At 43.1% G+C, this 288,358-nt stretch overlaps 9 protein-coding genes across 16 annotated transcripts; 2 read left to right on the top strand and 7 right to left on the bottom strand.

Moving 5' to 3' along the window:
• Positions 1-85,812: 85,812 nt before the first annotated feature.
• Positions 85,813-94,159, bottom strand: MRM1 (mitochondrial rRNA methyltransferase 1). The gene is made up of 5 exons (XM_032201172.1): positions 93,378-94,159; positions 92,804-92,897; positions 90,818-90,938; positions 86,709-86,828; positions 85,813-86,566 (listed from the first exon to the last, which is right to left on the bottom strand). Exons 1-5 carry the CDS (start codon positions 94,157-94,159, stop codon positions 86,523-86,525), a joined length of 1,161 nt encoding a protein of 386 aa, XP_032057063.1. The 3' UTR covers positions 85,813-86,522.
• Positions 94,160-95,386: 1,227 nt separating this feature from the next.
• Positions 95,387-119,327, bottom strand: DHRS11 (dehydrogenase/reductase 11). The gene is made up of 7 exons (XM_032201186.1): positions 119,196-119,327; positions 107,917-108,126; positions 101,796-101,890; positions 101,149-101,278; positions 100,370-100,462; positions 99,472-99,537; positions 95,387-98,446 (listed from the first exon to the last, which is right to left on the bottom strand). The coding sequence occupies exons 1-7, from the start codon at positions 119,325-119,327 to the stop codon at positions 98,405-98,407; spliced, it is 768 nt and encodes a 255-aa protein (XP_032057077.1). The 3' UTR covers positions 95,387-98,404.
• Positions 119,328-121,851: 2,524 nt separating this feature from the next.
• GGNBP2 (gametogenetin binding protein 2) lies at positions 121,852-140,100 on the bottom strand. Of its 2 annotated transcripts, none has more exons than XM_032201007.1 (14): positions 140,011-140,100; positions 139,379-139,502; positions 135,719-135,799; positions 133,468-133,721; positions 132,407-132,505; positions 129,143-129,256; positions 126,821-127,030; positions 125,677-125,851; positions 124,850-125,044; positions 124,076-124,226; positions 123,783-123,908; positions 123,549-123,700; positions 122,921-123,166; positions 121,852-122,197 (listed from the first exon to the last, which is right to left on the bottom strand). In XM_032201007.1, the coding sequence occupies exons 2-14, from the start codon at positions 139,469-139,471 to the stop codon at positions 121,994-121,996; spliced, it is 2,100 nt and encodes a 699-aa protein (XP_032056898.1). In that variant the 5' UTR covers positions 139,472-139,502; positions 140,011-140,100; the 3' UTR covers positions 121,852-121,993. The 2 variants fall into 2 exon arrangements, with proteins under 2 accessions (XP_032056898.1, XP_032056899.1); XM_032201008.1 differs by having other exon boundaries at positions 126,827-127,030.
• A 3,622-nt stretch (positions 140,101-143,722) lies between these two features.
• PIGW (phosphatidylinositol glycan anchor biosynthesis class W) lies at positions 143,723-145,909 on the bottom strand. 3 transcript variants are annotated; one of them, XM_032200814.1, is made up of 2 exons: positions 145,853-145,909; positions 143,723-145,313 (listed from the first exon to the last, which is right to left on the bottom strand). In XM_032200814.1, exon 2 carries the CDS (start codon positions 145,297-145,299, stop codon positions 143,779-143,781), a length of 1,521 nt encoding a protein of 506 aa, XP_032056705.1. In that variant the 5' UTR covers positions 145,300-145,313; positions 145,853-145,909; the 3' UTR covers positions 143,723-143,778. The 3 variants fall into 3 exon arrangements, with proteins under 3 accessions (XP_032056705.1, XP_032056703.1, XP_032056706.1); XM_032200812.1 differs by lacking the exon at positions 145,853-145,909 and adding an exon at positions 145,571-145,608; XM_032200815.1 differs by lacking the exon at positions 145,853-145,909 and having other exon boundaries at positions 143,723-144,128; positions 144,768-145,380.
• Positions 145,910-145,968: 59 nt separating this feature from the next.
• MYO19 (myosin XIX) lies at positions 145,969-163,682 on the top strand. 4 transcript variants are annotated; one of them, XM_032200808.1, is made up of 24 exons: positions 145,969-146,023; positions 147,868-148,012; positions 148,782-148,930; positions 149,166-149,279; positions 150,045-150,177; positions 150,429-150,498; positions 150,861-150,963; positions 151,168-151,264; positions 151,767-151,843; positions 152,233-152,323; positions 152,528-152,699; positions 152,987-153,060; positions 153,156-153,277; positions 154,698-154,811; positions 155,205-155,381; positions 156,246-156,392; positions 156,872-156,979; positions 157,799-157,869; positions 158,267-158,376; positions 160,269-160,432; positions 160,922-161,051; positions 161,238-161,323; positions 161,668-161,973; positions 162,884-163,682. In XM_032200808.1, the coding sequence occupies exons 1-24, from the start codon at positions 146,012-146,014 to the stop codon at positions 163,010-163,012; spliced, it is 2,901 nt and encodes a 966-aa protein (XP_032056699.1). In that variant the 5' UTR covers positions 145,969-146,011; the 3' UTR covers positions 163,013-163,682. The 4 variants fall into 4 exon arrangements, with proteins under 4 accessions (XP_032056699.1, XP_032056702.1, XP_032056700.1 ...); XM_032200811.1 differs by lacking the exons at positions 160,922-161,051; positions 161,238-161,323; positions 161,668-161,973; positions 162,884-163,682 and adding an exon at positions 158,783-158,887 and having other exon boundaries at positions 160,269-160,320; XM_032200809.1 differs by lacking the exons at positions 160,922-161,051; positions 161,238-161,323; positions 161,668-161,973; positions 162,884-163,682 and having other exon boundaries at positions 159,387-160,333.
• Positions 163,683-163,733: 51 nt separating this feature from the next.
• On the bottom strand, positions 163,734-164,982 carry ZNHIT3 (zinc finger HIT-type containing 3). Its single transcript, XM_032200816.1, has 4 exons — positions 164,900-164,982; positions 164,640-164,785; positions 164,469-164,549; positions 163,734-164,248 (listed from the first exon to the last, which is right to left on the bottom strand). Exons 1-4 carry the CDS (start codon positions 164,977-164,979, stop codon positions 164,058-164,060), a joined length of 498 nt encoding a protein of 165 aa, XP_032056707.1. The 5' UTR covers positions 164,980-164,982; the 3' UTR covers positions 163,734-164,057.
• A 1,092-nt stretch (positions 164,983-166,074) lies between these two features.
• Positions 166,075-167,043, bottom strand: LOC116497433 (lysophosphatidic acid receptor 1-B-like). Its single transcript, XM_032201171.1, has one exon. It carries the CDS (start codon positions 167,041-167,043, stop codon positions 166,075-166,077), a length of 969 nt encoding a protein of 322 aa, XP_032057062.1.
• Positions 167,044-175,810: 8,767 nt separating this feature from the next.
• On the top strand, positions 175,811-193,630 carry CA4 (carbonic anhydrase 4). Its single transcript, XM_032201028.1, has 8 exons — positions 175,811-175,993; positions 186,344-186,397; positions 187,006-187,176; positions 188,882-189,039; positions 189,559-189,651; positions 189,903-189,966; positions 190,465-190,628; positions 191,967-193,630. Exons 1-8 carry the CDS (start codon positions 175,936-175,938, stop codon positions 192,153-192,155), a joined length of 951 nt encoding a protein of 316 aa, XP_032056919.1. The 5' UTR covers positions 175,811-175,935; the 3' UTR covers positions 192,156-193,630.
• A 20,790-nt stretch (positions 193,631-214,420) lies between these two features.
• On the bottom strand, positions 214,421-287,970 carry USP32 (ubiquitin specific peptidase 32). Of its 2 annotated transcripts, none has more exons than XM_032200633.1 (34): positions 287,889-287,970; positions 266,806-266,933; positions 261,119-261,224; positions 260,437-260,555; positions 256,656-256,815; positions 246,859-246,990; positions 245,866-245,973; positions 245,074-245,189; positions 244,597-244,659; positions 242,742-242,825; positions 240,062-240,123; positions 239,841-239,943; positions 237,734-237,926; positions 236,413-236,588; positions 235,510-235,650; positions 232,751-232,868; positions 230,243-230,397; positions 229,448-229,529; positions 228,527-228,601; positions 227,796-227,934; positions 227,432-227,537; positions 226,639-226,812; positions 225,885-226,059; positions 225,053-225,204; positions 224,206-224,317; positions 223,441-223,652; positions 221,828-222,012; positions 220,584-220,670; positions 219,954-220,074; positions 219,083-219,274; positions 218,177-218,471; positions 217,411-217,844; positions 216,698-216,790; positions 214,421-216,158 (listed from the first exon to the last, which is right to left on the bottom strand). In XM_032200633.1, the coding sequence occupies exons 1-34, from the start codon at positions 287,944-287,946 to the stop codon at positions 215,985-215,987; spliced, it is 4,830 nt and encodes a 1,609-aa protein (XP_032056524.1). In that variant the 5' UTR covers positions 287,947-287,970; the 3' UTR covers positions 214,421-215,984. The 2 variants fall into 2 exon arrangements, with proteins under 2 accessions (XP_032056524.1, XP_032056525.1); XM_032200634.1 differs by having other exon boundaries at positions 232,709-232,868; positions 237,881-237,926.
• Positions 287,971-288,358: the final 388 nt, after the last annotated feature.

The following is a 288,358-nucleotide window of genomic DNA, read 5'->3' as shown; positions in this document are numbered from 1 at the left end:
CAGCCTAAGGGCTCAGGGCCTGCACAGATGGCAGCAAAAACCCCGAAACATGCCCGTGGCACCAAGGAGCATGGAACCAACGCGGACAGACGGACACCTCCTATCCGCAGTGCTCTGAGAGAAGGGAACGCTTCACTGAAGGGAAGCGAGTAACACAGCAGAAGCCTCTCCCCGGTCACCAGCTCGTGCAAAATGGGGCAGCTGGTTCCTTGTTCCCGCTAAAAGGAGCCTAAATGTGTGCTCAGGTGCAGCGCTGCGAGGGCGCGGAGGCTGGCGGCACCACCGCTCCCCACGGCGAGGGCTGGCTGCCGCGGGCACCGCACGGCCAGGCACTGCCGAGGTGCCAGCGGGGCCGTCACGAGGCAGGAGATGGCCCTGTGGGGAGGGCAGGGGCTGGAGCAGGCTGGGACAATAGCACGTGGACCTAAAAACCCCTCCCTGTGCAGCCAGGCTTTCAGGGAGGCTCTCCTGTAAAAGGAAAGCTGCCGTTCAGGAGGCGCAGCGCGCGGTCCAAACCCAACGTTTTCCGCACATTATCTCTTCCTGTCGTTCCCCTTCTGGACCCGGCTCGAGCCTCGCAAATGCCAAGGGTCCTCGCAGTGTGCACAGGCAATCTGTCCTTTAATGAACTCTGCCAGCTCGTGCTAAAGATGCGGAGCGTCCCTCAGAGCAAGGCCGGGGAAAAAGAGGCAGCCGCCTCCTCTTGCCCTGTGGATGATAACCTCACATGCGTATTATTTCCCACCATAATCCTACTGTTTTTAATTAGTGCACTGTACAAGGAAGAAGCACCACATCTCCGAGGGGAAAAGGAGGAGGAAAAAAAAAAAAATCAGCACAGAGGATTCTGTCCAACTTTTCCAAAAGCTTAATAGATTTTTAAATGGGGTTATTAACACCACCTATGAATTATTTTAGGGACCTAATTATAAAAAACAAAACCCAGTTAATTAGGTTTCCTGAACTCGCCTTGACACAGGTGAAACAAGATCTCTAAGTGCGAGAGGACTGGAGAGCAAATCCCTGCACACCCTGAATCAGTGAGCATCGCTGACGAGCCAAGCCAACAATTACGCCTTTAATTGGCGGCACCCCACAGCACCCAGCAGCGCTCCCCACTCCCATCACAGCAGCAAAGTGGCCCTGGGGGATCCCAAGAGGGGGTCCCACACACCCCCAGCCAGCCCCACAGCCAGGAGGGCGCTGAGGAGAGAGTCATTTAAACCTGCAAACGCAGGCGGTGTCCTCTGTTGGCAGCTGCTGCTGGAAATTTGGGGAGAGCAAGCACAGCCTGAGAGCAACGGTAACAGAAGAAAGGAATTTTTTTGTTTAAAAAAATCCCATTTTGGTGTGTAGGAGCTAACGTTTCTCTGCTCAAAGCTGACAGAACAGGCAGCAAGTAACTTGGGCAATGCCACCACAAAATCTGAGCCCAGAGGGGGTGACCAAGCCCAGGGCCTGCAGAGGTGAGCACTCGAGATGACGGCTGCCCGTGGACCATGTTTCAGGCAGGTAACGTTTTACTCCCACTTTTCACCCAAAATAACGTTTGGAAGCACATGTCACAGGCAGAAGTGCCATCTCTCCAGCATTAACACACTGCACCTCATACAGCGAGAGATGACAAATGAAGCAACCCCATGACAGCGGGGGAATACCCAGGTGGTACGCATTGCGTAACAGTAAATTGAAGGGAAGAGTTTGTTTTTCTACCCACATATATAGGCTAAATCAAAAAAATCCTCAAGGCCAAAAATACCCAGTAACACACAGCCATTCAGCTCTCACCAATGCATCGCTTTAAACATTCCTCTTGAAGCCAAAGGCACAAGCAGGAAGGCAGGAGGCTCGGCCTGGCAGCAGGGAAGCGACGCCTGCCTGAGCCCAAACCGGAGAGAGTGGGCTCCAGAACTGAGACCTCTCCTGCCACGTGCTGCTTTCCTTCTGGAAAAAAATCCTACTTTTGGCCACCTCATTTAAAAGCATATTTCAAGAAAGCTGTCTTTAGCAGACCATATGATTTTACAAGCATAAGAGCATGGTTGCTAATAGTTCCTATCCCTTCATAGTTCTGTTAGGAGTCGATTCCTACCTCACTGGGACATTAACCCAGACCCACAATTTGATGCGACAACAAAGAGCACCTGCAACCAAAGCGACTGCTTGTGGATGCTTAGATTTACAAACTCACTCTTTGTAATTTTCATTAAACCCCAGTCTTCTCATCCTTATAACCATTCCCTGAAGCCCCCCCAGAAGCACTCGTGCCCCCCTTTGGCACAGGGCAGCAGCTCCGCTCCCAGGCGCCGCACACTTTGTGCTGCTCTCAGCCTGATGAAGAGTGGCAGCGGGAAGAGGAGCAGAGGTTGGCTCGTGTATGAGCTTATTTCCACCGGTGCTGGGCAAAAACAAAAACACCCTTCACCAGTGATGTTATTAAGCTCTTGTCAAGCTACCAGCGCTTCCCGGCGAGCGCTGCTGCACCTCCGTGTGCTTTAAGGAGAAGGGGGGATCGCTCCGAAGCAGCAGCCCAGCACCACGGGTGCTGCACGGCCCCCACCTCCCCGTTCTGTGCCGTGCCAATTAATCTGAACCCGCCTGTCACCTTGACACCCATCGGAGCCTCTCGGATCCAGAAATAAACTGATCAAATATGCAATAAGCGGTCAAGCAGTGTCCCCCACAGGCAAAGCGAGAGTGGGCTGTTTGTAAGCGATGCTCAGCCGCCGCGAGGCTCTCTCTGTTCTCAGCTCTGAAAGGGAATTCTCCTCACCTTCACAACGTCACAACAACTGAATTTAGCTTCAGAAAACACGCCGCATTAAGTGAGAGACCTAATGGTAGTATACTTGTCTGTTTTTTAAATTAAATGATGTTCATTAAAGGAACATCACCTCCCCATAATTAATTTTGCTTTGAGAAGGAAAGGCAAAAAGCTACAGACAATTAATGTACCATGCAAGCTCTGGTGGATGCTCCATATATTCTCTCGCTACGACCACCCCTCCTCCATAACAGCAGCACTGCTCCTCTCCCTTCCCCTCCCAAAGGCGAGGGCTGAGTTTTTGGCAGGGAGGCTGCACAACAACACAGCAGACCCCAGCTGCTTCCCCCAGCTTCCTCAGGCTGGGAGCGTTTCAGTAGGGTTACACATTCCTGTCCTGATATCTGCATATTCGCCACTCCCCAAACTCCAAGCCAAGACGACGTGGCGCTGCTGAAGACGTTCCAAAAATGAAATCAATGGATCAGCCTTCACAAAGTCACATCCTTCCCGCCCCGGGATGAATAAAAATATCTGGGTTGCAATGCGGTTGTGTCCAGGCAGGCTGGCAGGGAACAGGGTGCATTCGGTCCTGTTCTGTTATCGTGTGCATTTTTCAGAAGATTTAGGTCTGACAGAAGGGACGAGAGCACGTGGCTGATGAGCCAAAAATAATAAGGTAATCACAAATAAAATGAGATTATTCCTCAGCTGTGAATCAGTAGCTAGCACTTCCTACAGGCCGGCACGCACAAGACAGTGACACATGTAAGGTCATCGAGTGATAAAATCAATAATTCCCCAAGCAGGGAAGAAGAGCCTAGTGGTTTCAGCAAATGACACAAATTAGCCCTCTCTCCACAGCTGTATGCAGCTCTTTTGGAAGTCCTCAGGAACGAAACCCTGCTCACCCCAGGGAGGTAACAGGATCCACCGCCGTGCCTCTGCCCCTCCCTGTATAAGAGCAGGGAGAGGGACGCTGCTCAGAGGTGTTTACTTATTTTTATCAAATGGCAAAGTGATTGCAGCTGCTGGATAAAAACAGTCATTTTGGGAACTGCACAGAAGAATTTTGCCAACAACTTCAAATCAGCCCGATTTGATTAAACTAACAAATTCGTCTGGAGACACCTACAGATCTGTCATTGCTTTACCAACCCAAACTTTTACCCGCATGCCCTCTAAGCACATAGGTGTTAGCTAACAAACAGAGCTAGACTTGAGCATTTAAATGAAATTACATTTAAAAACCACTCTTTTAGCTAAGTTGGTGTCATGCTATACGGAAATCAGGCCCAAGGCTACAAAGCCTCGAGCCCTTGTCACATACAAACACTTCCAGGGCCCTGCCCAGCACCAAACCACACGCATGGAGGGTTTCCCCAGGTGAGAAGCAGGAAGGCATCCTGCCTGCAGGGCTGAGGCTCTCACGTGCGTGTCACCCACACTCGGAGGTTGGAGCAAGCTGACATCTCTCAGATTTTTCCATATCACACCGTCCTGCCAGCACAACCACCCCACAGCTTAACCTGGGGCCGGTGGGCAGGGTGACAGCTCCGTTCTGCCTCTTCTGCATGAGGTTTTCCCTTCTCTCTGCATAGGAAATAGGAGTTCACAGTGCTTAAATAGCTGGCCCGGTGTGTGAATCCTTCCTATCACTGCCAACACAAATCCTCCTGCACTAACAGCTGGACCACCACTAAAACTCACTCTCAGCTAACTCCTCCTTCAGGTTTCTGCTCTTGGAAGGCTCACGGGGGGGCTCCAGGTTTTTGGTGTTATTGAAAACATTACCTTCAATTAGGTGTAAGGAATTGCACATCAGGTCTAACTCACATGCAAAGAGTAAGGCCCAGGGAACTCAGCCAACTGCAAGAACACCCACATGTCCTGAACCAACCCAAACCTCCCTGGAAAAGCCAGGAGCACGAGGTCTCTGGACATTTGCAGAGCTGCCACAGTGGAAGTTTGCAGCAGACAAACCTGTGGCTGGATCCCTCACCACTCACCTTCAGATGACAAATGCTAGAGAGGCAGTTTCACTTCTCTTAATGCTCCTGCACAACTCAGGCCACTTTCGAAGTCTAAGCAAGACCTCGGTAGAGCCTAGAGAGCTTTTCCTCCTCCTGGCAGTGACAGGCCAGGCTCTTCCCTCCACGGAAGGATGCTGAGGAGCTAATCCCTCTCCTTTACGCACATCAAAACAGGCCTTTCGGATAGCTGCCTTTCTGAAAGACTGTTTGCGTAATGTATGAAGACTAACTTGGACTCATGAATATTTGATTTAATATACATTTATTTCCCCTAAAGGAAGATACATTTTATTTAATACTGATTGCAGTTCTTATTACCTTCCTAAACCCAGCACACCACTCAGCATTCCAATTATGCTAGCATGCCATAGTTATGGCTGAGAAAGCACTTCCATTACAAGCTTCTGTTTTCAGACACTTGTAAAACTCCCACCATCGCACACTTCCCCTCTACCTCTCCTACAAGACAGCCCTTCTGGCTGAAGATGCTCGAGCTGCTTCTGAGCCCAGAGTAAGACGTCAACCTGGGCATACGGGAACCTCCTTTTGTACAAATTTAAATGCACAACTGAGCGCACAGGTATCCGACAACAGCAGAAGTATCCTATTAAAAATTAGGAAATCAAAGGAAAAGTAAAACCTAAGTTCACATTGTGGTAACTGCTTGAAGTACTTTTAAATTTATCTCAGCTTTAAGCCAACTGTGCCACACGGTGTGGTACAAGTAACCCTAAATACAGGGATACAAAATCCCTAAACCCCCTATGGTTGCTGACACTTGTTGGAAACACTGGACATTAATCTGAAGGATGAACTTTAAAGACTTGTTTTTACTGAGTACGGAGAGGTGGATTTTTATTGCCTTGGTTTTCTAAGTGTTTAAGCAACTCTGCATTAGTACAAACATTACTGCAGCAGAAAGCTGACAATTGGGTCTCCCACTCAATTCCTCAGTTTCTAGTCTCTTCCGTCTGCAAATTCACTAGTTCCTTACACAAAGCAAGGCCTACATTTAATAAAAACACTAAAGCATACCTTTAAGAGAGCAGTCCTTCTGCTTCAGAGTGTGGTCATGGAGAGCAGAAGCTCACAGCCCTCCTTAGGGCATACTGAACATTGGCTTTTCTTGGAGCAGATGGAAGGTGGATGAATGCTGTGCTGCTTACTCAGTCTACGCACAGGATCTGGGGATGTATTTATTTTGGGTTTTCTTCCAGCATTATCCAATACCACTTTATGACTGCATGGCTCTGGCAGGAGGTCTTCCCAGCACCTGAAGGGAAGCTGCACTTAAGCCATCAGTGCCAAGCGATCCCAGCTGGTCTGAGGCCACCCACACACCTTATCCCGAGCCAGGGATCCGGCCTGTAACCTCAGTGCAAAGTCACACAGAAGAAACCAAAATCCAGCAGCTCGTATATTTTCCCCCACAAAGCTTTGTGCGGAAGAAATCCCTCCTCTCTCAGGAGATCAATTGTGTTTATGGAGCAGAGTTACTGCTAAAGAAGAGGCAACACTTCTCGAGTGACATTTTGCTTGGTCTTTATGTCCCTGGGTGGGGTGCTGAGCACTCAGACCCGCACAGCGGCCTCCCAGCATCACCTGGCTGATTTAGGGCAGCCAGGGACTTGAGAAAAATGCTTCCCACCTGTTATCTTCATGACTGCAGTCAATCTCGGCAGCCAACATTTGGAAGAGTTGGTTGGCTGGTTTTACAGCTTAAATGGTGCTAAAAAGAAATAGCAGAGGTCATTCTACTTCCTTTCACCCAAAGTGTTACAAAGCGCTTTATAACATATCCTCCAGTTTAGGCTTTTCCCTTCATCAGCTGCTGAAATGCAGCTACGTCTGCCGTGAAAAAAGCCACTCGAACACCTTAAAATACTCAGCGCTACTCATCCAGGTGAAATGCCCACGTGCATTTAGACAGGAAAAAAGCAATTAATGCTATTAAACGCTGACCAGGACAGTGAATAAACCACAACCAACCATCCCAAAGTGTGCTGGGGAATTTCCTGAGGTCCATGGGTGGTGAGGGACCACATCCAGGGCTGCTCTGCAGGCAGGGATGAATTGGAAGTCTGATTACCTGCACCAAAGCCCAGGAAAGCCAGGCAGACCCGAAGCAGCAGGAGAGCAGATATTTACCTAACCAAAACCCGCAGCATTGCGCCTGTCCCAGCATGGAGTCTGGCTATGAGCTGCAGGCAGATAAACCTCTCTCAGCCCTAAGCCGGTGTGTTGGACACCTCCTCTCAAAGGAATTGAGGCGTGCAGGCCAAGGTTTTGCTCAATAGACAAGCACAAGCCCTTTGTGCCTGCACAGCGCCTTTTATCCTGGTACTTCACAGAGCTTCAACAAACATGGATCAAACCTCCTTCGCCCCTCTCCTGGAGAGCCACAAATCTCTCCATTTTACAGGCCGGAGAACCAAAGCCCAGAGGGATTTAAGGCTAAATCCCATGAGTTTCGAGCAACCGAGCTCTTTTCCCCACCTAGAGGGTGCAAAGACCCCCTGCCTTGAGGAAAAGGATCAGCCCCCTGGCCCGAGGCCAGCCCTAAGCCCAGGGTGAGGGCTCCCTCTCCTGTCCCAAGAGACTGAGACCTCATTCTTGCACCAAAGCTTGCTGCGGGTTGCACCCCACGAGGTGTGCACGCACCTCCACGGGGTGATGCAGACTGGTGAGCACCAAAAGCCACACAAAAAGTGAAGGGTAACCGCAGAGGGGCACAGATGATCGGGTGCTGGATTAGGAAACTCTCTGCAGCCACTCAGTTCCCAGCCTGGGGGCTCCCTGAGATTCATTAGAAAACATGTAAGGAAGGAGACCCTCAAAATAACCATTTGCAAAGGTCAGGAAGGCCAAGGTGAAGCATCAGCAGGTGCCAGATCATTTGGACTCCAGAATAACCTGTGACACTGCTTTGGCTTGTCAAGCCATCCAGAGGGTAAGACTAGCATAAGGCTAGCTGCTCCTTTGCAACATGCACAAAAAGTCTTTGATTCCTCAAGATTTGTCTTACACATTTGTCTGACGGGGGGAGGGCAGCACGGGGCAAGACAAGCTTGCTTCCACATTAACAGCAGGGCTTGTTCGAGAAGTCCCAGTCCCCGCTCCAGCCCCAGCCAAGGTGCTCCCTGCCTCTGGGCTCTGCCCATCACATCGTTATTAATCTTTCCGGCCCGTGTATATTCATTAGATAAACACTGAAACTGATGTTGTTTATTGTCTGCTCTGTACACATCATAACCCCGGGAAGACAAGATGAATTTGACAGCTAATGTAAAAATTACAGCAGGCAATATATCTTAGATTTGGGTGGAACACCAAGATGAGAGTTAATCAATAAAATCCTAACTTAGGTATTGTATGAAATGGCACTTCATTCATTATTAGGAGTTGGTGTAAAGCGTGATTTACTGGTTTGATATATTGGCCCTTCACCTCGGGGACCTATTTTCAAATCCAGTCCAATCCAAAGTGACTAAAGATCCCTCTAGCCTGTGGGCTTTGAAAGGATACTGTTGCCAGAAATTTATGTGAGCTTGCTTATAAGACAGAGCTGGAAGGCCAAGGAATGGCACATGGATGCTGGAAGGGTTAACCCTAAAATCAGTATGTTCACTGGATGTCAGCCACTTCCCTGAAAAGCCATTAATTCATAATAAAAAAATGCATTTTTTTTTCCTCATGGATTTTCCCCAATCCCTTGGCAGCACATGCTGTATCGCAACTCAGACTTTCCTTCTCCATTTCTTTTTTCTTCTTGCCTTCTGGAAGTTCCAGGAGGAGTTACGTGGGGTTTTGTAGACCTCAACATGAAAAGCAGCTTCTAGCCCCTAAAGGAAGATGCAAGCATTACAAAAAACAACGGGATACGTCTCAAGCACTGCCCAAAGCAGCTGCCCCAGAGGGTCACCACTTCCCAAGGGAGTCAGATTTACACCAAAAGGTGCCTGCCCAGCATTAAATTCCAGTGCCAGGGATGAGCTCTAACACGGCACTATGTTCTCCCAAACACCACATCTCACAGAAACCATAAAAGTCATGAGAATCAGTTCTAGATTTATAAAGTTTGCATCAGCTACGTTTTAAGTTAAAATACTTCAAACAGAGGTTGTGTTTTGTTTTTTTTTTTTCCCCTTATTAAATAGAAATAAAGCTCAATATTTGCAGAGTTTCATTTTGGGGGGAAGCGTGGAAAGGGAGAACAAACCACAGAGCTAGAACAACTGGCTCTCCTCAAGGTATTAGGTATTAAGCTCCATTGGATTCTCCCAGTATTTTCAAAGCCATACAGACAAGTACCAACTGCTACAGCAGCTCCTGTGTCATTTGTATCTGAAGTCTGCTCCATGTAAATAAGATCTTGCTCCTACAACACACAAATTTAATGTTATGCCCCAAAGCAGCCCTCCCAGAGCAGCTCTGCTGGGGAGCTTCTCTGCTCCCTGCCACTGCGAGACAGTGAGATCCCAAGCATCCTTAAAGTATTCATGTTTGGTTTTCTCCTGCAAAATCCCTACAGTTTTTGCATCAAGGTGCTGCACCACTATGTGCAGCACAAGCTCTGAATAATATTTCAAGAAAAAAACTTTAATAATTCATAGAGAAAACACACGGCAGCGCAGCCTGTCCTTCCTGCTCAAAAGGCACAGAAACCAGTGGTTTGCTCTCCTGCTGTCTTTTTACAATCAATTGCTCCATGAGACCTTGTACAAAAGACCTGGCTCAGGTGTCCTATGAATCTGGTAGCCATCACAGCCCAGTAAACCTGAATGAGAAGTGGAATGATTTAGATGCTAATGACTGACAGAGTGATATCTGCCTGGGCAATTGGCAGCCATGCAGGAATAGCAGAGAGCATACTCAGGTCTTGGCTGTGCAGGAAGGAGAGAAAGATCCCTTATCACATTTTATAAGTTTGCATTTATAGGGCAAATAAAATGGAGCATTTTTAAAACCAGGAAGCATTTCAGAGAACAGATTCCCTCCCCCATATAAAAATCACAGCTAGAATTCAACTTTAAATACTTTTCTAGCTAGGAAAAAAAAAAAAATCAATTGAACTGATTACCTTGTTGAGTACCAGTGAAGATTTTAGTTGTCTATGTAATTGCACTTTTTCCTTGCTGGCTTTTAAACATAAAAGGAAAGTGACTTTACTGCTGTAGTAAAACCATGGGCTCTAGTCAAAATCAACAAAGCAGAGTATTAACCCCCTCCGTGCCGTTTGAATTCCACGAGAACCTTTCCAAGTTTTCCCGTTCAAAAGCTCAGGGGCAAATTCATGTGACATGCTTTAAAGACAACACTTTTATTCTTTTCCAAAATCCAACAGCTAATTCTGCCAAGCTCCTACAATGACACAGATAAGGGCCCAGTTACTGATCCTGCTGTTGTCACAAATGGTCATTCTTTCTTGTGATCCAGCATTCCTTCATGTACCCATGAGCTTTTTCTTGCTGCTTTTCAATTCCAGCAGCATGGTGTCAAGGGCTACTGGGAGCTGCATTTGGAATACCTCTGCACATTGAGTTTGAAAGCTGGATGTTGCCTACAGCATGGACTGGAAGCTCTCAGACCCTACCGGCCTGCCACAGGGCATCCTACAGGCTGGCAGAGAAAGCAGCTCTTCCATCAGCTGGAACTCTGCACAGCCCTATCAGATTAGGTCCATACCAAAGACTCAGACTTATTCACCTCTTTCTCCCCCTCTTAACTAGCTAAAATTCAGGTTGGGACAGACCATGCCAGCAGCAAAACCTGCCCTTGGCAGGCTCCAAAGGCTGCTGGCACCAGCACCCCCAGCACTGCCCCCTGCTCCACCACCACCATTCAGGCCAAGCTGGCCCACCGTGGTCCCCCTGCGCCCCAGCTCACTGTATCAGCGTGCCTTCAATGCCAAAAGACTCTTCACACTGTCATCTGCTCGTGAATAGGATTCCTCACATCTCTCTCCTGAGATCTATGTACATCACTCACCACTCATAACAGACGTTGCTGCAAGACAATCAGTTAAAGGGAAAAAAAAATAGATTTCTGCAACTGAACAGGATAAATTCAGTGCTTCACCCCCATCCTTGTTTAAAAATCAGCATAAACTGCAAATGTGGAAGTCACATTTGTGAGGTGTCTGCAAGTCCTGTGGGCTCACCAGCTGGAGGCAGGCCAGCAGGAGGCAGGGAGCAGGGCTAGAGACAGCCTCCCAAATAACCATCCAGGAGCTGAACAGGCTTTCCTCCGATAGACAAATAGACTAAAATAGCAAGGGGCTCACCATTCAATAATGCTCCTGGTCAGAATTGACTTGGCTTCTACTGTCCTGGATTCTCTAGACAGCAATTTATGTATTTCCCCCGCCACCTTAAATCACCGCCGCTATTGCAATGCTCTCATTGTATCCCTGTTAGAAGGCACAGATGGGATTTATGTGCAAAGACTTGCTGAGGATGGCACGAGGGGAACAGCCTCAGCCCCCACAGCCCACCTCACATATTAAACATTGCACCTTGAGACTCTTCCACTGCTTTTTGAACACCTGAACCCAGCTCGTGTCCCTCTCCAGGCACTGCAGGAGGCAGTGGGGTAGAAAGGGCTGAAGCTGCCCTTCGTTCTCTCCGGGGCTCTGGATCTGTTTTGCTGCAGCAGCGACAGCTCACACAGCTCTGAGGATTTCAGAGCTTGCTCTGGGACTGACGAGGAAGCATGGCAGACTTGCTAAACTCTGTTTACTCTCACCCCATAGAACAGGGCAGACGTGAAACCCAATCCACAAAGCACTGGCTGGGTAGGAGATCAAAGCTGCATCTACAAAACAACCTAAGCATGTTTGTCTGGGCACTGAGCAGCAGTCATAGGTTGTCCCCATGCCCTTGCTCCTCCACTGGGCTGGTTCAAAACACCTTAAATATTAGGGAGATGCACCCTTCCTTTCCCACAGCTATGGATCATTTCTCCTGCTTGCCTTCCAGAGTGCTCCCCCTGCAGCTAGATCCACCAGCCAGCACTCAGAGGCTTGTAGCACGCTGATGGGATTCACTGCCCAGAGGTTGATGCCCAAGCTCTGGCACCGTGCTTTCACAGGGCAGAGAAACTTATGGAAAGTCTGCCTTTCGTGGAACAGAACACACAAGGAACAGACAGGAGCAAGTTGGGCTTTTTGTGCCTGGTGCTTTGTCTGCTCTTAGATGGGAATTGGTAACAGCACCATTTATGAAATCAGGCTTCAGGCCCATAGCCCAATCGTCCAGTTGGCATTAGAGAGAAACCAAAAAGCACCACCCTACTCCTGCAAACTGGCCTAACGTCAATACACAGTGAACAAAAATCAAGAACAAAGACCAATACTGACAAGCCTTTATCAATTAGTTTATCACTGCACAAAAAACTCCTTTAAACCAATGCTCGTTAAAAAATACACAATGAAAACATTTGGAAAACAACTGCCCTCAAGGATACATAAACACATACACATCAAATAAATAACCCTAAACCAAAGCAACTGAGATCCCAAAAACTATTTTCCAAGAAAATTAACCTTGGAAAAAAACGCTTCTATTTTGCATGGCAAAATTACATCTGATGTGCAGTGCTATACACATGAACACACACAGACACAGTAATTTAATATCACATTCAGGAGGACTGAGAGTTTCTCTGTATTTGGAATAAGCTCTGTCCTGGCTATAGCAAGTCAAATAATGAATTTCTAAGAGGAAGAGCAAGACCGAACGGTGCAGTATGTGCACACATTATCAAGCATCTTCAACATGTGGGTTTAAACAAAAAATAAAACAATTCTCAGCTTAGTAAAAAGAACAAACAAGCCAAATAAATTTAAACTAAAATATTGGATTGAAACCTATTCCAACAACTGCTTACAAAATCACCCAACGTGCATTTAAAATGCGCTATTCACTTTGCATTAGCAGCAATCTGTTCTGACCCAGGCTGTGCAGGTAGGTCCCCTCTCAAAAGCAGAGAAGAGCCAGGCGTGTTTTCTAAGCAACATCTAGCAACTTCCACGTGTTTTATGCCATGCGAGACCCTTTCAATTCCATCCTCGGCAGAATCCTGCATGCAAGCCTTGTGCTGTCCTTACGCTGTATGTTTTTGCCCTCGTTCCGACTGAGGATTTAGCTCCTTGTTGTCAGAGGATGAATGTTTTTATTCTGTTTGCTCCCGGGCCAGTATCAAAAGCTCCCAGTATATGGGTTAACCAGATGATCCCTTAATACACAAAGGACCCCCAAACAGCTTAACCTTAACCCATCCGTAAAGATTCCACCCAGCCTGCTAATGCTGTCCTGAATCGTGTTCTCTATTATTACATCTGAAATCCGTTAAAATTTCACACAATTTCCTGCACAGCAGTGTATATAATAGTGCTGGGAGCCAATATGTTTCTATAATTGGGCCTGTAGTGGGGCAGAGTCCAAAGCAATTAATCCAGCCTCCTTCCTTGTTTGCGCCCATATAAAGCTGACAGGGTAGAGAGTAATTGGAAGTGAGCGGCCTCTATCCCCTACTTTAAATTAATATTTTCCTGTTCTGATTTAATTTCACCCGGTAACAGTGACACAAAGACACGCCATGTCAAGCACTAAGTAATCTGCAGCAGCTGCCTTAGGAGGAAACTTTTATTCATCAGTAATATACTGACCTGTATATCACTCCACATCCAGTACACAATATTCCTGTCAAACAGACAGCTGCATTTAACTCCGTATAATCAGCAGATATGGGAGAAAACAATATATATGGCATATATACATAAGACTATATGCGTGCACGGAAGAAAAACAGACAAATTTAATTATGAAAAATTCAGCCTCACAAAAGGGGAAAAAATTAAATGGCAAATAAAAAACATGCTAATCAGCAGAGCCAAGAATCCATGCAAATGAAAAGCCAGAAGTAATGGCCAAAACACTCAGGCCATTAAATCAAATCACTGAGAAAATAATGGCTAAACTCTCTCTTACTTGTAACACTCAATTTATGTAGTCAATATGGCTCTGAATGAATGAGTGAAGGTACTAAGAGCACAAATCTAAATTCAATATACATATCTTAGAAAAATCCCCAGTGCACGCATTCACACGCTGACAAGCCATATAAAGCGGGCGTTGCTCTTGCATGCAGCACGGAGGCAAAAAAACTGGCTTCATTTAGGATAATTCCTCATTTATATCAGAGAAAATATCCAAATATGCATAGATTATTTTAACAAGCCCACGGCTGCCAAGGAATTTATGGGTGTCTGTGGCGAGTTGGAAACAGAAATTAACGGGGATGGAGTCAGGACCCTTCTCCCCATGGAGATGAGCTCACCTGGGATCACCCTTAGCTGTGATCTGTGGGCACATCTCCCGTGGCAGCAGAAGATGCCAGGGCTGTCTGCACTCCAGCAGACAGCATGCCCACATGTAACAAAGAATATGCGAGGTTTTTATTCCTCGATGGGCAGACTGCTCAGACCTCACACCAGCAGCACCATTACTCCATGGAATTAAGGTTTTCAGTTTCCAAATAAATGAGGGTGCTAAGTGTTACTTTAAATTTCCTTTTAGGCTCACTGAGTGAAGTTTGCAGAGGAATTAGAAGGCTCCCACCTTCCAAACACCCCAAACTGGAGACCACAGCTTACAAAGCAGCGCTCAGCCTGGGGCAGACACATCCCGGTTTCAGCAATGCAGGAGGAGCAGCGTGAGGTTTACTTACACACAAGCACAGTCTCAGGAGAATACCAAGACATGGCAGCTTAGCCCTCTGTGGATCAGCAGCTTATTTCCAGTTGCTTAAATTTTCTCCTTCTCTCTTGTTCTTGATTTTGCTGGATTTTCTTCCTACTCGCTAGTATTACATTTTCATTTACAGGCAATATGCTTAGGCCAGAGATGATCACCAGCACTGGGGGCTAGAAATAGAGCTGGCAGGTGCCTACCTCTGAGAAGTCCCCTGCATTACAGCACGGCTAAGCTGCCAGATGATCCCACAGCAGCAGCCAAACCCCAAAGAGCCCGGCTGTCTCCCCTCTGGGAGCCGAGGCCATTGGCACAGCACCAGCAGCTATCGGGGTGTAATCGCTTGCTTACAAAAATAGATCCTGCTCTTGCATGTGAAGGGACTTTCAGAGAGCCCCAAAGCCCTGTGATCAGCTGCCTCCCTCACAAAAAACAACATCACCCTACTACAGCCCTGGCATAGGATTACCTCCACAGCTGCAACACAGCTCCCAAAAACTCCCCATGCAGGGAATTTACCCCCCTAGGTCCCCAAAACCATTGGGTCTGAGCTTTTTTGCACCAGCATGAAGAAGCCTTTTCCAAATAACGCTTTAAACACAATAGCACACCCTAAAGTTCCGCAAAACGGGAAACCCACACAGAATGGAGACCCTCAAGAGGCAAGCCGGCTACTTATAGGCACGCAAACCAAACAGAAGCGCTGAGCTGACCCAAAATACAGCTCCCTCACCCACCAAAAGCCTTGAAAGACACCCAGAGGGGAGCAGCCGTCAGCACGACCCTCGCACAGGCTGGGGCACCTCTGCATGTAGTGGCAGCAAAGAAATCCCACTGGGATGCTGCAGGAGCATCCTCCAGCAGGGAGCCAGGCTGGGGACACCAGCAGCAAGTGGTGCTGCTGGGTGGCTCCTGAAAGCCTCCTGGCCTAGCACAGCAAGCTGAAACACCAGGATCCTCTTTGTTTCCATAAAAACATGCAGCGTCAGTGCCACCAATGTATCTGACCTCACACACACCTGCTCTTGTTCAGCAGCTTGCCTCAAGACTACCCCAAAACAATACCAGTCTCTTTAGGCTCAGTGGTGGCTTTTTATCCTCTCCTTAATTTTATTAAATTGTGATCTATTTACTGGTTTTAACAGCACACCAATTCCACTCCTTATTTCCATTGATTTTAAGGCTGGATCGCGTTCAACTGTTTATTTCCAGAAACTTTTTTTTTTACAAAATGCAAGTTATCTGCTCTTGCCCCAAGCTGCTGGGCAGCTTTATAACCAGCTGTTATCCCTCGCTCCCGAGGTGGCTGCAGTTACTGACAGAACAAATGATCCCTTTGTGCAGTTTTGCATAAATGTTTGTCAAGTGTCCCGGGCTTCCCTCACAATGCCGCCTATTAGGGAACAGAAGTAAAATTCCCCAGAGCAGAAGCGCGTGTGGGGAGTTATCCACTTAGGCTAAAATCCTCATCAATATATTTTTCTCTCCTGAGAGCCCCCATGCAAACAGGAGAATAAAGTCAGCAACAGCCAGGCGAGGGGTGGTTGCAGGGGAACAGGCAGAGAGCATTTCAGCACGGCTGCAGTGGCACCAACCTTCTCCGCCTGGCAAAAATGCTGGAGCCAGCATTAAAAAAAAAAATTCAAAAGCTTTTTGAGCATCAGCCTTGCAGCCAAGCACACCCAGCACACTTCGATTTTGATGTACAGTTTGAAACAAATCAATAGCAGTATAATAATACTCAGCACGCTGTGTAATTTTTATATCATTAGTTTTCATTTTCCGCTCCCCATGCATCAAAAAACTTACAACGGGCTCGTAAAGTTTATTTAGTATTCCATGAATTCCTAATCAGTTTCATTTCATAATGATTCAGAGCGGCCGTTGCCAGGGCCCCGGTGTCAAAAAATCGATAAAACCAACACACTTTTCCTGATGGCGGCTGCAAAAGGATCTATTGTAGGGGAATTATGATTTATGTCTGGGCTGCACCACGAGCAGCGGCAAGCGACAGCCTGGCTCAAGAGCTGAGATGTTCGCCAATAATGATTTATATGCATGCCTCTCCCTCCCCCAGCTCCCCTCGCCCCCTCCTGCACACCACCACAGGCCCCATATGCTGCGTGGCAGCAGCTCGGGCTCTCTCTCGGGTGCCTGGTGCAGCTGGGTGCTGCAGGCATGGATCCGAGCTCTGGGCAATCCTCAGGAGCTGCTGCTGGCCCCACGGCCTCATCCACAGGAGGAGGGAGTGTGGTGATACCCCATAACCCCCCCCTCCATTCCCCTTGTCCCCAGGCTCTCGTGGCAATCTATTCCATGCCGGCTCCAGATGAGCACGGGGCCGGTTCGATTTTCAGGCGGGCGCAGGAGGTGCCTGTTTGTCTTGGGGCACCCGTCCTGGCACCACTGCCTGCGGTGGGGAGAGCAGCACGAGCGGTCCAGGAGAGCCCCACACACAGCTGAGCACATGCAGATGTGTGCAAGAGGGGAAATCAGAGTCTGCATGGGGACATGAGCACAGACCACATCCAGGGACCCCTAAAGTTAGGGACCTTTAAGGGAAAACCTGTCTGAAATGAAGCAACACAATCTGAGGGATGCCATTATCCGCTCCTATCGCTCAATGTCCTTAAGACACAGGTATTTTGGGGTCAGAACAGTTATAGGCAGTACTCTGGAAGTTGTGCCTAAGCCAGAAGGAAGCAGGAACAGCACAGGGTTCTGCTTCATTTAATATGTTAATGAGCTTGCTGCCTCTCCACCAGGGACAGGGAAGGCCGGAGCAGAGGGTTTGAGAACAGAGCGAACAGGCACAGCTTGTTGAAGTCCTGCTCACTTGCTTCACCCAAACACCACCAAAAACTATTTCTACAGGCTCCACAACTGGCATATTTTCCCTTTCAACTCAGCAAAAGGACCAGGACGTCACAGCACTGTACAATTGGTGGCACCAGTTTGTAGCAGTGCCTGTATCAGTGGTTAAAATGGTATTTTGGACACAGTTACAGCCTGACAGGCCAAATTCTGCCTGGTGCACCCACACAACAGCCAAGGCTCAACTGGAGCTATGGCATTAATTTCAGACTGGGGAAAGTAAGTTTTACAAGCCACACACTCAGTGCTGTGCTTCCTCTGAAGTATAATAGCAGAATGAGGAGTTTTAAAGTGGGTGCATGAATATCAGAAATTGTGCACTCTGGTTCTACAAGCATACATTTAAATACAGGATGACAAAAGATTTGTGTGAAAACAATACCTGAAAAATTCTCTTAAAATAACTAAGATTCACACTTAACTTGTTCATCACCTACCTCTAGACCTTTGAGTCTAACAACACTTGGTCTCTCTATAAGTACAGGCAGTGGGAAGGTTGGAAATTAAGCATTCAGCACGGGCTCTTCAGCAAGTCTCCAGTAAACAAAGGGGAAGTTTAAGTTGGAATTATGCCACTTGGTTAATAACAAGCAGTTATGATGAGATGATTCAATAGCTTGGGTGAAATGAAGGTCCCAGCGATAGTATTTCATCCATTTATTTACCTACATCGTGTTCACACACACACGCTCACGCTGTTTGCTGATTATTTCAGAGAAGCAAAGGTTGAGATCTCAGCTTCTCTCAGTCTCCCCCTTCCAGTACAAACAGGGGCTTTGTAAATTAAGAGCACATTGCTAGGAAAGCACTCAGACACCCAAGGGTGCAGGTGTGTTTACCTGGGGAGGAACACTACAAAAGCACCAAGGGAGCACAGCATCCTCTAAAAGGAACGTGCTGGGAACCATTCTCCAGTTTTAGTCCTCTCTGTACTCCTTGGCAGATCAGTTGACAGACATTTGCTACCAGCATGAAGCTGAATCTAACACCAGTAATTAGCCAACAGCTTTTTAATTTTTTTTTTTTTATTTTTTTTTTGAAGCAAGACAAATTCATGTGTTTTTAAATTAAGTGGATGATTTGTGATGCTTTAGGGAAACCTCAGTGACAAGGAAGGCTTTGTACAGCCATTCAAGCCAAGAGCAAGTTCCACTCCTTTCCCTCCCACTAAACTCAGATTACACCAGCAAAGTCCACAGGGAGGAGGAGAACTAGTGCAGAGTTTAGAGGTGAGGAGTGGCGAGATGTGGCCTGCACTCAGAAGGTAAGAAAAGGTAATTAAGAGGAGAAAGATGCATGAAGGGGTGAAAGCAGTGAGGACGAGGCTCCTGCATTTCACCAGAAGAGCTGCTTTACAGCTTCAAACTCCTATTTCATTCATGCCAAAATTCAGGATGCTGAGCAGCAGCATGCCCACAAAAGGCACAAGTTCTCAACAAGAAACTTTCCCTGAGCAAAGGTGGAGCTGGACCAGCCGACAGCACGTACCTGCATGTAAATGGCTCCTGCAGAAGGTACAGGCCTACTCTTATCACCTCTGAATTTAGCCCAGGAATTACCAGACGGAGTCATTAAGACCTGTGATCTTATTTGCAAGACATTTTTTAGAAAGACAAAAAGACCTGCACGGACAACGCAATTACATTTTGGTTAGCATAAGTTAGCAATTCCAGTACATTCACATTAAAAAGAAAATGGGGTTTTCTTCCCTTCAAAAAAAGTAGATGCTGCTTAGAAACGTACTTTTATTACATGGAGGGGGGGAACCAGCTAAAATATTGAGATTTAAGGGAAAAAAATAATCATGGGTTTATGTTCCCGGGCTCCTGTGAATATTTTCAGCTTATTTCACCATATCATCGCGCAGGGGGCTCTGTTCATGCTGCCAGAATGGATGTTCCATCATTTCTATAGTGGGCCTGTGTGACATTCATTAAGTGCAGCTACAAAGGGAGAGGGTTAAACAGCGCGGCCTCTTTTCTCTGATTTGGTCATACATCAGCAGGCGCTCCAGGTTAAATGCCCAGAATACCGCAGCAGATGGATAGGGAGAAGGAGAGCGGCAGATACTTCACCCCACACTACTTAACCCAGGGAAATGAGTCTCAGAGTCGGTGTCACGGTAAAATATGGAAGCTCACTCAGATAATGTGCAGTTGAGATTTTTTTTCCCGAGCCTTTACAACTGGCTGCACGTTAAGACTCCACACACCCCTTCCTGCAAACTGCCAGCTCACTCTGGCAGGAGTAACTATTTGTGTGGAATTTATCTTCGTCGACTATCAACTAAGAATTTTAACCCATAGTACGGCCACATGAGCATCGCTTTGCCTCTAACTTCACCCCAAGAGAAACCGTGCCCTGGGAAGTTCATTTTTCCTTACCCAAAAGTCCTCGTTCACACACACAGAGGAGCAGGGTAAGGGTGAAGACGCACTGCTAAAACAGTGAAGTGCTTGGTACCATCAGCTTTAGTTTATTGTCCTCCATAAGTAAAAGCAGTAATCCAGTTAATCAACACACGTGGAGACGCTTGGGTTTGGTTCGTGATCATAAGGCTATGCCAATAATTTACATTCTGACATGGAGAAATAACTATCGAATTGCAACCAGCACCTTCCTTTTTCCCCCCTCAATCATAAAGGAAAATCCAGAGCCCTGCAGTATCTATTGTGTTTTTTAATATCTCAGAAATAATTGCTAATCAAAGCCTCATGCGGTGGGGCCAGTAGGAAGTGGATACATGTCCTCAACACAAAATTTTCATGTGAGCTGAAGGAGTGGGAAGAGGCAGGGACACCTAATTTCCACCTCGCAATCCAACTCCATCTGATGAAAAAGATTGCCCAGCAGTCAAAAATCAAAGTCACACTGTCCTGGTGAGAGCCGGAACGGTGACAGGTCCGAGCATGCCGGGAGAGCAGGCATGCAAGCAAGTGAAAATTTGGTCTCCACTAGGTGTGGAAAGTCAATGTTATTTGTTTTTAAAGTTATTTTAGCAAACATGGAGTTTTTTGTTCTCTTATCAAAACTGATTCGGTACACAGGGGTTCTACTATCTTATTAACCTTACCAAGTCGTCTCCATTATATTTTTAAAAAAAATGATTGCTGTTCATTAGTGCCAGCTCTGTCACGAGAAATTCAGTCCCTTTTTCCTCAATCTGCAGCGGTTACAACCCTTTGTGATTTTTTTCTGTTCTGGCAGATGAAAGAAATCTACACGGAACAAAAACAGTTTTGTGGCAATTCCTTATCGCTAAAATCTTTAGCATCTAAAAGAATTCTTAAAGCTGAGTAACGCAAAACACAATTAACAGCTTGCCTTGCTAATTAGGTAACTCCTTGCTAATGAGATAGCAATGAGCTGAGCAGCAGCCACATAATAGGAAAACAAGGTCTTCCCAGGCAGTTTGCCACTTCTGCCAACACAACCGGTAAGGCTTCTCCTTTCCAACCAGCTCTTTTTCCCCCCCTCTCGAAGACACAGCTCAGGAGTGCTGAATACAACATAAACAGGAGGGCCGCTGTGTTCCCTGCCCTCCGTCTTGCTTCGTGGTACCCCAGGACCCCCAAGCAGTGCAAATCCTTCACGCCTGGGCAGCCCCCAACTCAACATAAAGCACCTAGGTCAACCCAGACCTCACACCCCTAACCTCACGGGCACAGGGCTGCCAGAATTTCAACACTCCCCACATCCAGTTTCCCTATCAATACTTTTAGCCCTCATACAGCCCAGCCTGCTGTAGCATTTGAGCAAGCCATTCCTGTATCAAGCACCAACTACAGCTGCTCTGCTACAGGAGCAGTTGGAGAACAAGAACAATTCTCACCAGTGCTTGAAGAAAGCATCTTACCCTGAGAAGACATGATTTTAGGTCAATATTCAACCTCAAAAACATGCAAATAAATGTGTTGAATAAACATCTGATGGTGAGAGTTGGTCATTTCTTAATGAAACAGACTCAGGAAATTCAGATTAACTTTACTTAAGCCTGCTCTTAAAAAGAGAAGAAAAGACACATGCAGGTTTAAGCAGTAAATGTGCAAGGGAAAAGCAGCCAAAGAAAACCATACAAAACACAGGGATGGGCACGGTTCCTTGCTGCCACTGACAACTGCAATTCCTAGTAAGCATGGGAGCATTTAATTCCCATATATGTTTTTCTGCCAGGGCTGAAAACCTTATATTGCTATTTAAGCTGGAGATAATTTCATAACAGAAATGATCTTGAAAAAGCATGCTTTAATATAGAAACATCAGTACAAGTTTGTGCAAGTTGCCACTAACAGTAAAATTAAAGCGAGGGCTGGAGCCAGACCACTTGTGCCTTCTAGTGCCAATACCACACTTGTGTCAAGGCGACTTATTTCCACGGAGGACCCAATACAGAATCAATAAAATCAGCCTTCAGTGGTGTTGAACTTTGCATTGTGTAACGACAATAGTTCAAATTGAATTTTAATTCTTTTAATTATAATGATGCTCAGAGGCCACATCACAAGAGGATTTGGTTCATCAAGGAAGAGGAAGCCACAACAGCAGCTGGCAAAAGATGTCAACATTAGATATTTGCACAAGTGTATAGAGATATTCCAGGCTTTATCCTTGACAGAGTAGCCAAAATCCAACTGTCTCTCAGAAAGAGAAGGTTGCGCTTTCTTTTTCAAGGGTTCTTTACAAATAATAGCTGTTCTCTATAAAGAAAAAAAAAAAAAAAAAGATAAACCCTTAAATTCCATTTATACCAGCCTTAAAAGAAAAGGGAGGGAAGGAAAGGTTAGAGGATTAAACTTTGCAGATGCTTTGCACAGTCTAGCTAAAGATCTGGAAAGACCATCTCAACCTTTGATCCCTTTGGGGAAGGAAGCAGTTATTTGAGCAGGCTTTTTTCGGGACCCATGCTGTGGACATCTGTGCCAGCAGACCCTAATCAAGGCAGACCCATAGCGCTGGACCAATTTGTGTTCCAGGATTCAGACAAAAATACAAAATTCCTGATGGGATAACTAGCTACCTGTAGGGGCATGGATGAGTTTCCTGGACAGATTGTGAATATGAGTGACAGTTTAATCCAGGTTTTTTTCCATGCCTGTTTCTTAGTTGTTTTCTTTTCCTGTAAATCGAGGAGTCTCTTAAAGAGAGACAATTTCAAAAGCATTACCCAGAATTTTGTTAGCTTCAGGAGGAAAACTAATTGGTTCTTCCAAACCTGGTCTCCACCTCCCCACACTCCCGATTTAAAGTAATGAAAGTCAAAAGAAAGTCTATGGAAGTTGCACAGGATTTGACACCCAAGGAAGACTCGTGCATTGAAGCCTATGGTTTAGTCTGCACTTAATTCAAACAAAAAGCCTCTACATACTCCTTTCCTTCCATTTCCTGAAGCCTTTGAGGCCTTCTAAGATCAGGCAACTGAAGCGAAGCTGGGATGTGTCATTAACTGGCTCTGTGCTACAGACCTCTACAATGATTCCAAGTCCTCAAAACCCTGGATTACAAGATAGAGCGAGACACTGAAACTTTTACAGTGGCACAAATTATGAGCACAAAGTAAATGGGCAAAGCAACTAATCCATACACCAGCCAGCTGTTTCAATAGCACAAACTAACACGGGGCTCTGGCACAAGGATAAATTTTGCCCTGAATTAACAAGAGCAATAGTAACTGGAGTCTTTGAGAGGCACTGTCAATATTTGCTCCACTTGTCATTGACAGAACACACAAATCCTGCAGCCCGAGTTTGGTGCATTTCAAACACTCACCGAGAGGCACTGAAGCAGGCTCTGCTCGGGGTGCTAATGCGATTAGCGCTGCAGGACACCTGCCCAGGCAGTAACCCCCAGGGGTGGGACAATCTGCACCAGTAGGAGGGAAAAAAGGGATGGGGAAGAAAACCCCACTGCCCTCACAAAGCATCCTGACTGCAGTGACACCAGGCAGTAGGAGCAGCTATCTGATATTAGAAGTAAATGCTTCATAAGCACAGGAATTTTCCTGAGAGCAACATTTCCTTGGCACAGCACTGAATTTCTGCCCAATCCCTCTTCAGGAGGAAATAACTGTTGATTTTTTTTTTTGTTAAGCAGAATATAATACCTGAAGTGTGACTTGAGGTGGCCAAGTTCACGAGCAGGTGGCAGCCTACTCCTCTTGCAGAGAAATTACTTCTGATTTACTAAATTCCATTTGCTATCCTCAATCACTGAGCCACACACCTGTCATTTACTTAGGGTGGGGGGAAAAAGAAGCAGGCAACTTGCTACCCATCACCAAGACAAGATTTTAAAGGAGAATCAGCACAAGATTTGACAAGAAGCAGCTTAATCATCTCTTATTCTCCAGCCTGGTGGTGGCCTTTCTGCACACATCAGGGAGACACCATGAAAGAAATCTGGAATAGGCACACACTTTCTTGCTCCACTGCCACTTATTTTCTCTGCCACCTACAAATTCACCTCCACATAGTTTCATTACTTTCAAGCAACCTGCCAAGCTCCCAAGCCAGCAGGTTCCTTTGGTCTCCGAAGCCAGAATTTAATATAGCCTGGGGCTTTTCTGCAAAACACACACAGCCTCAGGACAGCAGTTAGCAGAGCCCCGGTGGGGACCAAGCTCCAGCTGTGCTGTGCACTCAGATACAGCAGGAGTTTGTTCCAGACAGCTGGAGATGCAGGAGCAGGTCTGTGATCCAAACAACAGAGGCTCACACAGACATCCTGAGCTGGCCTGGGTACCAGCGATGGCACAGAGGTGGTTTCCAGCCACAAATATTTCTACCCCCTGCTGCCCTGTGCTGTTCCTTCATGTGTCCCCCTTGCTGACACCTGGAACAGAGCTGAACAACCGCATTCTCCCGCGCTGGATTTAACACAGTGCTGCTGCAGAAAGCCGTCCCAGTCCACAGAAACACCACTTGAACCCCAGATGAGGAGTTCTATTTCATTAGAGCAGCCCAGGCCCACCTAATTCAGACAGCAATGAGCTTGCTGCCTGCTTTCCTACATTACTTTTTTTCCTGAATCCTTCTGCTCCACTCTACATCAAGAAGGAAAAAAAAAAAAAAAATTCTTTCCTCCAGAGTTAATTCCCATACACTGCAATGAGAGGAATGCAATGTTCTGAACAATAAAAGCTGGAAAGGGGAATTATTTTCTGCACCATTCAGATGGAAATGAAGCCTAGCCTCAATTCTGCCACCCACCTGGAGCCATGGTATGATCCTATAGATCTTTGGATCAATACTGCATCATAGCTACAAAACTCGGAGGTGGAAAAGACTAGGCACAAAAATTAAGGAGTGTAAATTTTAACTAAATTAGTTCTGTAAAGGCTCCCCCCTCAATGCCACTTCTTAGGAGGGGGTACAGCAGTCAGCTGGGGGACAGGGGAGTGTAGAGGTTCGCTTCCTTTAAAAACAGCCGGTGTTTATTCTGACAGCCATTACGCCTCCCCTCAAACACATGAGATTATGTCGCATGTTTTCTGTTTGATTACGTGCGGAGGGAACAAGAGGGAGCGATACACCCGGTATTATTTCTTAACGACTCAGTAAATCGCAGCATCTCCCCAGGAGGAGCTGTTTGCGCAGCCTCCCCGCTCGCTACTCGCCCAGGCATTTTGTTGCAGGCTACCAGATGAGCTTCTGCCCACGCAGCAGAGAGATGAAGAAGGCTGGGTTTTGTGTTGGTTTGCTATAATTTAGGGCTGCCTTACATCACAGCACGCAGCTGAACATGACACAGGCAGAGAAGCGCAGCTCAGAAACCACCTGAGCGACAAGCAGGAACACAAGCGTGTCCCACACATTTGTTCTGAGCTCTAAGGGGCTTCCCACCTGGAAAGCTCACCTTACTGCTGTTCTCCAGAGAATTTCCCCAGAGAAGACCCCAGCCCCTAGCCTAGAGGGGGCTCAAGGCCAGAGGCCGCTTCCAAACCTCAGACCCTTACAAACCACCCAGCGACTGCTTTCCACCACACAGAACGACAATGCACCAAACACAGCATACCACAAGCCTGCTACATGTACCAAGGACATTACAAAGCTACAACAACACCCTCACCCACCACCCAGAGAAGTGAGCAGTAACACCTTACCTTCACCAGCCGAGCCACACGCGCAGGCTTCACAGCAGGGCCTCACGGCCAAAGCAGCAGCTCCGCGTGCTTCCCAAGGCAGGCACAAAGCAGGCAATACCCCACAAGCCTGGTGCAGACTGCCCCTCACACTGCTGGAGGGGAAACCTTGTCCCCAGCTCCTCATTTATCCCCCAGCCCCTCGCCAACCACCTGCAGATGTGGGCCCTGGTGATGGCAAAGTGCAGGCAGGTGGGCCTGGCCTCCCTGCTCTGCCCCTGGTGCTCGATTAAGGATCGTCCTCGGGATTTGGGCTGATGCCTTCATGGGAAACTTGTCTGGTCACCCTGACATTGCCCCCTAGCTCTAACGTGAGACCAGCATGGTTTACAGTGCTGGAGTCCAGCCTGCATTTATTACCTTTTGAGTCACTGATGTTCTTTGAGCAGGAGAGCGGTTCTTCAGTGTAGGGTTATCTCTTTTCTCCCTGTTTCATCAGAAGTTTTACAAGATCTTATCCTCTCATTATGCCCTCCGCTCCCTAAGTCTAGTGAATTCCGCTTCCTTACGTCTCAAAAAAAAGAAAAGAAAAGAAAAAAGAAAAGAAAATGAAAGAAAAAAGAAAAGGAAAGAAAAGAAAAGAAAAAAAGCCCTTAAACCCCCTCCTACCTGACAGGAAAAGCTGACAGATGAAGATCCCTAATGTCCAAACTGCAGTTCAGGAGAGCCCACAAGACTTTTTTAGCTCTCTGAGTTATTTCATGACTGTGAAAGCCCACAGTTAATACAGTGCAACACCAAGCCCAAACCCTGAGCTGTTGTACCCAGGGCAGCTGCACCATGTTCCAGCTCTAATCAGCCCTGATCCCACAGTGAGAGCCACGCAGGCAGACTGCTGGCTTAAATAGGGCACAGAAGTTCATTCTCCTGGATTTCATTGCAGGTTCCTAATCAAGGGCAATATTTATAACCCTAGGTTTATTTCTGTGGTCTCCCCAAACACTTTAGCTAATAGAGATGAACCGTCCACTACCAGTTTATCTTTTCTCTTTATGCCAATATTTAATGCCTTCTTTCATCCACTTCAGTAATGAATCATCTGTTTTTGTATGATTAGGGTTATGAACAGCTCAGTACTTGTACAGTGGAACATTAGGGCAGGGATATAGATGCCCATAGGACAGAGATAAGGATTCATGAAAGAGGAGACTGGGCTGATTCAAGGGAACGTGTTTAAAAATGCATTAGTGAAGAGTAACAGAATGAAAATACTAGATGAATATTTTAAGTGGCCAAATATTAAAAGTATGTATATATAGACATTCATGAAATGAAAGATTCTGGTCTTAATGTCCAACCAATCTTCAATTTGCATCTTTGATGGGATTTATCTGAATTTGGGGCATGATGCTGCAAGGTGCTGAGCCTGCTGGCTCAGGTCTGGAACACATTTTAAGCACTAATTTCACAACGGGTTTATTTATGAGGGACGTACAGGATAAAGTACAGGATACACTTTCAGAGGCTCCGGGGAGGCTTATCGTTGCCAGTGCCCAACAGCCAGGACTTGGCAGTATGAATCCAAGGTCTTCAGTGACTCTGGCTTAGACAAAGCCTCCTAAGTTCCCATGCCTGTAAGATACATACAATGTTATTTGCAAAACAATGAAAAACTGCACAGAAAAAAAATATAAATAAATAAAAAGTAAAAAAAAAAAAGACTCCTTAAAAGAATAAGTCACATTCTACTGAAATAACCCTGAAACAATCAAATTAATTTTGATTGATATTATTTTTTATATTCCTGCACTTGCAAACATTCACATACATAGGGGTTGATAAAGCTTTCTCAAAGATGACAACAAAGGAAAGTTCAAAAAGTCTATAAAACAGTTATTACATCTCATTAAGTCTTGCACATTTTTCATAAGTGTTTGTGAAGCCTTTGAGAGGATTCAGTGTCAGTACCAAAAAGGATGTGGTACTCTCCCATTATTAAAATGACCCAAAAGTAGTAGGAGGTTAAGTACTGCAAGAACTCAGCCCTGAGTGTACATCAGTCAAAATTAAAAAAATAATAATTAAAAAAAAAAAAAAGGAACAGTTATACGTGTCTGGATTTCTGTGTCTGAGGTCTTCATTTCTTTGCAGGATAGCATTTGAGCATGTGCTAAGATCCCTGAAGTCCTAACAGAAGGGGCACATGACAGAGCGATGCGCTGGATCAGCTGCATTTCTGCATGGTTTTTCAATGACTGACTTCCCGTCAGAATGAGATTCTTAATGATGGGAAGAATTTATAACATTATCAAAATAACGGATGTGTCAGATAACTTGCAGTCTTGGACCTTTTTAAAAATCTTAGATGTAAAATAATACAGGTTGATTCATGGATGGCACTCGTGTCACTGCTGACAGTAGGAAACAAAATACATGGGGGCTCCCACCCAAGCTGCACACTGACTCAGCGCTACAATCAATCACGGTTTTGCTAAATATCCTCACCAAAAAACCTCAACCATCTCCCGTCAGCAGATCTATTGCTGGCTGTAGTGCCTCCTCCAACATGAGACAAGAGCAGCATGCTCATTACCAAAAGCATATACGGCTTCTGCAGGCTCAAAACATCTCACAAACACTTTTAATTAATTTTTCCAGCATGCAGGATGAGTAAACACACTATTGTTGATGCTGTCAGCTGTTTGATACATGTCCCAGACCTCTTTCAATTTCACTCAGAAATACTTTGACCTCTGTCAAAAATTCATTGACAATAAGGTCTCTCCAAGTAAATGTTTGCAGCAGCAACAAAAGAGGAGGTAATAGTATGCCTGCTATGCATACAAGAGGGATAATACTGGTTTAGATTTCTATGGTAATTTCTTCAGATACAGTATCAAGCTTTGGGGACTTTTTAACTGCTGCATTACTGTAATATTTCACATAAATCCTGAAATCTAGGTTCCAGACATAAAAACTCATTAGATGTATTTTGTACCTAGCAAAAAAGCTAACTCTTTATTTATTTATTTATCAGTAATGCGCTGGAAGGAAAGGATGGCCAGCAGTCTGTGAAATTATTGTTTGCTTCTAGATGTAGTTACCATAGCTGAGGACTTTATACTTGGCTAATGTCTGTGATCCTTATTAACATAAATATTGTAACAGGCGGGATGGAAGTCATACACGAGATAAGATCTTGTCTGTTCCTGGCGATATGATCTCAACACTAGTCAATTAAAACTGCTGGAGTATTTCGTAATCATTGTCATATCAAATTACCGCACTGATGCATACTTTAGGTAGGAAAAGTTATTACATTACCGCACGGGGCGAAAGAAGGGCTAAAAGAATACCACAGCAGTAGGAGTTTATGGAGACATAAAAATGGCTGTGGACAGTGTTACAGTTATTCTGAGGACCACTATAATTGTATAATAATTCTGTCTACACTTGTCCATCCTATTTTTCCTCCATGAAGTTATATATGAAATGATTCTACAGGACTGTTCAAGGGCCTACGATATAAACCTGGGAGACTGGCTTTCCTTCCCCTTACCAGTGGCACTTTACAACGCACTCTTCTTTGCACAGGCTGACTTTGGGTAGTCAATATAACATATTCCTATAAGACTGTCAGTAGGATTGGTAGGGTAATTTGCAGAGGTTTTGTGGATCTGCAAATTGAGAATCAGCCCTTGGAGAATTAAGGTTTCAAATTTAATTTTACGCTAATTCTAGGCATTTTTTGAAAAACGACAAGTGTGGTTTTACTACCTCGTATACAACGTTATTTACTTCTCCTTGGGCTCTTTTTATTGTTTTGGGAGGATACCAAGCTAATGTAGCACTGCCCTAACTGCTTAGCTGCATCGAGCGAGGCCATTTGCATGCGGCGTGCCTGACAACCAAGTGCTGCACTGCGGGGTTCACGTGCAAGGAAACCAGAATTTGGTGCCGAAAACTGGCGAGGCCCGATCCTGCTCCTCCGTGCTGGCGGACATCAGCAGCAGTTCGCAGAACATGCTATGAGAAAAGGGCATGAAGGCACACAGCAAATGAGTCTCCAAAAAGATCAGTGATTCCTGTCAATCAGTTCCCTTTATAACTCCTGGATTGTTCTCTGCTGTCACTAATATTAATAGTTCATATTTTGATGGGCAGTATCTCCTAGAAAACCTAACTAATACCAAGGCCCACACTGAGCCAACACTAAGCTAGAGAAAGTTCTTGCCCCCAACATCTCCAGCCTGAAATCTCAATAATGTCAAACGCAGAGACCATAAACAATATTCTTATTTGCTGAAATAAATGGCAGATTGTTTTCTGAAGAGGCAAACAAAAATAAATAAATAAATAAAAGGAGAGCACTTGTAGAAATGAGTAAGGTTTCACCTAGTGATAAAGGTAGTTATGCTCCAGTAATGAGGAGAAAGGGAACTTGCTATCAAGAATTAATGAGATCACAAAGAACAGGCAGGGGAAGTGAACGTTTTTAAAATGTCCCTGCTGAACACCAGGAATAATAGAGTGAGAAAAAATGGAGTAGATCCCTGTGGTAAAAACTATTAGAGGCGGCGAATTATAAAACTATTAACCAGAATGTAACTCCCAATTAAAAGATGATTTAACACTGGAATCTGATGGATGAATTTTGATTAAATGGAGAACTATTAGGAGCCCTGGGAAATGGACTTCTCCTGCCAGTTCTAAAAGTTAAAAGGCAGTTTGATATAAAAATTTATAAATTAAGGTTAATTACTTTAAATAACATGGCTGGAAGCAATAAAAAGAAATTTATAATATTCTCTGGAGTTTTAGGAAAATAATATAGATATCCGCACCTCTCAATGGAAAATCGAATTAGCGTCCCCAAGTACAGGTCGACAAAGACAAAGGCAAAATAAACTGGCTGACAAAGGGGCTGCGTGGGAAGCTGAACGACTCAGCCTTTGATCTGCCAGCAAAATCCTTGTCCAGTGCCACAGCCACTCTGCTCAGGGGGTTGTGCAAAGGCTGCTTCCCTTCAGCCCTCGAAACCCACGCTGCAAACCTACCGATGGATACCGAAGATGTCCAAAGAGGCAGGCTGATCTCCTGCCCTTGAAGAAAGGTTTGGCTCTCCAAGCAGGTAGGCAAAAATTGATGTAAGGCGACCAAATCTACGTTATGATAGCAATGGGAGGGGAGACAGTAGCCCAAAGCAAGGTCAAAGAGTCCTTCTCTCAAGGGCTCGTGGTTATTACTTACAAACCTTTAAATACCGCAAGGAAGCATTCACCTAAGCAGGGAATGGGCTTGTCCAGAGAGATGTTGTGGGTTATTCAGAAACGTGGAGGGGGAGAGGGAGCACTGCAGCTCCCAGAGACCACAGGTGCCTGGTCCAGCCCAAGAGCGCTCAGACACACAACGGGGGAGCTCGGGGAGATGGGTTACATTAAATTACACCAGCTCTCGTGTAATGCACTTTAATGGGAAGAAAGAAGAGTGTTTGGGGAGCACGGCACTCGTTCAGCCTGACTTTCCTTTATCCTTTCAAGTGGATCCCATGGAGGAGGCGGGGAGAACGGGAAAAAAGTGTGTGCCTGTGTCACTCCTCACCAGCTGGCGGGGCTGGATCCATCCCCAAGGACAGGCAGCAGACGAGCGGGCTCCTCTTGTGACACCTTCCTGGGGCTCCAACCATTGCCCAGAGTGGCACGGAGAAGGCAGAAAGCCAGGCAGGTGTCTGCAGATCCCAAAGGACTCCCAGAAAGCCAGAGTCACCTGAGGAGGTGTCCTCCACTAATAGAAACATCTCCTTGCCCCACTGCGACCCAGCTGGCCAGGGATCTTCCTCTGGGCATTGGCCACCCACCCACCCACCCCAGGCCAAGTCACACCAGCTCCCCCTGCTCAGCCCCACGAGGATGCCAAGGAAGGCTCCCAAACCTTTCCTTCACACGCTCCCCAGGTCACAAAAGCTCCCACAGGAGCAACCCTGCCTCCCACATCTGCTGCTCATCCAGCGGGAGGTGTGCCTGTGGCCTCTGTGCCCTCTGAACGTCTGTGCAGTTGTGTGCCCACAAATCCTGCCCCAGCTTCTCCCCGTGTACCCATGCACATCTTTACCTGCCCACGGACACATGCACAGATTCAGCATACCCCTGCCACCTTCCTCCCTCAGTGTCCCCAGGGGTTCACCACTTCCACCTAAGCCCTGGGTACCTCCACCAGCACCCAGCAGACCCCTCCTGCCCCCTGAGATGCCGCTGTTCCACACCGTGATCAGAAAACCTCTCTGATAAGCGATCTCTTTTCTCATCTATGGACCCTTTGAGTGTTGACCCCTGAAATTCCCAGCTCCTCCCTACCCTTCCCCACGCACCCTGCTCTGGAGCCACCCCAGGTCCCTCTGTCCTTTGTCTTCCAGGCTTCCCTGCCCTGGCAGGGGACGAGCCGTGCTGCTCCTTTAAGGCTCGGTGCCTCTAAGTGATTACTCTTGGCTATCACTTTTTCTATATCAGACATGTCATGGTGAAGAATCTTCAACCTTGACTCTTACAGCTGCCCTAATTATAGGACATATTTTTGGTGCTGTGTCTTTATTCCTTTCCGTGCTGGCACTCTGACCCCGGTGCTTCCTCCGTCGCGCTTGTGTTAACAAGGTTGTCCATTCCACAGTTTCCTCACTCTGATTTGTAACTCGAAATTACCATATCTGGCTTTCACTCACTGACAACCGTCACTTTAAATAGGCCTTTTAAAGTTAATACGATGTCCATTCTAAAGTGGAGTATTACTTTTCAGTGATGTTAAATGAGCAATTTAAGGAGCTATAGGCTTTTCTTATAAGAAAAATTAAATTTTTTCTGCTGCTTAATTTATGAATAGGGCCAACCCTAAACAAATCTGTCATAGGCTGCTCCCATCCTTAAAATAAAATAATAATACAAAAATAACTCTGGTTAATGGTGGTAAAAGACAGAAGAAATACACAAATTATTCATAAAAAGAAGTCTAACACTTCTTAGAGCCTCAGGTACACGCTGCAGTGGGAACATACTCCTTCTCGGGTCTCATCCAGTGGACCTATGGGATCGGTGACCAGGAAACATCCGCATTTTGCACCAGGAGCTTTGTTGTCACATCGCTGCCAAGTGATGAAACAGCCTTTGAATACATTCATTCAGTCGCCCAGGAGAGGCAGGAATGCTGGACACTGCACACAACCTGCCCCTGTGTGGGCAGCGTGGTGAAGGAGGGGCTGGACGGAGATTGCTCAGCTGAAGACGCCAGCAGCCCCCAAATTGGCTGCCCTGAAGCTCCGTCCTCTCCATCTCTTGCTCACTCATTCATTCAGAAAGAAATTTGGACCTCACCTGCCAAGGACGTGAGAAGAGAGGATACCTCACGGAGTACAGTTTAGCTGATAAATGCTATCATTGGTGCCTCACTAAGTGAAACGGTTTTGTACTTGTTAGTTCACACAAATTCAGGAAAAGATATTTAGACAAACGTTTTTGCTGAGATGGATGGAGTTCAGCTGCTGCTGGAAAAGGGCTGTGTCCCACTCCGTCAGCCCCACAGATGATCGGTGAGGAGCCTGCCCAGCTCTCCTCCAAAGCCAGCAGCTTCACAGCCTGCTGAGAAGGAACAGGGCAATGATTCTCCGATGAAATCAGGGGAGCAGGAGCTCAGAGACCTGGCACGTGTCCACGGTTCAGCACTCACTCCCTGCTGTGCTATGCTTTCTGACCAGGGTTTTTGGAGCAATGCATGGGTGCCTGATCTCTGAAAGCTTCAGCTTCCACCCGTCTGCCTTCCACCATTCCCTAAGCAAGGTCATTTATCTCCCCACTTCTTACTGGGTCATGAGAATACATTACCTCCTGTTCAGCAAAGGATTTGAGATCAAACCTCCCTTGCTGCACAAAGTCCACACACCTCCAGCCAGTTCAAGAAGCTCCAACCTGCCTGAGATTTCGGTGTTCATGTGGGATCAACATGCTGGGCCTAATGCTTTTCCCCTGGCTTCCGAAAGGTCAGAACAGCAGTGTATTGAATCTCTAAACATACTGATCACACAGCTCTGCTAGCTCACTAGAATCCATTAATATCCAAGATACTGGAAGGGAAAGGGAAAAAAACCTTCCTCCATGAACTTAAATCAATTAGCTGGGACTAAAAAATGTAGATTCTTGTGGAGGAATAAAAAATGGAAAACACCAGGCCTCATTATCCCGTCCCTGAAGTGCCAGAGGGTAAAATTATCTTTCATGATGATGTTCTTCATTGATTAGTCAAACATGTAGGAAATCATATTAAAGATTTGACACCTGATGTGGGATCAGAAGAGCTTTGTGCTACAACAGCACATGCAAATGTTGTGGCAAAGCTGTATGTGCTTTGGCCAAAGGAAAAGGATACATGAGAGGATGACAATGGTTTGGAAATATGGTGGGAAAATGAAAACTTGCAAAATTCCCCATGGAGGAATCTTGTAGGTTTTAATATAAGGTTCAAGGGAAAAAAAAATCAGTTTCCACAGAAGGTACTTGAAGAAGCTGTTTAATAATTTCTGGATGATTTCTTCTTTGCCTTTTTTTGTTAATTATCCTGTAGAGTCCTGTAACCAGAAGCTGATTAGATGCATTCAGGTTCAATAGGCAGAGTAAGTTCTAAACAGCCATATGCAGAAATCGAGCACTCTCAAAGAGACAATCTGTTGAGATTTATAGTTCTGTAGTAACAAAATATTAATATATATATATATATTTATACAGGGCTGAAATGGGAGAATCAGATCTACAAATGGATTGAACAGACATAACTTCAGAGAAGCCACGGTGACTTAACATCACCTGAGACCAGGCTCTTGTCACCCAAACAGCTGAGCAGAAAAGGCCGATCACCCTGGTCTGGACCAAGCGTGAAATCCTGGCCTTGCTGAAATCCAGAGAGACGTCTTCATGGTCCCTACATCTGCAAACATTTCCACACTAAGCATCTGCCTCCTCCAGAGCTGCAGAAGGATTGAGGATGACTGCAGCTCGTCTCTACCTTCAGCACCATGGTCAAAGAGAGCTTTGTCTTCAGCACCAGCCTGGCACCAGGTTAGAGGCACACCAGCCTCCGTACTGACAGAAACCATTTCACTGAACTCCACAGCTATTAGAGGCCCAAATCAGGAAGGGCAATGAAACTTTTAGCTATTTAAGTAGTGCCACTGCTGTGGTGAGTGATCCTGACTGAATCAGGGCCAGAAACACAGTATTGCTACAGGATCTGATGTTTAGTATTGTAGCCTTGCATACAAAACAGCCCGCAAGGATGGCTTTTCTCTTGACTCTGTACTGGTGGTGAGGGTCATAATGGGTGTCTATGTGATCAAAATGCTGACTGCCTTCAAAAACAGATCAACTATTAGATGAAAACAATGTATAAAATCGTTGTAGGCCTATGCTCTTATCAGGCAACCATAATCAGCAGCCCTGGGATCTTCCAGCGCTTTAGGGCTAATTTCTACGTCAGTGTTAAGTAAATTCCATGGCATGAATAACCTAAATTATGTGGTAGATTAGACTGCAGGATGCATAGCAAACATTACTTAAAGCATTTTTAGAACTGCTGTACAAAGTGCACTATAGCGATAAAATAGAGCAATTCCTAATTAATATGCACAAAAAAGCCCTATAGATAAATAATTTTAACTCCATCCTTACCACTGATTCTTAAGTGTGAACACACTGGAATGAGCTAAGCAAAAAAATATCTTGGTTTTAAAATGAGGCCAAAAGTGAAGCCTCCAACTGAAGAAACCCACCCATAAACAGAGTGATAAACTAAGGCTTCCCCATTCAAAACCGTTTTTCTTTTCATTACTCCAATGTTGTCCTCACTGCCCCTATTCATCCAGCTCTCGTAGCATCAAACTCCTCACTCCAAGTTCCTTCTCCCAATTTATTTCCATTGCATTATGCATATGAACATTTTTCTATCTTCTGGACTACAGGAACAAAGAATTTTTACTCTTGGGCAAGACACAGCACATGACATGTCCCATTGCTCCATCCAATACTGTTGCCTACTTCTCCCCACCACCTCTCCCCTGCTGCTCCTCAACAGCATGGAGTGTGCTGTCCAAAGACGTGTGCTGCCTTCAGCAAGGTTCTCACCCAAGCACTCTCAGTTCATCCTGCTGCCTTTCAGAAAGGATTCTCCCTTTCTCCTGTGGCCTTACATCCACCTCACTGTTGCTACTCAGACCCAATGCCCATCACAGGCCCTGGGCAGTTTTCTGTGCAGACACGGGGCAAGCAGCAGAGCAGTTTTCAAGATGCTTTCCAGCCCCGTGCTGCTGTAGTATTCAGACTGGAACATTTGAACTCCAAACTGAGCAACTGAACTCACATCAGAATTGCTGCTGACAGAGTAACTAAATAAAAGACCTACTTTTCTAATCCCCGAGGCCAATACAAGAACAGTGGTGAAGAAATGGATATTCTTCATCCATCTGGCTGCAGTGATCACCATTAAATTTGAACATAAAGCTCAAAGGACCCGTGGAGTGCCACCAAAATTCCTGGAGTGAGCTGTCAGATGGTAATAAATCACTTGCAAATGACTTTATGGGTGGAATCAAAGTGATTTCGAAGCAGAAGTTTTATGGAAAGTCACTGAATTTGGAGGCGAATAAAAGTTTTGATTTCTTCCCTTCCTCTCTTTCCCCCCTCTCAGTCCAGGCCACCCCACCCCATCACACCAACAAATTAATCAAGTTTGAGTGCCCAACTTAAAACTTCTGGGGAAATGTCTATCTGTTTTGTCTGGATTTGCAGATGAACAGCATGTTCTGCTGAAGATCATGAATTCCTGATGATGCTTGTATCACCCTCAAGCCAGGGGTGATCTAATAGCAGGAGAAAAGCAGGCTAAAGCTGCAGAAGGTGATTTTATGGGCACAAAGTTACAGAGAACCTCTGACAAGAAGCCAATACAGCTCATGCACTTCCCCAGACTATTTAGACAAATGGCCCACACAATATAGTCCCCCTGGCAGCTCCATGAGTAGTGGGGTAGCAGGAGGCAAGTACAGTATCCATATATTCACAGGTACCTCTAATGTACACAAAAATATATAATGAGTATCAGCAGTCTTCATTAGAGTGCAACCAAGAATTATGGAGATCCTAACCTTGCAAGCCGAATAAATTATTGCCAGAGGAGTATTATGTATTCTAACAATATCTAATGTACCTCTTTGTCTCTCATAAATTACAAGACATCGTGTGACTCCTAGAATATACTCCATCTCATGCATAGCCACTACGTAGTCTTTTTTTTTTTTTTTTCCAAAAACACACAATAGAGACTCTAATCAGCATGATCTTGCATAGAGATTTTAATAGCCGAGAAAAGTGTACTTGTAGTCACACGTTCTTGGGCCTGGTGTAACTATTTCAATTACCAAAGCAAATGACCACAATTTAAATGTGCTGATAAAGGGGAAGCTCATTTGCACTGTGTATATAAGAATATCATTATTAGCTACATACACCTCCATTCAGAGTTGCATAGGAATTTTACCAGTGCACAAAGTATCTCCACCTAGTGCGTGCTATGGTAGTGTACCTATGATTATTTGAGTTTCTGCCTTTCGTGAAAAAGATGGGCACCTGCTTCTTCATTGACTTGTCCATTGTAGACTTAACAATGACTCCCAACAGAGAGTCATCAAACTCAGATCACTCCAGCAACCAAAAATAAAAATTTCTTTGTACTTTCCACTTACAAATGAGTAGAGATGGAACCTAAAAAAAATTTCAGCCCTGGTACTCTGTGTGCGTTAGCACCAGCAAAGCTAGTTGATTTACATCAAGAAACAGCTGGCCTTCAGATGATCTTGAAATTAACAGAACATGGCATATTTGTCCTTCTTCGCAGAGTGCTTTTGTCCAGGCAACACAGGAATTGTCTGATTAATACTTTCCAACAGACTTACCCATGTATTGGATACCTGCTTCAAGGTTTTTAAATGGCTGGATACACCAACAAGCACCACACAGTTAGAAAGTTCTGTACCCCAGCACCAACTCTTTTCTGTTGGGAAAGACATGAAAAATACATTTACTACTGTGCTGTATTAAACTGCTAAGAAAGCTATAATTACTTTTTAAAATCCCATTCCATTTACAAGGCCACAAGGACGATTGTTTTGCGTTATTCTCTCAAATGTTTTCTGTTTCAGGTTCCTTTTACCATTTAGACTGGCACATATACACACACTAACACCCTCTTTTAATATGGAGAGTCCAAGGATATTGTGTGTGAGACTTTACGGACTGTATTTTAAATATGTATTAACAAGATGACGGATACCTGGAGTAGACCAGTCAGGGAAAGCAAACGAAGACAAGAAATATTCTCAGGGTGTTATTGATTAACTGTTTTTCAGAACAGAGGGAATCATTTTTAACTGGTTTAAACTATGATGGACTCAAGTGGAAAATGCAAGCAGAGTTAGCAAGGAGCATAATTGACTGGGCATGGAACTAAGTAACCTCTCAGCACGCTGGAAGTGGTGGAGCAAGGGGGGTGACAGCTGGGGCTGCTCCGGACCCAGAGCCCTTTCTTCCCAAAGTGAACTCTGCCAGCAGCCAACGACGACAACAAGTAAAGGGAGGGGGGAAGAAAAAGGAAAAAAAAAAAAAAAAAAAAAGGGTCCAGCCACTCAGTTACATGATCTAAATTCTAATCAAACATCATTTAAAGCATGTTTTATTTCAGCCTCTGGAGAGATAGTCCCTCCTGACTCCTCACCATGGCAACCGGTGTCTCATTTCAGAAGTGTCATGCCACATTATCATCTTGCCGGCTCACACACTCCTGCCTGACAAGTTCTCTCTGCCCCTTGTGACAACCGTTCCAGGCTTATGCTGTTTATTTTTGGTGTCAGGCTGGCCCTGGCAGATTGAAAGGCAACCTCAACCCCTTGAACAACAAGCACCACACCCCACTTGGTGATAAGAGATGATTTGAGAAGATATTTGCTTACATGTGTATAAGCAATTTGCTGTATGATGAAGCCCCAGTGTGTCTGTGTGAATGCACGCATATGTATATGTGTGCAAAGGGGAAGGAATTGCAGAAGCGTAACGTTTCATGAGAAAGCAAACAATTCATTTCAGATCCCAGGTAGTAGGTTTCAATCATCCGATCCTGTTATGCACACAAACAATATGAAATATAGGCCAAAAAGGCATCATAGGTGCTCTCTCCTAAGAGAAATGAAAGCAAAGCTAGACATTGTCTCTGCAAAATACCCTCATGGCGTCCCTGCAGAGTGCTGCAAGATACAGCAGCAAAAGCACTCCGTGGAAGGAATGGAAACAAAACATAATAATTTGATAAGGAAACACGCTAGAGAGATGCTTTGGGTCAGATTCATCTCTGCTATTGTAGTATCAATTTGGAGCAACAACAACATTGACAATGAATTACCTGGGATTGTCTGCAATCAGAATTACAGAAGCTCCACTCATATTCAAGTAACAGATTGGGTTCATCACAGAGACAACTTCCTTTTGACTATTCTTTTTTTTTTTATAGCCTCTACGTAAGTATGACTAAGTCTACAGCTAAGGTCCCTTAATATAAGTGCAACAGTAATTATTAAAAAGTATGTATTACATTTGCTTTTAATAGTAAACATAAAAATATGCTTTTTTTTTTTTTTTTGTATTTATTTGGCTGGCAGTGGCAATAGAGCAGCACTTCATTCCATTCAGAATTAGGAACATTTTCTTACCTCCCCATCCAAGCAGGTAGAGAACAAGTTGTTCCTGGATGAATTGTTCTGTTGTTACCTATCATTAGGCCAGGAGGTAAGCTGCAAGGAGTCAGATACAATGTCTAGGTAGCAAGAGCACAAAGAAGAAATGAAGGAATAGGTGTCAGCAGTGCAGAGATCAACACAGATTTCATATTTACTATCCAGACTAGTATCTGTAGCCTGTGACAGAAGATGGTTAAGGACCAACCTTGAAAAAAGTGCATTAAACAGAGAGAACATTCCTTAGTTAAAACGTCAGGAGTCACCAAAAGTGATTTTCTTCAAAGAAGTTGCAGCTATGCTGAGACGTATGGAATCCAAGTCTCATGCTAATCAATAACTGATTTTCCAATTATCATTTTCATGGACAATAATCAATTTGAATGTTGCTAACCAAATTAATAGAATCTAATTTTCACAATAGCAAACCCAGCAGAATGTGATGTGTCACTCAACGCTGTCACAGCACCACAAACACCAGTATCATAAAACATGTAGGTTATTTTCACCAGAGAGCCAAAAGAGTACTAACATTGAAATATCAGCCAGTAGCTTGGGAACATTTTACTTAAAGCAAGAAAAGCAGTGTTAAATGCAATATATGATAAAGGGCTTATATATTTCAGGTCATCTGCAGATATTGGAGTTCCCAACCAAACATTTAATGGGGAAAACAGAGCACCATCCTCTGATAAGCAACCGAAAAGGACTGATTTCTACTAACTTCATTGTGATATTGTCACACAAGTGATCAGGAAGCTGGTTACTGACAGCATGCCACAAATACAATTGCTGCAGTGAGCTCTCTTTTCTGCTTAACACAGGTCATCAAACCTCTGTACCAATTTCTCTGTGGCTATGTCTATCCCAACACAGGTGGGCGCCTCCAGCAACGATCACCAGGCGGTGAGTAATATCTACGAAGTTATTGATGGAAAAACTGATTCTGAAGTCATACAATGGAACAGTATAAAACCCAAAAGGTCAGAGAATACCTGTTTAAGACAGCCATCACACCAACAGACAGTGATAGTCTCTAAGAGATACAGCAGCTGGAGACTGGTCCTGGTAACAAAGCCCATTGGGGATATCACAGGCAGGTCCATGACTACTTTGGCAGTGATGAGGTTTGTGGGCACTGCTGGTATCAGCTACGCCTCACAAAGTGCTCTCACCTTTTCATGAACGTGATTGGAAGAGGGACAGTCTGAAGTCTGGCACAGCACTGCAAAACAAAACAAGGCACAAGAGCATTTGAAAGATGGCTGTGAGATTTGTCAACTGAGACAGTTCAAAGCAGAGCTTCTCCATTACGCACATGGCACTCAGGATAATAACAGGTAACACGGGCAACTTGTGGGCAATCTCTTGCCTCTAGCAAAGGCTATAAAGTTCAACCAGTAGGTGACTGAGAAGACTGAATGTCAATTGGAGCTGGGCATACAAATTCTCCTGAAAAAGTGAGACATGCCAACATCAAATAGCTGCATGCCCACTGTTGTGCAATTAATTTAGTTTACAGGCACATTTTCATGCACTGCTTAGGCTCTGGGAAAGAGGTATGTGTGTGCTTCACCATGGAGTTCACACGGGTCGTAATGTAAACAAAATTTGACCCATTATCTTTTATGTTATCTCACAGAAAGATTCATGAACTGGGCAAAAACATACAATTAACTCAGATGCAATCTTTGATCAAATAGGGAGCTAATTGGAAAAAACAGCTTTCATTAAAAACAAACAAACAAAGCAATATGTTCATTTAATTTTAATCCATTTTCTAGTAACTGTACCATAGAAAGACAGAGGCTTACAATAGCAAGGCATTTGTAAACAAAATATGATAATCCCAAGACACACTAATGGCATTTTACAGAGTTGGTAAGAGGAGAGCATGTGCATTTTTAAAACTATAAAATGGGGAGAATTAACATTGATTATGGAGCGGCAATGAAACTCCAGAGTTGCAAGTCCCATAAAAAGCTATAAACATGGCAAACGCTACTGGAAGACTTTCCAGAAAAAGAAAACAAGGGGAATATTTCACAATGCAGAAACAGCATCCAGGGTAAGAAGGCAAGGAGTGATGCCTATATGGCTGTAAATATATATATATGTGTGTGTGTGTGTGTGTGTGTGTGTGTGTGTATACATGTACACGTTGCTACTACCACATAACCCAGTCTGGGAGACTTCCATTCCCAAATGCTCAAGTATCTACACACCCCTTCCCAGGTGTAAAAAATCCAACTGGCACACAATGACTGCACTGATGAAATGCTGAAAGAGAACTTGCATTTCCCATACAGTCCATCTACTCATCTCTGCCACTACTTTTTTGTACCACTTTTTATACTTCATTAAAGCAAACCACTGATGTTCTTCAGCAAACAAATATAGTCCTAGGAAAGGACTCAGAGACTGGCAGGAATTCAGCTTTGGCATGCAAATCCCATATTTTCATCTTACATTTGCAGTTGCTCGTGCATATCTATATATCCATCTGTATACCTATCTTCATAAAAACCTAACTGCAACAAAATAAACGATAATAATTCTCCTATTTCTCTCTTTCCACTATTCTCCACCAGAAAGCTGGTAATAAAACAACAAGCTCTCTAAAGCAGACATTACCAACCCAGGCCATGCAAACAAACACTTCACCATTTTATAATCTCACATGTCGAATGAACATCATCGTTCCCTTTGGTGCCTTAAAATACCAGGTCCATAAAATTACTAAAAGGCAGAGCAGCAATGCTGCCTACCACTAGCGCTGCTTAGAACAGACAAGAAAACTGACAGTGGCTTTTTTTTTTCCCCTGAAAATCCTCTTCTGTCCACAGGTCCAAGCAATGTTCCCTCCATAGTCTCTTAAATGAATGGCTGCCTTTTGACTTCTTGTATTTGATGTGTCAGGTCTCTTTTTTTCCCCCTCAAAGTCAAAGATGACTGCTCAATGTATCTGTGACTCCAGTCCCCTCCTAGCTACCCACAAAGATACAACCACACCTACCTACGAGAAATGGTGTTTGCAAGTAAAGTCTGAAGCCTCCAAGCTACATCTCTACCATCCTCGCCTGTTTGTGGCGTTGAATTTGCAAACAGTGTTTATTGTGTGAAGTGCTTGCAGAGGTAACAGGCAAGCGAGGCCCACCTTCTATGTGAGCTTCCCTGGGAGAAAATCTGTCTGGAAACTGGGGTCAGCATCTCCCCAGCACGGAAGCAGAGTGCTCAGAGCAGAAATTGGTGGCAAGATGCAACCTCAAGCCCTGAGCCATTTAGTGTGGATGCAGTTGTGTCTCCCTGCCTTTCTGCAAAAACAGGATGCCAGCATTTCCCTAACTCTCAGCAGCACAGAGGCTAAACAAGAGATAGTGTGGGCTGCTGAGTATGGGAATTAAAGTGAGAGTAATCCCTCATAGAGTCTGGTCTGGCCATTGCTGTAGTTGTTTTTAAATAACAGCGTACACAGCAACTGGCTTTTCCAGGAAATATATAAGACTTTCAAGCTTTATTCTTTCACAGCAGTGCTAAAAAAATAATAAATAATAATAATTAAAAAAAAAAAAGGATCATCATTGATTAAAAATAGAAAATGAAAATGTGAGCATAGCCACTATGGGCTCTCCTTGGTGCAGAATGCCAGGTTTATGACAAATGTATAATTTTGCAGACTAATAAGAACAAGTTGGTGGCAAAAGAGGCAGGGGGGAGCGGAAATAAAGTCTGAGCTTTGGGGAGAGAACGAAGAAGCCTGGTGAAAATGCTGATATTTACTTACTGTAAATGTTGAGCCTATAAAACGTTCCCTCACACAGCAGCCTAAAGTGCCAGGCAGACAACAACAATAGCATGCTTGAATGAAGTTATATATTGTTTTGTGAAAGCGGCAGCTCACAGCAGAACTGAGATTAATAACAACCGCAGCTTTTGTGGTGTAAGTTACAAGAGCACACCAACACTTTCTGATAGCATTCAGCCTGGCAAAGTGATAGCTACAGCACTAGGGCTGCTATTTACATGAATGTATCATCTCCGGTTTTGTTTGTGGGTTGTCTTTTTTTTTTTTTTTTCCAAACCAAAGTGAAGAGGGAATGAATTTCAGGGGTGCTGCCTGATCAACAACAAACACTCCAGTTCCTCTGAGACAAAGGAATTCAACTCGCAGATAAAATCTCTTGCAAACCTCTCTGCTGATAGCAGGTATTTGCGAGGAAGCCGGGGTACATGTGTGGATGGATTTTTTGCAAGACTTTGCCTCACAAAGCCACCAGGGATTGCCAGGCTCCCCGAGCAGAACCTCTAAGACATATTTACTTGGGGGTGTGAGTTTTTTATAGACATTTGTGCAGCTTTGTGGAACCTGTGAGGGGTCAACACCTCCCTGCCGGGGTGCCCTGGGCTTGGGGCCGTTTGCCGAGGCCGGACCCTCACCATGGTGCCGGATGCCTCCTTCCCCAAGGCCCCCAGGGCCACGCTGCCCCCGCCGTCGGGCTCCTTCGTTAATTGTTGTTTGTGTGTTTATTTAATGAGGTGTGGAGCAGCCTCTAGTGGCGGACGGCAGGCAGCGGCTCAAGCACAAGCTGAGGCGCTGCCGGGGGTTTCTTGGCGGCGAGCAGGAGCTGAGGGGCCGAGGCCGCCCCGGCAGCCTGCGGCTTGCTTCAGCCTCGGCGCCCCCGCGGGTCTCAGCCCTTGTGCTCCTTCATCACCTCACGGGGCCCCAATTCCCGACAGAAACAGAGCGAAACCCCCCCAAAACGCTCACTCTGCCCGAGGCCTTACCTGAGGAGGCTTTGGCCCAGGTCAGGCTCTCCTGCTGTGGGTGCTGTGCTGGCCGTGAGGGAGGCAGCCCTCCCGCTGGCCTCTAAGGGACATATTTTCTCTTATTTTCCTTGTTTCTTTCCATCCGAGGCACAAATTAATCAGATGGGGGTGAGCAGCACAGCTGGAGGCAGCTGTCTCCTCACCAGCATGCTGGCCTGAGGAGGTCGAGGTGCACCCTCTCATGGGCAGTAGAAGCCTTACTGTGGAGCTGTACTGAGAAGGGGAAAAAAAAAAAATCAAAACCTAAAAAACTTCCTTTTGGTTCCCTTTCCCCTTTATTTATACCCCTAAACTCTGCCCAGAAGCCTGCTGCGCTCAGAGGATGGGCCACACGTTTCCCTAGGCCAGCACCTCTCCAGGAGCCACTCGCCCAGACATCAATTTCCTCCAGCTTTAACCATCGGCAACTCTGATTCACCACGTCTGGCGGTAACCACCTAGGTTGCACTTACCTACTGCAGGGATGCTTGGAGCTTTAATTAATTAGAATGTGTGAATCAAACATCCTTAATTGAATCTTGTTGCAGAAACACAGAATATTGCCCGGCCAGTGCTGGGGCTGGACTCGCACTCACTGGTTCCCCAGTCATGCTAGGGGCCCTCAAATCCTTGCAGCATTTGTTCTGTTCCTCTTGTGTCTGAATTGTGCTTCCTTTGGTTAAAATCACCTCCATAATCACTTTATCTTGTGTCCTGCAGATCCTCCAACATCGCACCATCTCCCACTTCACACCCAGCACCACAGAAACCAATGCATCCTCACAAGTACCCAGGAGCTCAGAGCTCAACCAGGCACTCGCATGTCCCACATTTGCACTTTTACTCCAGATTACACGTCTGAACTGTGTTATATCCAACCTTTCCTGCCACTGCAGAAGTTATATCTTTTGGCTCTTCCTGGCTTATGATTTGCATGAACTCCTCAGAAAGCCTCTGTCGGTTTTCTTCTTTTATTGGCACAGCTTCCAATTTTTGAATCTTTGATGGTTTTTCTTAATTAAAACTCATAACTTCTCCTAAGTATTTCTCTACTGCAACCCCAGATTAAGACACACATTGGCCTCCCAGCCATGCAAGGTACTTTCTTCTGTATGCCTTTAGTTCCTGGAAAGCTTCCTTAGACCTCTGGACTTGCCACTTGCAGGAACCTCTCCATTACTGGTCTTCAAAGAGGTTCTCATTTCCTGCAACAGTTTTCCTGCTTTTCGCTGACTCTGCTGAAAATCTTGAAAGGGGGTTGACGTGGACCACATGCTTTCAGTCTTTCAGTGCTCTAATTTCTCCATCACCTCTGCTCAGTTTCCTTCAATATTTCTTCTTTATGCAAAAGGAAATTTATCTTTCATTCTGGCATCTGCCCTGCCATCTGCCTTTGTGAACATGAAGGCAAAACTGTCAGTGATTTTTTTTTTTACACACAATGTCTATCAATAAATAACCCTCAGCAGCTTTTAGAGTCTTTCCATTGCTGATCTATTATTCTTTTGGCCCATGCAACATTCCTTGTTATTTATTATAACCTTTTTCACAGTCTTCCCTTTATTTCCCACCACTGCTTGTCTTGTCACTTCTTCTGCTCATTGCTTCATTCTGCTCTTGCTGTTTCAAGACCAAATGTTGGCACATCCTTTTACCTCCGCACAGGCAGGGCTGCAGGAGCTCTCAGGAAGGCAACCAGCCTCTTAAGATGGGAGAATTTTAAGGGTAGCAAAACTCAGACAATGTATATTCTACAAGTATATGGCACATAAAGAGGGAAGGCAGCAAAAACCTTGTGCTGATTGTGAATGTCACTGGCCATTTCATAACACATGTATGTTTCACACTATAATATCATATAATATGTTACCTCTTGAATGCCTACCCTTGTATATTTTCCATTTCTTTCCATTTTATTCTGATTTTCTTGGAACTTTTTGCTTGTTTTTTCCCAACCAAGAAAAAATTTCTCTGTTCCCTTTCCTGAAACACAGTTTGTTTTTTGTGACAGTGGTCACAGACCGTGATTACTGATTCTAGTCAGCATAAAGTACTGACCAGAATGAAACTGCAACCATGAGTTTTAGTTTATATACAATGCACACTGTGAGGGCTCTGAAAATTTCTGCACCTTCATAACTAATGTTCTGGTCTATCTCAGCAGAGCTCCACGAGGAAAAGATTTGGCTCTACAAATTCGCAATTAGGTACCTAAGAGAATAAATCCATTCTTTTACCAAGGAACAAAGATTGTCCTGAACTATGTAAACAAGATCCCTCATTTAAGGACAATTTCAGATTTTTTTTTCTAGCCCAAACTTCCAGTGAGATCTTCTTCATTACACATATACATGCCCCTATTTTTTATCTTCCTTTTTAGAGATGACTAGGGGTCATCTCTAGTTTTTAATAGTTGTGACCACCTTAACTCCTACAAAAGCAAGTGCTAAAAACCCACAGCCCTTAGGGTCAAAGTAGAAATGCTCTTTATTTATAGGGAGCACATTTAACTGTCATGCAGTTCCTGCCCATTTTTTGTCACCATTATTAATCGGGTACTCTAGTCACCCCTACCTCTATATATGCTCAGCTTTTGAGGGATTAGCAGCACCACCCTGAACAGTTCATGGGACAAGGGAACCAATAAAAAGGCATTCGTGAAAATGACCATTTCAAGGGAGATAAAATATCATTATGTGAAATGGATTTGCTGGCACTCCTCACCAAATTTAGCACCTATTAAATTATAGAAACCATTATTCCTCTTACACAGAAAAGTCTGAAACTTTCTCTAAGAGATATATTTTATTATTTTAAGTGGGGCTTAAATGTATTTTTTCCTTGTGATAAATTTCCACGTATGATTTTTCTTAGAGATAAAACAGGTTCTTGTTCTGCTAATTTTATTGATCAAAGAGGATAATACTTCCCTTTTCCTACAGTGTAGAAATATTTCCCTCCTGGAGTGAGGTGTTTGTGAATTTTAACAAGCTGCGTTTTCACATCACAAGCCTTCAGCCAGGAAATGTTGTCAATACTTAAGCACTGTAAATGATACAGCTTACTTTATTAATAGGGAAGCGTACCTGTAGAAAACAAAGCACTTTTATATTAAAAAATAATGCTGCACCTCCCAAACATGATGTATCTACAGCCTCTCCCCGTGGTTTTCTACTGCATTTTCTAAACTGCCTTCTCAGTGGCTTTGTCCCCTGTGCCACTAAGGCATTCAGTGCAGGATGGCCTGTCTGGAGCTGTAGGAAAGGGGATTTTGTTCCCTTCATCAGGCAAGTGCTCTGGGAAGACCGGAGGTTGCAGAAGCAGAAGTGTTCCGCCGGTCTCTAATCAAACTTCCCCTGGCCGGGTGCGAGAGGCCAAACTAATTAAACAGAACATCAACCCCAGAGGGAGTCAAGTGTTGGAAGAAAGTTGCCTGGAGAAAGAGGAGCGGGTTGGGAAAGCAGGTGCCTCGCAAGGGATGGAAACGTGACCTTGCAGGACAAAACTGAAATGCACTCGCAGGAACACCTTTTGCAGACACCTAAAGGGAACCCGTGCCAGAAACCTCCGGCAGATGTTGTTATAAACTTACACAGATGGGGAGCAAAAACATGAGAAAGACTGCTCCTGTTTGATCACCAAGCACTGAAAAAGCAAAAGAGTGGACGCACCTCGGCAAACAATTTCTTTCCTCTCTCTTTTTAACATTAAGAAACTTTGAAACACCTGCGGTGGGAAACAAAAGGTTAATTAAAAAGAACCCCCATCTTTGCACTAAACTGATTGCTGGGACTCCTGCCAGCCTGGGAAGGTTAAAGAGCTCAAGCATGCGTGGGCTGCGGGGGGAATGGCTAAAATTTACAGCTAGCTCCCTGGAAAGTCACAGTTCAGCTGTTCTCCCCGAGCAGGTGCTCATGGGAGCGGGCCTGTCCCTTTCAAAGCGTGAAGATTGATGAAGCCTTCGCTCTCACCAACTGTAAATATACAACCAGCCTTGTCAGAGCAGGTTTGTAACATCACTTGCTGACAGCGAGAAATTTTTTTTAACCTCCTAAACACACACACACACACGCCTACCCCACACAGGCTCTCACGCACACGCACATAAAAGTACTAAAAAAATAGGCTTTTTCCCAGGAAACGGAGAAAAGCCAATAAATAAAAGGATGGGAAAGGCATTTATGTTTTCCCTGCCCGGAGAGGCAATAGACAGAGGACGTACATGGGGTGATTTCATCCTGTCCTAGCAAACAAGCAACATCTTCCTTGGGCTGTGCAGTTTACGGCCAAGCCCTGCACGGCAGCTCAGGCGCTTCTGCAAGAGCGGCGGCACAGGAGCCTGGCGAGCTTAAATCAACGGGGCTGTGTGCTGCCAGGCACCCCTCCGTGGAGATGCAGAACAAGCGATTGTAAGAGAAGATACTGCTAAAATAACCATTTTACACTGCCCTAGTGCCTGCTTTCCGAGGACTTCATAATGTGCTATAGATAGAAATCACTCATTCTCTGCAGCCGCACAGTAGGATCTTTATAAACTTGGACGCAAGTGTCTTTAGGTTGGGATTTTCAAAGTCTTGGATCATCCATCACCAAGGGAACACAAGCTGCCCGCAGGGGCAGGCAGATCTCCTGGGGAACATGGACAGGAGGAGAGGGCCAAGTGGCACAGCAAAGCACAGCGACCAGTACCCGGGGGCTCAGCCACGGGACCTCCCTTTCTGCTTTTATTTCCATGCACGGTATAAATCCAAGCACTTCTCTCCCGTAACCGATGGGTTACTTCCTTGAAGACACCAGAGCAGAGATGAGTCCTCTGCTCTGTGCAGATTTTGTGCAGGATTTTGTGCCTGGTTATCTGTGCAAACACCCAACGAGCACCCCAGCCAGGTGCCTCCAAGCACTGCCCTCGGCACTGCCTACAAGGACTGAGAAGAAGGCACGGTGTACGATGGAGCAATCAACAGCAGAGCCAGAGCAGCAGGGGAGAGGTGGCTGCTCCTCTGCTGAAGAAAGTATTTTGACTAATAACACTGAAGAGTCACAGGCAAATCTAGCAGGAAAAAATAGCACTGGCAAGGCTTACCCAAAGCCCGTGGAAATCAGACAGACTATGAATGGGCTCCTGGCTTCAGTGACTGAACTCCTTGGATGATTGGAAGCAGAATTAATATTCTTGTATGAGTTTATTGTGCTGCCCCAGAATTCATTTTTAGCTTTGCAGTCATCTTAACTAAAATAATTCTGCAGCATCCTTTTCTCTTTTCCAGCAAAATTCATTCCACGTTATCATTTCTCTAAGGCAAAATTTCAGGGTAATAGAAAATGTTTAGCCTAATTTCTTAAAATTGTTAAGTTTGATATCGCCTTTGTAGCATGGAGGTTTTAAAATTGGTTATTTTAGGAAATATCAGCCCATTTTGACTACCCAAAAATTTTATCTTGGAAATTTGTCAGCTTTTGATTGGTGACTTCTTTGCTTGTGTGGCAGGGGTTTTGTTTTTGCTCCACTGCTTCTGTCTCACTACTTTCTTCTGCTTGTTATTAATAGAATAGCACAAGACTCCCCTTCCCTTGGACTCAGTGATATACTCCCTGTGCTCTTAGACAAAAACAGGCCTTCGATAATATCCTCCAAATTTCAAAAAGCCTTCTGGTTATTTCTTCCTACAAGGCAAAGGAGTTTCTACATCTAACGTAAAGCTCCAACAGACCTCACCTGCACATAGACTTGTCCAAGATAAATTCCGTTTGCATTTCCTTCAAGATACTTAAAGAATGAACACACCTACAAAAAAAAAAATCATGCAACTCACTCAGTGTTTGCAAACTGTCACAATCCTCCCTTTGCTTGTGTTACATCCCGTCTCTCAAATTCTTTGACTGACGTGGCTGTTTGAATTGCTAACACTCCGTGATGAAGACTGTCACTGCCATTTCCACCATGTTTACCCAGTGCCTCTCACCGAGGGGTTCCCCTCCCTGGCACAGTCCCTCACACTATGCTGTATGCTAATAAATAATAAGAAAAAAAAAAGGTACTTCCTTCTTTTCGGCAGCAGAAATCTAACAGTCCTGATGAATACGCCAGGGACTGGGAATGTTTCCAGAAGCTGTAAGAGAAAAAGAAGTAATTTATTGCAGGTGCTAAGAATACATCATACACCTGTGAATACAGGTGACCACCACTTGCTCAAGTGACTGGTGCTGTCCTTGGAGGGATAAGACCACGAAGGTCCCTCTCTACTGCAGAAAACAGCAAACAGCAAAGCCCTCCCTGAGCTTCAGGAGGGGCAGGCGCTGGCACGTGCTTGAATTTTACTCCACAGCAGAGCTGGAAAGCAGAGGTGGCATGAAATACAGTTACGTGTTCTCAATAAAATTGTTTTTGGGATGGGGCTCTCCCTCAGGGGGGCAGGCAGGGCTTTGAGGGGGCCACACACCCCCTCCATGCACATATAAAATGAACCCAGCTCCCCCAGTGTCAGAGTTCCCCAAGTTTCCAGAGCGCTCAGTCAAGCCACGTTCATGGGTTATTCATAGATCCTTTCTCAGGAACCTAAATGGTTCAAGGGTTTTTTAAGGCTAAGAGGGCAGCTCCACTGTCCATCAGCTGAGGATTAGGCCAAACAACTTGTTTTCATTTGCTTGTTTATTTTTCCCAAGAGGGTGATCAAAACATCTTCTCCCATGCCCTCCTTCTACTCCCGATTCAGACGTTGTATGGCAAAGAGGAGGAACTCGAAACCGTGCCTGCTCAGCCCCCGTTCTCCCAGCCCTCCCATCCCACCCAGTGAAGCACACGGCATTACAAACTCTGGCAGCTGGGAGCATCTGATTATTTTTATGGAAATTTGCTCCAAGTTCAGAAGTGGATCAATGGCAATTTCTCAAGCTGGCTCCATTTTGAGAACCAAAATTGACTTCTGGAGAAGCTGCTTGATTTCCCAGCTCTCCCCCACCAGAAAACAGATTATTTCATAGGATGGGGGTGATATAATTCAACTCCAAATAGGTTCTGGGCCTATTAGACCCAAATATAAAACTCACCGAGGCTCCAAGGAAAACAGAATTGCTCTGTGCTTTACTCTTCCTTGTCAGCCCTTTACTCCCACCTCTGTCTGGTGTAAATCTATTTGCTTATAGTCAATGCGCCACACTGATGTAAATGGCAGCTCACAACATAGCACAGGAGAGACTTATTTTCTGCAATTTAGTTTGCCTGTTCCTTTTCCGTGCTCCCCAGTTTGCCCTATTTCCATTACCCAGCCGTGCCACCTCTTTGCTTTCTATATTGCCTTGCTGGCTGCCCATCTCTCTCCTTCTTCTCTTCCCCCCCTCCTCCCTTTTTTTTATTTTTTTTATTTTTTTTCCCACAAAATACTTTTCTTCTACATTAAAGGTCTTTCACTTGTGAGTGCCTCTCTTTCCCTGCCCTGGCCCTGCACCAGGACCACATCAGCCACCCATCCCCAGCATCTCCTCACCAAGCACCCTCCTGGCCGGGGAGCTCCAGACCCTTTATTCCTGGTGGGGCTGAGCTGAACCAGCCCCCCCGGGAGGCACGCAGCCCAGGATACACACTGCAAAGCTTTTCTCACTCTTTCCCCCCCACCTACAGCCCTATGCTCTTTTGGCACCGGCTTATCCTGGAGGAACCCAACTCACCTTTGGTTAGTCCCACACCCTCTAGGAGGAGTTTTAATTGACCATTCTGCTCATAAAGGTAGCGCATTGTAAAGACTGCATCTTTACAGGCTGTGAAGTGTGTCAGCGGAGGGCATTCTGCACTGGGCAGGCGCAGGAGGATAGAAGAGGCTCAGCTTGAGCCAGCCTGCAGCTCCCCAGCCCTTGCCCACGCCTGCAGCCACTGCTGCGCGCTACCCCCGAGGAATTTGGCAGCTGCGCTGTGCTACCAGAGTGAAAGGCAGGGGATGGATGGGAGGAAGAATGAACCCAGTGACCAAACTGGTCTGATGTGGTAAAACTGACACCGTGTGGGCTGCCTGCAATGGGGCGAGTGGTAGCCCGATGGCATGGGATGGTGGCCAGGCACCAGGCGCGTACAGCAAGGTCACCCTGCCTGGGCTGGGGGAAGCAGCGCAACCTTTCCCATCTGTCTTTGCAGGGGAAATTCTGACTTTCTCTTCTTTTCCCTGCCTTTCCTCTCAGCCTGGGCTCTCTTGGGAGCGGGATCTGCCTGCAGAACACGTTGTGCTGCAGGAGAGCCGGCAGGAGCTTTGTTTGTTCTTGCCACGGCTGTGTTTAACAGACACTTACGTGCACCACGCTTCTTTCATGCTCCATCACACAGCTCCGGGGCTGAGGCCCCTTCCTAGGGCCAGGTGATGGTAATGAGCACTGCCCTTCTAGATTTTCCTTTCCCACGTTAAAGGATCTTGGAGGTACCAAAGATTCACGCTGTTAACGCAAATGCCCAGCTTCAGGTTAGCACAGGGCAGCTCTTTCTGCAGGGCCTCTGTAAAGAGGCTTTTAATTTAGCTCTAATAGGGAAGTTATTGTATGTTAAATAAATACTAATTGATTATTTAATATATATGCATTGAGGGTTAACTGCTATGTAATGAGCTCCTCTCCATTAGTGGGGCTGCTAAACGTCAATTAATATGGGTTTTATAATCAATTGATATTTAACACACCCTAAGTTCCCTGTTTAGACTTAATGGGTCAGCATTTCTGAAGTAGCCAATGCCAATAGTTTCTTTTAAAAATTAAAAAATATTTGTTGGAAGATTTAAAACAGGATGGAAAGTTGTGAATCTATTAAAAGCTCAGGAAATCAGCTCCACTGAACTGGACACAGCAGGGCGAGTGTGTCTGAAGCCCAGCCCTGCACATAGCCAAGACCTCTGGGACAGGGAGAGGGAGCCAGCTGCCCTTAACATCTGGGGAACTTGGACTTTTTTCTATAGCGAGCTTCCCAGAAAGATGCTCTGTACCATTATATTCTCTCCTTACTCAGAACATTAGGCAGGAGATGGCATACAGCTGGGTTTGGCCCCCTTATGCTCCTGCATCAGCTGGTTGTAATGTCCAGTTGCACCGAGGTGCACGCTGTAGATGCAATAGGCAGCGCTCTGTTTGGAACTGACTGCCAGATAAATATGAGGGACATGATTTTCAAGGATGACCAGGGGATTTAGACACACAGCTTCTATTTATTTTAATAAGCATCATGTCTCTAAATCTCCCAACTGCCTTTTTAAATGCCTAATGGCTTAAACTTCATTCCCTTTGCCTCTCCTCCCCAAACACACACAAATAAATCACATGCAAGCTGTTTCTGGTGTACGTCAGGGAGAAAACAAGTAAGTTTCTAATGAAAGGAATGATCACAATGCATTTACAACCATTATCTAACACTATTTCTTGCCTAATTTCCTTACTGGCAGCTTTCAGACAGTTTTCATGATGTGGCAGAGTTTAGCTCAGCTTGCCAAAAACTCAGGCTGGAAGAGATTGTACGTGGAACTGCAGGATCTTTTCCCATCTGAAAGCATCCTCTTTGGGTTTGCCATCTCATCTGCCCATGAGGGGAACACGGCTGATCCTGAAGCTATCCGCTGCCTCTGAGCACTGCCGTATTGCTGTGAGCAGGGCTGGGTGCAGGGTGCTGGGTTCCCACCTCACGGTTCTCCCTCTGGTATGCGACAGCACCCATTAAAGGCAACTCCATCACTCTGCCATAGTGGAAAGCAGCTCATCTTGCCCACATTGAAAACAGGTCAGTTCATACAGATCTAACAGATAGTAACATCACAGCCCAAATCCTAGTCTAGACGAGGTCCCCATCTCCCACAATTACAAAGGATTTGTAAAACCTGTGGATGTTTGAGTAATAAAAGGCACTACCCAGAGCAGGTGAAAGCAGGGAAATACCTTCCCTTACTGCGTTTGTACAGCACTAAGACAATGGAGCTCAAAGCATCATTGCAGCTCACAGGCAGCGTTATGATGCAGATAATAAAGATGAAGGAAGAACAAAGAGGAATACATGGCCAGCTCATGGTTTGAAGTCTACAGGCTGATTTATGTCATCCGAGGATCTGGCCCAGTTAGGTCTAATTTTAACATCCTTGACAAATTCCCTTTAACAGCAAACTGTCAAAAGGGAACCTTTTCTCCTCCCCTCATCCTTCCATCTCCATGAGCTGTTCCCTGTGACAACACTGTTCTCAAGCAGTAATTGGCAGTATCATTCCATTATCACTTATTCTTAAGGCCTGAGGATTTCATTCCTTGCAATTTTCCTGTTGTACAAATTCATGTCTATTAGTTTAACACATGTGCATGTGCATGCATTCATCCCCTCTGTGTGTGTGTGCATGTGTGTGTGTGTCTGGGGAGGAAAACAGTACTTAAACCTGAAAGGGCCATTGTCTTATGAACCATCCTAAGGAAGGAAAAGAGCTAATTACCGGTGACATGTAGTTATGACTTGCAGTAGGAGGTGCCTCTGGCGTCTACAGCAAACAGTCTAAATTCTCCTTATAAGCATTTTAAATGGATGATGATCCTAATGAACTTAATAGCATCGCTATCCAAGGACAGCATCAACTCATTGCTATCCTATATTTTGCAGAAATAGCTTCTCTTTAAACAGTGTGCCCCTGCTTTGAACAGTAATGGTTTTTAAAAGTGTCTTAGCACACAAAGGCAAAATCTTTTTTGAAACAGGGTGGAATTGGTTGGTGATTATCACTGAAAAGCTGGCAGCCACCAGCTAACCTTCTAACAATGAAATATGGGAATTTACCTTCATGCTTCAATGCTTGCTATTCAGCTGTCTACCAGGGTCTAAATCAATGATTCTACACCCTCCACTCAAGGTTTCTCTTTCAAATGCTGCAGATATGACCTTAAGTTCATCATCTAAACAATGCAGTTCACGTTTAATTTCATTAATCTAAGATCTTCCATAAAATTGCAATATGGCACCATACCTTTCAAGTACCTTCATTAAAATCCATGTTATTTCTAAATCCTATGCATATCTATGAGGTCATACGGTGTTTTATTAAAATGGATTTTTGAAAAGCTCAGCTCTTTTATCACCAATTGTCATAAGGTAGTTTACAATTAAAAAAAAAATAAAAATAAAATAAAATAAAAAAACTCTCATTGTGTAGGTGATGAACAGATCACTTATTTCTACAAGTTCCCCCTTTCCCAATTTTTTCCTTCTTTCTGAGGATTTTACAATTGGAGGGAAGAGAAAAAATATGAAATCCTCCTTGTCCGTGTATTTTCTGCTACTTACTATGCCTAGTGCAGTTACCTTTTTGAAATGCACCATGTCATTCAGATCCAAGGGACAATATTTCCAAGATTTGCCCTCGCATGTCTGCGTGGCACCATGTTCTCAATCTGCACAATGGATTTTTTTTGCTATTCTGGGAATAATATATTGGCAAAAGTTTCCTTTTCTACTGCATTCTGTTCCCTATCTCTTGTCTATTTTATAGATTATTTGGTATTGTAACAACACTTTGCAAGGCTGGTTAGGAGCAGGGACCTCACGATAGTAGATGCCAAGAGCACAAAGGAGGGATCCTGCCCCCAAAAGCCCAGCACTCCCTATCCACATAGCTAGAAACGTTTAAAGGAAATAATTTTCTTCTTTACTTTGTGCTTGCAGCCAGCAAACACAATTTCCTGCAGGAAAGTTCTTACATAATTCAGGCTTATGCGCATAATAATAATAGCAGCAATGCAAAACAAATAGATTAATCATCGCCCTAATAACTGCACATCGAGATGGGCTCTGTTGCCCGGACTCTGCAGAGGCCCCCAGCACGGCTGCCCTCTTGCACCCAGGGCGCCCATGGGCTCCAGACCCTGCTCTTGCCAGGCTGATTTCCAGGCTCAGGATTGACTCCATGCTACCGACCCCTCAGCGCAAAACAACAGTGAGCAGAAAGCTCCTGGTGCATCACGGAGTCTCAGGACTCCCTGCCCTCTTCAGGCATATGGGCAAAAATCCCAGCCTCACTTCATCTTCCTGGGCTCTGCTGGACTTGGGCTGGCTGCTGTCAGTGTAGGCTGCTTGTCTGGAGCCTGCCAAAGTCACCGAGAGCTTCCCCATGTATACGCACTCAGGTTTGACCCCATACTTCAATTCACCACAGGCGAGGCTGCATTGGAGCAACCACTGCTGCCTCCATAATTGAACTTGCCACGTAACCATAACTTCAGCACCCACTCTCTTGTTCTCTCCTGGAAAAAATCCCCCTGTGTGTTAGTGCTGAAGAAAAACAGATCCCTGGAAAAACCTCATGCAAACACCCAAGTATTTAAGTTTTTCCCAAAGGCACAGAGAACACAAATGATGTTATTTTTCCTTGGGCACAGATATCATTCCATGGTGTTTCCAGCTCCTAGGCAAAATATTAAGCAGCCTGGAGAGACAAAGCTGTCCTGTGGTCCTGCCCTCGTCCTCAGCACTGTTTTACTGAGGCTCCAGCAGCAGGCACAGACACGCCGCTATTGAGATGTCATTTGTGACAAACCTTCCACAGTTAATATTGGTTGATGACTTCAACCTCGCCTTCCTTCATCCTTCCATAAAAACGGACCCGGGCTGCAGTACGGCGCTCACAGTGCAGCATTACTCTGAAGAAGCAATTACAGCGAGCAGAGCAAGGAACTAAAGACAGGTCACCTAAATGAACTGGGGGAAAAGTACATGAGAAAACAAGAAAATGTCTTCATCACTTTTCAGGCTTCAAATTGGAAAAACAGGGATCAATACAGCAGAACTTCATTTAATGGTGTGAAAAACAATCCGCCCCACGCCAGGCAGGAATCACTTATTGCCAAACAAACAGGCCAATTAGCGCCAGGCCGGCGTGGGGCACAGCCATTCCTCCAGCCTTGGCTGCCCTGGCACGGGTGAGAGGGACAAAGCCCCTGGTGGAGGTTGCTCTGAGGCCACACAGCCTAAAAAAAAAAAAAAATTAAGTGGACCATGAAGCAGGAATCGGCTTTTTTTTTCTCCCTTAATTTTTCTCCCTATTCAGTTTAATGATTGGAGAGGCTGCGCGCAGCTGATGCACAGAGGGAGGTGGGGACACATCTCCCTACAGGCTGGGGTTTGGCCAGGGCCTCTCCGCCTGCCTCCAGCACAGCAGGAACAAGAACGATGCCACCAAGCTGTGGCTTCATGCTGCCCACGATGCTGGGGACGTGGAGGGCCACACTCACCATGGGGAGCAGGATGCAGCCACCGTGGGCGCTGCCTCATCCCCTAAAGCCCCCCAGCTCCCATTTACGGGGCACGCACAGCCCCAAAACCCTGCCCGAGGCAACGCCAACCACTGCTGCTCTTGGCCCAATGTGGCCTTCAGGATTTTGGTAACAGAGCCCAGCACCCTCCTCAGTCAACTCATCCTGCTGAACAAAGTTTTTCTCCCTGAGTACAGAGATGGCAGCTCCTCGCTGCAGCGTGCCGCTCCGGACGCCTACCTGAGCACAAACAGCAGCCACGCGGGGGTTTTATTGCCTCTGCTGCCATCGCCGCCGCCAGCATATTAAACAGATTAATAGAAGCGATGTGGAGGGAGTATAAAACATGCCAGTCTTCACCACGGGCCGAGTGCCACTGAAACGCAGAGAGGCTGGAGCTGACATTTGCAGAAGTAACGCCGTGTTATTAAAACAAATTTGGCATGAGGGGAAAATATGTTTGCTTTGCACTTAATAACTGCTACGAGAGCATATTCAAAATCAAATATTTGCAAGGCTGAACATTAGGGTTTTCTCCTCCCCTTCTCCTCCCCCTTGCCAGTCAAAACCAGTCCTGGTGGCACTGAGCCACGAGGCTGGTACTTTAAACACAAATACAGAGTGAACACAGGGTCTAAACCCCAAATCTAGCTTTGAACTGATATTTGTCTTCAAAAACATAATCAACCCCAAAACACGTGGCCACAGTCTCTGTGTTCACAGAAAACTGCTATGCATTGCAATTTTTCTCTCACTTTTCTTCCCTTCTCCCGAAACATTGGTTGTATTTTCTCCCTTTATTTATTGGAGTGCTAAATGGATTATTTCAGTAATAAATCAGGCCCTTTCATTACATTTTTTAAGGTGTTGTCACTGTTATGAAGTACAGTGTGCCATCAAAATTAAGCTTCAATTGCATTACCCCCTATTTTATGGATGGAGAATGACTTGATGGATTTTTTTTCCAGCACCCCAAGCACGGGGTGTCTTTCCTTCACAGAACAACCAGCTCCCCACGTTCATAGAAGCGTTCCTCTACAAGTTAAAGCTCTGCATTCAGATATCCCTCAGATACCTTTGTATTATGTTTCAAAACGGAGGGATGACATTTCTTTTAGTCCAAGCTAGATATTTGTGTAAGTGCAAGGAGCTGCTAACAGGTGAGGGAGCGCTGGAGCAGCATCACCTGCCTGCCTGGCTCCTCCTCACCTGCCGGCAATAAATCTGGAGCTGTTCCACTGGAGCCAGTGCCGTTACCTTCCCGCAGAATTGCCTAAGTGGGACTGGAGCGAGGCAGCCTTCAGCTTTGCCGTGTTTCTAGCAGAGGCTGCTGAGCAGGATGCTGATTTCCAGGGTCGTTTATGCTTGACTTCAACGGAGCAAGAGCCGATTTTCCTCGCCTGCTGCCAGCCCCCTCGCAGCGAGCACGCGGAGCCTGTTTTGTTGGTCTTCTGTACCCTGCAAGGGACAAATAGCATTACTTGGGCTGAATTTCCAAGCAAGTTTCCATGTGCAAGGCCTTTATATGTACACTTTTCTAACTGGGACTGTGCTGAGGTGCTCAGCCCATGTGGCCGTGACTTCCAGGCACATGGGTTAGGTTCTTGCCACCCTGCTGCTGTGCACAGCTGGGTTTAAGCAATAGGCAGCAATTCAGGAACGACTGTCTCCTGAATTTCCAAAGCACAAAGCTTTTCTGCGCTCCCACTCCGTGCCTTCCCTTTAAATTCGCAGCAGCATATTTGTCAGGACTTTTAGAAACCAGAATGTCCCCGAGGAAATGAATAAGGAATGCCTCACCTGCGCATGACACGGCCCTCTCCAACCTCTGCTCTGCTTGCTCCTTCTTCCAACCCTCCTGGCACAAACTGGGAGCAATCCAAAGAAATTAGTGACATTACCCTCTGCCAGCCGGCTGACACTTATGTTCCAATCTTCAGGAAAGTGACTGCAAATCTGCGGTCACGTCTGCCTAGTGCTACAAAAGTAATTTCAGAAAACTAGCTGCTGCACATTCCGGGCGACACTCTGAAAGCAGTGCGTGTCCGTGACCGCTGCTGCATCCCGTGACAGCACTGCAGAGCATTTCATTCGTCTTCCCCAGCGGCAAGACGACAGACTGAAACCTTAGGTATTATTGAAACCTTCTCCCCCCCAAGCCTGCAGCATCCCTGGCTGCCCCACTTGGGACAGCCGTGCTGTCGGCTCCACGCACCACAGCTCCCCGCCAGCTCTGGCCATGAGCACGGCACTGCCAGGAGGTGCAGGCTGGAGCCGGACCTCTCCACAGCCAAAAGCTGCTGATTTTCCCCCATTTTCAGGTGTCTCTTGCTCATCACATGGTGCATGGTGAGCGTGTCCAGCACCACGCCACCTCTGCTCGCAGCCCCCAACTTCGAGCGTCCACTGCAGACACAGCACAAGGCCGAGCTGCTCAAGGAGTTAAATGTATTAAGCAATTTACAATTAATATAGAACTCATTCCAGAGATATCTACTAGAGAGTACAACAGGGCAATTAACCCACTAATACACTAGGCTATTACATCGCTATGTCTCTTATTTTAGCCTGAGGTGATTTGAAACGCATTGGATTAAAGGATATTACAGGAGATAGCATGAAAAATAGCTTAATGTAATGAGCCATCCCGTGATGTCTGCTATTAAAGATGATTTGCAGTTGAAAACTACAACATACAGTAGTTCAGCCATTTAGAAACACGAGTGTCTTTAACCCTTTTCTAGCCCACGTCCCTTGGAGGGATCAGTGCAAGGGTCCCTCCTCTCCCCCCACCTTCCCTGCCTTTATCCGAGGATTATCAAATGCACCTTATTAAAGCACAATGGTGTCACTGGGAGATTGGTGCCTGAGGTTGATAGAAAACCAGTAATCTGCTAATAACTTTTAAAAATAGATCCCCGAGAGAGTAAATAGGCTCAGGCCGAGGGAGGCTATTTGACTGGCGACACGTTGGTGAAATGGGAACTTGTAACAAATTCCTATCCTAGCCTTAGGCCCGTCATATCAGTTCAGATGGTAGCTCAGACAGAGCTGAGAAACAAAAGTACCTTATCTTAAAATCTCAGTACAGCTTAGCAGGGGAATAGCAGCACCTGGGCAAGGAGGGCCCTGCAGCTCCCAGGGGTCCCTGCCTGCAGAGCACACCGACCTCCTGCTAGGCTCCAGCATGCTCGCTGCACAAGACCCAAACAAAACTGACACTTATTTGCCCAAAAAAAAAAAAAACAAAAAGTCCCACGCGGCCCATTAAAGACATTCTGGGCAGTTGGGACAAAGTTGTAAATGCACTGCCATGTAAATGCCCTGCCTGCCATCGCATCGCGCTGCACCCTGCTCACCTCGCCCACTTCAGGCAGCCTCTCCCCCCCCCAAAAAATAAAAAGTGTTCTCGGGAGAGTCTCCTGGGCCTGAACTGAGACACATCTGCACCAAAGTGGCCACAGAGGACAAAAACACCCTCCCCCAGCCACCCCCACAGGGCCATCAGCAGGGACGCCAGGCAGAGGGCAGCGTGCCACCAGCCCACGGTGGTGGCAGGGAGGACATGGTGGGGCCTCTTTCTAATCAAAGAACTTGTCACTGTCACTTTGGTGCTAGCAGACACCAGGGACAATCACCAGGACCCTGTGCCGTGGAGATGCGTTGCTAACAGGCGGCGCTCATCGCCGCCCGGCCCTGCTCTGACGCTTCCCTTTTCGCTTTACTCCGCATCCCAAGCGGCGCGGGGAGCTGTCATCTCTCGTTTCCATCCCGAGGAGCGAGCGGCTGGGGAGAAGGGGAGAGGATGACCAGGTCTCTCTGACCTTTTCTCCTTCAATTTCGTTCCTCTCCTCGGCGAGGAGAAGATGGCAATCACGCTAGGTGGAACCGACAAACTCATCTCCGCGTCGCTCCCCTGCGCACACAATCGCCGTGTCACTCGGCATCAGGGACGCGCAGGCGGTGACGGGGTTAGGGGCCCGTGATGGCCCTAATCTGGGTGCAGGTTTAAGCCTTCCTGCTGTGCCTTGTGCTCCAGCGGTGCTGGCTGGGGCCAGCTGGTCCCTTGCAAGGCCTGGTTACACGAACAGCAGTGGTTGGAGGCGCAGCACCCGGGTTTTTCCCTTCCAAGTGGGGTCCGTGTCTCCCTGCACCTACAGCAATCCCCCACAAGGCAGGAGGCGTTTGCAGCTCCTGAGCTCGCCGAGTGCTTCACACTGCTTCAGAAAGGAAACCAGAAATATCTCAGGGTTATACCGTGGTGATGGGGAAACTGAGGCACGGACAAGCGCTGGGGCTGTCCATAGCCATGGCCATAAGGGTGCCAAGCACCTAGGGCCCAGCCCCACTCCCCTCTGGGGCAGTTCTGTAGGTGGGTGAGGACAGTGTGGGATGGCAGCAGACACCCAGCAGCTCCCCCTGCTACAGGACACCCACCCCGTGCCACCCCAAAGGCTGCTCCCAGCAGAGCCAGCCAAAAAGCCCCAAGGAGAAGGCAGGAGATGGCAGCGGGGTACTCCCAGGAGTGGGCACAGTGCCAGGGGGACAGGGGTCCTGCAGAAATAGGACCCAGACCAAGGCACTGCCAGCATGCCAATGGACAGAGCAGTTCATTAACATTCCTAATTAGTAGGAATAAACTGACCGGACAGGAGGACTTTGCAGCAGGGCTGGCATCTCTTCACCAGGGCTTTGCAGGCCACCTCCGAGCCCAACTTTTCAGCTCTCCTCCGCCTCTGGGTGCTGCTCAGGGTGCTCAATTTGGCTGTCCCCACACTGACACCTCAGACGGACCAGCAGTGCCATGGGTGCCTTGCAGAGATGTGAGACTTGCAGGCACGCTGATTTGTGGGGGGGTGGTTTATGGTATATTAGAGATAGCACACGAAGGGGGATTTTTCTAAACCGTTCTCAGCCTGCAAAGAGCAGAGCACAACACAAAACCATCGGAGAGAAGAACAAAGAGCAGATAAGACATCGTTTTAGTCAATTGTAACCAGTTCCAGGTGAGATGTGGTTTGCAGGACAATGTATTCCTGGTCAGCACGATGCGCGCCAGCTGAGTGCTCCCGGTACTTGAATGGAAACACGCAGGAAGGCAAAGGGGGAGTGGAAAGAAGCAGGGGAGAGGTTTCATACAGAGAGAGCTTTCTACAAGAAAACTCCCTTTTTTGGAGGGTAGGAGAGATATTAGTTGGTAACAGAGAGAGCATAGATTTTTGCACTCCTATAAATCATTATTACTGGAATGTCCCCGAGGGGATGAGAAGAATGAATCAGTTACACACACACATACACACACACAATGCCAAACTTTCTCCCTATTTTTTTTTTTTCCTCGAAAGAGAAAAAGGAAACAAAGACAGGAGAAAGGTAGAGAGGGAGAGAGAACAAAAGCAAAAGGAGAAGGAGGAAAAGAAAGGGAAGAAGGGAATGAATGAACTTTGGAAGCAATTTATAATTCCTTTCACCTACATCATGAATTGAACATGCAAAAAAAAAAAAAAAAAAAAAAAAAAGGAAGGAAGGAGGGAAAATATTCCGCCCAGCATGCAGATTATCATTTGAAAAGATTCTGTTGCCATGTTTTTGTCCCTGGGTGATGAAAATGAAATTGTCTGATGTGTGCGCCGTGTTAGATTTACCTTTGCAGGGTTCACCCACAATCAGTAGAGAGGGGTCATGCCACAATATGTCATCTCACAGCTCCATCACACCAACTCCAATTTATACGAGGAGGTATTATGCATTTCAAAGGAACCCCCTGCGCGTGGCTCTTGTTACTGATCTATATCACAGCTCAGCTGAGGGAAGATTAGTTCTGCTGCAAGGGCAACGAGACTTATTTGTTTATGATTATATCCTCCTTAAAGACGCACCATTCCTTTTTTTAATGTCTAATTTTAAGTGTGCGTTAAAGGGGCTGGGGAGGGGGGGGTGGGAAGTAAAAGGTGAGAAAATTCTGTACTCTCCCACAAGGAAACCTAATAGTCTTAGTCTCCCATGCATCCTGCTCATTAAAAAAAAAAAAAAAAAAAAAAAGAAGAAGGAAAAAAAAAAACTCCATTTAAATGCAAATTTCAGTTTTAGCTGGGGACTCCCCCAAAAGCTTCCCTTGGAAGCACCAGGGAAATAGGATTCAGAAACCTAAAATGGCTGACAGCGGTTGCACACCGTGGAAAACGCTTTTCCCCCCCAAGCCCCCTCCCCAGCCCCGGCCCCACAGCCCGGGCAGCCCAGGCGCAGCAGCGCTTAGCGCCGCTCTGCGCGCCTCGCTTGTTTTACCTCGGGCAAACACCACCCCAGCGAGCTAAAACTGATAATATTAGCCTTTCAACTCCTGCTCGCTGTTGCTTTAATCAACGTTTTCCCAGAAAGTCGACGGTTTTGTCCCCGATAAAGGCTCTGGAGGATTTAATGAGGCCGCCGAGCGTGGCAGAGCCCAGGAAGTGCCGCGCTGCTGAGCGATGCTCCCCCCGTGCCCCGAGCAAGGCTTGGGTTTTGGGGGGCTCCAGCTCACAACACGTGCCCAGGAGCAGCCAGCACTGATGGGAGATCCTCTTTGGTTTTGGGGAGGCCACATCAAGAAACTCCTGGAAAGTTGTTGGAGCGGAGAGGGAGATTTGTCTGATGGGATGTGATACAGAAGGAAGCGGGGTGGCACCACACAGCCCCACACATGGCTGTGGGGACACCAAAACCAGCTCCTGTGGGACCACATGCCACAAAGTCAAGGCAAAGGCTTCAGTCCAAGGCACGTAGGGCAAAACACAACGTGCATGCTACTGTCACTAGAAAATCATAACCAGTGTCTTCTAAGGAAAAAAGCTGAGCAACTTGGCATGAGGGGCTTGTGACCATTCCTGCTACCACAGGCAGCTGCTGTCCCCACTGTCCCTTTGCTGGGACACCAAGCACAGATAACAAAGTCCTCCTTATTCTCAGAGACCAGCCAAGAGCAGACAACTGATAATTGCTGAGGATTTATTAAGGTGGAAGCGTCCCCTGGCTGTGCGTAATTTCATTCCCCCACCAAAAGGGCGCTTTGCAGAAAGAATAGGATGGGGACAGGGTGCACAGGCACACTGCAGGGCAGGATGGCTGTCACCAGCTGCAGGTAAGCACACACCAGAGCCCAGAGACAGAGATGTGGCTTTAAAGTGGGGGTAAACCTGAATTTATTTTTGACAGTAGCAGCAGAAAGGAATCTGAGGTCCCAGCCCTGTGCCTCCTGTCAGCATTGGACTGGAGAGGTGCTGCACAGGTGGCACTGGCACCTCGAGCTTTTCCTGAGATTTTATTGAAGCTTTTTGCCAAACTTTGGAGTTACCAAATCAACGTGGAGTCGGAAGAAAAGCTGCAATTGCCTTGCCTTCAAATTACTGCTGGCTGCTTCAATTAGATGTGCAAGGCTGAAAGCGATGCCTGTCCCCCTTTGCCATGCCCTCGGCGCACTGGAACAATAGATGAATGGATACACGTATATGGAAGAAAATGAGCATATTAATTACGGGTGGAATTGGCTCATATTTCACTCTAAGTGTGCCGTGCATTCACACAGAGCTGCACCTCATGGGGGTTTTGGATGCTCGGTGTCACGGTGAGCACAGGGCAGTGGCACCCAGCTGGGTTCCCCCCAGGGGGCTCTGCCCTGCCCCAGCCCTGCTGGCTGGGAACATCACCAGCAGCCCCAGGAAACCTCGGTGTTGTCCAGCCCCGAGCACTAATGCTAGGAGCCAGGCTGGGGAAGGAGTGCTCCAGCAGTTCAGACCCAAAGCATTAAATATTTTCTGCTTAAGTGCAAAATCTTTATCGCACGGCTCGTTAAGTTTCTTCATATGCCAGCCCATGGCTGGAGAAGAAAAACCTGGGATGCTGAGGGCCAGTCACAGGTCCCCCAAAATCCACAGCTCTCCACAACCCCATGGGCACCAGGCTCCCATGGCACAAGCTGCATCAGCCTCATCACAGCACCAAGCCCACTGGCACTGGCACTTAGCACCCACCCAGGGCTCACAGGGTGCCCCCCGCAGGAAGGGACCCTCTTTGCCCCCTCTCCCCCCCACCCCCCGCCACTTTCTCCCTTGTCCTTCGTAAAACCACACTCATTTCACTACTTTGAAAGCTCGTAATATGATGGGTGAAAACAATTAAATGAAATAGACTGGTAATACCCATGGGAAAACATTTTTTGATATGATATTACAATCTTGTTTCAAAATTGGATTTTGCCAAGAGGAAATACAGTTTATTATAAAACACATTTTCTTTTAATTTAATTATATAATCTTTGGCTTCAGAGAAGGGATGCTTAAATCAGACCCATTTAATTTTCAAGTGTATTCACCCATCACCTAGGGCAAATTGGTTTAAATTAGTAGGTGACTATATAAGTTCTAGATGTGTGTCAGACAAAAATTTATCTGCAAACTCTGTATAAAAGCCCATCTGCATCAGCAGCACAGCAGCAGAAATTACAGGGGAAGAACAGACAAGTACCTGAAGAGCGGTATTCACTCTGATTTCAATGATAGCCATGACAAAAAAACAGATCTGAGATTTTTCTTTTATTTTTTATTTTTTTTTTATCTTGGTTAATGTTTTGCCAGATCAGTTCATCACACTGCATGTCTGCACTATGCCAATAAAAACTGATGACCTGCAGTTAGTTTCTACCAGGTGCATTAAATTCCCATAACACGAACAGATCTTGCTAAGTCTACCATAGCCTCTTCTTTTGCAGAGATTACATTTCCAACCTAATGACAAGAGCGGTTTGTTCAGACGCCGCAGTCGCTGAACTCTTCCTCCGATCCATCACAGTGACCCAGCGCACGCTGCTGCCTGCGTGCTTGCAAGGCTGCTCAAGATGGACAGTGCTACAAGAGGTACATCGAACGAGTCTCTTCTCATCCCATGTGTGTTTTTTTTCCCCAAAAAAGGGTTTCCAGAAGCTGAGGGTGAGCCCCCAAAACTGCATGGGAAGGGGCTGCCCCTCTGTGAGCTGTGCCACCCGCGCCGTGTGGTCACTGGCAAGGGACAGCCAGACAAAGCCACCTCCTGGTAACAGTGCCCTCCATCACCTGGGAGAACAATCATGCTGCTCATGATCAGCTGGGACTCAACATTAAGAAGTGACCCCCAAAATTGCCTCACTTACACGTTATCAGTGTGCACACACGGCTCTCGCAGCCCAACACCCACGTTTCACCGCAGATCACCATGGGGCGGGAGGAGCACTTACAAAGACAAGGGAGGAAATTCCCCAGCAAAGGGAAAATACTGCAGTGCAGTCAAGGCTGACTCGGCCAGAACACTACAGTAATAGTAAATAATAACAGGTAGGACTCGGAGGGTGTTTTTCACCGCAGATCCTGCTCCCTACCCACCTCACCACCAGCACCGCTCTGCCCCAGTAGGGCCCGGCTGTGCAAGCACCTACTTGAAAACCCATGGCACAGCAGCACTCTGCACAGGCTTCAGAGACCACCTGAGAGCCCAGCAGGTTTGTACGCTCCCAGTTACCCCCAGCCCTGCTCAGAAAGGAGCGAGCACCCCTCCTTCTGCACCCTCTGGGACAGCTGACTATATGATGCGCACCGCCACCAGCACGGGCAGCCCAGTGCTTCACGGCACGCACACAGCAGAGGCTGGGCTGGATACCCGAGCACCACCAGAGGAAAGAAAAGCAATAACAAACACCAGGCGATTTGGTTATTGTAATTCTTGCAAGGCCTCTTGGTTTTCAGCAAGCAACAACCAGACATATATCATGGTTCTTGTGCCAGGCAGCGAGCACAGGTCACTGCAAGAGGAAAAACCTGCAAAGGTTCCCACAGCTGTGGCATCAGGACCATTGCTGCAGGTGTGTAGGCTACGTATATAAACAAACACACATAAATATAAATGTGTATGTGTATATACATGCACATAAATAAATGTATATATCACTGTAGCATCAGTAGAGGAAATTCTGAAAAGATTATTCAGATGAATTGGAAGTGTTGCTTAAAGGCAAAATATTTTTATATAATTATTATAATTTAAAAGTAATCATTACTAAACTCCATCAAAATATTATTGGTAAAAATCTATGTATTTTAAATCTTTGTATAGGTCACAAATTCAGAATCCCCCAGACCAAGCTGTACGTGCCTCCCACATACATGGCAGCACACAACCCCAGCACCTTCTCTCCATCACAGGCTCCCCACCCAGCCTCCCACACACCCCACAGAGGGACAGACACTACTGGGTGCCCCCAAATCACCCCCAGCACCACCCCACAGGTCGCAATGACCTGCAGCTGCTGGAGGGGAAGGCAGCAGCTCTGGGCAGTGCTCATAGCTGGCAACACCACGTGGGTGCTTGGGCGTGCTTGCCCAACACATGGATGCACACCCATCACACCTATATAGGGGTGAATAAACACATATAACAACAAAGTAATATGCTTTATTATTTCAACAGGTGTTGACACCTGCCTCCTTCTGGGTCCTCGATGCCAGAGGAGCACCAAGCCCATCCCAGGGTGCAGCACTCGCAGCACCCGAGCCCAGCGGCTGCGCTCCACGCCAAGTGTTACGAAAACATATGATCTCAGCCACGGCTGGCGAATAAACATTACAGGGGACTGTTTCAGATCTTTGTAGTAGCAAATCTCAGCACTTAACTAGTAATGCAATAAGTCCTATCAAGAGCACGCTGAAAGGTGGAATAAATTTCCCGGAGAACAATGCTGGTGATGTATGCATATGACCAACGCACAATAAAACTGTAGAATGGGAGGAAAAAAATGCATACAGTCAATACAATAAAATCAGCACAAATATAGGCTGTGTAAGCAAATAAATCTAACAATCCAAATATTTTACAGCATGCTCACATGCAGAACATTTTTCCCCCCAGAAATCTTAGGGTAAAAAAAAAAAAAAAAAATAGACTGTTTTGCATCTTAGTGCATTGTAAAGGCATCAGCGGCTGTCTGCACAAATTACCATTCATCTAGGCGTTGTTGTGGAAATTTTCAAGGGATTTGCAGTAATTATATGACAAAATGCTTGCAAATCTCACTCATTGCTGAATAGAAACACACGGGTCAAAGATTGAACACTCTCAGCTTGGTAATTTGTAAATGTCAATCAGGCTGGGGGCCATGGGAGGCACACGGGCGGAAGCAGTGAAAGGCAGAGCTATTCCGTAGCAACCAGAAAAAGCCTTTTCAGTACAGATTATAAAAGGCACAGGATAGTTTTACTTTCCAGCTTTTTTTTTTTTTTTTTTTTTTAAACAAACTGATCACCTTGCACCAAGAGGAGGAGGAAGAAGGGGGAGAGCCGGGAGGAGGGAAGTAAAGAAAGGAAGGAAAAACAGTTTAAATAAAACTGGTGAGATTAAATTAACTGATACATACATTCGCAGAGGTAGATCGTTTGCTCTGTAATAAATATGGACTCCTATCTTCCCTTCTCCAAGACAGCAAGGAAAGCAAAATAAAATTAAAAGATATAACAATAAAAATTATAAATGCATTGCGGTCCCGCAGACCAGCAGCCTGTAATGAAGGCTGGAGTTGGGGAGCGCGTTATCAGCCCGGATCGTAAATAGGGTGAGGGAGCACGGCGAGGGTCGGATGCCACCGGGCCCCCAGCTGGGGACAGGGGCTGCACATCGCACCAGCCTTTTTTGGGAAGCCAACTCCATCATCTCCCGTTTTCCCCAAAGTGGGATTTGGCAATGAATTATCTTAAACTATGCAAAAAAATAATAATAATCCCAGCACTTCCCGCTCCACAGGGAATATGTAAGTGACCCGATTTGCCTCCAGAAGCATCTTCCCCTCCTCGAGGGCTGTTCCAGGCATGATCACAGCCCAGGCACTGGGAATCTGTGGCACTTGCCCTCAAGGGTGTCCCCTATTTCAATGACAACACAAGCAGCATTTTTGTTTAAAAATGTTGATGTCTCATGCTGGTTGCCTTTAAAAAAAAAAAAAAAAAAAATCAGGGAAAAAAAAAATGAAACATGCTGCTATTTTTGTCCTAGAGACTACAATTTTTTGAAAAAAAAAAAAAAAACACACTTGGAAGAACTGCAAACATTCAGCAAATCTTCCAGGCTGCCCTGTGGGAGCATGGGCTACAGCTGAGGAAAACCCGGCATAATTCTGTGGACACCAAATCCTCGCTGCCAAAATGCACCCTTGCTTCAATTACAAGACATCCGCGCCTCTGGGAAGGAACAGCTGCTTTAACCAGCTCAGAGAAAAAAAAGAAATCTCCCTAACCCTGCCATGGACATAAGGGGTTAGGGAGTACCCAAGAGGGTAAGAAATGCCATCTGACTGCCAGCACACCTTGCTGGGCAGGAGACCATGCTCCAGATACACTAAGGGACCAAAACAGCTTTATTGGTGTAACATTAAACCTAAATAGATGTCTTTTCTCTGTTGCTGGCACAGGCCAGCACCAAAGCACGCCAGGACCGAGGCCTTGCCATGTGCCCGGAGCAGGGCTGCCTGCCCCCAACACCGCCGGGAGCTCCGCCCGCAGCCGCTTTAATGAATCCCAGAAAAATTATGAAGTACCATAAAGCCACAAGTATCATAAAAAGTATAATAAAATTGAGAAAAGCTATTAAGTTATAAATACAACCAATACATGCAACATCACTCAGATGGCAGAAACTAGCCATAAAATAAAGTCATTTTAAACCATCATCCTACAAGTTACCAAGTCTCTTAATTCACAAGTCACACTTCCCTTTACGGCATCCAGTCCTATTTTCTGTACCGAGAGCTGGGTAACATCCATCTCCCTGTACCAGTTAAATGTACCCGTGCCCTTCCACGTGGTGTAGGACAGAGGACTTCATTCCCTGCCTTGGCACCTCTCATGGCCTTTCCGCAAGGAGCCATGCAGGTTTCTGTGTAGTCCCTGTGCAACACCCAATTTCACCAGCACCCTCAGCATCTGGCACGTGCAGGAAACTCCTTTGGAGTTATTGCACTACATGAAAATGTAGAAAAAGAAAAAAAAAAAAAAAGAAAAAAAAAAAGGCTGGTGCCTGGGGAAGCAGAGGGGCTCTTGGCACCTCACTGCCCATGCACATCATGGTGCCACAGAACCCAGCTCCAAAGGCTTCAACTATTTAAGACCAAAGTTACCCAGACATACCAGTGTCCACCTACAACTAGAGACTCACCAGCAAATTGCTTACTAAGAGGTGCATTCCTCTCTTAGACATACACAGAGCAACTGCAGAACTAGAGGTTTTCAGAGCAAGCATATTTCCTTTTACTCACTCTGAATTTAAGGCTGTTTTTTTCATATCAAGCTCCCAATCACTGTGAAAAATTCTCCTGTCTTTATTTGCTCCCAAGGTCCTGTATGTTATGAATATTCATTGAAATAATTAAATACGCTGTTCACAGCCCATTGTGTTTACTGTTAGCCCAGTAAAAAACAAACAGGTTAATGGAGATGTTTAATACGGGAATTTAATATTATTCCACCTATATATTGGCTAAAAGTTTAGCTTCTGCTTTAAGCTTCATCAATTTCCTGAAAATAAGCAACCACCATAAAAGCTCGCGCTGGGCTATAAGTCAGAGGTACACGCCTCTATGTATTTGTCTTGTGTGCTATTTTTGCTGAATTCTCATTTCAGTTTTGGCTACAGCATTAGGGAGAGAAAAATATAGAGGGGGGCAAACAACACACCTCCAAATTATGAGTGTGACGGAGCACTCAGAGCAGGGAGGTGGGCCAGGCAGGAGTGCTCCAACAGCAGAAACGACCTGAAGAATTTCATTACGATCCAGCAGTCATTAGAAAAAATGTATTTCCCAAGGATTGTGTTGTGGTAGGAGAGCCCCTTCAAGAAGCCTGCTGCTCACACAGCTCCCCTCGTAATTAACGCTGCCGTGTGAGGACGCGATCACTGACCACTGGCTGCTTGGAGAGGGCTGTCCAAGACAAATCAGGGAAGTCGATGAGGATAACACACGTTTATTACACCCTTTATAGGCAATAAGCCTCTGCTGGGCACTGCTAAGGGTGAAGGTGCCAGCCCCCACCCATGGGGTGCCCAGCTGGGGGCTCCGCAGCCCCTGCAGCCCGGCTGGAGAGAGCACCTCAGGGCTGGGAAGGAATCACACAGCAAGCAGCCAGCCAGAACAGCTGGAGATACACAGCTAAAATAAATAAAAATAAAGGAAAAATAAAAAAGAAGGAGGGGACACATTCGCTGCTACTGCTTATCTACAGCTTCCCGGCGATTAGACAGAATTGACTTGGCTGGAGACTTCCACTGGGTCTTGAGCATTAGAGAAATATTATTCTCTGAATTACCTGAAGTTTTATTTAATGCAATGAAAGCTCATTTTAGATGAGAATTAGTCCTGAAATGGATGACTATTAAGAAACGCTTGATGATGTATTGCTCACCCCTGTGAACTAATGAACTCGCAAATATCTGGCAGTGAAATGCAGGGGGAGGGGGCTGGGGGAGCGTGCGATGCCTTTCTGTCTGAGAGGTGGGTAATAGGACAAACAGTTGAGAAAACGTCTAATTTAACACCGGAATTAGTGGAGCTCTCATAATTTATACCTGCAAAGCAGCTACTCCTTCAAGAGAGCTTAAATATTTTCAACAGCCCGAGCGTAAGCAAAGTTACACCATTTGCTAAACTGCTCAGAGGAGAGGAGAAACTAAAACCAAACCAAGAACTGCCCCTACCCCAGAGAAACAGAGCACGAACCACAGGCATTACCACTCTTACAGGGCTTTACAAGGGCATTTTCTATTAAAAGAACTGCTCCCATCATTTAATAAGACTTTATTCTCAGGGTCCCCTATTGCCTTAACCACAGGGGCTATTGGTGATTTTAAGAAATGACATCAGCTGTTTTTCAGTTTATTTCCTCCCAAACCTTTGCACGTTTTTAGTAAAGCAAAACAATTCAGGGCAAAGAGAGGAGAGCAGCAGAAGCTGGGATCAGAGGTACAGCCAGGTCCCTGGCAAGCACCCCTTTGCCAGAAAAGAAAAAGCAATAAAAGAAAATCAGCCACAAGGGGACCAGACCCAGCTCCTGTCATACAGCAGCAAACACCCAATTCCCTTCAAAAGGGCAGAAAACAAAGCAAATTAAGGAGTGAATCTGCATTTCAGGCATTTACAAACTGCTGCCATCCTTACTTGCAATGGCATCAGGAGGGAGCTAGGGATCCCCAGGTGCAACTCTGCCAAGTTTATAACTGGGAGCACCCGAGCTGCCTCTGAAGCTCTCACTGACAAATTAACGGGCAAATTCACTTATAAATCATTGGTTTCTGGGTGGTTGGATCTAACTCTGCAGTGTTTCTCAGCAAAAGCCCCTCAGCAGCAGGCAGGGCAGCTCTTTAGCAGGTTCCCTTGAACATTTCCCCAAATAGGAGGAACGACTGACCTTGTTTCCAGGGGGGGGCAGCAGCCAAACCCCAACAAGTAGAGCTGTGCTTTTGGAGAGTTGGCCCAGAACTGATGAATTTGGGGCTGGGATGTCCCTTCCCACCCTGTGGGGACAAACAGAGAAGTTCAGGAACCCCAGAGAGGTGATGTGGATGTCTCGCTCTGGGATAACCCACCAACACACAGCACATGGCTGTGAGGTACAGCCCAAGAAAACAATAAATACACCCCACAACAAGGCCAGATCTGTATTTTTGTACTTTTTCAAGTTAGGTTTTTCCACCTGGAGCACCGGGTGCCAGCCAAGGCCATGGGCGAGCAGGGGCTTTGCCAGCCTCGCTGAGGTTCCTTACGGTGTGCCTTGTGAGAATCGCACGTGGGAAAAGCAAAACAATCCCGAAAAGGCTATTACCACTAATACAGTCTTTTGTGTGACAAATAATAACATATTTGTAGACATATGTGGCTGCACAAACAAAAGCACTTCTAAAAAGATCTGAGAGAAAATAAAATGACTCTTTGACTTTTCAACTTCATCTGCAATCATGAGAAACCATCCATTTCAGGCAGTAACCAAAGCTCCTTTCTTTTCCTTTTTTTTGAGTGCCAGCCGAGCACCAACCAAGCAATGAGTATGGGTGAAAAATGAAGTCCCCAAAATTACACACAAAGCGACATTTGTGGTCATTTTTACTAATACCAGCACTGAAGTATCAGCACCAAACGTCCTTTTTCAGCCCAACAGCACAGATTAAGTGCAGTGGAGAATGGGCACCAGGTGCCTTTTCAAAGCAAGAGGCTTTTCTGGGGGCATTTGTTGGCCCCTTGCCCACAGCCTCCCACAGCAGGGGAAGCAAAGTGGGGTTCCCGGCACTCTCCCCATTTAATTTCACTGTTTTTGGCCCCTGGCACGTTGGGTTTTCTCCCTGTTTTGGACATTTTGTGGTTCTGGAGGGCCACAGGGTCCCCGGTTCAGCCCGCGGGTGCCTGTGCCCAGTCTCAGAGCTCCACCTCACGCCACAGGGAGGGGGAAGGAGGAAAAAGAGGAGAAGAAAAAAATTAAAACATATTAAAGGTGTTAATAAGCGACTTATTTAAATGGAGTATCACATATTGAACATTAATCACCTTGCAGTAAAAGTGTAATTAAGGAGTCACTCTGCCTTCTGGGGAAGGCTCGCTTGGAAGCCGAGAGAAAATGGTCTCTTTATTAACGCAAATTATTTTATTTGGCTAAAGGTAATAATTCTAAGTGAGGTCAACGGGACTTGTGCACACGCGAGCGGCACCGGGGCCCAGCCACCGTTTCCATGGCGACTGAGCCAAGTTCGTCCTCGGCACGGTGATGGCTTTGCTCCCAAGCCGTGCCGTGCCAAGCTGAGCCGTGCCAAACCATGCCAAACCATGCTGAGCCACTCGGGGTTGTTCCTCAGGACCCCAGCACCCTGGCCAGGCCTGGCACAAGGAACCCACTTGCTGCATCTTCCCAGGGCCTCTCCTGGCTCTCGGTGCAGCTTTTTGGCTGTCCTGGCCCAGAACTACCCAGGAGGGCTGCAGCACGCCGCAGCGAGCCCACCTGCGAGCACCCAGCACCTGCTATGAGCAGGGAACGGCGAACAGATAGACCCAATTCCATAAAAACTAGCTGTGAGAAGTGCTCCAGCAAACCTCGGAGCCAACCTGGGCTGTGCAGATGTTTCCCCACGCGCCTCCCCGCACTGGGAGAGCCCGTGCGTTACTCTGCCTCCCGCGGATTATCGTCTGAACGTGGCGGTGATTTATCTGTCTCCCACGTCATGTCAGTCCTTTATGTACAGTGTTATATGCAGAGCGCGGCATTAACATTTTACTATTATTCTTACCTTTCAACGCACAAAGATAAGCGTGTAAATCTCAGCAGTGTCAGCAGCACCGGCGCGGTGCCGCAGGTGGGCGGCGCGGCGCTGATACCAACCACACCAGGAGCAGCCCCAAAACGTCCTGGGAACCAGGGAAAGCCCTAAGGCACACCCACACCCACAGAGCAAAACCCTCCCCATAAATCAGGCCTCTAAAATGCCTGCACTGCCGATCAGGTGTCAAAACCACGTGAAAACCCTACGCTGGGCACCACTTGGATGGAAGTAATCGAGGTATCCTCGGCACCAGTGCTGCCCCACACCACCCAAAGCCCCATGAAATGGGGGTGCCCACCCCAAACCACGTCACCCCATAAATCAGAAGCCCTTAACATGATCGTACCCCCCAGCACCAAGCGTCCTCATGCCAGCTCGTGCGTTGCCTGGCCATAAACCACCGTGGTGCCACACCAGACGGAGCCACAAACAGCCTCACCGCAAGTTACGGCCGGTCCCACGTAACTTATTAACACCTAGTCAAGATTAATCAAGCAGGGAAAGCTAAAGCAGGTCCCTAATTAGTTGCTGATGATAACTATATTTGTCATCCTCTCCCAATTAGTCTACTGTACATTTTGGAGTTTAATTGCACCTTGTTCTTCATTTAAATGTCATCATGTGCATATATTCTCCTCATTCTTTAGTAGATTTGAGAAAAATTTGACATTAAATATAGATTATCTTTAGATTTCCATAATTAACACAACTGAACTGTCTTCAGCCTAAGTATTTCTCCTTACACGATAAATCTGGCCGCTCCCTTGGAAGTCTGCACTGCCGGGGCTCCTGCCGCTGGCGGGCGTCCCCCTTGCGCCGGTGACACCGGGGCCACGCATCGGTGGTGGTGACAGCCACCATCGGGACATGGCCTGGGGGTCTCCTCCACACCTGCACCCGCGCTGCCAGCTCCAGGGGGACAGGGGGAGCGGAGGGGGGACACGCACCAGTGCCCTGCCTGCACAGGACACAGGGAAATGCAGCAGAGGCTGCCGGCAGTCCTCGCGTTCCCATTTCCCCACCCCACCTGCGAGGGACGGACCCAGCTGCAGGAGAAGCAGACACACGGATGCCTGCCCTGCTCCAGCACGTGGCCATGGCAAAGCCTGGTGATGGGAAAAAGCCCCCCCAGCCCCCCAGCCTGGCTCACCCCAATGCTGCCCTGCTTATAGGAGCAGCTCTGCCACAGCAGTCCCGGTACACCGAGAAAAGTCGAGTTTAGCGAGAAGAAAGAGGAGGGGAAGGGGAAAAGCCATCAAGAAAGCTGCAAGGTCCTACCTGTCCCTTAAGGTGAGGTGCATCACACAGAGCATCCCTATTCCTAGTCATAGCAAAAAAACCCATGTCTGTCCATATATCTCCTAGCCGCTCCAGGCTCAGCATGTCCAGCAAGGCTGCAGCCTCTCGCTACCACGGGAAGAGGCTGCTGCCAAATGAGAGGAGGGGTAGGAGAGGAGAAGAGAAAAGTGGGGGAAAAAAATAAAAAAAAATAATCAAGGAGTAGTCAAAAAGTGTATTAGAAGCAAATTTGGAGGGAAATCAATGGCATGTAATTAGATTTGATTTTTCTTCACGTTTTGTTTGGCTGGGGGTTATATATAGACTCTGTGTGAGCGGCGAGGAGAGATTAAAGCACGGAGAACAGGTGCTGGATCACGAGCTGGTGGCCACCAAAGCATGACAGCTCCATCACCGCTGTCAGGCAGCACAGCAAATAAACATATAAATAAATAACAGGGAAGCGTGCCGGGAGGAGACGGGCATTTGCTCGTTTGCTGTTTGAGCTGCTGCCCCCCCGTCCTGCCCGCAGCGGGAGGGGACGTGCAGCAAAGCGGGATGCGCCGGGCATGGCTGGGGGCACCCAGCGTGAGCCCTGCCACTCACAGCTCTGGCCATGTCCCCAGACCATGTCCCCATAGCAGGGGATGCTCCTGTGCTGTCCCCACGTGTTTTGGTGCTGCTCTGGCCATCAGGGCAAGCCTGGTGCAGGTGCACATCCCTGGAAAGAGAAATGAACCCACTCATGTCAACTCTTCCCCCATCTCCCGATGGACTCACTGTGTGCCTTTATAAACACGGTTGTGCTTGTTCAAGGTTTTATTTCTCCTCATCTAAACAGGAGAGCTTTGCATCATGTTTGGCAGGCGGTGCTGGAGAGCTGGCCATGCCACGGCCACATGCTCCCAGTCCCAGCGCCTCCGGGCAAAGGAAGAGCCTGAGCAGCTGCCTCCTGCCCTCTGTCCTCACATCCAAAAAGACCCACATCGATTGTAAACTGCAGCGTTCCCACACAGCTGGGTGGCCTGAGAGCGAGCAGCAGCAAAGCTGCTTCTTTCCTTGAAACCTGCTCTCTGAGGAACCTGCCCACAGCCAGGCACTGCGGCCCCACACAGCAGCACGTTTTGGGGGCAAAGCTTAGGGAAATGGGCAGGAGGGGAATGTCTGAAGGGCTGGGTTATGCTGGGAGCACAGATGCAGCCACACACGTGCCCAGGCTCACGTGCATTAAATAGGTGTGTGTGTGTGGATATGTGCAGGGATTGCACCCCGCGAGGGCCAGGTGGGTGCCAGCAGGGGCCCAGCTGGCAGTGGCAGTGCCAGCAGAGCTCCCCATCCTCACAAATGAGGGGCTTTTTGCTTTTTTTGCTTTTTTTTTTTTTTTTTTTGAACATTCCCCTTTAACCTTGAAACTTAACCTAAAAGCTGGGCTGCTGTCCACATGACTTACCCAAATAAATGGCATCCCTAATTAGCAGCACCCTCCGCTCCTCCGCGCTCCAGGCCACGCTGCATCAGCGGACACCCCCGCCTGATGAGCAGTTATTGAACACGCGAACGGCAATCAACACTAATTAAACACTCAGCTGTTGAGAGGAGACAATGTTTATCAAAAAAAAAAAAAAAAAAAGCAAGAGGAGGGGAGTGCATCTTCTGTTTTCTATAATTAGTTAGCAATATTCCCCAGGCGGTCGCAGCAATCGAACTCGGGTGTGCTCACATCTGCTGGGCACACACACAAAGGCCGCCCCGATGCTTGCCGAAACGTGGGGTGGGGAATCACTGATGGATATGGGGCACGTGTGGGACCGGGGAAGCACCCATGGGGCCAGGGGGAGCTCAGCCCAGCCCCACTGCAGCAGGGAGCCCCAAAACCCATGGGCAGAGCAGAGCAGCCCTTTGTCCAAGGGCTGCCGGTGCCCGTCCTATAAATCCACGCTGAAATCACTGCTTCTCTCCACTGCCCGCAGGGCCCACAAGCATCACAGTGCAACCTGGTTTTCAAAAAAAATAAAAATAAATAAACAAAACTTGAGAAAATGGTCTGCTGTTGCTGCATGGGCAACTCCCAGGAGTAGTGCTGTGGGCCCGTGGTGTCTGCTCCTACAAAGTGCCTGCCGCCCTACAACACTCTTGCTGCCATCGTCGCTGCCTGCAGGCATCCCTCAGCACTCCCACATTCCTCTGTGCATGCAGCCAGACGCACGAGCAGCCTTCCTGAAGGCCGTGCCACTTTATTAGCAGCTCCTCTTTGCAAGCCCTGTACATGATTCGATATTAATGACAATTCACTGCGTGGCTCCGTCCCCGTGCCAGGAGGATGCTCGGGGGATGCTCGGCCCCCGGGGTGCCCTCGCTGTGCCCCCAGCACTGGCCCCAGCGATCGATCGGTGCAGCCATGGGGCTGGGAGCAGGGCTGGCACGTGTTGGTGGGGGAGAAGGAACAGAAACCATGTTTAATGCCAAGCCAAACTCAAACGTGTGGGAGCAGGCTGGGGGGTGGTCAGAAAAATCTTTTATTGTCTTGCAGATGCTCGGTAACAGCAGCTAAAGCAGGTGCCAGGCCTGGGGAGGAGCAGCGCCTCAGGATGCAGGCCTGTCCTGCAGCACAGCTGCACCTGCACCTCACCCCATGGCACCTGATGGTCATAAAACACCTGCTTCAGTCATAAAACGTGCTGGGAAGAAGCAGATTAAAGCTGGGTGGGCACTGGGGGCTACCAACCCACACACACGCTGAGGAAGAGCCCAAAGGCAAGGCTGAGGCCTGCAGACAAGGCCCTCGCTGCCCGCCTGGCACCCAACATTACCCAAATTCCCCCCAAATTCTTCCTGCCCCTCCTGGCACCCCTGTAGGTTTGCAGAGAGGACATCACGGCTCTGGCTACACTTTCCAACTTGCTGGGCCCGTGGCAGGGATTTATGTAAGCGGGCTTCAGGAATAAGCACCGTGCCCTCACACTGCGCTGTGATCTATCCTAAATACCTACAATATTTCTGGTAGTAAACAATCTCCAAGACTCATTTCTTAGAGCAGCAGCAGATGGTCAAGAGCATTTCCTGAAATTGAATATTATAATGAATTTAGGATCGAAAAAATTTACATAATAATCTGTTTTAGATTCTGATAGTGAAGAAACCTACACAGAAACTGCTTCTTTTCAGCTATTCGAATTAAAGTATAAATCTTCAAGTACTTTAATTATAAACAAACTCTTTGCCATTCCAGACCCATGAAAGAAATTGAAAAATTAACTACCCAGTGAAGCTCAAGGCCACACGGCAGGCTCTGTCCATCCGCCAGCTTACCTCTCGCGACCCAGTGCCATGGCTCTGTGCACGGCAGCCGCAGCGAGACGGACACAGCCCTGCCTGGTGCACCTGGATTGAGCGGGGACATGATGAATCCTGTCCCCGTTCTGCACCCTGGGGTGGGATGGGGTGCTGGGGGACAGGTCCATGCTGCCTACGGGCCAGCTGTGCCCAGGTTTGGTGAAGGAGCAGCCTCTGGGGCAGGCACAGAGGATGCCTTGCACTCTGCTCATAGTGATGCAGCAGCACCCATGCTGCTGGTGCTGAGCCCCTGCCAGGGCCACCTTCCTCCCCATTGTGGCACCTGGCACAGCCCCAGGACCAGGACAATTCACTGCCAGGCCCAGCATCTTGGTCCAGATGCTGATGGGCACACCTGGGAACAGGGTGGCCTCCAAAGGGCAGCAAATACAGCAGTGGTGCTCAGCCCCCTGAGCATTGCTGCAGGAGCACCCACGGACACAGGTGGCCAGAGGCACTAGATGATGACAGCGATGTCCCCATCCTCCCACAGCTGTTGGACCATGGGAGTATTTCACCCGACAGCCTGGGGCTGAGGCAGCAGAGGGCTTTCCCTTTTAGAAAAGCAAATATTTAGTCTAGATAAAAAACCCCGAGAGCGTTTTCCCCAGGTAATACTAGTAACTAAAATAATCACATTCACTTTGCTGGTTTAATTTTATATTTCCATTTCTACCTTATCTTTTTTCTGCAAGCATCATTAAACCACACCATAACAAAAATACATGAACTGTTATTCTTTCAAGAGAAGCCATAAACCACCTCAAAGCTTTTCAAGTTTATTCTTATCTCGTACATCTTCCTCTGGTTCTCTCTTTTTTTTTTTTTTTTTTTCCCTTCATGCATTTCAGAAAGGTAGTTTTCCCTAATGTTAAGAATAGTTGCATTGAAAATGAGATGCTGCCTCTGAAAAACCCCTCTGGAGGATTAAATAAGTAAAATATAGCCAGAAAATAAACTGGAACCTCATTAAAATAATTTTGCAAGAAGGAATCCTACCTTACAATAGCTTTTCAATATCACTTAGAAAATTCTTAGAGTCATATATATATGTTCTTAATTCAGGACCTTCCATTAAAAAAAGACATTACAGAGGGAACTGAGAGGCCATTTAGTACCCTTGTTTATATAAAAATGCATATTAGGCACAGATGCAATCTCAAGCAGAAGACTTGTGATATGGTTTGAACAAGCTGCACCGCGCCGGAAGGTGCTAATGAGGGCTGGCAAAGCTGCGAAGGCGCCGGCAGACACCGCCACCTCCTCTGGTCCACCGTGCAACCAAAATCAGTCTTGGAGCAGGACCCGGGACAGAGCTCAGCATCGTGGAGACCTGCAGAGTCCGGTCCTCAGATCTCCAGGGAAAAGAGCTGAGCTAACACTTATGGAGTGCAGGAGAAACACTGCTGATTTGGCAGCTTCTAAAACAGGCCAGAAAAAAAATAATAATAATTAAAAAAAAAATTGGCAGGTTTAACTTTGCATCAAGCCAGAGCACATTGTTACATTTTTAAATATATCAAACTATTGATCATAAGCAAGCCAATTACCTCTGTGCATAGCTAAAGCTGTGCAGTGAGCATATTTGAGCCATCGCTGCATCCACCCATCCATTCTGCACCGACTGGGCAAAAACCTCCCAGCCTCCAGCAGCCAGATCGTGAGCTCCCCACGGACACAGCCCACGAGGGATGCTGCCACGGGCTCCAGCAGCATTTCCCATGGCCTGGTCAGCATCATTTTGGCGTGCCTGCTTGCACATACGAAATGCATTCAGCACAAACAACTTCGTAACAGCGTGATGCGCTGGGAGATGTAATTAAACACAAACAGCATCCAGCTGCAAGGAGCACGCAATGCGCATCTTTTATCTCTGAATTTGGGTACCCGTGTTCGGCAGTGACATCCGTCTCAGGGCTGAAGCCAGTCACCACTATTTTAGTGCTAACAAGAACCCTGTGTACTTGCAGAGCATCTCCCAGCTGAAGATCCCAATACCTGGACAAATATTTTATCTCCAGAGGCTTTGAGAAAGACGGTAAGCATAATTGCTACCCCAGCCCACTGAAAACACAAGAAGAATTTCTTCAGCTATCCCCAAAACCTCCATCAGTTTGAATTGGACCGCAAGATAACTTCAGTCACCCTGAGGCTGAAGCCCAAGTGAGGTTAAAGCATCTTCCCTCAAAGCAAAATACCCCCTCCAGCTCCTATTAAAAAAAAAAAAAACAAGCCCAACACCCCCCAGTTACGATAATGCAGGCACACAGCCCCAGACGTGCACGCATCACACACGGCACAGCCCCTGCAAAAACACCGCTGCCGTAAACCAAGCCTCATCTTACACAATATTTGGGTCGCAAGTTTTATAGGGAATAAATATCACACTTCAATTTCATGGTAACTTAGGAGGGTTGACTGGCAAATACCATGGCTTTTACATGGTTCTACCAATTACGGAGCAATTACATGTAACCTAGATCTGGAGGACATACAGTAGAGATATAATGTATTCCTCTCCGTGTTAAAAAGAAAGAGGCAGTTAATAGAAAACACTTTTTTTTTTTTTTTTTTGAATTATAAAACTCTCCTATTAGAACCCACAATATTCCTGGGTGACGTTATTAAAACTCCACATCAATCTCCAACCCAACGCAAAGACTGCCACCCCATTAACACATCAGTTGTGGGACGATCAATAAAAATTTACTTTAAAATGTGCCATATGTCGCCTCCAACAAAGTTTTATTATTCAGATTCATCAGTTTGTACCTCAACCCCCGTGCAATTAAATCCCATTTAGCAGGACTGACCTCCTGATTTGAACTTGTCATTCCTACAGCTGGTTTGGAGTTTAACAGCACTTTTAAGTAATGAAAGCAAAACGTCTGCGAGTTGGTGGTGGAGCACAGTGAGCCCTCCGGCGGGAGCCCTCGTCGCACCTCTGCCGCCGGCACAGCTCTCGCACCAAAACAGGGTGAGGGGAAAAAAAATAATAAAAAAAAAAAAAAAGAGCGCAGGCACATTTTAACATGTTGTAGCATATTTGTAAACATCGTTAATCACGGATTAGCAGATGGTAATGTTAATTGCACCTGTGGAAGTAACAAGACCTCAAGGTTGATTACATTTACAAACTCCGATCATCGCTGCGGCGCGGCTGGAGGATTCCCCGCCGCACCCAGAGGGGCTGCGTGCCCAGGCTGAGCCCTCGCGCCCGATTTTCAGCACGGCCTCGTTATAAAGCTGCTGCAGAAAAATGGGACAATTAATGCTGGCAGAGACCTGCGCCTGTGCTCGTCGGGTGGGCACAGGGCTTAAGTATAACAGGGATGGTGCCAGAGATGCTTTAGAAAAAAAATAGCAAACCCACAACTTTCTTGAATGCAGCTGCAAATGAGAACGAGAAGCCCTGGAGCAGCCAAATCGATCTCATTCCACTGCACACAGCCCAGCTGCCCGAGGCGGCACGAGCACCAGGCATGAGCACGGGGCAGCCCCGGCCGTGGCACAGCGCCGATCGTGGTACAGAGAAAATAGCTGTTCCCTGCCCAAAAACACTGCCAGCCCCTCTCAAGAAACCTCATTAGGAGCCAGTCGAGGATTTTATGGAATGATTTGGTTTTGGTCACATTAATAATCTGTGCACAGAACCTAAATTTGGGGCATTAGCTGAGCTTCTCCAAGCCTGTTCTCCCTTGAGTTGATTTTGGGGGATGAAAAGATTTGCGCTCAGCCTGGTCTGAGATTAAAAAGACAGGCGCAGAGCGCATCTTCTGAGCTAGCAAGGACAAATATTTTGCCACTGTGCTTAGAGACACTTTGATTATTGAGAAATCATTTTGGAAGGGCAATTACTAAATTTTAAAATCAATTTGGTAAATATGCTTCTGAGAGGAATCCATGACAAGCAGCAGGGAGGGAAGAATTGACTTTCAAATTACACACACACACTTTATTCATATCTAAATATCAAAGAGACTCTATGTACAAACAGAAGTAATCAGGAAACATGTTTTGATCTTGCTGATGTACACAAAAAATGACAATTAATGTCCTCCTTTATGATATAAAGCCGGGAGTTTTTTACAGTTACATTACAGGGACGATTATAGTCGAGCTTAAGGCTAAAAATAATGAAAGACTATAAAAACTACATTTTAACGTTTAAAAATATCCAGGAAATTAACTGGAGAAGCAGGCAATGATCCAATTAATGGATCGCATTTATTAGATCGGGGGCAAATCACGCAGCAGAAGGCTCCATCTCAAAAGGTGCCACTCTGCAGAGGTCCCCGTGCTCCTCCCGGCAGCGCGAGGCCTCAGGCGTGCTGGGTCCGCAGCAGGATGCGGCTCGGGCAGGAGGATAGGTGTCGGCTGTGCCAGAAGCCGAGCCCACGTCCATGAGCTGGGCACCAGCGATGCAAAGCAGGGCCAAAAGTTAACGCCGAGGGAGAGGTGCTGAATGCAGCGGCTGTAGCTGTCCAGGGTGGGATTTACTGCACTAGCAATGACACCCGTGGAGCAGCAGTCAGGCACGAGGTCTGTTTGTGCACTCAGATCCCCGTTTCCCTCGCCTTGCACCAGCAGCAGATGCACTCCCTGGATGTGCCAACAGAGCTGGCAGACAAACTGTTAAAAATAACCATAAAGCACCAGAGCTTCTTAAAATGCAAAGCTCATACAGCCCCCGGTAAGCCCGGTCTGACGCTCCAGTGCCACTGCAAGGTGCTGCGCAGACAGCGGCTGCACGGGGCAACTTGTGGGGAGTCGCTGCAGAGATGGATGCTGAGCCACCAGAGGAGCGACTGCAGGGATTCTGATCCATCCTGCCTGCAAGGCCTGGGAAAACCCACTCGTTGGCACATTTAAAATAGGACCAGACTGCTGGAAACTGCTCCCAGAGGAAAACCGATCACAGTGCAGGGGGACGGAGAGACCCGGCCAGGCCCCCACCCCAGGGCTCCTGGCAATGTCCCCACACTCACCCCACTGACGGAGCCACCGTGGGCACCAAGGTTTTGAGGGTTTTTGGGGTTCAAAAAAGTAACTGCTCCATCATTACTCACCTGCCTCCTCATTAGGGAGGTAAACCAGCACAGCTACGCGTGGTCTGAGGGTGCGCGGCTTTCCCAAACCCAAGCAAACTTAATGAAGTGCTGCCTCTTATTAAAGCACTGCACAAAGAAATTATTGCTTTTTTTTAAAATGAGAAGCTGCAGTTTGTATGAAATCAGAAAAAAAAACCTATATACACTTATCTATAGATTAAGAATAGAGCAAAGGCTTTATCCTCATCCCTGCTGCTCAGAAGGACTCAGCTAGCCCCAAGTGCTGACCCTGTCTTGCGAAAAATGAGCAAATCTAAGCCACGGGCACCCTCTGCTGGGGCAGACACGGCTGCATGATCAGCGCCAGCAGGGAAGGCTTGCCAGCAGCCTCGCTGGCCTCTTGCCTTTTCATTTCAGCATTAAATAAATAAATAAATAAATAAAGATACATTCAGCCCACAAAGCGAGTGCTACGCACCTGCCCAGCAGCCATCACCCCAGCAGTCCACCAGACCTTTCGCTGCTGTTTGGTGAACAATTTCAGACGCAGGCACAGAAGCATGTCTGGCACTGCAGCAGGCGTTTTTGGAGGAATTTGGTTTCTGTCCTTTTGTCCTGAAGAGGCCGAAGGGGCAGCCACAGCTCAGGACATGTGCTGCCACACACCAGGCACCCTCTCTAGCTGCAGTGACAGAGGTGAGCGCTCGACACCACTGAACGGCAGCAGGTTTCAGTGCGAGGCTGAGCAGGATCCCACCTGCAGGCCAGCCCCTGGCTGGGCGATGCTCCTCGTTTCTCCTCGGCCAGGGAAGCCCCCAGAGCTGCTGCAGCAGCAGAGCGACGTGTCCTGTCCCAGCCCTCGTCCTGTCCCAGCCCTGCAGCAGCCACCGCAGCCAGCGCCCTCGGCAAGGCCGGCCAGCCTCTCCCAGGGACACATCTGAAAAACCCCCACATCCACAGACCGGTTTACAGACTTCATTTAGCTCAAAGGAAAGTCCTAATTAGTCACTCTGAGTGATTTACTTGTTCATTTGGAAGGGGGGAGGGGGGAGACTAAGCTGAATTGTTTGAAATTATCCCTAAAGGGCACTGTAAATTAAGTGTTAATGAGGAATCCTATGCAAAGGGCCACAGTAGCTAAATAAAATAATTAAGGTGCTAAGCGATAACATTCATTTGGTTCTCAATAATTTAGCCAGCCTGGTTTTCAACCAGGATATTTGCAAATGAAACCACCGTCACCACTCTCCCTGCACCCACGATGCCATCACTGGGGACTGTGGTGCTGGGGCAGCTCAGCATCCAGCTGCTTCTCGCCCACCGTGGAAAGAAAAAAATTCCCTAAACGAGGAGAACAAGCTCCACACCCCCCTTCCCACCTGAAGGGAGAGCCCCGTTCCACTGATCACACTCAGGGTTTATATATGACACAAAAAGGATTGATTTCAGTCTACAAGAGATCTTCACAGAGGCTTTATTTCAATGGGCTGCATTTTTCCCCACTACAGCTCTTTCGAACAGGTCGTGTCCACCCTTTGGCACGGCCGCAGATTCGTGTTACAATCAAATACAACACGCTGCACTTGAGACTTCCAAACAGCAATATGTAACAGGGGAACTGCCTCGGGAATAAATTGCTATCGAGTAGTCCCAAACCGAACCTGTTTGTCGTCAGCACCCTCCTGGCAGCTAGGAGGGTGCCAACCAAGAACTGGCTCTAAGCTGCAGCCCAAAATCCTCTCCACAGCCCGAGCAATGTAAGTCCGCCTTGCAAAAAAAAAAAAAAAAAAAAAGACCTGCAGCCAACACTGACTATTTTATTGCAAAAAAACGAAGGATTTGGCTGTCTGCTTTTAAAACCTAGCTTTATCTCCTCTTCCTTACAACCTTTCCTCTGAGGGTGGGAGGTGTTACCTACTGCTTGAAGGCATCTGACTTCAGCACTGAGCCAGGGCTCTGGTGGCATTGTGCACCAGCCAGAACACAGGTCAGGCCAACGGGGCTCACCCTGCCCATTGTAGAGATGGTGAAAAGCCTGGAAGGAGCAATTCCACATCCACACCGACTGGAAGCAGCCATGAAATGCCAAGCGGCCTCCCTCTGCAAAAGGTCCAGGCTGGGAGACCTCCACCATGTGCCACGATAAAAATCAGTCACTGCCTCAGCTTCTGGCTGCAGATGGAATGCAGGAGAATACCTGTAGCAAAGTTAAAACCAAACAAACAAAAAATACATGTTTTTAAAAAAATAAAAGAAAAACATTCTGAGAGCCTAGATGCTTGAGATTTTTAAGTGCAGAAGTTTGGACTGATGCCCTTGTGCATCAGAAGTATTTTTACCAGTAGCCACCGAGACGTTCAGCGACTCGATCCCTGGGTGAAGCGCTCTGCCAGGGGGAATGGCCAGCATCCGATGGCACAAGAGCTGCGTCTCCAGGGAAAGTCCATCCCCTTCATTACCTGCAGAACACAGACACCGCTCAGGTCAGCTCACAGCTGCTGCCACGTTCCTTCTTCCCTGTCACGAGTACAGGTCTTGCTATGCTCTCTCACCGCTCACCAACCTCATCAACCCCACCAAACAACAGCCAAGAAATACCAGAGGCGAGCTGGGTGCCTTCCCTGCCATCCCTGGCCCCCTCCAACCTCCCTGGACCCACTCTCCAGTACCTGCAGTGTTCCCAACACCCTCCCAACACACCTGCACACCCAGTAAATCACAGAAACTTGGAGCTCGAGTGCAAGCACCCCCCATGCGAGCACCCACGGTGCCAGCGGGCAGCTGCCCACGTACACGGGCTGCTGCCAGAGGCACGAGGCAGACGAGGCCACCGGGCTGCTGTGGCACAGCAAATCCCACAGCCCTATCGGCAGCGACAGGCTCAGCCTTTTCAGCGCAGAGTACCACCAGCTGGGTGCAACTTGTGAATGCAGACAGTTTAACCAGAGGCTTCAATTGATTAGTTGTTAAACCATCCAACAGCCCTGATATGTTTGGGCTGATACACTGGTGAAACAGAGTTGAAATCTATCCCAGGTCATTAGTAGTTGTTTGACTCACACTGTCACAAAGGGAAATGGAAAGGGAGAGGCTTTAAACAATCCTATGTGCAGACAAGTGAAAATGCAGAAGACCACAGACCTCCCAGCCCGCTCAGCTCCCCAAAGACTTCTTCCACATTCATTATTTAGAGCTACACAGACAGCTACACGGCTGCAAGCATACCTGGCTCATTTGAAGGACGTGCCCACCCTCTAACAAACCAGGCTCAGCACGCTGGATGCCAAACATTCCCTTTCAAAAGCGAGACCCGGGGCCCAGCTGAACCCCAGACTCACCCAGGGCAGCACCACTGGGGCACACACTGTGTGTGCAACCAGGCCTTGCTCAGCTCACCTCCACTCATCTGAGGTTGAACAGCATCACGGATGCTTTAGGCACTGTCTCTGCCACTGGAGACTCGCTCCTCCAGAAGGCAAACGAGCTCCTAGCTGGGCTGAGTTGCCACAAAGTTCTTCCCTTGGTGTCTGCTTAGAGCTCTTGCCCAGTCTCTATGTATTTATCTGTGTGAGACCTCCTCCCGCACGACACAGAGTGCTGTTATTACCACTTCACAGACTGGACGCTGAGGCCCAGTCTCACGTTTCGCTGGCTGATCTAACAGGCAAGATGCACTCTGTGTAAGGAAAAGCAGGCATTTGGTCATGCATCTTGCATCACCTTCCCCGAGAAAATAAGCAAAAGCGCCCTTTTGCTGGGATGAATGAACCTTCAGAAAAACAAAATCCCATCCTAACCCTTCTTTTCTTGCTGCTTTAAGCCAGCAGCACAGACAAGGCATGGCCTGAGTGACACAGGGAGCCAAAGACAGGGCTCCCACAGCCCACCCTGCCTTCATCACTAGACTGTGGCTCTCTAGGGATGCTCCAAGGAAATAAAAATATGTACATTAACCTACTTTTGCCTGATTCAACGCAGGAAAGTTTTAGATCTTACAGCACTATTTGTCTCCTGAGCCTCTCAAAACCACATTCTCACGGGGCTCTCCAACTGGGACAGCAGCTATTAGCAGAGGTGCCACAGTTCCTGGAGCAATCCCCTCCTCTCCCTGATACGGGCCTTACGATTCCTAATAAAGGCAGCAATTTTGCTTCCAGCTTTTACAAAGCTTTTTATGGCTCTAGCTGCTTAAAATAATTAGGACCTATAAATTCAGGGCAAAAAGACTTGCACAGACTGTGACACGTGGGAGGGAGTATCGACTAAATCAGAGAGAATCCTAGTTTATACCAGTGAACAAAACGCTTCCCACTTCAGATCTTTGGCTTTGATCTCATGGTTTTGTCTCTCAGTGACAGAGCACCTGATACTGTCCTTAATTATTTGGCAATGCCTGCCCCCCATGCAGTACTGCCCAGGACTTGGTCTGGTGCTCACAGCAGCCTGCAATAACGCACCACCCCTCACCTTCACACTCCGACTTGCCGTATGGGATCAGACTCATGCTCCAAACACTCCTGCTCCTCCAAATCACACATCACACTTTGCACCACAGTGCATGAAAGCCTCTGAGCTTGGCTGAAATGAGAGAACAGGAGTTTCCCTGCCCCTCCTGCAATTAACACCAGTGCAGCAACTGCAGTTTTTGGTGCAGGATGTCCAAAGCCACGGGCTGTGCTGAGGAAGGTGCACAAGGAGCAGCTTGATAAAACCACCACTTCCACCGCCTTAAAACCCAAGCTGAAGACTGGATGTGTAAGAACAAACTACCCAGCAACTCTTCTTCCCTGGCCACCGAAGTGCTCCCAACCTGTTCCTGTTCACACAGGGCACACAAGACACTGCCTGAAGGGCACCTGGCCTGCTGGGCACTTTAGGCAACACCTCTAGCACAGACAACATTCACCTGGGCTGTCCAAATCATTCTCTTCCAAGCCAGCAAGGATGCCAGGGGGGTGAATTCAAGTCTGCAAATGCTTAACTTACAAGACAATCTATGCAATGCTCGCTACCATGCTAATATATCTTTGCTGCTCTCTATTTGTGGCTGCAGGTACGCTACATATTCAGATCTAGGATGTTTCTTCAAACAACCCCAGCATCAGACAACTGTAATGTTCAATTTTCTTTTCAGTGAAGAGTTAGTGCTCAGCAGAGAGTTGAAATCATTACTGCTGCAAGGTCTGGGAGCTCTCCTTATGCATCTACCCATCAGCCTCCAATCTCCCTTGACAAAAGGATATTTGGACTTTTTCCTGGAGAAATCTCTCATAATTCAAGGTAATGACACCACTGCCACTTTCACCTCCTTCCTTTCTCTTGGTGTTGCCGTTGTTTCTGGGATGCATTTCTTTGTGGTCCATCAGCATCGCTGCCAGCCTCCCCATCCCCTTTATAATATAGCTTCACACATCTTGTAGAGATGCCAGATTTGCTGCATTGTCTTGTCAGTATTTCTAGGAGTTCAATAAACATTTTAATTAAAGGAATGTCTTCTGAGCCAAGAAAACCGCAGCACGGGGCAGGATTACAGCCCCTTGATGGCTCGTCGCCAGCATGACACCACTTCCAAGTGTAAAAGCTCAAACCAGCTCCGTGCCAGGTGACAGACACAAAGCAGGGGCTATAGGATGGCCACACAGGGGTGCCTAGAGCAGCACTCCTGGGTGAATCCCTTTCTCTGGCTGCCACAGGGCCATTACTCCCCTTCTCTTCACCTTCTGGCAGGCTGCACAGCTCAAACTCTGCCTAGAAAAGGCAGCATCCTTTGCAAGTTTCACAGCACACAGCTCTGGCAGGGAGGAGGTTAAACCTGCCCTTCCTACCAGCACTGCAGTGGCCAGCAGCTCCTGCCTTCTCACAGGCACACACAAGCAGCCACAGACCGATCTCGGTGGTGGCCTCGGCCACAAAGCCCAGCCTTTTGTTCCAACCATTCCCAACATCATCTCCTCATCTCCAGACCGGAGCACAGACACAGGACAGCTCACCCTCAGCACAGCAGACACGTACCTCCTGGGTCTCTCTCACCCAGGTCTGTGCTTGGCCAACACAGAAAATCCAGGTTCAGGGCCCTACAACAGGATCAACAGCACTGCAGAACGCAACGCAAAGCAACGTGCTGTGGTTGCACTGACCCAGTCCTGCCCTGCTATCGAGAACTGCCACGTAGTCCCTCTGCACTTACTAAACACCCTGTTCATCTGCACAAACTGTTTTGTTCTTTACAGTTCCTACTGGGAAACCTCCAGGCTCCCCCCTTCTTCTTGGCCTCTGTTTTATTTGCCCACAGATCATGCTGGTGCTGCTCACTCAGCTTTTCTTTTCCAGACCAAAGCGTAACAGAACATAACAGACCTGCAACTAGCTTAGGGGATGACATGCTACCCCGATCAGTTCCTCACACACATACTTCCACCAAGCCCAAAGCTCTGTCAATTGACAATACCTATTACTATAATAATGGGTTTATTCCACCGAAATTCCAAGCAACTGATGACAGGAACGTTTTCTACCTCTTCGGGCTTGCTCACCGTTCCCACAACTTCCCAGCCTTCTGCAGCTTTAGCCTGGGAACAGGAAAGGAAATACATGTTAAAAACAACAGCAACTTTTCAAGCTTAAAAAGAAAGTAAGATATGTACATAACCAAATAAATGTTTTAGACTTGCAGTTAAGCTGACTGGCCTTTTGACCCCCCTTGTATTTTTACCACCAAAGTCCTACTAGTACCAGGACACAAACCTTGGAACGAGGAAAATGAACAAAACAAACTAAAAGCGGGTTATTTTCCTCCTGTTGTTTGTTCCAGTTTATCAAGCAAACAAAAAGCAACTGAAAAGCTTTTTCTGCCAGTGTAACAGTTCTAGGAGGGTTTTTGGCAGCAAAGTACACAGAAAGAGTAGCGTTAAACAAATCAGCATAATGCTAATGAACAGAGCAATGTGGCACAAGTTCTCAAGCGCAGCCTCAGCCATCAGAAGCCCCCAGGAACGTTTTCAAACACAACTACACATTTTTCAACCTGGATGCCAAAAATCAGCTCATATAAAAAGCAGGGCACTCAACACTCAGTGCTTCACATAACCAGAGAACCAGCCTTCCCTCCCTCACCCTAGTGAAAAGAACCTTAATTATTTGTCTTAGAAATCCATTTTAACAATAAAAGAGCTGCTGCTTCTTGCCAGCTCCATTTCCTGTGAAACTGGTGCTTTTTACATTAAGTTATATCAAATTTACACCAGCCAGGCAATGCCAAGGGTTAGGCCGGTGAATCTGGGTCCAATTAAATGAACTGCTGCAATGGCTCCCAATGTTAATAATTCAGGCTTTACAGTAACAAAGTGATTCTTCCAGCTGTTTCAATTAAATATCAATGTACTTTATGTGCCTTTCATTTCATCATCCTCTAGAGCTCCAACGGCCACACACCTATGGTACAGCTGAACGCTGGTTTTCTAGCACCAAGCTTCCAGGCTTACCCCTGTGTGGAACGTGATCAGCTCCTCCTCAAAGGGACAGAGGCATGCAGCTACCCCAAGAGTGCCTCTGTCCCTCTACGGATCCAAAGCTTCTGCCCTCCCACACCTTGCTGGACCCTCCAGCTCCACCACTGTACTGGTCTGGGGCATCCCATGCAAACAGAGGAAGGCAGAGGAGAGCCTGTGGCTCCTCACTCCCTGGCCACATCACCCAGCCTCACGCAAGCAGCATTCAGCTGGTTCCCAGCCCAGCCAGGGCACAAAGCACCTCCACAAGAACTCAGGGCAGTTGTGTGGTGCTATTGCAGGGGATGGACTCACGCTAATTCAAAGCAACTCTCCTGTGTTTGTTTCAGCTTAAATCATGTTTTTCCATGTGCATTCCCCTTTTGTGTTCTGTAAAGGCCCTTATCTCACCTCGCAGCATAGGTACAGGGTAAAAAGCTTCTCAGCGGCTCACACCCAGCCCTGCTTTCTCCTCGCTCCCCTGCTCCAAAGGCTGCCCAATGCTGCCATCGTGTGCCAGGCTCTGGGACGCTGCCTCTGTGTGCACTGGGAAAGACCTGCTGCAGGCAGCAGCACCAGCCCTGGTCCCCACGGATAGACAGGGAGACAGACCCCATCTTACCGAGTCACAGCACAGACCCACTGCTACCCTGCCAGCACCATCCTCCAGAAAGGACCCACAGCACAGAGCAGCTGTCCCAACCCAACCCGACACAACCGGACTGCGGGTGCGAGCCCATCAGAGAGGTCCTACAGCACAGAGCACCGGTAGCGAGCAGGAACACAAAGCAGGAGAACAGAACGCTGCAAAAATTTGAGTCCTCTTTCTGCACCTCCTTTCTGTTCAGCACATGCAATATTTGAGGTTTCCCATATATACGTTACACTAAAATACTGGAAGAAAAAAAAAAAAACAAAAAAAAACAAAAAAACGTGGATCATTCTACCTTCAAAAAGCTCCGGAGGTCATCTGTGCTGTAGACATCAAAGACTTCCATAGCTCCAGAGCTAGCTTTGCTCACTGTCGGAGTCAAGGGGCAGCTGCAAGGGGAAAAAAAAAGAAAGGAAAAGTTTCATATGATGGCAAAAGAGAAAGACCAGGAGGATTTTTGCTTCTCTATTTCCTTCTCTTGCCTGTGCAGCAGGCAATTCCATCTAGTCTGCAAAAATCTCGTTCGCTATACGGGTGTATTTTCCTATAGAGAATAGGAGGGCTCAAAAATTAACCCAAGAGATAAGTTGCAGCAGTTCTGTGCACAGTTGGACAATTAAAACACAAAATTAGTTTTTTAAAAAGGGTACCCAGGGAGGTTCCCTACCAGCCTGGAACATGACAACCCGGAGCCTCCCTGCAGAGCGCAACGCGGAGCAGCAACTGCCCAAATCCAGTTCTCAAGCTCAGTCTTAGAAAGCCCTCTAAAGAAGCTGCTGAGCAGTGCAGGCTACAAAGCTCTTTGGGCTCCAAAAGGAAAAGAAAAGAGAAAACTCCAGCGCCGAAGCTGCAGACACCCAAGCCCGTACCTGTCCCTCTGGCTGGTCACCACTCTGTCCACCCCCAAGAAGTAGGCAGAGCGCAGGAGTGCGCCCAGGTTCATGGGATCCTGGATCTGCTCCAGCACCAGCCAAACCAGCTGCCGGTTCAGACCCTCTTCACCCCCCAGATCGGGCTCCTCGGCTTCCTCCAGACTCTTGAAACGCAGAGGGGAGGCCTCCAAACAAACCCCCTGGTGCACCCGGCCTCTGCACAGCGCGTCCAGCTCTCTCCTCCGGACACGGTGCACGGGCACCCCCCGGGCCGTGGCCTGAAGGATGAATTCGCTGCTGACCAGGCGCCGAGCACCAGCACCCTCCTTGAGGAACAGCCTGAACAGATCCCTCCTGGACTGCGACAGGGCCATGGCGCACGGCGCGATGCCGAAGAGGATCTCCGAGCCCCTCGTCCTCTCCACGGGCAGCCCTTCCAGCCTCCTCCTGGCCTTTGGGACCTCACCCCCCGGCCACCTCCACCCCTCCTGCCCTGCTCCTGCAGCCCCCCGGGGTCCCCTCTCGCAACCCTCGGCCCCCCTCCGGCTCCGGGGCTCCGGCCCCACGCGTGTCCGTGGGGAGCCGCGGGCATCGCCCCCCGCCTCAGCCGCCCCCTGCGAGGCCGCAGCTGGAAGCTGAGCGCCTGGGGAAGGCCCCGGCCCAGCACCCAGCGGCCGGCAACCCCACGGGGGGCAAATATCCCGCGTGGGGCCGTGGCCCCCAGCCCCGAGCACCACCCTGGCGGCCCCCCGGCGGAGAGCCCGCAGCGCTTGCTCCATGGGCACCCGCGTGGGGTGGGGGATAAAAAAATAAAATAAGAAAAAAACAAAACACCAGAGCCAGCCCTAGAAGCGGCGTGGGCTCGGGGAGGGGCCCACGCAGCCCACACAGCACCCCGGGAAGGGCCGCGGACACGCGTGGGCCCCGCCGTGCCGCTTCCGTGCTGTGGGGGGGGAGCGGAGCGGGGCCGCACCACAGCGCCGCGGGGCGGCCGGCGGGGCACAGGGCCCGGGCCCGCCCCCCCGACAGGGCCCTAATTAACGAGGGGAGCTGCCCCTCTCTCATTAACGCCTCTCATTAGGGCGGGCCGCGCCTCGGCCTGGTGCAGCCGCAGCCTCGGTGGTCCCGGGGCGTTTCTGTCCGGGCCCGCTAGGCCACTGAAGCACAACACGCGGCTCTTAAAGCTCTTACCGATTAAGAGATTTTAAGTAAAATCATCTTTTTTTTCCTGTTGTCTGCCAAAGCCGGGTGCACTCATCGCTCCCCCACCCAAAATGAGAACTGAGCTCAAGTCACCAGAGCTCACCCTGTGCCAGGGAACGTTTCCGAGATGCAGCAATGTTGCCGTAACCGATGGCATTTATTATATGACAAACAAGGAAAGCACAAGATTGGGAAAAAAAAAAAAAAAAAAACAAACAAACACGCTTTTAATGCTACAAATGCTCTCTACCTGTTTACAAGGTATCCAAAACCTCTGCCTCAAACCCAGCAAGGCAGCCAGTTCAGCTATTCACTACTTATTTGCAAAAATGTTTTATTTTAATGAGAGCAAACCTGAGCTCGGGCATGTCCCTCCTCACTTGGACAAGCTGAAAGGGAGCTGGGAAGCAAAAAATGCCTTCCCTTAACAAGAGCAACAATCCATCCTGCTTCGAAGCAAGCACAGGAGAAGGAAAAAGTTCAATATCCAAGTCTGTGCAGCAACAGCAGCTCATCCCTTGCATAGTTTAGCAGCTTACCTGGGGATTTCAGCAAACCTCTGTGGAGTACGGCTTCATTTGAGCATGGATGGGCGAGTCCAGCCTCCACAGGTTACCCGTGAGACAACTGGATGCTATTCTGCTCTAGAAAGCAATTACAGTTTTTCCCCGTGAAGAACCAAATTTGCATGTTTCTGTTTTGAAATCTTCACAAAAGAAAGGTTTAGCTGTGAACAGTAAAAAGGATGTTGCGTCTTAACACAAAAACTACGATGTACAACAACAGAACCACAGTGTGCCTCTTTTTATTCTTTATTTTACAGTTCACAATTAGAAACCTACTGATAAATTACACAGTTTACCCTCTTGTTTGGGGTTTTTGAATGCCTTAGAGTCACGTTGCCAATCCCATCTCCCCCCAGGAAGATGGCTCAAGGTGCTGCCAGGTTACATGAGGCAGAGCAGCCAAGCAACCCCTGCCAAACCCCTCTGTGCTTTGTGTGGGAAAGCAGCCAAAGGCAGGAAGTTACCTGGCAGCAGGAATTATCCCCCCCCCATAACTCATTAAAAATGGAAATATATACTGGATATCATTTCAAGGATGAGAGGTTGTTTTATAGACTTGCAAACGTTAGAAATATTCATGGGGGAAAAAATAACTTCCAGGGCCGCAGGTCAGCCAGGTTGGTTTTTTGCAGGGAGTGACTGCACAGACCAGCCCTTTTTCAGAGCCTTACATCTTAGGCAATTCTCTCTGAAGCCTCCTATTACAGAGCAGAAAGGTAAGTCAGGTCCCTGCCTCAGCTATGCATTTCAACATCAGTTTCACACACAGTTAGAGCCACCAATTCTGACTCCTCACTACTGCTTCCCACACCCTTGCTCATTTCACAAATTCCTGATTTTCTCGACTTTTTCAGCCCTCAACTCCCAGTTCAGCCACCTTCTCTTTTCAAAAGATGGCACACTCTGCACAGTGCATGTGCTGAATTCAAACAAGCTCCTGAAAAAGAAACCTTATGGAAAACACACAGAGTTTTCATACTATGTCTAGCTGAACATCACAGGGGTGTTATAGAAAGCAGAACTGTGCTTGGACCTTCGTTACCCAAGTGCCTCTGAATTGAGCACCATGGTGGCATGGAGACTGACGAGCTTTTCCAGCTGGCACTGGCTCTCTCCGCTGCAGTGAGCATCGCTGGCTGTGTGCAGACCTGGACTGGCTCTGCTCCTTGCAGGACATGATCTAACTCAGTACCGTGGGTGAAAGCCAGCTCTGTGCAAAGAACCCACTCAAAGTCACCGCCTCGGCAAAGTGGAGGAGGTCAGTGCATTAGAGTAGTGCAAGACTTTGCCACAGGGCATGAATTTCACTCAGAGTAAATTAAAAGGCCAAATCCAGAGACAAGGTTATGTGTACTTGCCAGGAGAAATTGGTGACAGATGATGAAGGGATAGAACACACCACGAGCGTGTATTTATAAACAGAAAAAAAAAGAGGGACAAATTGCCTTTGTTTTTACAATTACCAAGGAATGTTTTACCGGTTCTCTCCTTGTATCCTTCTACAGTTGCTCCCTTTGGCACAAGGAATTCTATTTATCACAAGATTCATTAATAATAATACTTCATATCAACACTCAGCACTTACATAGCGCTTCTCATATTCAAAGTGCTTTACAAAACAGTTTGTGAGTCCTCACAACACCCCTGTGAGGTAGGTAAGTATTATTATCCCCATTTTGCAGATGGGTAAACTGAGGCAGAGAGGTAACATGACTTGCCCAAGGTTACATAGGGAGTTGAAATTCATGATGTAGTGGCCCTATTCTGGTCTCCCTTATGGTGGTATAACACAGGTGAACTTCCACAGAGCTGCACTGGCATAAGTAAAACAGTCCAAACCAAGTTTCTCTGGTTCTCAGTCCTCCGCTCACATCAGCTGACCAGACCTGCTCCACCTAAAATGACAGGTTCGCCTTCCAAAACACTGTGGGAAATTCAGAGCTCAGCAGGCACAAGTCTGCAATCTTAAGGCAACATGTACATCAGCAGCTCCATAGCTCTATATCGAGGTGGACTACATGCAGTTGTGTTTCTGCCACACTGTAAGAGTAAATAAAACAGCTCAAGTGGTCTCCAGCTCTGCACGTATCAGCTATGGGGCTGATTCCCTCCTCCCTCAAGTCGGAGTAAACCCAGAGCAAAAACAACGGGGCTGCACCAGCATAGAACTAGTACAAGATCTGAACCAGACCTTTTACCTTCTGCTTTGTAGGCAAATGCCCCTACTATTATGTTTTCATTTTGGACAGCTTCAGCACGGTTCATTTCACTCCCTCTCTCCGAGTTTGTATCTCTGCATATGAACAAAATTCCAACATTTCCAACTCAACAGTGATCAGCATCAGCGTTTAAACAGCACCATACATCTTTCTAAGACCGATCAACATTTCCAAAAAAGTGTCAATGCATGCTATTATCAAACATACAAAAAAACATCAAGAGTGCTGGGAGATGATACCAAGGATAAAGGTGATCACAAGACAGCACATTTAATTTTTATTAAAAATACCAAACAACTCACTCTTACTGTATCTATGCCACTTAGATGATCATTCTAACCTGCAAAAATACAGGTACTTTTCCCCAAACTATTTACCTACCTACCTATAAAGAAAGAATGAAAGAAATATCAAGCACACACATTTATACCTCCTCAAACTTAGCAGGCACAATTCATATGAATGGAAAAGGAGGGTCTGGGGAGGCAGGGTGAGGTCATATATCGGCTTTAGGGCACTGGGATATGAGAGAAGAAAATATCACATGCATCATTACCAAATAAGCATCAAACTGATAAGAAAACCCCAAATTAAATGAATTCATATATGACATCCACTGAAAATCTCAAACCCTAACCACATGGAAGCTGGCAAACACCTTGAGCCGCTTCCCCTAAGTCCAGACACATCATCATCAAATAAGATCAAACAAACCTTGAAAATAAAGGAAAAAGAAGAAGAAACCAGTCTGGAGACAATCTTCCACAAACCACTTCCCTGCATTATTTTCAAATACATTTTACTCTCAAGCAGCTTCAGAAAGGAGTGGGGGTGAAAGAGACCCACTACTATATATATATATTTAAAACTGGCTCAGCACCAGCACCAGCTCAGAGAGAGGGAGAGAAAAATAATTCTTCAAACACAATCCTTGGTACTTGAATAAAACGTTGCTAGCCAGCTGACGAAACCCTACATTGCCAGAGGGTTCCAAGTGGAGTGGATACACGGTGCTGCTCACAGTCTTCCTCATTTGCTATGATATCTGCTCCGTGGGCCTCATCTGTATATCTCCAATCTGGAAGAGACCAAGGCATGGTTTTATTGCAGCACTGAAGTCCAATTTAAACCTTGCACTACTATTACAGTGGTAAAATGCACAAAGAGGAAGTTCATGTGAATAGAAATAAGCCTGAGATATTAGAAATATAGAAAAGTGAATGTGACTTCTGCTTTTTTTCAGAAGGTATAAACACACAAATAAGCACAGAAGAGAGCATAAGATGACACTGAATCATAAGAGTTTGTAATCAAGCCTTAAGTTTGGTCCTGCTTACGGAGGATCAAGCAGAAGCACTGCTTGTAGGCACCTCTCCACATCAGCAGGAGATTTTATCCTCTTCAGCAGGAGATTTTATCCTCTTAAGGCAAAAAAGCCAGCTTGCATTAGAGCCAGGACACACAAGGTGCTGGGCCACCAGGCTGATCCCATGTCAAGATGATTGCACCTTGCTCTGAAGGAGCAGAGTTCACATCAGGGGTTTGCTAAGTAAGCCTCTTGTGACCAAAGTTTGCTTTTGCGACAGCAACTTACGTGTGGACTCAGGACATCCTACACTTTGACACCATTCCTCCCTCCTCCCGCCTCAAAGCTGCTCATTATCTTGTTTCACTGGTGGGAAGTCCCTCTGGCAGCACGAGCACCTTGCACCACCCTTGAGGAGCAGTTGGCAGGATCCAGCCCAACACATTATTTGGCAGCTGGCAGAATTTGACCCAGCTGCAATACTACCAGCAAATCCCAGATGGCACTGTGTGGAAGGGCAAGACATGCCCATATCCCTCCCATTCCCCCTGCTGCAGTCCTGCTCTGCAGTCACAGCAGCTTTTGATGGATGCAGAGAGGTGTGAGTAGCCTGAGCAGCACAATCCCAAAGCTGCCATAAGGGAACTGTAAACAAACGTGATCACTGCTAATCCCCAGCTCCACTAAGCACACAGCTGATACCGCAGCTGCAACACTGATTAGCAAATGTCAGGGCAGCAGTTACCCTTTCCTCCTTTAGCTACCCACAGCAGTCCTCCAACCCAACCACAGCTTACCTGTACATGAGGTGGGGCACTGAGGACATATATGACAGCATTAGCCATATCTTCAGCTTTGAGACACTGGGAAGACATGAAAGAAATTCTTAGACAAAGGGCACCTTAGGAGAAGTTAATCAAAAGATCACTCCTTTCCTAACCATCAATAACAAGTTTCAAAAGTGTCACTAGGGCATTTCAAAAAGATGCAAGCGAGCAGGAAAAAAGTAATCCATTAAAAATTTAACAAAGTGTCTGATGCTGATACCTCTCCGTTTGCTGTGAATAATCTTTCCACAAAATGCTTTGAGGTGTCTGTTAGAACTACGATCCTGAAGTGCTGGGCAGAAAAACAGAGATGGAGACAATACCTCTCTCCAGAACTGAGAGGACGTTTTTCAGGTGTCTTTGCAGAATTAGGCTAAGGCAAAGTGCAAATGAGCAGCTCCTTGGCAGAAAAGAGGGGGCACCATGAAGGTGAGTACAAGAGCTGCTCTGGCCCACAGCCTGGCTAACAATCTTGCAAAGCTATTGGCACGGTAACTCTGCCAGGTCAAGCATCAGAGAATTACCAGAGAAGCACCAGAAATCCCGTGCTAGCCACTTGCAAGACAGCACACACGTTTGTTTCTTCTTGCCCATCCTTGTGTAGGCACATTTGCTTACTACAACTTCCCTTCAGTAAAGAAGTCCACAAAGAATACAGGGAGTGAGAAACTGAACCTGATGAAAATTTGCATAGTGTGCAATTATCAGTGCAATATCTGAGGTCTGACACTTGACTTTGAGGATGCCAGCTATGCTGGAAAGCACTACACATTCTGCATAACTAACTCCTTGTGTGATTAGCCAGGAGAGAAATTGTTAAGCTATGATTAGAACCACTTCCCTCTGTTTCCATTTCTCCATGTCCTACCCGAATGCTCTCATAGGTTGCAGCAGCTCTCTCAGGGTCATTATCGTGAAGTTTAAAAGCAAATCCTGTTTCTACCAGTCCTGGAGATATACACTGGAAAAGAGCAGAGCACATCCTAATAGGATTTGTAATTCCCCTTCAGTGAAAGAATGAAAAAAAAACAAAGGAGAGAAAAGATTTTAGCACTGAAAAAGCCAAAACACCCAAGCCTCTTCTATTGTGCTCCTTACCCACCCTTTTTCTAGGGGAATAGTTTAAGAGAGCAGACGTTGCCTTAATGATTGCTGTGGCAGGTTCCTCTGGGAAACTGCTGATGGATGCTTTCCTCCTCAAAACCCAAAGGGACGCAGACGCAAAGAAAACAATGGAAAAGCTTGCAATATAAATTAACTTCTGGACACATCACTTCTGAGATGCAAGCTCTGAATGAGAGCAAACAGCTCCAGCTGACTGCCCCCCTCTGCCGTCACGAGTCCCACACACTGCCCTGACAAGCAACTGCCCACTTCACGTACCCCCACAGTTTATTCTCTGACACAGCCCATTGCTGCTGCACCTTCTGCCCCATTGCCTTTCTCTGCCCAGGGAAACTGAGGCATGGAGCCTGCTTGGTGATCAGGGACAGGTGGCATTGGGGCTTGGACATTGACAGTGTGCCGAATGCTATTTCTGCATTTCCTCGCCTGTTTCCCAAAGCAAAAATCTCTGCCCCACAAAACTTACCAGCCCCCTACCACCCACAAAACAAGCAAAGAGGAAGGAAACCCCACAGTACTCACTGTAGCTCGTATATGAGTCTTTGCTTCTCTGAGTTCTTGCCTCAGCCCCTCTGTGAGTGCTGTAACCGCGTACTTGGTGGCGCTGTAAAAATGCACCACCGACTGTGGCACCACGCTGTGACCGTTCATGCTGAGGAGAGAGCAGAAAGGAAAGTGCTGAGATGGGGGAGGCAGGCAGTGTCCTGAGAAGGAACCAACAGGATGGTCAAACAACCAAAATGAACACAGGAGGAGATGTTAATGTGCTGGCTATGTGAGGAGTTCCCCTCTCCCACACCCCTCTGAGGAGATGCACACCACCAGGCGCTCCTCGTGACACAGCTGGTGAAGGAGTTTCAATCTGAAACCTTACAGCAAATAATTGCCATTACCCTGCTTTGGTCTTTGTTGTATTTAGACCAGCAGAGGTTAAAAATGGGTGTTGGAAAACCAACCATCGTATGGTTTAATGGTGGACTTGGCAGTGTTAGGTTAAAGGCTGGACCAGATGATCTTAGAGGTCTTTTCCCATCTAAATGAGTCTATGATTCTGGGATCACAATCCTTGGAAACTCCCCACTTTCAGGCATCCATCGGCCAACCATGAAAGGTGAAAGCTCCTCCACTGAAATCCCCCCTGACTGATCCCGCATTCCCCCCTCGCGTACCTGTTGATGTTAATAATATGCCCGTCATCGATGTTCCTCTCCTTCATGGACTGATAGGCCTCTCGGGTGCAGATGCTCACAGCCATCACGTTGACCTGAGGGAAGAGAGAAGGGAAGGGGACTCAGGCCAGCAGCCTGGCCTGGCACCCTCGGAGCCTCCCTGCACACACAGGGCCGTAGATGAAGTTTTGTGAGACAGGCCTTGGCCTCTGACAAAAATAAATGGACTTAATTGTTTTATGGGCAAGCGTGAGGGCCGAGTCCAAGGGAAGAGACACCAAAACTCACTTCCCCCCAGTCAGCACTCTGTCCAGGGGATAAAACTGTCTTGCACAGCACTGAGCACACAGGGGGTTTGGAGAGCCCACAGGACACTAGCAGCAGGTAATTAGGTCAGCTAGTTAACGAGGAAATCCCCAGATACTGCCTGTCAGAAAGCCAGGCACTCACAGGCACTGCAGACCACACGGCCAGCAAAGAGCCTCCCACAATGAATCCAAATGAATCCAAAGATCACAGCGTGCCATGGCAGGGCTGCAGGGGGCAAAGAGCCCTAGAGAGATGAGAGCCACCAACCTGTCGTGCTGCTCACTGACATCTTCCTCAGCCCTAACTGGATAAGCCAAGGAAGGAAGGACAAGGTAATTAATCGAGTCCTTTGTCACGTAAGCCAGCGCTTTCCAAGCACTTGCTCTTTGGACCAGCACTGCCCAGCACGCTGTGGTTCAGTTAAACTCGGTCGTATCGCCTCTGCAAGGTGCCACCTTTAATGCATTGATGCCTTGAGCATTTGCTGCCATAAAATGTAGATTCAAAGTTTCCAGGAAGACAGAGATGTGGAAATTCCCCCAGTAGGAGTACAACAGCACAAAGGACCCACAGGTGTGTGCGAGACAAACGAGCATGTCATCTAGAGCAGTTAGCACTGCTGCTGAGTTTACAGTGCTTTAGATTTGGAAGAGCAGCTGGAAGGTGGAAAGTATTTGCTGAAGCCCTCTAGAAAGGATGCAACCATTTCAACACCAGACACACTGGCAGGTCCCACCTAAAGGCATGTCACTTTTTAACCAGGTGAGCAGGCCAGACGGGTTTAAAAACACCACTGTGAGCTAAATATCCAGGAAGAACTACGTTTCTGATGAATCAGAAGTCAGGTGCAACTATAAATGGGAGAAGGAGCAGGAGCAAGGTCATGCGGACAGCAAACAACTGGCTATCATCTGTGTAAAACTCAGAAACAACTGGGTAGGCTAGCTAAAACTTGGCAGCACAAACGGACATGCAGCCACAGGAGGAACATCAGTTTGGAGACTGGAAAGTAAAAGGCAGAAAGGGTTTTAGAGACATCATTACTGAGCAGCACACTCCAAGGATGAGTGGGGTCAGCTGAAGGATCTCCCAGTCACTGCTTTTGTCTTGGTCATTATTTCCTATTAATAGAGGCCATGCTTATGGGTTTTGGCATAGAAAATAGCATTCTTATCTGATGTTATCACAAAGTACCCAGGCAACACAATAAGTAAAGTCATCACCCTATTCCAAGTGCACTTTGGTTGAGCACACAGTCACTGCTGGATATCTCAGCCATCGTACCTGGAACTAGAGAGATAAATTCCCTGGCACCAGGTTGAAGATTTACCTTGGCTGTGCAAGGAAGAAACTTAGCAGATATGTCAGCAGAACTGCACAACCACCTCAGCACTGGAGCGAAGCCCAGCCCAGGTAGGGCACTTGAAATCTTTGGGATTTCACAGTAAAAGTCAAGGAAAGCGGGAGTGACCTGCTCCAGTCTCATACACCAACCAAGTGAGGAGCCCGTCCTTTCACATATGGATCTTGGCAAACTTAAGTATTTAAAAAAAAAAAAAACACCTTAATGACAAGGAATATCTTGCTTTCTTCCCTGCCTCAAGAAACACTGACCCACCAGGCACGGTGGTTTTGGTGCAGAGCTGCTGCCCAGCTCCACAGGCCACTAGAGGGTAACATCAGCCTAAAGCCAGGACCGAGCCGGGCTCCAACGCTGTGACTCACGCTGAGCAATACTTCCCTGCGTGGGTAGCGTTACAACATTTTGACAACTACAGGCAAAGCAAGATGCTAATCAACAGCCACATGGGAAAGTCCAGAGCCTGTGTGTGATAAGACACCCTGGTAAAGCAAAACAACTGGCTGGAAGGCAGCTGAACTGGGATTCCTCACTGTCTTTTCCCAGTAGCACACACAGGATTTTGGGATCCCTATTCCATTACAAAACACAGAGCAGGCACTCAGGAACCTAAAAACATGCCTGGAAAGACAGCAGGACGTAGGGCTACATCACTTCTAGAAACAATATAAAGGCCACTGCTACAAATATCCACGCAAGACATTTTTCAGCACTTGTTCCTATTTTAAGAATAAGAGGTTCAAAGGTCTCTTAGCAAAGATGGCCAGTACATCTGTGCTCCACGTTTGCACAGCATGCTGCACAAAGCAGCAGGTCTGCGACTGTGGCATGTGTGTGCTAATGCAACAGAAACAATGAAGGCACATTTTCTAGTAATTAATGAGTTCCAATTGCCAGGTTGGAAGAACATAAAGGATCCTGTTCCGGGAAGTGCTGAGCAGTTCATTTCCCAGAATCAGGCTTTTTTAAGGCATCAAAATGAGTATTCCTGCTCCTAATCACCAAATAAAAATGCCGTTTACTGAAAACATATCCATACACAGATGGTATATAAAAGCAAGAAGAAGAGAGCCTCGCTGGTCAAAGAATAACGCCAAGAAGAATCAAACCCAGTTAGTGTTTACAGGAGCAAAGGGATGTGTGCTGCGGTCCTTTGTGCCTGGAACAGTGCAAGTGGAAAGTTCAGCTTGAATTCCTGGCTGTAAAGGTCAGTAGGTAAAACATGAAGGAGCTGCTCAGATCCCAGAGCCCGCAGGCAGTGTGTACACAGCACCCGGCCCCGGCTACTCCCGCGGGGATCGGGGACGGCCGGAGGACTTTGCTCCAGCCTCACGTAGAGCAAATCTTGCAAACAAATGTAAAGAAAAGAGGGGGAAGCTGTGAACCAAAAGAAGGGCTTACAGCCTGCCCGAGATAAAAGGCTTCCTCACTTGTGCACACCGAATTTGCCAGCTGACAGCACTGGGCTCAGTACCGCTGTAAAGCAGCGGAGATGCAATTCCTAACCAGAGACCTCTGCAGCCCTGGGAGAATAAGCTCCTGTAGATTTCTCCCTTAAGAGCAAATACCAGACAATAAGGAACTGGAACGTTAAAAAAGAGGAGGAATAAGTAAATGAAAACATGACTTGACCTGTTAGAGGTATAGCAAGAAAATTTATGGAATGGGCATACTGAGAGAGGAGCCTGGAAAAAGACGGGCAGCCTCAAAGCTCATAAAAAATGCATGGAAACAAAAATCGATTTACCAAAAAGAAAAAAATGCCTTCAATTTAAAGCCCTAATGCCTCTCCAATCAATACATCGATGGCTGTTTAGAAACTTTTCCTGTCTTGCAGCCCAGCAGAACGCTGAAAACTCTCCAGCCGCACCCCAGACCAAGCTGCTCACCAGCACCTTTCTCCAGGCTGCCTGTGGAAGAAGCCTCCCTGCTCCCGCTCAGCTCTGCAAAGCCCAGTGGCCCGTGAAAGGCGCTGGCAACCTTCCCCCGTCCTGACCCCGAGAGCTTCAGAGCATGTAGAAGAAATGGACGTGGCGAGTGCTTCCCTGGGGCTGGCGTGCGCGGCGGGGAGTGCTGTTGGTGCGGATCCCTCCCCCAGACCCTGCTGCCCCTCAGCCCCGGCATGCTTGGGAGCGAGACTGCCAAGCAGGGAGGCTGCAGCCACAGAACTGGATGCTCACAGTGAAAGGAAAAACCCACAGCTATTTCCAGTGTTTGCAAGGAGGCTGAAAAACAAAGCGCAGGCTTGGCGGGGCTGCTTAGGCTGAGGTGGGTCATCACGCGTTCAGTTCTGGAGTGTCCCAGGGCTTCACTTTTGCATTAAAAAAATAAAATTAAAAAAAAATTATTGCATTATTCAGGCAATTAAACACAAACCAAGTGCAAACCCACCAGCTGCTGGGAAGCTGATGAGGAAAAAAAAACATCTGCCTGTATATGAAGGTGGCTTAGGTGTCTCAGTCTATTCCCAACGCCACAACAGCAAGAGCATTTTTACCAAGCAAATGAGAACAGACACACAGCAGCGCAGATCACCTCTGGGAATAAAACATGCCCCCAGCCTGGTTTCCTAACCCTGCCCTTATGGATCAACGGCCCTGCCACTCCTCCCACCCCATCCGTCATCCCGAAGCAGCTCCAAACCGTGTGTGCAGCAGCGCCTGCAAGGAGGGTGACCCCACAGGCTCCCAAACCCCACTTCTGGCCGCTGCAAACACCAACACAGATGGTCTCATGCAGGACGATCCCCGTTCCAAAATCTTGCTCCCCTAAATCAGCAGAAGATGAGACCAAGGGAGCACCGAGACCTGAGCAGCCAGGGAACAGAGCACGAAGAGGAGAAGGCAGTGGGTAAAAGCCACATCCCCTGAGAGCCTGCTGCCTCAAAGAGGACAAAAGGTCAGAAGAACAAAGGAAAAGGAGCACGAGAGACAGGCAGCAGCACACAGAGACATCCACACAAGCCACGATGACGGAGACCGGGACAAGGAGCTTACAAGGTGCAGGCGACCCACGGGCCCAGGCTTGCAGCAAGACAATGCCCTGCTTTGCACCAGCCCAGGCTCAGCTACACTTCACTTAATTTTCTTTAACGACTCCATGGCAACTGGAAGAGGGAGATGCGGCAGTGCTGTGACCCGGGCTGGGCAACCCACAAAAGCCCAGCCGGGCAGACAAAGCCGAGCAGAGCTTGCTTTGGCTGCACTCACAGCAACAAGCAGAGCAGCCAAAACCCTAACGAGAACTTAATTAGCCAGGATACGGCAGCTCTCACCCTGGCAGCAGGAGTCTGAGGCCTCGACGTGCCTGCCTGGCTCGGTTTGCTCAGCCCCTGGAGCCGCTGGGCACCACAGGGCCTACAGACACGGGCCGACTGCTGCCAGGCACAGCGGGCCCCAGGCCTGTAGCAGCTCTTCAAACATATTTTTCTTCACTAGGACGAGCTCACACAGCTGCAGGAGGTGCCTCAAAGACACCATGGTTTACTGAAAGGTTCAAATCCTGCCCCTGTGAGGGTGCTTTACACAAAAATATAGAGCATAGGAGGGGAAAATCACCTTCGTGAAATGCTGCTGCTTCAGCAGCTCTCCTGCCGGAGCTAAAGCAAGGCCAGCACAAGAGGACCGTGGCAAGGGCAGGCAAACTTCCAAGGTCCCACAGCCACGGGTGCCAGTGCTGTGAGCCAGAAGTTGCCAAGTCCCAAAACGACACACAGCAGCACCTCGGGACAGCAGCACCCCGGGGGCAGTGCTGCTTGTGACCGGCCTGAGCCATCTGCACAACCTCCCTGTTGGGCAGACGAAATTGGCTCCTTCATATCGAGCTCTAACCAGATTATGGGCAGAAAATGAAGCTTCAAAGACAAAAGCATTACAGCTTTTTAAGCCAAAAAGAACCTGCCCATTTTAAAACCCACTGCTAAAACTAACAGGATTAGCTACAAAAGCCAGTGTTTGGTATTCAATTATTTCCTATTTTAAGGAGAAAAAAAGAAGTGAGGCCCATCACCTTTCAGAAAGATGTAGAACTAAAGAAAAAATGCTACTGAAGGTATTGAAAGTTTTTGTGCTCCAGGGTGAAGGCAGGAGGCTCAGCAGTGCACGATGCCTTTCCACTTCCTGACCAGCCGACCCAAAGCCAGGTCGGAGCCAGATGGGAAGTGAGTCCTCAGCTCCACACACAAAATAAATAGATGGGTACACTGGTGCTGGCGGCCAGAATAAATAAAAATCTATGTAATGCAGCTGAGTGTAGTTTAGACAAACGGGAAGCCGGTGGGAAAGCTCTCCCTCATCTCACCATTTCCACAGTTTGGATTGATTTGAATAAATAAATAAATAAAAATGTGGATAGTTTTCTCTGGTCCCTTTGTCATCTTTCTTACAGGTGGCTGTAACTCGAGGACCCAGCCCCCAGAAGGCAGAGGCTGCTGAGCCCAGTGGCACTACTCACGTCTATCATCGTCCGCCAGCCCTCCGTCCTCCCCGAGAGCAGGGGCTCCGGCCGAGCCAGCCCCGCGTTGTTGATGCACACGTCAACTCCCTGATGAAGGGTCTTGATGGCGGAGAACATGGACAGAATCTCCTCTTCGTTGGAGAGATCGCACTTGTAGGGGATGAGGGTCCCAGGATAGCCGGCGCTCTGGCATTCAGCTGCCAATTTCTGAGGGAGAGAGAAAGGAAGACAAAAGCCATCAGCCTCCTCTCCTCATGGACAGCCCCGGGAGACCAGCGCTGCTTTTTCATTGTTCCTGCTTGTAGGTACCACCACCACCACGTATGTCCAGGAGAGCAGCACCAAAGGACTGTGATAACACCAAGGCACGGTGTTCACAGCGTGTCCAAGCACACTCGGGGACGGCCACTATGAGCCCAACAGACAGTGCAAAGGGAGCAACGGGAACAAATTTATCCCTGCCACCTCTGAAGGCTGCCAGACACAAAGCAAGCACCAAAGCCCGACACAAGCCGCCCCTCAGCCTTTGCTGGGCACAGCTCCCCTGCTGCACCATGCCACAGGAGGTGCGGGGTGGCTGAGAGCCCAACACCGGCGGCTGCTTGTGCATGGCATTTCGGGTGACACCACGCCGAGACAGATGCCTTTGGACAGCCTGGCATCCGGGCAGAGCTTCCGCCACATCGCCAGGGAATTCAGGCTGGCATTGGGACTTTGAACTGTCTAGCCCTGACTGTGCAAACACGTGCTTAAGTAGCACCCGTGCCTCAGCAACAGAGCCCCATCTGCTATAAGTGGTTGCTTGTATAACATAATTTTGCATCGACTTCAGTTTTTTAACCTTTTTCTTTTAAAGAGGGAACAGACTCATGCGTGTCTATCACCCTGAGCCACACAGGTCGAGCTGGCACAACACAAACAAATATTGCTGTGGCACCGGGCGGGGAGCAGCCACCGTGCTGCAAGTCTGCCACGGGGATAAAGGACGTGGCAACCGCAGGCCTTACAATTCCTCATTAGCCATTATCAACAATTATTCCAAGCCTCCAGATCTTTTATCAGACTAGACGATATGAAGCAAAAGAAAGGCCAAGAGCTGCTGCTGGCCGTGTGTGTTAATGATGCTGCAGCCACCGCACCGAAGTCTCTGGAGGATGCCCTTTACCCCCCTGATGCTAATAAGAAGCAGCATCTCATCTCTGATGTGTCATATTAGAGACGGTGACAGCTTCCAGCGCGAGGCGGCAGCCACGTGATGTCTGGTTTCTGTGGAGAGAGGGACTCTGGCTACAGACGTCCACCAAATCACTCGAACCGCATCGCCTGCAGCAGCCTCACCAATGTGACATTTCGGCGGGTGCAATAAAGCTCGCGTCCTGTCAGAGGCAGCTCCCCGGCTCCTCCCCGCATACCAAGGTGATTGCAACCCACAGCAAAAAGCAGGAGCGAGGCCCAGCAGAGGAGCAAAAGGAAGCAAAAGGCAGCGGGGCAGCGATCGCACACCCACAGCATCCCAAGCGCCCGGCCTAGGCCGTGCTCGAGCACATCCACACCGCAGCAAAGCCCAACTCAGCCACAACAGAGCCAGGGCACCTGCTGCAGCCCCCCTGAGCACCCAAAATGACACCGTGAAGCCCGTGCTTGCCTCGTTTGCTTGCTGCGAGGCACGGTGTCAGCTCCCTGGCCGGCCCAGCCCCTCCTGGTGCCGCAGGAAGAGGTGTGGAGTGATGCCCACGTTTTGTTGGAGGAGGCACACGACAAAACCTGCCCCTCATCTGCACCAACACACACAGGAGCCCACACACAACTCGCCCACGAAGGCAGGAGGGACAGAGGAGAGCAGCGAAGGCGTCTGCCTCCTGGGGAGAGCTGAGCCCCATCCCTTTCAGCAGCTGCCTCAGGGGCAGAAGCCCCAGCTGGCAACTTGGTCAGATGCCACCAAGTCCAAAAAGGCAGGAAAAAACACACAAAGATGTGAACTGACTCCCAAGTCTAAATCATGAGATGTGCTCCTGGTCCCAGCTCTTACAGGGGATTTTTTTGGTGACCAACTATCTCCTCCCCAAGCCGTACACTGAGCAGGGCTGAGCACCCTCCCAGGGACAAGGAGGCACAACCAGGACCTCCACATCCCCCTCAGCGCATTGACTTTCGTTGCTCTGAGGCAAGTAGCTCTGTTCAGTATGGGATTTTCACCTTAAGACCGCAGCAGAGGCCGTGCACGTCCCTGAACAAGTTTAGCTCCTCGGGTTTGCCTCCCGGGGCTCTCAGCAGCAGACCACAGGTCTCCACGGGTCCTGGCCCAGCAGCTGCTCTCCTTTCTGGGCACCGCAGGCATTGCAGCACCATGCGAGGAGCCGTGCTAGGTGAGCCCCGAGATCAATACATCCCCACAGCACTGCGCTCCCCCGAGGGCTCCGCTGGGGCTGAGAGGCAATATTTTTGCCCGACGGAGACCAAAGGCGCCCCTGGGACCGAATCGCACCTCTCTGCACCCTCCCGGGGGCGGTTTCACTGTGCTGTACGTGCAATCCTGTTGACTACGTGCTGATAATGTCTGAGAGCTATGTATCTCTCATCTTTAAAAAAATTTTAAAAGCTTTTTAAAAGATCAAAGCACGCGTTTGAGAAAACGGCTTGGGAAAAATCCGCAAGGGCGGCATTTAGAAAATGAGAAGCCGTATGAAGGGCTGTGGGAAGATGCTAAAAGTACCCCGGGGATGGATGCTCCTGCAAAGACACGGCAGGAAATCAGGCAGGGATGCCCTCAGCCATGTTCTTCATAAACTGGCACGGATCTGACAGCTTTGGGGCTGCCCAAACTGGAGCACCCCCCGGAGAGCCATCCATGCGGTATGTGCTTGTGGGACACCGCGGCTTGGGTCTGGCACTTATGAAATTCTTCTTGGTGCGCCACAAGGGATTCGGGTGAGTCCCAAAAGAGGACGTGAGCTCTGAACACCACGGGCTGCAGCACTGGGCAAGGGAGCAGCAACATGAGGGGTGCTTTGGCCAGCAGCCCTCCTTAGCTTATGGCCTAGATGCACCAAGAGCAAGCTCTGTCTTGCTCAGAGACGGGCTCCTCTGCCACAGCTGACCAGAGAAATGTGCCCACAAATATCTGCCAAGATCCTGCTTTTCCTGTCTGGTTTCTCACCACCTCAAACGGGAATCCACACGGATCCTTTCATCTCAGGCTCCCCTTGTGCTAACAAATTCTCTTTGAAAGCAAAGCGCCAAACACCGCTGACACCCAGGCTGAGCTGAACGTGCTGCACACATCTCGAGGTAAAGCCACAGCTGTCGCAGGCTCTTCAAAGCATCAGCTGCGGGTAAGTTTGCAAAAGAAGACTTATGTAAAGTAACTCTCTGAATTAGGGAGCTCGCGATATTTTTCCAGAGCATCAGTCAAGTCCCTCAATTAACGTTCGCTCCCCTTACAGGAAAGCAGACGCATGAGGAGAAAAACAAACAAAAAAAAGCTGCTTTTCCAGGTTTCACGAGCGATGAGTGACCACGTATTGCACCAACAGAGACGAGAGCAGGGGCACCTCCAGCCGCTGGAGATGAAGATGTGAAACGAGACCCAAGCAGCTCTGCACCTCTCTGTTATCATGGGATGCTTGCAAATGGCCAGCCAGCTGCCCAGAGCTACTGGCTTACACCAGGAGAACACAACATAAGGAAAAAATAATTACAATGTAGGTGAAAATGTTTAACCTAGAGCCATTTATTGCCATGGACGCAACGAATGAGCAAATGGGAAAAAAAAAACACCAAGCACTGACACGTAAGTGAGACAAAGAAGAATACTTGGTTATGATGTTTACCATGTATTATTTAGTTGTCTGATTTTAAAGGTCTGAAGAGATGCCTGATGTTTATGGGATGTCTTCCAAATGTTAAGAGTAGGTTCATATTCCCAAGGAAGGGTTAATGCTCCTTGTGCACGAGACACTCACAAAGGGCACAGCACCGCGCATTTCGATTCAGCCCTGGTAAAGCGGTTGTACAAAACTAATTGATATCAACATTTCAGGGGACTCTTAGGGGGAGGAAAAAAAGAAAAGAGTCACGCAGGGCTTTATTTGGCCAACCATCCTATTAACTTCAGACACATTTAGTACGGAGAGATTAAAGCCAGCAGAAGCCATTAGGTAATTTTTAATCTGACCTGCCATTCATCGCAGGTACGTGCATCCCACTGCCTCAGCTTATGCTTAAACACATCGCTGCGCCCAGAAACCAGCTGGAAAGGAACTCAAGTCACCCCCGTTACTTTCTTTATCCAAAGGAAACGAAGGAAGAAAAAAAAAAAAGACAAATAGCATCACGGTTGTGAAAGAAAACTGGGGGCTTACCGATCCTTCCACTGTACCAATTGGCAAGTTGGAAGGTTCGTTTAATTAAGCTTTAATACCAGTGCAACTTCACAGAGGAAGAGATATACACTGAGTACAGCACCAGGCTGGGGTTGTTCTAGCAGCTTCCACAGCGTGTTCAGAGACCATGGGCAAGATTCAGAGCTCACTTTCCTTGTCTGTGCAATGGAGATAATCACAGCCAGCCCCTTGTGAGAGCCGCCAGGCACCTGGGGCTTTTTGCTTGCATACGATTATTGCTTCGGATTTCTTCCAGCTCCTTTTGTGTGGCTTCAGGTCCCCAGACAGGGCCTCCACAGGAGTCTGAGAAGAGTTTCCAAATGAATAAAACGGTAAAGTGATTCTCCTGCCCTCTCGTGAGCTTTCAATCAATGCTTTTACTCCTTGTTTGCAAACCGCTGCCCCTCAGCTCAGATCCTTTTCTGCTCCAAAACAAGGCACAACAGTGGGGAGAGGAGAGCATGGAAAATAAGGTTTAAGCGGAGAAGCAAAGTGCAGAACTCAGCTGGGGGCACCCATGTGAGAACCTAGGAGGAAGGAAGAAGCCTTACACCCATTTTCAGAGGGTTTACCTGAGGTGCATCTGAAGCACTGACTGCCTACGGTACCTGACAGCGCTGTCGCACCTCGATGCTGCCCCCACAGCTCCATCTCACACCGGCTGCCACCCAGGCTCTGCAGCTGGGCCCCGAAACCAGCGCCGTGCCTGCCCTTCACCTGCACAACCAGCCGGTAAATCGAACTGCATCGAATCCTGCAGCAGAGGTTTGAGGTGCGCAGCAATACCCTGAACAGCTCAGGCGTGACTGAGGCCTGTGGAAGCCATCACCACACACCCACCCCAAATTGCGCCTGTTGCAACCAAATACCTCACCGTGCTTTGTGTGTAAGACTTGGGAGCACTCAGAAGGACAGCAGGGATCTGTCCCCAGCTCACCCGGGGGCTTTCCCTGTTCCCAGCCCCGTGTCCCTGCCTGTGGCGTGCACAAGTGGCACTGGGAACCCCACCAGTGAGCTCTGAGCTCCTGGCACAGGGAACCAGCCCAGGAAGATTTGAGCATCCCTCACTTCTTCATAAGGGTCCGTGAACATCCCATAGCCCAGCCCGTGCCCACACCTCGCTACAGCAAGGGGCGGCTGGCAGCAGGGCTGGCAAACGGCCGGCACTGCCTGGGAAGCGACGTGCCAGCGGCAGGGCCCCACTGCGGGGTCACACGATGGGCCTCCCCCTCAGCACCCCATGGCACAGAGCTGATTTCTTCCTCAGAGCCCCCAGACGGGCAGAGCTGGAGGTTTTCCCACACTCTCCCCCGTCGTCAGCAAACACCGAGCGACACCGCCGTGAGGGCAGGGAACGAGCCGCGAGCCCACGCCTTGATCTGCCTCATCAGCTGCCGCTCCACGCCCGTGTAATCCTAAACGAATCCTCTTCTGAAAGGAAAGATTAACGCAAAGCAGCCGGCCTTCCCTCGCGGGCTTGCCGGTCTCCCCCGCTGGCAGCAGGTCCCGAATTTTGAAGCGCTCCAGGTTCACGGCCCAGAGGCAAGCAGCGGCTACAGCTCAGCCCTGACCCTGGGCACCGTGACGAGCACCCGTGTGGGTGCCGACGTGACACCGGCCGCACCCACGGCACTGCTAATCCCGAGCTAAGCCGCCAGCCCCAGCAGAGCCACGGCCGATTTGCACGAGCGTGAAGGGAAAGAGTCGGGGTGGAGGAGGCGAAACGCAGGTCCCACGCACTTCAGCAGCCACCCTGACCCCATTTTACGCAACGAGGCATTTCTGAAGCACACCTGGGGGAAGGAGGACGAACAGAGGCAGGTCTAAAGCAACCCTTCCCCCACACACCTCAGCCTCAAGGATGAGGAAAGCCACCGGGACAGCAAAGTGGTCGTTCCCGCAGCAATTATGGCATCTCTTTCGTATCTCTCAGGAAAGGGTCTGGTCAGGGACAAGTGGCAATAAAAGTACCTCGGAGGCCTTGAGTCCCCAGCATCACGGAAACAAGGCCTTCCAGAGGCCAAGGAAATCCTGAAGGTCATTCATTTACGAGTAGGCTGTGCCTTGGGATTATCCCGCCTGGAACTGCTGCTGCTGCCTTAAAAATAATTAATGGGGCTCCCTCACAGCCCAGCAGCCTTGCAAGCAGCGTGCCACGACGGGGACTGAGGCAGGCACGGAGCCCCAGCAAACCTCACAGGCAGGTTCAGCAGGGCCCTGGGGAATACAAGGAGGTCCCCGAGGAGGTTTGGGACACCCGGCTGTGCCTCCCCATCCCACATGGCCCCAGCTCTGCTCCAAGAAGAGCTCTGATCCCTTCGGAGGCCGGACTGCAGGAAGGTGCAATCGATGGCTCAGCTTATCAGGGGGTATTTCTTGAGCAAGATCTAACCTTGACGAGGCAGTCCCTGGTTATAAACGCTACCTTTGATCGATAACTGTCACAAGGGCATTAGAATTAATCAGTTAAAGCTGGTAATTTAAGCAGCATTTATTGCTTCCTGCACAGCTGTATCTCCTCCTCACCCCAACAACAACAAAAAAAATACCCAATGCCCATTAATAAACCTCTCCAAGGCTCTCCGAAACAGGTCATTGCCCGAGGAGCCCTCAGCTCCCCTCTCCTGCCGAGCAGGCTGCTCTGCGAGGGCAGGAGATGGGAGGGAAGGGCCAGGTAGTGCCGGGGAGCAGGGATCCCCCACTGAAACCATCCACTCTTAAAGAGGAAAAAATTAGATTTAAAAATAAAATCTGATAACGGGGCTGGAAGGAGAGCTCCTGCCAGCAATTTTGCCCTTCTCTGCAAGTATATAAATGCATGAAATTAAATTTTACTAAAATCCAGCTGGTGCAACTCATGCAGGCAGGAACACAACGCGACGTCCTGCAACCAGGGGGATCGCCAAAGCCTGGGTTTTCCGCGAGGAGTGCATCACCAGGCGTTGTCTGCAAGCTCTTCAGAAACAGCGCGCTGCTTTGAAACCCCTCTCCTTGCACAAAGCCCTCTCCCACTGCTAACAACAAACCCTCGGAGGCTGGGAGATCCCTCACACAAGGAAGCAAGGCGGCACCCGATGGGATTTCCTTGGAAAACGAGGCCACAGAGCGGCACGCAGCCCGATGGCACACGGGATTTCCTTCCCGTGGCACCGCTCCTTGCTGCCTGCTGCCACAAGCTCTCCTCACAGGGACACCTCAAACCTTCCTGAGCTCCAAAAGTGATGGAGAGTGTCCAAAGCTCCTCGTGAGCTTTGCCCACACAGGTGAAGAAAACAGCAAACTAAAACTTCTAAAACTTAACTGGAAACTGAAGCCCAGTGAGCCTCCTGCACGCTCAAACCCAAGGGATGGGTGAATGGGTGACAGGGACCTGTGACTGGGGGGGGGGGGTAGAGTGGCTGCCACCAGAGCTTGGCCTTGTAGGCTACAAAAAAAACTCTTTGCTAATTCAGTGAAGCTCACTCCTGACTTGAAACACACGCGGACATCCAAAGAGCAGAAAACACTCGGGAAGAGCAGATGCCAAAACGTATTCGACAGCTGCTGGCACCTCCGGGCTTCTCACTTAGAGCAAGCTTTCAACCCAAATTATCTTCTGGCATGCAAGAGTAAAACAAAGCCATTTTAATTATATTTGGTTCCTCTACGCCTGACGACAGCACACGAGGCACCGTCGGGCAGGCCCCGAGCAGCCAGGGGGGCACAAGAAGCCAGGAGCCAGGCTGCAGGACACCTGGCTGCCAGGGCGAGCTCTTGCCATGCCCGCACCTACGATGATGTGCCAGAAGAAAAGTCAAAGCCAGCTCTGAGTGGAAAGGACATGGCGCACCACCGCGGTCAGCTGGAGCTGCAGCTCAGCCATCATCACGCGTGGGAAGGGAAAGGGAGAAAATCCTGCAGCTTTCGTGAGCCGCTACCATTTGTATTTCAGAATTCAAATCAAGAGCCCTGGACTCGTGGCACAGGCTCAACACCAAAACCACAACTCTGCAATTCCCTCGTTATCGTGCCTCCAGCCCTTATCTGATTTTCCAAGAGATTAAGAAATCTTGACATCGTATTTATTGCCCAAGTTAAACTCCTCACAAGACAATGTCCTCTTTCGGTCGTTTACTTTAGGTTATAAAACCACCACGGAGTGCTTCCAGCTACCTTGCCTTAAAATGGATGACTCCAGTGCCTGCCACTAACGAAAATACAGGCTTCGTGCTACAAAGCGAGCACTGTAACGCTGTTTTTAAACTCTGCCGTTTGCCCTATTTCCATTTCCAGATGCCTTGATTTGTTTTTTGGGTTCACTTCTCTGCACTTCACCATTCACAGTGGTATTTAGCGAATTATTTGATTTTAATAGAGTGAAAAGATTTGTCCTGCAGCCACCTCTGCCAAGATGCTCCAACCTCTCCTTTGCCCACATCCCCTCTCTACCAGAAGAAGGACTCAGAAAATCAAACAGCAGAGGTGGCAGTGGCCATTTTGTGGGTAGAGCTGGCTATAGGACAGCTGAGCACCCCGATGACAGGCCAGCAGCCTGAACCTTCCCGTTCCCCTCCGAGCACAGTGCCCCATCAGGACGGCTTCCTACAGCCACGTCCAAAGTCCCAAGTCCCAGTGCGAGCTCAATAGTCTACGGCCTGAATATCTTTGAGGAAAAAAGGAAATAAAAGCTGAAGCTCCTGGAGGAAAGCTTGGTTACCGTGCAGAAGTCTGCCCCAAAGGCCTGGCAGGACGCAGCAGGCAGCCTCTGCCCCGGCACAGGCACCGGTCCGAGGGATGGACCCGTTCCCAGAGCGACCTTGGGCCACTCCGAACTCCACCACCTTCCCTTCCCCGGGCCAGCAGCATCTCTGGGACTTTCTTCCTCTTTAAGGAAACATGCTTGACAATAAATAAAACCAGAATAGCAACAGAGCAAAACACAGTCCAGACACCTACCAAAACAAACGGCTGTGCGCTGCAAACACAGTTGGGTCCTCAGAGAGCCTGGGAGAAAGAACCAAGCAGGGACAAACATTGGCGGCGTTGTTTAACTCAAGTTTCTGAAGGGTGACAGTAACAAGAGCCGCGGAGACAGCGAGCACTCGGCACCGCAGCAGCCCAGGCAGATCGCCCACTGCACGGCCGCGTTGTGTGCGGACCCAAATACAGGGGCAAGGCCCTTAGAAGAGCCCCCTTGTCTCAAATATAAATCATGTTTTTGCCAGGGAAGCGTCAGAAAGGAAGGTTTTCGGAACACGTCTGGAGTACAGCAGGATAAAGCAACTTTCATTGATTTTCATCAAGTTTCTTCGGGATCTCTTGAAATGTTTCCCTTAGATTTGAATGCCCAAACCATGCTGGGAAATGAAGGAAGCAGAGAAGAGGCACACGGCGAAGTTGCCCATTTGAGGCCAGACCCTCAGCCTCCCCTCACATGGAGTAGGGGCTCCTGAGGACCCCCAGCAGGAGGGAGAACGGGGCTGCTCAGCCCCATGGAAGCAATTAACAGGGTATTGGGAACAGGGAGACATTGCAAATGGCTCGTGAGAGGGGAACGGGATGCAGCAGCATCCTTCACCAGCCTCCACACAGCAGGGTATGAACGGGCAGGAGCTCTGTAAGGCACAGCACCAAGGCACTGGGAAAGCCCAAGTAGAAGCAAGCCCCAAAGAGCAGTTAAATGAGTTATACCGGCCAGTTTTCTGCCCTCTGCAAGCGGCATCCTTCTGACTGATGGTGAAGAAGGGGAAAAGTTTTGTTTCTTCCAAGCTTCCCCTTTTTTAACCCCACTCCTCAGCAGCACCAACGCCAACTTTGTTCCCGGGGGTTTTTGCACGATTTGTTGGTGGTGTGGTCAGCAGTGCCCTGAGTCCTTATCGCCCTTGCTAAGGGAATAAAAGCAGGGGATGTTCGGAAAGATCGCCCGCGCTGTCAGCAGGCTGCGAGGCTTTGTGCTGACTCCGGCTTTTCTCCTCCCGCAGAGGCTCAGCTTTCGCTCCCATGGTCTCATCCAGCTCCACATCAGTTAAGATCTGAGTTTCCCACGTAACGCAAACAATCAAAAAGAAAAAGAAAAAAAAAAAAAAACAACAAAACTCGGCACTTTCTTACACCATATGAAGTAGGAAAACGAAACGGGAGCTGGGCTCGCTTGCCTTGCTGCCCATTTTGTCCTGCACCTGCTGGGGAGGGCAAGCCCCCGATGCTGTGCCCAGGGGCGCAGTGACACCGGCTCGCTGCTGTCCCACCCGGATTCGGGAGGTGCTGCTAGAAAAGTCCCCAGAGGCTGTGAACGGGGGGACCTCGGCCTTGTTAAGAGGGAAGTGAGGTTTCGCTGGGCTGCTGCGAGGTGCAGCCAGACACAAGCAGGGGACACCACGGGAGCTGTTGCTTTCACACACCTTTATTCCTAAGCCAGCGCGGGGAGGTTTCAGACTTAGTTGTGGGGATGTTTGGAGAAGGAACAGCAAACACAGCGGGCTCTGAGATCTCATCTTGGCATTGCCCCACAGGCGCTGTGCCTCCAGGACGGCAGCATTGGGGCTGAAGGCTGTGGGGAGCCCCCAGCAGCGACCCCCAGCACCTTGGAGCCCCAGCTGGGGGAACAAAACCCGGGGCAGCCCCACCCCACCCTGTAAGGGCAGGGAAACAGCCCCCGGCCCCACAGCCTGCCTCCAGCGGGAGCCACCCCCGGGGACCCCCCCATCGCCCCCCACCCCCTCCCCAGCGGCGAGGCCTCGCGGGGCAGCCGCCCCCCGTGGGCCCTGCGCTAGGCGGTGCCGGGCAATGCGGGGGCAACAGGGGCACACGGAGCCTCCCGCAGCCGAAACACCCCCGGGGGAAGCTCGCAGGGACCCCCCCCACCCACCCAGTGCCCGGTTCCCCGGTGCCGCCGCCCCCCCCGGGTGCCGGTACCTCGATCTTGTCGACGCTGCGGGCGCAGCCCACCACCTTCATGCCGTGCTGCACCAGCGCCCGCGCCACGGCCGCGCCGATGCCCACCGAGGCGCCGGTGACCAGCGCCACGCGCCCGGCCCAGCGCTCCATGGCCACGGCCCCGCACGGCCCGGCCCGGCCCGGCCCCGCCGCCCCGCACAATGCACCGCCCGCCGCCGCCGGGACCACGCCCACCGCCACGCCCCCTCGCGCGGGACACGCCCCTTTCGCTACGCCCCGCCCCCTCGGTCGTGAGCCACGCCCGCTCGGTCGATAAGCCACGCCCATGTTGCTATAGGCCACGCCCCCCCTTCGTAGACCTGAGGGCTCGTGGCCTTTATTTCTGTATTTTATATATTTTATGTCAACTATATAAACCGTATAATTATATTATTTATATTTATATAAACTATATAAGCTATATATTTATTATATCATTTATTTTATATAAACTATACTAAATATTGTACACATACACCAACTTTTCCTATGCATATTAATATTAATAATTTCAATACATAATATTAATATATAATATTAACATAGTATATTGTATACTGTATAATGATATTATTTAATATTATATATTAATATTAAATATTATATATTATTATACATAATATTACATATAATATTAATACTGTATATTAATTTAATATATTAAATAATATTACATTATAATTTAATATTATATATTAATACTAATATTATATATTAATATCACACATATTTACATGTAATATTAATATATATTAATACCTATATAAGTATTAAATAAGTATTCTTTATTTAAATTTTGCACATTTTTATAGTCTATATAAACTATATAAACTATATAATTTTGTTATATATATATATACTTCATTTATATATTTAGCACATTTCAGGTTCTGTGCATCACAAATGCAGCGTGGCAGGGGAGGAGCTGCATGGGGGAGCTGGGGAGAAGGGGAGGGATGGAGCCCCCTGCTCCGGAGCTGCCGTGCTGTCCTCCGTGGGTCTTCCCGAGGGGGCTGTGGGACCGTGGCATTTAAACCAGATCATTTAAACCAGATCACTTCATCGCTCCAGCTGCGGGAGAAGCACAGAGCAACAAGCAGCCCACATAGAAGCGATAGCTTCAGCTCACCAAGGACACGCAGCCTGGGAACCAAGTCTCTGTGCCAACACAGCACAGGCAGCTGGTTCAGCTCGCTGAGGTTAAAGGCATTTAATGGTAGCTGACAAACCGTGTAGTTGGCTAAAGAGAGCTCTTCCTCACCTTGCAAAGAGTGCATCTTTAAATGCTTGAACCACCACAGCAAACATTTGCACGTAGCTGAGTCCGTTTTCATGCTGAATCTGGACAACAGAGCACGTGCAGCTTCAGAGGAAGCTGAAGATTCCTTTGCCTGGATTTCACATTAAATCAGGACTCAGTAAAAAAGTATGTGCATGTTGTTCATTACTCTCAGTAAATCAGCTCTCAGGGTGCATTGTTAAGAGCTCTGAGCAAATTAGGCACCTACAAGCAGCGTGACGCTTTCCAGCATGAGCATCTGAAGCATGAAGTAAAGCCAAGAAAACAAACCTCTCTCCCTCTATCAGAAACAACAAAAAGCCACTGTAAAAATAAATAAATCTGCTTATAGCCTCCAAAAAGGTTTTTCCTCTTAAATTATTGAACGGCTTGGGTTGGGGGGAGGGGGGGTCACACGGGCTGAATTTGGACGCCTACCATATATAACTATCTGCACCTCCAATTTATTCAGTATCAGGTTTTAAACCTTTATTTTTTATTCTTTTTTAATCTCCCACATTCCAAATCATCCTCTTACAACCAAATCATTCCATTAGATACCATGTTGGTAAGAACAAGATCTGGTTTAAGAGGTATTTATGCAAAAGCACTCATGTTCTGTCCTCCTAACAGAGCTCATTATTTCGTTAAGAAAACATCAAGGTGCTTTGGAAACCTGCTTTTTGTTTGAGTGCCACAGCGACGTGTATTATCTACGACTGTGGAAGTGGAACAGCCACTGACAGAGCGGTGCCAGCCAGGCTGGGCGCAGTGCCACGCTGACACAACCAAGCTATTACAGACCCTGTTGTTTGGGAGTGACCTGAAGACCCCTAGACCACACGATGGTGACTCTCACAGCCTGGTGGGCTGGTTTTCCTGAGTGCCACTGAACTAGCTATACCTTTCCCAGGCAAGTTTCCTTCTCTTACAGTTATCTCCAAGAAGCTACACAGCCTGAAGCAACAGCTTTCCCTCTGCACTGAACAGCAAGGATTCAAACCTCTGGGAAAGGCTGTTTAAAGCAGGAACATGTACACCAACTTTTACTATGCATATTAATAAATATTCTTTATTTAAATTTTGCACATTGCGCTTTAACATATTACATCCAAAACATTTTGCAAATGGATGTCTACTTTGTAAAATCTTATATTCAGCTCATTGTCATTCTGTACAGAATTATAGGTACAACATTACTTTGCCACTAGTTTGCTTTTTGTAAGTCTCACAGTAAGAGAAACATTTAATGAAAAGAGATGGCTTAAATTATAAGAGAGGCTTGCACAGCTACTCAACTAAAGATACAAGCCTGAAGAAAGAACAAAATTAATGAAATCACCTCCACCAGCCTCCCCCAAAAAAAGAAAAGAAAAAAAAAGAATCACATTAATTTAAGATAAAATTTTGCCATAAGTCACTAAATTAAGTTTTTGAAAGAGAAGGCGCAGTAGTCATCTTGAGAATTTCAATGAAAGACAGAGCTATTTTATTGTATTTAGTTCGCTCCAGCCGTTGTCAACCAACCGTTACAAATGGGCCTCTTGTGATCATTTAAGCGGCAGTATTTATTAAATTTCTCCTTCAGATGCTGTCGGTATTGTTCTCTATTGCTGTAAAAAGACTTGTTGTTTGCCATAAATGACTGTATTTCATCTTGTGAGATAAAGATTTCCTCATCAGAAGTGCATTCAGATTCATCCTACAAATGAAAACAGGCATTTCAGAACTCCAGCATTGCCCTTCCTACACAGTACACCTGTCCTGTAATTGCACATGTCGTCTACAGTTGCTCTGAAGAAAGATGTAGCCTTCATGTCAACACAAGAAGTCTTAGCTGGCTAATCCCATCACTTCATTCACAATGTTCTGCTCTTTTCTGGGTAAGAGGCAGCCCATACAGTCATGAAATCTACCAGAGCAATCTTCACAGTCTTAACACATTTCCATTGAAAGCGTATGGCTTTTATTACAGTTTTTTTTTTTTGTTGCTGTTCTTAAAAAAAAAAAAAAAAAAATAACAAAGAAGAGAAAGGAATAGGGAAGGAAAGGGAGACAGACAGAAGAAAGTTGTCCAAGGAGCCTGTAATGGGAAGCAGTATTTAAGGCACGAAGGCAGTAGAAATGTATGCTTCATTTGATAGAATGATACAATCCTTGTAACAAATAATCCAATTTGTCACTTGCATTCCAGTGACAGTGATTTTTCCTCCTCTGCAAAGCAACTGAGTTACACACTTCACAGAGAAAATGGAAAAGTAAACAAACTAAACACCAGTAGAGTAAGTTATGAGTTTTAGTTTCAGTAACGTTATTTGCTGAAACAGTTCTTCATTGGGATTTCAAGTTCTAAACCCCATCCTCAATTCTAATGAGATAAAGCAGTATGTGACAACCTAAAATTCCAGTGGAAGTGGTTACTTACAAGGAGCTCCACTAAACTCTTGGCACCTTTTCCAGTATCAGGAACAAGTGACATTTCTGTAGGTTCTGCAAACTGTGACACATTTTTCATATGCTCAAACCAAGGCAACTGCTGCACACTTTTTTCTGAGCTACAACAGCTTTCAGCATGTGTGTCTTTGGTCTTGTCACGATGAAACTCTGTGTGCATATTTCCTGAGGTCTCTCTGTTACCTGGGTCTGTCATACAGCTTCCAAGTTTCTGAATCTACAATTGAGAAAGGCAGCGTTAAACCTGAACCATTTGAGTTTTATTTAGGGGAGGGAGGCAACAGGGTAAGATGAAAGAAAAACTTTCAAAAAGAGAGCAAGGATATATATATATTTTAAATGTATGTGCCTGGGGGGAAAAATGGCATATTAATACACTGCGAGTGCACAGAAATGCACATGCTTAGGAACACATGAAAAAAGACTCCCTCCCACCACAACCCGTTCTAGGAAAGACCTCAATTTCGGAAGTTGGATGGACAGAAGATCCTTGCAACCCCATTTACTGCACTGGTCACAACTGAAATTTGAGCTACTTCTGTAACAACTTTAAAATGTATGCATTTAAATAGCTATTCCAGCTCACTTATGTTCCTTACATGTTCATTCTCACACTTCAAAGTTTTACTTTTCTTTTTCTTCTTTTTGTTTTTGCCTTTTGTGTTACTCTCTTCTGAATTTGCCCAACACTCCACACAGCTATCTCCATCCTCTTCTTTGTCATCACAGCGATGGACACATGAATCATCTCCTGCAAAAGCCAGGACATTTTCTCATCAGATCCACTGAGTTTTGTGTATTCTGAACCAATATTAAGTTCTTCCCAAGCCTACCGTTTTCATCATGGTTGCAAATGCCTTCAGTGCAGGCCACATCGGATCCCTCTCGAGACCCTGTTTCGCTGCCCTCCATGCTAGATGAATAGCCACAGTCACTCCCATTACATTGTGGAGATAAACCTGAGACGAACAGAGAAGTTACACCAGTCTACAAGAGCTGTTGCACACTCTTTAATCATGCCTCTAGTAACTGAGATTTTTTAAAGTTACTTTAAAAATAACTGAACATTACTCTGCAAAGGATAAATGCTTTTAAAAAACAGAAAAAATAGTAGAGTTTAACATACCTTTCTTTATTTTAGGTGAACCTAATAGGGTACCACTACTAGGACAGGTGCAAGAAGTGCTTTCATTAGTAACAATTACTTCTACACAATTGTTAGCTTCTTCGGTGCTACCACAGGCTTTGCAACTACTTTCCATGAAGTCCGAATTTTCCTTAAAACAATAGATGAAACAGAAAAACAATGCTTGCAATTACCAAAAGTAGCTCAGCCAGCATCTTTAGCATGGACACTCTTTCCACAAAGAAGAAACAGCTAACACTGATAACAGCCACAGCATTGCTTACAATTCTTCAGAAGCACAAGACAAGTCGAAAAAATAAATTTCCTCACAAGAATACGACCCTCAGCTAGCCCAGTAAGTTCAGTCAAGAGATTCAGAGTAATAATTGCAACTATTTCATCAGTTTAAGGAGCTTCCCCCTTCCCAAAAGGATAATAATGGTAATCGTCTATGACTAGCATTTGAAATCCCATAGTCTAAGTGATCTTTAAAAACTGACAGCTCAGAAATATTCTACCATAAGCTGACCCCCTAGCTTCAGATTTTTATTAAAAAAAAAAAAAAAAAAAAAAAGTAACTTCTTAACTTCTTTTAAAAAAAGACTGTGCTAATCTGTGAAGTATTAACTTCAGTAGCAATCAAAAACTAGTTCCCAAAGAAGAAATATAGTAAAAAAAACCTCTCAAGAATTCTAAGATCAGTTGATGAATGAAGCACCGAATTAAAAACCCAATTATTTAACACCATCAGAAACTACATCTATCAATGTTTACCTTTGCTTGATTTATTTCCTTCTCTTCTGTTGCCTGCAAAGGAGTAGGGATCTCACATACACACTTATTTTTCCGTCTATTCTTTCGTTTTTGGCGCTTCTTCTCTTGTTTAAGTTCTCGCACTCTTTCTTCTTCTGAAAACTCTTCACAGAGCTGTTCCAATCGACTAATACCCTGCACTTTTTCCACAGCCATCTGTTTATAAGAGGTTAGATCTATTTATAGACGTTAACGCAACGCAAGCTTTTACATTTATAAAAAAAGAAGTCATTATGAGGGTGCTGGGGAGAGAGTTATCTACGTAATATCAAAGTGGAAAGCAAGTGTACAATTGGTGTATGTCAAAGAAATTCTATGAAGTTCTGTCTTAAGTTCAAAATCATACAGGATTGCAGAGTATAACTGTAATTGACCCACAAACACACCCAATGCAAGATTTAGCAGTTGTGTTTGTAATTCAAAAGCACACAGAGCATTTTTATTCATGAGCCAGATAAAACTGTTGTAACCAGAGCTACTTTAAATGATAACAGGTAGAAATAATTTCACTCTGAAAGAAAAAACACGATATCCAGTGTATTATGATGTGCAGCTTGGAAAGTAAAAACAAGCAAGTTTCAGTCTTTATCTTCCAGTACACTTCACAACAGAATGCAACTCAGCTGTGATACACATTAATGTTGCACAACTGTTGCCTGCATTGAACAGGGCACTCCTGAAAATCTCCTTCCAGCACCACGTTAACAGAAAGCAGAAAAATAACTTCAGTGAGAACATACACAGTCGCTATGGTGATTCAAATACAAGTTAGATAAACAGATTTTTACCTCAAAGCTTTTGCGTAAAGCATCAACACCTAGGTAAAAAAGCATCTGCCATGTTTGTTCCTCGGCTCGCAACTTTTGCCAGATTCGGTGTAATCTTTCATAAAGATGAATACCCAGGCAGGTCAAAACTTCTTCTTGGGCTATGTCTATTGTCTTCGCATGCCTTTCTCTCCGTCTAAAGGAAGAGTTGGACCAAAGCATAGCATTGTTAAAGTAGCTGGAAATCTACCAAAAGATCAAAGCAATTCAATGAGGTATTTTCTGTATATACGACTAAAGATATGTTTGCATGAGCAGCTTTTTTAAATCAAGTTCTGCTGTGCTGCATGCAGATGCAAAATAGAAAGGACCAGCTCAGAACTACATTCCTGACGTGCTAATTTGTGTATGGTACTATAAGGCCGCGCTGTGCCTTCCACCTTAAGACTCCCCCCATGAATTTGTTTGCTCCTACTAGGAGGGCTCATCAGAGTTTTAATGTCAGAGATGCAGCCATTCTTTTATTTCCTAGAATTGTAACTTCGTTTATAGCAAGTATTTTAAGTTCCTAAATTCTTGTGTGCCAGTTAACCTAAGTTTATACATTACTTACCTTACAAAATAAAAAATATTTCAGTATTAATCTGCATCTTTAATCTATAGTTGAAAAATCATTACAGAAGTATTTGTATTCCTAACCGAACAGCTATGATCTAATTCTAAAAATACAGAGCTCAAACTCCTATTTTTCATTGGAAGGATTTTAAGATGCAAAGAACAGGTTCAGAAATTACTATGAAATACAAGTGGCAACAAAATTAAGTTCAACACTTGGATTCAGTAAAACTTTCAACAGAGGTTCTCTTTCTATTTCACATATTCTGAGCGCTTCGATGAAAAAGCAGGCAGTTCTAATGAGTGAACAAATGAAGTAGAAGACATTTAGCAATTGTTCTCAGTCTTGCCTTCAGAGTTAAACACACTTAAAAGCGCTTTAACATCTTTACTACTTTGAAGCACTATCTTGAAAGTCTACTTCAATACGAGTATTCACATTCAAAAGTTTATTATGCAGCGAAGAGGCAAAAAACACTTCTGCAAAATACATTCAATAATAAAATAAAGAAGCAAAGCGCTAGATAGCCCACTCTAGCAAATTACATACTCATACCCTCCTGCGAACTCTGGTTCAGCTCGACCCAATAGGTGTGCGATGAAATCTGTTTCACAGCATACATGTATATGACGTTCATGTGGACAGCAACGCAAACCCTCATAAAGTGCAGCACAGTAGCCCTTTTCTTTGCTGCAGTCTAGCTCACCAATAAGAATATTGTATGCCCGAAGTACTTTATTTTTGCAGTCAGTGCAAAACCTGTATTGAAACACAGAACAAAACAGAACTGAATTTTTATTCAAGCAGAAATTTAGAGCAGCCAAGCCTAAGTTATAACACGCTGAGCTCTTTAACAGCACATGCTATATTAAAAATAGGTCACGCTAAGGTTTATGTTACTTCAAAAGGTAAAACAGTAAGACTTTGAATGTAAGCCATGTAAGTTTACTATATGCACTATACTACCTATCATATATTACAAGTCTAGGTATCAATTTCATGCTCCAAGGCATAAATCAAGCTAATTGTTAATATGAAGAAATTCCTATATCGATATGCAGTACCATATTCAGAGATGGGAAATCTAATAGTGAACAAACTGAATTGTTAGTACAAGCCAGGAAAAAATTCCTCTCAATAACACACTCCAAGTTACTTTATAGGAATTATTTAAAGTATACTCAAGTGAGTGATAAGCAATAAGAAAAAAGGTTTCTTCTGTTGCCTGCTGTGTAAGAGTGGTTTCCACTATAAGCACCTTAAAACATATTTTGAATTATTAGATTACAGCACATATAGCAAAACAAGATTTACAACACAATGTATTCAATTTAAACGTGATAGCTCAGATAACTAACGTGAGAACAGTATAGTTATGAAGTCTGTTATAATTAAAATACAACAAAAATAATTTATAAAAGTAATCTTCAAGAAGCTACAAAACATCTTGCTGTATTAATCTAAAAATGCAAGTCAGACAAGCTGCTCACATTTCAGCTCTCAGCTTGAAAAGCTTGCTCTTCTTGCCATCTCTGGACAGTGTTTTTCCCTCCCCTAGTTTGTCCAGTCACTTGACAACACTAAGTCAAACATATTTTGATGTTTGATAGAACTATGATAACTGGCTAGTTTCTGTGGTGAAAGGAAAGAAAACAGTAATATTATTGTAGGTTAGCATCAGGAACACTGCCAACACTATGTTTAATGTCAGAGGAGATTAAAGTTGTTTTGTTTCCAAAGTGTTATTTCCACACCACCACCACCCCCGCACCCATCTGTGCCCCCGTGGTTTATATCTGAACCTTGAAACTACTGGAAATTAAAAACTTTTTAATCAGCATTGTAGCTACCATCCACATGCAACAGTAAGCTAGCGGCCTATTTTTTCCCCTGCAAGAGAGATGTCAGGACACTAGCACTAGTAAGTTATAAACACCTGTTTTAAAACTGTGATTTGTATGCAACACCAAGCCTAAAAATCTTCATCTGTTAGTTTAGATGACATTATTTTGAAATTGCACATACTCCCTGAAAGCCTAAAAAAAGGCATAACCCCAATCAGAGTAGGCTACTTGTGCACGAGTAACTGGAACTCACTGCATTGCATCCCAACTAGCTCCTGCAGAAAGGGAAGTCTCCAGGATAGAAAGCATCAATTTCAACATTCTATATTATTAAAAATGCATGGCTTTGACACCACTGGTGTTCTATATTATTACACAGCATTACTGTTATTCTGTATTAACATAGCAATGAAAGTAATCCAAGATTCCTTCAGAAACATATTTTAAACACATCAATTAAAACCCTTTAAGTAACACAGAAAAGGTAGTAAAGCTACTTGGAGTTAGAATTCTTACTGTCTTTCAACAGTTTACATCCCTTCCCACAACAATTTAAAAAAAAAATCACCAGCATTCATCTGTCAGTGCATGCTGAAATTACTGCTAGAATACTAACTGTTGCTACCAGATTTAAAGTTGCAAATGAGACTCACGTAACGTGTATTAAGAGGTCAACAAAAATACAAATACATGCAATTTTAATACATCATGTTGTAGATCATAATTTAATTCTAACCAAAAAAATAAGAGAAGTAGGTATGACTTCATCTGAGGTATGTGCAATTCTCCAACTCCGACCAGGAACAGTACAAAAATATTTCAACATCTTAATCTTGTCAACTGTTACAATGCAATCTGGCATGGTTTTCTACCACCATGAAGCTTAGATCTTAAGTTTTAGAAGGGTGTCAGAAGAACCCTGCAAACTTTTAAACGTTGTGTAGATTCCGCGCTTATTTTGATTAACAAGAAAATGCAGCATGTATTTCTCAAAATGAAGGCGTGTGTCTTTGTTCTTTTAACATACCTGTGTTTTCGTAGATACGTTTCTAATGTTTCTAAAAGACAGCTAGAATCAATTAAAACTACTTCATCCCTGCATTCCTGGGACATGAGCTCCCACACATCCATCCAACAACCCCTGGAAAACAAACAAACAAACAAAAAAACATTAGAAACAGACTAGACTTTACATTATCCTGCCAGTAGTTCGGCAAAGAAGCAAAATAAAGCATCATTAGTTTACCTGACCGCTCCCTGGAAAGGTCCATAGTGGAAAATGATCCTACACTTGCTCTCCTCCTTCTTGCTGTCTTCACTACTTCTCTTATCTGCACTTAATTTCTCTGTACTGAGTGTACTACTGCTGCCTTCACTGTCACATAGTAAAAGAAATTTTAAACCGGATCTATTATGAACTAGTTATTTTTCCTAAATAAATGCTATGAAAATGCTGCAGTGTTCCTTGATTTTCTTTGACTCCTTTATAGGCTAAGCCTTAAATTACAGAAAATTTAAGAGTCGGATATGAGATACAGAGTTTGCTGTCCATGTTCATAAGCCCAGATTCATGACAACTTTTTGAGAAGTTATAGCTGAAAGCAAGTAACAGTTTTTCAGTATATTAGCTTAAGTGTCATCATATGTAAGTTTTAATACCTCTGGTAGATGACATTTCATATGACAACTTACTGGAGAGAAAAAAAACGTAACGAAACAACCATCCACAAACTTCCACACATCTACTACCACAGAGAAACCATAAAAAGCTTCATTAAACTTCCAAAATTTGTTTAAAAGCTTTACTAAGTACCACCAAATATGCTAAAAGTACTCTTACAGAGCCAAGAACAGACTTTAAATAGTAAGTCATGTTTACTTACGGGCTTGTCTACACTTGACATTTTACCAAAATGGTCACTTCTGTTTCAGCTCGTGTCTGGATACAACAGAGCAGTAAAATAGAGGAAGAAGTACTCCAATTTAATAATTAGTTTCTCAAGAGTACTTATTTATGCTGTTATCTCAGTGACTTGCCAGATCATTTAAGAGAGGTTAAGACACTCCTTAGCCCCAGATGGAACTGAGCAGTGACAAACCAGGTACACTGAAACACAGAACGTCAAGTCACTCTCCAGAGATATTAGCTGGCATTCCTAATTAAGTAACTTGAATAGTAAGTGTGTTTAATTATCCAGAGTGCTTTTTTTTTTTTTTTTTGTCTGTGTGTGTATATGAAACACCTAACAGATGCATCTCCTCTGAAGAAGTTTCTTGTAATGGAGTCAAGCAGAAGCTCTAAGTTGATCCACAGAACTTGTTCTGTGAGACAATTCTACCTGACGCCTCCATGTCTAGGCTGTTAGCACATTTGCTTCCGCTCTAGGCAGCGGATTTATTTGGAGAAATATCAGTACCAATACACCCTGATCACTTCTGTAGTGCAACAAATGGGTATCGACTGAGCAAGCAGAGTGCAAGCTATGTTTCTTTAGCAAACTACACTGATTGTCCACATGCCACGCTATCAGATAAAGCTGGAAGCTTTACTTGCAGTATATTAAAACACTGCTCTTCCACTTATTCCATTACCCTGCCACTGCTCAAAATACTAAGGAGATTTATACCAGCATGAATTAAAGAAATACAGACAGCACTTTCCTCTATACACTCATTTTCAGCACTGTTTTGTCGTGCCAGAATGGCAAGCACAGGTTCTGTGATACACGCTCTTGCACAGAGAATATTAATCTTACTAAAAACAAACTGAAAAAAATCACACTTCCATAACGCTTTGAATTTGCTGTATTTAAAAAAGAATATCCCCCTATGATCTTTTGCTTGTGTCACATAAGCTTTAAACCAATTATGTGACAGGTCTGGAACCAAAATATAATAGGAGATGGTGATTATCTACCAGCACCCTCAAGCAGCACAACTGAAAAATCAAGTGTCCAATTCCACATGCCTAGCATCTCAGGGGATTCGTCTAAACCCAAAGAGACTCAACTCTGCATAGAAAAATACATGTCCTGTAAGTGGAAACCTGATGATCAAACTTGAACAGGTTGTATGCTTAACCAGAAGCAGAACACAACTGACTGAAGTTCCCTAACACTCCAACTAAGCACAGTAGTGAAATTTATCAGCTATCATTTCAACAACACTATAAACAATGATCAAACAAACACAAAAACCCCACACCACAGATTTACAGGGTGTGTTTTTTTGGTTAGCCAGCTGGCACAAGCCTTACAACTAACACACAGAAGCACACATGCATCGTTTGCACTGATGTATTCAAAACATGCTGTCACATTTTGAGAAAATTAAAACGTTTAACAGATTTTTAGTTTTAAACCTGCCTCTCAACCACAACAAAGCCCTCTGTTAACAATGCCTTGTGCAGTCGTCAGTAATCTCAAGCAAAATGATGTATATTTGTACCCTTTTACTTCAGTGGGAGAAAAACTGCTGACTAATTGCTTTCGTACAGAGCACAAAAACCACGTCTTTGTAGAGCATTGTTCGTATCACGATGCAGAAGCCATCCATCCCCTGAGCAGACTATATTCCGAGATATATTCCAGATGAGAAATGAAAAGCACATCAGAGAGCACTGAGTTGTGATGGCCAAGTTAGCTTTTGGCAACTGGTTTCGAAATTAAACATGGATATTTTTATGGAAGGGGAAAAAAAACAAAACCAACCAACCAACAATACTACCAGCCTGGTACCAAAGGAAAGACCCAAAATCCAAGAGTCAAAAATGCAAGAGCTGGAATTAATGAGCACATTTGGGGAAACAGCTGGTTTCGTAGAGCGGCCTTAAAGTTCATATGAAAACATCACCAAGCAGCTGAGGGAGCTCTGACAAAGGGGGGGAGCACCTCTCACTGCAGAGAGTGGGAACTCACACTGAGAGGGCAGGAAACCACACAGCACTGCTCGCTGGACAAAACTAAAGTGTGAGCAAGGGCAGCGTGTAAAGGTTTAAACATCCTACTGCAGTAAGAGTCACGGTCTTACCAACTGAAGGGCTAACTGCCTTCTTATAAAACCTACGGAGAAAGACTCGTGGCCTATAAGGCATGCTGCCCCAAATTCTTGGGTGCCTCTTCCTCTTCCCTGCAACTTTTTGGATTTAATATAATCCAAATAATTTGGTAATTACTACTCCGGAAAACAGATAAAAGCATAAAAATTGGTCTCTGTGCTTAAGAAACTAGTATCTGTAGTTTGCTTCCTTAAATATTTTAGATTGAATTGTGCATGTTAAGCATAAACTTACCCCAAAGGTTTTGGTTTGTGTGTGTCCAGAGAGTGTAACTGACATCTTTTGTTCTTCTTACTTTTGGGAATTGCATCGATCATATCATTCAGTTTGGACCTATGGAAAAAAAAGGTAACTTAGTATTCTGAAAACACGGTTATCCAGAGAAATTTCAAAGGGATTGATTCAGCTCACGTATCAGAAACAAGTATGCTAAAGAACACTGAATCTAAAATTTTCTTCCTGTTCCATATTTTTACTTATGACACACAGTCTTGCAGTACACATGGAAAATACAGTATAGGCATTCCAGCCAAATCCTAGCAATCAGGATAAAGATAACTCACGTGTAACAAGCTATTGCATTAGTCCCCTTTAAAAATAACGGGCTTGGAGCAGTGACACCTATTTCAAAAGTGCTGGGAACTACGAATTCATCATGTTACACTACCTCACCCTCCAAACCTCACTATCCCCAGCTCTGCACTAACCCCTCCTACTTCCCACTGGCCTGCAGCAAGAAGTAAAACAAGCTGAAGCCAAGGGGAAGGTAAAGGCACGCTGTGGTGAGCAGTCACTGTTTGGTTTGTTGACAGCTGAGAAACAAATGGCACTGAGACCAAGGCTACTTACTGTGCTAGCCAAACCCAAAGGGTTTCACTTTCTCAGCATTACCCTTCTACTCTTGAGTAGAAAGGCAATTTTTTATTGTTTAAGTTTTACATGCAAAATAGCATGGTGAAGAAACACTCTTCTTCCGGAGAGCATGAAAAACCCACAGTGCCTCTTCCAAGATTAATGACTAAACATTTTAATAGCTGTATCTTTCAACTGCAACCATGGCATCACAACTGATGGTATGAAAGGTTAGGCATTTGGGTTTGTTTGTCTTCAGGTTAGTAAACAACTCCTTTAACAGAGCTGTAAATACAAGTATGTGCTATCAGATGCAAACTTGCAACAACTCAGCGTCTCCAACAAGAAAGCTGCAAAGAAGTCACATGCACAGAAGCTAGCTTTCCTGTTCTTCAGATGAGAATAATCTGAGCAGTTCTAAGATAACAGCAGGTCTCACTTACCCATGCACATAAAACAGTGTATAAAGCTTCTTTGCATCAGTCATACAGCTCCGAGTTACAGAAAGAACACCCTTTGGCCCTACTGTTAGAGGCTCAAGTGCTGGATTTCCAGACTCAACAAGCTGAGAAAACAGACGTTCCACACTACGACGACAGCCAACACACGGGACCAGCTGAGAAAGTGCACTCAAAACTTCTCGTGATGTCACCATCATGGCAATATTTAGATCCTGCTGTTTAAGCATGCTATGCCTCTAAAAGAGAGCAAGAAATGAAATAGTTAGAAATAAAATATAAAAACACAACTTAAACTGTTTGGCTTTTCCTCATCAAAATACACTCGAGGTGGGAACTGCATGCAGTGCTCGGTTTCAGCTCACCACCTTCCTACCAATCACTTACAATGCTTACTGTATGAACCAAACCACATCCACTAACAACAGTGGAGCAATTCTACTTCAAGTCTTACAGTCTGCCCTCAGAAAAAAATTAAGTGTTTTTCTCTCCTGTCACTCAGATCAGCAAATACTGCTCCCAAACAAAGGGCACGTGTCCCTGTCATTAAAGAGGCCTTTTTCCTCCAACTCAGCTCAGATGTTTTAGTAAAGGGCCTTACACACAACTCTGCACATCATTTTCTACTCGCTCTCATTTCATCTTTGGCACTTAGAAAATACATTCCCGGACACTCATTGAGTTTGTTGTAAATGAGATTTCCATACATGCCAATCTGTTTGCACCAAGACAATTCAGCACTGCTGTCCCTAGAAGGCTACGTGCCATTTCACATTACAAATCTAATACCTGAAATCAAAAAAGCACACATTACTATTCAGGGTGAAAGATTTTTACTTCAGGAGCGAACATCCATGTGTGCTAATAATAGAACTTTAAAGAGAACACCTTCTAATATTTCTTACGTCAATAAACAATTTTAGGAGCTTCTCCTCGTTCCTCTGTCAAACATATCCACGCACACAGACACAAAAAGCACATACCTTTCTATTTCTTCTTCTAACTGCTAAATTACTAGCTCAGAGTTCGTCAACTTTGAACTTCCACTAGCACAGCTAAACGGAACAGATGGTCCATTCCTCTGAGAGCGTCCCTTCCTCACGCACCACCCAACATATCTACTCCTTGAGTATCAGCACTACAGGCACTTCTCAACTTTATCTGTCAAAGCAGAGTGCTGTCAATATATTGTGTCACTTTCCCCTGGTTATACAAAAAATACAAATATGCTTACAAAGCTGTATCTACCCAATGAATGTTTTACCATACTGCTGTCAAATCACACCAGTTAAACACAGAAAAGATGTCACAACTGGTGGGGAAAGAGAGACCACACAACACAGCAAAAATAATCGGTCACAAGGAATGCATCGATACCTTGATTGAAGTGAAAAAATATTTATTACACTTTAAGTAATTCATGTTATAAAAAGTAAAGCTATTATCTGATAATATTTCATGTTTGTGCTCTGAAAGGAAGACACATTAAATAATCTGACAAGTGATAGCACTCCGCAATAATCCTCTTTTCTGTAATTAATAGTACTAATCACAGCAACAGCAGAAATGAGCTATTTTCACAACACAACCATGCTTCATAGGCAGCATATGTCTCAACTGCTGCTGCCAAGCCACGGTGAAGAAATGTAAGCTGCCTATCAGCAAACTGGCTTGTTCCTTCCGACATCAAGTGGCAACCTTTATTTAATTTTTTTGCTACAGGTGTTACTGTGCTACTGCTATTTGCCAGAGCATTCAGATAAGTTTCAGGGGTGCCACAAAAAATGTCTCTCACTGTTCAACTACATCTAATCTCTAAAGTAGCACATTAATTCTACCTTGGTATGGTACTAGCTATAACAACCGGACCTTAAGCAATGCACACTTTACTTGAATAAGCAGTTCAAGATTTATTTTCTAGAAAGAAGTGAAAATGTAGTAAGAAACCGTAGTTTCCATTAAGCATAAACTGGCAGTGACCAGTTTTCAACTCTAATTGGATATGCAGCAACTGCCTCCTGGGAAGACAACAGTGTATAAAAGCTGTGAAGCACAGAAGATGAATGCACCCAGTGTACTTTGGTACCAATACATAATTGCATATAGGCTCCAACGTGTCTTTCAAGTCATTTATTAAGTCATTCCAGGAATGACAGCCTCCTGGAAAAGCGAGAGCATGAACCTACAGAAAGCAAGATCTAGCACATGTCTTTCTTAAAAAGAGTGATGTACTTACCTGAATGAATTGCTTTAGTTGTGCATTGTTGTTCTGATGTCCATCAAGGTTTAGCACATTATCAGGAAATTCCATCACCATCTATGTGAAAGACAAAAAAAAAAAAAAGTTCTCAGAAAAAGTTGAATACACAGCATTACCTTGTTTTGCTTTCTTGAGAATAGGTAAATAAGACATTAGGTCCTCATTCAACTATATTAAAAGCTTGAAGAGGCACAAAGACAGCGAATGTTTCAGCAGATTAACCAAGTATTTTCACTAATACAATGTTCTACAAAAAGTTTACAAGCAGAAAATGTTGAACAGCTGATACAGGAGAGAGCAGAAGTTGCTAAATGGAATATCACTGTTTATGTTACATTATCTGCAGGACTTGAGACCTTGCTTCAGTTAAAAAGAAGAGTGGTACTTCAGCACAAATTGAAATCCAACAGCCTAACACAATTTATAAAGCTATGAAAAAAAAATCCAGTCACAACATTTTAAGGACATTGAGTCTACTTCTTCAAAGGCTAATTTAAAACAGTCTTAATTCAGCAAGGTACTCCAAGGTGTATTTTGTTTTGTGCGACTGCAGCTGCAACTCTCAGGGGGCTCAACGTTAAAATGTCAAGCCTGCAGAACAATGAGATTAAGTAATTAATATTTCTTTCCCAACTACTAACCGAAGAGGGCAGTTTCTTGAAAAGGCAGTGAAATAACTTCTAGTCAAACCAACATAACCATGGAGAAAAGTGAAGCCAACTAGAACCAGAAGTGAAGACTAGCTAAGCTATCTTCTTTGTCCAAACTGAGAAACAGAGAATTTAACAATATAGATATTGGAAGTTCAATTTAAAATCTCAAAGACAAAATAATAACTTTGATTAGTAACTCTAATATCAATCAACACCAAAATAAAATCATCCAATTCCCTATTTTTTCGCTCTCTGCTAACTTCCTTCAACTGCCTGGTAAAGAGAGAATTCCCTGCTGTCTGTATAATTGCAGACACTACCTCCAGAGAATTGATACGCTTACTTTTACAGGCACTCAACACTGCTCCAAAATAAACATCTATTCTCTACGGCCAGAAAGCAAAGCAATATTTTGATCTCACATGTGCTAGAATCGGAGCATCAACAGAGCTGCCTAGTTGTGTTTGTGCAGAACAGTGCCACAGCCACTGCTCATTCTGATGTATTCTCACGTATTTCTTTTCCAGCTTCCCTTTCCTCACCCCTGACCATACACACTCAGCAGCAGAGCACGAGGTTTGGTGGCATGATTATAGGTTTCCTAGATGGCTAATTTGATGCTCCGGTCGTGGATGAGCTAAATGCAAAAGTAAAAACACTATCTGCTAATGACGAAATGAAAATAAAAACTTGCATATTTCTTTCCCCTCACCTTTATCACCCACTATCAGACAACACCCACAGATAGACTGTACAACACAGTGAAATTATCAAAGACTAAATTTATTCACGTGTCTGTTTGATGAGATTTTATTAACTGGTTAAACATAAGCCACCGACTGGAAGAAAAGATTTCCACGCTACCACATCAAATGGAATGCCTTCTAGAGATGATGAAAGCTGCTTAAGAAGTGAAAAGGGTTAATATTTAAACTTCCTTTAATTCATAGTTGAAGCTTAGAAACACAAAAGTAAGAGTGAACAATTCATTTAGAGGAGAGATATCATACTACACCTGAACAGGCTTCTGTGCCATTGGAAAGCAACATTACGAGTTTAAAAGCACTAAGAGCCATTCATTCAATGTTTTGCAAGCAGCAGTTCACTATTTTTAGAGTTAAGGCACAGACTAAGACTTCCAGCTGACAAACAGAAAGGAAGTAGTCCCATTAATTTTCAATTTTAAGTTTTAAACAGGGTCAACACAAACCAGTTAATTTCAATGACCGTTGTTTTTTTAAGATAATGCTTAAGAGGTATAATTACATTAAAAAGACAACAGCATCCATTTCAAACAACTGCATCTCTTGCAATAGCTCTCTTTAAGAATTAAAAATAAATAATTAAATCATGGAAGGCTGCAAGACAAGGAAGCTAAGAGCTCATTCAGCTGTTTCTACAGACTTATCTGCAGACCAACCTCCATATCTGAATACTGTGTAACAACAGCAACTGAATGGAAAAAAAAAAAAAGGATGTTAGAATGTTTCTTCATGGTGAGGATGACTTGCACTTGCACAAATGCCTCTCATCCAGACACAGAACTGACATATGGCTATTGGAACCTCTTCAATTACAACTATGGCTTGCCTCTGGTGTAAAAAAATGATAATGACAACACTCTGCAGTTGTGCAAAGTTTCAGGCAGGGAGTTAAAATCTGGAACTAAATCACAAACGGAATTTTAGGCCAGCCTAAGTCAAATCATCTGTCTCATGCTTGCTATGGCCGAATATTCACACACACTCTCACAATCTGTCAAATGCAAACAAAAAACTGATAGTATTCCTACACAACACTGGGATTGCAGTTAATAAGCCATTCTAGGGGGGCTTTGAAAAACTCAAGGGGAAACTGCCTAACAGACAGTACAGTTAACCAGAGATGACAGACTACGTGAGGCCAAAAAGCAGTGACAATTTTTGGACAGTTATTAATATGCCTTCATTTACAATGACCAAAACTAAAACACAGCGAGGAGCTCCTCTTTGAACGTAGCAGAGCCAGATGGGATTGAGAGAGAGAGTCTTCAACAACGTGACAAAGTGTTTAGAGACCGTTTGAAGATGCTCAATTGTTTTGCTCTGGAAGATGGAAGAAGTTACATTATCAAGTTGGTAAAGTTAAGAAAAAATAGCAAGTCAGACATTTTTCCATATCTAAACATGAGATGAGAATTTTAGAACACGTACATTTTACACCGTTTAAGCAGTTACTGTCACGTGACATGCCACTGACAACAGAATTCACGTATGAATGATTAAGATACCCTGCCACACTACGTAAATCCAATTTTATTTTCAGCCCAATGTTTTCTTACATTAACAATTCAGGCAAATGACAACCGGCTGGAGTGCGCCCTGTGTTCACCTACTATGCAATTTCTGACCCTTCCTCCAAACACGTGAAGAAAACAAAAAGACCAGAGCACCTCTACATTGCACTTAGTTCACTTTTCCACTGAATCTTCTAGAAATGGCAAAATCCTCATGTTTTCAAAATCACAAGAATATGCTGGAATTGAAAGCCTCCGAGATCTGTTGCTGCATGCACGGCAGCACTTCTTACACACTCCATAACCCCTTACTTTAAGGCAAAGCTACTGAAAACACCTTCGGCCTTCTCCTGCCTGCTTACAGGCAAGGCAGTTACCTAGCCTACACCGTGGTTTTTTAGCCTGCGACGTGTTTTTTAACGTTAACATGGCTCCTTTCCCGACGAGAGGAAAAATGGCTTTGCCCCACATTCGTGCTCTGGCACCGAGGCACGCCTGTCACTTGGGAACGAGTTCCATGCGGAGCCCAGCACGCCAACAACTTTCTCCCCGTGCTGTTTAAAGGATTTTAGGGCTGGGGCCGGGGCAGGAAAGTCCTGCAAAGAGCTGCAAAACCCCGGGGCCGAGCTTTGCAGGAGCAGCCCCGTGTGTGAAGGCCTCGCCCGGGCACCGCGACGCCCTGGGGGGGGGGGGAGGCTCGGCACTCACCGTGAGGGTGTCATCGATGTAGAGGGGGATTTGCCTCTTCTCGAAGGGGAACTCCTCCTCGCCGTCCCTGCACACCGCCACCAGCCGCGCCATCGCCGCCGCTTCCTCCTCCCCGCTGCCGAGCCTGCGAGCAGCCCGAAACGCCGCGGAGGTAAATCGCCGCCGCGCTTCCCCGGCACACTTTCACCAGCAGGGGAAACCGAGCCTGCTTTACCCCATCGCCTGATTCACCACGGGCACACAGCCCCGAGCCGCCGCCGCTCCACGGACACCGGGAGCCCGGCCCGGAGCTCGCAGCGGGACCGGGGCTGGGGGCGGCGGGGACGGAGCCGGGGCCGGGCTGAAGGCGGCGGGGCCGGGCGGGGACGGGGAGCACGGAGGAGCCCCGATGGAGCCCGGGCAGCCCCTGAGGTGGCTGCGGAGGGCAGCGGGGGCCCAACACGGCCGCCTCCCTCCCTCCCTCCCTCCCTCAGGCCGGAGGGGCCGCAGCCCGCCGGCCTCCAGCGTCCAACGGGGGCCCGGTGAAGGCTCGGAGCTGAGGCTCCCCCGCTCCTTCCCTCACCCCCTTCCCTCCTTCTCCTTCTCCTTTTCTCCCTCCCCTCAGCCCCACCGCCCCCTCCCCGGGCCTTTACCGGCTGCCCCCAGCCGCGGGCCGTGACAGGCGGGCGGACACCTCGGGCCCCACCTCGGGCCCTGCCGCGGGGCCGCCTCCTTCCGCTCCCCCTTCCCCGGGCCCTCCCCGCGGGCGGCGGCCCCGGCCCCGGCCCGCCCCGGCCCGGCCCGGCCCTCCTCTCGCGAGACACCGCGGCCGCTGCTTCTTCCTCCCCCCCCCCTCCTCTTCCTCCTCCTCCTCCTCCTCCTCCTCCTCCTCACCCCCCCCGGTGCCGGGGCCGCCCCCCGCCCGTTACCTCCCGCCCCCACCCCCGGGCTGGGGCCTCCTGAGGAGCCCCGGGGCGAGGCCGCGTCACAAACGGCTCTGAAGGAACGGGGGGGGGGAGCCGTGAGGCGCAGGCCGTGCTCAAGGCTTTTTATTATATTTATATTTTTTTTATTATTTATTTTTTTCCCTCGTTTCGTTATAAAAACGTTTCCGAGGAGGAGTGAATGGTTTTGGCTTGCGCACCACCTGCCTCTGAGGGGAGCGCTGCGTGGAGCCGCGTCGCTGCACATGCTGTTTTCATGGTTTTCTTAACCAAAATTCAATAAATTAATAAAGAAGCTGGCATTTTAGCAGCATCTCGCCTTCAGTGTGGTGGGCATGGGCTCATGCGGGCACCCCAAACCCTGCATGCTCAGGGTTACACACGCACGTTAATAAAAGATGCATGGAAACTACGATCCAATTTTATCATTTATCCATGGAAAAGGGCTTTTTGGGCTGCTGGAAAACTCCTCGCTACCTACACAACAGGGAAGCGACAGCGCCTCGGTGCCACTGCGTGTGTGTGCCCATCTTCTCGCCTGGCAGAAAGGCCTGTGCTTTCAGCCACAGGAGCTTTGAAATTGGATACCGGCTGAAATCTTTATTGTAATATTCCACTTCAAAAGAGACCTGACTGGGATGGAAAGGAAGGCGTGCTGCTGTCTGAATTAAAAAAAAAAAAAAAAAAAACGCACTTAAAACCAATGAAATTTGGTAAGGAGTAACTGTTGTTTAAGGAATAACAAGCTTAAGGACAAATGTAATCAGCCCTACGTTTTTTCTATCCCGCAGCCCTACAAAAAGGTCATTCAATGGAATTACGGCACCAAAGATGAAACAACTTCTGTTTTCCCAGTACTCTGCTTTACAATAATTAAAGTCAGTGGCATGCTATAGTTCAACCATTTTAGCCTTACTAGTTGAAATATATTCAACTTTCACTAATTATATAACATATTTTGATTTATTTTCACATATATCTGTAGATCTCTGAGAGTTTACTCATCTCAACACACCCAACTGTGAAATGAAATGTAGTGCCCTTGTCCCTGTCAGCCACTGAGCTAGCAGGCACTGAGGTGCACACAAAGAAAGTGTCTCCAGCATATCACGGTGCTAACTTCTCTTGCATCTTTTTGAGCCGATACAGTGCCTTTCTTGTACAGATTCTGTGACCAAAGATGGCTTGCTTGCATTTCGTGGTTCTTGCAGAAGCATGGTTAATTATCTGTATCTATTCATAGCCTAAACATTCAGAATTAATAACTGCCGGTTGCTTCAGGGCAGAATTTGCCACGTTGGTTATTGACAATAAGTAATGGGAATTAATTGTCCTTCATTAATTCAGTGGTGAGCAACTGACTTCAGACAGCTTTAAAAGTGGGAGACCGCCACGCCGTGCTGCGCTGTTCTCATGCTGTACTCATGTGCTACGGGCCCCTCGGCTCGCCAGCGCTGCTACAACCACAGCTCCAGTCCTGCAACCAGCCCGCTGCCTGCACGCAGCTCGCAGGGCTCTGCACAGACACAGCAAACCTCCCACGGAATTTTTGCTTCGTGAAATGGAGTTGGCGTCTAGAGAGTTTGCTGCTTGTCCAGACACAACTCGGCTTTGTCACACCCAATTAACGCCTTAATTCTGAATCACGCTGGAAGACTTGTGCTCGCAGGTAGAACTCGTTGCAGGTCTTGTGCTTCAAACAGTTCAAAAATTAATATCCATGAGTAGTTTTGCACAAATGATTACTGCCATTCAGTTTGCGATGGAAGCCTTTCTTCCCTAGGCAAGGCTAGGAATTGTTTTCAAATAAATTACCAGAAAAACAGTTACCAGGAAACTCTGCTACAAACTATGATAATTGTTTGTAAGACAGGGTTGCCTACTAACGGCATCTGCCTGCTGTAGTAACTGCAACTAGTACGATACAGGCTGATTTTCTTTAATTCTGAAGACTATCTGGCTAGAACATGGAAGTAAACAAGCATAAACTCAGCATGTCCACAGTATATAACCTTCAGTCATCATCTTTCCGTTGACCAAAGCCTGAGAGAACCCCATAAATTCAAGAATATTCCACAACATGTCTGCCTTCAGGGATCTGATTTAGAGGCTTAATCTCCCTAGGTTTTATGATTCATTGCATTCAACAGACAAGGAAAAAATTGAAATATGGCCCATATGCACTCCTGTAACTCCACTGACATTAGACATCCATCATCAACTAGAGTTTGTATTCCGCTTCTGAAGTATTTCTATCTCCCATTCTTGAATTCCTCATGATCTTTAAATGTATTTCTCTTCTCAACAACTTAATGAGGTCAGGAAGAACTGTCACAGTTAGGAAAGTGAACAAAAAGGGTGTTCTACTCTGAGCTTATGGGAAGACTGTGATAGATGGAGAAACTGAGCACCTCTCCTACCAATACTCTGCTGGTATCCTGCCCCCCTGCATCATGCTTCTTTCCATTTGACACTGTTTGCTAATAAGAATTCATACAGAATGTTCCCACTAGAAGACAGCTCGGCTGTCAAAATACAGTATTAAATCAGCTACTGTTTAAAACAATTTTATAGACAAATATATGAGCCTTGAGTACTTTAAAGTAGAGTTGAAGACCATATTCTACCGTGTTGCTAAAGATGAGCTGTCACATGTTGGGATGCAGGTTGGGGGTGAATTGGTTTTGGTTCTTTGTATTTTCTTATAAAAGGCTGTGCAGCTCTTATTATCTGCACCACAAATTCCACCAGCTGCTCTATGAATTCATCGGCAGCAGAGCTTTATCATTCAGAGCATCGTATTTAGATAGGGTCGTCATTTTTATTCATCACTGAGGATGAAAATAAAATTTAGCTTTAATTCAAAGGCTAATTTAGATTTCAGTCTATGATTAACATTCCACATACAATTACTGCCATCAAAGTCAAGCATATGCATAAATCCTTGCAGGACTGGGGCCAAAACACTCATCCAATAGATTTTATATAAAGAATTATTCTTATCTATTATTTATGCAAGGGCCTGAACTAGCTAGCTCTTGACACAGCTAAGTCTGTCTATATATAAGTACTCATTTTCCTACTTTTCATCTGGCTTCTCCTCTACATAGTGTTATCTAATCTTACCAGCACTTGGATATAAACATCCCTCTTGAACCCACAGTTCACTAGCCGTAACATTACTCTTCTGCATATATGTTTATAGAAACAGTGTAAGTATTCAGCAAACGATCTCAGAAACCAAGTTTTCAGGAAAATGGGCAACATCTCCAACAGGTAACAGTACCAATTGTATAATTTGGTAAAACAAAACCTAAAAATAAATAAATACATATAAATAATGATTAAAAACTGTCATAAAAAGCTATGCTACAAATACAAAGTCATAAAATATTGTATTTACATATCATTAAAATACAGTTTTAAATTTAATTTTAAATAAAAAAGTTTAGCTAGTCCCCTTAAGACAGGGTGGAATCACCAGAATTTTAATACTATATTTTTGGCATGCAATATATACATAATTAAACAGTTAAAAAACATATATAAATGCAGTATACATAATGTAAGTGCAGTCGTGCTGTGGATAGTATCTATCATTATATTCACAATACCAGTCACAACATTTGCAAGTAAGAAAAACAGTAGCTGATTTCTATTAACAGCACTAATCAGGCAAGCGTGCGACAGCTCACTTTCCCTTCTGACAGGCACAGCCTCCGTTTCATCCTTTTTACTGGCGTTAGGGGGCTTTGCAACACTCCAGCAGGAGGGCACACTGGAGCCCTTCACGAGAAGCTTTGTGAACAGCAGCACGAGATCAGTCACTAGGAAGAAGACAAAGAAAGTCAGGCAGTGAGCAACGACCCATATGCAGTACGACAGATTGGCCATGCGGCGGGACACGGGGTCTGCGTGTGCTTGTGACAGGTGAAGAAGCACGAAGAGCACAAGGACGGTCAGCAGTAAGGAACAGACTGCTTCCATCCAGTCCTTGACTGAGTTTCTGTGCTTCTTCAGATAGAGCCCTACTTGCACACTTGCCATGTATATGGCTAGATATCCAAAGAGAGAGAGCAGGCCTTCCCTGTTGGCATTGAAAAAGCCAACCCTAGTGTCTTTGCCGTCGCTGCCGTGCAAGACAAATGTCTTCAGAGAGGTAATGTTAAGAATAAGCTGATAAAGTACAGCAAGATTCACAGCCACAATCCAAGATTTATTTGCTGGAATTATGGCTAAAAGTAGAGATGCTGCAAGCCTCACAAATGCTAAGGTAAAGAAAAAATTCCAATGCACTCCATACTCTGAAGTATGTTCCTGATACTCGATAGATTTAACACTAAGGAGTCGTCCAACGCCAAGGAAAATCAATGGCCAGATGGAAAAAAACTGCTTGGCCAGATGGGAAAATTTTGCTTGCGTCACATATGACTTTTGTCTAACTTCAGGACAAACGAGAGCATTACCGAAAATGAAAGCGCCAACCCCCAAATCCATAACTCCAGTTCCATAGGTCTCAGCTTTGGCATATCGCCGTGGGAACTGCGGGAAATCCACTGCTAAAATACCGATCGATGTCAGCACGTTGACATAAACACGTAACGCTGTTATTGCTGGAATGTATTCTGAATCCAAGTACGTCCTCTGGAAGTCTTTTACAATTTGCCTGAAAGGCGCTCGGGTATCGTGTTTTCTTTGGCTGTATATTTTAGAAAATATTCCTGCACAGATGGCTGCAATGATGCTTGGCGGAAAAAAGATGATTGGAGACAGGACTGTGCAGGAGAACAGGAGAGGAGACACCAGCACAGCGAAGTCCAGCAGCAGGCTGCATGTCCTTGACCTGAGAGGCTTCCCATTGTGCAGGTAGTACAAAATCAAGAGGAGCCCTCTGCAAAGCAGGCAGAGCGGAGCTAGAGGCAAGCCCAGCGAAACTTCCAGCAAGCTCGTTCCGTTCAGGTTACTGATAAAGGCTTCTTTCAGCTGTTTTTGTGACATCCTTCTTCCCTGTGCTGGAATCAGAAGCATGAAATAGAGTCAGTGAGGGGAAGGGAAGGGAAGAGGGAAGGGAAGAGGGAAGGGAAGGGAAGGGAAGGGAAGGGAAGGGAAGGGAAGGGAAGGGAAGGGAAGGGAAGGGAAGGGAAGGGAAGGGAAGGGAAGGGAAGGGAAGGGAAGGGAAGGGAAGGGAAGGGAAGGGAAGGGAAGGGAAGGGAAGGGAAGGGAAGGGAAGGGAAGGGACGGGACGGGGGGTGCCCTTCCCAGCCCCCACCTCAGCTCCCCGCGCCCCTTCCTCCCGCTGAGGTAAACCCGGGCCGCGCTCCGCGGCCGCACTTTCAGCGCTGGGCGGCAGCTGCCGATCCGCAGCGCCCGATTCGCCACGGGGCAGCCCCGCCGCGGCTCCTCCTCCTCCTCGTCCTCCTCCTCCTCGTCCTGCCGCCCTTCCTCCCGCCGCCCCGGCTGCCCTCGGCCCCGGTGAGCAGCCCCTTCCTTTCCCTTCCCCATCAGAGCCGCTCCGGGCAGCCGGGGCAATGAGTAAATCCCCGCAGAGCACCGCCCGCAGCCGCCCCGTGCCGACTCCTCCGCTTTATTTCAGGGCTCCTCGGGGGGATTCGGGTGAGGGACCCCAGAGCCGAGGCCCCCGCATCCCAACGCCGCCGCCTTCCCGAGGGCTGGGCGGGCACAGCCGCAGCGCCGCGCTGTAGGAGCCGAGATGCCCAAGCAGGTAACGAGGAAACCAGGAATCGTGTTGGCTAATTAATTTTTTACTGCAGGAATAGGAATGCTGGCTTGTTTCCGGCCAGTTAAGATTAGGTAACTGCTAACGCTTATTCACTCCTAGTTCAGGAGCTCGGCTGGATGTATTAACCACGTGGGTTTGAGCTGTGCTGCTGACACCAAGATGAGATTTTTGGTATGCCATTAGCATTAATGGGGCAAGCATTAATACTTACAGCAAGCATATATCCTGAAGGGAAGCTCTTCAGCAGAATGAACCAACGCATGAGCTGTGCAGTGGAGCTGTCACAAGCCATATTTTCAAAAACTGTTTTTCTTCTGGCTAAGCAATCACCATTTCTTCTTGAACGATGTTGAGAAAAAGGGTGGAGGTGAACAGAAAGCAGCTCCTTCTCAGGTCTTGCAATATCAGCGTCACGATAGGCTCCTTAAGAACTTGTTTGGTGCCAGAATAATACAGCGAGCACGTGAGAAGGCAGAGGAAGAATGGGCAATTGGCAGAAACGCATCTTGTCCATGGGGTATTTCATAGCTGTGTCTGTTCTCCGTGAAAGCTGCAAGCTTCTAATGCTCATTCAGAGGAGAACAACAGAAATCACTTTGATAGCAAAGCTTAACTGCGTTGCTACACTTTTTTTTTTCCTTGATATGTAAAATTTTCTGTTACTGGAAATTAATATCTTATGCTGTCTGCAAAAGATAATAATGCTCCTAAATGAGTATGTTATTCTTGCTTTTTTTTTTAGAAATGTGTTAATGAGGTTTTGTGGTATATTTTCCTTTTTGTTAATGAGCTTAGCTCATGTAGTGAGAATGCTGCTAACTGAATTTAGCACTTGTTGTGCATAAACAATGTGATACTGTTCATTAACTTGGTTAACTTGTAAAGAATTGCATAGTTATGCTATTAAATACAAATGAGTAGGGTTACTTTGAAGGAGCTTCTGTCAAGGAGAAGGGGAACAGTAAAAGAATATCCAGAATGTAAAAACCAGGACTGGTGTCTTTTCCCTTCTAGCCCCAAAATAACAAGCAGGACCTGAAATCTCTTCTGTCTAAGTTTTCCATTACGTTTCAGCAGCAAATGTGTCCTTCCAAGTAATTCTGTCAAGGACACAGGAGCCCAGAGGCTAAGATTTAAATACTTTCAGTGATTCAAAGGGGTCAAATCTTCAACTAATAGTCTTCACCTCTTAAAATGCTACTGTTTCTCTCCTCTGGCTGCAGTGCATGCACTCTGCAACTTCAGTCTTGGGGCTCTCAATCTCTGCTGTACAAATGAAGGTCTCTCCCAGGAAAACTGCTGTTGTGTTAGACCGCTGTAGCTTTTAGCTCTGCCTTCACCTCTGCAGCTAGTCCTTCCTGCTTCCCTCTGACCAAGGCAGTGCCTGCATTGAATGCATGACATTCATGGGCTTAGAAATACACCATTAAAAACACTGTACAAGTGTATTTGTGCTGAATGACCCGGACGTTTGCTAGTGCTGGATAGTGTGAGATTAAGGGCACGTTCTTTCCGAGTGCCTTTGCTTACAGCCAGAGTTGCCAGCAATGAATTCAACCTACAAACAGCGTTGTCAGCCTGCCAGCTCTCACATGCCAGATAACACTTTCTAAAAACAGACTACACCATGGGAAGCATTGATGCAGGGGGAGGATATTGCTTTCAAACTGGGAGGAACAGGAGCTCAAACATACTAACTTATGATTCTTGGTGACCATGAACTTCTGTTATATGGAAGCAGTAGAAAAGCTATAACCTGTGGGGGATGAGGTGAAAGTCCAGCTGTATTCTGCCTTGGACTGGTGCTGACCTAACATCCTCTCTAGGTAAATGGCCAAAAAGAAGATTCCATCATCCAGAATGACCTCAGTGAATCATTTGAAGAAGAGGTTAGAGCTTTTCTCAGTGATGAAGAGAAGCTGCATCTTTTTGATGACCTAACAAAAGTTAATCCAGTGACAATGACAACAGGTAAGCAGCCAGCCAGGAGCGGCATCTCCTGAGGAGTCACTTTCCCTGGTGTCTGCCAATACCTATCATTAGCGTTCTCGCCACGTTCATATTATCCTGAACACAGTAGTTAAATATCCAAAGCCTATTAAAATTAACTGAGTCATGTTTGACTTGGTTGAATTTTTCTTTTTCAATACTGTTGTTGTAGTTAAGCCATACCGATCTCTCAGCAAGTTCTGCCTGCAGAACTCATGTTTGTGTTGTTGCTTCAGGTGGCATGGGGTTGTGGTTGAGACTTCATGCTGTTGAAGGACTCTTGGATGACCTTGTGATTACAGTTGTGGTTTATGTGAACTTATCAGAAAACAAGGCTCTGACTTAGATTCAAAACATGCCCATGAAATTAGTTTTGAAAAGTAAATTTCTCATTTGACTTTTAAAAGCCCTGTTGAGACAAGCTAAGACCTGCTCCTAGGGTAGATGGGGAATTATTGCCTCTATCTGTTCTGCAAATGAACAGCTCTTTTTTCTAGGACTTACGGTGCAAAACCTCATAAAAGCACAGGATTTAATTAATTGAAGAGTTAACATCCCTTAAACTTTTTAAAATCAAGGGCAACTTTTAAAGGCATTTTTATTTATATTATTTCTACAGATCTTTCTCGATCACCTTCTCATTCTCTGTTAAACATAATAGATAACATTTCTGAAGATTTTTGTTACAAATAAGAACAGGAAGAGTTGAATATACTTTTCAAAAGACACTAATAGAAGGTGTATCTTTCAGTTCTGAAATGTCTTCAAGCAAGATATACTGTAAACTTGTTTTATACAAATGCTGGCTGCAGCCTGGTGGCTTTAAACCCATTTCAGCCTATCTCCTGCCTCTATTCACCCGAGCTTATGAGAGAGTACCATGTTGCAGTTCGCCCCCAGGTAATCCTTATGTTTGAAATAATTGTCCTCCTGCAGAACCCAGATTTCAAGTTCTTCAAAATCTCTACATGAGCAAAATAATTCTAAAGGATAAAACCCATTTCTACTGAAATACGAGTTCTACTAAAAGAGCAGTACTATTTTCAGATAAATGTGTGAAGACCTTTGCTGCCCATTGCTGTAGAACTGTGTAATTACTGTTCTCTTAAACATGAATATTCTGTTTTACTGCCAGGATTTAAAACCTCACATCTTTGCAGTGGCTGAACAAACCTACAGAAATGTTCAAAGCCAGATAGACCCCATAAACCAGTCCATAATTGTTAGTGGAGAAAGTGGTGCTGGAAAGGTAAGGAGATTTTTTTCTATTGTCCTGACATTGTTTTTATGCTTTGAAATTTGGTAGTGATTTGTGGTGCAAAGTATTTCAGTGAGCAAGCAAAGAAGAAGAAAAAAAAATTCTGACAAGAGCATGTAGCCAGTCTGCTCTAGCAAGATTCTCTTGAAATATGCATAAAGCATTAAGTGATCACTGCAATCAAATAGACTTAATATAACTACTCTCTAGGTAACATCTGTCACTTCTGGAAGGGCTATATTTGAATCATTTGATAGGAATCGCACCTGAGTTAAAGTCTCAGCTTAGTCTGTTAGGAAGCTATTATCTCAGCAAACCCTATATAAAGACTTAAAAGAGGTAGGAAACTTCAGATCCTATCCTAAGCCCTTCTGTAATGATCCATTCCTATTCTGCAAAATAACTGAGGATATTTTTAAACCTGAGAACAAAACGATTTGCTGAATGTTAATGACTCAAAGTCCATTCACATTCAATTCATGTTAAGGTACTAGCTATTAATTCTAGCTGAGCTTCCAGATGGTTACATCTCAGTAAAACTGCTGTTCAGCAAAGCACTTCAATAGGATTTAAGTGTGTCTGTTGCACATAAGGATATGCACAGAAAGTTTCTGCTGAACTAGAGCTATAAACCTGACATAGTTACTCTCCAGCATCACCGCCAGCTGTGTTTTTGGAAGCTAGCACTGTTTCACTCACTGACATAACTAATAACAGTAAAAAACAAAGGCCTACTGTCAAGTCTGTCTCTTGCAGACCTGGACATCTCGCTGCCTTATGAAATTTTATGCTTCTGTTGCTGCTTCAGTTACTTCCCCAAAAGACAATGAAACTGTGGAAAGGATAGAGAAGAGAGTGTTGGATTCCAACCCCGTCATGGAAGCATTTGGTAAAAGTAGCTTTTTTTTAACAGCAAAGACAAGTAGTGGCCACGGTGGGCATTTTCTTTGTTAATATACAAGTCTAAACTACCTCTCGTTTGTCTCCTTAAAAGACAAACTCTTCAAATACTGGAACTGTATAGAAATCCCCCTTAATGTCTATATGCCCCGCACAGAAGAGTAAAACCACTCTGATTATGCTGTATATGATTATATATTATGCCACTCTGATTATGCTGTGTCACTGGTAATTTCACAGGAAATGCATGTACCCTGCGGAATAATAACAGTAGCCGTTTTGGAAAATATATCCAGCTTCAGTTAGACAGGTAATAATTACCGTTTTAAAAGCTTATCTACTGTCTTCTTTCTTTAAGTTTTTACAAACCTATTTCTAAAGTCTGCCAGAGAATATTCAATGTCTTTATCAATATTTTCATTTGCTGGCAGTTTATATTATTATTTATTTTTTTTTCTGCTAGCGCTCATCCTGATATCTAAAAGAGAAATGGAAAAACAGAGATTCATTTAAGAACTCTGAATAAACTATTACGTTAAACTTGCACAGAACTGAAGGTGGACTGCAGGGCATTCCTAGTCAGTCTGTATTGTGACAATAGAACACTTATCAAATGGTGAGGGAACTTTGTTAAAATCTTTGCTTCTTTTTTTTCCCCCTCTTTGCCTCTAGATTCCACCATCTGAGCAGTGCCTCCATTCAGACTTTCCTTTTGGAGAAGACAAGAGTTGCTTATCAGGCCCCCAATGAGAGAAACTTTCATATTTTTTATCAGGTGTGTTCAATGAATTTTGCTAGATATTTCTGACAAACAGTGGGTATGAAATCACCAGATTTAGCACAGTTGCAGCTTCCAAACAGTTCACCTGTCTGCCATGCTTCCAAATTAAATCATATCCCCAGTCCCTTATTCTTCCTTGTCTGTGAGATATAAATACCAAAGGCAGAATCCAGTCATTACCTTGTTTTCTGTCTCCAGATCACAAAAGGTGCCACTGCAGAGGAGAGGCTGGAATGGAACCTTCCAGAAGGGGCTGACTACCGCTGGCTGCCAAACTCTGAAAGAAATTTAGATGGTAAAGATCAATTCCACAGACTGGCCCTTAATAACAGCTGTAACTTTGAAGGAAGGCAGGCGAAAATGCATCTGTCCCATTAAATCCCATGACCCAGGTTGATCAGCCAACAGGCTCCTGGTCTAGCCTCAACAGACATTTTGCAAAGCCACCAGCATTAATGTGATTTGGTTTTATGTTCTAGTTTGCACTGTCAATGGTTTTCACCTGACTTGAAATAGTGGTTTCTGGCCTCGCGAATTTGCATCACTCTGTGGTTATGTTTAGAAACTGTCTCATCTTTGGATGTGCTTCAGCAACCTGCTGCCTAACTTCCAAGCCCCACAGAGTTGGTACTAAGCCAGTGACTTGGTTCTCCAGATCGTCCTCTGGGATTTACCTAAAGAGTGTCTGGCTTTCTTGATCTCCTCTGACAATTCCAGCTAAACTGGACGTGGTGGAGAGTGTTCTGCATGCCTGCATGCATGGCTTCCTTTTGAATAACACCTGTTTGGCTTTTCAGAGGACTGCTTCGAGGTGACCAGGGATGCAATGTTTCACTTGGGCATTGACCGCTCCACGCAGAACAATATTTTCAAGGTCAGGTACAATGCATGGTCACCACGAGGCTGACAATGATGTTTGGAATGTCTTTTTAGCGTGGGATTTCTACAGAAGTAAATCCGTATCAGTGTCCAGAGCATGGGTTGTTTGGTATTAGATGCAACAATATCGCCTGGCGAGCCTGCAGCTACACGTGATGTTGCATAACCAAATATTAGTTTTTAAGTAAAAGCCTGCACCTGTGAGCTTTTCCTTCAGTAGTGCAGCACTAGGAATTACTGTAGAAGCTTGGAATCTATTTGCTTTTTTTTGTGTGTAGAAATATTTTGACTCGCCCTGTTCATGTGCCAAGGGCAAGGCTAAGAGGATGCTGCCTTGGAGGAAGAGCTGTGTTTTAGAAAACTCAGTGCTTGATTATATTGCAGGTGTTGTCAGGCCTTCTCCATCTCGGGAATATTCAATTTTCTAACCCATTGGATGAATCTCAGCCTTGTGAACTAGAAGACAAAATCAAAGGTGAGGCAACAAGCATGCCGTACTCTACAGAGTACCTTCTTCTGGGTTTGGGTAAAAAAGATCCAAAATCCCACATTTAAGTTAGTGAGTTCACAGAAGTGCTATTTTGTGGTATCAGCTCTAGACCTTCCATAACTTTAAAGGGGCTGCATTCATTTGACACTCCAGATAATCTTCCAACTTTTTTTTTTTTGCCTGAATAAGATTTTGTGAAGATCACTGGGGACTTGCTGAAGATACCGGTTGAGGAGCTACTGGAATCATTACGAATTCGAACAATAACTGCTGGAAAACAACAGCAAGTCTTCAAGAAGCCATGCTCTAGAGCAGAATGTGAGACTAGGAGAGACTGCCTCGCCAAAGTGATCTACGCTAAGTAAGGCCACGCTGCTGTGCCAATCCATTTAATTTTTGTGAGGGAACAGGGAGGCCAAGGAGACTTACTTTCTCTGGCTTTTGCTTGGACACAACAGTAGTATAACTCTGCCTTTCCCTCCTGAGACGCCCTTGATTCAGTCACAGATACTGACATAGCTGCAGTATCTAATAGATTTTCAGAGAACTGCTATTTAACGTCAGCCAGGCAGCGTGTCATAACTTTCTTGCTGGATCAGTAAGAAAAGCAAGCTCTTTTCCAACTAATCCAGTTGTCATTGTCTGCAGATTGTTTGAATGGCTTGTTTCGGTCATCAACGAAAGCATTTATGCAGATACATCAGCATGGACCAGCTTCATAGGTACGGTTATTCATCCCTGGTTTAACTGAGTTTAACCATAAGTCCTTCAACCTACTCCTAGACCAAAACGCACTAGCTCACCATATTCTTCCTAGGTTTGTTGGATGTTTACGGTTTTGAAGCCTTTCCTGAAAACAACTTGGAACAGCTTTGTATTAACTATGCCAATGAGAAACTGCAGCAGCACTTCGTAGCACACTATCTGAAAGCACAACAGGTAACATTCCACTAAGAGCAAATGTCAAACAGCATCATAACCATTCACTAAGTATAAAGTTTCTAGACCTGGACTTAGTGCCAGCACAGAGAACCCAACAGAGTCTTGTAATCTGAACATCACTGGTACGTGGTACCTTGTGGAAGCCTTCTGCCACGGGAGAACAGCTCCATAAACCCAGTTGTCATTCCAGTGCCTTTAAGGTCAAAAACATTGCACATCAGCTTTTTTCTTCAATGAGAAAGTACAAGACTTGTCTTTCACAACAGAGAAGGTATCTGTTCCATGCTAAATACATTACAGTCACTTATCTAACTGGGCATGCACTGCTAATTCAAGGTCTCATCTGAGTGCTCTGAGGGCTACAAAGCCCCTGCCAGACCTGGAGTGCTTCTCTAATAGATGTACTCCTGTCCTGGTTGAATTCCTCCACATTACACATGCATTACCCCAATGATCTTTGCCATTAACTGGAATCTGGGAAACTGTTTTCTTAATGGCACCAACATGATGGCACCTTCTGCCTCACAGCATAGTTATATCAATTTATTGAGGACAATAGCACCTCTTTGCCCATAATTTGTGCTTTCATATGCTTTTTCTTTTTTTCCCCCCACCTACCTTCGTTAGTATGCCAGGGGTTAATGGTCAGTGAAGACGGAAACCAAGTTCAAGCACACGGTTACTTGCCTTGAAACTAATTCACGACCTCTGTTTGTAGCACTCCTGCCAATGCCTGCCTGCCCTCTTACCTCTCTTGATCTGGCTGTGTCCCAAACCATCTGAATGCCATTAGTGGCTATGCTGAGCAAGCTCTTGGCAGGAGACTTTTAAAATAACTGTCCAGGGCTTCTGCTTGTTAAGCACTCCTGACAGTTTGTTCCATAATTTGGCATAAATATTGTACAAACTGCCTCAACTGATACCTTTTTCCATTTCCTTTTGGATCAGGCTTTATTTAAAATGAGCCAAGTTAGTGAAGTCTGGCACACAATGGCAGGTTTAGGGCTGTGTCCCAGTCTAAGGAATTCTGTGTATTCCTTGCACTTCAAGGGAAAAACCAGTCAGTACAGCCAGGAGAGGCTTAGTGTCTATTTGTCTTAGTGTCTTGGCCTCTGTTTACTTTGTAAAGTAGCTTTTCAGGTCTCACTAATAAATCTAAATTTCCCAAATAATGAAATAAACTGTTCCAATAGGAGCTGCTGCTACATAATCAAAAGCTACTTGGGGTAAAATATCCTCAGCTTTTTTTTTTTTTCTTAAGATTTCCACTGAACATGAACTGGTCTTTGAATAAGTAGGCTGAGTCTGTGATTAACTTGTTAAACAGTAACTGCATCAAACTGTGAAAAAAAAACGTGCAGTTTTTTGAGCTCTAGTGCCCTCTGCTGCACAACAGCCAGTTTCTCTCTTACTTCAGGAAGAATATGCAGCTGAAGGCCTACAGTGGTCTTTCATAAACTACCAGGACAACCAGAACTGCCTTGATCTGATCGAGGGCAATCCTCTCAGCATTTTTTCTTTGCTGAATGAGGTAAGTGGACACCTACACTCCTAGTGCTTCTGGCCTAGTTGCCTGTCTTCTGTCCCAAGCCACCAAAGAAAACATGAATGCTAAATTAGTATGAAACTTGCCAGCTACAAAATTTCTGCAGAACTTACCTTTTGAAACTACATGCTCATTACAATCATGACATTTCTCTGTCCTATTCAGATTTTTTTTTTCCACTGATCCAGGATGTTTTGATTCAAACATGAAGCTTCAATTATATCTTTTTCCCCACAGTATTTCAGGGCTTACATACCAAGAGCAATTCTAAAAGTAAAATGGCTATGATTTTAATTTAAAGTTTTAGCTTTTAATTATTAAAGACAGCTGGTTTTGACTAATACAAAATGCTGCAATTTTGTCTTGTCTGTTATGCAGGAATGCCGTTTGAATAGATCCTCTAACCCTGACCTGTTTCAAACTCGGATTGAGAAAGCCTTGTCTGATAATCAATGTTTAAGTCGAGACAAATTTAGCAAGAAGCCTAACTTCATTATTTCACATTATGCTGGCGAAGTCTGCTATCAGCTGGAAGCAATGGTGGAGAAAAACAAGGTAGATGTTTTCAGAATCAGCTGTTTAAAAATAAAACCTTGTAGGCCAAAAGAAATTTTAAATTAAAACATCACTAACGTGTATATTCAGCAACGTTTACTGAATTTGCTCACCTCGCTCCGAATAAACCATTCAGGCCCTGTAGAATTGGATAATGTCCTTGGTCTGCTTTTCAGTGAATGGTCACGGGAACAAGTAAAATCTTTTTTAACAGACCTTTCAGCTGAGGATTAAGTGGATCACGTATTACCAAATCAGTGCTTCTTCTGTTCCTGAGACAATGCAGAAGTGTTAATGGCATCAGGGCATTTATATAGCCATAAATATAGCACTTAGCCTCATAAAAAAATCAGATAAGTTTATGAGAAACAAGAGCACGGATGTCACCGAAACTCAAGTTTTAGCCTTGTTGTGCCATCACAGGACAAAAGAAATAGTCTGTAGACTACTAAAACTGTAGTCCCGTAACAGTTTTTTCATAATCAGAAATTACAGCAAATGATACTATGGTGATGGAAAAAAATAGCAACTCATTTAAAAGGAAGACTTTCTAATATTTGTTGCAGACTGCGCAATTGGGATTAAACTAGTCCTTGGATTTCTAGCTCACTTAAGTTGTATAAAAAGAAAAACATTAGGAGCAGTCATACATTTGACTAGATTTGCTAGATGTTTTGCCAAACTATTTTCTGTTCTCAGATCTGACTATGAATGAATGCATGTAGTCAGATTTGAAACTACAGCTGTGGTTAAGTAACACTTGGCATCCGAAATACTATTCCGTTTATTTATGTGGAATTTTTTGAAATCTTCAAAGCTTTCTGCATAAGGCCAAATGCTAATGAGTCATGTTTGTGTTTGCAGGACCCCATTCCACCAGAACTCATCCATGTTTTGCAGAATTCTAAGGACCCTTTGCTCCAAAAACTATTTCCTGTGACAGAAACAAACCAAAATAATGTCAGAACCCAGAATAGAGCAGCTGTTATTACGGTGGTGTCGAAGTTCAAGGTACATTCTATTCAAGTTTCTACTTTCTACTGCTGTCTTAATAACTAGATGAGAAAGCAATATAGTTGGAACCAAGATCAGTAAATGTTATTAAATGAGATGGCTGTAAAACTGAAGTAGTGTCAGGCTTCTGATATGCTCTGGGTTTAGAGTTTTAAGTCACTCCAGCCCTAGCTTTTCCTTTAACAGTTGGGCATCTGCCTTTATTAGGCTTCTTCCTACTTGTTCTTCTTGATGGGTTAGCTTCAATTGCTGTCCCTGGTACAGTTTTGGAAACTTTCTGAATTTACTATCAACAATTTTTAAAAGCATCCATAGAGTGGAATTTTCGCTCAAAATGTCCTTAAAGAACAGCTCTGCTAATACTAAGTCTGTAGAGCCATTCTTGCAAAAAAAATGTTTGTTTTTATAGAACTGTGATTAGCAAAACTACCTATGGAGGAGGAATTCCTAATTATACCTGTATTTGTTTTCTGCAGGGCTCACTTGAAAATCTCATGCAAATTTTGAATAGCACCAAACCACATTACATCCGATGCATCAAGCCTAATGCTGACTGCAAGGCACTGACTTTTAAAAGAGAAGAGGTAATTCTTCAAAAGTACATTTCAAAAGAGCTTTTTCTCCTTTGCAACTTCCAAGATAAATGTCCTTTCAGAATCATTGATAGTGCCTCTGAAATGGCACCAGTAAGCTCAGCAGCTTGTTCAGACTCAACTTACTTGTTGCTCTGTGAGAAATTCTCTTACCAAAGTGCTCGTAGGTCATTTAAAATGCTGCCTTCGCAGTCTGCAAAGTAGATAAGGGTGATCTGGCTGTTGGCTGCCCAGGTCACACAGATATCCTCACAGCGCATACTCACAATAAAAGTTTGCTTGCTTCTTCTGGTGTCTGGTCTGGGAGGGCTGCCAAGTTAGATGAGATCAGCTGACAAGCACGTCTTTGGGAAAAGAACGGCAGATGCTAAAGCTATAACTAGAGAACCTTCTCTGATGGGAAAATAAACAGCTGAGGCAGTGCTGCATTTATTTTAAACACACTGAGAATTTGCTGATCGCATGCTAGTGTTAAAATATCAACATTGGGTTTCCATGTTCTGTTGCATTTGGTCAACGCAGGGTACGTGGATACCACAAGAAAAGGCAAAAGTGGACTTTCCCTCCATATCAGCACTGCCTTGTCCCTCCTCTGGCTGTTATACAGTGCAGTAACTCAGCAGCCATGTAATCACCTTTTCCACCCTCTCCATTTGTTCCCTAACTGGCAGTGTGGTGAGGCATGCCAGGCACACACTAGCTGAGCTGAATGTGGCTTGGGTTGAGCACATCCCATGCACACTTCACTGCAGCTTCCACAAAGAACAAGACAGTGTTTGCCTACCTAAACCAACTCAATTTATGTCTCAGGTTCTCAGCCAGCTTCAGGCGTGTGGAATAGTTGAAGCCGTCACCATCAGTGCAGCAGGCTTCCCTATTAGGTAAGTCCAAACTTCTTGGGCAATGTCTTGCATAATCAATTTCTATAGCAATTAGCAGTATATTATTTATTTCAGAAGTATATTTATTCATGTTATTGACAGCTTAGCATCAATAGGGTGAGGCTTGCTGTTATCATAAACAAGCATAATTCTTGCCCAGTTTTTGTTACAAGCAAAAATAATTGTATATTACTGGGCAAAAGACAGCCTCCTGAATTTCTTCAGCAAGTTTATAGTTTCTTTCGCGTTGGTGACTACACAGGCATCACTTTATTTGCAGTCTATGAGCTGCAATTTTGAAGCCATTCTGCAATTCTTTCCCCTCAAAGGATAGGTTATTTACCAGATAGTAAATAAATGATACTTGCCTAGAATTTACCCTATTTTTGTCTATCAGGATCTCTTTTGAAAGTTTCACTGAACGCTATGAAATACTGAGAAGATCACGTGGGTACAATAAAAACAGTGTGTGTGGTAAAAGCAACTATCATACTGCCAAGAAAAAAGGTACGTTTCCTTAGAAAATCCCTCTGCTGTAAAATAAAATTATCACTGCACCAAGTTGCTATTACATACATCAGATGCAATTACTATATTCAGCACTTAGCAAGACCATTAGTCTGAAAATATTTTCCTAATTTATCTACATTGATTTCAATTTCTAATTTGCCTAATGCATATATATATCATGCTCTTTTTAAGACAGCAAATCTTTCATCTTACTGCTGTTTTTCTGTGTACCTCTTCAATAGAAAAATTAGTTATGATGGTGTTTGGGTTTGCCCCCAATTTAATTTGATTTAGAGCTGTCTCTTAAGTAAACTTGAAAACCACTTACCTTTTTGCTTATATTCCTTCTCCTTCCTTTTTTTTTCCCCACCTTGTCTTCTTGCCAAACACACTGACCTTCTAGCTTACTTGGATTCTGCTGCTTCTTCTGCCTTTTGCAAACTTCTATATGCAATTCTTTTTTCTAAACAAGAGGATGGACTTTAAAAAACATAATCCAGTCTACCAGGTAATGTCTTTGGTACATGTCACTCAAAGAAGGAGCTCATCAGGTAGTTACATTTAATATTGCAAGTTACTGCAAACCCCTTCCCTCTCCCAGATTAATCCCATTTTCTGGGGTCTGCTCAGTAACCAGCAAACGTAGAAAACAAGATCAGTAAGTACCAGCCTATTTCAGCTAAGTAAAACGGCTGGAAATCTGTTAACCTTGCTGAAATAGAATGAAGTAATGAAGTACAGGCTGGAAAATTACTTACACACCATATCTTTCTCCATCGATTAGAAACCCATTAGTTGAAATGCCTCATTGTGATAGGTTACTACTCCTTTTTTATCTTCAGCAGGTTATAAACTGCAAACAAAATAAAACAATTTCCTAAACATATGGATAAGCTTTTGTTTCCCTTATCAGCCTAACCCTAGCCTCATAGTCACCAGATGTCTTCCTGTAAGCAAGAATTGTTTATATTTGTTTTCAGTACCTTAAAGTGCTCTCATCTCCTTAGAAATAAGTACAGCAGAAAAGCAAATAGTGTCCAGGATGGAAAGATACAGAGACCATCAAGTTCCGGCACTGGGCATGCAGAATACTCATGCAGCATTGCCTTGAGCAACACAATCTCTTTCAAGGACAGGTCTGAATTAAGTCTACCTCTATTTCCAAATAGGTTAATCTGGCTAACATGTTTGTCTCATAATGTAAAAATAAAAAAAATAAAAATAAAAAAAAAGTCCTAGAAACAGTTATAATAACCTCTTACTGCTGCAATAAATTCCTGCTTAGTGTGTGACCCTGATTCCTTTAGCTGCTTCTGATACCCTATTAAAAGCTGTAGAATTGTGTAGAATTTGTTTTCTATTCCTGCATCATGCAGTACATTAACACTATCAGTCTAACACCTTGCTTTTTGCTCTTTGTTACTAATAGCTTGGGGTTTTGGTTATTTCATCAGATTTTCTTAGCCGCTCAAATCCATTCTCAATTGCTTCACTGTTGCTTTCTAACATTTCCAGGTAGTATACTTTAAACAATGTAAGAACAGCTGAGTCCTCCCCAAATTTGTTTAATTGTCTAGATCTGCCCAAAGTATCATTATCTGTGCTAGTCTGAACAGGCTGCAATGGAGGCAACAAGACAACACCTTAGCACCCAAACTACATCCTAGTTTAAACACACTGAGCTGCCTTTCTACTTGTTACCATATGGCAAAATCTGTGCTGTTGCATTGTTTCCCTTATAGCTAGAACTAGAATATCTCAGCCATCACCTCCTCCACTCCTGTTGTAGGTGCATACCCCCCTAAGTGGCCAAATGTCAGTATAAGGACAGTTACTTGCTCTTGATTTACAAGTTTTGCAATACCTTCTCTTCAATGCTCCATTTGCAGGCAAGACTGCAGTGACAGATGATGACAAAGCATCATGTTCTGTCATTTTTGAGATACTTCAGAATGTTGTTACGGGACAAACTGCTGCTGAGCCACCAGGGAAGAGATCAGATAACACTTCAGTGTACTGCGGCAAAACCAAAGTATTTATGGCTAATTCTGTGGTAAGCATGTTATTTCTTGGATAACAGTTCTGGAGTGAACTCAGACCTAGTGCTGCAAGCGTCCTCTCAGTTTCAGTTACGGCTTTCCCTGGCTTCAGCTCACACACTTGGCTACTCTTACAGGTCTAAGCAAATTCTTTTTGACAAAAGCAGAGAAAGCACTTCTGGAAAGCTTGCACACTAAAGGGTATAGCCATAAAAGAACCCCCATTCAGTGGAGCTAGTTTTAAGCCAGCTGCTACTGTGACTTTGGGAGCTTCTGCTTTTTCCCCCCACAATACTCTTTTTTCCTCCCTCAGATACTTACACTTTTCGTTTTAATTTATATATATCTAAAAAGCATTAATGACATGCTGTCACTTCAAAAATGTAAGCAGTCTTGGGACATTGAAATGTGTGTGTAGGTTTCCAGCAAATAACAAATGATTGTAGAAGGGTTAAGAACATCTGTCCCTGACTACTAACTGCAGACTTGTATCCCCATTGCAGCTAGAGCAACTTGAAGCTAAACGCACAGAGGTGTTGAACGAGAAAGCATTTTGCATTCAGTGTTGCTGGAGAAGATTTAAACAGAAGAAACTTGAGAAGGAGAGAAGGTCTGCAACCCTCATCCAAGCAGGTAACTTGATGAGGGTGTGGCTGGGCATAATGCAGCAAGTAACATTTCAGCTACACTGGGTACTTAAAGAGGAAGAATGGATATGCTAAGTGAGCATGGAGAAAGCTTAAGTGACTTCTCTCTTACACTGTGTGCAACAGAAGCTGAGATTCTTTGTACTCACATTTCTTTTAATTAAATCTTCAGCTATTCGTTCCTGGTTAGCCAAGAATCGCTTCCAAAGGATGCGCAGGGCTGCTAATGTTATTAAGCATCGCTGGAGGAAATGGAGAGTAAGTACGTTGGTGCAGGGAAGCATTAAAATTGAGCGACTGAGGCTTTGTACTGTTAGAGAAATAATCTACCGCTGTCAAGTAACTGTACAAAACCAATACCGACAGTTCTCCAGAAACTCTTCTCAAGCTGAAGTGTAGATGATGAATGCTTGCAGGGTGGCAGCTAGAGACTGCAGAATAAACTCATTCCTAATTATCTTTATAAAATGGGAAAGCATCCCAAAAGGTGTCCTATCCTTTATGATGGCCTATTTTTTAGGCTCTTAGCTTTGCAGTTTTAAGTTTTGTTCAAGATGCTGGAGAATCTTGTTTAGCAGTACTGTTCTGTGTCTCTTTATCAGGCAGAAATGGCTGCTTTGGCAGCAGCAGAACTGGATGAGGGTGAAGAAAAACCACTGTTCTCAGTTCCTGGCACTACAACGTCAGCCAAATCACTTTGCTCTTTGGAAACAACCTGGCCCCTACGTGCAGTAATTCAGTTCTGGCCTCTTGGCCTCGTCCTGGCTGCTGCGCCTGTTACCATAGCGGGACTCCGGAGAGACCTGTCCCTGCTGGCATGCTTGAAAGTACTTCAGGAGAGCGACTGCTACAAGACAGAAAGCAGCTTCCTTGGCTGTGGCATTACTTCCATTAGAGCTCTCCCACAGGTAACGTACCTCACACCCTCAAGTCAGCAGCACACCTAAGGTCTCGTGAGTTCAGGATCCTGTAACTGTATGGGCTTGAAGTCTGCTGTCAGGCTCTGGTGTTCCCTTGTCCACTGGGTTAGATATACAAGCATGATGCTGATATCAACAGGTCAAGCTAGACACACGACCAAAAAGAGACCTAAGCATGAAAGTGCTTGTTAATCTGTCATAGGAATAAACAGAACAAAGCTCTGCTTCAGAAACAGACAGGAAAGGATTCAAATGCGGGCTCTGCTGTTATGTTCTATGTATTTTTTTCTGCTTAGGGAGACTAAATTGGTACAAGAAAACGTGCCCATATGGAAAAAGGCACTGCCTATCCCAGTAATTCTATATTAACATCATGCAGATGACTGCACGCAGACTAATTAGGATGGAGGGTTTTCAGGGCAGAAGGCAGGGAACAACCGTCCAGTACTTCACCTCCTACTCATGCGCAGGACAGAATTAAAAGCCATTTACTAAAAGCAAGCCACAGCCCACACTAGCTTCTCTGTGAGGTTGCACTCCATTTAGAGATCAACTTGTTCCCATTTGTTAAATTTTTGAGCTTGCCTAAAATCATGCTTGCAAGAGTATAACTTGTGCATGGTCACAATTACTCTAAGTAGGAAGACGTAGTACCAACTAAGTACTCAGATCTTGAGAGTTTAAGCTACCTTCAGTGCAAGTTGTGGTATTGATACTCTTCACAGTAATCACTGATCTTAAATCAGTTTGTAGGATACCCCTGCAGGTCTTCCTCTACCCGTAGTCATATTTAACAGTTGCTTGTGTACTGTGTACTAGGGCAGTAATCAGTCTGAATAGCCAAACTAGCTCATAACCCTGCAAAGTATCAACTGACCTCCACCTCTTTTCTTTCTAGGGCTCTGTCAAGTTTCACTGTAAGAAGTCTCCCCTGCATTACGCAAATGTCAGTCCCCATACAGCTGCCTATTCTATCACTGGATTTAACCAGATTTTATTGGACAGAAAAGGACTCCTTCCAACCTAAGTTTTGGCCATCTGCACATACTGAACCTTTTCGTTCCGGGAAGGACTGCTGCAGGCTGCTGCTTTCAAATTACTCAACGTCCGTATCTGCTGCTACCTCAGAGCTTTCTATAGTGATGCATTGTATATATAATATAATATACTACAAATTCAGAACACATGGGGGATATTCCTCCTCCCACACACGCACACATTAGAGGAAATAGCACTATGAGAACACTCAACATAATTAAACTAGATCAAGTGCTTTAAACAGTATATACTTGAACAGAACTCTTCTGGCACTACAGGGGCAGAGCAAGAGGCTGGTAATGAGATAGCAAAAAAGGCAAACCTTTCTGATGTGTGCTGCATTCTCGTTGGGAGGCACAGCTAGTCAGACTGATCGCAAACATTCAGAAACCTGTGACTGAGGAAGTAGCAGTCAGCTGTAACACTACAGGCAGACATCTCAGGGAAAAGCAACACTGGACTGTTTGCTTTTTATCTGTAGGACCAAAATATGCATAATCTCACAAGTGCCATGTGTTTCTAGCACTACTTAGCCATAGCTGAGGGGCCAAAGTTCTCCTTAGGGGTGCCAATACCATCTTTTTGTTGTGTACGTGGGTCTTGAAAACATTCAGCTCTTCTGTGTAGGCCACTTTTAAATAAAACTGTTAAGTATCTTGTGAAGGTGCCTGACTATCCATAACAAAGGTAACAAAAACATTTCAGAACAGTTTGTGGATTAAGATAAATGTCGACATATTTAATATAATTGTTACTGGGAAGCAGCATTTCCCATGGTTGACAGGATTTCTCTATCAAAAGATTGCAAGTCCACATAGTATCAAATTTACTTCCTAGTATCTAAACATCTGTCCAATACTGTATCGCTGTTTATCAACTCTAAATTAAAAATTTGAGTCCTGACATCCATGAGGGAAGCATGACCAAACCCAGAGGAAATACCCGGAATGGTGCACCAGAGTCGCAGAGGGGTGCTGCAAGATCCCTCCTGTCGGAGGAAAAACTCAAGGAAAGCAAGATGTTCCCAAGGTAGCTCACTCAGGAAGAATATTCTCCTTCTCTGGGGGTTCAACAATTCTCAGGCAGCAGTCTGCAAACTCAACGAATAATGGCTCCTGCATGTACTTTTTCATGAGGGAGCTCTTCTCTTCTGCTTCATCAACCGTCAGCAGCAGCTGCCGGAGGTGTGGGTTCAGGAGCAAGCCTTTCAGTTCTTCTGATTCTCCTTCAGAGAAAAACAGATGAACAACGCTAATTGTGAGCAGTTACAAATGTTGCTTAGAACTTTGTTAGTTTGAGGGTAAATTCTCAAGGCAAAAGGCCGGGTATGCGACACGGGAAGCTTTAAGGCGAGCTGCACAACCAGGACGAAGCACAATGCCTCAGTAACACACCCCAGCCGGCCTTACAGCCCCCCCAAACCCCCTCCAACCCCTCAGGCTCACCCAGCAGCTTGAGCTTCTGCAGCGGGACTCGGTCCTGCTCGTCGTCCTCCGTCAGGATGTCCGCCACCGACCAGGGGCTGCCTATGGACGGCAAAGAGAACCGGGCCGGGGGTACCCAACCCCCTGTACCCCCTCACCCACCTCCATAAACCCCCCCCCCCAGCCCCTTACCTGCCCGCTGCCCGGCCCGGCCGGCCCCTCGGGGCTCTGCCAGCCCCTCCGCCGCTCTGCCCGGCTCCGAGATCCCCGCGGCCCCGCTCCCATCCCCGTCACGGCGGCACCGGGCTCGGTGCTCCCTGCAGCACGGCACGGAGCAGCTGCGGGCACACGGCTCCCGTCAGGGCCCGGCGGCGCCCCTCACGCAACGGGGGCGGCCGCCGCGGGCCCACCTCGCCCCAAACCCGCTCCCCCCGGCCCGTTTCTCCTCTCACTAAGCCTCGGCGCAGCGCGGACACCGGTACGGGGCCGTCCCCGCCGCCCCGCACACCCCACAGCTCCGAGCCGCCCTCATGGCTCCCCCGGCCCGCTCCAGGCCCGGCCTGCCCAGCGCCGCCCCGCCCCGCGTCAGGCGCGGCCAGCACAGCGCCGAGCGCCGCTGCTCGGCCTACAGCGGGATTTTTTATTTTTTTTAACATAAAACGGAGTGTTTTTTTGCTCGCAGCCGCTAGGGAGAGGAGTGTTGGGGTTGCTTCGTCTGGGCTCGAGGAGATTGGGATGCTGGAGTAAGGACAAAGGAAGAAATAAACGGGAAATAAACGGCTACAAAGCGTGACTGAGGGGGGTGGATGGTGCCTGGGTGAGCTCCGCCATCATCGCGGCCCTGTGGCACCAATGAGTAACAGCTGAGAATAAATTAAACATAGACTAATGTCACCTGGATCTCCTCAACCAGGACTTCCCCATCTGTGACTGCAGGGGCAGAGAGAAGACAACAAAGCGCTGAGACCCCTGTGGGCAACGTCCCCGTCACCAACCACAAGCATTCATCTCCACTGGGGTCTGATACGTTAATTACCAAAATCTAATTTCCTTTCTGGAGAAGGAGGGAGGGTGAGACCTCTGCCTTTCACAAAATGCCCAGCCTTGACATTTTTATTTTGCTTTGCTGTGTACAAGGGACTTCGCTACAATCCTGGTACTGAAAAACTCCAGGGAGGTTTCCTGCTGGAGCAGCTCACGTTTCAACACCACGGATTCATGGCTAATTATAAGCAGAAATATGAAAAGCGTAGGCACAAACGTCTCACAGAATCACATAACGCAGCTACAAATAGAGATAGAATAAAATTCTACCAGATAAATTCCGCAGATAAAATTACAGCAGCAAAACAGCGCAGAATGCCCCCAATCACAGATCCAGCAGTCGAAGCTACAGCCCTGAGTGTAAACAAGAAGGAAAATCACACGTCCCCCGGCAGTCCTGAAGCCTTTCCAGCCATTTAATTCCCCCAAACCCACAAAAACACCACAAAAGGGCCGCTCCCAAGGGCGGCTGGTGGACTCCGCTTCCCCTGGTCCCCCTTTGCTCCCCCCTGGTCCTTCCCAGAGCCTCCGGGGCCGCTGTCGCTGTCCCCCAGGCGGTGCTGAAGGCTGCTCCCAGTCCCCGTCAGATGTTGGCCACGGCACAGGCTTGCACACGGTTGGCAGAAAGGCATCTCAGAGACTTGAGCTTAGCCCCCAGCTCTTTGGCTTTCAGGGTGTATATCAGCGGGTTCCCCAAACAGTTCATGGTGATCATCATGGCCGTGCAGTTTCGGAAGATGTAGACGCTCGGGTAGAGATCGAGGGGGCACTGGTGGTTTGTTGCATCGAATATGACCCCCGCAAAGAAAGGAACATAGGAGACCAACGCTAGGACCCATATAAAAATGCTAGTTCTGGCCACCTGGATTTCGGCAGATTTGTAGGTGCCGGTAGCTTGCCCACATGCTTTCATTCTGAGCTTTCTTTTCCTCAGGATGATAATGATTCTGAGGTAAGTGAACAGAGGAACAATAAAAGCCGCCACAACGTTGGGAATGGTGATGAAGATGAGGTAGTCAACGCAAAACGGGCTGTAGAGGACTGAGAGATTTCTTCCCATATGCAAGCAGTTCCACCCCATCAAGGGCAAGCAGCCCAAAGAGAAAGCAAGGATCCAGCTAATTAAAACTACAGCTATGGAATGTTTTCTAGTAACCCTGAACCTTGTCCTGATACTTTCAGACACAGCCAGATAGCGTTCGATCCCAATGCTTACCAAGTTATAGATGGTGGATAAAATCGACGTAGTATATAAGGAATAAGGTGCAAGTATACCCTTGGATCCAAAGATTGTACTGTCAGGGTTGGTGATGAACAGCACTGAAATCCAAAAGCCAGAAAAACTCGTGAAGAGATCAGAAAAAGCCAAATTGCAGAAGAGGATAGAGATAGGCTTGTGCAGATCCTTTGTCGCCATTCTGGTGATGATGACTATGCAGTTGAAGATCACAGAAGCAATGTTAATGGTCAGCTGGGGGATGCCCAGGGCAAGTACTAAATAATGATTCCAAATTTTGGTATGGTTAGCAGAACAGTTTGAGTATCCAGTCATGGTGGGAAATCCCGCTTTCAAGCAGTAACAAAGTCTGCTGTACACATCCCATATGTGGCAAGAGACCGTACAACTACATGAGTGTTACTGCCACCTTGTTCTCCAGTCGAAAAATGAATATTGAAGCACAGCCTCTGTTGCCACATCATTGTCATGAAAGTGGATTAATCTTTAACCACTTGTGTTTTTAAATATTTGGGTTACCAACTCAGAACAGAGCCAACTACCCTTAAGTTGCTAGGATAGGCAGAAGTGTAAAGCATATTTACTATTATAAAGCTGATCTGCTTAAAGCAACCTTTATCAAGAGCAAAATTTGGCCAGTTCATGTGAAGACAAATGATCACACGAGTGGTTTAGAAGTCTGAAGATACTCTAAAATTGAGTGAATGTGGATTCATCTCTAATTCACTAATAGATTAGATAGAAAGAGATAAAGATTAGAGTCAGAAAATAGAAGTATTTTTCTTTTAGGTGGAGGGTACGTGACTGATGGCACACAAAAAAGAGTATCACTTTTTTGTCACTAACTTGGACCCCTATGAGGGATTTAGGCAGCTGCCTAAATTGAGATCAGCTCTAGTGACTTCACACAACTCATAAAGTGCTCAAGGTCAAGAATCTGTTTGAGGTTTTCTGGGTAAGAAATGTAATGTTCTTCAGTTCTTTTCATTCAATATAAAAATAAGAAGAAAAGATGTCTCCTTATCACCTAAACTTTATTTGCACTAAAATAGATGGTGTCTCTGGAAGTTTATAGATCTCCAGTTTTAATCCCTCTAATTGCCCTTGCCCAGACTGGACACGAGCAACAGACAAAAATGTTGACATTAAGATAGAGGTTTCTTATTTCAGTCACTACCCTAGTCACAAAACCTGCAATTTTATTCTTAGAAACGTTGCTTTGCAAAACAATGAAAGATCCGTCTTAATACAGACTTAAGACAGCACACTTTTATGTGCTTAATAATCAGATGAAGTATGGTTGGTTTTAAATCTTAACTGAAAGATAACAGAACCTATATGTTTGCTGTCTCTTGTTTACAATTACTAATTGATGCGACCAGCGGTGACTGATTTTCTAAGGATGGTTAGATCATATCTACAAACAAACCCCAAGCTGGTAAGCAAAACGACGTGATGAACTGCAATGCTACAAAGGCGCTCTGACAAGGTAAGAAGCTCCATTGCCACTGATGTTCCTGTGCTTTGGCCTACAGAAATATCTCAGTACTGAGTACTGGAGTACTCAGAAGTTGACAGACTATACCTAAAATTGTACGTATTTTCCTTTTCTTGTGTAAATCAGAGGTACTGATGCTCTATGAGAAAAACAAAGAAAAACGTATGAGATGTTGAATTAACTTAATTTTCAAACAAGCAAATGCAGGAGAAGGGCTTAACTCTTTGTTAGAGTAATTGGAGTGGGGACTTAAGATGCTTAATCAGTTCTGAAAATGTCATTTTTTCCCCTTAATTCTTGGGTGAGAACATAGCATGACAATGACAAACATCTATACTCATACCTTTGTTATAAGACATTTTCCATTTGCTTTTTTAAAGTTAATCTATATTGTACATTAACAAAACAACATAATATTATTGTATCATCTACTTGTCTTTTTAAATATAAATGATTTTTGAAAACGAAGTTTAAAATAAACGCGACGAGAAAAAATATCCTTTGGACATACATTTAATGCTGCCAATCAGCAGAGGGCACTACTGTACCAAACAATTATCTGCAGTATACAGTGGGGAATATGGCAGTCTTAAATACTGGAGCAGTTCGGGTGAGCAGTAAGTACACCAGTGTATCAATATGGACAGCATGGATATTTTTTCTGCTCAGAAGCTTTTTTTTTTTTTTTTTTTGCTTAATGTTCTGTGCCACTCCATGCGTGATTTGAAACTCCCACACACAGAGACCTCTCCAACATGCTCTAGCTTCTGCCTGGCATCCAACTGCAACTGAGCAGCGAGTTTTTGCAAGTTTTCCTTAGTAAAATATCCATATGAAGCCGTGTCACCTACAAAGTTGGTCAATTAATGCATATGGCTCCATTTAAAAGTTTTTTTGTTGGTAGTGGTAGTTTGATTTGTGTTTTGTTGTTGTTGTTGTTTTGTTTGGTTGTTTTTTCGTGGTGTCATTGTTGCTCCTCCGTCACCCCTTACTGTTGTTTTAACAAAGGATTAATTTGTATCAGTTATAATTTTATACAGTGATACTAAAACAGGAGCTCAGCTATGCTTATGGGATTTTCACATTCAGTGGTAACATCTGAGCAGTACAGCAGCAATTTGAGCTCTCAGACTAAATCTGTGACCAATACAATAGCTCTGTCAGAATTTTCAACATAAGAAATTTGTGCAGAAATGTTGTGTTTAAATGGATTTATTCATTTTTTTATTAAAATTGAAGTTTATGAGCATATATCATGGTTGGTGTGCAATTAGTATGCAATTACTATATATTAGAAATGCTTTACACAGGTAAATAATCAGTATTTCAGATGGTCACAAGGAAGTCCAAAGAATGATTATATAGAAATAAGGGCTGGGAACTGATTAAACAAGTCTGCTGATTTATTAATATCCTATAAACTATTCTTCTCTAGTGTCACAGAAAAAGCATGCTGTGTAATTCACCTCATACAAATTTGTCAGCCACACCTTTGGTGTGAGATTGCTGCTGAGCAAGGACTCTACTATTTCTGTCACTGTCTAAGTGCCGGCACCACAAGTCAGCAACTCCTTTTAATAATAGCAAGTGAGGCAGCAAGGAACGTACAGCACAGATGATCATCTGTCAGAAATAGCAGAGGGCACCAGACCAAGACACACGCAGTCCTGATCTCCTTCAATTACATATTTGATGGCTCTGTGAGCTGATAGGGGGTCCACAGGTTGTGATGAACTGCAGGCTATGCGAAAGCGTGACATCTTCAAAAATATCCTAGTAATTTTGAAAAGTATATCCATGAACTGGAGCTCCAAGGTGCCCTGGATATTCCTGAAAATGCTACTTGAAATTTCTCTAATTTGAAAAGCTAGTGTTCAAGCATGAAAGATAGTGTGCAGTCAGAATGCAATTAAAAATAATATTGAATAATATAGATAGCTCTTAACAAAAAAGATTTGTAATCTTAATTCCCTAATTTAATTGCATAAAAATAGTGTGATGTTACTAGGATAATGGAGAAAATATTATTATGGAAATAACTTTTTTAGTATGCTTCATTACAAAAAACAACAAAAAAAAAACAACACAGATTTGTAATCTCAGCCCTCTGTAAGAAAGTCTGAGCTCTCAAAAACAGATGAAAAGTAATTTCAACTCCAAGCAAACACTGTGTGAGGTAGGGAGTCACTATGCCACCAAATCTGCACGTATAGCAATGTCTGTGCAAGGTGATTCTTATCATCACATGTTCTGGGAACTTGATAATCTTTTTGTACTTACACTTATGACACATCTGTGAGGAAAGAGTGTTATCTATATTTTACAGATGGAAAAAGAGCAATCAAATTATTTGCTTAAGATCAAACAGAAGTCCAGTATGGAGGGAGCTGAATCTCAGGCTAACATTTTAAACACTGGCTGTACCTTTTTGTTGGCAAGTCTTTGAATAATATTTACCTAGTTTTCACCCTCTACAACACTCTAATACTATCATTGTTTGTATGTTTCTTTATCTGAATGTCCAAATTACTATTGCTTTGATATTTGTCCTGACTGAGACATGGCATTATTTTATTTTGCTTTAAAAAAAAAAAAAAAAAAAAAGCAAAAAACAGTAATAATATACTTTCCTCACTGACACCTCCTTTTGCCATAGAATCTATAACTTCAATAATAATTATCCTACGATTATGCCTGTGGAGAAGACCATAATCACTGAACATGCTGAATAGATCGAGAAAGAGAGGTGATAAGCCTTGGCACTGAATTTGTAATGAACATTCATTTCAAGTTGCCATTCTGGAAAATCTACCTTCACACAACACATCTTGCAGCTTCAGAAACGCCCGGAACCTGCAGCGTGTGTGCCTCAACAGGAATCACAAGTGTCCAGCAGCTCTCAGAATAACAGGCCCCAGCTGCGACATGCCAAAGTTGATTTCAAAACAGGATACAAAGGAAAAGGGCCTTGTAGCTCAGTGCAGTAACCCTTGGACAACATACACTTTTACCTTAACACCATGCAACAGCAATGCTCTTTATATTGCTAATACCCTGAGAAACCTGAGTTGCATGTGACACTGCAGGAGAAGCTGCATCCACGTAATAAAAATGAGAGCTCCACAGCACAATCACACTACAGCTGATGTGGTGCTACCTTCAGAGCAGCATACACACCGTGTAAATATAAGAAAAACAAGGCACTGAAAGGATATTTTCCAGTTGCTTTCCTGCCACACATCCAGTTCCTGCTTCCATGCCTGACCCACCAGACCTTGCTTGTTGTGAAGGGCAACAGTTTGACTTTCTCCTCACCTGCCCTGCACCCCAGCTACACCACTCACCAAGCTGCAGGCAACACAACCTGACCCAAAACTGGCAAGTGAACTGCAGACTGCCCAAGTGTTGAGAAAAATTAATTCTTGTTTGCCATGACCTTTGGCAAAGCCTTAAGATGAGAATATCCATCTACATAATTTGTCAGTGGTCATCATAAGGCCTGCAAATAAAGAACCTTCAGGAAAGGGAGTAATACAAATAAGGAGCTTATTTATCCAATTTATGTTTTAATTTATGTGGATTAAAGTCTTCCTCTTTGAAGAGGAAGACACAAATGGTATGTATGATCTTCCAAGATTTTTCTGAGATGTTTTCAAAAGAGAAAGCTCTCCGGTCTTTCTCCACCCACTCTCTTTGAGGAATTTTGAGTTATCTGATGTTCCAGCTATGCTTTCATGGCCCTCACCAGGAGCATAAAGTGAAGACAATCATCAGACTTCTATGTAACAATACGTTAACTACAAGCCACAAAACAGTGGCAAGGACACCCCTGCAACTGCATCTCTCCCTCACGCCCCATGAATGCACAGCCTGAATCTCTCTCTGACATGGCAGAAGTGTTATTTTAAATTTTGAGGAACTTGTGTTACACTGCCTAAAGGGAGGCAAACATTGATAAATATCTGAAACCAAAGTCATATGTTAAACGAAGACCTCTACCATTAATTTATATGTGAAGAAGTCAGAACGTATCTTATCCCTTTAGACATGAGGAAGTCCACATAAATGGCATCTTCCTGCTAAACTAAAAACCTATAGATGCACAATAATGAATCCTGTTACAAGAAAGCAAAGGTTAGAAATGCACGTGCTTCAAAACCAGGCAAAATAACTAGGCAGGCTGTAACCTCATAGCTAAATATTCAGCCCAGAGGCACACAGCCTTCAGAATACACCTTCATAATTCTAGCAAATGTTGCACTGCACACTGCTGGTGTTTTATCACTCACCGAATTAAAACCACTCATTCACATACAGAATAGTGCTCTACATCAGAAATACTGAGCAAAGGAGAGTTCAGTTTTATTAATGATGACCTCACATAATACAGGATCTTATCCTCGAGTACAGACTGAAACTGATTGTACACTGCTAATGCACCAGAACTAAGCCAAAGACCAAATAAAGAGTCATTCCAAAACGCTTCTAAGTACTCCACTGGAAACGACCTCACATTAGAACAAGGTTTCCCAGTAGAACAGACTCAGGGAGAAGCATAGCCAGCCCCTGGTTTTCACAAGAAAGATGAGACCTTAAGGTGTCAGGTTCACCAACAGTTACTGCTCACAAAATTCCAGATTTCCTGTTCAGTGGTCACGGAACTAATGTAGAAAATTACGACACACGATCCAATGTAGAGTACTTAGTGTGTTTTCTCACTTGGGTGGGTTTCCCAATCACCCAGACACTAATCATGAAATTCATCTTTGTTTTAAATCTCTTGTTAGTACTTCCCTCTCCCACTGCAAGGACACTTCCTCTCAGGTCAGCTCGTCTATGAACAGGATTTGGACTCAAATCAGTCTCACCTTGGCAAGCCTGAGATCTTCCTTCTAGGAGCAATTGTTTAACCCAGCTCCCCGGCACAAAGCTGTGCCACCACCTTGACTTTGGCTGGGACTCTAATGCATTTGGACCCTGGAGTCAGACCCAACCTGCTCTCATCCCCTCCTGTCTGCGCTGCAGGGGCACGGAGGGACTGCAGCCGCTCAGCTGGAAGGCTGTGTGCCGCTCTGGGCTTCCTCCCTTCGGCACATGGTAGGATCATTTGGCTCAGACACATGTGAGCCTCATTGATGTCACGTCAGTCCCTCCGAATGTCCTGTGAAACCCTTCTGGAGTAGCAGGCTATGGTCAGATCTCACGCGTTTCAGAAACCAGGCTCAGAACATCTCCAAAATCTTTGCTGCTGTGCTCCACAGCTAGGCTACAGAGTCAATGCAGGTTGTACTGTTTCTGACAATCCCTCCTGCTCTTATCTATCCTGTAGCTACAGCACAACTGCAATCATTACGTCCAAAAAATAAATAATAACCCTGGGTTTAATGATCTGTAATAGGCTTCCTTCAGAACTCTGTCTCTCAGCTTCTCTGACCCACATCCGCACATGTATTAAGGTCCAATGTCCAAAGGCCTTTGTGAAAACCCACCTACACTGCAACTCCTTGTCAAAATATTCATAGGTGCAAAGATGCCAGTGAGAATTGATAACCAGGCACTGGTCAGGTAGATTTTTTTAGATTCAAAATGGCGATCAAATTATGGCTGTCCTGTTTATTTAGATTATAAAATTTATAAGGAAAAGGAATATCTTTCACTGAGTCTAAATACACTTGCTAGCACAAATTAAACCTAAAGATTTAATTAAACATGACTGCAGTGCAAATTATTACCACTTTAATAATGACAGTCTGGAAGGTTTATAAAAGGGAAAAAAAGAATGAATCCTGAATTTCAAGATCAAAATGTTTAATCCTCAGATATTTCAGCCTTAAACAGAAGGGTTCTAGAAAGCTCTTAGCTTTCAGGCAGCTAAACACGGGTAGGGTGAAAACAATTCATGCAAGAGCTTTGGTTAAACTCCCTCACTGAAGACCACCCCTGGAAAAAAAAAATAAATAGAAAAGCCCAAGAATAAAACGCCTTGTACATGCCCTTGAAGGCTGGCACCTGACACTGCCGTGTTCACGCCCCCCTGTCTCTCTACGTGCTCAGCATGCACCTTGCTTAGATAGCTCCTCAGAGATTGCTGAACTAGGAAGTCCAAAAATGCAACAAATTCCCTTATTGTTCTCGTCAATGCAGTAACTATTTTTCTTAGCACCATGTGCTAGGCAAATCATCATGTGTTCACATTTTAATCTATCTCATCCAGCATGGAAAAACACTACCCAGCATATCTTCATTGTTGGAATGTTATTTATAGCCATCCTTTTTATGAATAAAGACCTGCTCCTAAGTCAGCTGTCAGATTTCCCATTGTTATTACAGTTGTGATCCTCTGCGACCCCACTACTGACGCTGTAGTAGCCTTCACCTGGGGGCCTGCAACTGTTGGTAAAGGCACGAGCATTTATTAGGCTCCTTTTTAACTTCATCCCTCTGCAGAGACCAGGCTTTGCTGGAGGATCAGGCTTGCTCAGGGCAGCCAACATAATGCCACCCCACAACATTTATACCCCTTCACGGAGGGGCACTGGGTCAAGCAGCCTCCTCCTCTTGCACCCAGTGCAGGATTTGGGTTGTATGCCCACGGACAGAGAAGTATCTGGGGGAAGGGGAGAAGCTGTACTTCCTCCTCAGCTGTATTGAAATCCAGCCCTGAATGAAAAATAGAAAATGTATATATAACAGAAACTGTAGAACAAAAAGCAGCCACAGCACTTTTCTGTGCACACCTTTGTTTGTTGAACATAAAGCCAGAATTGCAGTGAATCAGGCATGTGAAATTGAAGTGTTCAGATAGGAAGAGGGGACAGAAAAAAAAAAGTATCTGTACCTTATACTGTAGTACCAGAATCAGGAAAGTCAAGAAAAAGTGCTTAAAGTGGAAAAAAAAAAAGAAGAAAAAGAAAAAGAGGAAAAGGAAAAGGAAAAGGAAAAAGGAAAAAAAAAAAAAAAAAAAAAAAGGAAAAGAAAAATGGAAAGGAGAAAAGGAAAAATGAAAAAAAAAAAAAAAAAAAAGAAAAAGAAAAAAGAAAAAAAGAAAAAGAAAAAAAAAAGAGAAAGAAAAAGAAAAAAAAAAAAGAGAGGGAGAGAGAGAAAGTGCAATCTCAGTTAATTCACTAAGTGCAAAATCCTGTGTAAGTAAAGTGCTGGCATGCCACCTAATAAACCTTTCCTGTTACTGCACGCAGAAATCACATTTTTCAGTCTCACCAATCTGGGCTTGAGGGTTGCTGGCTAGGGTTTTGCAGGGGGAGGGAGGATTTTTTATTTGTTTGTTTGTTTCATAGGCTTTTTTTGAAACAAAATGCTAACCTGAATATACAAATTCACAAATAATCTTAAAGTCATGTGGACTGTCAGAGAAAAAGCTGCCAGTAAATAAAAATGTAACATTTTACTAAAAGGTTTCTAGATGTGCATAGGTTGCAAAGTATTATCTATTTATTACAGGATAGTTGTTCAGAGCTAGAAAACCCTTTTCCTTTTGACATTCATTTTGGAGAAATGAATAAATTTAGGCAAATCAGGAGTAGGGTAAATCTGGAGAAATTACAAAGGGGAGGAGTTCACCTTCCTGGCTATGGCTTTCAGGTCTGTCCAGGACTACTTACTCCAGTATAAAACTGAGAGCAGAAATATGATCACATACTAAGGAGTCTAATCAATCCTGGTTTCAACACTGAGCCTATTTAAAATAGATAATGGAATTGCTGTTCCTTGTTCTATTCTCTGTGCACATTCTCAAGACAGAGGCAGTAGGTAAGTCCTTGCCTGTTCTTTCTAACCCCATATAACAAGGTTACTCTTATTTATGATTTATTTCTGAGTGTCAGTGCCTACAGGGCAAACTCTCTAGTTCTTCTATGTGAAAAATGAAGAATGTTTTATTTGTTTCTCTGCCTTTCTCATTTGTGGGAAAATATCAAATATAGATTTCTCTCATGAATGACTGAGTGTGGTTTTTTTTCACCTTTAGAGATTCTAGTTGCCTTACTTGTCCAATAAAAATCAATGGGGTTTGACTTGATCTCTGTGGTTACTTATATATGTAAATTCAAAACATTAACAAGTATAATATTTTTTTTTTGTCCAAAAACTTCTTAAAATTTCAAATAGCTTGTGTTAGATTTCTACTCATATTGCTTTGCCATTTGTAAGATTAAATTCTCATAGTTGCCTACTGAGGGAGAAAGAACAGTATGTCTTTTGCTGCATTAGCCCAGCAGATCCATCTATTTTTGCACTCTGTGCACTATGTACATAAGTGCAGTACGCACTTATGATGACTAGATTAAATCACAATCAATAATTAGTATTGAAAAACACAGCAGGTATTTTTATGCTTCTATTAGGTCAGCAATATTGTAACATTGAATAGTCTTTCCTATATGAATATTAGCACACAGTCTCAAAATTAAAAATAAGCACTGCAGTCCTTAATGGTAACGAAGGGTCTATTGTTTGCACTAAAATAGACTAGACGGCATTAAGGGAAAAAAAGAGATACAATATTATCAGAGGTATCAGAGGGAAGCACTGCACCAAGAGCCTGTTAAAGGGACATGGTTTTAAGGCAGCTCAAGATTCAGCTGCCAGACTTAAAGTAACAGAGGTTTGAGGTGCTCAGAAAGTGCCTTGCACATCGCATAAGCACTGGGGTAAGAGGGGTGTTTCCCTCATTTTATTTCTCTGTTCTTAACTAATCCTCTATATCCATGACTCGGTAACTTGACTTTTCCAGATTCATACCTTACAGTTAAATATCCCCCTCTTCTTTAGTCCGTATGTTTTAGATGTTCTGTCTCTGGAGGCTTCCCACATGTGTTACAGGTACACACAGACACAAAGAACCTTTGCTCTTCCAAAGTCTACAACTATTGTTTGCTTGATAGAAAATGATTACTGATTAATTAATACTTAGCTAAATTTACTGCTCTGTTAAGGCATTTATTACAGGATCCTAAAAGGCCACTTAGAAAACACATACAGGTTGTGTTAAATCAGTGTTAGTAATTAGAGTTTTAAAGGAAGTAGTAATACAGGGAATGCATGAATCAATTTATTGATTTTTTTTCTAGCCACAATCACTTTCTTCCCTAAGTATAGAGGCAAATGGCACAGTCATTAATACTCCAGAAACTTGCTCTCCTCCCACCTTCCTTTTCAAACCTTTTCCCAATGTAGAAGCTTTACTGGGTACATTGCACTAAGTTAAAGGCTAGACATTTTAAGAAACCACGACTTTTGAGCATCAGCCCAAATTATTCTAAGTATCTGTTTTTCTATAAAAAGGAAAAATTTATTTAATTTCTATCTTTGAGTGATACCCACTTATCAGCTCATTTAACATATCTGCACCATACCTGCTTTCTCTGCTGAGTAGCCTGCCAATTCACCACACTTAGATAGTCAATATAGATCCTTGCTAGTCTTTTAAGTTGCTTTCAGCCTTGACCTGTCTTAGTACCATAGCACCTATTTTTTTAATTTATTACTAGTAGTCCTTACAGGGCTTTATAAAGAAGCAAGCCTCATTATCCCTAGGCTACCAAATGGAAACAAGTGCCCTGGTGCAGCCACCTGCCCTTTCTGTCTTGAAACTCTGTTCAGCATCTCATCTGCTGATTTATATGCATCTCAGCATATTCCATTAACAGGGCATCGATGCACCTCAGATGCCTGCTTGATTCCTTTGAGAGATCAATGACCCTCTGGAACTGCTACTAGACAGGCAGTAGTGAGGTGAAATGTCTGCAGTGTTCCAATAGGATCATCCCAAACCTGAGAGAGAGGTTTTATTAATGGTAAATTCAGTCCAGTGCCATCCAGAGAACAGCAATTATAGAGGACAGTAATATACTTCCGTCTAGAAGTTTTTTAGTGGAGTTACAGCCAGCTCCATGCATTACTGAAAAATAATCTGCTTTAACAGGAATGGAGTGGAGTATGGCATTATCTCAAATTAGTCACCTTTCTGTCTCAGTACAGATTGACTTTTGATCTCAACTTATGACTGTTATGCAGGATATATTGCTTAGAGCTTCCTTCTCTTTCTTCCTTTGACTTATTCAAACTTCCAAAATAGATTTAAAGCCTTATCTGTGTCTGCTTGCTCTTGCCCATACGTATCAGTGTATGCCATCATCGTCAGATCCACTGTATGCAAGAAGAAACAAGAGGTCACATTTAGCAAGCTGCTGAGCGTGCACTGAGAGCAAAAGATGCCCACTAATGCTGCTGTCAGCTCTCCTCTCTCCACATAGCTACAAAAAACTGCACAGGCAGGCTTCAGGTGGCAGAGAGTTCTCTAGCTCTATCATTTGTAACCAGTAACAGCACGTTGTGCTCACTATCTTCAAAACTGAAAAATATTTACTAACAAACTTTCCCATTAAACGTGAAACCTGGAATTAAATTTTAGCAGATGAGCTCTCTAAGAGGGATTGTTATGGTCAACAGAGGTGTAGCTTTAGATAAGATCATCCGCTGCCATGCTCACTGCTATATGTGGCTTATAATTGGAGGGGTTTTATGGATGAGAGAAGAATGGACATGAACTGCGTGACCAGGATATCTAAGGATGCAAATCCAGTAATCTCCGAGTACACTTATTTCCTTCCATGGTTTATGATAAAGGCACAAAGGGGTATAGCACTGCAGCAATTTCCTTCTTATTCCCTCTTTGACATTAAAATTCAGCAAAAGACAGAAAAGCATTTGTGGCAGAGCAGCATATGAGAAAGAAAACAGCTCTTAATTAGCTGTAACAGCCTGTTATGTTTTAGGGAGACAGGGAACTAAGCTCAGTGGGCAAAGAAGCAACATTGCATATTATGGGAAGACTCCTGAAAGGCAGCTACAAGACAACGTTAAGGCCATATATGGGATAAACCTTGAAATATTTTTAACTTTTTACCTTTCTGTAGCCAGACAGGTATGGCATCCAGATATATCTGCATTGCACAGATTTGTGTGCAGATCTGTGCACAGGAATGCTTTGATTCTCTTCACATTAGTCTATGTGTGAAGTTATTCAGGAGTGTGTACTATGCAGTCATACCTTGCTGTAATTTAAATCAATCTGCACATCCTGACTTCCTCTTAAAGAATTACACATGTTAAGTAAGATCGCCTCTGCTGTCTCCACTGCATATGAAAACAAAAACTGACCCTCAGCCCCATGCAAGACTGCCTGAACTGCTGAGGAGTGACTGCATGTAGCAAGTAGCAATGAATGACTGATACCCCACGTGACACAAATCCTGCTTTGTTATATTTTGTTGTGCTAAGTCAGTGGGAGCTGGACTTCTCGAGCATCCAGCCTTTCTACTAGGTTGATGCTTCAAAAGGCATCACAGCTACAAGTCCAAATAACATTGGTCACTAGTTTGCAGCCTGGTTCTGGTGATACACAACGAATGGGCAATTTTCTATATACAAAGTGGACCCAGTCACATAATTAATGTTCAATTTAAGGATCAACCTGACCAGAGTGAGTATGCCACATTGTCACTGTTTGTATTAACTCACTATTTAGCTGATCCTCACGCAGAACTGCAATGTGCTGCATCACCTGGTCCTTCTCCAGCATTCAAGCCAGGGTGCCTTCCTGCTGCTCTTCACTTCAGTTCCACGGGAAGGAAAGGAACGTGGTAGAAGCCATTCATAGGAGCCATTCACAGGTGGCAAGTGACATTACCTCAGCTTACAAATTATTCTTCTTTCTCCTACAGCAAAAGATATCAGCATAAGAATTGGAATATCCTTTATATGATGCGAGTTGTACAGTGATACCTAAAACTGGAATCATGGCTTCTCATAGACCTTACATTTAGATTTTGAAAACTGGAAGCAGTCGAGCATTTCTAGAGACAGGGCCTGCTGTGAGACACCTTCCTCTTAGCTGTCCAGGTAACCAGTACAAACCTTTTGGCCTCCAAGGCAAGCTGTGAGGTCCAGGTTCTCAGCTAGTTGTCTGTCTCCATGCGGGTATGTTTTTTTCCCCTGTTTGTGGTATTGCAGGAGATGCTTTGTTAATAAGATGCAGAATGTATCAAATGGCCTGGTATTAGATTACTACTCACTTTTCTACCCATAGGATCAGTCATCATAAACCCAGCATAGGAGACTACAACAAGAACAGTAAAGCCAGAAAGTAGTTTGTTTGAATTAAATTTTTAAAGTACTTTAAAAGGGATTTCTTGAATTTTGTTTGACACTGCCTCTGCGGCAAAGCAAATACCCACAGAAGCAATTCACCTTAGCCCTGGACACTCTATTCTTGTTAAAAGCCAGCTTCCTTTTTTGATACAGCAAATTTATGAGGACAGATATATATGACAGAGGCTATGACAGTACCACAGGTCACAGCTGAAATTATTTTCCTCGCTCTTTGACACAAAGGAAGTAATTTGCAAGTGTTTATAGAGCAAATCTAGAATCCTCTCAAGCTCTTTAGATTCTTCCTTTAGCTTGTGTGTGTAACAGACTAGGACCTCATTGTGCATGTGATTTATGTATAAATGTGCAAATTATAAACACCATGCACAAAACAGATGTAGTTAGCATGCAATGCTCCATTATTACAATAAAGTTTATCTTCAAGACTAAGTCCAATGGATTGGAAGGCACATACATATATTTTATGTATAGATAAAATATAAAATATATCTCTACAAAATATAGATAAAATTTCCAGGCAAAAGTGGATAGATCACAAACGTTTGTTTTTACAAGGTTAGAGATACGTGTACCTAAAGATAAACATTTGGAACTGATTTTGCCTGTCAAAGTGGTTGACCGGCACTTCCTAAGGATGTGCAATACTTAAAAATGTACAAATAGATGGACGTATACATGTTTAGTTTGTGTTCAGCAACCTCATTAATTAGGAAGACAGACTTAGATTCCACTTGCTCTTAAGTTGCTCAGTCTTTTGTACTAAAGATAATAAGCTTCACAAAGCCAGCTAAAAATAGAAGCCCAACACAAACCAATGCTAAAAATACACTGCATGCAAAACCAGCATTTGTAATTTACATAGAAAAGGCCAGCCTGACCTCCGCTGCAATGCCAGTGTTTACAGCAGGCTTTAGGGATGAGCGTGGATCAGGTGGACAAGAGAGCAGCAATGGGAACTCTGACATTCAGGGCAGCCTCGGCTTTCTGTGAAGCAGGAGAGCAGTGGGAGCATTATCAGCTGTATGTCTCAGAAAACAAGGAATTGCCAGAGAAGATGTGGCTGAAAGAGCGTGATGAGATCTAAAGAGGCAAACAAAGGAGTCAGTCAGTGAAAGAGAGAGAGATTTTACCTGAAGAGCAGCAGAGGATGTTGTTACTGTCTCAGTACTTTGGCTATTATTGGTGGCATAAAGGTTATCCAGGCTTCGAGAGATTAAATATGTTTACCAGAAACAGCAAACAGTCAGTATATAAAATTCTTAGATTTCCAAGCACTTTATTCAGAAGGTCAAAAACTGTTTTAGTAACTCTTCTGGAGATGGACAGATGAGAAGAGTGAATTTCAGCTATGCTGAGCACCACCTGTCTCACTGCCTGGGCTTCCAAGCAGCAGCTCAGCAGGTCCAAGTAGGGCAGTAAGCAGGGGACAAGTAGGACAAAGTAGATTTAGGAACTTTTACGGAATTCAAGCAATCTGACCGCGGTCCAAAGAGCTTAAGGGTCTTTTCCTAGATCACACAATAGCACATTAGCAAACTGCTAGCACCCTGGCTCCCAGCCAGAAGCAGTCCTCCATCCAGCTGCGTAAGTGAACAGAAGAGGGAGTTCTCAACTGAAGGAATTTTTCCCCCAGGCTTCCCAGCTAGGCTTGATAGCTAAAACAATTGAAAACATTTACAATAAAATGAAAACAATACGTAATTGTATTGTTTTGCAGCTGTTCTGGTGCCAAGAAACAGCTTCAGTCAGGAAACCAGTTGTAAATTTGACAAGGAAGAAGCAAAGATAAGTAGGATGGGTTACTTGCCAGGAGAGACTCCCTAAATTTAACTGTCTTGAACTTTGTGAAGGAAGAGGAGGCCTTCAGCTCAGTTCAGCCCTGCTCTAAATGAAAACCCAGCGAAGTCAAGGTGCCACCTATTATAAGGTGCATTGTGACTTAAAACATCCGTAATACAGTACAAGAGTCAGATATGGATGATAACAGCAGTTTTAAGTCTAGGCGTGTTATGTATACTGAATGTTTATGTACACTGAATTTTATTCTGGTGACAACAACAACAACAAATCCCTACCTAATATCAATAAGCAAAGGAGCTTTTGGAAATTCTGGCTTGTATTGAATACTGTCTGAGTAAAGTATATACTTTACTGAGTAAAGTATGGATGCTCATGGCTTTGTGGGTCACAGGCTCATGTCACAAGCTTGTGAGCTCATGGCTCACAAGCTAATAAAATCTGTGACAGTAAGCTGTAACAACCTCCAGGGCAGCTGTTATCAGAGCAATGGCTTCAGCACTCAACTGCAAAAACACAAATGAAACCCACAAAACAAACAACAAAACAACATTCATCTGCATGCTTCTTAGCAATAAAATAAACCACATGAATGAAATAGGAGGGCTGAGGTTTGATTGAAAGAGGAAGGGGTCAGAGGAATGCAAGAAAGGACCTTCAGAGAAAGAGAGGGGAAAGACTTTGCAATGGAAAGGTGAAGGGGAGGTTGACATGAGATGGGACAAAGGATGGATGAAGCAAGAACAGGAATTACAGATTATGAAGGAATTATCTGAGTGCTGTAAACACCAGGGAGGGAAAAGAATTGTTTAGGGTGGTTCAGTGATATTTCTAGGAGTGATGGGATGCAGATAAGCAAGTGGAAAATGTAAATTATAAAACAGGAAACATTTCCTGACAGTGAAGTCTAATAGACTGTGGAAAGTCTCCTGCGGGAAGTGGCAGGGGCCGCTTAGACAATTAAAACTAGACTAGACAACATGCCTTAGGGCATAATCATACCTCAGAGCACAGACAACTGACTGGATGTGACAAGTATCTTTCCTACTTGCTTCAGAAATGAAGTCCAGAGGAAAAAAAGGACCATTGTAAACGCAAGGTCAGTATACATAGGGAGGAATCACACCTGAGTCAAACACAATACAAATACAAATTTTCCTTGTAAGTGACATAGGGTATGGCAGTTTGGTTTTTCCCGAGCCATATCTACACAAACATCCTGCTCTCTAATGTTACGCTACCACCACCCAAAAAAAATCTTATTTACAATAAACATTAATTCATTATTTGCTCAGGAATTCTGCAATGTTTAATTGACTCATTGTTTAAGTTTTAACAGCTTTAAGGACTTCTTTTTTTAAGGATTGTGGAATTTATGTCCTCATTTTGCTGATACCATCCAGCTTTCTAAACCACAGCTATGATAACTACTTGACAGAAAGCCACTATTTCCTTATTAGTTTGTAGACACTATGAGTTTTGAAAAAAGTCTGCAAAAATTAGACACTGTTTATTTGGTGTAGGATGTTGAATCTGTCAAACACCTACCAACTGGCTATCAGTTTTGTGGTTGCTTTACTCGAGAAGGGTTGGACTCAGACTTAGCCACAAAAGGCTCCATAACCCACTCCCATTTCACTCCTCTGCTACAGAGGCACTGTATCAGGACCACCGACACTACTACTTGATCACAGTTATCTTCACTCCGTGCTTCCCTTGGTCTCCTTTGATTTTCATGCTTCCACACTCACAGCCTAAAAGCTTCACAGCCTTGCACCCAATGAACAATGTACTTGCTGCACTTACTCCTGGGTGTGAATCATATTGACCGTAAAATTTAATTTGCACTGCAGTAGTGCCTTGATGTCTAATTCATTGTACAAGGTAGTATACAATCCCAGAACAGCAAACCTTGTTCTGAGGTTTACAGTAAACAGCCTGGAATACCTCACATGACCTTGCTTTCTCACCTCACAACTTTCCACTCTGCTCTAGCTCACACCCCAAAGAGTCTGAGGCAAGATCTTCGCCGGTGGTTAACTTCTCGTGCTGCATAAATGCTACCATCTTTGAACATTTGCAATCAGGTCATGTCCACAGTCCAGTGTTTTTACCCCTGAAGGCTCACACACATATAACTTGCAAAGAAAGCCCACTCCTGACACAGAGTGCTGGCACAGAGACTGTTAAAGCTTATAAATATACCTATATTGAAGCATATGCATATGCTTTTAACAATCTAGCCACTGGAATAAAGCGGAGTCCATAAACTTGTTTCCAGTCATTCATCTATGCAAACAGTAATCTAATCAAGCATTGCCAAGATTGGCTCACCCAGTATTTGCTAGGCATTTATTGATTAAAATATCAATTAAAGCACTCGGTGACACTCTGTGCTTGGAACTTGTGGTTTTACTGTTTCCCAGTGAAGAAAAGAAATCACTCCGTGCCGCTGAAGGCTTGGCCACGGGATTGTGTACACAGGCCTGAAAAAATGCAACAATCAATTTTAGAAATGACAGGCTTAAAGTTAAGTCTTTTATATGTTTAGAAGTGTGTCAAAAAAAAAAAAAAAAAACTTTACTGAAACCATGTTTTTTATAATTACAAAATCTTAATGGAACGACAATGTAGAAATCAGTATCTTGCAGTATGAATGTAGCAGTATGCCTTGTTTTCTTGTCTTCTCAATATTACTAAACATTTGCTAAACTAGAACATGAGTCAACATTATTTGTAGTTTTCAGCACAAATTTAATTTTTGTGAGAGATGAACTTAAACAGCATAATTTTTTCAAGATTAAATTCTTTGCCACATGCTCATCCAAGATTCTGTCTTTGTTAGTACTGCTAGCCACACGTTACAGCCAGGTTCTATTTATAACTTTTCTAAATACTAAGTAGGAGAATGGCACTGCTATGCTATTGATGTGAAGATAAGGTGTTAAAAGCAGCTACGAGCCTTCTAGCAGATGTGTTATAAAAGGTCACAGATTACAGTAATTAGCAGTCTAACAACATGTAGGACTCCAAAACAACGCCTATAAATTGATTAGCCTACTTACTACGTTGTATGTCATTTACTAATAACAGACAAACAGAAATTATAATACTAATCATGATTATTATAGCTTTTGAATTGTTATTGATCAAAGGTAAATAGGCAAAGAAAACCATTCCCATTAAAATCCATTTACAATGTATTATTGTCATAAATAACCATTGAAGCATGCTGCTATAAACAAAACAGTCCTTATTTTCCCAAGTAGATCAACTCTGAGTTCATTTGAATCAGCTCTCTTCCTCTGAATTCCCCATTTCTGGTGACAATGAAAAAGCAAGATTAAGATGTTCTATTGAAAAATTCTGCAACCCTCTGTGGGGAATCACAGTTGTGTTAGAATGAGGACTCCTCATTTCTTATGAAAAATGAGACCCTTTGTTTCTTAAAACTTCTCACTGCATGAGCTATCTTTAAAATTGTTTGTGGAACAGTGAGACACGTCATCTTACATAAGTGAATTTCCAAATAAATGAAACAGTGACAAGTACAGATAAGATTATTTTTTTTAACGCTACATAACTTCAGGTGTGGAACCTTTGCCTCAAGGATTTGCTGAAGCTCAGTTTTCAAAAACAGATTATTCAGAACCACAACCCATCCAGAGTTCTAATACTTCATGCTAGCACAGTTTTTGGAAGGAGTATCAACAGGTGTAAAGTGATTCATTTAAGACTAGAAGGAGATCTAAAGAGGACAGGGCTGCTGGCTGCAGGATTTTTATGGTCTCTTCTGCAGTATTGGATATTAGAAACCAGCTGGACTCACTGGATGGTGAGCTCCATATTGCTAAGAAATCTCTAGCAACATGTTAAAGATTCATCTACAAGCAAAGCACTCACCTCTTACCAGCCATCGACATTTTTATGTGTAAGAGATGAGACTGGGACTTCTTATCCTAATAAAATTGGGCAGACAAAACTAAAAAGTTGACAAAACTGCATGGCCAATCATAACTTCATCACTCCCAAAGGATCCCAAGTTGTGAATCCATTTCACATCTGCTTTTTGGAGGGACAATCTGTACAGTTTTCACTCATCTAATTCTGAATGTCTTTTTTTTTCTTCAGTAGGATACCACTGGTGCTATCAGTCTCAGAAGGATGAGCAGCCAACCTGTAAAGGTACCGATAAACCATTTATTCTTGTAACCACATTAGTGGTTGAACTCTTCTGTTTTGCAAAAGGACTCTATAGCAATAATGCAAAAATGCATCCAACTCAGCATTTGATGCTGCACAATCATATTGTATGTAAACAGAAGTGCAAATAGAATATCTAAAGAGGGGTATTTTGAAAAAGGCAGGGCTTGCTCTACTTGTTTCGTTTCAGCGCAGGATGATGTTGCAATTAGAAATATGTAATCCAGAGATAATCATTCCAGTGTGTTGGGTATAGACACCTGTTTAGATTCTTAAGGACAGAGTTACGAAAGTTTCTGATCAACCAGCTAACCTCAGTGATAGTTCACTTTTTATTTTACAGCCACTTGTATGTGCACATTCTCTTACTAAGAACATTCTTGAAGCACATTAATATTTTTCAAAACTACACAAATTATGTGCCAATAAAGTTCCTTTTTTAAATTCCCACTACCCAAGGACCTTTCTTTTGAAGATATCTTTATTTTCCCAAGCAAGAATATATATCTGTTGGCTGTTTTGGCTTAATTGAGCATTTGCAGTCTAAAAAAAAAAAAAAAACACAACATATTTTCTTTGTATTTGAATAGATCCTCGACAATGGCATTTAATAGATGCCACCTGCAAAGGAAGATATCAGTCTCCTATCAATATTGTCACCAAAAATGTCATTTATGACAAGAGCCTGCAGCCACTGAATTTTGAAGGTTACGATGTGAAGGGGTCTTCCAAATGGAACATTGAGAACAACGGACACACAGGCAAGTACTGTCTAATACATCCTTACAGGACTTGTGCCTTCACTCTGAACCTTCCATTCATTTCTTCCATGTCTTGGGCAAGTTGTTAGATATCACTACTGCTATTTAGAAGAAAGAAAGAAGATGGTATCCCTATATTTCAAACAACTAGCTGAAATCTTTATAGATTGCCACCTGTTTTCTTCACATGCAGCAGTAATGTAATGTGAGGTTGTTGATCAGCTATTTACTGATTCAGTAAACAGTGAATCTGTGAACAGTAAACCCCTGAACCCACTGATTCACTTCCTCTTCTTTGCTAGAGGCATTATTAATGATGATGCTTTATAATATTACACCAAATTACTTTAAAAACAGCAACAACATACAACAAAACACCAGTTGTCTTTTTTTAAGTTATCTATAGGCATTATTAAAATCTTAGATGCGTTGTTTCACCTGCCAAATTCTTAAAATGGGAAGTTGCAAGTGCTAAATATATTTGTAACTTAAAACTGAGGGGTAGGTACAGAGACAGCTGAATAGATTTTTCAAAACCAGGTTCTAGTTTAAATCACCAGTATTTTGACAAACCACAAGAAAAATCCATGACTGATTTTTCACTAATGTACGGGTTAATGACTTTTGCATTACAGAATGATGTTTTAGAATCTCTCTATCACGGTCACTGTGTACAGTAGTGTCTTTTACACACAAAACTATATTCTTAAAGATAGGTCAGAATTTTCAGCTCAAAACACACAAAAGGATCAGGGTTTTCATCTCAGCTTTTTAGATTTCTTTCAAATGCAACCAATTCCTGTGCTACAACAAGAACAGTGACAGCGCTATTGCTTAAATTACAGCAGCAATTAGAAGCTCTCTGTGAGATTAGATTATTATTATGTTCACTGATGTGCAGATTGTAAAGGTCAGTCTCTCCGAGGTCTTACAATCTCAATAAACCAATCCAACAAAGATATGTTAACATGCATTTACAAATAAAAAAGTCAAGTAACTAAGTGACACAGAAGCTTCCAGCTCATTTGGAATTCAGAATCAAAATGAAATCTCCAGGGTTTTAATCCAGGTCAAAACAATCTTCCCTGGAGGGGGGGGGGGGGTGGAAAGTACTGGACTTACTGTAGAGAACTTAGTCATATTTTAAAGCATAGCCCAGATGTCTCAAGCACATAATGTACTTTACACGTGATGGTGGTTTACAGATACAAAATATTTTCTTCTAAGAAAATTTTACTTTGCTGTTAACAAAGAAAGACATGAAAGTCAAAAAACACCTTCCCAAGCCATAGCACTGCTCTGCCTTTTTCCTCCATTTTACAGACAGAAACAAGGATCATCAAATGCATTTTCTTACAGCTGCAACTGAAGTCATGGGTCAGCCAGCTCTCCAGGTTCACAGAGCAAATCCTAGGTTGAAAAGGGAACAGAAGCTCCAAGTACTATTCCACAGATGAGGGATGCCCAAATGCTGTTGCATATTACTGGAAAGTGGGCCGTGATATTTCTTCTTTTCATCTCTAATCAATCTCAGCTAACATTTTTTAAGAATTCAGTTTCTGTTGGGTGAAACTTCTAGGAAACTTGGTATGAAAAACTAAGCCAGAACTTCAGGATAAATTTGAATCACGGGAACATGCATCTCTTTAGTCAAGTAATGTATGACTTGGATATATTTTTTAAACTATTTATTTGTTTTCTCCAGTTAAAATAACATTGAGCACATCCCCTAAAATCGGAGGTGGAGGTCTGAGACGAAAATACAGAGCAATAGAACTTCACTTCCACTGGGGAGCCCCAGAAACGCTGTATTACCTTCCTGGGTCAGAGCACAGCATAGATGGAGAAAAACAAGCTATGGAGGTAGGTGGCACTATCTGTGGGTTTGGGCCATAACTCAAGAGCTCTACCTCTATATTTTCAAGATACTATAGGAAGAAAAGCATGGGCCAGTTCTCCTATGAATGCCCAGCAGTGGAAATAAAGAACTGATGACACATTGCTTACTAATCAGAGCACACAGGAAAACCTACTGGGTTCATACAGCAAAGGCACAAAAAGATAACTGATTTGCACTTTTATAGCCTTTTGGAATATTTTGAAGCCTGTGCAGCTTGAATACCCTCTCATGCTGCTTATTCAGACTACATATCCATTTCTGGGACTGTAACCATGAATTGACCTATACAACTGAGAAAAGAAGTATTTTCTCCAAGTTCAGTTGCAGGTGCTGGTAGGAATGGATTGGTAGGTTCAGAGCCTTGGACTGTCTCTCCCCAGCCTGCGGGCAACAAAGCAGCTCTGGTTCCACAGCCTAAGTACAGAGAAGCAGGCAGGTTACACTGAAATAACACATAATTGTCTTCAACTATTTTGTTACAGCTTCACATTGTCCACATAAGAGAAGATGCTTTGGATATAAATGATGCAAAGAAAATTTCAGATGGGATAGCTGTGTTAGGATTCTTCATAAAGGTAGGTGCCCAAAATTAAAATTCATTATCTCAACTGTACTGGTAAGTTGGCTGAGTTGTGTCAATGTTACATTATTCCTAAACCTTTTGCACTTCTACAGAAGTACAGTGGCAGCACCTAGCTCCTTTATCTTTTCCTCCATTCTGTTTGCTGCTGTTAGCTTTGTAGTTCTCGTCTGTTTTGTTCATTTTATTTAAAATAACCTGTTGCTGAGAAGTGCATGATATGGAGTAAAAATATTTCTATTTCAGGTTGATGAAGAAAATAAAAACTACGCTACTCTAATAAATGAATTAGATAATGTTCAATACAAAGGTAAGACATGGGCTGCTCAAAAAACAGTGTATATATACTTCGAGCACACATACTACAAAGTAATTCAACATCCAATCCTGTTCTAATTATAGTAGAGATTGTCACATGAAATTCAAAGCTGAAGGATAAAGTTTAGACTGTCAGGTACTCAGAGCATTACAGGCAGGAGGAAATCTGGTTCTTCCTATTTGCAGATGAAGAACACTGAAGCACCACAATGAGCATTTCTTCCTCTGCAGAAGGAAGCAAAGTGAGAAGAAAAATATGCAGAACATTTTAACAAAGATAAAATGTTTTTAACAGAAGAGGTGTTCAGAATCTTCAGCTGGTAGTCAGGGATTCCACAAGCAAGGCAGCGTGGCTGCCCCAGTCAGCATGGGAAGAGAGCAGGGGATGAGGCTTTACATAGCCACTAGCTGCAGTCACATTCGCAGTCAGGTGTGAACAATACCTTCAGCTGCACATGTTAAAAGCAACGTTTCTGCATGCTTTGCCTAGGGAAAACATCACAGATGGACCCTTTGCCACTGAGTTCCCTTATTCCACCTGAAGACGATCTTAGAATTTACTATCGGTATGACGGCTCCCTCACCACTCCTGACTGCCACGAGGGTGTCATCTGGACAGTGTTTAAGAAGCCAATTGAACTCAGTATTTTCCAGGTAAGTCACAGAGGGATGTTCTGAAAGATTTTAGGTTAGAGGTTGGACTCAATGATCTTGAGGTCTCTTCCAACGTAGACAATTCTGTGATTCTGTGATCTGGTTGCAGTGATTTTACCCTGTGCCTACCTGCTCTCTCAGATGATTTAAAATAGACCTGTTAGCTGCTCCACTGCTCAGAGAATCACAGCACAGAATACGACAGAGCATCCCGAGCTGGAAGGGACCCACAAGGCTCCAACTTCTTGCTCCACGCAGGACCAACCAAAAATCAACCCCTGTGTCTGAGAGCACTGTCCAAACACTTCTTGAACTCCGGCAGGGTTAGTGCTGTGACCACTGCCCTGGGGAGCCTGTTCCAGTGCCCAACTTTCCCCCTAGTGAAGAACCTTTTCCAGCGCTGTGTTGCTATGACAAACATACGTATGCTTGGCATTAATCTAAACCCACACACTCTCTAGTGCCAGTTATGACAACATCACTTTATAACCCTGTTAAATCATCTCAGAAAATGGCAGGAAAGGGGAAGGAAGGGGAAATGATGACATGAAAAGCAAACCAAATAACCCCATAGGTAAACACCTTGTTAAGTGCTTTGTCAAGAGCACTTCCCCTGTATTCATCTGCTTGCCCCAAATTTCACTGCCTTTCTTGTCTTATAAGTATTAGGATACCAGAAAAGTCCAAACTTTGAATCTATCAGCATCAGCTTTATGCAACCCATTTTTGTCCTATAAAGAGGAACAGGAGACTGAATCACGACTGCCTCTAAAATATAGATTGTTCAGCTGACAGAGTACACAGTCAAACAATTAAGATGTCCTGGAGTGGGTTCTGAGCAATACTATTTGGGCAAGAGCCAGCAATTTTAGTTTAGTTCCTTATTTGCAGTGTACTCACAGTCACTTCAGTCAAAGGGCAATGCTCAGCCATATACAATGCTAAGCCACATGGTACAGGAGTGAGCATCTGCTCACTCCGTGCCAACTTCTAAGCAGTTAGAAATTTGGAGCAAGGAAAGAAACGAGACACGTAATCCTAGCCCTCTTACTTCGTGTCTCTGTGATGTGACGGACAAGGACAGGGCTGTGCGTCAGGAGGACTGCTCTAATGAAGTCCTTGAGCTGGACAAAGCATTCAGCTCACACAGAAAGGAAGCCCACGTTATTTCCGAGGTTAAAAGAAGTTGGTGGCTTCTGGCAGTAGCCTCCATCATGATGTTTCCTGCAAGATTTAATGCATCCATGCAGGTCAAAACAATGATACCACAATTTTCACTGTTTCACAGGAAAATAATTTATCTTTTTTTTTTTTTTTTTTTTTTTTTAATGTCTGCAGGTTTCTCAGTTCGCAACAGTTCACTTTGATGGGAAGAACTCAACATACATGATTGAAAATTTTCGGCCTACTCAGTTACTTAATGAACGATCTGTGTATTGGTCCAGTGCCAGCACGCTCCTGCCTCCTGCTAAGGTTTTAATGTTGGTCCTGACCCTTACGTACATCCTGAGTTCTCTTTTCCAGTGAACACTTCTCACTTTTTTTTTTTTGGCCAGTTGTTTTTTCTATCAAGTCTTCTCTTTAACTGCCAACTCCTGAATTAGACCCGAATACAGAATGTTACCTTTTTTCCTCCATACACTAAACAACAACCCCTGTTGCTGCTATCACATAAAAATTAAATCCATTGCACTAAATTGCAAGAATTCTAAGGAACTGTAAGAGAAAACTATGAAGAGTCTAATTTAAAAACCACTTAAAAAAATATTAGGATGGATTATCTTCTGTATATCCTGTAACACAACACTGGAAGGACACTTTACATCTCTATGGAGGACTTTCTGGAGGAATCTGTTCTTAAGTGCCTGTGAAGGTTTTTGTCTGGAGTACGTTTACATTCAACACTGCAAGTCAGGAGGACAAACATCTGGAGTAATTCTTATCATGCCTACACTGTCCTATGTGAAGGTACAATACAGAGCATAACAATGCTCACACAGTTGAGCAACATTTGGGTCATTCTACCTAGTGATGTGACAAATTTCATCTGTACTACTACATTTTTTCCACCTTCTTCTTTCAGAATATCTAAAGTTAACTCTTAGGTAAGGATACCGGATTCCTTGTATCTAAGCTACTGATTCTGGATTTCAATTTCTCTACTAAGCCTATTTATTCAGCCTAGTACTGCATCCTGTTTCAGGATGCCCATGGTAGATTGATGTGCCAGAAGGAAAAAGGGGAGCTCGTCGGCATATACCAATTGCACACCTGTGGAAATTCTCTCTTAGGAGGGCCATGGTTGAAGCCTGAGACTTTGATGCTCATTTACATTTTTCTTTTGCATACCAAAATGGGACAGCTCAAGTAAAGTCTCTTTCCAATATCACATTTTAGAAGCTTTTAAATTTCAGTTTGAACATTTCAGTGTGAATATTTCCACGTGATTTGTTTTTAGAATAACAAGCCTGTAAAATATTTACATATGGTTAACATTCATAGTTTTTGCAAGAAGATTTTGATTTGAATTGATTTCTTCAGATCTCACCCAGTTACTTACAGAAAAGCTCAATATATTGGGAAATGGGATTTCCTTGTGCTATTCTAGTTACCTCTCTGAAAACAACTGTAACTGACTGTTTTCTTAGCTAATGCCATACAACATGTTGCAGCTACTTTGAGAATTCTAGGTTTTGGCTATGCCAAAATAGAATTTTATGCTAGTGGACTTGTACTATTTTCTTTAGAGCAATGTTTTCAGGGATGACTCTATGCTATGGCTATATAGTCATTTTCAGGAAAATCATGACAGTGTGACTAACCACAGCGCACCAAAGGAGAAAAAATATTTTCATATTTAACAATCAATAATATAAGCTTGAACAATGTAAAAGCAAATGCACCTTGTTACATTTAGAGGAATGGTTAGGACTAACTGTATTTTTAGATAACAAAACTTTTGAGAAGCAGACATAAAAGATTAAAACTGAACAGACCTACTATATTCTCATTGCCTTGAGTTTTTATTTATTTTGTCCATGCTGAAGAAGACCCCACACAACATCCATTGAGAAAAGGAATGTGACTTTTTTCGATTTTCTCCACAAGAATAAGGGTTGGGCTTCCTTTTTCTCAGGGTGGTTTGGGGGAAAGGAGGGATTTAAACTACAGTGGGATGCTACTGATGTCAACAGGCTTCTGGAGCTTTTACTTCATAGTGGTCACCAGATTATCACTCTTCCCCTGACAAAATTACTTCGAGTAGAGCACCTTGCTAACCAGACCTGGTGCACACTTCCAGCCCATTAGGTAGAGGTCAATCAAGTTTATTTCAGGAAACAGTATCATGGATTTACCCAGTATAACTTCACCTCTGTACAACTTACCTACTTATCTCTCTCTGTTGAGCATCTCTATGATATCTATTTCATTACATTCTTCAACATCCTGCAAGTACAGAACGTGCCAAGAAATTAAGAGGGAAGACGTTTTGTTTTGAGGTTGGTTTCCAAGATGTAATAAAAAGACATATTCTGAAAGGCTCACATTTTATTGCTCTTTCAAGGCTTTAGAGCAACATCATATACACCATGATCACGTACATTAAGTCCCATAGAACTGGGATCTCCTATTTTAAAAGCCAGAAATGTGAATACTGCTCAGGCTGCTGCCACTGAGAACAATACCTTTTGCATTAAACAAGCCCCCTGTATCTGCTAGGAGTACTGAGTAAGAGCCCATCATCCCTCTTCATTCAGATTATTTCCTAAATTCAATAAATAATTCTCATTTCACAGGCAGCTCCCTTAAGATTGATCACAAAAACTGAAGAGCACCTGGGTCAATTGCCATTTATTGCCAGTAATTCACAGAGCAAATTCCCACTATTTTGAGACTCAGTTTATGATGCGGATACTGAGGAGCAGTTACTTTACAGCACTTACTTACTACGAGGGAGGATCTTATTTGCTATGAAACATAATAAAAGATGACTAAGAGGAAGAAATGAAAAAAAAAAAATCTGCTGAAAAGGTTAGTTCCCTGTAAGTACACTTCTGCATAAACCCCAGCATGAATAAAATCTAAATCGACAACCATTTTTACTGAGTGCATCTGAATTCTTTGACAATGAAGAAAAGGGAATGCAGGTTTTTGTTGTTGTTGCTTTTTTTTATATTGTCTATCTGCAATTTCTTCCAAAAAGCAAATCCAAATCTTAAAAAAAGACAATCAAACAACATCAAGAGAAAAAAACTCTAGATATTTGTAAAAGTTCCTTGCAGATGGAGCATTAAAATTGCTCTCTCAAAATCACTTTTACCAAAAAAAAAAGAAAAAGAAAAAAAAAGTTTGTTTAAGCTCCCAGTCTATCTATGCAGATTCTGCATATCTTTACTGACTGCATACTCGGCAACGTCCTCTTCTCTTCTGGACAAAAGATTTTTATTTTTCTCATGTTTTTAGCATGATCCACATAGCTGTAGTATATGGTATTTTTGTTTCATAAAGATTAAAGCATAGGGGTCCCATTCATTTCCATTTGTGCAATATAGATTATTAATCCCCTCTAACTGAGGGTTCTCCGACAACAGCTCCAGGTCTATATACCTAGACTTTTCAGACACTCATGTACATCTGTTTATCTCAGCTGTTACAGTAGTTCACGATGACAGAAGCCTTTAAGCAGTCTAAACCTCACAAGGCTTCACAAGTTCAAGCCAATCTGTGAACATCAACTGTGTTCAAACTGGAAATTGGTAAAATGCATGCAGCACAAACAGCAGTGGCCCACGGGAGCTACAATCTGCATCTGTGTCAATGATCTAGTTCAATTTGTTCTTTGTCAGAGGCTGCTCTTTGCAACCAGATAGACACATGCTGTTCTGGTTCTGAATATGACAATTACAGGGCAAGAATTAATGCAGTAAATCAATACAAATTGACAGCAAAAGCTGTTCAATTAAAAGCAGTAAAAGACAAGAGGGACATTTGGTTTTCTTTTGTGAAGGTAGTTATGCAAAAGCAGTTTGTTATTCAGGTAACCTCAGGCACAGATTTTCAAGAACTGTATCAGCACTGAATTTGCCATGAACAATCTTCCATTGCAAAGAAAATAGTTCTACTCCCGAAGAACTAATAGCCAAGCTGTGATACTATAGGAAAGGACTGGGACATTAATACAGGTATTTAGGAAGACCCATACAGAATAGTATTTTTCCACTTAGAGAGACGTTAACACAAAACTATGCTAACACATTTTATACATACTGGGACCAGAGTTGAAGACCACTTAGCTTACGAGACTAAAAACTGGGGTATAATAGAAAATGAAACAATACTGAAAACTAAAATTTGCTAGAGTAGTGTATTTTAGGTTTAAAAGAAAACAGACAAGCAGAGGCTTTGTCAGTTTAGACTACCATTTGCATTTCAGAGCACTGGAGAAATGAATTTAGCATGTTCAACAGTGAAAAGTCCTCTCATAAAACATTCTGGGAGATTACAACAAGACTGGAAGTAGATTTGCTTATGAGAACTCTGTCCTTTGGAGGCAGCAGCATTATGGCTCATGGTTTGCCTGTAATGGCTTTCACAATTGAATCTATTTAACCATAAGCGTGAACAACAGTTAGGAACTCACCAGACTTCAGCAGGTCTTCTCCATTTCTAAAAGTCCAAAGCAGTCCTTCTCCAGTTTTGATCAGACTTTGATCTGGAGGAGGTCTGCCTTCTTCAGTCTGCCTTTGGAGGTCTGAGAGATGGAGAAACAGATCTGCCACATGAAAACAGGTCCAGCTTCACAACTCCGTGACAATCGGTGGAGAGAGGGCGGCTGCTAAAAATAAATAAATGAAAAAAATCCTAATACTGTACATTTTCAGCAAGGTATTTTCTCAGGAAGTATAAAGAGACAAGGAAACCTACTCATTGCTCATAAGAACCTTATTTACATGATCCACAACAAATTTTAACAAACTTGCCAGCTTCATAGTATGGTTACCTCTTCCCTGCTGACAATACAAAAGTTCAAAATGAACTTTAATTCTGTACAGAATTAATTTTCCAGGCTTTTTGCTTTTTTCTTTCCTCCCTCATCCATCTAGACGTGGACTTCACAGGAAGGACGACAGCATTTGCCTGCACAGCTAGCAACTTTTCATTTAAATGAATGCCATATAAAATATTCCTCCATCTGAACCCCCTCCCAAAAAAAATAAAATAAAAAGCTTAACTAACTTCACAGACTGATTCTAAATTTTAATAAATGCATTAGTATGAGGGGTAATATAAATCATCTCTGATCCAGAAATGAGGAGGCCCATTTTCTGCCACTGTACATTGCACCCGGGATAAAACTCTGTGCTGAAAAGGGTGACACTTGAAGACATAAGGCTCTATTGAACTGAGTTAAAAGTGTACTTGGTGATTTTCTTCCACTAAACACCACAAATGACATGGGATTTAGAGAAAATATAGTTACAGGGAAACGAATGCCACAATAGCTCCATCAAGCCAAAGACAGCTGTGAGAATAACTTCACGTAGGAGCAAATTATTTGTTTGTGCGCATGTGTACGTGTATTTGTGTAAAAGCCAAGAAGTTTCTAGTCAAGATGCACTAAAGAAATCCATGATGAACTTGAGAGCTGTAGAATCCCACCGTGTCACCCAGTCTGAGGGGCTGCACCCCACCAACATAGGGGGACTGACCAAGACCCTGAGGGGAGAAGCACCACACATGGAAACATGCCTCAAAAGGATCTGAAAACTGCCTCACTCTTATGCTGCATTTGCTGCTTGCTGCTTACAGTGTCTTACAAAAGAGGTGAGAGTCACTGTGGCTGTTTCAACACGAAAAGGTGTGCTGTGAGGAAGCAGCAAAAGGCACCAGGATGTCCATCTGGGAATGGGACACTCAGTCCCCGAGGCAGTGCTCTGCCTGACGTGTCTTTTTGAACCTTGTTTTTGTCAGTATTATTTCCCCATCTGTAATCTCCTTTGCTGACAGAAATGACTCACCGTTTTGCCAGTCACAGGCTGTGGGAAGTGGTGGCACGGTCAGGCTGGGCTGTGCCTGGCGTGAGGTGGGCATGGCGGTGAGGCGGGCAGGTGGGCTGCAGTACCCACTGCCACCAAAGCTGGGATCAAAAGCCAGGTAGGGCAGCCCTGCCACTTACAAAATGAAGTGAAAGGGGAAAAAAAAAAAGGGGGGGGGGGGAAGAAAAATAAAGGAAATATCCTTTCAAAATGGCTGTGCAGGGGGTGGCACCAGCAGGCCTCAAGTACAGCCAGCGGCCATTTTCTGAGGGTCCCCTCCAGGCAGGCTGAGGGGAGACCCCGGCTGCATCCACACCAACCCCTCACTGCAGGCCTCAGCTGCGGCTTACCTCAGACAACAAAACCACCACGGCTTCTCCATCTCGTTTCAGGTATTGTAACCCCACGGCTTCGGGTGACAAAAACATGGCAGCAAACATCAAACATCAAAAATTCCCCCTGGAATAGCAAACATTGGCTCAGGCTGGGAGGCAAGCGATGGCTCTGGTAAAGGGAGGGGACATCTCCAGTGTGCTTTTAGCACTGTGTTGCTGGAGGAGGCCAACACCTCAGGGATATGAATACCAGTGCCCACCACCATGGGCTGCCTCTTATTTTCACCCGTTTTCAAACTGCTTAGCACTAGGGCTGCTGCGTTACAGAAAACTTACCAGAGCCCCAAAGCAAACAGTGCTGCCAAGGGTCCTCTTCTTCCAAACTCCAAAACTAAATGGAGCTGTGAGAGACACTGCCTCTATTAGAGATGCTCGTTGGGGTTTTTGAACCTGAAACATTTGCAGGTTAAAAAGCAATCAAAAAAAGTCTGGAGCAGTGAAAAGTCACCAGGAGTAAGAGGGCAGCATGAGCAGTGGGCATGGTGACCTTGGCAAGGCGGGTTAAAGCCAGGGTGGTTTGCCTGTTGTTGCCCTCCACACGTTTTCTGAACGCAGATATAATTCATCCAAGCCAACCACTGAGGATGGGAAAATGCAGTTTTCAATATAAAGTTTAAATTTCCTAAAAATAACCCCCTGGTTTGAGGCTTTTAATATCAGAAATAAATCCACTTATATCCATAAAACCTGATTATAATTAGTCGTACAAGTAAAATTATGAGTGTAATTAACTACAGCTATTAATTGAAATGCCTTCGGGACATTATTTCCCTTCTTGCAGTTGAATGCAATTTGCATTTAAAGTTATAATGTAAAGGATATAAGATTTTTAGAGATTGCGATAAATTCAGATTATTTTCTTATCTTTTACCTCTTAAAGTCTTCTGAAGTGATTTAGACCTTTAGTACTCAAACAAATCTGATATGAAAATAACAAACAGCTAACACTATTTTAATACCTGTGGTATTTGCTTCCTTATAATCTATTTCCATGTACTTAGGATTTTTCCACGCCTTTTCTTTTTTATTATGTGAAGGAAACCTCAAAAAAAAAAAATATTACTTTGCATCTACTGAAATTACCTTCATGACAACACCCATTCACTTTCCAGGTTACTGAGACTGCTCACTGTTCCCAGCACGTAGGAGAAATACCTTGATTAGTTTATAGCTATGTGTGGTTATGAGGAATTTATGTGAGAGAAAGACATTTTGCTGATTATGTTGATGTTGAGATTAAGGCTTTTATAAATCATAGTGTTTTTTTTTTTGTTTTTTTTTTTTTTTCTCTATCAAGAAAGCTGTATCTTTGAAAACCTACAATCATCTGAGTTTGTTGCACATTACATAAAATGCTTTCTTACGTGCAGTAGGCCCAATGTTGTGTGCCCTGGAATCCAACAGTCCCTGTTGAACCTAGGAATAATCCTAAGAGAAAAACAGTAACCTACCTAAGTTGAAGGAAAACTGTTGCTTAAAAAGGGAGGATGAAGGCATGAATTCAACCACCAAGATGCTGACATTTTCCTCCATCCTGTTCAGCTGAAACTCTCTGCAACTGACAGCTGCTAAGGTTTCTGTGCATTACTTAATTTCAAACACAAATAAGCAAAAGGGAGGATTCAGTACTAACTCTCATGTCCTCAGAGAACTGCAGTGCCCCAAATCATTGATATAACTAAAACATTTTGGGGAACTGGATGTTATGACAGTCAGATGAAGACTATAAAGGAGGTTGTAAGCAGAAAACTTGCCAAAGCTCCTTTTACTTCCCTAGCTTTACAGAAGTTGGAGCAGCAGAGAACACAGTGTCTTATCTAGCCGTGCAAAAAGGACTCCGGTGTCACTCATATAAAAGAAAAAAAATGAAATGGGTTTCTATTGTCCTGATTGTTATTATTGCAGTGCCAGAGCATAAATGGGATGCTAGGGTTTCTGATCCTACAGATATCAATGCACATGTGATAAAATGTATACTGATACTGATTTATTTTTAAAAACAGCTATTAAAGCTCATAAACAGCATACATTCCGGTCACATGGGAATACATTTAGAAAGTCTGTGCAATTTCTGTTGCAACCACAGAAATATTTCAAGATTGTGACAGATAAGAGCTTGTAGGATAACAGATAATGATTTACAAATGCCTCATATAAAGCCTATTTAAAAAAAAAAAAAAAAAGCATGCCTGAGTGTTTCTCAGCAAGTACCGAATGACCTCAGTAGCAGATCCAGCTGTTAGATAGAGATGTCAGTTTGGTGAAACCTAGTGGCTTGTTTCGGTAACATGAGGCAATGCATGCAGAGGTTTGTAAAAGGGCTGTGCAACAGAAGCAGACACAGAAACAACTCTGACAGATAAATCTGTTTACGAGGGAAAAAGAGCACAAACACTAAGCTGCATGAGATGGAATTAAGTCTTCCAATAGCTCATTTTCTCCCTTTGACTAAGATATATCTGGCTAAGTCAGTCTCAACTTCTCCAGAAGATAGACCTTACTAGAGTTTTCAACTTTCTGGTTAACCAGATTAAATAGAGGCTGAGAAAAAAAAAAAATAGTAAAGAAAGAAGACTGAGGTAGAAGTTGAGAGAGAGATAAAGTTTCTGTTACAAAAGTTATTTTGCAAAAGTTGCTCCCAGCAGGGCATATGAAAGTGGCAGAGTAATTTGCTTCTCCATTCAGAAAATCAGGAAGAACAGTACAATAATAAAACCTGCCGGTCGCATGGGCAATGGTAATAAAAACTTAAATATCCATGCCTGCTTTGCTGCAAGCAACTGCCAAGTTCCTGCCAAGAAAGCTGAAATGGAATGATTAACGCATCCTGTGCCCTCGTTACAGTGCATTCAATTATCCCAGGATACTCCATGGCAAATAGATCATTTTCAGTACAACATCGTATCACGCTCTCTGCATTGCACGCTCCCTAAAAGCTTATCTAGCGACAGCCTGCTTATCTGCACCTGATCCTGATGCTAGGATGTTTGCTTGTTTTCTTTCTCTGCTTGTCTTCAAACTTCATTTAAAGGGAATTTAAGAAAAGGCAGTGCTCTTGTACCACTGATTTTAACACTCCTCAGTTACAATTTGTGCTCAGCAAGTTCTGAAAGAAGCTCCTGGCAGCATGTTCTAGATCTACATCACTATTTATTCTTATTAAGAGGAATTTGGTTGTAACTGATGACTTCTAAGAGTATTATACTATAGGTATACTAAGGTATTATGCTATAGGTAACATGATTTCTAACTTTAACTGGAAGAACAGTAGTTTCCTCTCTGCCTACCCCTTGCTCCCCCAACCTGTGTAAAACATCCCAGGATTACAGATGGCATCCAGCACCATGCAGCATTACCAGCCTTTAGTGTGGGTAAACCAGCTGTGCAACCCAATCCTTGACTCCTAAACGCATGCAAAGATGCAAATTGTAAATTGTAAATCAGGATCCTAGCAGCATCCCACAATAGTAAAATAGGCTTTTAATTCAGTGAACTTTTTGAAATGTTAGTCTGAAGTTTGCTGTAAGGATTAAAAATAGTCTGTAAAGCAAAATCAGAAAATGAATTTGCATTTTTTTTAAACAAATGAAGTATATGGCAAAATTTAGCAGTTGTGTACCATGTCAGTAGGAACCCTTTATTCAACTCTTCATGTTAAGAAGAGTTCAGATTCGCTCAGCTGTGAATTTCCAAAAGGAGGAGAACATTTTTGCTCAAAAAGATGAAGTCAAATAGCAAGCCAGCCTGGAAGAAACTGGCCTCCACAAAAACTACCATAAAGGCAACTTTTAAAATTGATCTGCAACAATTTCCATTACAAATTATTTTAAGTTCATATTTAAGTTTTAATCTTTGTCATGGAAGAAGGCCAGGAGTGAGACTTGTTATTGTGATGGCAGTTTGCATTTTTCACTAGCACAGTGATGTGTGTTGGGTTCCTGAAGCTGAGTTCCTCACACCTACATCAGATGCTAGCAGAAAATCAAGAAATTTCATAGATGGCTTTGTAAATCACAGGTTAGTGCCGCTTCCTCTCAGACCACCCCTTGCTAGAAAGTCAGACATTCGGGCTCAAGGCATCGATACCACTTTAAACCCAATCAATGTGGAACGCTGTTTGTTCAAGTGGGATGTTCTTTGCACATTAGATCAGGGTGATTTACTGTGTGAATCTGTAACCCAGACAGGATCATCTATGCAAAGTGCAAAGGTCCAGATCTGACAGACTGAAGCGCCCAGCTGGGGAATAACCTACATAAAGGTATCTCCAGCAGGTAAGTGCAAAGGCTGCACTGAAATACTAATATTCTGAAATAAAGCTTCAGTTATGGCCCTAACAGAAGAAAAAAAAAAAAGTCTCATATAGGGTTCAGTGTCGCACCCAGAAGTTAGCACGAGCACGTAGCGCATGAAGGTTACGAGCTCCCTCAAAGCAGAGGGCAGAGCTTTACAGTCACCCTGCTGGCACTTGCATCACGTGCTGTGACAAGCTGGAGTACCTAAGACATTTTTCAGAGTGACCTTATAACATTTATCAGAGTGCTGTGCCTTTGAGGAAACGCGCGCACAAAACACAAGGCTCGCTGTTAACTCCAAGAATAGACAGCAGCAACCATTTAAAGAACCACAGCAGAAAAAGAGGCTGCGAGGAGACTCGACAACTGGTTCACCCTGGGTCTATTCATCCTAAGCCAGGGTGTGTAACTGTGGATGTGGAGAAACTACAAATAGTGCCTGTGACCTGCCCGTAACACGCTCTTGTTTTGCTTTTGGTATCCCAGTTATCTGGGGGATGTAAGTAGTAAAATTATTTGAAAAAAAATCATATCTATTTCAAGTAGTTATCAGCATATTCAGTCCATTAACATGGATTTTCTACATTAAAAGTGTTTGTGGCAAAGGCACCTGTAAGCAGTTTGAAGCCCTCTGTAAATTGTACAGTGTTTTTTTTAGCTGATAAACCAGAACGGACAACCAAAATAAAGCTGGCTTCTCTCTGCAAGTATTCTTCCTCAAATACCTTCCTTTGGAGTAATCTTTTGTTTTAAGCAAAATACATAAACAATAGAAAATAATGTCAGTGCTTTACTATTGTATACACAAACCCGAAATACCTTTTATAGCCATCACAAAAATACTGTACTGGTTTGAAATGGTGGGAAACTTACTTTTTTCTTTCATCGAGATGGAGAACTTTAACGTTTTGTAGTAAGACATTCCTCTGGAATAATATATATTTCATGGAATCAGGTAAAAGATATGATACATTTTTTCATATCAAGGCTATAGACATTAAATTTAATATTGTGGGAAACAGCAAAAGAGCCTGATCAGAATCCAAAGTTATTCTTTTTATGCAACAAAAAATGAACAAAGCGAATCCCAATGGCTCTTGCAAGCATCCCTTGAAACAACCAGCTTTCCACAAACACCTGAAAACAAAATTGCAGGTATTTGTGCAAAGAACCTTTTTTCACATTTAAGTGACTGTAGGCCTCTCTCAGTAGGCTAGTAACTCTGTGGCAGTTTACAGTTGAATTATAAGACAGATCCAGCTAAGAAAACACTCCCCTGACCCATTTTTTCCTCCTTTTTCCTTTTTTTTTTTTTTTTTCTTTTTTAAACCACAAAGCAAAGAAAAAGAAGTTTTGTTCAACAGACTGGAGCGATCTGAAAAAATCAGAGCTCAGGTTGCATACGTGTCAGCTTTTCCATTCCTGATACTGTTTCCTTCAGCTATTCTGCATTTATTTTTAAAAGGTCATTAAGCAAGATACAAAAGGTGAAGTGCAAAGTTACAGATTTATAACCTGCCCGAGCACTTGTTAGACAAAGGGTCAGTGCTGCCTCGAACACAAAAGCTGAGGTAAAGGAGGTGTCTGCTTTCTACCCTGAAACATCAAAACCCAGCTGTTAAAGGAAGCGAGACCAAGCCCAGCCATGAGTGAAACGTTAGGAGGGGATATTCACATCTGCATTCTATCCCTTACCCTCCTTTAATCAATTCCTGATATTTTTTATTAATTTATTTGAACCCTACCCCTCTTCACACTCAGCCTTTTGCTATATTGGCCTGCCTGTCACTCACATGAAAGAGGCTACTTTAAAATACAGCTAATGTTTTTTCCCCAGTTAAATGAAAATAGGTGAAACAACAAGTCAAGCTTCTTGTTCCTACAGATTCTGTGCTAAAAGCCAGTGATTCTTCAGGCCGCTCTTAATTCTTACCACTTTAAACTGCTGCTTGTTTGCCTCATGGCTCACTGAGCGGTCAAAACTCTGGATTATGCTAAAAGCAGAATTTAATGACTTGGCTAACTGAGTTACTACTTGAAAATATCACATACCCTAAAGGTAATAGCATGATAGCTTGTATTTCACTCAGTCATTTAAAGATATGTAACTAGGGGGAAAGGTAAGAAGTTTAAGGACCCAGTGTGGCATCTTTGTTCACATCTCATGGTCAAATTGGTCCTCTGATATGCTGCCAACATTTTATCAAAAAGCTTCCACTGCAGTTCTCTTTGTTACAAGCACTGGGGCTGCCTAGGCTCAAAGAGGCCGTGGGCCCAACGGTTTATTCCCTTGTGTACGTCTTTTAAACAGGAACATTTTCATAATCAAAACCGAAGATAAAAAGGATAAAAAGGAAAGACCACATGGCAAGCAAACATTTCCAATTCACTTGCTCATGAGCAAGGTTGTAAACACGAGCATGCACTAACAGTCGATATGCATCACTCGGGCCTTCCTGTGTGGAATCCTTTCCTGTCCCTTGGACAGGCACACTCACGTAATGCGACTATTTTTGCTTAAAAAGTAGCCAAAGCAGTTTTATTACATATCAAAAGGAAAATGTAATCTAACAAAAATTCACCTAACTTTCTGTTCTGCTTGCTGGTGGATCTGAACGCAAAATAAAACACCCAGAATCCAGATGAAGGATTGGTTTAGATTGCGGCATAAACAGCTAAACATCAGAGCTTAAAACTCCAGCCAGTTCTACACCCTTGTCAGTTTGGAAATGCATTCAAATCATATGAAAATTCAGTCTGGAAGGGCTCTCGGAAGTCTCCGGCCCAGCACCCTGCTCAGAGCAGGCTCGGTGTGCGGTCAGACCGGGCTGCTGAGGGTTTGACCCAGGTGGGTGCTGAAACCTGCAGGGCTGGGGACTCACGGCCTGCCCCGCGGCTGCGCTGCCTCCTGGGGAGCGAGCTTCTCCTTTCCTATCAGCTCAGCACCACTCTTACTGAAACTGGTCTGCGTGCTCCTGCCTCGCACCACTTCAGAGGCTGGCTCCATCTTTGCAATTAGTTCCTTCTACGTCTCCAAGTGGAAGGGGTTTGGGGGAAGCGGACACCGTACTGGAGACATCTGGATGTGTTCATCCACTGCCCGCTGCTGAACTCTTCCTCCTAACTCGGGCAAGACTTCATGACCAAATTCTGCATGCTTTTTTCTCCTCATAGTACACTTCTGTGTGGCACTGGCACCACGAGCAGCACGCGGGGGCAATTGTCAGACTGTCAGTCGAGCACTTTGGAGGAGGGATCTAACAATATAAGGGCCCGACTTCTGTAATCACATTGTTCCTTGCATTGTCTCAGTGCTCCAAACATTGTAACACAAACATAATTTGTAAGACTTTCTTAATTAGGCACTGGTGGTGCTGGATCCTATTTCTGGCTCTGAAGCAGCAGTTTTCCTTTGTTGTTATCCAGTTATCAACATGAACTCTCTACTTTTCCTGCAGCTTCTCATTGGGAGGCCAAGGTTTATTTATAATGTGTAAATATTTTCTCCATCAAAATGCCGCACTAAATGAAGAGATAATTTTTAATCTGCAAACCATCTCAGCCACTGTATGCAAAACATAGAGGGCCTAAATGAATACTGGGCTTCCTATAACAAATATCAGCAAATTTTAAACAAGTAAAATTACCTGGCCGAGCTTCTCTCTGATGTTGCCCAGTAAGACTAAGTCAAGCCTGTTGTTTCAAACTATTTCTACGATTCAAATATAGCCAGCACATAACCCACCACCTTTCCAATTTATTTGCCAGTTTAGTTCATTTCTTCTACCTTAGTTTGACCAACCTGCCCTCAGCTGGATGTCGTAAATACAACAAAAGTCACAGGATACTTGGAAGAACTAAAAAGGCACAGAAGAATAAGCTAGAAGGGAGCTTGGACTAGCAGACAAGATCAGAAAGTCTGACCTGGCTGTGACAGAATACTGACAAACCAAAGTAAAAAGAAAGTACTTCAGACAAGAACATCTTCATTTAACTTTTTATTAATACTTTTAAAATCAACTGTCTCTGGCAGTACTAGGCTATGCCTCAGCTCATTGCTGACGCAGCTTTGAGCAGAAGGCTCAATTAGATGTCCTGTCGAGGTTCTGGCCAACGTGAAACATTTATGATTCAATAGTTCTATGAAAAATAATAAAACACAGTTATTTCATTTGCATTAAGTCTACACTCACTGAAAACGTTCAAAGTGGCAATATGCAGAGCAGTTTGGCTCTGCTATTTCTACAAACCAGAAAGCATCATCATCTCACATAAGAACTCTGTAAGCCATCTCCTTTGTACTTTGCACCCAATAAAAATCTGATGCTGAAAAATAATTTCAACAATACTAAGATAAATGACATTGCTTACTGAGTACAAGAAGTCCTGTATTTTCAGGGATCAAACGTTTAACAAAGGCTGCAAAGCATCTGCTGCTCTATTTATTTATTTATTGCTGGGCTGGAACTACCTGAGCTCTGACAAACAAAAGCAGTATGTGACCCATCTTAGGACATCAGTTTGCTCTGTAGTCCTGAATTTTAAATGAAGTGTGAGAAGTTAGAATGCAAGGTTCAGAAAGCCAGGTAAAGGTACATTCTCTCAGCTCTGTTTTTATGATTTTATACTGGCAACAGACACGAAGAGCTGGAACCACTGCGGTGATGCTTGCACCCACAGACTAGAAGAATATCAGAATCAGAGAGTTCTCAAGGACTGCTGTTGTGTCATGCACGGTGCTATTACTGGCAAAAAAACACACGCTGCTTCTTCAAACCATGTGAATGCCACTTGTTTGACCATAAATATTGACCATGAAGTAAGTAATAACTTCCATGGAAGTTTACGCAATGTTAATCAGACCGAAAAGGTGCAGCAGGGTGCCAGCTTCAAATACATCTAAAAACATTTAACTGTTAGAGATCTGTTAGGCCTCAGAGCCTACTGCTACTGTTTGGACAGACAAAACTAACTTGCAAAAACTAGGGTATTTGGGTGCCTCTATCTTACCCATCTGCTTTATTTAATTTCTTTGTGAGCTACTGAGACTCATGCAGAGATAAACTGTCAGCAAGAGCAGCACTTCTCGATTCTACAAGCATGCTCAGAAAATACAGATTTAAATTAAATCTCAAAGTATCCTTAATATTATTTCTAGTTTGTGGCTGATTTTGCTGACCAGCCCTTATCAAACATTGCTTTTAATTTTCAGTAACAGGAAATCTTTTACACATGAACAAGGAAGCTGGAGGCAGGTCCCAAACAAAAGGCGCGGTCTTCCAAGATTCTGTCAGGATTATTGTCATCAAACGATAAATCAGCAAGCATGGATGACTGCATTTTACTAACTTCTTGCTTCCATTTACTGGACCTAAGGGGAAAAAAGTATAACAAAAGCTGAAATTAATACATACGCTGATCCCGTGGGCGCTCAGCCAGCCGGGGGCAGCTGTGCCTGCAGGCCGTGCGCTTTCTCAGGACACTTCATGGCCCCAGCCTGCAGATAATGGACAAATGGTCTATACAGAGAAAATCAGTGACATAACCTCCTGTGCCAACCAAAGGGAGTGCAGGGACCAAGAGGATATGCTCCAGCCATAACTGGCAACTCCAGAACAGATGAAAGCAATTGAATAAAGGTAAAAATTACTTTTGGAGTTGGGCTTTTAAGATCTAGGGGGAAGTGACAGTGGTCAGCTGCTTTTGGCAGCAGGGCATTCGCAGCATTTGGTACCTCCGTGCTTCCCGTCAGGCTGTCAGCTTGAGGGAAACAGTATTTGCATAAGAAGGTACTTCCCTTTCTGCTTCTTTCCCTCTCCCTCCCAGGAGAAAGACCAAACGCCCTTCAGCTCTTGGACTTGGCTCTTTGAAGAAAGGCTGTCTGCCTATCTTCAAGCCTAGGCCACGTATTTTTAGCTTGTCAGACACACATAGAGGGATTTGGGCAGAACTTCAGCACAGGTCACTTCACCACGGCAAGATGGGGTTTGGTGAATTCAGACTTCAAAATTGAATAGAGCTTTGTTACTGAAAATAGCACATCTGAACATCTTAGGTACCTAGATTATTTTTTCACTTCCAATACCTAAAAGCCTTAATAGGAGAAATTCACAACAGGAGCAACTAGAGATGCTATTCTTTGGTTCAAAGTAGTTTTTCAACATTGAAAACGCACAAATGACTCAAACATCACTGTGAATTTTTGCACTTGTGAAAAAGAGTTGTTATGAATGCACCAGAAATGTATTACTAGGCAGTAAGGACAAGTGCATTGAGCAAGTGTCATCATTTAATGCTCCAATTGCACCTGATAAATAACAGCAAGAGACTGCTTCATTTCCACTGAGACGCTAGCTTCTCAGGTACCATCCTCGGAAGATCCTCAGTGATACTGATGCACACTACTCCTTGGTTAAATATCCATTTAGCTCAAGGGCCATAAAATAAGAATAGTTCATTTCCAGCTAAACATGACCACAATATTGTTGGAAACATACAAAAAACAAACACACACCAAATGATATATGACTCCTGATAGGCCAGATTACTCTGGACTTTGGTCCAGTTGCCAGCTCAACCAGATTAACTTCCTTTTTGGAAAAAAACACATTATTTTAATTGCAGTATGTCTCATACTGCCAGTGTCTGCTCAGAGGAAATGTCTCAACATTATATATTGTCAAGAAAATACGTGAGCAAATGCTCATAGATGTGGAAGCAGTAGCTGGAACATAACAGTACGCCAAGACTGTACACCAAGTACTCAAAGCTCCTTGTTTCAGAGGCTCCGTTTCCAAGAGCAAAACCTGCATGTACAAAAGAGATCATTTCACTTCTGAAATGGATTGTTGTCTAAGAATAAATGTAATTGCTATTAAACTGCACTACTGAACAAGGGATTGAGCTGAGAAAATACAGAGCCTACCTTTTGGAAACAACAGAACAGTTTAGGATGGAAATACAGTTCAGGTATAATCTGCTTATCAGAGCTATTAGTTATGGTTTCAGGGTGTTTTTTGTTTGTTTGTTTGTTTTGAGAAATTCCACAAACCAAGGACTGCATCCACATCCATCTGAAGTTTTATTTCACTTCTAAAGTGAAATCCATCTACAAATTCATATCCAAACAACACCAGGATGAATTCTGACCTCTTATTCCTGTAAGTTTGTCTCAGCATTGTTATCTCTCCAGGTGATTAAACAAGACTTTTCCCTATGACTTTCCAGTTACTAATCTAAAGTCTTGCCTCATCTAAAAATGTACCAGTAGGACACATCTGAAAGGCAGTGGCATGCATTAAAATAATAACAGTAAACAAGATTCTAGAGGAAATCTAATATTCGACTGAGTAAAAAGACCGCTATTTTCTCAAATATTCTTCATCTTTGTAAATCTCTGTTATGGATCTGACACATGAAAGAAGTGCTTCCTGCAGCAGCAGCACATCAAACAAGCCAGCTCCCTGGTAGAATTTACCACATTAAGATCATTTTGTATGCTGTGCATTTTTTCCCAAGGACTTTCTGCCATTAGCATTAACCTAGTAGTTAACTGGGATTCACGATGAAGTGCATGCTCCTAAAGAGCCATTCACTGCCTCTGTTTACCTGAAATTCCACTTTTTAGTACTACCTGAAGAAATAAGATGAGCTTCAGGATGGCTTCACGTTTTTTTTCCCTTTATAAATTGTTTGGAAAAGAAGGCAACCTACTGAGCTAGTGGTGCATAACAGCAAACACACCCATAAAGAAAAGGAAAAGGTAATGGAAAACATCACCCTCTGTACTGACCACGTCCACAATACAGGGAGCTGGTACAATACCTGAAGTAAGGCCTACTTGTAACATTTGGAGGGAGCAGATGAGCTCCTCTTTTCCAGACCAAGTTATTCTGTGATTTTACAGACGTAACAGGTTACAAAACAAAAGGAGAGGAAACTATGACTGCCTGTGCCACAGCATGTGACTCTCTTCCTTTAGCTACAGGAAAGAATTTCCTTTGCTGCAGCTTCATTCTCCACCTAGGCAAACTAATATCTGAAGAACAAACACCTACACAGCACAGTACAGACCTGTTATTTCTTGGCCTGTTCTTATGAACTGTATTTTTTTTTTAAACTTGCTTCTTTCCTTTTGCTCGTATGTCTTTTGTACGAATTGTTTCCTTTTGCTTCTGTCTGATGGAAACAGGTACTCTGCTCAACCTGAAATGTCTATGATCAATTATACAAAAGTAATTAAATTAAGCACTAAGCAAGTAGGTACAAAGTTACTAAGCACCATTTACTTCAGGTTCTACCATAACACAAAGAGTTTTTTCAGAAATTGCTGGCTGGACAGGGCAGGCAGCGCTGCCACCCTGTGGTGCTGAGCACCACTGCATGGCCCCAGTGCCAATTGAAGGAAAAATTCAGCACATGCCATTGAAAGCTGTGTCTCAACTTACTATCAAATTCGCAAGTGATAGAAATCCTTGCATAATTGTCTTATAATTCTATTCTTTCTGGAACATTTTGAAGCAAAACCTTTATTTTATCTACTCTTTGTTAAAATCAAAAGGAGACATTACTGTATGAGACCCAGCAGATCCTTTACAGCTTGAGTTTTAATTGCCCAACTAAACCAACAAAAATAAAACAATATTAAAAAAGACTGATTTTCTTTTTTCTACTTTAATAACCTACACAGGGATTCTCAGGAGTAGGTAACTAGCATCTCCAGGTGCAGCCCCTGTGCTTTCAAGTCATCACTGATCTCATTTCAGGTCTACCAAAAATACAGCACAGAAAAATGAGGGAACCATTTCATTAAATGCAATTCAGTGTGCTGGTTCTTCAGACTTATTGCTAAGGAGAGAGATGTCGCTCTCACTCTCTTTCTCTCATGTATACTGGCTCACATTTTAAATATAATTAAATGGACTAATTCTAAAAACCAATCAGAATGTCCTCAAAAGGAAAACTAAAATAAATTAAAATGTAGAAGTAACTGCAAAGATATTTCAGACCTGCTGAGAGCAATACTGGACAAATTGCGAAGACTTGCTGTATGCTTACACATTTCAACCTTCGGGATAGAAAAATACATTTAAGCTTAATGAAAACAGTACAGAAATTTCATAACAAAAAAATAGTAAAAAATTATCTGACAAGAAGTGACACTTTATCTGCATCCACAGTATTTAATTTGTTTGAATAATATAGTTACAGATAAACAGGTTCACTCCATATACAATTACCGATACCTTTTTTAATACAGCTCATATTCCAGTACATCAACACTATTTATTTACAAGGTATTTATGTACATTAACATCTTTCTAAAGTCAGTGCATTGTCAATAAGTTTTATACAATAATTTACAAAGTGAATATAGTTAATAGTTAACTTAATAAATTTACTACTAAATCATGAATTAATTTAATTTAAAAAATTAATTACAACCAATGTAACAAACACAAAAGATCAAATAACATTAGTAGATTGTGCTACCTGCTTAAATAAAACATTTTAAAGTAAAAATCAGATGAAAATCTTTCACTTTTCATGGAGTTTGCGCAGGGAGGAACAGACAAACGGGAACTGAAAAAAAACCTTCTAACCTAGAAACTCACAATTTGCGCCTTTCTTCTGTCTCAGTGTTTAGACCACTTTAAAGATAAAAGGGTGTATGGGTGTCCTGGTTTCAGCTGGGACAGAGGTAATGTTCCTCCTAGTAGCTGGCGTGGTGCTGCGGTTTGGATTTAGGATGAGAACAACCTGCTAACCCCACACGTTTAGGTGCTGCTGAGCAGTGCTTGCACAGGGCCAAGGACTCAGCTTCCTGCCTGGGGGTGCGTGAGGAGCAGGGAGGGGACGCGGCCGGGGATATCCCGTACCAGGAGTGTCCTGCAAACATAAACCTGGGGGGGGCTGGCCGGGGGGTGCAGCCACTGCTTGGGGACGGGCAGTGAGCAATCACATCACACGTCACTTGTTTTACAGTCTTTTTTCTATTATTACTATTGTTTTCCCTTCCTTTTCTGTCCTATTAAACTGTCTTTATCTCAACCCATGAGCTTTTACCTTTTTTACTTTATTTTCCTCAATTCCCACTCCCATCCCACTGTGGGGGGAGCGAGCAAACGGCTGCGTGGTGCTGAGCTGGCAGCTGGGTTAAACCACGGCCGTCCTTTTGGCACCCGACGTGGGGCATGAAGGGTTGAGGTAATGACAGAGCTGACCAGAGCACATTAAAACAAAATTGGTATAAGCGTTGTGTTAGTTTAACAGCTGCTGGTCACACCGTTGGAATTTTTACTCTCAGAGCCGTGCTGTGTAACACCTCGCTTGCTGCCTACACTCCCTGTCCCTGGGGAACATCCCTGGGGGCTGGTTTAAGGTTATCGCTTTGCTGTACTGCGTAACAGTGGCTTAGGATGCGATAAAATTACTGGTTGTGAGATTAATCTGGTATTTGTACTCTACATTACCATCATCCTCATACTTCAGGAACCATCTCTCAGCAACTACAAATAATTATGTTCTTTACCTTTTTTCCTAGAGAAACAATCTATGGGGGAGACAAGGGAGACACTTTCCCCACACTTCTTCCCCTTCCTTTTCTCCTTCACCTTCCCCTTTTCCTCCAGGCTAGTCACAATATCTCTTGAGAATTTTGAATAACCTTGGGATGTTCAAACCATCATGTTCCTATTGCTATGTCTCCTGAACACGTTTCTTGTTTTGTTCAAGGTTAAGCAGCTATTTAAGAATGCCACCCGGAGACAGCATAGTTAGGAGTGGCCGGCAGGTACGTGGGGCAGTGGGCACCTCCAGCGCTTTGGGACTTCACCCCTGAACAAGTGCAGAATCCTGAAAAGCTAGGAAAATATTTGGAAAGAGCACGCTGTCACCTGGCGATTCCAGAGACACAGATTGCTGCCATGTGCTGGGACCTGGCCCGTGCCTACCAAGAGCACTGTTTAACACGATTCAGCGCCCGCAAGGGGAAGGGAAGGTCTCCGGATCTGACAACAAAACGCCAAGCACTGCAGCTAATCCCACCCCACAACACGCACTGCAGCTGGAAACCGTGCCAGAATCAGCTGCTCCTCTTTTCAAGAAGCAGCAATGGACACAGGAGTTAGCTCATTCAGCAAGAGAAGAAACTCCCACTAAGCAGCGAAAGAAGCGGACGAGGCAAACTACTCCGAAGCAGGGCTACCACAGGAACACGAGGAAGAGGCAGACCTCACAAACAAGGCAGCAGACACCCAATTCCTACCCCTGAGTCAGCTGCAACTACCTCCCAAAGGGTTTCAGCCATCATCCAGGCAAGCACATCAACACCTAGCTGCTCTGACACTGGGAGAGCAGGACCTGTAGCCTGCAATCAGAGGGCAGGGAAGCCACTCAGCTATTAGGAGTAAGCATTGCTCTGCTTAAGTGGGGGATATAGAGGGTGACACACCACGTGTCCCCCTGGTTTTACCTGCACAACCACGGAGAGGACATGAGGAATTTGGATGGAAAATCTACCTCGGCCCTAGTGGCTTGGGTATATGACTCGCAAAGAAGTGAGTGATGAATACTCTGATCAGGACCGGAGGGGCCCTCGGGGAGAACGGCCCCACCTGGAGCCTCTGGCAAAAAGAGCCCAGGGAGACCCGAGGCCAAGCCCTAGGGTTTTGGAGTTGGGGATTCTGAGGCCCACTAAAGCTGAAAGAGCTACTGGCAGTGTATGAAGGGGTTCGAGCTGTGTCTGAAATGGCTGGTACTGAAACACGGCTCCTCCTGGCACAGCTCCTCCCCTTCCTTTTCTGTCCTATTAAACTGTCTTTATCTCAACCCATGAGCTTTTAACCATTTTTCAGATTCTCTCCCCCATCCCACTGTGGGGGGAGCGAGCAAAAGGCTGCATGGTGCTGAGTTGCCTGCGGGATCAAACCACATCAACGGGACAGGGAGCAACACCTCACAAGTAAGACAATACTTAGGTGGGAACTCATCTGCTGTCCTGACAGAGACACAACCTCCAACAAAGACAGGGAAGTTCTTGCCAGAGTACAGACAGCAAGATCAGCTGATATAATTTTTTTTTAATGGAAATAAAACCCAGATCCTTCTGGAAATCATACAGTTACTGGTAGGCTTGGCATTCTTGTAAAACACATTAAAAAGAAGCCAAACATTTATCTCAGAGATCAATGACGTAAGTATCAATTGTTAGTGAAGCTACGAAATCTAAAGAATTTGGAAGATGACACATGGAATTAGTAAGCTTCTTAGACTCAGCTGAAGAACAAAAGGTGAAACATTTATCTTCATTCATATATGCAAACAATTTAACACTGAAAATGTTTAAAGAAATGCCTACTCAAAAAATAACCATCTCTTTCCCAGTCTCTGCTAAGACTTGCTCAGGCTTTCCTTCATGCAGTAAGCCCATTGACTCCAAAGAGCATCTTGCAAGGGCATGGAAAGCATTTTTTTTTTAATTGCAAGTATAAGCATAACCTGTTACAAGAAAGAAAATTTGAAAGGCAACCAACGTTTGAAAAGAGAAACCCTATTAAATTAAGAAATCAATAAAAAAATAATACAAATCCATGAATGCTACGATAGCTACCTGACAACCACAGCTTCTTATTTGTTTGAAATACACAGTGGATAATTCACAGCCATTCACTCCAGAGCCCTTACAACAACAAAAACAAACTATGTTTTTGAATTTAATTATACGAATTTTTAAAAGTGCAAATTTAAAAGCAACACCAGTTATGAAACATAAGCTCAAGCATCTTTCCTTCCAAAAGCTGGGAACATTTTGTGCAATGTGCACATTTTAAGACACCATGCGTGTAATCACAGCTACTCTCTTCAACCTGAAGTTTCTTAATGAGGCATCTCAAAAGTTTAAGATAGCACACTTCAGGCAGAAAAGCCATTCCTGAAACTTGTTGATCTGCACAGCCAACACGTGGAGAAAACACAGTTATAATAAACCATTCAAGAGTAGAAATTAATCTCACCTCAAATTATAATTTGGTTGTGCTCCCAACATACAGAAAGAAAGCAACTGACACGTTAGTGGCGGCAAAACTGGAAACTTTTCCTACTCACGATGTTCATTCTTTAAATTTGTGCACTTTCCATTCTCTTACTTTCCCTGTTTTGCCAATAAAATGCAATAAAACTGCAGGAAAAAGGAGGTAGCAATATCATGTTGTCCAAAGACAACACTACATTTTTTTCCCCATTATCTTAAATCTAAAGAGAGCTTTAGGGGGTTGTTAGAATAGTTGGTAAACTCTACACTACTTTGTTTAGCTCTTATTTGGACTATTAAATTTACCTCTTATTTGGTCCTAGTTGGCTTTTCTCAAACCATTTTATTTAAAGGCCAAATGGCAGTCTCAGCCTGATGTCTAACATCAGAAATGTTTAGAGCATGTAGTGAGATAACAGAACAAAACAATACTATCTTTATATTAACTGCTATTTAATTAGGGTTTTCTTTTTGTGCTTTCAGACCACAGGGTACGATAACTACACTTAGCTTATCTGTTTCAATAACATTTTTGCCAAATGTAAGTTTCAGGGTGTTATCCCTCACATTCTCAAAACAGTCCATGGAAGATCATCTGCTTACTGTAGAACACAGTACTTCTTATAGTCTGACTCAAAGTCTTCATCCATGCTGCTTGTGTCTGCCATCTTTTTGCCATCAATCTTTGGCAGAAATTGTGCATAGTCTACCCCCTGCTGCTCATAGAAAAGAATGTAGGCAGAGTCGGTGTCGATTTCATCAGGATGCAATTCCTGGAAAAAAAAAAACACAACAGAAAAACACGTTCTGAAATAGGCAGTGGTACAATGGTGTTACTGTCACTGAACTCAAAATGTACGCAATTGCCCTAGAAACGGTATTTTTAAGTGGCTGTTTACAAGAAGGATCAAGTTTTCTGTCTTCCTTATTACATCTATCAGGTTCCATTATTTACTTGAAAAGTATGACATTTTAAAGTGTTAAATGCAAACACTTTGAAATATTGGAACTTAATTATTCAGTAATTGAATATAAAACAGCCAGTATCATGAAAAAATATTTTTGGACTTCCATTTTTAGTAACACTTCCATCTTGTACAAAACAAGCATCTTAACCACATTACAGCAGCTGATGAACAGATGTTAACTTGAAAAAAATCTCATGTACACTTTAGATTAAAAATGTAATATTTGTCTCAAATACTTTTGAAACATTCATGATTTTTAAAAGAACGGTTCTCACAAAATGTAAGTTTCTTTGACTCTAGGTACCCAAGGTAGTAATTATTTGATACAAAAACAAATGATTTACCTTACAGCTACTGTCGTTGTAGCAGTACCACTTGTTGTTTGGGTTTTTGGCATAAGTGACATAATGACCCCCTCCCATAATTCCTGAATGGCACTGAAGAAAATGAAGAAGAAAATTTTGGATCAAACATCAAAACTGAGAATTCACGGAGCAGTATAAGAAATTCATGATTTTTAACTGAGCGACAATGGTCTATGACAATCTATACATGCCGAAGATGCTTAAATGTTGCAGACTCTCTTAAACAAAACCTCTTTCCTCTGAAGTAACAGCACATTAAATATGCCAAAAACATCTTATGCATGCTGAGCTTGGCAGTTCAACATGCCCAGTCCAAATGCAGCCTCCCTTTCACACCTCTTTCTGCCTTTTTCCTTTACCACCAAATTTTACTTAATTGTTTTCTAATCTCAGAAAAGCTAAAATGGTCACACAATCAATGTTGGTGCTAATTCTGACTGCGCTTCACTTTTTTCTTTCCTTTTAAAATACCTGGAGCTTGCTAAGCTTACATGCTCAAGAAGAAAAAACACACAGATACTTTTGAGCTGCATTCAGTTTTATACTAAATTGACTTTGCTGACAGTGGCTCTACTTTGTTCTTTTTTTTTTTTTTTTTGATAAATCTCTACTTTTTTAATGTAAACAAAAAAAAAATTTAGTCAAATTAATGCCACACAAAGATAGTTTACTCGCATAAAAAGCCAACTTACCGAAATTGCATATAGATTGTAAATAGGGTTAACACAAACGTCTTCTCTTTGGTCATCTGTAATATCATCCTCGCTGTGGTTATCAATTTGACCGTTGATACTGCCATTACTATATGCATTCTGTTCACAAATATATCCGTTGGCTAGAGTCATCTCATTGTCCTGAGCAGTATACAGTTCACTCTGGCTACCACCCAAAATCTGCCCTCTGGTAAGAGCATCACTTCGATCAGAAGTAAATTTCTGTTCCTGGTCAGTACCGTTCTCTTTACTTGCATCCAAATTTTCTTTGCTACTCGATAGTTTGTTTTTACCCAGTTGTGGTAGCCGCAAACGCCCTTTGCCTCTTCCTAAAGTCCTTGGGCTACTATTTGGGCTACTGTTTTTACTTGAAGGACAGCTGGTTCCACTTTTCCTCCCCAAAGATGGAGATGCTAGAATAGAAAATATGTGGACTATTAAGGTAAGTAAATACATGGTCTAGAATTTTTATTAAAAGTTTTTGGTGCAAATTCCTTACTCTTAATCCAGACCACTACCCTGAAGTAGACAGTCCCAATATTTGTTGTCACTAATTTTTTAATTATTATTGGTTTTTTAAGTAGTGGAGTTTCACTAAGCTTTCCAGAGCAAACAACAACAGAAATGATCATTTCAGAGTAAGTGTGGAGTTTTGGCAAACAAGCAAACAAAAAAAGTCATAAAACTATTTTTTTTTTTCCCCAAGTAGCAGCATTTACTGGAATCTTCCCTAATTATTACCTACCTTTGATATTATTCAAGACATTAGTAGTGTTAAGGGATGATGGACTTCTGTTCAGTGCATCTCCTTCTGCTGTGTAAGTAATCTGCAGATCTACTTTTTTAGACTCCCCTTGGAGAGGGGTCCGTGGTTCAGGAAGGTCATCAAGTTGAGGAGTTAACTGCTTTCTTTGAAAATGACTTGGATCCCTTTGTACCAAAAAGGCACTTGGGTCAAAATTTTCTCGGGGAAACTTAACAATTTTCTGAGATTTTATCCAGCGGCCATTTACAAACTGAAATCTTTTCAGGTGAATGATCTAAAAACAAATATGTTAGAGAAAAATAAAGAATTATATCACAGTGAGTAGATTTAACTGTTAAAATATTTTTTTCCTGAAGCATACACATTTTATCACATATTAATAAAAGGAGTAACCACATCGTATGTGACAATTTGGATTGTAGGATCAAGCTGGTAAAATATGGAACTAATGTTTTCATGGGGAAATGATGGAAAAGTTTGCTTCACTTCAGTGATCCATATTGTAGTGTTCTGAATAACCTACCAAGTTTCAAACCCAACAACAGCAGGTGTTACACAACTAGACAAAAGATCACATTGCCAGAAACACTGCCAAAGTGTGAACTCTGTCAGAACAGACAAAACCGAATGCAAAATGCCTCTTTTGCTGTATTAGCTAAAAAGATTAAAAAAAAAAAAAAAAAAAAAAAAAAAAAAAAAAAGCTTTTGAGGTTTGCTATTTTCCTGCAGTACAGAAATGCATGATGTGAACTAAGTCAATGCCCCTCCTGAGACTGTGAACAAAAGCAAATCTTATTCAGAACACGAAGAGGTAGTTAGCAATTCGAATTTGTAACCAATGCAGCTTGATTCTGCTGCTGTAGAGGAGTCAAAACAATATCATACCAAAATAGGAGGAAGCCTCCAAAGATCTAGTTTTTTTGTAGCCAGGCAATGGGTCTTGCATTTGGAACAGTAGTACATCTCATCCTCCCCCAGTTCTTCCTCACTGGTGAAGGCTCGAAGACAGCTATCCAGATTGATGGGCTCTGCTTGAGCTCGTCGGCTTTGTTCAACACTTTCATGTTCTTCTACAATCTGAAGTGAGATAGAACTGTTTCTGACTTGGAAACATACAAACTGCTCAGAGGAAGACTGTTCACAGTATTGTACGAATAACATCATATAGTTATATTTAGGATTAAGCTAAATGCACTAAGTTTTAGCAGATTTTTTTCAGTTATGAAGAGGGAGACATACAAATAACGCAGTCCTTATTCTTGGGTTTTGTTTACAGAATCATCCATGAAGCACAAGGTTATAGATTCTGCTCGTAAATCTGAATAGCTATTCCAGTTGAACTCGGCCATGTATTTACCTTTAGATCTGTTTTGTAGACTCAATGAATCAAATGGATTTACTCATATGGATAACTGTTTATGGCACTGGCATCCTTAGAAAATCTATCAAATTAACATATTTTGTAAAATATTGTGGCTAGAACCAACACAACGGGCAATAAATACACTGCTGTGGCTTTTTAAAAGCTTCCCTTGCACATTATTGCTACGTAAGAGGTGTAACATTAAGAAATTAATTTATTCACAGAATATACTGTTCTACGATTACTGCTTTTAGTTTAACAGAAAATTGATACAGTAAGAATCAAATGCCTAATGAAAAAGAAAAAGGAGTGCCTTCCTAATTTAGTCTTAGTGAAAAAGGTTGTACTCCAGAACTATTAACAAACAATGAAGGGTTTGTGTAGCAATTTTACCCGTTCCTGTGATGTCTGGTAGCGTAGATGGAGTGCTGTTGGATCCCAGTCTACAGCAATGTAAGCGTTACCAACAGAAGCTCTGTCCTCTGTGCACTCAATTTTACAGCCACGGCAAAATCTAAGACAAAAAGTTAGATGCAGTAAGTGAACTGTCCAAACCCTTTTTGGCTTTACCTTACTTCACGCTTTGGAAAAATTCCAAGCGCACTCTTAGGGTCCACTTTAGTTCTTACTCTCCAAATGGCAGAGAAACTAATGAGGAGAGATGACCTACATCTAAAAATGTTTAGTTTTGTATGAAATCCCCACAAATCATCCAAATATGTACATGTACGTGCCTGCATGTAGGCACATATGCACACAGAAAATTGTAAGGGGTTAAGAGGTTTTTTGATAATCTCCTGTCTATCTCCTAATTTAAGGTTTCTGTCAGTGGGGCTTTCAGCTCTCCAAGTCATAAAAGCTATTCTGCAGTGAAAGTCTGCCCTGTGAGGGTTTTGGTTAAATTAGATTCTAGATCCTTATTGATATTACCTCTGAAGTCTGAAAGGTATCAAAAACCCATTACCATAAATTACGTTTCTGCTGAAGTGATTCCTTTCCTTAAATCTAAAAAGGACAATTTACCTGTACCATGGACACCAAGCACAAGAATTTCCATCCTTCTGAACTACTCTTAGAGTGAATGGATACTGATATCCCATGCTATCATCACTGAAACAGAAGAAAACACAACATGAAACATAGGTATTCATTCAGACTGCCAATTAATTTTCACCTTCCTTCACTCTATTTGCTAAAACACCTAAAAAATCCAAATGATAATGAATATTAAGCATAAGATATTGAAATAAGACCTGCCTTTATGTCACCTAAATTCCAAGTACACATATCATAGCATTAGCTTTAAGTCTACTCATCAGGATCACCACTGAGCTATTAAAAAAAAAAAAGGATATTTAAAGCTTTAGCAGGCACAGTCACACATTTTCATACTACCATCAGTACTACTTCATTTTATTAGCACACTAATATGACTGCAGAGGAATAGAAATGGAAATCCATTAAACAACTGCAGTTCCTCCTGCTTTGGAAATGAACTTTTTCATATAACGTTCTGAAAACTAAAATAATGGAAACACGTATAGTATCTGACCCTTGCCTCATGCCTTCTGAAGGCATTCAAAAAATTGCCACATGCAGTGGCAATTACAGAAAATGAACAGTAATGCACTCACTGATTTTGAAAGAAACAGGACAACATCCTACCCTGTATCTCTTTTCTAGCCCAGTTAACTTGGACACAGGCTCGCTGGTTTAAATTGACTAAATAAAATGTTAGTCTAGAGTCACATTCACAGCTACTAATAATTGTCAAAATTCCCTGGCATACTGATGAATGAACAATGTAGTAATTCATTGTTAAATACATGAAATGTTATCATAGGACAGACTGTTCAATTATTTTTCCATTTGACAGATATAATGAGTTATCAATCAACGCATGAGAATGAGCCAATTAATTTGGGTAAAACCTATCTTTAAGCGCACCTGGAAGGAATACTATATTTAACTATACTAAAAGGCATTAAAAGGTATTTTTAATTATTGTCATTATAAAATTTTAGGACTCTAAAGTCACTTCTTAGAAAAAGAACCCACTAGATTGAATCTGCAGACAGAAAGCATTTGAGGAAAAACCGCACAAAATTGTTCCTAAAATTGTTGACATTTAAAAGCATATCTCCATTCAATAGAGCTATTATGAAAAGTTAAAATCAATGAAGTAATGAGTACTTTTAAAATTCTGTAAACAAGTCTAAGCTATTGTATTATGTAGTTCAAATCAACGGTTGGCCTGCCAAACTCACCAGTCTTGTGCATGATTACTAGCTTCCTGAGGTGGGAGGGGGCTAGCCAGCCTGGAAACCTGGATCCATACTGCATCATACAGGTCTTTTTTCCGTGTATGAACTGTACAAGGAACAATCAGTGGCATTCCAAAGAGGCTGGGGCGATTCTTCTGAGATGAAAGAAAATACAGTTCTGTCCGCATCTGCGAGTGTGAAATAAAAGAATGACTCAGATGCAAGTATGAATTAATTCACATTACCATAATTACTCGGATGCTGACCTTGGTTTATATTCTAGGTTTCAGCAATTAAAACAAAAATTAATTCTATTCAAAGTATTTTATTTCAACATTTTTTTGATATAAAAAGCAGTAAAGTTTGATAACTGATTTGAAACTACCTGAAAACTTTCTTTTTGTATTTTCTGATATCACAGCAATGTTGTTTAAGCCCTAGACCATATCAGCATAAATCTATTTCAACCATGTTCAATTTTTTGTATTTCATGATGGATATTTCTTACTTTTCCCATCAAATGGTAATGTTGTATTGCAGAAAGGCACCTAGTGATGTTACTACCTGTCCCCAAATGACCTCTATGCTTGGCAAGCTTACATTCTCTCCAGAAGGAAAACCTTCACATTTAAGGAGGCACTGCAGACTTGTACACAACTTACTCCAAGCAGACAAATTGGTCTTGTGCTACATCTCTCATTTATAAGTAAGATTTAACACAGTGACTGAATGACACTTAAGTACAGTAAACCACTACTGCCTTGCAAAAGTTTATTACAAATGAGCCTTTCCATCAATAAGCTTTTTGACAATGACAAGCACGGATTGCTGGAATTGCTTCCACACAACTCCTACTGTGAGCTGTAGAACTAGCAGACTGTAACAGCCCACAAGTATTGTACCGATCACATATGAAATTCTACCGAACTTGAATCAAGATGGCAATGATAGAGGTGGTTAATGGCCACGATATGAGAGAATAAAGCAAAGCAGCCTCATACCAACACCCAGTGAAGAGGGAACTTAAAGAGCCTCCCAGCCCACATCCCCGAGGTTCTAAATGTCAGCAGAGTCTGAAGTCAGGAGACAGTGCACACTGAACACATGGCTATTTGAGGTGTTCAGTCACTCAACGTTGACATTTAGAGTGCAACACAACTACAGGTGCTTTTATGAAGAGCAGTTCATGCTAACAGAACGATCCACTAATGTACTATCTATCTTTACTCTGGTTCTGTGTAAGAAATGATGCTGTTCCACAGGCTGGGGAAGAAACGCATTTCAAGTAGTTCCTCTAATTAGATTTTTTTTTCTGCTCAAAGAATCCTGGAACATTTAATCAGGGAGCTAGTGAGTGCCCAAGCATGCATCTCAGCATTAAAGGACTGGGAAGCATGCCAATACTAAGGAAAGAAAAATATACCAACGTTAGACACTATAATTTAAATCTACATGAGCTGTGTGTCCGTATAACTTGGTGCATACATAATAGTGAAACATATTCATGTTCCCTCATAAGAAATACAGCTTAATTTATCATATGGACATAAAAAATACCCTCACTGACTTTCTCAGCGTTATGCGAATAATTTATAACAAAAGCAAAATCCACGAACCATTTTTCTATGGACCGCAATTATATACCCTGTACACGGACTGTCAGAAATCAAGGGCACGTGACCGTTCAGAGTCCAGTTGGCAAGGTTCCGCTCTGTTCCACATGGCACTACAGTATTTGGCATTCCGTTGGGAATCAGGGTTGGTTTGGGAAGGTCCCCATTCATCATTATGTTGGGTGCTCCGTTAGTTGATGATCCAGTCGAGGTATCTGTAGACAGAAAATTACATTCTCACTTTTATCTACAGCATCTATAACTTATCACAAGTTCTTCATGCCTTCTGCTCTGTTCAATGCATTTCATGAAATATCTGCTACTCTCCTTCAGACCAATACATAATCTTTCATTTGCCTAAAACTTTGAAAAATCAGAGTATGCAAGAACAAGGAATAATAGAGGTGTTTACAATCTATACGTGAAAACACAGACAACAAAACAGAAGCCAAAACTGAACACCATACTTCCAATATTTATACATCCTACTTTACAGCCAATCCACAAGCAAGAAAATATTTTGCATGTTTCTAACTAAAATGAGTATACAGTGATCTTTAGACTACTGCCCTGGGCACAACCCTAAAATGGCACCAGCAGGCACTGAGACTGCTCACAGCTTCTCTGTGCATCAAACTTGGACTTATCTGGCTTTTCTTTATGCCTGACTTTTTCAGTTGTATTTAGTAGTAAGGTTTTTCTCCTGAATTTCTGCAGTACCCAAGCACTGTACGTTTTAAGTGAACAGGAAAAAAAGTGTTCTTTTACCTGTCTGCACAGGACTTGATGCTGATGTAGGTGATCCTGGAATGGGTATTTCAAATGCACACAAAAACCCACTCACTGATAACCGGACTTTCTGGTTGTCTTGAGGAAAGTTCTTCATTGCAAACAGGGAAAAAGTTAGTCAGATATGTACATGCTTTTATCTGCAACTCCTTATATGCTTTGTTCTTTTGAAAAATCAGTACGCCTATCAGATCATCTCTCCCTTCCCATCTGCTTTTTTACTCCTTTCTTGATAAAGGAGAGCCAACAAGCACAAGACTTTGCAGACCGCCGCAGCAAGACCTGAGAGGCATTACTGGTTCTACACTGTAAGCCCCTAGCTTAAATCCTATTCAATAACAGCAAACAAAAATACAGATGTAAACACATACATAGCCAGTATACAGAACTAAGCCAGGTATCATTTATGTCTCCAACCTCTTGACGGTGTTTAAAGCTCATCATAGCACTCTACCTTGAGATTTATTACCTCAAGATGATTTTCTCATGTTTTCGTTAAATATCATTATTAATCAATTCAACTTCTGTGAGCTTCCACATCATTTTTCATTTTATTTACAGTTGAATTATTTTGGCTCAGTTTACTTGGTTTTAAACCTATTTGAAGTAAGCCAAATTACAGCTTAAAAGTGAAACATGAATTAAATAAAGTTCATATAGAGATAAAACCAAGCTCACTTTTTTAATCACACGTTCAGTTAAATTACTTCACATTTCTTGTGAGCAAAGCTTAATGTCAAAAAGCATGAAGACACTGCAGATATGTCAAAGAATAATCAGAAATGTGAGAAGTATTTTACAGCTTTTTTTTTTTTTTTCTTTTTACCTTTATATTGGAGCTATGGACTTCTGCAAGGAGTATCTGTTCTGGTTTCAGCCCACAGAGTTCACTTAACTGTTTTTTCAAACCCGTATACTTTTCATCCATGTTCAATCTCAGGCCGTATCGAACAGGTGTAGTACCATCCAATTTGATTACTTTAAAGGGGAAAAAGAAACACACTGGTCAGCAAACCAGGAAAGATTCAATGAGAATAACACATTACACCTACTTACTTATTAGAAAGTATTTTTTTCCCACTCAAATCTGATTTTTATATTTTTTAATTTTATATATATATATATATTTTTTATCATCAGGCAATTTTCAAGATCTGCAGACAAATGTCAGAAAATCCCTTGCTGCACCGGCAGTAGAAAATGGATTCAAATTTTCTTTAGCTTTTTATCGTTTTTCCTTTTGCCTGTTTTCCAACAATATATTGGTTGCTCATAGTGTAGTTCACAAACTGTGAAGTATTTTTGTTTGTCCACTCTCTTTTTCACCCTACACAGTTTTAGGACAACGTCCACAACACAGATTTTCAGTGAATAGAAGTGAAGTTCTCAAAACCTCAATTTTACATGTTTCTGTTTTAAGTTTTTTAGTCAGGATAGGAAATGTATGGACCATGTATGCTCTGTTTTTAAAGCTTTTATTTTAGTTTAACCAATGAAAATTCTTATTTCTTTTACATTAAAATAATGCTACTATTTTTAAAGTACAAATATTGACACAGAATTTGGATGTTTTAGAGCTGTTCCTTGAAAATCTGTTCTATATGCAGTTTTTAACTCCCTATAAACTTGTGTGTGCTACAACAAATACCATCACTCACCTGTAATTTCTAGGTGCATGTAGCTATCCATTGGCAAAGGCAAGGATAAAAAATTGAAAGGGTCAAATCTAACACTTATATGTCCACACGTTTTACACTTTACTTGTGACTTCAGCTGCCCATGAAATAAATCTACGACAATGGATCTGTTTCTTCTCAGATGGTTTTCCCAGGCCTAAAACAAATTGCAGGAAAACAACACAAAGTTAGAAACTGGGCTACTTGCTTGAACTACAGGAAAGAGGATGTGTTGGAAGACCAGCAAGTTTTGTCAACCTATGGAACTCAAATACTTTTCCACAGATGTGTCTTACTGATTTATAATAAAGAGTAAGTATTTAGTTTCAACAAGAATAAAGAAAACTTATTTTCCTTAACACAATAATCAAGGTATGACATCATTTCAAGTACTTCTGAAAGGATCATTACCTTGAAAAATTTTTGATATTCATTACTCTGAATCATTCAAAATGATTGAAAGATTTTATCTTTATACATTTATCATAATATTTAAACAAGCTCATTTTCAGATCAATGATGAAACTGACTCCTTAAATCATAGATCTAACAAGTTTCAAAAGATGGTCCATTCCTGCAAGAGTATTGTCACATACTTGCTCAACAATAACTTCGGATTTCCTGAGAAACAAAGTAATTTATAGCAACTTGGTGTTATGAGGGGGAAACAGAAACAAACAAACCAAACCAACAAACAAAAATCCAAAACAACAACAATAAAAGCTTTACCCCATACCTCAGCTGCTACTTCCCAGTCTGGTCGACCATCACTATCTTTCAGTTCAACATATGGTTTATCATGAACTCTATTCAAATCCTCATGAAGACCATCCAAAAGAAAAGCTAGAAGCTCCTGTGAGTCTTGCTGTTGAAAGCCATTAAACCTTGGAGCATATTTCGCTATTGTCCACTACAAAAAGGACAGAAAGTTACTTAACGTTACATGACAAAAGCTGTAAAAATAAATCAAAATATTGAAGAGAAGATGCACGCTGTCAACAAGCAGAAATGTAATTGCCAAGAGTTAGAGACAACTCCCTATGCTTTCAGAACAAAAGATCATTTATAGGTAAATGCATTATCTTCTGTTCCTAACAAGGGCTATAAAAATCCACATCTTACGCCACAACCTCTGATTCATATCAGTTAACTCTTTTGAGCTTACACCTGCTGAACCATGATTACATTCAACAGAAAGCTGTTCAAGTCCTGACCACCAGGACGCACACACCCCGACCTCCTCCACATGGGCATTTTGTCCTGACACAGCCCTTTCCTGAAAGATTAAATTCTGTGACTAGTTTGGAGCAATGCACATGATGACTGTCTTCCTAGCACATGCTTGTGGTTTCACAGCCAACTTCTAACACACAGAATGTGTGTCCATGTTTCCTTCTCCTCCTCTAGGGAGATAGCAGTCTGAGTCCCAGAACCAATACAGCTAACATCAGGAAAAATTGCATTAAAAGATTTCCACTATTCAAAGAAATTCTTGCTTTCTACCTTTAAATAACACACATTGCACTTACCCGTAACTTTAATGGTGCTATATTCTTCTGAGTCCCACTCCACAACTCCTGAACCAAATCCCCATAGCACTTGGCCATGTGTCCTTTCATTCCTATTGGATTTGTCCTAGAATTTATGAAGTAATTAATACCATAAGCATGAGTTTTAAACAAGGAAGCACAAAGGCTTCATGCTGAACTGTTTCACCTCTTCCAGAAACAAAAGAGTTTATAGTTTCACGTATCCAAGCTAGTACCTGTTGTATAGCTGATAGTTGATAATACTAAACTTTAAAGAATTTATTCATATTGTCTACTTCTGAAAGTTGAAACTGATCTTAAATCAGCTACGATATCTAAATGCCAAAGGTCTCAAACAGATTACCTGTTAAGTTCATAAAGATGTCTTCCTGAGATGAAATACCGTGTCAGAGGTTGTGTATTACTGACACACTGGATACTGGAGTTCATGAAACATGTGTTACCCAGATTGCTTAATCCAGTTGCACCCTTTTCAGTAGGAACTGAAAAGAAGGAAACATAATTATGTCACTTCTGCAGATGTGAAAAATTAGTGAGGAATGGTATATCAGTGAAGCTGAGAATGTGACCTTTTCACTGCAACCATAACAATTTAACATGCTCCCACTTAGACTACAACTAGCACAGATGCTACAGAGGATCAGGCTGTTCAAAATATCTGCTCTCTCAACTCAAGTCAACAGAAATTGAGGTAATTGAGTATTTTGTTGGATTCCATCCACCATGAATATCAGTACAAGCCAGACAAACGACTGTCAGCTAAATAATTATGGTACTGCAACTTCTGGAGTCATTTGTTAAAATCTTAACTATTCCTCACTTTAAAACAAAATAAAAATAAAAAATATAACAAACACCGAATCCAGAATTTGCTACTGCTGCATCTGAATATTCATCTATCTATACATCCAATCCTCACACTTTTTAGCAGCTATGTTAATAAAACAGAAAGAACTAGCAAAGCCGCAAAGGCATAAAAGACCTCTTCCAATGTTAACAGCAATTTGATTAAAAAGACTTTCAACATAATACACCCTCTTGGATTTCTCTTCTCACCATACCTCAAGTACTTACCTTTATGTCTGTCTATTTTACTGCTGTTTGCTATAAAAGACATCTCTTCAGGCCAGCTCATGTCTTTGTTTCGAACTAGAAAGAGACATGGTATAAGATTTTTGTTTACTACTTATTCCAGAGAACTTATACAGCTAAAGAGACTTAAGTAAAATTTGCAAATATTTAAATTTAGATCATAAAATTATTTTCAGTAGGCACACTTTTATTTCTCGAAATAAGAGTAGACAAGAAGTCAGGTCAAGCTAGTTAAAAAGTCAGCTGATCCATGCACCTCCAGCAAAGGCCTGATTCATTTGTGACTGAAACTACTCTGCCAGGCACAGTGTTACATGGCAGAAGGATAAGATGCAACAGAAATTGAAAAAAGAAAGGTATTGATTGATTCTAAGGCATTTTCACCATGAGGACAGTCAGTCAAGCAGCCAAGTCCAAATGTGTTAGGTTCTTTCCAGATGAGAAAATAAAAGCAGCTTATAATGAATGAAATTCTTAGAAATGAAGCTGGTATGGACTGCAACGTGCAGTTTTCTTCATCGTTTGCTTTGTATGAATGCATTCTTGTAAAATCCGGGGGGGGGGGGGGGGAGGGAACACAACAAAAAGCATCAGGTGCATCACACAGGTTTTGCTTTATCTCTGGTGTTCTAGTTACTACTATAGATATAGTACATTATTTGTAGCTTTGGTACTTCTTCCTATATTTTTCTCAGTATAAACAGACAGACAGAAATGTACACATACTATTCCTTCCCAAAATATTTCCAAAGATTAAATATTTGGGCACTAGGCTAACGTATTCGTATAGCAGTTTGGACAATTTCACAACTATGTACTTACACAGTCTATTAAGAATATATAGACTCATAAAAAAACTATTTGCTCTTAGTGTGTAAACAACTTTACATGCTCTTTTTATACCTTCTATTACTAAATGCTGCTCATCTTGGATTTTAAGGTACTCCAATCTGTGATCTTCATCATCGAGCAAAGTAAGATAGTTCTGCAGGAGAAAAATACTTCATATAGTTATTACTTCTAGATCGAAAATTCTCTAAGGATGTTTTAATCTCAAAGCAATGAAATTAAAATAGTATTAATATTTTTTTCACATAAATAAGAGTACTAGTTCCCTAATTAATTAAGCAAAATTAATTAAATACAGCAGTTCACTGATCTCCACAAGGATTTATTTCAGTGCTGTAGTTTTACATGGCATTCCTTTAGCATGACAAAACTATACACACTTCAGGGTTTGGAGGAATACATTCTGCTTGCTCATTTGATTTCTTCACATACACGTGTGAAGAGATCCTGAATGGCTGCTGGCTGTGTCAACAGAAGCCTACAGCATCATGCAGGCCAATGAAAGCACAGATTTTTACTTTGATCTAAACCAGTTTCTATTAAACTCTATAGCAAGAGTATTATTCAGTAAGCCAACCGCCATTTTATAAACATATCACAGGATAAATTGATGTTTATCAGGCTAATGATGCAAAAACCTAAATTTCACTGCTTGGAGCACACAAAAATTAAAAAATGGCATGAGTAAAACCTTTACACATTTTGGCCCAAGTTTTCCAACCTGGGTGGTTAAATCTCAAAGAAAACTTATGCTATTTTTTTTTCTGTGCATGTGTTTAATAGTATCTACAAACGAATATGATATACAATATTCAAAAGCTGTTAAAAACTAAAAAGACTGACATTTACCTCGCTGTTGTATAACCAGAGGCGCATATCTTCTTCTTTTATACGTAGCCTCTGAGAGAGGTATTCGTGTATCTCTTTAATCGTCTGCATTCGACTAAAGCAGCCAGTGTAAGCCAAGACTCTCTTTAAAGGAGCATTTGGTGAAGGTACATTCCCTGGATTCGCAACCATAAGAAAAGAGCAAGAGATAACATATATACCCAATGCACACTGAAATAAAACCCAGGTAAATAACAACTTACACACTATGCGGACTCTAAGTTGTTGATTTTTTGGTGAAAAAGAAGTACACAGTTCTGCTTTTGTTTTCGGATAAAGTAATGAAATGAAAGCTAGCTGTTACCAACACTCGGGGATGTCTCGCATCGGCACAGAACAAACTTGCTATTGCAAAGACAATAGACTCATCTCCCTTATTACCCAACCCTATTAGAAAACCGCTCCATTAAGATTCTCACAGGAAATAATTGAAAAGAAATTTTTAAATGTCTGGACTACTCTATTTTTTTTCCTCTTAAAGACAAAGTATCAAAGACAATAGTAATTTTCAAAATAAAGGGCTTAAAAAATGTCACGGATATTTTCTTTTGAGAGCAAACTGTCAGTTAAAAAGAAGGTTAAAATACAATAAAAATCAGGCTGACTACTCTTGGGAGTAGCATGACTTTGCTCCAGCTCTTCTGTGGGATGAACTCTGACCTGCAAAGATGAAATCAGCCTGGCAGTTTGACAATAAAAGTACTCTTTGTAACTAAGAGCCTCAAATCATGTTCTATGAAGATGCCTATGATTTTCACCAGCATTCCTAAACAATCTCATCTTTGGAACACAAATAAATTCCATCAGTCAAGATTGTTGCTGTTTTCTATAAAACGAGCTCACCTTTAAACAAAACATTTAAAAAAGTGCAGTTTGAAACAGATGAGACCAAATTTGATTTATTTTCTGAGCTTTTTTAGTTTAACCTAAGGGAGGGGAAGGAAGTTCCCCACTCCTACAAAGCCAGGTCTGTAGCGTACTAATAAGAAGCTTGTGTTATAGAGCCTGGCTGGGCAATTGCTTTACTTAAATAATTACAGATTTGGCATTGTTCTATTTTCATCATTAAAAGAGTACAATGAAGTAGTACCGTATGAAAAGATGCAGTTATACATGCAATTTGACAAGAGAGTAAAACTATACTGTAATTGTAAGTCAGCAAAGCATCAGTTCTGTTTCAGGCTACGAGGCAAAATACTAATTTATTTATTTTTTAAAGGAACACAAAAAAGCATTTTCTGAGATTAAGGATCAGAGGATTAGTCATAAGATTACAGCAAGAAAGCACATTTGAAAACTCAAAAAGATTAATAATTGATTGGGCAAATGAATTAGTGAAGAGCAAAATAATTGCAAATCAAGATCAAATTTGTCATGTCAGAAAGTTCCCTCTCTTTGACTTTCAGTCTTTTAGGAAGTCCAAACAAAACAATTTCTATTTTATTAGGTCAATACGAAAAATGAATTTGGTAGCAGGCAGTTTCTGTAGCGGAACTCGATCAAACAGGCAGACACCATTTACAGGTTAAGTTTGAGATTCTATCAAAGCAGTGAAAAATTGAGCATCTGCATGAGATTTTTAAACATACACTAACAGTAATAAGGCAGAAGGATTTAGTTTTCAGTAGTCAGGTGAGCCCACTTCTGGATATATGTTACTGTGCATGCCCAATTTGTGTGTATCCAAATGCACGTAATATGTGGAAATAACGTATTTCTTCAGACCTTTTGTATAAACCACGTATGTAACGACACACACAAACCAATTACTGAAAATAAATCCCTGTAACACTTGCCAGCAGAGACATGCAAAGCTACAAGATAAAGATTATTCTTATAGCTTATTACTTGGACAATCTTTTGGTGAGCATTAACACCACAATTACGGTATTTTAGTGGGATGTTTACTTTCTTTTGAATGTCTTTCCAAACTGTATCAAGCAATCGTCTTCATATTCCATTAACTAAGCCCCTTTTTAAAGGGTACTAAATAATTTTGGGCATTAAAGTCTAGCTACCTGAGTAACTCAGAACCAGTTGGCTGAATAATGATTTACTTTATTATATACTATCAGAAACACACCCCAATGCACAGGTGCATGTACCCTGGCTACATAATTAACTGCCAGAGGGAATTACCAGATCTTAGCTCTGTATTTCATGCAGTGCTCATTTCTCACTTTCAATTCACCGATCTATTTGCAGTAACTACACAACTTAACTGACTGCACTGGAAACGCTCCCTCAAGCCTCTTCCTTTCAAAAGGAGATAGAAGGAAAGCCTTGAAATTTTTACCAAATGCTGATTGTGCCTTACAGTTGATTAGCTGGTGTGCAAGCACAGTGGCAGCAAGCTCGCTTCTACAGCTGTGGGTCTCGCTTTCTTAGAAACTGCGCGCTTGTATTCTTGCTGCATTCTTAAGTTACCTCTAGGTAAATGCTGAGGAAACATTCTCAGGCTCATCATACCCATATTCACCCAGATGTTTGACTGCTGTGTTCGAGTGGCAGGCTGCTGTCTCAGAAAGAGCAGATAGCGAGGAAATAACTCTAGTTCAGGCACATTTGTTTTGCTGTTTTTGATCACCTAGTAAAGACATTTAAAACACAGTTCAGAGACTCCTGTTCCAAACACGTAGGAAATCCTATTAGGAACAGGAAGTAATGATTAAAGTGGAGGGATAGAAAATAATTATGTTTTACTAGGAGACAAGAAATCCTCTGAACTTCTTACAGGGTATTAGGCAAACATCCACAGCGATAAAAATTTACTGATTTCTAAGTACTTTTGGAAGCTTATTAGTTTCAGACTAGCAAAAGCAAACATCTTATGTAGTGGAAGCATAGTTTCCTGTACAATACTATGGAAAGAACATTCTTACCATTCCTGAAATATACTTGAATTTACAATGAACCTCATTAACTCCACTCAGTCTATACTTCAACACAAAAGGTTCACAACTGTTAAAAAAAATCTCTACATTAAGACATTTGTTCTTTTTGAACTAGAGTACTGAATTCACAACTTCATACTGTAGGGATATATTAAAACTTACTTTGCATTTTGATACACCAACAGAAATAGCTGAAAGTTCCCTGGAACGTGACTTGTGGCTTTCCAGTCAACATTCCTACAAAGATTTTGCTACCTAGATCTGCCCGATGCCGATGTACGTAAATAACAGGACAACTATTTTTGTGAAAATGACAATCAGAAGAAAACATTCAGCTTAAGCTGTGAGAAGCAACATAATGCACTGAAGTGTCATGGTATTAAACTTCAGCTACAACAGAAACATCTTCTGGAAAGAAGCTCCCTGATGGTCCCTGCTGCAGGCAGGAGCCTGCACTCCCCATATACATGGCCACATGTAACCCAGTTCCCTCCATAAATTCAAGAGTTCAGATAACTGCATCTCAAAATATTCTTTAATTATGAACCGAAAAGCTGAAGTTTATACATCCACTATTGACATTTTTACAGACAAGATATCTAAACTCATTTTTGTTCCATTCTGAATAGAAGTCTTGTTTCTAATGGCACTATCGTAAAAATCTTAAGCACATTAGTTTGCGCTGTGCATAAAGTGATGTGCCCTTTCTGGATCATGAAAGGTGTTTGTTTCCATGGAGAACGTGTGGGAGGAGGGTAGCAGAAGCCAGTGATTTTTCACTGTAAAATCCTTGTCAATACTATGGCTAACAGATAAAATCATCAAAAATCATACAGCAAATTCTCTCCTATTTCTAACACAAAACACAAAACTAATACCAAAAAAAAAATCAAGAAAAACATAACTTAAAATCTGTTTGGAATCAAAACATTTTAAAATGAGGCCTGCCTTATATAAACATTTTCATCTAGCAGGCTTAAAAATGCTTCACACCTTATTAAGAGTATTTTAAATACAGCCAGTCCTGTATATTAACCAATGCCTCTACTTGTGAGCAAATTACTATAATTTTCTTAGCTTTAAGATCAGTCTACTTTTTGACACGTTGAATATTAATAACTCAAGGCATGCCTGCTTTGGTTCCACATGATTATGACTGGTTAATCATTTTGCAATAATACATACAAAGAAACAGAGATAGCCCAATAAGCTGTGAGTAAATTATATGATTTAACACTGTTTCCATATAATTAGTGCTTCTCTTTCAGAAATATTGTTTTAACTGCAACCAAAAAGTATCTCATTGGGATAACGCAGAGTAATTATTAGTCCACTTAGTCAATTCCATTTAACATAGAACACTTTCACACATTCAAAAATTAAATTCAGCATTGTGCCCCAAATTAATCTTTAATTAAGAATATTACAACCTTAATATAGAAAATACTAGTATTAGTTACAAAAACTCAATTTTTCAAAGGTTTTTAAGAAAACTTTTATACAAACAAGTACAAATGTCACCTTAAGTTTCATAGGCTTTCACTAAATATTTTCTTTGTAAGGTTCTAAGTGACTACAGGCAATTAAATAATTGTTGATATAAAACCTCAACATTACCAATTTGGAAATACATTTTTTATTACACAATGAATATACTTATGTTAATTGTAAATCTATTTCACAATGTTACTGCAATTCGTTGGTTTTTCTGCTTACTGTAAAAATACAATAAATGTATTAATTCACTACATATGAATTATTTGCTGGCAAATGAGTAAATGAGTATTCCATAAGTTTGGAGGAGTGTTACTGAGTTTGTGCTGAAGAAAAAGAATGATCATTGCTTGCCTCAGCAGCAGGATTTTTATTTACTCTTAAAAAAAAAAAAAGAGCAATTATCAGAATACTAGAAAAATAATGATGCAAAAGAACTACTTATTTTAAATGTATGATCTCAAAATAACAATTGGTAGTGCTCGTAGGCAATCATTTCAACAAAGAATAGTCCTTGACTGCTTTCTTTATTGGGCTCATATTGGTATCTATTCTTCTAGAACTCCACCAAGTCATGTACATTGTGTTTTCTATAGTACTGTGACTGAAGGACAGCCTTTGTTCCCTTCTCCCCATTTTCATGAAACTGAGATAAGAAATGCCATTTCAAAGCAACAGGTGTCCCAGTTTTAACTTTACTGTTGTGGTGTTGTTTTTTTTTGTTGTTTGTTTGTTTGTTTTTTTCTATTTTTCCTTGCAAAATAGTTGAAATATTATCTAGTAGGTTAAATGTATTTAAGTTTTTATGGCAAGAAAACAGTGCCTATACTCACAACTTACCGGCCTGGGCAAGGACAGATTTGCTCCATACCAATGGTAAAGTGCTCTCCAAACGGGCTCTGGTACCATTATGTAGTCCTTCCCTTCAATCAATTGCGGTGATCGCTTTAATCTTCCACCCTCCATTGTTAATGATGCAGCCTTTTACACAAAAAAGGATTTTGTCAAAACTCAAGTGCAAAAAATAGTGTACAGCTACAACAATTTTAGTTCATGAACACAGAACCCTTTTTAATTATTAAAGCACTTTTAAATTGTAATTAGCAACTGCTTTTCATAACACAGTTTGTAAATTCAATACTATAACTAATACAATAATACAATAACTAATGGTAATGTTTCACTATTTACCGTTTCTCTAAAAGACTGTCCATTATAAAAGCCATATTATGTTTTTCTTTTGTGTCACCTACTCCAACAGCTTCAAGTATAGCATAGAAAAATACAATCTATACTCATAGAGTATAGTGCTGATCTGTGATTTATGTTTTGTTTGCATGAATACAGAAAAAACTTTTTCAATTTAGTTACCTATTTTCTGTTTCCATGCAATAGGAATAAACTATTATGTTTAAATTGAAATCAACGAAGTTATAAATCATAAAAGCATTTTATAGTTAATGTTTAAAGTTGTATTTATAACAGCCTTCTTTAACTGCAAGTTTTATGAAGCTATTTAAGAACAGTTTAAATGTTTCTCTTCTAACCAAACACTCAATAGGTACCCTCATAAGAATATCACATTTTTTTCCTCTTAAGAATTAAAAATGAAATTTCTTCTATAACAAAGAGTTTAAATTTAGAATTAAGCCACTAGCTGAAAAAAAGAAACACACAAAAAGCTGTGATAAAAGTATGTTAAAACATACTTTTCCTATATTTGCCTGAGTCAGGTGTATTTACCTTCACTGGTTCTTGTGTTACAAGAGGTTGGTTATCAATAGCTCCTGGTTTCTGAGGATTAAGTTGTAGCAAAGAATTCCCATTGGTTCCAAGGAAACACTGGTTATTGTTGTCTGAAGTATTATGCTGCCTAGCGAAACATACATCAGTCCCTGGTGTGCCAGGGTAAAGAGCATCTGTGGCAGAATGTGAAAAAAAAATCTCTGTTTCAGTTAGTGACTCCACCCACACAACATTAATGGATCAGTTAAACTGTGATATCCTTTTTTACATTTTTTTAAAGGCCATTGAAGCAGTCTCCTATCCTTCATACTTCAGTAAAATATGCAACTCTTCCTAATTATGGAGTAACAAATACACTAGCGCTGTCAGAAAAGGTGAAAAACTGGCTATATGAATTCTACTTAGCAAAGCAGATACTTACATAAATGCTGGTTTCAAAACAGCCTAACTAGGTTTGTGTGAGCAAATGTTTTTGGCATTTGCTTGTTTTCTAGATGTTTGAATATCAAACTTGAAAATATCATATACGAAATTGAAAACATAAGCAATAATGCTTTATTTTTACTTTTTCTCCTTAAGAAGGCTTTTTTTCTTATAGAACACGCTCTAGTTATTCAGACGATAAATCTAAATTTCAAGTTAAAGAAAAAAAATAAAGAACCTTTAATCTAAAACTTGTCTCCCTTCCTGATCCTTCTCCTATTCCTCACCCTCAAAAGGGTCATGGTAAGACAGATCTGAAAACACCAGGTGTGATATTCAGCTGTCTTATAAGGGAAAAAAAAAAAGAGAGACATCTCAAATTCTCACAAGAACTGATTGAAAATCATCACTAAAATCTCTTTTTCTTTCACAAAGGTGGCTCCAAGAATCTATACAAGCTCAATAAATGACATGCGCTGTAAAATTAGATTGTTTTGCCTATTTTTTTTTATTTTTTTTTTTTACCTCATTTACTGTGAAGATGAGAAGAAATCTCATTGCAAGACATACAATACCAACTAGAAATAAGCCAGAAATAACTTAATGTAAATAGGAGAAAAATATCACTCAGAATATAAGTTAAATGAAAAAATTATCTTGAAAATAATTCTGGAAACTGCTCATAGGACAAAAGATGAATTGCTGTGTAAATGCAACTGCCTATTGTTTCTATACAAGAGGCTAAAAATTCCTAGCAATCCATTGACATCCACACGTAGGACACTTCTGCAACCTAAACTTTGTTATCTTTTTGTCTGGAGGAATCCATGCAGCATGTAGTTTCTCAAAACTTGTTCTACATTAAACCTCCAAGGAAATAAGATGTTATGCTTACTGCTGCTAGTAGTCTCTGAGGCTTCTGATGCAGTAGAAATATTATCTGAAAACTTTTCTTCTGTTGCACTGAAGTAATTAAGACCTCCCATTTTGTCTTCTCCCTGTTCTGAAGTATTGGCTGCAGCAGCTATGAGTGAATTCTTACCTCCACTCAAGACAGATGAAGGCTCTATCACAACAGGGTTTGCATCCTAGAATTGGTAGGCAAGTAGAAAAGTTATTTGTAAGCTAGTATCAAAGACTTCACGACAACAACCAAACCCATTACCAAAATTTGCGTAACCACTTTCACATATCATGAGCTTCACAGAAAAAAAAACACACAACTTTCTACATCTACAGATGAAAACTTGTCAGAGAAAAAACTATTAAAATTGTTAAAGCAGTGGAATACTCTTCTGCACAACATAAAAATGTTGAAAGATCAGAATTACTTTCTCTACCTAGATACATAAAAAGGGAACCATTTTAGATAACTATTATAACAGGCTATAAATATTTGAAGATTGGTCCCTGTTGAATTTTGTATGGTTAAACAAGAGCAGCATGCAGAAGAGCAAAACACCTTCTTCTCTCAAACCTGCATCAATTTAGTTTTCCCTGATTTTCTGTTTTGATCAGTCACAGAAACACCTTAGTATCAGAAGAGGATGAGAAATATAAACTGATGAAACTACAGACCACAATTATCTTGTTATTAACAGATTTATTACTAATTGGGATTACCATGATTAAAGGTTTCCTGTGCTATGCAGGATGTAAAAGAGTTCTTATTTTATTCCTTTGGAGAAGCAGCATTGTGCAAGCAATCTGGCTCACACTTTGGCAAAAACAAAGGTGGAGAATGAAATTTGTGTCCCCTATAAGCAAAACTTGCCTGCCCAGTACAGAAAAAATGTAAGAAGAATCCTATCCAATTTAGCATACTAGTCACAACAAGAAGCTTCAATAAATGAGAGAAGAAGAAAAATGGGATTAACTGAACTTTAGAGGGAAACAAATAACGTCCATACAACGGACACCATTGTAACAACAGTGGAAAAAGGGGCATTCGCTGTTTTATACTGTCCCCTATTTATCACATCATTAAACACAGCATCTTGTCAACTAACAAAGCTGTGCAGTAAGGCTAGAAGTATAAAAATAAGACTAAAATTGGAATCATAAGACTGGCATTTTAATACCAGTAATCATTTATACAGTTCCATGAAAATTCTGAGTGCTCTCTTTGCTCAAGAGGCAGACAGAGTGACTAATGGCATTTTGCTATTATGCAAAGTAGTAGGTATGAAGTCAAATGCACATCTGAGTACTCCTAGTATAACAAGAATCAAATTGCCTACTATTTCAGTCATTTAAGCCATCATTTGTCCAACTAATTGTACACAAAGAATAACTGTAATTATATTATTTAACGCATACATTGCAATTTCTAAGCCTTTTTAGTTATTCGATTTTTTTTTTAAATCAAATACTTATGTGACACCTTATAACTACATAAACCTCTTCTAAGAAATAGTTTATATTCTAACATTCTTGGTTGCGTCACCTGCAAAGAGTATTAATCTCAATCTTAAATCAATTTTATTAAGCATGCTTTCCTTGGCATGGACATAAAATTCACATAGAAGTTTTAACTTGAGTATTTTAGTTGGAAGGTCTTAAAGAGCACCATGTAACGTAAGGTTTTAGCAGGACTCCTTTGATCATTATCAGGTATTGGACTACTTTCATCATTGCCTGCAAGTCAGATTATATCAATACCCTCCTTTGCCTGTCCAAAAAACATTATGCATTTGTGGCACAGGAACCATGCCATGGCCCTAAAGTGCAAAGTCAAAACCAAAACAAGTAGTTTTGTTATCAAACAGGAAAAAATACTTTAGGGAAGTACTATTGGAAGAGTACGTTTTTACTTCAAACATGTTTTGACAATCAGGAATGCTGAAACAAAACAGAAAGGTGACAGTTCAATGAAATTATAGTGAAAAGTTCACTGTGACACAATGACTCAGCAAAACAATTCTCTTCCACTCTTTTTTCATGAACACATTTATACATACGAAGAATTCCCTTATTCAAGTATACATTGCTATTGTACTTACATATTTGACATATTCCTTCCACTGGTGCCACCATGGCATTGCAATAAGAAACCAGTTGTGCCCTGGCTGAAGGCCGTATCTGCTTTCTCTTTCTAACCAGCCTCTGCAAACAGTGAACAACATGAAAGATTAGTTGAAAAAGGGAAGTTACAATCCTTCTTTTGAAAATATTAAAAGGTGATTCTGAATCACCTGTTAAGGATTCAGAGCAAAAAACGCACCTAATAATCTGTCCTTCTTCTTCTGGAGTGGCAGGTCGTAGCCCCAAAACTATATGACACACCTGGAAAAAGAAAGGCAATTTTTATTAAGAGTTGCACCAGTGTGAAACAAGCATTAGATAAATGAAAGGAAAGAATAACTTTAATGGGACTTTTCAGAAAATTCTTTTTTTTTTTTTTTTAGCTATGTAGCAAGATAAGCTATAATCAAACAAATCACTAAACAGAAACATTTGGAGCTTTGAGATTCACAACCCGTTTCCATTGTTAAACAAAGATGCAGAGAATATCAAATGCTCCAAGGCAAATTAATGTGATTACAAAATGAATTTTCATTACTTTCATGTCTGAAGAAAGGCACACAGTATGAAAGATCACAGTAACTGACAAGGACTGGATATACAAAAGGTTAAGACACATTTATGTACTGGGCAGAGGAAAGGAAAAACGAAGAGAATGCAAGATGGTGGAAAAGGATAAGCTAAAGGTGAACACTGAAAGGGGAAAAATGGAAAGAAGTGGTTGCAAAAGGGACTGAAAGGAAAACTAGCACATGAAGAGACCAAGGGAGAAGCTTATAGCAGTCCAACCAATGTGTCACCATGGAAAATTTGGTAAAAGCTGCTCTCTAACAATCGTTTTCTTTGCTCTTTTCTTTCTTAAAAAAATACGTGAAGAAAAAGGCACCACCCTCTAAGCCAGCTCCCCATTTGGGCGGGCTTTCACTCTGAGTGCAGGACAGCAGTCCCAGACAATATTTTCCTCCCTTCTTCCTAGAGGAGCTGCCCCTGCCTTGGCTGCAGCCCCGTGTGTGGCTGGTTTTCCCCAGCAGCTCCCAGCCGCAGGGCGTGCAGCAGGGAGCCAAGAGCGCAGGGACGCAGGCTGCAGGGGTCTTTGTTTCCCAGGGCAGGGAGGAGGGTCAGCTGTCTCATCTCCAAGACATTTGTCAAATTGGTTGCTACTCATAACATGATTTATCGTCTTTCCCTTACATCTCTTTTGAGGCTACCAATTTGCATCTCAGCTGGAGCTTTCTAATGACTGGTGTGATATCTTATTTAAATTTATATTACAGTGTGAGAGACCATTTCTCATTCTGAATAAAACAAAGGCCATTAGCTGCTGGGAAGCAACAGATTTTCCAGCACACACAACACAGCTGGCTCTGATGTTTCCTTTTAAGTCATGTTACACTGGGCTAATATCAGATTCTTCATATAAACTCCCCCTGCTGCAAACAAACCAATTTGTTGAAAAGCTTTCCAAGGCACTCCACTCAGACTACTTAGCTTTTCTGTCTGCAGATGAGACACAGAAGCTCATGACAGTTCAAATAAATGCCCAGACAAATCAATGGCAGGCTGTCCTGTGCGAGTATGCTCTTCAGCCTGCAGCATGAGATGAGGGTGCCTTGTGTGATAAAGGTATCAAAGGAAGTAACAATAAATGAAACCTACAATGTCTAAAAAGAAAATGTGGCAACTGACAGAAGAAAAAATACTGTAAATGCAAACTGCAACAAGAAATGTGTAACAAAAATTGCAACAAATCATCATGTAAATGCATTAAAGGTTTGCTCACTCTACCCCTGACATCGCATACCTATTTGTCAGTTAACCAGCTTTAAGTTGTGGTAGGATAGTTGATTTTAGATATTTCGAAAAGACAGCCATTCTGGAGAAGGTTGCAGTGTAAGCAAAAGCTGATGCTATCAGAGAAAAAAAAAAAAAAGCAGAACTTTCTGATTTTATTCTTTCCAGCTGTGGTGTGGCCACAGAATGTTCTCACTCAACCAGAAGTTCTAAGAAAAGTATAGTTCCAAATATGATTTTAAAAGTATTCTAGGGCTATACACCAGAGAATCAGTAGTGTACTATTCAGTATTAACTTAAAAAAATAAATAAATCACAGCCTCTTTCTGATGAAACACTTTCCTGGTAAACTTCCTGATAAAAAAGTGGGCTGAAGTGAATACTAATAGGGTAAATCTCAAGGCTCCATTATTATTATTATTTGAATTCAAAGTATCTAGTTCTGTGGAATACAGGTAAGGAACAAACTGCACTGAATGAAAATACACTTATTTTCTGCACAAAGTGAGCAAGCACTAGAATGTGACTATTTTAAGGATTTTTTTAAAATCCCATTCAAGCTCAAGTAAAGGCAAATTCAGCGCACAATTAATCCTCATCTTGTGCAACACAATAGTGATATGATATCGCAGCTTTCAAGGAGTGCTCCATTAAGAAAGCAATGAAAGGCTCCTCAGACAGCTTTGACAGAAAACGTAAAGGGAAAGCGGTTGTAAAGAGTTAGCAATACCTTTGTTCATTTCCTGTGTCCCTTGGCAAAGATTTGGAAGAACCATTTAAAAACACAGCTTTTTTTCTAATGGAAAATCTAACTGCTGGTTCACTTGAAATTTTTCATTTCATGAACAGTGCACTACATTCACTTTAACAAATTATGCTGTAGGCATCTCCATACACTGAAAAGAATAATAATCAAATAGAGAATCATCCCGTCAAGGTAATGTGCGCTTGCAGAAACACAGAGCACATTGCAATAGACAACACTGCAAGCATGTTGACAAAAACGCTGATGCTGCAATTCAAGGCCATGCAAAAAGCTGGGAAGTTAATCACTGCATTTTTCAAGTTTAAATTTCTTCTAAACATACCTGAAAAAGTAGATTTAAAAATTCATTGGCAAGAGCACTCTTCACACTCCATATCTGGTAGTCCTCCAGAGTGAGGTGTCCAAGCTTAGTTAAAAGAAGAAATGGGAAAGAGTAAACCAAAGGATAAGCAAGGATAAACCAAACCATTAATATGGTTTCTATAAAAATGCCAATTAAATGTACCACACAAGGCAAAGATAGCGTTTTGAGAAAAATTAGCATCTACCACTCTTAAAATAAACCTCGATCAAATAAAAGAAGATGCAGTTTTCATATTATTTTCAACCTGGAAAATCAAAAAGCCTGGAGATTACTCAGGTGAAACTCTGCACAGCGTGTAACCTTTGCTCCTGCTCCACATCATTCACATTGCGTTATTCATGCTTAACTGCAGTTGTACTTCCTCAAACCACGAAAGCAGAAGCAGCAGAACATGGCAGGTCAGTGTAATGACTTGGTAGGAAAGAAAACTCTCAGGCTTTGATCTTCTATAGGAGTTGCACACATGAGTACTGGCCTATACACAGAAAACCCACTGTCTTCCTCTGAGAATTGGGCAAAACAATTGCAGGTCAAATCCTCACGATCTTAACTTACAACACAAGTCTTATTAATTAGCAATCACCTGTAAAGTTATACTAGCATAACACTGGCCAGTACCTGAATCAATTACTTTCTGATTTTCCATAACTCAGCGACAGTAACAATCTGAGCTTTTAGTATAATTCATAGCCATTTTTACAGCCCTGCCCGTTAGCCCACCTCTTCTCACACACCATTTCTGCAGAGTTCACAGATTAAAGCTAACGTATGTAGAGAGGTTAAGTAAAGTAATTTATGTAATTACTGCATCATCAGCTCTTTTCAGCGCTACATTCATGATGCTCTATGAAAGATATTTCAGTCTTTTTTTTTTTTTTTAATTTTTTAACTCTTTGTGGAGATGAGGCTGCTATTAAATTACTCTTTATTAAAAGGGCAAAAAGCCCCAAAGGATGAGAAGAGCTCAGTGAAGATGTATTTTCTACTGCTTTGGTAATAAAAGAATTCAATAAAATATTTGCCTTCCACTTTGTAGAAGTATAAGCAGGCAAGAGAACTATTGAAGAAGTAACTAAGCATTTCTAGCCATTCTTTACAGCTTTTCTCAAACTATGTACAGTTTTCAGATATTCTTCCTCTAATAATTAGTGAAGCAAAGGATATTGTTTGCAGATAATGGTGCCCATCTCAAAAAAACATAATTAAAGATTTACACACAGTGAACTATAAAGCACAATATAAACTATTAAGATTTGTTGCTTTGTCATGACAGATGCCTCCATAGTTTCACAGATACTTAGCTCTGAAACAATACTGTGAAATATAGTTCATTGATTAGATATATTATTATTTACCAAAAACAGTTTGGTAGTGATAATGCTTAAGTAACCTTTGAATTACTGCAGTTGTTCCAGCATGAAAGGATAATGTGCCTTTTCACATAGTATGAAACATGAGATATATTAATGCACTACCCCCCTTTTTTGTTTTTAACATGAAACAAAAAAACATTCTTCAGAAAAAGTCAACCAGCAGACTTAAGTGGTATTATGCATAGCGAAGCCTTAAAAACAGTATATGCTTCAAATTAATTTCAGCTGGTTTAGTTTTGTATATTAAAATGGCTTACAAAACTGAACATTTTCCACAATAGTTACAAAATAACATGTTAATGGAAGACAGATATTTCTTGAAAAATTCTTCTATTGACACATGTCTACTTTAAAGAAAGCAGAAGATTTAATTATTATTATTATTTTATAAACTGAAGATACCAAGACATAAAAATAACAGGAAAACAGCAAATTCCTACCTTTGTGTTATCATGCATATTCAAAATATCTTCTACAATTTCAGACAAATCCATGTCCAATTCCTTGGCAAACAAAAGGATTAGAAAACAGATTTAAATTCTCAAAGCACTCTCTGGAGCTGTATGTGTTCAGAATAAAAATATAACCATCAGAAATGTTGATGATACCACTATGTAATCCACAATTGAGTGCTTCCAGACAGTTGCACTTTTCTACCTAAGGTTTCTTTAAATGAAACAGGATACATTACAGTCAAATAACTCTACTTTGGTTAATGGCAGGGTAAAGTTATGCAAGGTAAGTTACATCCTGTTATCAATACTCCTCTGTTAAGATAGTTTAAGGATGCCTGTATTTCACTGAAACAGTGTTCAAACATCATTCACATCTGAAACATGACATTTATTCCTACTTTAGAAGGATAACTTTAGGAAACAGAAGCAAGTGACTAAGAAAAATATATAAATGTAACTTACAGGTATTTTATCGGTACGGTTATCCTTCCAGACTTCTAAAAGTGCAACCACCATTTCTTTAAGTTCCGTGCGAGACAGCACACCATCCCGGTCAATGTCAAAAACCTTGAAGCAAACTGAGGGAAAAAAGGAAATTACGCCTGTATGTTAGAACTACTCAACAACTTTTTTTTTTTCTTACAGAATATAAGTCTGCAGAGTCACAAGAACATGATTTAGTGCTGACAGTTTTGATGAGGCAGGATGCATGTGTGTTAGTGAGGAAATGGAGCAGCTGTGTTTAATAAACTGAAATCTAGATTCCTGCAATTTTGTGCTGTGTTTTCTGATGTGACTTAGCAGGGAACATATGTGCATACAGAAACTTCCAGTGAATGCCTTTAAGTTCCAGCAATATGGCTTTGGAAAGGCGTGGAACGAAGGTATTTCAAAACTGAAGAACCTTGTAGGGAAACAGCTGAAAACTGGACAGTAAACAAGACAAAATATACTATTTAACTACAGAACACTGCAAAATAACTTCTGAAGTATGCTTTTTTTCTCCCAACAGGCTTATAATTATATGAAGCCATTGATTAGTTATGAAAATATAGAGAATTCAGTTTAGTTGTGCTTTATAAAAGGAAGCCTTCATACTTAAACATATATAGTTTTAAACTTCTGAAGTCTGTCACCTTTCACAGATGCACACTTATGTGAAAGAAATTTCTAAAAAAGGTGGAAACAACTCAACTTACTTGTTCAAACTAAAAAAGATCTCTAAAATTAATAGTTAACATTCTGCATACTTACATTTTTGTCTTTCTGCCAAGGGTCCCCTGCAACATGCTGAGAGCCCACAGGAAATTTCCTTAAAATCTATGTGATTGTCTCGGTTTTCATCAAAGGCATTAAACAAACCTGCAAACCACAAAAGCATCTCCTGTTACAGCATCTGACTGAAACAGTTGACAATAATCCTTAGAATTTATGTGAAGTGTTAATGGTTTACATTTGCAAGGAGAAGTACAAACATTTATGATTGTACCATTCTTAGCAAGTGTAATAAGGATAATGAATCACCACTACGACCATTTTAAAGATGAATTAGATCACTAGTGTGGCTAGACAAAGGGAAACAGAGTTAAGGAATCCTAAACAGATGCCTTACTCTTTCACCTTACGTGTAATGGCTAATTTATAGAAATGTGCATTTAAACCAGTGTGGTTAGAATAAGCATTTTTCACAAAAGCTACATGATCAGAAGAGTAAAGGTACTCAGATGCCAATAATGACTTTTCCAAAACACAACAAGCTCGTTTTGAAAATCACTGAATACCTTGGCAAATTTGGCCCTAAGTGAGTTAGGAGTTTCCATTACACTGGCCTTCAAATGATTTGAGTTTATTCATTCCACACATACAACATTTTTGATCCCATAAAAAGTTAATGACTCATTCAGAAAACATAGAGAATGTGCAGAAACGATTCAAGTTTCCTCATAACAGCTGTGTAAATTTGTATTACTTAACATATAAAACACACTCACTAGCAACAGGATATGGCAATATATCCCTACTGAACTGAACATAAATTCTGGTGTTCCAACAGCTTGCATCTACTGAACATGAATTATCCTGAACATGAATTATCCGTTTCCTACTTACTACTGAGACTCATCAGTACGGCTGACCATTTGGTGATAAAAGAAAATGCCACTCTAAGATTGGAGAGAAGACTAATATGGAAGATGCCAAACACCACAGCAACATCACTTCCTTGCATGTTTTATCAAAGTTCCATACCTTCACTCAGAGATGGATGAATAGGAGGCGAAACCAAGGGGGCAAATGTTTCTAAATCGAAACGTCCAGTTCTTGATTGAGCTTTTAGCAGCCAGTATCGTTTTTCAAGATCAATGATGTCAGATTCTTCCACTGTATAACCAACACAAATAAAAGAAAGTTTTGGTAACATCTGGACTGTGTTAGAATTCGGCACTAAATAAAAAGGCAGCTTTATTTTGTCACAAAGAGAATGGTGCTACATTTTTGTGCTTGATTTCTGTGTTTAAAAAATAAAAATACAAGCTGTAGAGAAAAGGTTTTGTTATTACGTTGCTTACCTAAAGAATCATCTTAACTATTCAATATCTAAGAGCTCGACATCAATAATACATAGAAGTAATTAGAAGTGCAGAAATGAATTTGCCTACTGCTAAAGGTTCCAGAGATCTCTTCTTTTTCATATATTTCTTCTTGATGAACTGAACAGGTAGATTATATGTGCAATACCAGTTTGCAAAGCTAAACAATATTTAGATTTCTAAAATGCATGTAAAGTAGCATTCAAAAAAAAGAAAAAAGCTCAGAAGTCTTATGGGAAGAAAAAAGATTAGTACTTAGGTTATCTTAAATAATTCCCATTTAAAATTTTTATTCTACTTATACAATAATAGTGTCTGTCACATTAAAATTTAGCTTTATCTTAGCATTATATCAAAATATATATTTTATTTTGCTTTGTTATTTATACTATAGATGAACCTAGAAACCCAGTCAACCTTGCAGAGTGATTATACAAACCTAGAAGAAACTTTATATTGAGGAATTTATAATCTAATATAAACTGGGGGGGGGAGGGAGGTTAGTAAAACGAGGTGTTAGGCAAAGGGAAGTAAAAAGTAGACAGAGGAAGAAACGTTTTCTTTCAAAACATACAAAGGTCTTTTTTTTTTTTTCCCAAGTTTTAGGGGTTTGTCAGTTTTATCTTTAAAATTAAATGTATATAGAAAACACAGTTTCTGCTCCACAATACTTTTAATCTTTTTACATATGCAAGTGTGTCACAACAATGCTTTAGGTCAGTGTAAATTAATTGGTTCTCTAATAGATATGTAATGACAAAGCTGTCTATATTAAGCACCACTACATGTGATCCCATTCCCAGATGGTTCTGAGCCTTTAAATCCTTGCCAGCTTTCTAATAGGTTTAACTTGAGCTATTTGGCCTGGTTTAGTCTACAGAAACAATAATAATCCTGTAAGGCTTAAGAAAAGATAAAACAAGTCACATGTCAAATTAAAATTGTATTGATTTTTTCCTATATCTGTCATTAAGAATAGTAATTTAATCAGAATAGTAACTTAGGGAACATACAAGGAGCACGAACTAGTTGTAACTACCCAATGGGCACATGAAACTATACATCACAAACTATGCAGTGCTGTACCCTCATCAGCAGAAAGTTTGGAAAATTTTTACCAAAAATTAGTTTCTGATGTGGGGCTGGAGGAGTGGGAAGGGATTGCATCTTCCTGTAAAGTATTTTTAGACAGCAGCTAGCAAAGTAACACCAGCAAAAATATGCCCTCCTTTTGGTCCGTACACTCAGCACAAGGCCGAGACAGACCTGACACTAGCCTGCAGAACACCCACACTACAGCTGCAGTTCAAGGGTCACATATTTCTAACATAACTCAGAGAAGACTTACCTTCCACTGAACCCCAGGCACATGCTGCAGCATCCTCACTATTGTGCATTTACATGGTGAGTGAGATAAAGGAACGGATATAGCAGGAAAACCAAACTGATTTCCTTTCTCCTCTCCCTCCTTTCCAGCTGGATCAATTCCCTTATCTGGCTTACCATCTGCTGGCTCTTGGTTGTGTTGTAATACATATGGAAAGAGTAATCTAAACATATAAAGGAATCCTACTCAACTACAAATCAAGAAGCAGTAATAGAATAGTTATTTCTTTGAAGATCAGCATACAGAAATATTGCAGATGCTTAGGACTGTGCCCAGATGCAGGCAGTTTCATGAGCCTGGGTAGCACACTCAGGTGTGTTCCAGGAAATGCAGGAGTGCTGTGATGACTTCATGACATACCTGTCCCACAATGGTTTGCATTTCAACAGATGAGAGAAAATCTGCCAGATAAAATACACTTTCCCTCAATGTTGTTGTTCAGCAGGGCGCAGCATGCTGCAGCACTGCCAAGGCAGAGCCTGCAGGACACCACGCTAGGACTGCAGCACCTGCATTCTGCAGGGGATGCAAAAAAAAAAAAAAAAAGCACATTCATGGAGTTTCAAGGACAGAAATAATCAAAAAGTAAAATAACAAGAGAAAGGTAAAAAATCCTTTGTGAGACAGAATCTTAAGTACATAAAGAGAACTACAGAAGTATTACACTGCCCAAACACAGCGTATGAAGGGCAGGTTTGTAGTGCCATTCAGAACTGCACACACGTTATCGCTCTCATTAGCAAATACAAAGGCATTATGCTAATGTTCCTGAGGGTGAGCATACAAATCAGTTTGTTTCCTTTTAATCTATCTTTGACTAGGAAGAACAACAGACATGCCAGTTGCACTTCATTCCTGAAATGATGCCACACTAAGAATATCCAAAAACCATGAGGAAGCTCACGTTGTCTTTACGGAAGAGTAACCCTGCAGAAACCTGTTTTGCTGGCAGGTGTGGTATTTACCTTTAGTAAGTAAGAACTGAAAAAATAAGTTTTCTGACAGGGTAAAATATTCTCAAATGCCTACAGTAGAAGCTACTTGCACTCCACTTACTAAATTTGATAGTTTCTACAGTGCTACCTTTGCTGCATTATCAAGTTAATCTGACAAAATAAAGGTTATCCCAGAAAGCATCTTATTTGCATTTATGCAATTAAAATTATGTTGTCTTTTAAAAGACAAATTTTCAAATCATCACCTTCAAAATAATAACTGATAAATATTAACATAAGAAGTGCTACATTGATATAGCCAGGGTAAATCTAGCGTATTGATTTTACTTTTCCATGGAAGAGCCAAACATTTTAGAAAGTAAAACTGGTGAAGCAGGAAAGAACATCCTTCGCATTGAATAGACTTGCACAATTTAGGCTGAAGAGAAGTAAGAATATAACAAAAGAATATGACTCTCGGTAACAATAAATTGTAGCCTATTGAAATAGTTTCATTTACATAAAATACAGAAAGATTTACTGGATGCAAATGTTTAAGTCTGAAGTTGCAAAGCCAGCTGTTAGATAATTTGATTTCTCCAGAGTGATTTTTTGCACATAATCTCGTAAATTGCTCTCCGAATACGCAGTGCGCCATACGTTCCTCGTTACATCTAAACTGCCAGGAATCTTTTGCCATTTAGGATATACACATACAATCATATTTGTTACTGAAGTTTAAATGAAGCGTGATAGAAGCAGACTGTACTTATCATCCTAATGTGTCTGCACTTACCCTACTACTGCATATGAAAAAGTGCCATCTTCCTCTAAAGAGGCTTATATTCAAGTATTTTAACTTCTCAAAGTATAAAATTATTTTGTTCCTAATACCTGGTCAAATCACATCAGGTGGTGTGAACTAGGCTTTCATTTAGTGGGTCAAGTTTTGAATAACTTAAGAAAAATTAAAAATTTATCTTATAAATACAACAGATTCCAAAACATCAGAACAGACTGGTTTTCTAGGCAACTAATTATTCATTTTTGCCAGTTAAACACGTGATTATTTGAGGTCACACAGGCATTATGCACCTGTGAAATTTAAGCAGATACTACCCACTTACTATTCTATTTTATCTCTCCTGCCATCATTTGTCCATTAAAATCACCAAAAAAAATCAGATCTGTAGAATTAATGATAGTGTTTTATAGTTCAATTCTCTAGCAGTTAGACAAGCGCAATGGGAGGAATGATAACGTCAAGTACGCATCAAACTGGAGTCTTTGTATAGTAAAGGAAGAACAGGTAAATAACAGGTTTTCAGCAAAAACTGTAAAAATGAGTTAATTTAAAACCAGCCACTACACTGCGATTGACAAGCCGCAATAACAACAATAAACACTAAAAAAAGCACCCTTCATTTTAATGCCATTTTCATGAAATAACTCCCTTCTTAAATACTACACAGGTAGCAAGCCATGAATATTCTTCTCTCATAGAAAAAAAAAGTAAGAACAGGTTTCCATTTCAGGCCTGATGTATTACAATTCTTCGTAACACCGGAATTAAGCAAAGATTTGAGTATATTTTATAAACAACCTAATTTTTACCTACCTAATGGCACAATCCTCTCTGGCTCACAGCAGTAGAAGCATACCATATTCCCAACATTTTAACTGCAACTTGCTTCGTTTCACTCCTCACCATGATACCCTCCAGGCAAAACCCCGTCCCCGGTCACCGCGGGCTCTCCATTGCCAGGGAGCCAGCTCAGGACCAGAGGCGGATGGGCTGAACCACAACCAGGGTTTCTGCCTAACCACAGCCGTGGGGCACTTGCAAACGAACGCATCGAAGGTTCTGGGAGCTGGGCACAGAGCTGCTTTGCAGGACATAAAATAACCTGGGAACTAAGAGGATCAGAAAGTGGCAAGCTGCAGATTAAGTGACACTGAGGCTTCTTCTTACTGGCCTACTGTGCTGGAATACTTCCATCTTTTTTTTTTCTTTTTTTTTCTTTTTTTTTTTTTTAATTATTATTATTATTATTATTTCTTTAAGTTAAAAAGAAGGGAATACATTTACACCCAGACAGCCTCTCAGGATGGGCAAAGTTAAGCGATTGCTTGATTTTTCTTTCTTTTTACAGACTTGACCCTACCACAAAGCTCTACAGGTTTCTAAACCTGAGAGAAGAGGTTCCTTCCACAACGTTCAGTTTCAGCTTCATACTGTTTCATCAACTCACTCCTGCATTTCAACCATGACATCTGGTTATCCAGGGCGTCTCTCATTTATTACGACAAATTAGCAATAATTATGTTCTAAAATATAATTATTATACTGATTAAACACTGTCTTGCTGAACCTCAGGAGGAGCTGTCAGAAAAGCAGGAAGATTTTGACAACTTTTTTCCTGACGACAGAAGATAGTCACTTCAAAGGAGAATTAGGATGCTATTTAGTAAGAACTAAGTGACACAAGAATGGGGTAATGGAGAAGCATAAATTACATGGCCTGTCAGTTTGAAACCAGCAACCTCTCACAAGTGGGAGCATTCCCCCTATGGATCAGGACAGAAAACCCGAGTCTGTAAGCCCATCAAGTGACACTGAGGAACACCAAAAAGACCCAGCTGTAGAGAAGTTCACCACCACCTGTGTTTCACCTGAAGAACTGTGTCCAGCCAAGCGAAGGAAACCAGCAGGTTTATATACCGAAGCAGGTATATAGCAGGTTTTTATACCGAAGGGTGAGATCCTCTTCCTCTTCCTCTACATCCATCAGCTAAGCTAAGCAACAGAAAGCTCTGCTTTGCACCTAGTTGGGACTCAGATCTGCTCTGATACTTAAAAGAGTACAAACCTGCAGGGTAGGCACCAAAATGACATCTTCCAGCTGCCAAGAGCTCTTGTATTATTGAATTACTGTATTTGAACTTGAGAGTACCAGAGGAGATTAGGCGTTTAATTTGTAATTACTAAGGACAAATAATGATTTGCTGGAAATATTCTCCTGCAGAGAAATTCAGTGTTAGTAGTAGTCCTTGACAGGATTATCTCTGACTTCCACGTTCCACTACACTGCTGTTCAGTATGATGACTAAACAGATAAAAAACAAAAGTACCCAATCGGACCAGAAAACTGAGAAAATCCAGACTAGTGTTACTGGTCACTGCTGGGATGGAGGAGAGACACATATCCTTTTAACTACTTTTTGGGAACACACGTCCAAGAGAAACTGACGTTATTCTGGTAGCTTTCAAATAAAATGACTCCTATTTATGATTTAAGCGAAATGGAACAAAATTTGATTAAAAGCAGCGAGCACATGCAACTTCCTGTAACTTCAAAGTTTAATTTCTAATTATGTATTGAGAAATAATAATTGAAGTCATCTGCATTGCGAAACAAATGTTATTTACAACTGAAAAATTAGAATTCCTTTGTTTTGCTGATAGCTCGGCTCATTAAACAAACATAAATGGAGTCACTGGTGCCTTGCAATAAAACGTTCGCTGTCTCTCCTACATCAACGTTAATAACTTTCACTATTTTCATCACCACAATTTTTCACGTCTCTGACATATTATTTAAGATGTTTAATGGAAAGCACGATGAGAGGAGGTAAGGCTTGAAAAGGGTCTGAAGCTTGAGCAAAGCCCTGCTCCAGGAGAGGGCGTGCTGCGACCTGGCCACAGTCCTGCAGCCAGGGGATGGATCTGTGCATGCCCTGGGAGGGGAGCTCTACTCATCAGATTTCATTTGACAGTAGAAGAAATTCTAAAAACTCTCACTCTTTCACTATATTCTGCTAGCAGCATTTTCCTGGGTTTACTAAACATTATTTCAGTTCCATTTTCTCCCAAAAGGTAACTATTATCCTAGTTAAATGTACTAAAACCAAGCCTCACTTTAGAGAAAAGGAGCTGTCATAACAGCTCGTGCTGCTTCGTACATGCAGCTACGGTAAAATTACTTTCTTACTCTTTAGATTGACTTGACTAGGCTGTAAATATTAGACTTAAAGCAAACCAGCAAGGCCCCAAGCATTCATATTTCACTGCAATTACTTCCAAGTGACCAAGCACTCTGATTTTCCTTACTTTTTGCATTTATTGTATAAGATTCCTCTACCGCCTCAAATCACAAGGGAAATCATCAGACACATCATAAAAAGAAGCATTTGTCCAGACGTGGGGGAGGCTGGTTAGTTCACCAGTTTGTCTTCTTCCTACCTAAAATTGCTGTCGGTTTTCCACATCTGTCCTTTGAAAGGTATCAAGCTGCATACATTCTAACACAGTACTGAATACATTGTGCTTTTTTGTTTGTTTGTTTGTTTTTTCCTTTTTTATTGTAACAATATTTAGCTGGAAGATAACAAAAGTACAATAAAGTTTAATTTTATCTAGTGGTCCAAACACACCCCAGAACATAAGCTTTCCAAATGTGGCTCAGTATACCAAACCTGCAGATACCATACTGTTTGAAACATTTTACTGACGCAAAGATAAATGTAAGCTACATGAGTTTCCTGCATAAAATGAAAAGCTTTCTGACGTGTACCTGAAGATTCAATGATCACTTCAAACATTCTCAAATATTTAATTTTATTTCAGCATTTTAATGCCAACAATGGCTTAAGTTTTCATTTATCCCCACCTTCTTGACTGCTTATGAAAGTAAGCTGCTGGCAAAGAAACACAAACACTATCGGCTGCCAGAATAGACTGAATTTCTCCATAGTCTAGTCTAATATTATAGCAACACTTTTTTTTTTTTTCCCCAGAACACAAGTGTTGTTGTTTTTGTTTGTTTGTTTGTTTTTTCCTTTGATGGTGATGTTGTTTGGTTGTGTTTTTTTTTTTTTCTCCTGAATACATAGTTTGTGTTGAATCACCCAGCAGAGACCTGAAATTCTGCGAACACTGTTCATGAGGCTTTAAAACTCTGCGAACTTCTCCAAGAGAACACGTAGCTATACAAATAGCACGTGTAGAGGAGCAACCACGCATGCATGCTTCCCAGAAAGGAGACTGAACACTTCCTCTTGTAACATGATTTACAAAATCAGATGCTGCAATACACAGGAGTGTTATGAAATTATTCTTAACTAACTTAAGAGATTAAAACCAAATACATGAGCATTACTTGAATTTCTAAACCTTAAAATTCAAGGAATTACAAAAATACTCCTTTCAGAGCAGCAGTGAGCTGGTTTCAAGGTTGCCATTCTCAGCAATGACGCTGACAGTGTTGAGGGAGGGTCGCTGAGTCTACTAAAAAAATTAAACAGAGCAAGCCAGTTGCTTCATGAAGGAGGTGATTCATGTAAGAGCAATTAAGCAAGATTCGAGGCTGTACAGTTGAAGACATCAAAGAGGTAAGTGGAAGTTAGAGGTGACGAGTCATTACATGGAAGATAGAGACTACTGTTTCTGCCGAAAGCGTGCTCAGACAATAATTAGATGGCTGAAATGCTAACAGAGTCACCGTGATTAGTGGAAGGTCCCTGCAATCACAAAAGCTCAAATGTAAACGGAAGCACCTGAGACAATTTCATCTGACAGAGACTGACCAAATAATTGGGATTCTGTCAAGACAAGGGTCGAAAAGTTTGCAATAAAAAAGTGAAAAATACTCTCTATGAAATTAAAAGAAAAAAAAATCAAAATTACTACAGCAGAAACAAATGTAACATGGAGCCACCCAAACAATTATTTTCTAAGAATCAGATTTATTTATTTATTTTTACTACAAACCTCGGTTTCAGTATAAATAAACTTTCTGTGAAAAGCTTAGTAAAAATTGTACAGAAAAACATTCAATTTCATGTGAAAAAAAATCTAAGCAAGCTCCAAGGTAACATTCAGAGGCACAGGGTAAAGCTCTCTTTGAATACCAAGGGTAAGGCAGACTTGACAAGGCTGGAAGTGTGGCGAGTCTCAGTTTGATACAGATTGAGAGATTTTTCTGATGGCTGAAATCTGTAGAATTCAAGAATGTGTTTTCCTTCTTTCTTTCTTTCTTTCTTTCTCTCTTTCTTTCTTTCTTTCCTCCTTTTTCCTTTAAGCAAACCTCTTTCTCTAACCCTGTCTGTTAGACCTTGGCATGGTTTTCTGAAACCTCCATGTCTACTGCAATCTCTCCTGTAACCCTAATAAATTACTAGCCTATAAACTTCTAATTTAATCATGCATTTTCATTTCAGATGTTCTAAACAGAAATTCAATCCGTATTTAAAAACAAAAGAAAACTATAAAAATTATACATAATTTTAAAGTAATCCACCTATTGAAGGGAGAAAATGCCATGCTCACATCAACAGAAAAATCTATGTGTGCATAAAGTACACGCAGATTGTTTGAATCACTGACATCTCAACAGCAAAGACCCTTCTCCTAAGGGACACCGAGTCCCTCAGATGCTTTCCTGTAATGTATGCTCACATTACACTTGCACATCAAGTATAATTTGTCAGCTCTTTGTTTTTACATTTAATCTACAAAACAGCTGCTCCTCCTTTCGCAATAATATAGACATAAGGAAGCATTTGTTCTTGGGAGATCGTTCCTACATGCAAATCCTGAGGAGGCTTCTCTTTAGTTAATTTAGTTCCCTGACTACATCACATGCCAGGAATATTACTTATTTGACTGTAGAAAACAACCTAAGATGTAACACTTAGTTTTGAAACAAGCATTGTTATCAAAACCATCTCAATAGTTTTATGATCCACTACACCAGAAAAAGCAAATACAAAACCTGTATTACCATCAAGTCTCTTTAGATTAACATATTTGTCAGAGAAGACATTTTGCTTTTTTTATTTTTTTAATTTGCCTGGTAGTCAACGTCTACTATAAGAAATGCTGTAATCTCAATGCTGTTCTCTCAAAATAATGCCCCACTGTGTCCTTGTACATAACAATGTTTTACTTGTCACAGCACAAAAAGCAGAGAACAAATTAGCATGGAGAAGAAATGTATCTCGCTGAACAGAACTGCATGCATCTAATCAGAGCAGTAAGATTTAATGAACAACTGCAGCAAGGCAACAGTTTAAGTTTGTGAATTCTGAAATAGTTTTATGAAACGCACATAATAAGAAGCATCTTTTACTTACAGTGTGTGACTCCAGCCAGTGTTTGATAGAAGGTAGGAGTATCACTATCATCAGTGAGTGTCACATACACACCTCCAGACAGCAGCCAACGGGAAAATGTGAAAGCATCTTTGTTGTGCAATAGCCAAACCCTGAACTTCTCATAGTTTACCTTTTCACCCTATTAGAAAATAAGAAAACATGACTGGTTTTCTCTCCTTTCTCAGTATCCGTAAACAGGAACCATCTAGCTGCAAGAACAAGAATTAGGACAATCTCCTATAAAAACAAGTACTGAAATAATTTTTTGGAGCCATGCCTGTTTTTCTATTTCATTCTGAAATACAGCACAAGGAGGGAAATTAGACTCCTCAGCTCTCTGCATTTCAACCTCCTACTCAACGTGGCCTTTGGAAAGGCATTTACTCTGAACCTCAGGTTATGGGGATTAGAAGAAAAATGGTTTCTTACAACTCAGAACAACAGGGGTTATTTTTATGAAATTGAAGTTGTTATGACAGATAAAAGCTCTTTCGTGCTGACTAACAGGTGCTATAAAATCATAAGCATTGTGTTACATCTGTGCAAGCACACAAACACCTAGCATAATTAGATTTGTGAATAACTAACAGTATGAGAAATCACTGTGGCAGCATAAGAAAATATGCTGCTGGTGACCAAAGAACACCTTGCAGCATGCAGGTAAACATGACATTCACAGCATCTCCTAACTCAGGTTTCTCTTGCTGGATGTCTCATGGAACTGCCTCTTCAGGAATATGTAAAACCTACGGATTCACAGAGTTTAACTGCTGAAGAGGCTGTTTAAACCATTTAGCTGAACGGTTTTCAAGCTGTGGGTATGAAGCCATAGGGATCAGCAGACTTACTTCTTCACTGCCTAGAAAACTAACTACAATAAATGCAAACCTATTATCAGTAGACAAACTCATTATATGGAGGCCCTAATCTCCATGGTAAATAAACAGAGGTCTGGAAACTGGAAGAGGTTTCAAGCCATTGACTAGTTAAACTTCCCTAATATCACAGGCCATTAAGCTTCACTGAATTACACCTCTACAGCATCCAACAATTTGCACCAGGGCGTGGACTATCCGCAAACGCCAATTGAAGAAAATGGTTAATCACCATTGCTGCTAAATCATTTGCTTCGTATTCCAGTTGTAATGGATTATTTCGGATTCCAGATAGTGGCTCTTTTTATGCCTCTCTTCCCCACATTAGTGTTAGATTTTTCTCCTATAAACGCATGCAGATATCGTGATCAAATTGCCTTCTGACTCTCCTTTTACTAATAAACGGGGAAAAATGTGCTTGTTGCTAGCTTTACAGCCCTGCGTCGCTTTAGGGAATTTTACCTGCACTTCCCCGTATAACAAATCTAGTACAAAAGTCAACCTAAGCATGTCAGAAATAAATGGAACTATCACAGAAGACTGAAAAAAATTGTAAGGAGGGAAGAGTGGCAATCTTTGTTGGTAATTCATAGAGGAGAAAGATTCTCTAACCTTAACACAGAAGAAAGGTACAACTTAGGAACATATTTCATTTGCTTCTCTGCTGGAAAACCTGAGCGCTGTGCTACTCAACCGCCTTGAACTGAACTGAACTTGATAGCAGAATAGACAGCAAATTTATCCGCAGGATTTAGAGGAGGGGAACAAAGAAATACCCCAACACTTACAGGCACTGTCATAGACTTCCACATGACAATGATTCAAGGAAGTCAGGATGCTACATTGCTATTCCATCATCTGTTTAATCAGTACATATCCACAGGACTGACCGACAGCAGGGATCCTAGCCTTCCTCCTACAGGCACCAAGCCTTTTCTTTTGCAACAGCAGTCGCAGTAGCTACAGAAAAAGGGGTTACTTCTCAGCCAGATCAGTTTCTCAATCCACCTCATCAAGGCAGCATAAAATTACCTGAGCCAGCACAAGGGTAGGGGGATGAACAACTGCCAGGAAAAGGGTAAGTCAACAACTTGGATTTTGCAGGATTTAGCTGATTACGGAACCACTTGCTTAAGCAAAAGCAGATTTGCTGTCAAACAGAGGAGGAAAATGCAGCCCACAACATGGTGATTTTTTGTTTTGTTTTTCAAATTTCTTTAGCAGTTTGAATCAGACTGAAGATCATTTTCTTTCTACCTCTTCCACTCTACTTTCCTACTACTTTTTTTCCACTGCTGTCTGTAAATGGAGCAAGAGCTGTGCCATGTTTCACCAAGACTCCTGTGTCGTTCTAATTGATTAGAGCAACAAGACACGGGAGAGGAAAAAACTTTGGAAAAAACGCATTTGAGGCATGTAAGGTTTACAGCTGAGCCATCATGGAACTCAACAACTAGAGCAATGCAGATATCGCTGAATTTGTTTCTTTTTTTTTTCCAAAAGCAAGGATGAGGAAAACATAGATATGCTTCAAAGCTCTTATTTTTAGATGAGCACATGCAGTAATTCTGAAGGGAAGAATGAAAGTACCTATAAACATCATCCTGGAAAGCATAAACTCATCTGCCATACGGCAGGAAGGCAGACCCACAGCAGGAACATTAAACTTTCTCGCTCTTCAGCAATGACCTAGTATGATTAACAGGCCAGTAAATCCTGCTGAGTGGGTTATTACACTATTTTCCTTTTAAAAGAAAATCGATATAGAGCATTTTCTTGAACAGGAAAACGGTATCAAGCCAGATGGATACTTCTTTCCCTGCAAGATCTTCATAAAGTATTTCTAGATTTCTTGGACAGTATGCAATTAACTTTTAGGGTATAATTCATCACACCATATTGATGGGGAATTATAAGTAGGAAATATCGAAGTGGTCAGCTCCAGAAACTGGACTGCAGTATACATATGATTTATGATCCCAGGCAAGAACGAATGTAATTGTTGCCCACAAAGCCAACATGACACCACTGCCAGATTAAGAGGGTTTGCCTCTGCCAATGCTGGTAACAAGCACACCAAAGTTATCGCAAACACAGTACAAGAATTTGTAAGGAAATTAAGTAATCTGAAATCCACAAATAAAACTTCTCCTCAACCAGTTTTTCAGCAGAATGTATAATGACAACTAGATTTTGCTGGTCAATAACTAAAAGGAAACAACCAAATCAAACAAACCTGACAGTTCAGTAGGATGACTAGGGCCTAGGAAGTATCTGTGAATATCTATTAGTAACAACAGCCTGTTTTAGGGGAGGACTTGAACAAGCTTCAAAAAGATTACATCTCTCAAACAACCTAATGCATAAATAAATGGTGTAGCTCCTGGTAGGCACAGTGAGACAGTGGTAATATTCTAATACTATTATTTTAAGCAACCACTGCTGGTAGGCCTTTCTTTTTTTTTTCTTTTTTTTTTTTTCTTTTTTTAAATCCAAGGGGCAGATTTTTTTTCCTCTCTCAGATCAGTGTTCTAGATTTCTTTCCCAACTGCAACAAAATATCCACACTAGTCAATGAAATTCCACTGGCAATATTCATACTTAAATTTACTTGATTACATGACTACCTTTTGGAAATGGTATCTTTCAAACTAGCACAGCAAGTAAAATAGCATGGAGAATGCCTGCACATACCAAACTGCTACTTACATCAATGCAAATCACATGTAATATTATAAGATTAAAAAAAACATTATGAACCTTTCCTCTCTTTAACCAATGTTAATTTATTGCCACACATCCACATGAATTTATACAGCAGAAGAAAAACTGCCTAATGTAATATTCACTTTTTTTTGTGAAGATAAAACTTGTACAAAATGTACCTCAGAAAAACATTTCTTGAGAGATTCTGGCACTTTTCCATCAACCACCTGCAGCATCTTCTCCATCTCTTCACGAACAACATAACTCCCAGATTCATTAGAGAAGAGACTGAAAATGTCTGAGGAAGAAGAAAAATATTTAAACAACTACCGTAGTTACATTTTTCCAAATACTAGGTTTAAAACTGGCTAAGAATGCCAAAAGCAGTGCAATAATTTGATTCAATCACAGTATAGCTTAATAGGGTTTAGATCAAGAAATATTTTCTTTCACCACTGCCCACTAATCAAAAAAAAATAAATACTATCAAGTCAGATTAACAAGAAAGACAAAACAACAGAAGTCAGTAGGCAGATGCTTTAGTTTGTTTTGAAAAATACCAGCACTGTCCTCCTTTCTCTGCCTACAGACAGTACTCAGCAGTCTTTCTGTAGGATCCTAACATCCACAAACATGAGAATTTATCAAATATTTCACTTTGTTAGGTATAGAAAACTGAAATATATTGAATTTCAAAATATGCAGCTAAAAATGTCTAAAAATATACTATCTTTATTGGCAAATGTATTCCCACTTACATACAACAACGGTGACTTAATACAGCATGATTTATGGTTCCTTTACAGAAGTGTATTCTACATGCATGATACTGTTATTACTTTTTAAAGTTGTATTACTTACATTTTGCTTTCTCTTCTTCTCTGCCTCTTGTAAGTAGAACTAATCCAACTATCAAGTTATTGAAGTGCAGCCCTTTGGACATTCCTCCAAACGAACAGTAGATAACCTGAGAGAATAAACCAGAAGTAAACCAAAACATTAAGAGCAGGAACAGAGACATCACAACTAACAGCAACAAGTTACACCAGGGCCCTAAAAATACTGTGTACATTTTAAATACTATTTTCCTTGCTTGCTACTGAATTACTTACTAAGTAAACAAGATTACAAACAGGATGTATACATGTAATTATGTTCTGGCTTCTTCATTTTTCTCCAGTAAAGCCTTGAGAGTATTCGTTATACGGCAGCTTAGCCAAAGAGCCCCAGCAGAGTTCAGAGGTCAGTGGGGCTTCCACGTTACTGCAGGCAGACTCACTATTTTGTGAATTACCCAACAGAGCAGAGCCAATCATTAGCAAACCACTGGATGAAACCCACAGGTCATAACGGCTGCTACATCTGCATCCCTTCCCTGCCTTTTGGTTGGTTTTAAATACATGAACCACAACCAAACATCTCTAAACAGCAAAAGCAACATCATTTTTAACTTTTTTTTTTTTCTGACTTCCTAACCTCTATTAAAAAAAAAATCTTTGAAAATACAAGAGTTTGCACAATTCATTTTAACCTTTTAAATTTAACCAGTTTAACCAAGACTAAAAAAGAGCCCATGACCCTTTGGGACACACAGACCAAAATCCACCAGTCTAAAGAACGAATACACATTTTAGGTTGGTTTGTTTGTTTGTTTTTAAAATCCACCATAACCATCGGGAAACATTTACACCCACAAGTGACAAGAAAATGAAAGTGAGGGATGACATGTGTGATTGGAGTGACACTTCTCTTCTACACTACCAGCAGTTCCAGAAAAGGGTACATGGCCCTAACAGTCTTATGTGTGACATCCTGAGAATCTACCCAACAACATCAAAACAATCTACCTCTAATTCATCAAAAAGTAAAATGACTACATAAAAGTATGAATTCTCGTATTAATTAGAAGATTGCAGACACGCTGCCTATGATAGCAGGATAAGCGTTCATGTAGCACAACTATGAGTGAAACCAGGCAGGGAACCACGTTGGATTTGAAATAACCATTTTTGTTACCAGGTTTCACTAATCCAGTGCACTCAAAGTGGGTGACCTCAGGCTGTCAGTAAGTAGCCAGAATGAAGCTGCCCATGAAACTGGCACGAATTAAAGTACATAAATCACATTTCAAATATTACAAGAACTTCTATATACTACTACCGTAACTACGTAGGGCATTCAGTGTAATCAAGTGCAATCTATTATCAGTTGTGCCTTCTAAAGGAGCCAGACAGCATGTTATGATGAAGAGTATTAAGGAGAAAAATCAATTTTTAACAGACTGAAATCCCTGTGCAGAATGTGAGTGCCATGTCTTCCAAAACAAGACCAACAAACATTTCCGTCTCACTCACACAGGTCTACGTGCCAGGAAACTGTTTACCCAGGAGCTGACAAGCATCAAAATGGGTTACGCTAACTGGAAGCCAAAAAATCAGCTAAATGCTTCAACAGAACTTGCCTCTTTTAGACTGGGAAAGCAAAATTTAACCAATTTTGTTACCAACAACTTTGTCTTGAACAACTCAGCACTGGAAAAAGGCTTCAGAGAAAGCAAAATCTTCTTTAATCACTTAAATAGTTTCATATTAAAGTACTTGTAAATCACCATGATGGTAGTGTGAATGCCTCCCAGAGCCTTCTGAGCAGCAGGTAAACACGCTGACAGAAGCCAGAGGGAACTGGTGAGGGAGGTGCAAGAGGACCACAGCGAGGCTTTGAAAATTCCCCAAAATCTAAAGATGTCCGAGGGCAGGTACATTTAAGTGAACTCAAAAGCACAGAAGGATCTCATTCCATGGAGGATGTTATGCAGAACCTGCCATTTCCTTCTGCTGGAAGACAGCCCCACGCATACACGCTAACAGCCCAGAGCACGCTCAGGTCATCTTCTATTAGTAAAGTTTAATCCATTTGCAGATGCTTGAGGAGTTCAAATTATTAAAACTGAATTTGTGCTCTGTTTGGACACAGCGTATGCTTCACGGACTATGTCATGGCAGAGATCTGAATTCCACACTTTCTACTTCTAATCATTCTGATTTCACAAGATGCCTTCAGGGCTACACTGCATACATAAGTGATTTACTTCTATATTACACTGGAGCCATTACTTTTTTTTTTTTTTTTTTTTTTTTTAAATAAGCAGTTAGCTCTGCTGAATACTGTACTTAAGTCTTAATATAGCTCCTTTAGATGCAGGAAAAAAACATGAAAGCACACTAAGTATAAAAAGGGAGAGAATTCTTACATTTCAGATTAACAGGACTTTCAAAGACCGTATACATGTATATGTAAATACAGCCAAATGAAAGAGAAATCACTGTTTTTCCTTCACAACACTGATTAAAAGGTTATCTTTTTTTTTTATTCTTCTCTGTCACTCAAATTTCACCTTTCTGTGCTCTTAGACTTTTTAAAGCACACTTATCTCATAAATCACCTTGAATACAGCTGTCTCCTCTCCTCATCCATCTGAAAGCATATTTCAAATTCATATCCATCTCTGAACTTTCCACCCACTTCAGTTGAACTTTGCGCATCTCCGTTTCAGTATCATTTGAATGCCAGCTATTACATTTATGTATTATCTTAACACAACATATCGTTCAAGATTTAAGAAAAAGGAATTCTGTGGATAATATCCAAGGTATTAGTATCTAACACACGTTTGAAGTAGAACAATCAGCAGCCGGTATTACCTTTACCTCAGTCACTTAATCATTTTTTGGTGAGAGTTTACAAACACTGAGTACGTTGCACACAATATACAACCAGGATTAGTTCACATTTCTAAAGAAGTAGCCCCACAAGTTTTCACATTAATTTTATTTGGAAAACTTTTTCTAATAAAATGCACTGTCAAAAATAAGAAGCAATTTTGTGTCCCTGTGCCCACAGCTTCTAGTAAGCCTGTTGGAAGGGTAGGAGAGGATGTTCAAAGCATTATTTTGGCTCCTTTCTCTAGCGTATAAAACCTGCTGGATTCTTCCTTGATTCTATTCTTATGACCTGTCTTCTCTTTCAGTCCTTGAGAAGTCTCCATTCTCATTCTTTTGGCAGCTCCCCCTACATGTCCTTCGTGTCTTCATTAGCATCGCTCTTCTACTTACATTACAGTCACATTTGGAGAAAAACCAGCACAGGTGCTTCTCACAATCATAATATATGTAGGAAGAAATGAACAAGAAAAAATCACTGCTTATTTCTTTTTTAAGAAGGTTGATATGCAACTCCCTCTAAATTAAGCTGATAAAGGTATAATCGAATTAGTCATGGATAGGACTGCACAGGAAAAAGTTAGGAGGTCCTTCTCAGCATTCTTCCTCTCCTAAGACTAACATACAAAGCTACTAAAAATGCTTGCTTGAGATATTACCATTCCTTCTTTCTACTTCCTCTGAACAGTACTTTTTCTGTCAAGGTACCTATAACTGCAGAACATAATTGTCTTATTTCCCTAGATTTAAAAATAATTGCTGTGTTCATGCATCTCAGCCCTTGACCGGCTTTCCTGCAGTTAAAGCAATGCAGACACAGCCCATGCTGTTTCATTTTATTAATATTTTCAATTCCATTTTTCTAAGAGATCCTTTCAGAACATAACCACCCAGAACATTTAAGTGTTTCGTGTGCATGACGATCATGTAAATTGATTGAAGTTCTACAGACTTCATTTCCCTCTTTTACATGCCTGCTCTATCAGTGTTTTTAATTTAATGAATTCCTGAAGGTCTATCACTCCTCAGATACAACAAACCATTACTCAAAGCATGCAGAGAAAACAGCCCAGCAATCTCAGGCTAAAAATAATCCATTTCAATGACTGAAAGGCTGAAAACTCAGAACAAGGCTTTAGCTGTCTAATGAGTGTGCTTGCCTTTCCACACTGAATTACAAAGAATGCCATTACAATATGAGCGGAGTCAAGTCCAAGTTTTGTCCGGATTTTCAATATTCAAGCTCAGAGATATGAATATTGCATTGCCCAAATACGAATGCTATAAGTACACAGTAATTCAGTGCACAGTAATTTGTACTGGAATTTTGAGATACTTATATCCCACTTCTGATGAAATCACATCAGAAACTGTCATGATTTTTCCACTAACTTTACTTCACCAAATGGGAACCAGGAACTGCAGTAGAACTGCAATGTTAAGAGACACAATTATGATCAAAATTGTGTCTTTAAGGTTAGATTAAAAAAAAAGAAAAGTAGAGGGTAACAGAAGACATTTGAAAACCCAAAGTATCTATTTGTGAAAATTTATCTCATCCAAATCAATAATTTCACCATTAATACTGGCATAAAGGGGATATGAAAGTACAAATTAATTCACAATGTGAATATTTAATATTTCATATTATTTCAAAAAAATAATGAACCGTTTAAGATTTTTATTTTATTATTTTTTTTTATTTTTTGTCTATTAACAATGTATTCACACAAAATATACCAAATCTAGTACTGAAGACACTTGCCTTAAGCTACAAGAAATCTCATACTTTCATTCAATTTGACAGTGCTAACACACATTACAGTATTTCCTGTTAAGTGCTTGAATACACACATAAAAATAAAACTGCCAAATATACTGAAGAAGCAAGTAATATCCTCTTTGTCAATACTTAGGGAAAAAAAGAAAAGAGAACAGAGAAAACATTAAGCTTAGAAAAAAGAAACCCTCTAATACAGTGTTAAACCTTTTGCAACACACACCTCACTATGCACATTACCTAAATAAAACTGAGAGACTTGCACGCTGCCTGTGAGGTCAATAACACTGAAGATACCAGAAATAGAAGCTGTGATTAGAAATGACACGGAGCAAAATATCATTTGAAAGGTCTGGCTAATCTTATTCTTCCCTGAACAATATTTTAATTTCTCTCTCAAAATATAGACAACTCTATGAAAAGTGTTTTTTTTTTTTTTTTTTTTTCAAAGCACATGTGCAGGATGGTATCACTATTTTTATTTTATATATATACACATGTATTTATACATACATATATATATATATACACACACACATTATTTATACTTATGTAGCATATTTTGGTTCTGGTTACCGTCCAGTTCATTTATATATCTTTAAAATACACAAAATTATTTCTGAGAGCTTGTAAAGATTAATCTGCACTTTAGAAAACATAGTAAAAGCCTCTGGAATCTCAGAGAAACCAACAGCATGCTCGGCTCCAGAGTAAATAAAATCCTCTACTGTAATAGTTTCATAGAGAGAGTTAAAACTTCCCAATTTTTCACTTCCCCAAATCTACATCTGGATACCTAGATTTACTTTGAAGTCATTTGCCACCTATTAGATGAGTCTCAAGCAATGACACAATCAAGCACACATCAGTGACAGCTCATGATCCAAGTCTGGAACGTTACCTTCATTTAGAGAACACACACTGTAATATTGGATGAAAAATTGAAAGGAATTAAATCTGCTTGTTTCTGCACAGGCATATCTGTGTGTGCACGTCTAAGGTATAGAGTATCAACCACATACATCTCTCCAGAAAAGTTTATAGATTACCTCAGCAACTTTTGGAGGGACTCCATCACCAAGAACTTCCCTGATGAAGCATTGTTGGGTCATATAGTATGAGAGTCCACAAGTTCTCTTGAAAGCATCTTTCAGTCGCTTCAGCTCTATGTCCGTAACTGTATTAAGAGGAAAAAAAAGATTTGGTCAATAAAGATGTCATAGAAATGTAACACCTCAAGGACTCTCGATCCCGTACATGTTATATTTATAGTAAAAATAAAAGATCAGACGAATTAAATGCATGAGCTCACCCAGATAGTGGAAAAATTCAACTACTGGAAAATGAGATCTAATAATCTGCCCCCAAAAAAAGAGAATTGGGGTAGAACTAAAGTTAACATCAACTACTGCAACAGTTCACTGCCTGTTTTCTTTGACTACAATAATGTATTATAATTTGTTCTAAATTAAGCACCGTTATTGTCACACAGAAGGAAAATAAGCTAGCTTTATGATCAATTTTATGTTGCATGTAAGCCAGAGAAATGATCTGTAACCAACTGTAGTGAATATTATGAAGAGCACCTCCAGCAGCATGCTTCAAACAGCCTCATCTAGCAACCAGTCTATCTTTCTGTAGAAAAAATAAGTAATCACCATTTACAGGCTTACAAGATAGTATAGCAAAGCCTGAATTGAACAGCAGTGCTAGTTTGGACTAAATGTAGTTCTCCACCTAAGACTTCCTTGCACAGTCAAAGTCTGATTACCAGCTAAAACCCGTTCAAACGTCTTCACAAACTAAAGGTGGAAAGTTTGAAAAGATGCCCTTTATACTTGCATGACTGTCCTGAAAAGCAGTCCCTGCCTTCCTACTTTCCGAGCACAAAGCGACTTTCTAACAACCTGGTTAAGCAGCTCTGAGCGAGGCAAAGAATGACTCTAGGTCCACAAGCGTGCTGTATACTTGAGAGGTATCTCACTGAACAAAACAAATACTTCATCAAAATCAGGCTGCAGAGCATGACACGCCACGGCCTGGATCCCACAATGGTTCCCACGTACTGCAGAAGAGCATTTAGCAGCCCAAAGGCAATGCAGCGATGCTGCCCGTGACAGCCCCTGCGCTGTATTTATAGCAAGGCATTTTCCTTCCCTTGATATAACCAGCCAGACGGGGCAACTCCGACACAGCCAGAAGCTTGTCCGGCTTTTTGCCAGCCAAAATAAAACAGAGCGCTTCAGGACTTAATCCAGAGTTCCCTTCAAAACGTCCGCATTTCAATTAATTCATTCATCAAAAGGAAAACCCTTCCGTAAGAAGCAAACTATGTTGGAACATTCCTCCTTGATTTTAACCCCCATCGACACTGAAACAGAGTGGGGTCTTGCCTTTACGGTAGTGTGTAAAAACAGAGTTTGGGGCATGTTTCTTCTCAAATTTTATTTGGTATTCTGGGTACCTTTTACCAGGAAAGAAAAAAAAAAAAACACAAACAAACAAGGATCTAAGAAAGAAATAAGCCCCAAGCCTAACCCACAGTTACTATTACATCTTGTTTTAGGAAAATAAACATACTTTACTTACATGGGAAAAGAAGGTTGGTATACTACTGCTACCTGGCATGTATGGTATTTGACTTTCTCCATTTCACATTACTGTGTCCATGGAATCATTTATTTTCTTTATTTCTCCAAGTATGATGTTTTAACGAATGCTCAAACACTTTGGTAGGCATGCCAGTTAAAGCCTTCTTCCAGGGCTTTCCTCCCTAATTGGAAGCAGACTCCCCGATATGCTATTTACAACCTGAAGTGATGCCCTCCACACCCCTGGCCTCTTCTGAATTGAGGAGACGGACAGCAAAACAACAATTCTGCCAAAAAAAAAAAAAACAACCTCGCGGAGCAGCTCTGTCCCAAACCTGTGCAAGGAATTACCAGAAGTGCTCCACAGCACAGGGCTGAATCCTGCGCCCCATCTCACACCCTTACGCACAGCCTCTCACCACATTATCTTTAGGAACAAAAGCTGCCGTGTTTCTAGGGGGACAAAACGAGAGGGAGAAGCTCCCAGCTCCAGTGCTGCAGCAAGGTAAAGCAAACAAAGCTCCTGGATACGGCCTGGCAGCACTTCCATGAAGGTGCACTCGCACTTAATGCAGACAGACTTTGTATTCACTGGTCCTTCTCCCTTTATTTCTTGAGCTCCTTACCAGTTAATCCAATCTGTTTGGTGGTCATTCAGCAAAAAGAAAAGAAGAAAAAAAAAAATATATATATATACACACATACACACACACAAAGCCTTAACTAAGCAAATGCTTACGGCTTTACACATATTATAGTGGACTTTCAAGTAACCTAATTATTGCTTACTGCCAGATCAAGTTTGAAGCCTACACAACAAACATAGCTACTTAATAAAGCATCATGCCATTATCAATGTTCTTATATAACGTGGCTATACAAATTTTAGGTTTACTTTCCTGGCTGCATAGAAAATCTTCATTAAAATTACTCGTATTTTATACTATATTGGTGCCCCTGAATACTAAGGCCTTGGGGTTGTTTGTTTGTTTAAATAAAATAAGGCTTTCCATACCTCCTGTTACTGGTGACAGTTTAGAATTTCATTAAAACTGGAGTTTTGTAGAAACTTTCTCTGGGACATCTATCACTGACTTCTCAGTTATCTCAAGAAACACTGAACAGGCCTTTTGGTAGTGAAGCCTCAAGCAATACACCAACAGTACACAACTCCAGAGCAATTTTAGAATTTTTCATAATATAGCAGGTTGTAGTAAAAAAAAAAAAAAAAAAAAAAAAGTGTTTTAGGTGTGTTTCCACTTGCCCATGTAGCTGTAGGACTATGCTCTGATTAAAGTCACAGTATGTAGCCTTCTGATAAAGAAGGTAACAAGAATCCCCTCCCACCCCAAAATTTCATTTATTTTTTCTCATGAATGCAATCCTAACACTAGCAAAATGTATTTCAAGTTGGAGCTGCAGTTTCCTTCCACTAGCAGTCAAAACCAACTGCAGCATTTGCCCTGTTGCATTCGTACTAGGGGAGGATTTTTTTTTCCTCTTAGTACATGCAGTTTTGCATACACTTGTGCACTACTTTTTTGCCAGCATTAATTATATTAATCCTGGCAATGTAGAAATACAACAGCCCATAACCAATTAAAACTTCCAATAACTGTTTGAATAGAAAATTTTATTTATGCAATAAATGTGAACTGCCTATATGTAATGGGCTAGAATATTAAGCTGTTTCAGTCAGTCCTGTGCTTTCATAATCACACAATTTACCTGTATTAACAGAAACCAAAGCGATTAGCACCAAACAGCCCCATGAGCAGACCACGTAGTGCTCCGGTGAGGTTCTGCGTGTCGCCTTATGGCCCTGAGCAGAGGAAGGAAGCCACATCTCCCTGGGAGTCACGGCCGTGCAAGCACCCCCCTGCTGCAAGCATCTCCCTGGGCGGTGCTGGCAGGTTGCAGAGTCCATCCCATACCCACCTGCCTCGAAACCCACACGTGCCTCGAGTCCTGCTGCTGGATGGCTTGGCCAAAGGAAGGCTGGGAAGATGAATGTTACCCAACGCTGCTAGCATCTTCAGCAAGGACTGCCAGCACACCATTTAATAGGAGATGCTAAATTGATACTGCTACTCTGTGCTACATCTCAAAAGCAAACTGCTAGCGCTAGAGATCACTTAATATTATTGTTTGCACGCAGAAAATACAGAGCAGGTCATGGAATTATAGAAAAGATAATCATTTCCATTCCCTCCCTGGGACACATTAAAATGATTGATGCAGGCCATCTACAATCATCTGCAAAGCTCTGCAAAAACAAGTTCATTATACATTTAGAGCCAGGCACATGAAAGTACGACTGAAACAGAGCTGAGTAGAAAGCAAAGATATTATCAATGGTTACTTTAAGTCTGGAAGACAAATAAAATACATGAATACAAAACTTCCAATTATTTGACACAGAGGTAGAACATGATAGCCTGTAGAGAAGAAATAATAATAGGTCTTAAATTATGAAGGTAAGATTTCCAGAAGCAATACATTTATTACTGTAATAAAAATGAGAGTGCTCATGGCTGCAGGCTCTCTTTTCTCTCTCAGTTGCACAAATCCCATGCTGAATAGACGGTCCAACCGAGGTCAGAGGTGTTATGTATGTAAAATGGATATTATTAAGAGGTCAATGTCAAACACTGCCCTCCACTTCCACACAGCAGCCTTTAATAGCACTTCAGTGTATTCGCTGGAGACTTTTTTATTTAAGTTTTTGTGGAGTGGGGGAAGGGAGAAATAAAAAGAATAAGAAGTACAAGGAAGAGTTTTAAGACTATTTTCTCTTGTCTTTCACAACTCAAGTCTTGAGAGGCTTACAGAAAGGCATTCAAACATTTGCTCAAGAACTCTGCAAATGTGTTCAATCAGCGCCTATTAAAAACAACGCACAACAGATAAAAAGGTGGCTGAGCAGCAGCAAGCATCACAGACCACAGAGATATTTTTAAACCAACATTTAGATGTAAACACAATTAACAACCTCACTTCATCCACTGACTTAAGGTCCTGCATTGAGCAGACTCACTTTTTCCAAAGGCAGCCTCACCAGGACGGAGCTGTCCCTACAAACAGGCCATTGAGCAGCCCCATCCCCTGCACACACACAGACACTGCTGCTGCTTTCACAGCCTGACAGGGAAAAACAGAACATGTAAGACTTCCTAAAATAACTTTACGATAGTCAACACAGCAAAAAAAAACCTTCTCATCGTTCCTACCAATAACAGGTGGCTCGGCCTCAGTGTTGCTGCAGAGGAAGCAAGGCAGCTATTAATTGGGACCGCACGCCTAGCTCTTCACTCCTCATGACTACAGAAGCTAACTTTTTATTCTAAGGTTTGAATTTAAAATAAGAAAAGCAAGTTTCAATAGTAACATACCGCATTCTGATTCTTAAAATTGTATCTGAGTCAGTCAGCCTGCTCCCAAAGCACCTCGCAGAAGCAAACTGCCTCTTCCACAACAGAAGTCAGCGCCTGTCGCTCCATCCAGGCAACTTTGCAAATACAAACCTCCTTAACGCTACCTTGGCTGGATGCTTTCCAACAATGCTGAAGACAGTTTAACAGAAGATTAGTGTTGCATCCAGCTCTCCAGGGAATACTCGAGCTCCAGTTTGTTTAATAAAGTTTAAATGAAACCGTGCAACCTCAGCTAAAAATGCCACCGCAACTTACAGTAATTGTAGCAGACCTTCAGCTCACCCAATTGCTGAGGTTATTTTTAGTTTAATGGTGTTAAACTTAATGCCGTTTGTATGGATTTACAACTCTAGTATTATTTTGTTTAAACCAACAACTGTCTAGCTAAAAATGTGTATAGCACCTTCCAAAAACAGCTACAGAATAAGGCAGTCCCGTGTTGGAGCCGCCCCTTTCTTTCCAATGCTTTCACTCTATGTAGTTATTACCAAGTCATCTTGGAATTTTCCTTTTAGAATTAAAAAAAAATAAAATGCAATGTGAGTACTGCATAGTTCAACTTGCAGCACACTCTCTGTCACTTCAGGACAAAGGTGAGACTGAAGAGGCCTGCTTTAGACAACAAACGCCTGCGGAAAACTTAGCAAGCTGGGAAAGAAATAGCTACCCCAGCAAAAAGTGCGCTGCCTTTATAGAGCTACTAGTAAAATCTTATTGAGTCATCATAAAAATCTGACTGTTAGAACCAAATGCACCTCATATCGATACTTCGTGCTTGTTCATTGCCTGTCTTGGAAAGAGAGAGAGAAGGAAATGGTTGTATCAAAGTCAGGTCTCACTACTGGAAGCACAAACACCGCAAACGCTATAGGACATCCTCAGAGGCAAACAAACCTAGCTTAAAGTTCTTCCAGATAACTTCAATAGTATGTTTTATTCGAATACTGCAGGAAAGTCATTAAAATCTGCCTAAAATCTGAATTTTTTAAACAAAAAAGACAACTCTAGGAACACTACAGAGGTCATGAACACAAGGGCTGTGCAGCAGCACCTCTGCATGGCCCCAGTAAGCAACCTGCACCCAACGCGACAGCCGCTGGAAGTCACCCACCTGCCTCTCAGCACACGGCCGCTCTCCACCGCCCTTACAAAGTTTAAAGATTTACAAAGGCACCAAAGAGAAGGGACACCAAAGTTTATGAGCAAGCACTGCTGCTTAGGATGCAACAGTTCACACGTGAACTTCAAGCATTATAAGAAACTAATATTAATGTTGAAGGGAGCTTGTCTGAAGGTTAAAAGTAGTGGCTAGTCAAGCTTAATGGTTTTATTATAGCTTATATGAGGTAATTACTAGACACCTTGCTTGTGATGTGTGACGAGAGTGAGCACAATGCATGGGTTTTAAATTCTTGTGTTACAGATGTGCCTTCCCCTCATCTTCAAAATCCAAGCAGAATTATATAAAACGCTGTGATAGAGAATGAGATATAAAACGCAGCTTTTTAGAGCATAAGAAGTTGGTTGTTGTAGCAGAAGAGGAATAAAAGCATCGCACTGGAGCTCTTTAATGCTGAGACATTCAGGCAAGAGGCACTTAACCTCTCCTTGCCTTAATTGTCTCAGCGCTAAAATCGCACAGTCACAGCACAGCTCGGGCGGGGAGGGACCTTAAAGATCATCTAGATCCAACAGAATGCATGGAGATGACAAAAGGAATAAAAATGCTAGTCTACATCAGACAGTTGCTTTATAAGTGATCTCAGCCGGTCTGTAAAAGTCCTGCACCAAGGAGCTGCTTCCATCTGTAAGAAGGACAGGAGCCCGGTTGTTGAACCAAGAGGAGGTGGAGTTAATCTGCAAGGGCTGCTATCAGCCAAGAGCCAATTAACCTAATCTGTAACAAGCTGGGCACAGAAACAACACGCTGAGCTGTTTTCTTTACTTTCCTCTTTACAAGAGAAAGGAGTGGCTGCTAGAAATGAGTGGTGAGTTGGTCACCTCTGCTCACACCAACACGCAGAGCACCACGGGCACCAGCAGAGGTGGCAGCAACAGCACCAAGGAGCTGGTGGGATCTTGAGGTATCAAAAGCAGAACATATTTCATTTGGCTACATGAAAGGAAATTGTATATTCTAGTTTACAGGTGAGCAGAAAAAAAAAAAAAAGTCAGACAGCAAACCACAAGGTATTGACAGTGTTGGAAATGAAACCAGGAAACAAATCACTCCACAATCAGGAGGAAAAAAAACACAGAGGATAAAAAGTTCAGGTAAGGGGAAGATAAAGACACGCTGAGCTCATCTGGCTAAAGCACCTTACAAAATACCTAGTAGGGATGGCGCTTTTTCCCAGAATGTGAAGCATCGAAACGTCCACAATACACTACGAACAGGAAACAGAAGGGGAATTCCTACCACTTCCCCAGTCACTACTGGATAAAAGACAGCTCGCTACATCAGTGCCTTTATTAAAAAAAAAAAAAAAAAAAAAAAAAAAAAAAAAAAAAAGCCCCAAAGTCCTGCAGATCTCAAGCACACAAGGCAAGCAACAATTTGCAGCCATACAGCAGCCTAACACTGCATTTATTCGTCACTAAAAATAAGCGAAACTCGGTTAAAAACCCAACAGCAGACCACTCGATCATTCTTCAGAAAGCAAGCAAAATGCACCTACCTCAAGCTCTGACTTCCATCTCTGCTTTTAATAATTCTAATATTTTGATTTTTAAGTGACAATTTTACAGGTTCAATATCAAACTCACAGGGCATATAATTCTCTAACCAGACAATCATCTTCCCTGTAATCACTTGCTCAATATTTCCCTCAGGAATCTTCTTCCTAGTTATACATGGAAATTTTATTACTTTTTTCATTAGTCTTTATTGTGACTCAATGGCTGCGGTTATGAAGTTGTCAAGAACCAAAGCAATTACTAAAAAGCTTCAAAGAGGTAAGATGTACAAGTGAACAGAAAACATGTTTGGGAAAAAGCCCGAACTGCAAAACACAATTGAAATAAATGAACCAGCCATTCCTACTTAAAAGGCAAAGTCCACACCCACCCATTCCTGCAAAAAAAAAAAGGAGCCCACTTGAGAACATTTGGGGTGGGCAGACACAAAAGGCTGCCCCCAACAAAACCACCGACCCCCTCGTAAGGAATGGTTCCCAACCGGAACATTACAAATCTCATTGTTCCTATTACTCGGCGTGTCTCAACGAAGACTTGACACTCTTAGCATGACACTTTCCAGTGACAGGATGCAACAGGAATTAAGGACAATAGCAATAGAGTTTGGATATTAAAAAAAAATCATGTTATTCAATCCATTTTTTCCCCTCATACCTGTTCTTTGTTTTTTGGTAGTAGTGGCTCATGGTGGGGATAAAGCTTTTCTTGGTGCTATTAGAGCTAACCACAATGCATATCAAAGGTTTAACATCTTGTGCGTGGAGGGCGGCGGAAGATTTAGTTATTACAATAGGATTTGCCAATTTTCTGTAACAAGAATACTTAGCATTTATGTGACACTTTTAATCTTCAAAGAGCTTACTTCTCACAGTTACCATCCTCCAAAAGAATGCCATTAAGTATTATTAGCCTGTTTTATCCATCTGCAAAGTATCTCCATCAGGGCACACACTGTCACATTGCTATTTGGATTATGTTTGCTTCAAGCAAAGCTAATCAGTACAGGTTCTGTGACAACCTTCCCCATCAGACGAGCAGGGATAGGAATTGCTCCGTAATAGCCCCAGCAGTGAAATAATCCTCCCACCATCTGAGCACTTCAATCTTATTGGCTATATTTTATATCCTCAGGAATTAGAGGAGCTTGGTTTTATACGCTCCCCAGCCCAACCCCATAAGCCACAGAAGAAGGCTGAAAGAACCTGAAAATTCAGAAACCTCCGCGGATCATTACAATAACTTTTACCATATGTATTACTACGAATTTAGGCGCAACTGACTGCCGGCTTGGAGACAAAATAATGACTTAGCAATTAAAGAAGTGGCAAACTCCTCCTCAGCGGCAGAACAAAGCCGCTTCCAGCCCAACTTCATCCCGGGGTGCCACCCCCTGGCACGGGGTGCTTCCCACAAGGTGAGGGGCTGCCACGGCTTCTGAGGAATGATTGCTGGCCCTACCAAAAGCCAAGGGCATTAAAACGGCTAGCTGTTCCCATTTAAGTAAGAAACAAACCTGCTTTCTGGGCTGTCCCTTGGCCAGCTTTCCTGGCAGCTCACTGTCGGCTGACGTTCCCCGGGGCGAGCAGAGCGGCTTCTGTCGCAACTCGGAAAAGCTGCTTCCACTTTATTACCATCATGAAAATCATCTAGATGTTTATGCTTGGTAAGATATACAAAATTACATTACACAGCTCCTTTCCAAGGAATAAACAGCACATTAAAATCAAAGGCAAAAGCACTCCCGAGGAGAGCCCTGCCGTCTGCAGGTACAGGCCGTCTGAAGGCAGGTTTAAGGCAAATGCCAACCGTGCAAGGGCAAACACCACGTAAGAACCCTGCTAAAAAATACGCTTTGATAGAACAAATGTTTCATATTCTCTCTTTCAACAGTGCCAAAGACTCTACGCACATCTATACTATAAAGTGGCACTTCCTTAAAACACAAAACAACAAAAACCTGAGCCTGAAAGTTAAACAGAATCTGCAACTCGTGCACATGAGGGCAGTGTTTCGTTTAGCCTTCAGTGAAGGTTAAAGGCAAGGAGTTATGATTTGCAGTTGCTGGTATAGTTTTAATCAAGTATTTAACTCAGATGTTTGGCAGTTAGAAGAGCCAACTCCAGTAAAGCCCAGCAGTTGGTGCTACAACAAGTAACCAATGCTAAAAGATTCAGACTGTGCCCTGCTCCGTTTTTGTTTCTCAACAATTAGAAGAAAAACACCATTCACCTGGAAGCCACGTTTTGCCCCGACCACGTCACACGTTCACGCACACATTCAGCTGATGGACAACAGAAGGCTCTGTGCTTTAATCCTTCCTATCCTCAACTGCTGGGGAAACAACTGTGGAACAAAACCTCAGACGCAAACTGCGCTATTTTAGTGCCTGGTCACAAAATTATCTATGCCTTCTGTTACACTGCTATGGATGCGTAACAAGTTTTTTTTATGCAAATCTGCGCCAGGCTGAAAAACAAAACCCAAATCACCAACAGAGACAGGAGCCAAGGCAGTCAAGCAGTAAAACAAAAACAAACACGTGGCCAGTGCTGGGGCCCTACTACACACCTGTAGCATGACACCAGGAGTCGAATCGGAGGCAGTTTTTAACTGACAGCAGCAAAAAAATCAGCCTCACCACTTCCAAACTCCATCCCCACTGTGGTGTCCCTTGTTAAGAATTCCCCACACACACCTGAGGACTCATTTTGAAGAACTATCCTGAAAGATGCCACGCTAGTTTTAAGTAGATTTGGTAGCAGAGTGCAGATGTATCTCTAGAAGTATTCACTGCCAGATACATTCTATTCCTAAGGCGCTACATTCACAAGAATGGAAGAAACGACATATTTAGATATCCCAGGTAACAGCTGCACAGGTTTCTTTCTGTAACTTTGCAGCCAGTGACCACTTTAGACTGATGTGATAAGTCAGGAACCCCCCCACAGCATCCACTATTTCACTAAAGTAGAGGCTAATCATAAATAATTTATTAATAAAATAATTGTAAGTAAGAATAACTTAATACAAAGTAGCTACGATGCCCAGAATAGCTTCAGCAGTTGGAGACTCTCCCTGAATCTCTGCCGAGACTCTCAAGACATCCCCAAGGACACAGCTGCCTCTGCTCGAAGCAGCACATTTACATAATAAACTGTGAACACTTTATATAAAGAGATATTTATCAAATACTTTATATTCTGCCTTTTAAATCTATATTCTTATAATACTCTGTGGCTTCTGCAGGTATTTACCCAGTGTTTTATACTAGAATTTGTACGTTGTTTCCTTCCTTATTTAACCCATCTGCTTCACAATCTACTCATTACTTAGGAAATGAATTAATTATTAGCACCATGTATTAATACAGCCATTCTTTAACTAAGGCAATGAGAAGACAGAGCTGCAGGTAACGCACAAAAAAAAAGGTGGTAAATTAGTCAGTGGCAAAAAGATTGATTATAATTCCTTAAGGAAAAGGAAAATCATGTTGTTAGCTGTAAGACTGGCAAACAGGGAGCAAGCAGACTTTGCATTCCTTTTCCCCTGCTATCACCTTCGTTAACACCCTGGCAGGACGGAGAGCAGGCTGTGCCGACCACACTCACTGCTGGCAATCACTTTTCTTAGGCAAATGCTGCTTCAGCTGTAGGAAGTACAAATTCACTTTGTTAATTTCTAAACTAAGATCCAGTATTTAACTCTATCGCACTTAGCTAGAACATGGTGAAAACGTTCTTCATGAGAATAGGAAATTTCCAGCGCTGAAAAAATCTTATTTCTGGACAACACCAAACCACTAGAACCACGGATTGAAAGGAAGCACTTCTTCACCCAAAATAGATTCGTGTTCAAATTGAATTCAAAATAGAATCCAAGTTCATTTATAGACCGAAACTAAAGCTCTCGTAATTATTCCAACACTTCCAGCTCTTTTTATGCATGTACACAGCCCATCTAAATGGGGCACTTCCTGCTCTGCTTGGGTTTCTGAGCTTCTTCCAATTTTTGTTTTCTTTCAAGGTTTCAGATTTTCAAAGTAACAATGTTGAAAACTAACACAGTAACACTGATCATTTAAAATGATCACCAAAAACCCAATTAAACCAGCCTTAGGATCTTTGCAGAGTTACACTGTGACAGCACCATACACCCGTTAAAGTGTTTCTGTCCATGACCACAGCAGCCTGCTGCAGGACAAAACCTGACCGTGGCCATTACCTCTATGAATTAAAATAAAGAATATCAATTCCAAACACAATGGAAACCTAAGAGTATGTTCCATACTAAATACCTGTATTCTAAGAGGGGATGAAAACTGAAATACCAAGTGAAAAAAAAAAGATCAATGCAACATGAATAAAAACGCAGCTTGTGTGAGGAAGAATCAAAAGGGGTTGTAGTAAGTGTTATGAAGTGTGAGGATATTTTTATGCAGAATGCAATTACCTCCTGCTTTGGCCTGGTGACATTACCTCCCAGAACGACGGGATCCAACTCCGACTAAACAATTGTAACATTATTCTTGAAGCATCAAGTCTTGCTTCTAAAGATTTCTCTCTAAGACTGCTAAGCACTGAGTAATTTTTTTCCTCTTTCTCTACCATCTAAAATCTGATGTTGCATGACCATCACAGTTATTTGCTCAGAATTAGAAAAAGGTTAATGCTTTACACTAAAATTAACTCAGAGCCAAGCTGCACATTTCTCTTTACCCTTGCATTGGTCCAAGAAGCCAGCTATTACCTCCAGGACTAAGGGAAACAGCTTCAAAGGTCTTCAACATAGAAAAATTACCATCAAAATAAATGTTATGTAAGACCCTGGCAAGCACAGCTCCGTTCTCCCTTGGCAGGAGGTAGCAAGGGCCCCGTTACGACACTGGGATGATAGATATAGCCTCACCCCAGAGCATCGCCCGCTGCCCTGCTCGTGACCGCGGCTGCAGAGAACCGGAGCGAAGACAAGAAGCCAACCCCCTTTTTAACGCAGAACGTACCACTAATGGGTTAAGAATGTCCTTAAAGTCAGAACTGAAGTACATGGCAAGGTGTAAAACCAGATGATATTTCCACCCCCTTCCTCCCCCTTTGTCCCAGCCAGTCCAGGGCATCCTTTTCCCAGGAGCTCCGATGGTTTGCAGCACCTTCCACCTGAACACGCAGGTGAAGGCTCTTATCCTCCACAGCTTCCCAGCACCATTCCAAAGAAATATCACTGTTTTGCCCCAAATCCAGCAGCTCACAAGCTCAGTGAGCTGTTAGCCTCATCAGCACGTGGCACTGTGCTCGGGGCAGCTTGCCATGTGCTCTGACGGGCTGCAAGGGGACGGAGAGCAGGGCTTAAGGACCCCGGAGATCACAGCACTCCATACACCCAGCCACCCTGCCTGCTGCCAGCTATCGCTTTGGCAGTGTTAACGAACTCTGTGCTCGGTTGGCTGTTTTTACATCAAGTTAGATACATAATGGAGAATGAACCCTGCTCACTGCAGCCCACCTGGATTATAAATCACCCAAACCTTTCTCAGGCATCTTCTGTTTTGCAAATGAAGGCCTTGTTACAAATGTTAGTCTATTTTTTTTTTTTTTAAAGTATTGTGTTTTTTTTCCAACTACCAGATTATTTAGCACACCTCTTTACCTCTCAGAGCTCAGCCGCCTGTCAGGATTACACTAAACTACGGAAGGATTTCTGTTTTTATTGCCATTATGATGAGTGACCTAACTGTCTACACAGAAGAACGCTGTGATTGATTATAACTGGCACCAGTTTTTAAATAGATTTAGTTGAAACCCTACAAAAATTCTACGCAGACACATTTCGTTACAAACCAAGATCCGAGCCCAGCTTATGCCCATTAAGAATCAGAAACCCAGAAGGGCTTTTACATCCATTTAATAGAACTGCAATTAAAAGACACGCGCTCCTTCCAAGCATGCCCTTACCTACGACAAGGCCAATGCCAACCGTGCTCAGTTGTAAACGCAGGCTAGCAATAAACCCACTCCTCAGAGGTGTTAAGATTCATTACATAAAAAAAGAAACGCGAAGTATCATTACACAGCTAAGCTGAAAAGACTAAAGCTATTCAGGAACAGTCACCGCTAACAAAAGCAAGATGTCCCTTAAGAAAGCACAAAACAGAACGTGTATTAGGATTTTGCCACTCGTTAGGCAAGCAGGGTATTTTTATTCTGGTAAGTGCTAGCAATAATATAGTATTCAAACTTCGGTGAATTAGGTCCTTTCAAACTCTTAGGCAGATTCTACATTAATGGATTTTTCCTTCTACATTCATCTTTGCCCAAAGGCTTCATTGTCTCATTATGTAAATGACCTTTTCATGTGAAAATTAAATGTTAAAGATGCTTTTTGTATTTCTTCAATACTGCAAATATCACACCGATATTCACAGTAATTTAGATTAAGTATAACTTAAACAGAAAGCAAGTGCTTCAAGCAATATAACAAATTAAGAAGTAACTTGTTTTAAAAATACTGAAAAATTGAAAGTCTTATTTAGAATGAACCTCCCAAACTTACTTTCCTATATAGGAACCTAAAATGGAAAACAACAGGTTTATTATGAGGATTCCTAAAGAATAGGTTGTATAATGCAGTTCTGAAAGCATGTGGGCAGAGCCTGAAGACTCGCAGAGATGCCCTCAGCACACTTCCCATCCCACCCAACGTGCCTTGCTTAGCCCAGCTGTCCATCACTGCCTCACTGGAGCTCACCTCGAGAGAGATAGGGCACCCAAAATCAAATGCCACGTGCTGCAACATAGCCTCCACTGAGCCCCACGTGTTGGTCAAAGTAATGCCATCGGTTACGACCAGCAGCTGGTGCTGCAATCCCTGGGGTGCAGTAAGGAAGAGGACAGCAAACACGCCCCTCGTTGCAAGGGTGAAGAATCACCGGTCAAGGACAGGCAGAACAACTCACACCGCTTCTGCTCATTGAGGACACAACTTCACTTCCCTAAGTACCTGCTCTGTGAGGTCCCAAACACCTCTTGGTGCACTTGGAGCACCGCAGTCCTCAGTGAATAGCAGTGAGGCAGCAGAACAGCTCCCTTGGGAGCTCAGCGCCTGCCCAGCCCAGCAGGGCCGGGTGGATGCTCAGCTCCCCGCTCGGCACATCTTTGGAAACTAGTAGACTATTGCTAAAGCACCAGGGAGGAAATAAAAAGGAAACACACACCGCCTTCCAGTATTTGGAAACACAACGCTTGTTCTACACTTCCTCCATTCCTTTCTCTATGTTCACTGTATCTGGGATTTCTTCCTGGGCCAAAATCCAAGAAGAAATAAAAGCAGGATTATTTTACAAATAACTGCTGTGCCATAAGACCTCTAGGATATAGCGCTCATTAGACCTACCTGACACTCGCCTTATACCAAATTATTTAGAATGAATTAATGAATTCACATTCTAACAATATATATAAATATACACTCAATTTTCAGATGTTCTGTCATTTAAAAATGACAGATACTAGTAACGTCTGCTTCTTCTTTCAATTACAGAAAAATCAAAATCAGTCCTATCACAAAGTAGCAGTTGTTTAATCTTAATTTATAGAATTAAATAGACAGACCATGTTTCACCTGATCACAACTTGCTAATGCTGTGTTCTCTTTTACTCTCACAAAGCTTGTCATACCTTCACAGGCCCGCTTTTTGAATGTGATTCCATTTTTTTGAGTACTAAGGAACTGAACGCCACACTTATTTTATGAAATGAGACAGTAAGCTGGCTTCCTTTTGAGAAGGAGTAAGGGAATGTGGGTTGTTTTACTGATTTCTTGCAGAGTGCCAGCAGCCAGGGAGCCTGACACTGGTACAGGTCAAGTACAGCAGGACTCAAGTAGTGTCCCCCTCCACTTTTCTTTTGGTCTTTCACATTTCATTAGAAATGCTTCGTGTCATTTTGAAAAGGTTCTTAGTTTCTATTTTTGTCTTATTTTATCATCTCTCTAGGACACTGTCAGGTAGATTCAGGACCCTGAATTTATACTGCATAAAAACAAGGCTTTAGAAAATTCAAAATGAACAGAAATATTTCACTGAATCTACCAGGTTGGGAAGCATCTCAGAGGTCACCTGGTTCAGCCTGGTGCTTAAAACCAAGTCAACACTCAACTCAGCGCAGACTGCAGAAGGCTTTGTCCAGGCAGGTCTTGAAAACCTGAAAGGATGAAAGTTCAACAGTCTCTCTGGGCTTGCCTTAAAAAAAAAAAACAAATCTCTGCTGTTACTCAAGAAAGTTACAACCAGAAACTGACAAGGAAGAGCTGACCGTGAATAACCTGATTTCATTGATCAAAACGTAAGACAAAGCAGAATAACCCGGAGCTGTACGAACAATGAGATATAGGCATGTGTTCTATAAAACAAACCAAAAATGTTTCCAGTGGTCCATTTTAATTGACAGTGTCAATGTAAGAAAATACATTATGGCTATAATTTTCTGATAGCAAACTTTTAGCTTATACCAAGCTGTTCAACACTCAAAACGTGGATTTGTCCAGCTTATCCCTCAGCTCCCAGCCACCATGGCTGAAATGATATTATCTATTTACGTTCATTTGGCAGCCTTCCTGACCGCTTTGATTTGAGTCTCTAGTAACATGCTGACAGGATCTATGCAATGCAGCTGATATTATGAGACTGCTATTATTTAGAGGCACATTTCATCCGTTAAAGTGTGAAACTAGAGAATTCCCAACACGTACTGAATCAAAATTAAAAGTTTTGAGGGCTTTTTCCTTAACGATGTTCAACCACTTCTTGTTTATAAAATGCCTGCACTCTTAAATCCTATTTTATCAGCCTTCATTGCTGTGTGCACACCCAGCCCCTGAGCGTTTACTCTCCAGGTTACTGCCACCGTGCTTGGGAACCATCAGAGAACAAGCAAAGTCCTACAAAGAAGGTACACACATCAGCTCCTTCAGGACCGCAGCATTCACTCTAATGAATTACATTCTGATATTTCGTAAATTCTCCTAAAGACCACAAAAGGCATCCCAGGAAAGGAGACACTGTTAGTTGCCTGAAGTTCACTGTGCAAATGTTCCTCATTTCCAGAAGTACGTAACCTGGGTACATGTTTAAGATGAGGCTGAAAACCACTCTCAACTTGGAAGCTGAAATAAGGAAGAAAGTAAAGAGGTCACTGCAATTTAGCTGAAGAATTACAGGTAAAAAAAACTCACTTCTGGTAACAACTTGTGGAAGTTTAAGTCAAATTCCTCAAGTCACTTGTGCATCTCATTATACGTTCAGCTAGGACTACTGAGGTACCCTCCCAAAAGAAGCATCAGAGCTGAATGCCGAAGCTGTGAAATAATTACTGCTCTGGGGATGGAGCAGCTCCTCGCAGATTTATAAACAGGAAGCGTGAAGCTGTGCGCTCATACCTGCCTTAATCATACAGCAGAGCCCTAAAGCCAGCAGATACTGGCTGACACAAGTCTCCCTGAATCTAGGCAGGCTCAGCAGTGGATCCCATTAATTCTGATAGCTAAAAGGAGGAAAGAAAGGAAGCTGAAAGGGATCTAGGCATCTTCATCACAAGTACCTGAAAACTCAAAGCTCCTCAAACAGGACACAGGTTTATACCCCCTGAGCATGGTGTGTCCTGGAAAACAGCAGAATGCCTGCCTACCTGTGCTGCTCAAGCACTGTTTTTCAGATATGGGAGAAAAGAAAGAACAACACCTGCCTTCATGGAATACAGAAAAAGAAGAGAATAAACCACAAGAACAGTTCTCTCTTAATTTTTCCTAAAAATGCATCTGGGATTTTAAAAGATCATTTCAAAGTCAGGAGTAATAAAAAGCCCCATTTCATGACCAGAGGCAAATCCCGTGAAGCTGACACACCTGGCTGTCCTGCCCCAATCTGAATGGGCACACGAAGTGCACGCACTCTTCTGGACTATGAGGCTATTTGTTTTCTTTTTCTCAAGGATCATTGTGCACAAAACTCAAAGCACAATGGAACAGACCTATCCACAGCCATTCGTTTCTCCCAGTGCTACACTCCTTGGCCACGCTGCTGTCGTTGCAGTTCCCCCTTCCTCCATCCCAGCATACACCCAACAGCAGTTTTACCTTGCTTTGAGCAGAAGAAAAACCCAGCCCTCCTTCCCAGCACAAATCTTACAGATCCATGACTATTCGTTGACACTTCTTTTGTTTAAGTGGTTACCTGACTGAATATTTAGCATACATAAGCTGAAAATAGCCCAAGTTAGCATGACCTGCTTTCTCGAAGCAGCATTCACAGAAACTTTGATTTCTATCATCTCATAATTTTCAAATACCTTCATAAATGTATGGTCTGAGTCTGTGATTATATTTTAAAAGTTACCTAAGCAAGATGTGTTAACAGTGACTGGAGAATGCAGTCCTCAGGGATCCAGCATAAACCAGCCATCAGTTAATACCACGTACCCACCTCTTTCCTGAGGAATCCTTATTAAAGCATTGTATATACAACGCAGCAGACCTGCTGCACTGTAGCTACAGCAATAAAGTTCCTTTATAAAGTCACATTTCCCAAACACAGCCCTTTAAGGCTGCCAGCAGAACAAGTGGAAGATAAGGCAGGCTTCGGAGAACTACCTCCTCCGTGTAAGATAAGGCCTCGCGCTGGGCAATCTCAGGAGGAGCGAGCAGCCAGACAGCCTGGTGAAAGAAGCGGGGGCAGAAACGAGAGGCACGCGCTGGAGAAGGCTCCGAACCAAAAGGGATACTGACCGAGCTGACGTGAGCACTGCCCCAGGAAAAAAAGATGCTCTTGGACCTTGGGCTAAGAAAGAAGCAACAAAGCCATGAGCCAGGTTGACAGTTTATGCCATTACAAACTGAGTTTGATGAAATAACCGATTACCTTATGCATGACTTGGAACAAAGCACTTACTTCACCTCTAACAACCTGTCCGTGAATTTCATCTCCTTACAAAGAAGTGAGCCTCAGCCAGAGGTCTGAGGGCCAGGCAGAACTCCAAACAGGGATCAGAACAAGCTCAAAACCTTTATCTTCCCCACAACAAGAGGCAAAGCTGTGCCCCTGGCAACTGTAAATAAGATGATGATAACTCAGCAATATTCGTAAGAAGAGATGTCCAAATAGTCGCCCTTACGTTTCACTCCCAAGCTACACAACCAGACAAAGATTTTACAGGGCAGGAGAGAAAAAGGAGACCAGCAGCGGGAGCTGCCCTGGGGGGACACAAGACAACTTCATCGGGCGCATCCACACGGCTGCATCATCCACACTGCAGTCAGCTGTCTGTGATGATGGGCAAAAAATAACAACAGTGATGAAAAAAATCACAGCACTATCTCACGCTCCAGGGTGAACAAGGCCGATAATACCAGGCTGCCCTCACGTTTTCATCTCTTTGAACAGAAGTTATGTTCTAGCTAGTCATTTATATTGTGAGTGTTTAACCACAAAAACCCTCCTCACCTTCACTCCCTTGGGTTATTCTCGAAATTATGGTAAAATTGCTTCCATTCATAACTTAAAGAGTCAGCCTTAATTCCTGAAGCTTACAGAACCAGCCTTGCATTTTGTTATTCTGAACAACTGAAAGCATCTCAAAAAAGGAGCACAGCATTCTGAATGAACACTGCTTCTATAAACACAGGTAACCACCACTCATTCCACGGGGTGAATTTGTGTATCACTTAATAGAAAACTAGTCAGCATTTAATAACCGGGACACAATGTCAGAAAAGCTCCATCCATCTAATGGGATGTAAATATACAGAGCTTTGTTTTTGCTTTAATAATGTGTACGTTTATCTATTATCATCATTTGCTGCTTGTGTCCACAGAAGTACCACAAGCACCAGCACAGTTCTGTGCAAGCAAGAATGGCCCCAACAAACAACGCTTTGATAACCAGCCTGTTTTATATGTACAACAATTCACTGGTTAAGTAAACAACGCTGTTATTTAGTAAAACATCAATTTATACCAGGGCCTAAACCAACCTTTCTGCTCTCCTGCAGAAAAACAGTATTAAAAGCTTCGCAGAGATAGAAAAACACTAAAGAGAAATAACATTCACTGTGCAAGAAAATTATAAATAACTTCAAAATCAATCTTACTTTGATGTCAAGTAAAGTCTTCCCTATGAAAGCTCCCAGATTAGCTTCCTAGAGGCAGAATATGAGTTTAAATCTAACTTTAAATTCCAGGCATTTAATTTTTCTTATTTATGAACTTCGGAATATGAAACTTGACTGAATGACTGCATTCAATTTCGCATCTCTCCCAAACTATGTTTATGACTCCAGCTCCTCTAAAAACACACGTCTATGTTTTTTGAAACTTCATGTGCTTTCTCTAGAAGCGAAATTCTTTGGGGCTGCTATGGCTGAAACCTGTAATGAAAAAGGAGTTTGAACCACATTTGTTTCCTCTGCTTGACAGCGTTTAGAATACGTTGTTCCATTTCCTACTTGACATGGCATCCCTCGCTGCCTCCACCATTTAAAAAAATATCGAAATAAAAAATAATAATATTAAAAAAAAACAACAGATCACCATCCCATGTCACACCACTCCGTTTCTCTCCCAGTTATCGCTGGGTGTTTCCTCCCAGCTCTCCCTCGGCAGCCCCCAGACGCTTCTGGTGTGCCCGCAGCCCCCCGAGGGGCCGCTCCCCCATTCCACGGGCGCTCCGACCCCGGCCCAGGTGAGCTGCCGGAGCGCTCCGCACCGCCCCACAGGCCGAGGACGACGGAAAAAAAAAAAACCCTCCTGGCATCCAAGCTCCCCGGGCCCTCTTTGTCCTTGGCTCCCGGCACCGGGCGCAGCTCGGGGCTCGGCCCCGCGCTTGTTTACGGCCCCCCCCCCCCCCACCCCCGGTTCCTCCCGGCTCGGGGAGCACCGCGCACGGGAACCGCGGCTCCCTCCCAGCCGGCGGCCGCAGGGGCGCGCTCCTCGCCGCGGCCAAACGCGAGGAGCCCGGTACGGCCCGGTACAGCCCCGTACGGCCCGGTACGGCTCGGTACAGCTCACTACGGCCCGGTACGGCCCGGCCCCCGGCGGCTGACAGGCGGAGGCGAGGCCGCGGGGCCCGGCCGGTGCCAGCGGAGCCCCCGCCCGGCTGCAAGGAGACCCTGGGGGGGTCCTCCCGGTGGCGGCTGCTCCCTCACCGGTCCCCAGTACCTCCCCCCTAATAAAATAAAAATAAAAATAAAATAAAAGGGGCGCGGAGGGAGCGCGAGGCGCAGCGCCGGCTCCGGCGGCTCTGTCACGGCGCCGCTGACAGCCCCGGGCCCCCCCCCCCCCGCCCCTTCCCGGTCCCCTCAGGCCCCGGCCCGCCGCCGCCGCCGCCCCCCCACACACACACGTCTCCGGTTGCCGTTCGCCCTCACCCCTCCGCAAGGCCTCGTCGTAGCTGAGGAAGCCGATGCGGGACTCCTTGGCGCCCATGGTGCCGCTCAGTCCATGGCTTTTCCCCCCCCCCCACCCCTCCGCCGGCCGGCTGGGGCGCCGCGGAGCCCGGGCTGCGCCGCCGCCGCCTCAGGAGCGCAGGGAGCGGGCGGGGGGCGGGGGGCGGGGGCGGGGGCGGGCTCGGGGGGAGGAGGCGGCCTCGCGCCCTCCCCGCCCCCGCCTCCATGGCGGTCACGTGCCGGGGGGGGAGCCCGGCCCCTCCGCCGCGTCACGTGACGGGGGGGAGAGGGGAGGGCAGCGGCGCGTCCGGCCCTCTAAGGGGGGGGTCACGTGACGCGGAGCCGCCCGCCAACGGCTGTGGGGAGCGCAGCCCGCGCTTCAAGGGGGGGGGGGAAGCGTGGTGGCCCTGAGGGGTGGGAGCACCCCGCTGGAAAAGGGGTTTCAGTGCATA

Source organism: Aythya fuligula, chromosome 20, assembly GCF_009819795.1.
Source record: "Aythya fuligula isolate bAytFul2 chromosome 20, bAytFul2.pri, whole genome shotgun sequence".
Taxonomy (NCBI): domain Eukaryota; kingdom Metazoa; phylum Chordata; class Aves; order Anseriformes; family Anatidae; genus Aythya; species Aythya fuligula.
Note: the sequence above shows the minus strand (reverse complement) of the source record. Positions and strands in the feature narration are given on the sequence as shown.

What these genes read in the sequence shown, in the direction of transcription:
- MRM1 (XM_032201172.1), bottom strand. Translation starts at nt 94,159, where the DNA reads ATGGAGCAAGCGCTGCGGGCTCTCCGCCGGGGGGCCGCCAGGGTGGTG. An exon ending in ACCTCCGGAGCTTTTTGAAG is followed by an intron (nt 90,939 to 92,803) that starts GTAGAATGATCC and finishes TCCTGTTCCCAG; the next exon opens with GCTAAAGCTGCAGAAGGCTG. An exon ending in ACCCATTATTATAGTAATAG is followed by an intron (nt 86,829 to 90,817) that starts GTATTGTCAATT and finishes TGTGTTCTGCAG; the next exon opens with GTAATGAAGGGGATGGACTT.
- DHRS11 (XM_032201186.1), bottom strand. Translation starts at nt 119,327, where the DNA reads ATGGAGCGCTGGGCCGGGCGCGTGGCGCTGGTCACCGGCGCCTCGGTG. An exon ending in GCTGGCGGACGATGATAGAC is followed by an intron (nt 101,891 to 107,916) that starts GTGAGTAGTGCC and finishes CTCTTCCCTCAG; the next exon opens with GTCAACGTGATGGCTGTGAG. An exon ending in GTGCCCCACCTCATGTACAG is followed by an intron (nt 98,447 to 99,471) that starts GTAAGCTGTGGT and finishes GGTCTCTTCCAG; the next exon opens with ATTGGAGATATACAGATGAG.
- GGNBP2 (XM_032201007.1), bottom strand. Translation starts at nt 139,471, where the DNA reads ATGGCGCGGCTGGTGGCGGTGTGCAGGGACGGCGAGGAGGAGTTCCCC. An exon ending in ACGTATCTACGAAAACACAG is followed by an intron (nt 127,031 to 129,142) that starts GTATGTTAAAAG and finishes GTTTCAATACAG; the next exon opens with GTTTTGCACTGACTGCAAAA. An exon ending in TTGCAACCATGATGAAAACG is followed by an intron (nt 123,701 to 123,782) that starts GTAGGCTTGGGA and finishes TGGCTTTTGCAG; the next exon opens with GAGATGATTCATGTGTCCAT.
- PIGW (XM_032200814.1), bottom strand. Translation starts at nt 145,299, where the DNA reads ATGTCACAAAAACAGCTGAAAGAAGCCTTTATCAGTAACCTGAACGGA.
- MYO19 (XM_032200808.1), top strand. An exon ending in TGCAACCCTCATCCAAGCAG is followed by an intron (nt 161,052 to 161,237) that starts GTAACTTGATGA and finishes TTAAATCTTCAG; the next exon opens with CTATTCGTTCCTGGTTAGCC. An exon ending in ATCGCTGGAGGAAATGGAGA is followed by an intron (nt 161,324 to 161,667) that starts GTAAGTACGTTG and finishes TCTCTTTATCAG; the next exon opens with GCAGAAATGGCTGCTTTGGC.
- ZNHIT3 (XM_032200816.1), bottom strand. Translation starts at nt 164,979, where the DNA reads ATGAGGGCGGCTCGGAGCTGTGGGGTGTGCGGGGCGGCGGGGACGGCC. An exon ending in CCGCGCTGCGCCGAGGCTTA is followed by an intron (nt 164,786 to 164,899) that starts GTGAGAGGAGAA and finishes GTGTGCCCGCAG; the next exon opens with CTGCTCCGTGCCGTGCTGCA. An exon ending in GCAGAAGCTCAAGCTGCTGG is followed by an intron (nt 164,249 to 164,468) that starts GTGAGCCTGAGG and finishes TTTTCTCTGAAG; the next exon opens with GAGAATCAGAAGAACTGAAA.
- LOC116497433 (XM_032201171.1), bottom strand. Translation starts at nt 167,043, where the DNA reads ATGACTGGATACTCAAACTGTTCTGCTAACCATACCAAAATTTGGAAT.
- CA4 (XM_032201028.1), top strand. Translation starts at nt 175,936, where the DNA reads ATGGAATTGCTGTTCCTTGTTCTATTCTCTGTGCACATTCTCAAGACA. An exon ending in TGAGCAGCCAACCTGTAAAG is followed by an intron (nt 186,398 to 187,005) that starts GTACCGATAAAC and finishes GTATTTGAATAG; the next exon opens with ATCCTCGACAATGGCATTTA. An exon ending in TGTTAGGATTCTTCATAAAG is followed by an intron (nt 189,652 to 189,902) that starts GTAGGTGCCCAA and finishes TTTCTATTTCAG; the next exon opens with GTTGATGAAGAAAATAAAAA.
- USP32 (XM_032200633.1), bottom strand. Translation starts at nt 287,946, where the DNA reads ATGGGCGCCAAGGAGTCCCGCATCGGCTTCCTCAGCTACGACGAGGCC. An exon ending in TCTGGTTATACAACAGCGAG is followed by an intron (nt 229,530 to 230,242) that starts GTAAATGTCAGT and finishes TTTCTCCTGCAG; the next exon opens with AACTATCTTACTTTGCTCGA. An exon ending in TTGCGGTCCATAGAAAAATG is followed by an intron (nt 222,013 to 223,440) that starts GTTCGTGGATTT and finishes TCACACTCGCAG; the next exon opens with ATGCGGACAGAACTGTATTT.